The sequence below is a fragment of the Lissotriton vulgaris genome, unplaced genomic scaffold, assembly GCF_964263255.1.
Source record: "Lissotriton vulgaris unplaced genomic scaffold, aLisVul1.2 SCAFFOLD_1364, whole genome shotgun sequence".
NCBI classification, from domain to species: domain Eukaryota; kingdom Metazoa; phylum Chordata; class Amphibia; order Caudata; family Salamandridae; genus Lissotriton; species Lissotriton vulgaris.
In genome coordinates, this window is record NW_028248189.1 from 14,073 (window position 1) to 302,430 (window position 288,358).

A 288,358-nucleotide genomic window follows, 5' to 3' on the forward strand; every position below is an offset into this window, starting at 1 on the left:
TAGTATAAATAGGATGTCGCATCCACTGGGATGACTGATTTTCAACCATCTGTTTCTCATTTAGTCCTACAGTCGAATGAGTAAACAACTTTTGTATGTCCAAATACCCCGGAGCACGAGCTGGAGTTGAAACAGCTAGGGAGGGGGTCGTGCTCGCGGACTGGGAAGCCCATGCCAGGGTAGGGGAAGACGAAACAGCTGTGGAAATAACAGAAGACGGCAACGTAACAGACCATAAAGTAGCCGTCTCAAACACAGAGGGAGATAAAACAGAGGAAGTTCCCGGAAAGACAGGGGAGAAGGAAAGAACAGGGGCAGAGGCTGAAGGGACCTGTACTGGAGTTGGGGGAACTAGGGGATTTATACATTGTGGAGCATAAGGGGGAGGTGGACAAGTATCCAATAAATCCTCCATCTCATCCTCCGCTTCAGTCCTAGCCACATAGGTCTTATCCACTTGCAATCTAAATTGCCTGTCTGCACAATCAATTCCCTGTTCGGTTTGAGCTTTATCATAAGTAATGGCTTTCTGCGTAATCGTCTGGCCTCCCTTCTTTCTGCATACTTTCTCCTCCCTTATACGTCTATGCTTTGCTTCCTTCTGCCATAGGTTTAGGGAATCAAACATTGACTGTCGACTACGTTTGGAAAACAATCGATCCTGCAGAAAATGTATCTTTTTCTCATCAAAAGACCCGGTCAAGGGCCATTGCAACTCTACATTATCCTTAGTATATTTATGCCATAGTGTATTAAACAGGATAGGTGTAATACCATGCTTTACATACATATCATAACTCGGGCTGCCCTCAGGCGGGGCAGGTTGACTTTCAGCCAAACGCGTATCATTAGGGTGGCGACAACATCCAAAACAACTCAATTTGCTAAAACACGGCATAGTGATCATTGTCACATATTTTTCATTCAATCATAAAAACGTATTTTCAAACATGGCCATGTCCAAACATTTACAACATATTCAACCTCACCCTTATTCAAACATACACAGAGCACAAATATATGTACATACAAAGATAATCAAAACGACATGTCTCTTTTTTTTTCTTTCCAAACAAAGAACAGAGCCCGTCGACTCCTGTTCGTGGAGAATCAATCAATTCAGATTTCAGACCAACAAATACCAAAATCAAGCAGTCCAAAGACTACCAAGAGACCGTCAGACAGGTATAACCACAGACTGTCCTACAGACCATCCTGCAGTCTTCCTGGTTCACCCTTGAGACTATTTGACTAAGCCCGCTTCCTTAGCACCGCTTCAGATATGTCCCCAAGGCTACCCAGGTTCACAGGCCTTTCCGAGACCAGTCCGACCGGGTGTGCACCACACGAGCCACACCAGGGCGTCCGATCGGCGTCTCTATTGTTCACAAAACAAGTCGGTGGAGCATCTACCCGTGCAGCCACAATGCTGCCCCGTCAGACCCCCAACATTCTCCGTGGTACACCGGCCACCAAGTCCTACACAGTTAACTGCTTCAAAAGCACTGCTCAACAGCGCGTTCCGAAAGACCCCAAAAACAATCCACTCACTTAGTGCACGCAGGTACAATTGCGTATTCTCCACTGCCAACTCCTGAAGACTAACACGGTCACCTCCTGGGTTACGCCCGTAGGACTCCGGCGAAGAGTCACTAGCAGCTGGGGCACTCTGATCGCGAGAGTGGAGTAAGTCAAAACACTTCGGTCTGTTCACCCGCTCGAATAGAGCTCCCCTTTCTTTGTCCTGTCTACCAGGTTACGGGGAGGACGACCCTATCACAGAGTCTCACCAGAGTCGCCAACTGAAGTACTATAAAAATAACATAAAGGGCTATACCTACCAATAGCCCCAATCCCATTTACCAAATAATCAGTCAGTTGGCAGTGAAGAAAGTTCAATCATTTATTAAGCAAAATACTCTATAGAGGAGCCTCTCCAACCCACACCCATCAGGTGCGCGGAGCAGACTGTTGGCTTGTATTCAAACATGAGGTTATATACTTTTCGGTCCAACCCATATAATCACTGTAAAAGGAAAAACACCAGTTGGCCCTTGAGCTCCGGGGAAGGGCCATATATGGCACACATGATTAGTTCAAAGCTTAACTATTTATTATTGGGAAGGTCAGGAGGGGTGACTCCCTTTCGTCTTGGTGCCCGGGAGTGTAGGCACGGCGCCTCCAGGAATGCGCTTATCGCACCCAAAGCCAGATGCGACCTTGAATCTCAGGACAATTGAGTAAACAGCCTACGTTCAGCTGCTCCCAGTAATTCAGATGAACGGGGGCTTGACAACTGCCGGAGATTAACACATGATCACAGCCCCTGTTCGAGCATAAGTCCGAAAATGGCGTCTGTACGGTTCTCGGCCTACTCTGTTAGCAGTGTTAACGCAATGAGTGAATAAATGCTGTCCTCCCTGCAAAAGCAATATATATATATCAAGCAAAGAGGGTACATATAGAAGCATCATGCTAACATAATATGGTCCGATACTCCTTATGTATGGGAAATCTATTTTTTATCCCTCACTATTTTGCACAGACTTACAAATTTGTGGAAGTGCTAGAACTGGGATCAGAATTGAGTTTTGTGTTGCCAAGACCAGAACCTCAGATCAGCATTCCCTCAGAAAAATAAGTGAGAGGATTTAATTGCTCTATTGGGTCATATATTCTTAATGCAATTACTACTAATATTTTACAGCACTTTGTATTACAAACTTGTGACTGCATATGGCAGTCCTTTTGCAGGTCTAACAATGAATTACATTTATTTTGCAAATCTTGCAAAAGTAAAAATCTATGGGTCTGATTCAGAGCTTGCAGATGGGTTACTCCATCACAAATGTGATGGATGTCCCCTTAGCCTCACTAAAAGTGCCATAGTATACAATGCATTTGTACTAAGGTGGACAGGATGTCCCTCACGTTTGTGATGGAGTTACTTGTCTGTGATGCTCTAAATACTGACCTAAGTGATAATTAATCATAAGACCTCAAAATCATGCCCTAACCCACTGACCTTTCTTAATTGGACCGACAGACTGCAGGTGGAATGTGTTTACCTCAAGCCTTCTTTTAAGAATAAATGATTTGTTCCATCCCATGATGGTGTGAATTGAATCACTGAGTAGTCACACAGAAAGGAGTTCCATCCCAAGTGTGATGTGTGTTGTATCTAGGGCTGGGCGAAAGTTGTGTAAAATATAGTTAAGACATTTTTGGGAAAATTATTTCAAAATGAGTCATAAGTCTGCAAAATGCAAGTACATTTTTTAGTGCTATATTTGCCCCCACATCAATTTTTAACACAAGGATACATTTTGCTGTGAAAAATATCATGATAAAAACAAACGCAATGGCCTAGAGCAATAGATACTCGTACTCTAGCCGTTTGCTTGATTCCCGGGCACTCCAGGTAAATGTAAAAAGTCATAAAATTGCGACAGTTATGCCGATGTAAGCTTTATCCAGTTTAGGAGAGTGCAGGATGTTTATTAAATGACATTAGCAGCAGTTCCTTGCTTTGGTCAGCTGTACTGACTATGGCGGCAAAAATTTTAGAGCAGAGGAGGAGGTACTCTACTCTGTTAAGACCCATAAATCTCAGCTAAGACTCCACACACTCACTCTCTGTACCTGTATTGCGAATGTTTATTAGAGGCATCGTTCAAAGCTCAGGTAGTGAAATGCACTGGTAAAAATGGTTCAGCCTAACTAAATAGGTGCTCTGTTCAACACTGAGCATTAGCGCTGTGTACGTGTCTGCATCCCACTAAATTTCCTCTCATATAGCGCGGAGTAAAATTAAATCATGCCCAGTGTGAAATCCTTAGTGTACATGTGACCTTTGACCAGATGATATCACTGGAATAGTCAGTGCATTTTAGCATGATTACATCACAGCAAGTGACATCATGGAAGTGAATGGAAATATTTTATTTGAACTTTTCACTCTGAAAGTTACAAATTGCTCAAATACAAAACCCATTCCACAAAACTTACTACGGTGGCTCCTACAGATGTTCCCTTTGTCATACAGTTTTTTCAGAAACAGAGTTGTAAGCAAACAATTATCTATTTTTTTCTATGAGGCTACATAGTGCGAGGACTTTGATAAAATATTATCTAATAAAAATCATGGCTCTTGCATTAGATGTGCAATCACATTTTATTCGGATATCCTCTTTGACAGCTCATTACGTGGAAATAGTGGGGACAATTTAGACATGGGAGACATTGTTAATTATCATGAACATGACGCAAAGAGAACACCTTAATGCTGGTCTTGGTAAGAGTCAGGTATTCCATTCTAGCTTTGCCTAGAACGTTATGAAAAGGCACGGCCAATTTGTTCTAGCCCTGTTCTGGGGTCAACTTCTGATGGTTCTTTTTCCCAGCATGTAAGCTTAAAGGGGGGAAAATTGTTAATATACAATCAGTTATTCAATCACTTTCCTTAATACATAAAAAACCCACGGACAACTAGATATGGTTAGCGAGATTTTTACAAAGCCAATAATAACTGGACATAGGGACACCTCAAAAGAGGGTATAGAAATAGAAATGAATCAGCATGAAGCCAAATCTGTGCATCCAGTTTAGATGGTGCAGCATGAACAGAACTATTAATTCAAGAAGTAGGATACAGAGAATCAAGAAGGATGAGTCCAAATTTGCCTGCAGTGTTGGTGAGTATAAAGCATCAATCTATCCCTACTCCAGTGCTAAGGTGACTTATATACATAAGCATTTTCAATGAAAAGGAGAGAAAGGTGTCAGGGCATGGAGTCTTCCTAAGAAGTCTCTCCACCATCAGTGGGTCAAGTAGCATAAAGCCACTATCAATTGAAAGAGCTCGTTCTGAGATGTTCTCTCTTTGAAGGCAGGAAAGAATTGGGGCACTTTCCCTAATTCCAACATACAGTTATCCACAGATAACCTTCCCATGATGCACCTTGAATCACGCCATCCACTCTGGGCACGGTCTTGAATGACATTGTCCACAATGTCGTCCATGTACATTCCTTGCATCAGTATGTCCTTGGTTCCCAGACCTTCTCCTGTGAGAATCGCAACAGCCTTGCTTTATCAACTTAAGTTACACAATTGTAACTTCTTCTCTCCGTGCCTAGCCTAATCCAAAGACATTATTTTAACTAAAGAATGTTTCTCCACCTGCAATGTAATACTGGGAAAGAACAGATTGTAGAGTGCACATGAAATGTAACTATTAATTCCAAAACAAGAGTTTTCAGGGACTTGCACTTCAGCTAACATAAGAAGGCATCATATAAGCTTTATGAATACACATAAATATTAATGCATTTTAACTAAAGCATTTACCTACCTATGAAGCGCCATAATTAATAAACACAATTAGTACATTCAAATAAAAGGAAATTTCCACCTCATCAGTTGTAATTCAGACATTGGCTAATAGTGAGACTAAGGAATGCTTGTGACCTCTTGTAAGTCCAACGGTATGTCCTGGTATGCTCTATGCGAGAGTATGTAGCCTTTGATCACGTGGTCCTAAAAAAACGAATGGTGGCTGCAGTAAATATATACTAGCTTTGATTCAAATGTTTGCAAAGTTGAAAGTGGTGGATAAAGCCGATGCTAAATTATGAGGGTATATTTTTGCGGCAAGGGAAGCATTTCTTTCTAATTTCGAATAATTGTGTATTGAGGAGAAATCAGTAAACAAGAAAAATGATTTCAACAGACTTAGTACTGAAATAATAATATGATCCAGGAGGAAAAGGACTAGTTGAAACGTTTAACAACATCATAAAGAGAACCTTCAAGTAAGCTGTGTTTGGAGGATAATATTGGGAAAAATAAATTGAAGAGACACGATGGGTGTGTAAGTTACCACTCACAACCCATGACAATATTGGGTTTGTCATTTTAGTGATATGATGTCAACACTTCTCATTTCAAAAGTAACCCCAGGTTGGTTGAGTCGAATGAAGGTGGTATGGTGGAATGAAGAGGAAAGTCAGACGAAAGTGTGATAAGTCCAAGAAGTTTACAAATCACACTTTGAAAACAGAACTGGAGCTAGGCAAGTGAAGATACGCCTGAGACAAAAGGTGAGAATAACGGTGTTAAAGTGCTTACTGTGCATCAAGGTTGTTATAAACTAAAATGGTGACTGACGAATATTGTAATTTGGTGAGTCTGAATGATATAAAGCTATGGCAAATGAGTTGCGTTGCAGTGTGCAAAAAGAAGTGGGATCGTGAGTTGTATAATGAGGAAGAGAGAAAACGACATTTTACATGAACCATTTGTACGCAGGTCCTTGCATGATTCCACTCTCAATATACGTTGTGAAAAATGTGGACATCTCGGTCAAGGACTGCAGAACTCAGCCTGGAGATGGGTGAGCTGGGAGTGGCGCTATGTAGTGTGGAATCAGCCTTGACTGAGGCACTACCACATCTAACCACAGAAATAGCCAATCACCCGATTTAAAGGCACCACTCAGTGTAAAGCCCCCATGGGCCAGCCATGCATTGTTCTGCACCTTACCTGCACTACAGCTGTCCTCTAAAGACTCATTTTTTTAAACATTTGGAATGGCACTTTGAGCTCTTATTGCCCAGACCCACTTTACAGAAACCATAAAGGAGAAGAGGCAGGCAGCACAAGCCAACACGGCAGCTAGGCGACCACCTCCATGATGCTGCTCTTCCTTCAAGAAAGGCTTCTCCCTACCTCACATCATCCCTTCAGCCTAGCGAGGAGGGGCCGTGAGCTAGAATGGGCAACTGCATGAAACAGGGGCCAGAACTCGAAGGACAAAAATGTCAAGTCAAGTCAAGTCAAAAAAAGTATATAGCGCACTACATACCCAGAGGGTCTCAAGGCGCTTGAGGAGGGGTGGGGAAGTACTTGTCGAATATCCAGGTTTTAAGTTGCTTTCTGAAGGCTAGGTGGTTTTGAGTAAGGCGGAGGTGAATGGGAAGGGAGTTCCAGGTTTTAGCCGCTAGGTAGGAGAAGGATCTTCCTCCCATGGTGGTTTTTTTGATGCGTGGACCAGCAGCGAGGGCTTGGTTGGAAGAGCGTAGTTGGCGGGAGGGGGTGTAGAAGGAAAGTTGCGTGTTGAGGCATTCGGGTCCAAGTTCATAGAGTGCTTTGTGTGCGTGGGTGAGGAGTCGAAACGTTATCCTCTTATTGACAGGGAGCTAGTGGAGGTCTTTCAGGTGACTGGAAATGTGTTTTTTGCGCGGGATGTCTAGTATGAGTCTTGCTGCAGCGTTTTGGATGCGTTGGAGTTTTTTCTGAAGTTTTGCGGTGGTACCAGCGTATAGGGTGTTTCCGTAGTCCAGGCGGCTTGTAACCAATGCGTGGGTGACCGTTTTCCTAGTTTAGGTGGGGATCCAGCGAAATGTTTTTTTGAGCATGCGAAGAATGTTGAAGCAGGATGATGAAACGGCGTTGACTTGTCTGGTCATCGAGAGGGAGGAGTCCAGGATGACGCCCAGGTTCCGTGCGTGGTCCGTTGGGGTGGGTGCTTTTCCAAGGGCCGCTGGCCACCAAGAGTCGTCCCAGGCGGAGGGGGAAGTACCTAAGATGAGGACTTCTGTTTTGTCTGAATTTAGTTTACGACGGCTGTGATTCATCCACTCAGCTACGTCTTTCATTCCTTCATGTAGGTTGTTTTTGGCGGTGTTAGGGTCTTTGGTGAGTGAGAGGATCAGTTGAGTGTCATCAGCGTAGGAGATGAAGTTGAGGTTGTGTTGGCGTGCGACGGTCGCGAGGGGGCTCATGTATACGGTGAAGAGGGTGGGGCTGAGTGAAGATCCTTGTGGCACACCACAGATGACTTCAGTGGCTTCTGACTTAAATGGTGGAAGGCGGACTCTCTGAGTTCTTCCGGCCAGGAACGAGGTGATCCAGTCCGGTGCTTTTCCTTGGATTCCGATGTTGTTGAGGCGTTGTATAAGGGTGCTGTGGCAGACTGTGTCGAAGGCTGCAGAGAGGTCGAGGAGGATAAGGGCGACCGTGTCTCCATTGTCCAGTAGTGTTCGAATGTCATCTGTTGCTGCGATGAGTGCGGTCTCAGTACTGTGTTTGGCTCGGAAGCCGGACTGTGAGGAGTCGAGGGATTTGTGGGTTTTGAGGAAGGCGGCGAGCTGATTGTTGACGGCTTTCTTGATGACTTTGGCCGGGAAAGGTAGGAGCGAGATGGGTCGGTAGTTTTTGAGATTGGTGGGGTCTGCTGTGGGTTTTTTCAGAAGGGCGCTGAGTTCTGCGTGTTTCCAGCTTTCCGGGAAGGTGGCGGAGTTGAGGGAGCAGTTGATGACGTCTCGGAGGTGGGGTGCTATGATGGAGTCAGCTTTGTTGAAGATGTGGTGGGGACATGGGTCTGTGGGGGATCCAGAGTGGATGGAGTTCATCAGGCGAATGGTGTCCTCAGTGGAGATTGGGTTCCAGTGGTAAAGGATGTTCCAAGGGGGTTTATTTTTAGAAGTAGGTTGGGTGGGTTGGTTTCCGGATTGGTTGTCAAAGCTGTTGTGGATTGTTGCGATTTTGTCGTGGAAGAATGAAGCTAGAGAGTTGCAAAGGATTTGAGAGGGAGTGATGTCGTTGGAGATGGCGGTGGGGGTTGGTAAACTCTTTGACGATGTTGAATAGTCCCTTGCTGTTGTGGGCGTTGTTGTCTAGTCTGTCTTTGAATGCAGATTTCTTGGCAGTCCGGATCAGTTGGTGGTGTAAACGGGTGGCGTTTTTGAAGGCGTCCCTGGTGCTAGTGTTTGGGTCTTTTTTCTAGGCTTTCTCAAGGGAGCGACAGAGTTTCTTGGAATTCTTAAGGTCATCGTTGAACCAGGGGGCGTTTTTGCTGCCTAGCTTGATTTGACGTTTTTCCAGGGGTGCTAGGTTGTCGGCGCTGTTGGTTAGCCATTGTGTGAGGTTAATGGCTGCTTGGTTCGGGTTCGACGTATAGGCAGGGGGGTTTTGAAGAAGCGATGTGGAGATCTGGTCGATGGTGATTTTGTTCCAGTTTCTTCGCAGAGTAGGTTGAGGGTGGTTATGGATTGTGGTCTTTTTGTAAGTAAAGTGAACGCAGCTGTGATCCGTCCAATGGAGAGCTGAGGTGTGATTGAATGAGATGTGTTTGCTGGAGGTGAAGATAGGGTCGAGTGTATGTCCAGCGTTGTGGGTGGGGGTGTTTACTAGCTGTTTGAGTCAGAGGTTGGCTAGATTGTCCAGAAGGGTGGTGGTGTTGCTGTTGTTGCTCTTTTCCAGGTGGAAATTGAGGTCTCCCACTAGAATGTAGTCCTTGGAGGGGAGGGCGTGTGGGGTGATGAAGTCAGTGATGTCTTCACTGAATTGTGCACGGGTCCTGATGGCCTGTAGAGGAGTGTGCCTCTGAGTGTGGTCTTGGGGTCGGTGTGGATCTGGAAGTGGAGGTGTTCGGCTATAGCAAGGTTGACGTCTGAGTAGGTTGAGATGCGGATGGAGTTCTTATGGACGATGGCGATGCCTCCTCCTGTTTGGTTGGTGTGGTCTTTTCGGATGATCTTGTAGCTTTCCGGGATGGCTATGGTGATGTCTGGAGCTGACGAGGCATTCATCCAGGTTTCTGTCAGGAAGGCGACGTCCGGAGCATGCACCAAACATTTGCACCATTCATGATGCAGGCGCCATTGTAGAGCAATAAAGAGAAAGTAGAGCCAGCCATGCTGCGAAGATCAGTGCAACTGCTGAAGGGAGCTTCACAACCCGAAGGAGGAAGCACCATCAACTCTATGGGGGAGATTTTAAAAAATGTTGCGCTGGGTAAGCGTCACAAATGTGACGCTATCCAGCACAGATTTATTTGGGGGGAATTTACTTGAAAGCATCCTAAAAGTGGAGCAAAGTAGTGTAAAGCACTGCTTTGCATCACTTAGCACCCAGGGGGCGTTATATGGGTAGTACATGGGCGTTCCCATGCAACCACCCATGCCTTTCCGACGCAAAACCGTATCTACAAACAATTGTAGACAGGGTCTAGCACCAAAAGTTAACACCACTTCAAAAGGAGGCGCTAACGGGAGAAAAGCTTTTATTTCTCCTTTCTTTTGTGACTTTACCTGCACACATAAAAAATGGGGAACATATTTAAAACTTGTCTAGGCAAGGTATTTTGTACAGGAAGGGTACCCTTCCCTTTACAAAACCGATGCTAGACTCACGCACACACCCTAGTGCTTTGGCGCTAAAATGTGGTGCGTGGGGCTCGGCAGCTGAAATCAGCACCAGCGCTAGGGAGAGGAGATAAGAGAGCCATATCTCTGAAGATATGGCGCTCTCCTGTTCCCTTCCAGTCATGCAATACAGCCAAGCCTCTTTGGGTCCTGCATTGTGTGTGTTTTTTGAAAATATGTGTCTTTGGATTAATGGCCAGTCCAACTCCCTCCAGAATGTTGAACGCTGCCATATCGGATGCCGACAAACTAAATCCAACTAACACAAATTTGAAGTGAGGAACAGGGCAATCCACACTACGGTTATCAGTAGTGATGCCACACAGCGGACTATAACTTCCCACTCATAATTATGGCCTTAGAGTCATATTTTCAAGCATGATGTAGGAGAATTCTCGTTCAACGTGCAACAAAGGACACAACACTGTTCCAAATAAGTTGACTTTACACTGCCATGAAATAGGAAATGATTTAACATACTTGTACATTTGTAGATACCTAAAGCTAAATTCCTACCAACATCTTCAAAACCAACTCCCGGGCCTGAAAACGTTAACATTGGATTCCAGTTCAAAGTTGAAATGACCTAAATTATCTCAGAGGACACTCCTGCTCAATTCCTGCCCATATCACTCCAATCTCTTAAAATTCAGCAGCAACTAATCATTCCGATAACTTGCCCATTTATTTTGGCACTTTATTCATGGTTCATCTAAAAAGTTAACTAGATTTTTTTTACGTAGTCATTTCAGATTGTTTATGGAAGCTATTTCTCATTGACCTTCCTTCAAAGATCCTGTTTGTCATGGGCTGCTTCCTGTGGGAGTCTTATGCTTATGTTTTCCCTCTTCACTTAGTAGATTTAGCGCTGGTCATCATTTGCTCTGACATTAGCTGTCAAATACTTGTGTAGACGGTAAGCCAATGCAGCTCTGTGCAAGGTAAAATGAAGTTGGTTTGGTTTCAACTTCAATTGTAGATAAGTACAAATGGAGTGAACATTATTTGGTTGACACCTTTTAGTAGCTTGATATTTTTAGATTACATTTTCGAAATTTGTGTCTATGGTCAAATATTTTCCACAAAATGTCGTAAATACATATGATGTGGTACAAAGCAGCTCACAAAGCGCATCTCCAATTGGTTGTCTTGTTCAGTTTTATATATATCATTGGGATTAATATATTAAACAGTACTGGGCACCTGTTTGCACTGGTGTTAGAAACTGGGTTACTGGTTGACTCCGGTGTGAGTCCTGGCCAAGCAGCAACCACTAATCGAGCTAAGGCACAAGAAAACCCCAACGTAACCTGTGCTCATCCCCTGGTAGCTTGGCACAGAGCAGTAAGGCTTAAGTTAGAGGCAATGTGTACAGTTTTTGTGCAATACTGTATTCAGTAATAACTGAAAAGACCATACAAAAAGATCCACATCAAGTTAGAACAAGCATTTGCAATGCAATAGGTCTCGCATTAGGAAAGTTTGAGCGATTGGTATTGTAAATGACACATTTTTTATTTATGTGTTGGTTTTGAAAATAGCGAAATTAATAGCTTTGTCATTTACAATGCCAATAGTTATAACTTTCGCAAAAGTGACACCTATAGCATTTGTAATGCAATATTTGTTGTATTTACGTGACTTAGATGTATTGCTATTACAAATAACAATGGCTTTAATTTTTTCTTAATAATGAATACTTAAATAAAAAATATTGTAATTTATAATGGCAATAGCTTAAACTTTTGTAAATAACTTTTGTGAAGATTATGTTCAGTTTATTTTGACAAAAATCCAAGAACAGAAGTGAAATATTAACATCTTCTTGTGACATTTGTAATAAAGCTTGAAACATTGAGAGAACATATTTGAACCAGTTGTTGAACGGTTGCACAGATTGATGCTGTAGTGGCGCTGAGTGATGTTGTAGTGGCGACGAGGGATGCTGTGCCGTTCAGTGATGCTGTGGTAGCGCATAGTGATGATGTGGTGCCCCTGAGTGATGTTGTGGTGCCCTGAGTGATGTTGTGGTGCCCCTGAGTGATGCTGTGGTGCCCCTGAGTGATGCTGTGGTGCCCCTGAGTGAGGGCTATAGATAGATAGAGTGAGGGCTATAGATAGATAGAGTGAGGGCTATAGATAGATTGCGGGGGGGGCGATAGATAGAGGGCGATAGATAGATAGATAGATAGATAGATAGATAGATAGATAGATAGATAGATAGATAGATAGATAGATAGATAGATAGATAGATAGATAGATAGATAGATAGATAGATAGATAGATAGATAGATAGATAGATAGATAGATAGATAGACAGACAGACTGAGGGCGATAGATAGAGTGAGGATGATAGGTAGAGAGATAGAGTGAGTGTGATATTTAGATAGATAGATAGATAGATAGATAGATAGATAGATAGATAGATAGATAGATAGATAGATAGATAGATAGATAGATAGATAGATAGATAGATAGATAGATAGATGGTTGTGTGTGTGGTTTGGTTGTGTATGTGTGTGGTTGTGTGTGTATGTGGTGTGTGTATGTGGTTGTGTGTATGTGGTTTTGTGTGTGTGTGTGGTTGTGTGTGTGGGTGTGTGTGTGTGTGTGTGTGGTTGTGTGTGTGTGGTTGTGTGTGTGAGGTTGTGTGTGTGGTTGTGTTTTTGGTTGTGTGTGTGTGGTTATGTGTGTGTGGTTGAGTGTGTGTACTGTTACATCACTGCTCTTTATCTGATGCTGTGTTGGCCCAGAACTGACTAGTGTTTATCACGCACAAGGATCACTTATAAAGCAGCTCGGTAATAGCTTGGCTGGGTTAAACGTGCAAGCCAGCCAATTACAAAGCCAATCGATTCAGCACAGGCAGCACATACTGCACGACGATGGGATAATAGTACTGATAGACTACTCATGGTATCATCAGCAACTGTATAGTTGGCGCAGGCAGCAGTGAGCTGCCAAATAACACTAACGGAGCGGGTACAGGCAATACTGCGAGCCGCTGAGAGACAGTCAGCCTTTAATTTTTATTGCGTGACAATCTTGGGGCAATACACTGATACAACAAAAATCAGCAAATGTGTTAGTTGGGCAAAAGATGTGTGCGGGACTTGTTGAAATGTCAGCCATGAACGACACTGTGTGCCCTGGGGAGGTTAGCAGTCTAGTTCTAGTCTGGAAGAGGAACTTCCAGGAAGGGGAAGAAACAGGAAGTGGGTGGGGGCAGTAAAAGGCAAAATTAGAGCAGCGGAGGCAGGACGGCAGAAATTAAGGCAGTTGCTACAGTGAAGCATCGTGACATTTCTATAAAGAGACTTAACACATTGCAGGGCTGTTTTCCGCCTGAAATTGCAGCTTCTTTAATAGAAGTCAATTGGGAAAATACGACCCCTTCATATTTTTCCCCAAAATCCCCTTGTTTCCTATTCTAACATGTATGCAATTAGGAAGGCAGGGTAGGACTCCCGGCACCAGTCTACTTGCATTAGCCATAAAGTGCTTGGTTGATTCTTGATGAATACGGCACGTTGCTGCTACGCTGATCCTGGGCGGGGTAACTGGTACATTACAGGAGCATTAAGACATCTCAAGTGTCACTGATCTGCGCGAAAAAGGTCATATATTTTTTTCGGCATTCAGGTATCTGGTAAGTTGCGATATTATATAGACATCTCAGCATGTGAAGAAAAAACTGACCCGACCTTGATGAGTTTACTCACGCATAAACCTTGGAAATGTTAAAGCCCAGCTCTTTAACAGTGGGATTCTTTCCACGGTGTGTATGGAAACGTGCGACAAACACCATCAGCACATTAACACGCTTTGAGGCCTTGGCGAACGTAAGAGCTATAGTAACGCATAGGTGTGCGTGCATCCCGCTATACCCCCCGCTCAAAGAGAACTTCAAATGGTGAGCCCGTCATTGAGGGCATTTTAAGCAAAGATAGGATTTGCTCCGTTTGTATCAATTATTATTAATCACTTTGCAACCGAGCGTCGACACTTGTTTATTAGTGAACGAGGTCCTTTTGCACGCTGTTTTGAAACATAATAAGCAGTGGAAGTGCTCCCACAACGAGAGGCCAACAATTGTGTGAATTGCACCCTGGGGATACCAGAACTGCTGGGCGCGGGTGAAGTGGACAGTGTCAGAGACCTGCCCTTCGCCCGCGGACTGATAGCGGCGCAGTATGGGGCCACGTCACTGCAATATCGTAGCGAACAGCGAGGAGAGACACCCCTGAATAATCCCACTATTGAGGGGCGGGTCTGTGTTACTACGGCAGCCCCAGCCATTGAATTCGGCGCTGGGCTGCCCTGTTGCTACTGCAAAGTTCATTGCGATGTTCAGGTCATTACAGAGGCCCAGCGGGCTGATGGCATGGGGGATGTGCTTTTGCTGGGTTTGTGTGAGCCTGCGGTGGTGCAAGTCGGGGTCTGCAAGTGCCCCCGAGCTGCAGTGCGCTGCAGCAGTGACAGTACTGTTGCCCATGACCAGTACAGTTTATGTCACTCTGAACACCGGTGGAGGCAGGACGACTAAAAAACATTTGAAGCAGACCTTCAAGCAGAAAGTGAGAGCCGCCCGCCACAATTCTCGACTGCAGCTATCCGCACTGGTTGTATGGGTAGCTAATGTGAGAGAAACAACATGCAGCAAACCACAGAGTTATATTGCATACAATTTATTTGGGACAGTTATCGTCGGGTGGATTTATCAGTAAAATTCAGGCCTAACGGTCTCACAGCATAAGTAAAGGGGAGTAGTGACTGCATGATGATTAATAAAAACCGCCTCTGGGAGATATTACATTCCATGCGTGTGCACTCAAGATGGAAACGCCCAAACACATTGCCACATGTCTCCAGTGTAAATAAAACAAGAGCGGGTGCCTATAAAATGAAGACATCCATCAAGCAGAGACTGTGCTAACGAAAAGGTATACTTACTCGTGCCAGCCTGGCAGACTGAAGGCTCTGAAGTAGGGAAGGGGCAGGGATCCTCCAGGGGCCAGGACTCTCGCAGATCACCCCGACCCTGCGTTCACTCGTGGTGCCTTGGCGGGGCTTGCTAGTGTGCTTCCCAGAGAGACAGGAGATTGGGAAACGCGTGCGCGCGGCCGGCGCCGATCGCTTTCCAGAGCGTGCGCGAGCGTGCGTGTGACTTCTCCTGTCTCCTGGGAAGCAGACCCGGCAGCAAAAGTATCGCGCCTGCGCGATGGCATATGGCTTCGCCATATGCATCGCAGGCGCGAGACCTAAAAATATAGCAGAAAGTGATAAATAAAACAAGACCAAAATATCAGAAATCCAAATGGTAGAACCAGAGATTTTGAATTTTAAAGTTTTTAGAGACAATGGTGCTAAAAGACGTAAAGCGCCAACAGTGGATATCTGGTCACACCTGACCGGGACAACTCTCTTAGACTCAGCTCATGGGCCATCCTCTGTTTCTCCACTGCTAGTCTCCTCTTGTCAAGGCTCTCTCAGCCTCAGCCTTTTCCTTTGCTGCCTTCATGGCCAGTTTCTTTCCCTCCATTCTGAGTTTGGCCATCTCCTGCCTGAATTCTCTCTCCTCCCTCCTCCTCGCCAGCTCCTCTGGGGTCAGACTGCAAGAAGAGACACTGACTGCTCCCTGCCCTGGCAGGGGACTCCCTGCCAGGGGACAGATAATCCCCCTCAACTGCAGGCTGGATCTCATGGAGGCCCTCTCCTTGTCCATCCAACACATCATCCCCTTCTGTTGTTTCAACAACTGACTGATGGGCTTCTACCCATGCCCACAGCACCTTTTCCAAATCCCTCTTTTTGATGTAGCTTTTTGCAGAAAGTCCCCTTTCTCTGTAGAACTCCTTGAGCTGGGCCACAGTGTAGTCATCTATGGTGGCCAGGTCAAATTGCATTCTTGCAGGTATGGTTGTACTCACAACAGTCAGGAGAATAATATGGAACAAAATAAAAAGCCAATCGAACTTAAACATTCGAATTGGTCTTACATATGGGATGGTAGGGTACACCCATTCACTGTATGGCACTGAACAAACATAAGTCCTGATCCCTCCACAGCCATTTTAGAAATTGGGTTTCTGGTTGATTGGAGTGTGAGCCCTGGTCCAGCAGCAACAACAAGCCTAGTCAGGATAAGCCACAAGTAAACCCCAAATTAACTTCCCCTGACCCCCTTGGTAGCTTGGCACAGAGCAGTCACGCTTAACTTAGAAGCAATGTATAAAGTATTTACACAACACTTTCAACTCTACAACAATTAAAAGACCACACAAAAAGATCCCACACCAAGTTATAAAATTAGAGCACAATTTAATAAATAAAACAAACCAAAAAACTAAAATCCTATGAGTAGAACTGGAGATATTGAGTTGGAAGTTTTTAGAGGCCATGGAGCCAAAAGGCATAAAGTGCCAACTGTGGATATCTGGTTGCATAGGACATGGGGCAAAGTTAAAAGTTCATGCCAGCCACGATGGAGCACTGGCCTTCCAACAGTGACCCAGTGACCCAGTAACCCATGAAAGAGAGTACCTTAAATCCTGGCTCATGAAGCATTGTGTTGATCCACGTCGAAGATGCTTCTCGCAGCCGGAGTGATGCATCAGTTCTGAGATGCGGCGAGGTGACGTGCGAGGACCATTTGCATCGGCGTCAAGGATCCCGTCGATGAGGGCTTGCAATGCAAAGTCTGGGGTTGTGGATGAGGCACGCAGTCGGGGTGATGCTTCGGTTCCGAAGAGCTGCAAGGCTGCATTGCGGGGTCTGGCGCCATTGTTGAGGCTGCCATCAATGAGAGATGTGAGCGCCTGTGCCAAGGATGCGCAACACAGTGGTGGTTCCGGAAGTGATGCGGGCTGTGGTGGCAAAAAAGGTCTTTGTGATGGGTCCAATCCATGCAGCAGCGGAGATGATTCAGTTCTGCAAGGGGTTGGGCAGCAGAGGAGATGCGTCAGTTCTGATGGTACCACAGAGGATGGATAGGCACCTTAAGCCCACTGTCAAGGGTCCATAACTTGGGCGGCACCACTTGCCAGGGAAGGCTTACAGATGGCAGAGTCCAGGTACGAATGCATGTTTTTAGAAGCATGTTATGTACCTGAGGCCACAGATCAGGATCACTCTGGCTGCTGGATTCAAGTGATGCAGGTCCAGTCCTTCTCACCCAGGCAAGAGGGTGGCAGGCAGCAGGTCAGGACAGCAAAGCAGGAGCCCAGCACAGTAACAGTCCAGCTGAGTCGCAGGCCCTGTTGCAGCACAGCAGTTCCTCTTCCTGGCAGAATATTCAGAAGTACAAAAGTGCCTGAGTCAAGTCAAGTCAAGTCAATAGATTTATATAGCGCGCTACATACCCGGAGGGTCTCAAGGCGCTTGAAGAAGGGTGGGGAATTACTTGTCAAATATCCACGTTTTAAGTTGCTTTCTGAATGCTAGGTGGTTCTGAGTAAGGCGAAGGTGAGTGGGAAGTGAGTTCCAGGTTTTAGCTGCTAGGTAGGAAAAGGATCTACCTCCCATGGTGGTTTTGTTGATGCGAGGTACAGTGGCAAGGGCTTGGTTGGAAGATCGTAGTTGGCGGGAGGGGGAGTAGAAGGACAGTCGTGTGTTGAGGCATTCGGGTCCGATTTCGTAGAGTGCTTTGTGTGCGTGGGTTAGGAGGCGGAAAGTAATCCTCTTATTGACGGGGAGCCAGTGGAGGTTTTTCAGGTGACCAGAGATGTGTTCTTTACGCGGGATGTCTAATATGAGCCTGGCTGAAGCGTTCTGGGTGCGTTGCAGTTTCTTCTGGAGTTTTGCGGTGGTACCGGCGTAGAGGGTGTTTCCGTAGTCCAGTCGGCTCGTGACCAGTGCGTGGGTGACCGTTTTTCTAGTCTCGGTGGGGATCCAGCGAAATGTTTTTTTGAGCATGCGAAGAATGTTGAAGCAAGATGAGGAAACGGCGTTGACTTGTCTGTTCATCGAGAGTGAGGAATCCAGGATGACACCCAGGTTCCGTGCGTGGTCCGTTGGGATGGGTGCCTTTCCAAGGGCCTCTGGCCACCAAGAGTCATCCCAGGCGGAGGGGGAGGTGCCTAGGATGAGGACTTCTGTTTTGTCTGAGTTCAGTTTCAGACGGCTGTGCTTCATCCATTCGGCTACTTCTTTCATTCCTTCATGCAGGTTGGTTTTGGCAGTGTTAGGGTCTCTGGTGAGTGATAGGATCAGTTAAGTGTCATCGGCGTAGGAGATGATGTTGAGGTTGTGTTGCCGTGCGATGACCGCGAGGGGGCTCATGTATACGTTGAAGAGGGTGGGGCTGAGTGAAGATCCTTGTGGTACGCCGCAGATGACTTCAGTGGCCTCTGACTTGAAGGGTGGAAGGCGGACTCTCTGAGTTCTTCCGGAGAGGAACGAGGTGATCCATTCCAGTGCTTTTCCTTGGATTCCGACGTTTCTGAGGCGCTGTAAAAGGGTGCTATGACAGACCGTGTCGAATGCTGCTGAGAGGTCGAGGAGGATGAGGGCGACCGTGTCTCCATTGTCCAGTAGAGTTCGAATGTCGTCTGTTGCTGCGATGAGGGCGGTTTCAGTGCTGTGCTTGGCTCGGAAGCCGGACTCTGAGGAGTCGAGGGATTTGTTGGTTTCGAGGAAGGCGGCGAGCTGGTTGTTGACCGCTTTTTCGATGACTTTGGCCGGGAATGGAAGGAGTGAGATAGGGCGGTAGTTTTTGAGTTCGGTGGGGTCAGCTGTGGGTTTCTTCAGGAGGGCGCTGAGTTCGGCATGTTTCCAGCTTTCCGGGAAGGTTGCGGAGGTGAGGGAGCAGTTGATGACATCTCGGAGGTGCGGTGCTATAATGGAGTCTGCTTTGTTAAAGATGTGGTGAGGGCATGGGTCTGTGGGGGATCCTGAGTGGATAGAGTTCATCAGACGGATGGTGTCCTCAGTGGAGATTGGGTACCAGTCATTGAGGATGTTCGGGGGGGGTGGGGGTCCTGCAGAAGGTTGGGTGGGTTGGTCTTCGGGTTGGTTGTCGAAGCTGTTGTGGATGTCTGCAATTTTGTTGTGGAAGAATGAGGCTAGGGAGTCGCAGAGGGCTTGAGAGGTGGTGATGTCGTTGGAGTTGGCTGAGGGGTTGGTAAATTCCTTGACGATGTTGAATAATTCCTTGCTGCTGTGGGCGTTGCTGTCTAGTCGGTCCTTGAAGGCGGCTTTCTTGGCATTTCGGATCAGTTGGTGGTGTATGCGGGTGGCGTTTTTGAAGGCGTACTTGGTGCTGGTGGTTGGGTCTTTTTTCCAGGCTTTCTCAAGGGAGCGACAGAGTTTCTTCGATTTCTTAAGATCATCGTTGAACCAGGAGGCCTTCTTGCTGCCTAGTTTGATTTGACGTTTTTTCAGTGGTGCTAGGATGTCGGCGCTGTTGGATAACCATTGGGTGAGGTTGGTGGCTGCTTGGTCGGGGTTTGAGGAGTGGGCGGGGGGGTTTTGAAGAAGCGATGAGGAGATCTGGTCGATGGTGATTTTGTTCCAGTTTCTTCGCAGAGTGGGTTGGGGGTGGTTGTTGGATGTGGGCTTGTTGTAGGTAAAGTGAACGCAGCTGTGGTCAGTCCAAAGGAGAGCTGTGGTGTGGCTGAAGGAGACATGTTTGCTGGAGGTGAAGATAGGGTCGAGTGTGTGACCTGCGATGTGGGTGGGGGTAGTGACAAGTTGTTTAAGTCCGAGGTTGGCGAGGTTGTCCAAGAGGGTGGTGGTGTTGCGGTCGTTTTTCTTTTCAAGGTGAAAGTTGAGGTCTCCCAAAAGGATGTACTCCTCGGAGGGGAGCGCGTGTGGGGTGATGAAGTCCGTGATGTCTTCACTAAATTGTGCGCGGGGTCCAGGTGGCCTGTAAAGGAGGGTGCCTCTGAGTGTGGTCTTGGGGTCGATGTGGATCTGGAAGTGAAGGTGTTCAGTGTTGGCGGGATTGACGTCTGAGCTGGTTGAGATGCGGATGGATTTCTTATGGACGATAGCGATGCCTCCTCCTGTTTGGCCGGTACGGTCCTTGCGAATGATTTTATAGCCTTCCGGGATGGCAATGGTGATGTCTGGGGCTGATGTGGCGTTCATCCATGTTTCTGTTAGGAAGGCGACGTCCGGAGATGTAGTGTAGTTCCTAGTTTCCCACTAGGCCCTGCGCATTGGAATAACATAAACAGTAGTATCGACGTGGAACTGCGGATATTCCAGGCCTCCACTGACTATGCTAAACTTAATTGGGTTGTGTTACCAACTAGCTCAGAGGTCACTGGAAACTTTCTTCTCTGCATAGGAAGTGATCAGCTTCCTTGGCACAGACAAGAAGGGATTCAGTTTTCCAACAACCGTGCAACATGACAACTTTGCTCCTCAGATCAAGAGTCAATCTCTAGGGTCGTGTGAAACAATAGACATAGATTTCACTCAGTCTGTCTAGTGCAGTTTACTTTCACGGTATGTAGAGAATAGAGAGACGGGCGTGTATCAATAAAGGTTAACATTTATTGAACAGTCTTTCTTCTCGTACAAGAGAAATGAATTGCCACAATTGCAATAACTGTTATTATAAAAAGTACGTACAGTAAGATAAGTATTGCGAAATAGAACTGTAAAAGCATTGATATGGTTTCTTAGCCATACAATGGTTTAAAAGTAATAAAACATATATACAGTCATATATACATTAGGCTAACATACTCAACTGGTGCTTCTAACTAAGCCTACCCCAGTGTGCCTGACCTAAGCCTAACACGTGAGAAGGGGAGTAAGTAAGTAGCTTGAGTTAAGTTGGTTTTGCCAAGGTTTGTTTCAAGAATTCTCGTCTAAGGGTTTAGTCAACACCATACCTCTGAATAGAATGATGGAGGATTGGTATCTCCTTCAGGGGTCTCTCTCGATATCCCAGTCACCCGCGAGGGTAAACCGGAAGCGCCGGGACTGGATTTCTCTGCACGAGAAAGGCAGCGGCTTCTCTCAGCGCGTCGAGGAAGGAGGGGTGAAAGCGTCCGCGGGCAGCTGGGCTGGATGTCTTCGCAGAGGACGGCTGTTTCAGCTCCTTAAGCGTACTGCACCATAGTTCGCGCTGTAGCGGCGATAATGGTAATCAGCAGCTTCACCACCACAGGATAGCAGGCTGCAGTGACAGAGTGCTAGTTTTTACCAACACGGGGTCTTGCAGGCAGCTGGCATCAGCAACAGGTTCTCGCTCTCATTGCTTAAGGCAACGTTGGTAATATTTATACCTGACAAGTGCCGGGTTTGACGCAAGTTTGCTGGACATAAGACGTCAATTAAAGATGTCACTAGGAAGTGATAGTTATCAGTTGCTCATTAGAGTTCCATTACTAATCAAAACATAGCAAGCGGGGATTTCCAAGTTTGCTAAGTTTTTATCTTGTTGAAGAACTCAGAGTGTTATCTAGGAATATCAGATAGTGACTGCTGCTCTGTCATTGCACTAATTGGTCGCAAAGGAAGTAGCAGAGAGTCATGCTGGAATGTGGCTCTGTTCGTGTGAGGCCAGAGATGACTTTTCAGAAAATCGCACTTGAACGGTTATGCCAATATAGGGAATAAATGGATATATAGCCGAATAGGAGCATAAGGTCACAGTATCGATCAGGAGCCTAGATAAGCACGCAACACCCACTCCACGGGTAATGTCCATCAAAATTACTAAAACTAAGCAATTAGATGCATGTGTAACATTGCCCACCCCAAAATACATAAATGCATTCGAAATAGGCGTACTTGTAATACATGGAATTTAGGTACTGTACGTTTTTTAAAGCATAGTAATCATTCAAAAATTATTGCATATGAAATCAATGAACGATTATGCATAAAGAATTACACATGAAGTATCTCTGACAGAAGAAATGCGAGATAAATCATCACATAAAAATGCATTGTAATAACATGTGTGCTAGAGGCTGGTGTTATGTTGTTATGTCTCTAGATGTGTTTAGAAATAGAAGTGTGAAGCTTCTGTTCTCTAAGAATAATTTTTACGTTAAGCAAAGAATTGTTCGTGCCAAAAAAAGGTCAATATTAGAAAAAATTGTCCAATTCAAAGAAAATAGATTTCCAAAGCTCCTGGCAGTTTTTGTTGATCAAAACTGAAGGCCGAATTCAGAGTTCATGGGAACGCTGTGTGTCGGAAAGCTTCTCAAAAGTTATTGTTTCTCTATGGGTGAGAACATCGTATCAGACAGGCTCGCAAAGAATTGGTCTACAAAATCAGGTGATAGTTCAACCAAATTAGATAGCGCTGTAACTTGGCAGGTGTGAGAATGATTGCTGTCATCGAAGGCAGGACCAGCAATGCTCACAGCACGTTGTACCTGGGTGATGTTGCTTTTGTCACTCGCTCCACTGTTACCACTTGGCTGTAGTACAGGAGTCTCCACAAATGCCGTCATCAGGATTGGTAGCCGCTGGGGACAACACAATGCGTGAGCCGTTATTGGACTGAGCAAAGTATCGACGTCCATTGGTACTGCTGATGGAAGTGAAAGACAGATGTCCAACACGCATTCATCGCCGCAAAGCATACACCGTAGCACAGGTAAAATGCAATTTTGCCATATCGGTCTGAATGAAAGGAACCAGGTCATGTTTAGATCTCTCAGCCTGGCCAATCCGAGGACGTCAGTTATCCTGTCCCTGTAGCGCATTGCTAGGATTGTCTCTTCCATTCCCATGGGAGCTATGTCTGAGCCGAGGCTTGCCATAACGTAGCAGGATGGTCAAAAATAGAATCCCTGCAACGAGTCCCAAAAATAGTGGTATGCCGCCAAAAATGGAGTGCACAAAATTAGGAAAGATTCCCAAAATTGCCTGGAAGGGTGTTAGCAGTCCCGTAAAGACTGTCTTAAATATGCCTGGGATGCTTGTTGCACTAGACATGTTAAGGAGTTGGCTGCACATTTCTACGAAATGCACGGGGCAATTTGTTGATAAAAGGTCATGGACTTCAGTAGCCGTCCTTGCGACTAGAAGATCATACGTCTCTTTAGATGACGTTATAGGCACTGTTGTCTGTAAAAGCACAGATTTCATTTTGCTTAATGTATCAATTCGTATAGAATAGAGATTCAGACGAGGCCAGAGGGGAGTCACTATGTCTGGAGGCCCGCTCGGGAACAATGCTTGCATACAGCATTTGACCATGGACGTAACTTGTACTAGATAACTTGTCCCTGGCGCGAGGCCACAACACCTGTGATCCGTTCTAAGAATGTAACTCCCGTTTGCGAGTTGCATAAAGAAGGGCTCTATCTGAGTTGCAGGTGTGACTAGCTGGTGGCATGAAAGGTTGTTTGAATTCCCATCACATGCTCCGTGTAAATTAATACCCTGACACAAAAGTGTACCGCTTAGTGAATGTTTACAATTCTCACCACTAAGAAATACATTTTTGTCGCTGTCACTATAGCAAGAATGAGTGTATGGTAATTTCCATATGGATTTTACATATCCTTTACCCAATTGTTCATACTGGCCAGCAGGTATGTACTCAAGGCACTTTTTAAATCGGAAAGTTGTTACCGGAATTGTGATAATTCCGTGTATTATCCATTCAATGACAGGACTCTCTGACATTGTCAATGGTAATCTCTCGAGTCTTTCGATGCTCAGGATTGTATAGTCTGCTCCTTTCTGTGCCAAACTGATCTGTTTATCAGTAAGGTTAAAACTGGTAAATAATGACGTTGTGTTGATTAAACGCCAAGGCACATAGCCTGAACGAAGGTTTTGCAGCGTCCAGCCTAGTTCTATAATAGAGTGTAGTTGAGACTGGCCATGTTGTAACATTAGCAAATCTCTGTCTATCACATCAAAGGCAGAGGATACAATATTGTCCAAAGAATATATTCTGGAAGACAGAGTCGTTAACCCATTGTCTACCACAGAAAGTGATTTCTCCAAATTAATACGATCAATTTCTCGTATTTTTTCAGCAGTTTCAATTTGCTTTACTTTCCAAGCCTCGTTGTAAGCAGCATAGATACTGGTCGCTATGAAACGCTTTTGACGCTGTTTGCGTGGTCCAAGAATGAAATCGCGCAAATCAGCACCATCTTTTAATAAAGACAAGTGTTGCTTAATTTCAGCCAGTGTGGATGTAGCTAGCCATTCTAGGCAGAGTTTCCCTACACTGTATGTTGTTATAATCCCTGGATGTTGTCTCTGGGAATATCTTGGGTCTAATCTGGTCATTTTGAAACCCTGTGTTTTATTCAGGAATCTATCTTGACAGCTATTCGTGTCTGTAGGCCAGATTAACCATTTTTTCCAATCAGGATGTGTTCTGTTGAAATGTAAAATTTGTGACACGTCTAATTCAATATCTGTGGTTACATTTTCAGGTATTGGCTTTGGTATAGACGGTGTATTAAGGTTTTTGATCTTAGCTAGGCCAAGACAAGATGTTTGGTGTACAGTGTCATTTAAAAATAACATTTGTTCTGGTATCATGCAGGTTCTAAATAATGCTTCTATGCCTTGCACCTGCCAATCTTTTGTACCCCAAATTGTTTTCGTTTCAATATTATTTTTCCAATAATCAAAACCAAATGTCATCATTTTGTCATAAAATGCTTCTGAATATATCAATTTAGAATTTGTCAGCATTGTTTTCATTCCTGTTTTATCTAACAGTTTGTAATAAAACGTTTCTGCATCACTGGTGTTAAACCCTGAGAAGTATTTGAATTTCTCAAAAAATGCTTTAGAACTGCTTTTAGGTGGTGTAGAACAATGTTCCCATTGATTATACATAAAAACATTTCTAGGCTGTGCAGATTTATGCAAGTAATGATCCCCATAGTGGGTGTAACAGAATAATTGCTCATAACTAGATGAACCTTGTAAATAATCATGATCTGTGAATCTAGCTGACATTACTAAATCAGACATCATGTCATTAATACTGTTAAAGTCCCAATCATCAGAGAATGTACTTGGTGTCACAAAGTCACTTAAGGAAACCTTTAGTTGATGAGGATACTTCAGGATTTCGACCGGACCATAGATCTCATAGTCTGTTTTCTCCCATACTACCCCACCAGGTATTGGAATTGCTGTGACATTTACTGTTGACAGTCCTCTTTTCTTCACGTGGGATGATCTGTGTGGTTTCAGGACTAGGTTGATGTTCTGACTTGCTGTGTCCATTGTAATATATTTTCCTTCAATGAATTTTCCCAAACACAGTACCATGATGAGCCAAAGCAGGAGGAAAAATACACCTAGACCGAACCAGAACTCTAGCCAAGGGGAAATAAGGTAGATTTCTTTCAGTTGATGAAAGAGTTCCGTTGCTTTTCCTTTAAAAGACTTTTTTAATTCTGGCATCACTTCGGGGTCGTTTAAATCTTCAGAGAAGTTGTCGAAGTTGATGAAATAACCAGAGGCAGTTCTGTCAATTGATGGGATTGGATTTTCAATCTGTCTCTCGGTAGCACTTTCTGATGCCACATCATTGTAGACTGGTGTTGTTTCTTGACGAACTGTTTCAATCTGTGTTTCAAGAGGCACGAGTTCCATGGCATTATTGCATAGTCCTTCATTGTGCACTGCAGGCTGATCGAATGTGATGAGTCTTTCAGTTTGAACCTCTTGGATTGTTGCAAGTTTGGGTATTCTGTTGTTTCTTGGGAGTCCACTGGGCCTACTGTTGATTATAGGCCACATGCTTGTGGTTTTACCAGATCGATAGACACAATTCTGTTCTCCTTTTTTCCAGCAAGGGGCGGTAGCACAACTGATCTTGTTCCGGTGACTGCTAAGACAGGTACTGCTTCTCTGTAAGAAGGCCCAAATTCCTTCTTAACCGCGATTCTCTGACTAGATCCCCAATCTTTGGAATCCAGACAGGCCTTGCTGGGGCTGTTGCGGGTGGTGCCTCGTCAGTGGTACTTGGCTGTTGCTTTAACTTTATGTTGCTTAATGATTTTCTTGTTTCATTCAGTTCCTGTAAAACAGCCAAACGATCTTTTACATCAAAGTGCTTTGTTTCTTCTTGTACCACTGACATCTGACTATCGAGGTCCTGAACGTTCATTCTAATTCCGAACAATAGTTCGTATGGGCTGAAACCTTTTAGAGAATTTCTTGGCATGTTGTTAAGACTAGTCTGGACACTTATTAAATGTTTGACCCACCCAGCGCCTGAACCTAATACCTTCGCTGTTATAGATTGCTTTATGTCACGGTTTTTTCTTTCTACCACACTATTCCCTTCGGGATGCGACGGACAAAAATACCGCAACCCAATTCCCATGCTGGCCATGGCCTCCTTATAGGCTTGAGAGCTGAAAGCAGGACCCTGGTCAGAATGGAACGTGGTAATTGCGTATGTGCCGATAAAGACTCGCAAATCTTTTATAACCGTTCTAGCGTCAGCCGAGCGCTGGGGGCCTCATTTTTTTAAGTGCTTTTCGTCTTAACTGTGTACACTGGGGCGCGCTTCTCATCTTTGAGTGCGCAGATAGATCGCGTTATGCAGTCTATCAGGATTTCTGAAAGTATACTTGCCGGTTCTTCACTGCGATCTCTGTTGCAGTCCGGACAGTTCTTTGCGAAGTCATGAATTCCTTCACTCATGTCCGGCCACCAGTACTCTGATTGCAATTCTTTCAGAGAGGCTTTAATTGTTTGGTGTCTCAGACCCAACCCCATGTGTGCTTCCAGTAAGAGGAAGCCCTTCCTGCTCCTGTTTGGAATTACTCTATCCCCCACTCCAGGGATTCGAGCAAAAGGAACGGAGTTTGCATCGATTATGTATGCATAATTGAGTGGATAGTTTACGGGTAGTGCTGCACAGTCGCCTTTTACGGTCGTTTTTACTGCCAGCATGGTTTCCCCGTCTATGTATTTATCTGTACGCTTTTTTGTGGCTACGGAAGCCGGTTAAGTTGCTTCCGCGGTGGCTGTATTAGCCAATGAATTCCCTGCAACGTGAACGCCATCACGTTGAAGACTCTGTGCGTGAATCACGTGAGTCTTTTGTAGTTCTTTGTATAAAAGAGCTACCTCGTTCCAGAGCTTTTTATGCTTTATTGTGGCACCTGTGTCATCTTTGTAATTGTTTTCAATCCAACTCTGCAGTTTATTGTTGTAAGAGTTGACGCAAAAATGAGAATCGCACACTATAAGTGTGGGGAATTCGCGTTCTGCATTTTCGAGCGCCATCTTTAAACATCTGATTTCAGTTCTTTGAGCCGAACAGTACTTTACTGATTCAGTTTTTGTTATTTTCGGTTTGATTTTACCGCACAGCCAACGACATTTAATGATCGCACATGCTGCATCGTAGGATTTTCTCTCTACGTTGAAATGCTGTACAGAGCTATCTGTATAGATTATACAGGCATATAATGGGAGAGGCAGAATTTCGATTGGCAGAGGATATTCTTCTTCATACTCTAAATCATTCAGTTCTTCGTATTGCGGGGCGAAATAGTATTTCACGTCTTCCGCTCCTAGAGAATCTATGTACTGTATCCATTTTGGATCCAGTGACACTGTAGGCAGGTTTACTGGGCTGAATAGCGATTCAAAGGCGGATTCCGCTGTGAGGATGTTAATCCTTTTGCCGTGTGCTAGTTCTCTTTCATTTGCTAATGCGATTTGCACTGCGTTCACAGTTCTTTCTGTGTGACTGAATGTTTTTTCTGCTTGTGTGTACAAGTGAGATTTAATTGAAATTGGTACCTTTTCTCCCTCATTAGAGGTTAGGTACGTGAATCCGCATCTTCCTGGGATGACTCGGATTACAAGATCGATCGTGTTGTCACGTGTGTCTAATTTTGTTTTTGCTAACATGTCTGTTTGCAGTGATCTCAAAATTTCTGTGTGTTTTTGAGTCCAATTGATTTGTTTAAAATCAGGTATAATTAGTTCGTAGAGAGGTTTAACCCTCTCTGCGTAATTTAGGATGTAAGTTCTTCCGAAATTCAGAAAACCTAGAATGGATTGTAAATTCTTCAGCGTTTTTGGAGCTTGGAGTACAGCGCACTTCTCTAAGAAGTTGTCCGCTAGGCTTTTCCCTTCACTTGATAATTCGTACCCTAAAAACAGTACTGTCAGATGGGCAATTCGGGACTTTTTAAAGTTGAATTTGTAACCCTCTGCTGCGAACCCAAGTATAATGGTGTTCACTCTTTTCAAGTGAGTATCCAAGTCGTCGTCTGTGAGATAAATATCATCTACGTAAGATAATGCTTCATCATCATAGATTTGTAGTAACTCTGTTACCCTAGCTGAGAATAGTCCTGGGCTGTTCTTGAACCCCTGTGGGAGTCGACAGAATTTTTTCTGCGACCCAAATGTGGAGAAAGCGGTCAAATATCTGCTTTCTGGTGCAATGTTTTGACAAAAGAAACCATTAGATATGTCTAATGTCGTTTTATATTTTTTCCTAACTATGTTATTCATTAGGGCTGCACTATGCGAGTTTTGTACTGCAAAAGTTTTGCAACATGTATTAAGATGTCTGTAGTCCAAAACTAGACGATATGAATTGTCTGGCTTGGAGACAGGAAACAAAGGATTGTTCATTTGAGAGGTGCATGTTTCAATCACCCCCTGGTATTCAAGTTGATCTAAGATCTCCCTGACCTGTTTTTTAGCTTCTTGCTTTATGGGATACTGCCGTTGGGCAGTTGGTTCACTTTTTAGTTGGATTTTGTGAGGCGGAGAATCCTCATCCCATCCTACATGATTTTTATATAATGCAGGTGCCTGGGCTACTGCCCATTTCCTTGCATAGGTATATTTTTTGTGAATCGGAATGTGATTCGAGAAGGCAGGCATAATCACTTCTTCGCCACGAGGGCACTCCCTGACAAACTCTGGGGGCCAATCTTTTTCAGCTAACAGAATATCATAGCCTTTTGAGAGTTTATCCCAAAATAGACCCTTAACTTTCCTAGTCTTATCACCCTCTATACGCAATGTTATTTCGTATATTTTATGGGGCTCGCTAAGTCTGGCGTCGGCAGTTTCAACCTGAATGTATTCATTCGTGTCCACTGTCTCCAGATGACTCATCAAGTTCTTGCGCGCTATACTGATTTCTGCTGCACTGTCCAACATTGTCAATGCCCACTCCCCGTTTTTCAACTGTGTCCTTAGTATTCTCGGCATGGTTGATTACTCTAATACTGGCTACCTTCTTTTTTGCAAATTGAGATTTCTTATTTTGAGCAGGTTCCTTGTCTTTGGACTTGGTGTGCTCTCCTGAGTCTGACCGTCCTCTTCTTTCCGATTTCTGTGGAAAAGATCGAGAGGGACGTGTATCAATACTTTGATATCTATCAGTTTTTTTTATATTATCCCTATTTCTAAGGTTATATCTTTTCTCAGAGGGCTCCCGTTGGGGAGACTGGCGTTCTCGAGTCGGAGTTCTTTCCCTCCGTCGAGGAGACCTTCCTCTGGACTGGAAAACTTTTTCCTTGGGAGTGGATTGTTTATTTCCATCCCAGCTCTTTTTAGGAGTGTTTAAATTATTTTTAATAAATAATTTTCAGGATTTTCGAGTAGTTGGGGCTTAACTGGTTTTCCACCCAAGCTGTCTCTACCTAATTCTTCATAGCATTTTTCTATGATTTTTGCAAGCTCAACAGGATCTTTTATATCTGTTTCCCTCAACTTCTGGCGAATCGCCACAGATGCTGCTTCTCCTTTTATGTTGGCTAATAATATAGCCGTGACCTGCTTGAAGTCTTTCAGTAATTTCATACCCAGATTTAAAGCGGGCTCTGGACCGAATTCATTTTGAATCTGTTTTAGCACTTCTGGTATTACCGCCATAGACGGAACACCGTGTGTTTTTGTGTAAATGGAAGCAAAGACTGTACCCCAAGTGTCACAGTCCTCCACGTGTGGTGCGATTCCCATAGGAAGGCAGATGGTCAAGATTCTGTGTTTCTCAATAGGGGTAGTATCAGGAAATACTGCCTCTATTTGAGTGATTTTCTGGGCTAACCAGAAAGGAATTTGTTCCCGTTTTACGGGTGTTTTACCAAGACATGACTGTATGTTCTGTGGTGTAATTTTATTTGTGTTCCCCTGGTGAGGGGTTAGCTGTGGTGTATTAACAGCTGGCTGGATTGTAGCAATCCGCATTACATATTGGACTAATTGCCTATGTATTTTTATTAATGTGTTTAGCTGTGCTAACAGCTCTTCTCTTGACATTCTTACAATGTCAGGATGTGGTGTGTAGCTGGCTAGAACCGGCCACGTGGCTCCTGGTCTCCCTAGAGGACCGAGCCTAGTTATGTGATTATTGTGTTTTAGGGCGCCATTAAACCAGAGCAGATGCTCTTGAAATTTAAGTGGGATTTCAATCTCCTCGAAAGGAGCGTACTCTCCCGGAGGTTTCTCTATTTTGTAATAGTGAAACTCTTGTGTTGCAGCGTTTGCCGCTGGAAAGTTTATCCATGAATAGAATACCTCTGTCTGCCGATACTCGTGAGCCTCTATCACGAAAATTACTGTACCACCTTGAGGTGTCAGTCCGTTTTCTATAAGTTTTAAAGTTATAGATTTTCTTAACTGGACCGGGATGATAATAGCATCCGGGTCTGCTTGTTCGGGACCTTGCTGAGTCGCGTCTACTGCGGCCCCAGATGTTCCGTTCGTTTCTACTGACATTTTTTATAAATGCAGGCTTTGCAGAGTAGGTCTCCAAGGAGACAAAGATTAGGTGCACAATATTTTGGAACACTGTATCCTTCAACGTTGAATAAACCGGAGCTTTACATAGGAATCTCTTCCTACTAAGGTCGGGCGGATTTTAACCTTTCACCCACTCCAGACGTCTATTGGAGTTTTTACGGGAGAAAGGGGTCTGTGAAATATGCACGACTGAGTTACTCTACAAGTCTTGCGTTAGTTTATCACCTTACCAAACGTTGGGCGCCATGTAGTGTAGTTCCTAGTTTCCCACTAGGCCCTGCGCATTGGAATAACATAAACAGTAGTATCGACGTGGAACTGCGGATATTCCAGGCCTCCACTGACTATGCTAACCTTAATTGGGTTGTGTTACCAACTAGCTCAGAGGTCACTGGAAACTTTCTTCTCTGCATAGGAAGTGATCAGCTTCCTTGGCACAGACAAGAAGGGATTCAGTTTTCCAACAACCGTGCAACATGACAACTTTGCTCCTCAGATCAAGAGTCAATCTCTAGGGTCGTGTGAAACAATAGACATAGATTTCACTCAGTCAGTCTAGTGCAGTTTACTTTCACGGTATGTAGAGAATAGAGAGACGGGCGTGTATCAATAAAGGTTAACATTTATTGAACAGTCTTTCTTCTCGTACAAGAGAAATGAATTGCCACAATTGCAATAACTGTTATTATAAAAAGTACGTACAGTAAGATAAGTATTGCGAAATAGAACTGTAAAAGCATTGATATGGTTTCTTAGCCATACAATGGTTTAAAAGTAATAAAACATATATACAGTCATATATACATTAGGCTAACATACTCAACTGGTGCTTCTAACTAAGCCTACCCCAGTGTGCCTGACCTAAGCCTAACACGTGAGAAGGGGAGTAAGTAAGTAGCTTGAGTTAAGTTGGTTTTGCCAAGGTTTGTTTCAAGAATTCTCGTCTAAGGGTTTAGTCAACACCATACCTCTGAATAGAATGATGGAGGATTGGTATCTCCTTCAGGGGTCTCTCTCGATATCCCAGTCACCCGCGAGGGTAAACCGGAAGCGCCGGGACTGGATTTCTCTGCACGAGAAAGGCAGCGGCTTCTCTCAGCGCGTCGAGGAAGGAGGGGTGAAAGCGTCCGCGGGCAGCTGGGCTGGATGTCTTCGCAGAGGACGGCTGTTTCAGCTCCTTAAGCGTACTGCACCATAGTTCGCGCTGTAGCGGCGATAATGGTAATCAGCAGCTTCACCACCACAGGATAGCAGGCTGCAGCGACAGAGTGCTAGTTTTTACCAACACGGGGTCTTGCAGGCAGCTGGCATCAGCAACAGGTTCTCGCTCTCATTGCTTAAGGCAACGTTGGTAATATTTATACCTGACAAGTGCCGGGTTTGACGCAAGTTTGCTGGACATAAGACGTCAATTAAAGATGTCACTAGGAAGTGATAGTTATCAGTTGCTCATTAGAGTTCCATTACTAATCAAAACATAGCAAGCGGGGATTTCCAAGTTTGCTAAGTTTTTATCTTGTTGAAGAACTCGGAGTGTTATCTAGGAATATCAGATAGTGACTGCTGCTCTGTCATTGCACTAATTGGTCGCAAAGGAAGTAGCAGAGAGTCATGCTGGAATGTGGCTCTGTTCGTGTGAGGCCAGAGATGACTTTTCAGAAAATCGCACTTGAACGGTTATGCCAATATAGGGAATAAATGGATATATAGCCGAATAGGGGCATAAGGTCACAGTATCGATCAGGAACCTAGATAAGCACGCAACAGAGAGATGGTGTCTAGTAGATTCCAGAGGTCGATGGCGTGCCTGTGGACCGAGCGGGTGTTGAGCAGGATGCATTGTAGGTGGTTGGGGTCCGATATCTGTAGTGTGTTCGTAGATGAGGAGTAGTTCTTGGTGCCGTCGAACTTGCAGGAGTAGCAGGAGAAGGGTCCATGGGTGTGTCCAGGAGCGGCTTGGACGCAGTTGGGGGAACGGCCGGGGTTAAGGGCTAGGAGGGTGGTGGCATCGTAAGTAATGCGGGAGGGGTGGACATTACGAGGACCAGGGGCTCTGGCGCTGGGCGCGGTCCAGGCGCGGACGGGCGTAGACGGGCTTACCTTTGGCGCACCTTCGGCGAGGCCGTAGCGCGTGGACGCTGCGCGTGGGGACATTGGCCATAAATGGATGGTGGAGGGGCGGAGCGTGGGAGGGTTAGCCGGGAGGCGGGAGCGAGGTGGGGGAAGGGCCAGGGGATGCACCTAAAATGGCAGCAACAACAACAAGCTTTTTTCCAACAACAACAAGCTATGCAGCAGGGGAAACGGAGGCGCTTTTGAATAGCCGAGTAATTCTAATAAGTACAAGCCAAGAAGTGCGCGCTAGCGATGTGAAGTACTAGCAATGCAGGCACAATGGTTGAAACAGAGACAGTGCAGTCAAGCGCTAATAAATGGGAGATGGTCTGTACTAAAGCGCTACGATGTTAGATGCAGAGGTACAATCAAGCGCTACAATCACAAGTTAGCAAACAGCGCTGCGATGGGATTTCTGCTGAGTTAGGCTCTACGATACCAGGTCTTCGCAGGAGGAGGCAGGGGAGCGGCCGTTCGTGTCCAGGACAGGACGGTCACAGCTTAAGGAGGGTGTGAGGACGACCTATGGTTTCCGTGGGTGGGAGGGTTAGCCGGGAGGCGGGAGCGAGGTGGGGGAAGGGCCAGGGGATGCACCTAAAATGGCAGCAACAACAACAAGCTTTTTTCCAACAACAACAAGCTATGCAGCAGGGGAAACAGAGGCGCTTTTGAATAGCCGAGTAATTCTAATAAGTACAAGCCAAGAAGTGCGCGCTAGCGATGTGAAGTACTAGCAATGCAGGCACAATGGTTGAAACAGAGACAGTGCAGTCAAGCGCTAATAAATGGGAGATGGTCTGTACTAAAGCGCTACGATGTTAGATGCAGAGGTACAATCAAGCGCTACAATCACAAGTTAGCAAACAGCGCTGCGATGGGATTTCTGCTGAGTTAGGCTCTACGATACCAGGTCTTCGCAGGAGGAGGCAGGGGAGCGGCCGTTCGTGTCCAGGACAGGTCCTTCTTTAATACACAGCTGTGCCTTTGAAGTGGTGTGAAGCTTCTAGTGGCATGCCTTATGAAGCGCACAGATGCCCTGCATTCTGTAGGCTGTCTTCAGACTTACCACTGGGAGTATGCAGTCTTTGTGTGGAGAAAGGACACAGCCTTTTCAGGTGTAAGTGAGGCTGAGCCCAGCTCCTCTTACCCATTCTGCCTGTGATGGCCCATCCAAGCTCCCATTGTGTGGCTGTGTAGGAGGAATTTACAAATCCCAACTGCTAACTACACCCAGTCATGACCAGAGACAGGCACCAAATGGCCACGGCAAGAAAATGTCAACTTTTTAATGTGGCATTTTTAGAATTGTAATTTAAAATCTGACTGCACCATAGGTTAGGATTTTAAATTAGGATTCCAGAAATACCAAACATTGACCTGTGATCTGTTCCCATTTAGAAATTACACTTATAAAATGTAATAAGGTAACTACTGTGTTACCCTATGGAAGAGATAGGCCTTGCAGTAGCTAAAAACAAATTTAAGACGGTTTCACTACCAGGACATGTAAAACTTAAAAGTACATGTCCTTTTTTAACAAATATACTGCACTGCACCCTGCCCTTGGGGCTGTACAGGGCCACCCTTAGGTGTGACATATTTATTGAAAAGGAAGGTATGGACCTGGCAAAAGGTTTATTTTCAAATTTCTTCTTTCAAAATGTTCATTCTTCAAAAATCAACATTTTTATAATAAAGACATTTTGGATCTGTCTGTCTGTCCTGAGACAAATTATCCAGCCATCAGAAAGATACACAAAGAGATGTCATAATCACTTCAAATGCATGTTACTCAAAATTATATTTATAATAACATAAAGGTGAGGGTTTAGGGGCACTCTCCCTCATCACTTGAATGCACGATAAAACTCAGTAATTCAAACCTTACTTGATAAATAACCCAATTATCACTAGCACTAGTCAGGTGTGCAGACCCACCTTCTAATAAGTCAAAAGGTTTATTTTGCCAGGTCGAAATATCAGTTTAAACTGCACACAGGTCTGCAAAGGCAGGCCTGAGACATCTTTAGAGGGCTACTTAAGTGGATGACACACCCAGTACCGCGGGCTTACTAACAGCTTTGAATTTACAGGCCCTGGCACATGCAGTCCCACTTAACTAGGAATTTACAAGTACATTAAATATGCCAAATGGGTGTAGCCAATGTCACCATGTTTCAGGATAAGAGTACAAGCACTTTAGTATAAGTTAGCAGCAGAAAAGTGCACACAGTCCTTCGGCCAGCAAAAATGAAGTGAGCAAAAACAGGAGGGCTGAAGGCAAAAAGTTAGGTGGAAACCACACCAAGGATGCCAGGTCGAATAACTAGGATCTCAGTCACCAGTGGTATGAAGTTTATCACACCAGATAATTACCAGGTGCGATCATTTTCATAGCTGTAGTTAAATTTCAGCTGGTCAATATGCCACAATATAACAGGAAGAAAAAAGGTAGTATTTACCAGAACATGTGGGTTTTGGTGCATCAACACCAAAATCTCCTTGCTATTCCTTAAAAAGTGTGAATAGGTGATAACTGTTACACCCACGAAATTCCAAACATCTTGTTGGAGGGTTTTATTCAGTGTGATAATTATTGCATAAACAAGAGGCAGTTATAGTCAAGTCCAAAGAAATCCACTTAAGAAGGAATATGGCGAACAAGGAAAACAGCCAACAAAAATGGAGTTGAATCTTAAATAAGGATGTTGCTCATGCATGAGCATAGGCCGGGGTTTACTAAAGTTTCGCGATATACTCCTCAAAAAATGTTTAACCTGTGCTCAGGTACATTTCATTCTAATTCGCAAAGTCTTCATGTCACAGTACTTGCATGGCATAGATATGAGAACTTTATGCACAAAACCTCCCTGGATAATAAAAATCGATATGAAATGCAATGTTGATTAGGTGAAAGCCCTTGAAGTAGTAACTTTTTGCCTGATTACACGTAGCTTGGTGCAGTAAAGTTACCAAATATGATACACATTGTCACTTGTATTACTGCCATTCACATGCAAACAGGTGTTTATGCAGGATCACATTTTAACAGGACATGTAGTCAAACCCTTAGTGAGAAAATATAAACATATTGAAAATAATTCTTCCACACTTAATGATAACCCTAACTTACACATAAATTACAATGTTTTAATATTGATAATGTACAAATATAGGCTACGCAGATGTCAAAGTTCTTTTTACACATAGATCAGTATTGACAGCAGTCACGAAGGTCAACACATAGGCCCTAATTAAGATGTCAGTCGGAGGAACATCCAACCGACATCTTTGCATTAAATGGACCGTCCGACAAAGATTCAGAGGTCCCTTCCACCGCATTAGGATGCGAGCGCCAGCCCGAAAGTTGGAAACATGCCCTTTAATATTGCAGCATGGGCTGGCAATCGAAAAAGGGCAGCAGCACAAGAGGCATTGATAAAGGGCCTGCAAACAAAAACCATGCACCTTGTGCTGGGCACCACATACTGCCTGGCACAGACAGAAAAGCAGCGGTTGGTCCCTCTGCTCCCTGCCTCCTACCGCCACATCATAATGCAGCAGTCAGACTGCATAGCTAGATGTCGGTGGGACCGCAACCGACAGGCTGTCGGTTGTGGTCTGACCGACATCATAAGGAGGGCCATAATGAGGGCCATAATGTAAAATGCATAACTACAACAAGTTATTCATTTGCAATGGTATCACAGGATACAATACCACCAGCTTTATTCATGGCTAACAGAAAAAATATAGAGCATCACCCATCTAGAAGAGTTACTTAATCTGAATCAAACAATCATAAGGAGCAAAATAATGAGACATCACCAGACTCAGAGTTCTAAGGATTCAGATTTCAGTAATGTCCTTAATCTTGAGTGTTTGTATTGTCAACGCTTCGTCCATCATCCCCTTTGTTTTTTCTTTGTTCGCCCTAAGTTGGCAGGGTATACTCAGACGTGAGTCCCTTGCTCACTTTGCCACTGGATTCAAGCAAGCCCGGCTGAAAACGGCTGTAATGCCAGAAACCGGTCCTGGGAAGCTTGATTCCGGTCCAGGGAAGACATGGCTTGGCAGTTCGGGCTGCACTGTTCCCATGAGGCACAGGGTCAGACTGATTTGCACATGGCCATGTTTGAACTGGGGTGGCGAGTGAGCTAAAGAACGGTGATGGATTAAACCCAGATCAGTTGACTGGGGGTGAGTGTTTGTATTGCCAACGCTCCGTCCATCATCCCCTTTGGTTTTTCTTTAATCTTGGAATAAGCACTAATAATTAGCTTTCAGACAGAGAAGGACAGCCTCCCCAAAGCCATCAAGAATTTCAATACTTGGATCACCTTCTGAACCAACTCCTTGTCCTCCCTCAAACACAGTAATACAACAAGATGCCGACCAAAGGACATTTGGTACACAGAAAAACTCTGATTTATGAAACACAACTGGAAACAACTGGATCCGAAATAGACAATTACCCAGGACAATACAGACAGGAGCACATTCAAACGTGCCTTAAGACGCTACCACCAAATGATTCAGACCACCAAATGCTTCACTTTGGCAGACCGCATCGATGCCAGCACCAACAGAAGCAAAGAAGTATTTGCCCATGTGAAGGATTTCACCTCACTAGAAGCCACCTCTAACTCATTCACCCTCTTGCAGAAACTTCACAACAGTCTCTCGCAATTCTTCAGCAAGAAAATCACTGTCATTTCCTGCACCTTCAACCTATAAACAGACCCGACAGACCTCGCCAAATGCTTCCCGTCTTATTCAAAGAACCAATGCTAACCACATGGCTCCAAAGGAAACTGCCATCACCATAAAGCCCATCTACTCAGGGGCTGCATTGGACTCCTGACCCCACCACACCTACTCCAGAGGACTGCAACCCATCAGCACCATGCTCACACCCATTCTGGATGCCTTCACCTCCGACATTCCCAGAGGCTTTGAAACATGCAACTGTCATCCCATAACTGTAGAAACCTTCTGCAGACCCCTCAACGTTTGCCAACTATATATTGATCTCCCTACTACCATTCAAGGCTAAGGTCTTAGAGACAATCGTCAACAGATGCCTCACCGAATAACTCAACGACTACCAATTTCTCAACACAACTCAGTCGGTTTCAGACCCAAACACAGCACAGAAACTGCCATCATCCCTGCCATGGATGACATCTGCCTGACTCTAGATAGAGGAGACACTGCGGCCCTCATTCCCCTGGTCATTTGACACAGTCGCCCACTCCATCCCCATCCAAATGGCTACACAACATTGGAATCCAAGGACAAGCAGTATGATGTATCTGCTCCTTCATGATTGGAAGGACCCAGCTAGTCCAATTGGCAACATACACCCTGGATGCCCGTGACCTCATCTGTGGAGTTCACAAGGGTTCTCCCAGAGCCAAACCTTCTTGAACATATAAATGGTCCCTCTAAATAGCATCGAACACTTTCACAGCAACATCATCCTCTTCTATACTAGTGACACACACTTCATTCTTTCCCCCACAGAGAAGACACCCAGTATCCGGATCAGGTTCAGTGCCTACATGACCAAAATAGCCCAATGTATAAAGACCAACTGTCTGAAACTGAACACTTACAAGACCAAACACTTCTCAACCTCCTCCTTTCAGTGGGATATTCTGTCCTCCGACCTCTCTGTTAAGCACATGCTTCAAGAGCAATACCTGTGACTTCAACCTGCTCATTTTGATTCAACTTTATTTTAATAGGAGTTGTTAGTTGTGATGCATCTTGCAGATGTGGTGATTTAATTACATATTGGTTTCAAAGAGTAACATCATTTGGGCACATAAAATTTTCTTACAAATTGCAAATCCTGCCTTATGATCAGGAAATCTCCTCTCCATGTGAAGCACAGTCCCTTATTTGCATTCAGGGAGGGATTTGGGATGCACTGTGCTCTCACAGAGAACTTCTTGAAATCTACGCGTATGGTAATGTGAGAGAACACTAATCTTAACAAAGTGTCTGTTGAACAAAGTGTCTGTTTTCCCAAGACCTTCACTCAATGAATTGGGATTTCTGACACCCAGTTTTCGGCTTTAATGGTCTTGCCACTCACAATTCTGAAACTCTCCTGAGATTCACATCACTTTCTGCCAGATCTTATTAGTGTGAAGACCTTGGGCCATAGGCATGAACACATTTTTTCCCATAGACACAGAATGGACAAAACCCTTTGATGCATTTGGCCCCTTCTCTTATATGCCAAATTTTGGCAAGCCTTCAACCATGTTCCTATTGATAGACTACTACTACGATGGAAAATAAAATTCCCAGGCAATCATAAACATGTGCAATGCAGGAAATGAGTTCAAGGATTAACAAAAGTTAAAAAACAATACATTTTAATTATATAAACAAATACATTTGTAATTTAAAATCATCACCAAATAACTTTTTGGCTACATATCATAAAATCCTTGATTAAAAAATACAAATTGAACAGTAATAATTGGTAGAGATGGTTTCTTCGACGCGCGTTTCGGCACTAGGAAGTGCTTTCGTCAGGAAATTACCACCAAATAATCTAAAAGTAATTTAAAACAATATTTAGAACTCATTCAGTGTACATTGCATATTATCTTACATCATATCTTTATCTGCTCTACGATATGTAATTAATCTTATAAATACCTATGGCAATAAGTATCTAACTAGACATTCATGAATAGACATATAACGTAACAGTCTAATACTAAACAATAAAGATTTTTTCCAATGCAAAGGAGAGGCAAAACAATTTTTTAGGAAAGAATATAGGTATAAGTTTATAAAAGCATTAGATGAACAAAGAAAAAGTTAGATAAAAAAGAAGCAAAGAGATTAGGTTGCCATCATTATGTCTATATATGTGTCCTAGTCTATTTATCTTGATTGATAGTCATGTCCTTAATCTGGATATTCTGAATATGAATGGCGGGGGAGGGGAAGGGAAAGGCAAAGGGAAAAAGGGGCTGGGGGCGGGGGTTTGGGGTTGGGAGGGGTGTGGGTAGAAGGGGGCGGGCCGGAAGGACAGGGAAAGTGGAAAGCTGGAAGAGGGAAAGGGAGTGAGAAGGGAAGGGAGGAAAAAAAAAGGAGAGGTCAGGAGGGGGAAAGGGGGATTTATAGTTATAAAGAAGCAAAGGATGATGCTGACTTGTGCGTAATACTGTGCGAATATAGGGGCCTATTATGATTGCAGAATGTCCGCATCCTCCGGGCCGGCGGAAGCCACCACCGGCCCGGAGGATACGGAAAAACCGCAGCAGACCCACCAAAGACCCACCTCCACATTAGGATGGCTGGTGGGTCCTGGTTTCCGTCCGCAGCTTTTCCGCCGCGGTTGGCTTACAACCGCAGCGGAAAAGCCCTTATATGGTGGCGGTGTCTCTCAGACACCGCCAGCCATATTAGGATGCCCCAAAAGAAATGTTTTTCCACTGCGGGTTTTCCGCCGTGGAAAAGCATACGGACCTTCACTGCGGGGCCCGTTGCGGGCCCCCTGGGTGAAGGGGGCATGGGGGGTGCACATGGGGGGTACCTTTGGTACCCTTCTGCATTTGTATGCAGAAATCGGCAGGCACCGCGCGGTGCCTGCCGCTTTCTGCATACAAATGCATTGCATTCATTTTTAACATTGCGGAGGGTGCAGCTTGAAGCCGCACCCACCGCAATGTTACAAATGAAGGATGTGACCGCCAGGGTGGCGGTCACATCCTAATTGCACAGGAGGGGACGCCGCAGCCCATGCGGACGTTCCCTCCTCCACAGTGATCGCGGACGGATTCAAGTCCGTCCGCGATCATAATGGGCCCCATAGTTAGATGATCACATCAGGATTATTGAAAACATTAGTAAATCAATTATGTACTGTAAGGTGATAAATAATAAATTAATATTCATATGTGAATAGACAATTAGCCAACATTGTAGGTTTTTCTAAAAAAATTATAGTAAACTACATAATAATGTGATAATTCAGCGGTGATGCCAAGTCTGGAGAACCTATTTCTGCTTGTGTAAAAGTGAGATCTCTCCGCATATAACACTGTAACATGAAAATGGATATAAATTGTCATGAGGTAATCGCTACAGTAGTATTTTTCATTGATGTTGGAGAAATATATTAGATCATAAGAACATGTCGACTGTGTACATGTGTAGTTATAGAGAGAAGCATTCCTGTTCAAAAATGTTATAGAAGCAAAAGCAGTGTCTAGGTAAGTAGTCTAAATGCAGGATGGCACATTGCCATATTATATGGATGAAAATAAGTAATGATGATGTTACAAGGAAATCATACTAATGAGAATCTATGATTCATAGAGACACATTTTTACATGTTCTGTCTTATGGAGCTCCTTAACGGGTAACTTTGCTTATAGGCTCACCGTTATAGCACTTTTAGAATGGCTTGGCTCAGATAAAACACCAATTCTAAAACACTGGACTGCACTCACATAGTTTAGGTGTCAGTCCGTTTCTGAATGAAAGAAAGTTAAGAGAACCACATGGATGACTATTGTTAGATGCCTGAAACATTGTTGAAGAGATACTTTTTATACGCAGTTACCTTTGGGGTGTTATCGCCTCTAATAGCAGAGAGAGCTCAGTGGATGTTTACTGCTCTCACGAGCCCGTATGCGGTATGCGGCTATCTGTGTGTGCTAAAACACTAGACTGCTACTAAGGGCATGACTGAGCATGTGTGCTGGTCCTCCAACTCCTTCACTAGCAGCACTTTGTGGGGGTCGCATAACTGGACCATGATAACAAAACACCCTTTTAAAGGTAGGCAAAAGCTCATACAGCCAAGTTGCTATCCTGCACCCTAGACCCTCCAGAAAAGCAGATCTCTGTCTCTTATTACCATCCACCCATAGGGTGCATCTGGTCAGCTGCACCTGTGTTTTTAGAGACCTAACACATAAGATTCTGCTAATCAAGAAGTATATTCAGCCACCAATACCGATTGTGATCAATAGAAAAATAGTTTTGGTTTACAGGTCCATATTGACATATAATTAGGTTGAAACCTTAGAGACTTCACAGCAATGCATTGTGTGATAGGCGCAGACTTCTTCCGCACCTTTTCTCACAATGGGAGTTCTGACCTGCCAGGTGGTGCATGTTCCAGTTCGGGACCTCTGGTAGTTGTTCCTGCTGTTGGGAGCTGTAAGAGAAGAAAAATTGAAGAAATCGACACATCGATCTTCTTGCAGCTGTTTTCCTGTTGCAGCACCGCAGTGCGAGAAGAATCTCCATGCATCGGCGCATTGGTGCAAGAACGGACACATAGTGAGGTTCGCAGCTGAAGAAACCAACACAGCGCCGTTCACCACATCGTTCACTACTGCATCCCGGATTTCGATGCATCGTACCTGTGTGGCAAGATTTCCCGATGCATCACCTGCAGACCAGAATCGTCTTGGAGTCCATTCATCACCAACCGCTACAGACTAGACTCGATGCATCACTTCTCCGCCGTGCCGCAGAACTGTTGCATCCTCCCCAAGGTCTCAGGAACTGACACATCTCGTTTTTCTTGATGCTTCCCAACTCTGCAGCTGTTTGGCCTTGTGAATTCTGTCAAATCTACATTTCTCTTTGTCTAAACTGGTTCTCTCCACTCCTCAAGGATCGCGCCGAGACACTCTTCGGAGTATCTGTGCATGTTATAAATATGATTACCATAGCATACATTGTGAGAAATCACGCATCCATAGTTTTCTTTGGACCCAGTTGCTTGAAACCTTTAAGAGTCATATTCTTATTACTTGTATGTTAGATTTTTATATTTTTGGTCTTGTTTAGTTTGGATAAGAATACTTTATTTTTCTAAACTGGTGTGGTGTCCATTTGTGGTGTTATCACTGTATTACTGTGTGTTTTGAGTACAAATACTTTAGACATTGCCTTTGGGATAAGTCTGTCTGCTTGTGCCAAGCTATCCATGGGGTGAGTAGGGGTTATCTAAAGTGGGTATCCCTCTTACCCTGACTAGAAGCAAGAGCCCCTATTTGGACAAAGGTATCTACCTCTGCCAACTAGAAACACCCATTTCTGACATTTCCCTAGGTGTCCGAGCTAGTGTTCAAAATCCACAGCTAAGCACATTGCAATAAAAGGGTCAGTTTTCATTGGAAAAATGTGATGTGTCCATGTTGGATTTTGGGCTGTTTCCTGTCACGGGTACTAGGCGCACCCACACAACTGAGATACCATTTTAATTAGGAGACTTTATGGAATGCGGGTGGGTGGAAGCCTGTCTATCCACGCAGATTCCAGAACTTTCCATCACGGAAAAAATTGTGTTTTCTTTTACAAAGTTTGAGGTTTGCAAGGGATTCTGGGTACTGGAAGCTGGTGAGAGCCACACACGTCACCCCATCCTAGATTCACCAGGATATCTAGTTTTCAGGTTAGCTAGGTTTCCCCAGGTCCCAGCTGAGCTAGTGTCAAAAGTCCAGAGCTAGGCATTTTGCAAAAAACAGGGTCATTTTCACTAGAAAAATGTGATATGTCCATGTTGGGTTTGGGGCATTTCCTGTCCCCTAGGCCTATCCACACAAGTAAGGCACCATTTTCATTGGGTGTCTTAGGGGAACACATAATTGTAGAACAACTGTTACCTATTGACTTTCTATGCATTTGTGTAAAAAAGAAGACACTTTCAAAACTGTCCTCTAATTCACTTGCCAGTACGGATAACACAATTTCAGAGATGTGCAAATAACTGTTGCTTCTAATCTCTATATTTTCTTCCCATTTCAGAATTACATAGGTGTCCTTGAAACCTATTTTTCACTCTTTATATTTTACTAAACGAATTGCTATATACCGGTACACAATGAAAACCCATTGCAAGGCGCAGCTCATTATTGACTCTGGGTACCTCGGGTTCTTGGTGAACTTACAAGACCTATACATCACCACAACCAGAAGGGTCCAGCAGACAGAACATTATATTGCATTAAAAAGTCTGCCATAGTTAGAAGAAGTTACAGGTGACAATGTTGGCACAAACGGCAGTTTTTTTTCAACTCAATTTCAATATTTTTTAATTTTAACTGTTAGTTTCTATAGAAAATCCTTGAAGGATCTACACAAATGACCCCTTGCTAAATTCAGAATTGTGACTACTTTTCCGAAATGTATAGCTTTTCGGGATCCACACCCAGTTCTACCACTAAATGGAAGGAGGTTTAAAGCACAAAAAATAGTAAAAATAGGCTAAGTCCCAGTAAAATGCCAAAACTGTGCAGAAATATTGGTGTTTCTGACATAACGTCTGCTTGTCCCTGAAACCCTTTGTTGATACCATTTACAGGGGAAAAAACAGACTGCAGCATATTTTCCTTATTTTTCACCAAAAAAACACAATGTTGCTGTATTTTGGCTAATTTCTGTATCCCCCCCCCCCCCCCCCCCCCCCCCCCCCCGGGTGATCCAAACCCTGGCTACCTTTAAAATCCTCAGGATGTTGGAAGAAAAGGCAGCGAATTTGGCGTGTATACCATATGTGGACAAAACGTTACAGGGGCCTAAGCGCAAACTACCCCAAATAGCCAAAAAAAGGTTTAACACAGGGGGCATAGCAACTAAAGGATTATCATGGGTATATGCAGATATGCAGACTATCATACATCATCGGAAATTATGTCACGGAGGGCCTGATTTAGAGTTTGCCAGATGGGTCACCCTGTCACGAACGTGACAGATATCCCTTCCGTCGTAGTGTAAGTTCCATTGCATATAATGCTCATGTAATAATGGGGACGGGATATCTATTGTGTTTGTGCCCTTACTTTTCAAGCAGAAGTAATACATGCGTCAGATGGTAAGTTGATCTTTTTTAAATGGAGAGTAATGCAGAATGTGTAGCATAAAATACTATTTTCATTACTGTGCAAGTATAAACACATAATCATATTATTCATTAATTTATGTCAGCGAGGCTAATTTAGAAACAAATACTCCTGCAGGAGAGAATGCATTTAATCTCAAGTCTTGGTCTTTTACATTTCAAATTGATGTTGGACAATAGCTATTATAGTATTATGGGTGCCCTTTTTCTCATGAACATTTGTTCTCCTGCAATTCAGTTTGAGGCAGATATAAACTACTGGCAGACGAAGCTGAGGGCAGAACAGGAGTGGCACAGAATTTATTTTGAAGGCCAAGATCGAGTGTGTACAAAACCATCTAACAGTTTACAAGTCCTGTCTTGGCTAAAGCAAGCTCATGCAGCTCTATTTGCGCCTTCCTTCTCCGGGGATAAAAAACTGTAGATTACATTGTGCCGATACCTATAATAAGAGACCCATACATTTATTTTCAGTGCTACTTTGCTAAGGAAAAGAAATCACTGTGAGCATCCCTTGACTAAACACACAGGGGCATATTTACCATGATTTTGTGTCACAGGGGGCGCAAGGGCGTCTTAAAACTTAGAATGATAGTTACCGTGCATGGCCCTGTGTGGCTTGGTAAGTGTGGAGTCGTGCAAGGCAGTGTAAGTCACGGCCTTAAGTTTCTCTGCCCCAGGGAGTCATTCCTTTGGTCGAGCTTAGGTGTTCTCATGCATCCACCCATGGATGTTGGCATAATCCCAGATTAACCATTAGTGATCGACCTGGGAATGTGTATACGATGCTAAGCCAATGAGAAATATGCTTACTTCTCCTCGTTTCTTTCTCTTTCTATGTGTACAGCCTTCTGAAGCACACATTGAAAGAGGAAAAAGCCTCATAGGATTCCTTTTGTGAAGGAAGGTATCCCTTCCTGCACAAAAACAATCCTGCCTGCTACACAGGAAGCCTTGCACCATGTTGCAAGTGAGTGTGCGCTGGCGCTAGGCAGCAGTTTGTGTGCTAGCAGGCAGAGAGCAGCAACGCAACATATTATGTTAATTATGATGCATTCCTGCCCTCTCCCTTTTACGCAGCTCAGCAAGGTGGTATATCTTCTGAGATGAGACACTGATCTGCTTTTCCCCTGAGAAAATGCAGACGCCTTATGCTATGGTGCATGGGTGTCTACACAGTGATAAGCATATGGCCGGGATGCCCGTCACCCCCTCCCAACACAATCCCCAAGGATGGGAAGTCGGACGCAGTTCTGAACTTTTGGAAGGCGGGAGGGAGTCACCCCCCCGGCCGTATTTATTAAAATATGAAACAAAATTTAAAACATTAAATAAAAGTTTCATAATCATGTACAATTTTACATTTATTACATTCCGATGAAGACATGTTCTTTGCTAACCTTAACAAATCTCTAATACAAAGGTTTCCTAGCTGAGTCTAACATCCTGCAAATGCATATATTCTAAATTAAAATTGTACATCCTAGCATTAAGGGCCAACGGCAAGGTCTTAACCGGTGTCAGATCCCTACTACCAAAACTGTCGCCCTCACGGTGTGAATGACGCATGCGCAGAGGACTGTACCCTCATTGCCAACTGCAATTTCCCTTGTCTTGTTGGGGGCCCCCCTTTCCGCTCGACGCCATCTTAAAGGTCGTCCGAGCTCCCGTGTGAGGTATCTGTAGGAAGGACAGCATGGACTCCCCCCCCATCCCCACACTCTCTATCCGCCGTCGCGGATATCCGGGCCCCGGGAAATTCGTAGGAGGGGCATATAGCCGCCTCCTCCCCTGGAAGGGGCCTATAGCCATCTCCCCTTAGGCGACCCATCCTTAGTGGGTTCCGCCTCTCAGTGGGAGGGGCCAATGGCCGCCTCCCCCCGGGCGCTCCCATCCATAGTGGGTGGCGCCCCCCTCTAGGGACCTTGAAATTACTGCTCACCGATCATGACCTTACCGCCCGACCAAAAAATAAATACGACAGTTGTTCACCTACTAAGGAAGCAAATATCAGCATGCCTAATTGTATCAAACCTGTTTTACTCCTAAAAAGAAAAACAGAATCCTACAGACAGAAGGCACATCCTCAACCTAAACATTCATTTACTTTTATACAGAGGAAAATGGGGCCTATCACAGCAAAACTTTATTGCAAAACAAACATTGCCATAAGGGGCTGGTGGGTGGGTCAAAATTGCTCCTTGTTCCGTCGAGGGCTCACGAGCAACGAGTGGGTGCAGCCTTCAGAGCACAGGAACAAGAGAACGCTTCTTCGGATTCCCGCTCTATTTATTCTTCTTCGGGAGGGCGTGTACCCTCATCCGGTATGCCTACTGGGCGTGGTCATCGGCGTAGGTGTCTAGGACAACCCCTCTTGGGCGGGAAAAGGCTAGCGCCGGCTACGCCGCTTCGGGCATACCAGCCGAGACACGCCCCCGCCCAAACTGGTTTCCCGGGAGGATCGGGGCACCCAACCATACGTTCGGGGGGACCGAGTGGTCGCCCCTTTCCATATTTTTTGTTCCGAAGTGGTCCCTTCCAGTAAAAAAAAACTATGCTTTAAGGTGTTTCTTTCTTTGTATGTGTGCTGTAGAAGGCAAAGGGGGAAAAACTAGGAGAAATGAAAACATTTCAAGGAAGTGCAGCATTTTGGTGCAAATTCCAGACTACAATTCTTTGTAGATAGGTAATTATGTCAAAACCCATGGATTGTTGTATGGGAACACCCATGCACCCCCCATCGAAAGCCCACTTGACGTAAGTTAATGCTAGGCAGCACAGCTTTGAGCTTCTTTTCGTTACAATCGGAGGCAAGTTGTGATTTGCGCTGGATTGTACATTCCAACACTATATTGTGCGTCAGGTTTGCATAAAGAAAATGAATGCAAATCAGACGCAGAGGGGCATATTACCAAGCGTAAGCGATAATTATCGCTATGCTTGGTTAGGGGCAATAATTTTATCGCCGTGCTTTTGCTTATTTTTATCACTTAGGAGCCTTGCTATTATCAAGGTTTATCTCCTAAGCAATAAAAATCAGACGAAATGCATGAATATCGCTGAAAAGTCAGCGATATTCATGCATTACCGAGCCAATACTCTTAGCCATGTTATCCACCTACCATTGGATAACATGGCTAAGAACTGCTCTGGGCACCGCAAATATTTCCAAAAGTTGGTAACCGGAGATAGCAATGTTAGCGACTGTTTTCAGTCGCTAACATCTTGGCACGCCCACTTTGCATGTCATTACCGATAATTATTGCTGACATGCAAAGTGGGCCCCTAAATGCCCGCTATCACCTACAAGCTGTCGCTAACTAGTGTTAGCGACAACTTGGGAATAGGGCGATGAAATTATCCCCACATTAGCGGGAAAAAGTCCCGCTAATGCGGCGATAATGGCCCCTGGTAATATGCCCCAAAGTCCTTGGAAATACGGGCCAAAAGGCATCAATTGTGACATAAATTAAAGTGTCAAAGATCAAAAAAAGATTCTGAAAGGCATTTTCATGGCACATGCTCTAATATTAGTCAACAAGACAAGTCCCTTAACTGACAAGGATGAGAAAGAAGCTCCTGATAGCTGGTCTCGAGCTGAGAAATAATTGTGAAAGGCCAGAGTCATTCGCTTATCACCAGCTCTCGGTAGGTGACTGAACGCCCAATATAGGTGGTGACAGCTCGCATTTAGCACACAGGGCGCCTTCAAACTTGTCTGGCTAGAGGTTTCAAACCTCTGATTATTATTGCGCCCGAGAGTGTGACAGTGTGGAATTATTAAGCCGAGAGGCTTGTTAGATTTGAGGCAGCTGCCAAGAAGCTGTATGTAAGGCTCCGGCTGAGATTTATCCTGTGCCCAGCATCAAAAGAATGGTCTACACCAGAGGAACAATCAACAGTGGATATCTGCTAGTAGAAGTGTGAGAACCACAACTGCATCAAAATGTACTGATTAACATAAGAACTGTAAAACAGCCCCTAATTCCATCATGTCAATCTAAATATTGTTCGAATGATTTTTGGATGATGATCAATTGTTCTTTAACATAGTTGAAAGTAGCACGCGAAAATACTTTTAAGATCTCATGGATAAAATTGGAATCAAATTGATAGACCTGTAGAATCGTCAAGTACCTTTCAAATTGGAAACTTCGTGAAGTATTATTGGAAAATGAGTAACATCGCAACATGGTGTATTTTTAAGCTTTCTTCACATTTGCGTGGAAACCATGACTTTTTCCATTAAGTTATTTTGAAAATAGCATTCTTGTATATATAAATTATTCATACATTTATTTACCAATGGCTTTAAAAACTTTGCAAAAGGTAAACTTCTAGAAAGGAAGTTATCCTACTTGTCTTGAATTGCGGTAAAAATGTTCTTGCAATGCGGTGAAATATTTTCATACGTGACGGGAACTTAACGAGTCATCCAACCACATAGAACCAATTTCATCAGGGATAACACACACGATTATGACCTGCACTAAGCAGGTGGGAAAGGTATGCTGTCTGCATTGGTTGGCATAGAGGGTGGGGTGGGGAAGAGGAGTAGGTGGAAGAGGAGACAACATCCTGGAAGGGGAGAGTATGCTTCCCTCTGCACAAAAATACAAGCAGTGGCATGACAATAGGTCTGACTTATTATATAAAAGTGCCTCTTGTGTCACTAATGGGTTTCAATACTCAATATGTCATTATAGGTGTACTTTGTCACTCAGCTTTACACTCATATGCCCAATGGTACATTCACTGAATCATTCTTGCATTCACACACTGACCCAATCGCAATAAAATACACACAAATTCAACAACATATAAATTGTATACATCTGCCACCCTCATTCCACCTGTGCTGCTGCCAGAGAAAGACAAACACCATAACGTATCTAGTTATCTAAGACACTTTTATAGCATGACACTGTTGTCTGCCCATAAAAGCTCAAGCTCAGACAGCTAAACAAAATGATCACAGCTGTGTAAAGGACAAACTTTTTGGTGGAAACTCACAACTGCTGCCCAATCAAAACATGTACTCCTGACTCCCAACATGTGGGCATAGTCAAAGTCCCTCCCGAGTGATGCTGACATACTTGTCTGGCGCCACCTGCTCTGTCAAGCCAAACAATAACAAGCATTGGTAAATGCTTTCGGTTTCGCCTATGTGAAAATTAATATTTTTTGTTGTTTTAAGATCCTGGTGGGACATATGAGTAATCAGGATAGGGACGTAGACCAAGAGTAACATACAAAAGCACTGAGGTGATTGGAAAGGATGATCACAGGGTAGATGATGTATATCCCACGGAGAAACGGAAACATTTTTCGTCTGGCAGGTAACACAATTTTGCAGCTAATGTGAAAAAAACAATTTGTTTTCGGTCAGTCAAAAGAGGACTATTTACATTTGTAAGCAAGCATGTTGTATGTTTTTTCGTATACGTATTCCATGAAAATGAATCAGAATGAATGTTTTGCACGTTCTATTACTTGTTTAGTCAATTGTAAAATCAAGCAAGATGGCCGCTACATAGGAGCTCTCTGTAAGAGCTCCTGGGTTAGGGATAACTAGATCTTAGTTTAAATCCCGGAAAACCTAAGCAAAAGCCATCTTCGCCCCCACCTTCCCCCCCACACAACACGAGGAACAAACGCCAACTTACCTGAAGATACCGGGCATCGAGAAAGCAAAATCCATCGAGACTGCTCCTGGCTGAACTGTAGATTGTCCGTCTGGGAAATCGACTGGACAGCCTGGACGGACTGAGGATCCTCGGCCTGGAGGATCGACCGGGGCGCCTTGGACGGAGGATCAATTGCCTTGATCAATTGCCCGGAGGTCTGACTGTGGCGTGCCCGACCCCCGCTGTGTCGGTGGCCACGAAGAAAGGGAGGCGTCCATGTTGCCCAGATGCTGGATGTCCCTGGAGGCGTTTCGGGAGGTGCTGAAGAGCTGGTCAGCCCTGGCGCCGACGCTGGTTGCAGCGCACCACTGAGACGGGGGCCCCGGGAGCGGTGCGGTGCGAGGAGCGGTGAGTGTGCACTGCCGACGCGGCTGGAGGCTTGGAGAGAGGAACGGATGAGGAGGAAGAGCGACGTCAAGGAGACCTGGAGGTGGAGAGAGCCAGCGGGTGAGCGACACGGCGAGAGGAGAGCGGAATGGAATAAAGCCTACGTGGGAGCTCTCGAAGCGGCGCGCCTGACCTTAAAATGGCGGCCGCTCGAGACATTTAACTTGCACACAATAAATGAAGTAAACAAACTTGGAGACTAGACAGCGAAGAAGGACAAAGAAAAAGGAGAGAGACAGAGAAAGGAGCCAAAAACAAAGTTAATATGAGGCGAGAAAGGGAAAATGGACCAATGGAATAACGAAGGAAGTAAACAACCTGGTGACTAGAAAGTGAAAAAGGACAAAGAAACACAGAGAAAGGAGCCTAAAACATAGATAATATGAGGCGAGAAAGGGAAAGTGGACCAAATTGAATAAGTATAAAGAGAAAGTCCCCTGACTTTAGCAAGTACAAAAACGGCGGACATCTTGGAATATCTAGTTTTTAACCGATTTACCTCAATAAAGGGCCAACTATTATTAGTGTTACCAGTCACCGCAAATACAAGGCCCCAAGAACACCTCTGGAAGCGCATTTAGCATCACTGACATATCGAAATAAAAAGTGTGTAGTGTGTTCCAGCAGGGAACTACGTAATACAACTTAGTCAAAGGCTTCTAGGGAACTACGCAATACAAATAGCCTAAAGGCTCCTGGAGACCCCCAACGTGAATACGAAGCGGAAATGGAGGGAAGCTACCGAGGGACGTCCGGGTCTCATGCAAAGAATATAGAATATCCTTCCACCCTATCCAAAATGCTGCCAAAAAATTCAAACATACTACACTGAGAAAAAATCCGGACACTCTGTTCGCGGACCCTTATTTTGATAGAGTTAAAGGTATCCTGATGAACGACCTGATATTCTACACAGACAAAACCGCCAAATGGCGTGATATCTTTACAAAAATGCTGTTCACAAAAGTGGTGAAAAATATACCACATGGCACAAAAATAACGACCTCAATAACCAAAAGAGGTAATTCTGAAGTATGCATTACTATATACAAAACGGGAATAGTGTTGATACAAGCAACCAACAAAGAACTCGAGAAATTTGAGATAACCTTCCAAACATTAAAGGAAATCATAGTAGGACCTAATCTCCAACATAATATAGTAAGAACAAATCATCAACAAAACATGACCCCACCAGACATCACACCCTACAACAACTACCCTGTCACTAGAGATGTCAATCTGAATGACAATCATATCTCCAACGACGGAGCTTTATCTGTTACGGCGATGGCAACACCGGACAATCAAATTTCTAACACCGGAGCTTTATCTATTACGGAGATGGAAACACCGGAGAATGAGACTGAAATGATAACGGTGTATAATATCATTGCAAATGAAGAGACAAACCAGACCGTAAGAGAAGAACCACTGCCGCCATCTCACATGGCCACTCCAACGGAAGAGGTTAGCTCAGATCAGAGTGAGCGCCCCTATGATGAGAACAATGAAAGGAACCTAGTAGAGGCTATACACCCTCCCCAACACCCTTCGAATACGAGACTAGAAGTCCACGGATCCACACCTACAAAAACACCCCCTACTCCGAACAATATAAGAAACAATGGTGACACCCTCAACAGAATCAGGAACCACAACCAAAGTAAGGATACAACGACAAGGTATGGGACAACGAGAACAGACTACGCTCAGAGGAGAGCAAATGGCAGAACGCAGACTGCCAGATCTATCTCCCTTAAGAAATCTCCCAGAACACAAAAAGAAACCAAGGAGCTAAAGAAACTAATAAGCAACATGGCACAAGACTCGCGGAAAGTTTCACAGACAATTGGGAAAATCTGGGAGATGACGGTAAACACGAATTCCAAAATCACCCACATCCAGAATCTAATACTCCGACCCAACCGACCAAACCGGACCAACCCCATTCCAGAAGAAGTAGCTCATGCCCTACTTCGATCTTATGAACAACAGGCTCCGAGAAAGGAAGAGACTATCGAAACTGTACCTATCGAAACTGTACCTATTGACCCGAATAGATTGTCCCAAAAGAATGATAGGAAAGCAATCCACCATAACCTACAACATATTCAGGTAAATACAACCGAAGTAGAAAATGGAAATAGCGTCAAATCACAGAAAACATTGAACTGCCTACTGCTTAACTGTCGCTCGGCAAATAAACACGCATCAGACATAGCCGCCTTAATCCTCAACAAAGAAATCGACCTGGCCATCTTCACGGAAACATGGCTCAACGAATCATCCTCTCCTACCATGGATCTTCTAGTACCACCACAATACAATATTGTCAGGTTGGACAGACCCAGGAAAGTGGGAGGAGGGATAGCGTGCATCCATCGCTCGGAGATAAAGGTCAACCAATTCCAATCCGACCATATAGATTCATGTGAATACCTTGGTCTTAACATAAGATCACCAAATAATCAAAACTACAACCTACATGCGTTTTACCACCCACCAGGAGATAACGCAAAGTTCACAGAGCATCTTATGGAGATCATAACCGCTAACTCTAACCCAGATGCCAACAACATATTCCTAGGTGACTTTAACCTCCACTGGGACGACGGCAATGATAATATGGTCAATTCGATCAAAGACTTCCTCAAGGAGCTAAACCTCTCGCAAATATGCACCCAGCCCACTCACTCACAAGGAGCGACTTTAGACTGGATAATTTCTAGAAACAAAGAAATCTCAATTACCGCCATAGACCCGTGTGATTGGTCCGATCATCACGCCATAACATTTGTGATACCGACAATGAAAAAGGGCAGGAACACGCAACCTCGCAAGGTCAAAAAACTGATACGAGATACAAAAGAAGCTAATATTGAACGATTGGTTGAAAGATGTGTGAAAGACCTGAAGCCAGGCATCAACGAGCAGAATGTAAATGAGCTGACTGATCATTACATAACCTCAATCGGTAATATAGTCAATGACACCCTACCGCAAAAACTGAAAAGTGTCTCGGAAAAGCCAAAAAATCCTTGGTTTAATGAGGCTTTGAACGAGGACAGGCGAAAACTGAGAATGGCAGAAAGGAAATGGAGACAACATCCCTCCTCCCCCGAACTGAAGGCCCTCAGAAAAACAAGAAAACAATATAATTTAAAGATAACTAATGCCAAAAAAGAATTTATAAGGGCTGAACTGGACAATGCCATAAACAGACCTCGAAAACTCTTCGAGATCTTAAAACAACAGTCAAACAAATTAACCAAAACGGCCCAAGAGAACCCAAAGAATCCCATAAGTTGTGAAAAATTCTCCTCATTTTTCATGGATAAAACTAAACTGCTAGAAGCTGAGCTCACAAATGCAGCGGCTAACCTCACGACCCAGCCCGTTACCAAAAATAAGGCGAACGCGACAACGGAAGATCCCCCAACAAAAAATAAGGCAAGCTGGGATACATTCGAACTATACAACCAGGAAAAGATCGCCAAAACTCTAGCGGAACTTAGACCCAACAACCACTACTAAGACCCGCTACCGGCAAAATGTGTAAGAGAAATCAGCCACACTCTAGTTCCAATCTGGACCGAGATAATAAATGCCTCACTATCACAAGGGACCCTACCTGACTGCCTAAAAATGGGGCAGGTAGTTCCCATCATCAAAAAACCGACAGCGGATGCAACTGACCCAAATAATTATCGACCAGTGACCAACATCCCTTTACTGGCCAAACTTATTGAGAAATGCGTGCAAGGCCAACTGAGTCAACACATCGCTAAGTTCTCACTATTAGATGACTGCCAATCAGGTTTCAGAACAGGACACAGTACTGAAACTGCGATATTACATATTGTTGATGACGCCCTACAAGCCCTTGACCAAAATCATGCATGCCTACTGATTCTACTAGACTTGTCATCAGCATTTGACACGGTAAACCATGAGATACTGATGACCAGATTACATGACAGGATGGGTCTATCTGGAAATGTTTGGAAGTGGTTTAACTCCTTCCTGCAGAACAGGACTCAGCTATTCCTGGTCGACCAAGCAATCTCCTCCCCTTGCCCTAACACAATAGGGGTCCCTCAAGGTTCAACGCTATCCCCAGATCTCTTCAACTTATATGTAGAACCTCTCACAGAGATCCTTCGGAATACACAGATCTCCTACCACATGTACGCAGACGACACACAAATATACATGAAGATTGCCTGCAGTGATGACATTGACCTTATGAATGAAACTCTAAAGAAAGCGTTGCATTGGCTAACAGCCAACCATTTGAAACTTAACGCCAACAAAACAGAATTCCTGTTAATCTCACCGACAAGAAGTCAACCAGAGGTAAAGGAATGGGCTAAAATGATAACTGCGCTTAACTGCACTCCGACACTTGTTAATTCAGCCAAATCTCTAGGAATTACACTAGACGAGAACCTAGACATGAAAGAACACATCAATGCAATGGCTAAGAGCGCCCGTTTCCATTTGAACTATCTAAGGAAACTGAAACCCTTTATCTCAGAAGCAGATCTAAAACTTGCGATCCAATCGCTAGTTATCTCAAGGATCGAATATGGCTGCACTACGTTAGCTGGACTACCAAAAACATCCACTGCCCCGCTAAAAGCCTGTCTCAATGCAGCGGCAAGACTTATCACGGGAACGAGGAAATTTGATCACATATCTCCCCACCTGAAGGCACTAAACTGGTTACCCTATGATGCTAGAATTAAAATGAAGATGGCCTGTATTACACACAAAGCGGTCCACTACAACACGCCAAGATATCTAGCCAAGAAAATCAAGCTATCGGGAGGTAACAGATCTACGAGAAGCGCTAAAGAGTTGCTCCTACGGCCGGCCTTCTTCCGGAAAAAAAAGACCTATGACCGAGCTTTTTCGGGAGCCGCCCCCAGAGTCTGGAATTCACTCCCACCCTATATCAGGAAGATTCAAAATACTGCAACATTTAAAAGGGAACTGAAAAGCCATATGATGAGTATTCTGAGATTCTGAAAGGCATTTTCATGGCACATGCTCTAATATTAGTCAACAAGACAAGTCCCTTAACTGACAAGGATGAGAAAGAAGCTCCTGATAGCTGGTCTCGAGCTGAGAAATAATTGTGAAAGGCCAGAGTCATTCGCTTATCACCAGCTCTCGGTAGGTGACTGAACGCCCAATATAGGTGGTGACAGCTCGCATTTAGCACACAGGGCGCCTTCAAACTTGTCTGGCTAGAGGTTTCAAACCTCTGATTATTATTGCGCCCGAGAGTGTGACAGTGTGGAATTATTAAGCCGAGAGGCTTGTTAGATTTGAGGCAGCTGCCAAGAAGCTGTATGTAAGGCTCCGGCTGAGATTTATCCTGTGCCCAGCATCAAAAGAATGGTCTACACCAGAGGAACAATCAACAGTGGATATCTGCTAGTAGAAGTGTGAGAACCACAACTGCATCAAAATGTACTGATTAACATAAGAACTGTAAAACAGCCCCTAATTCCATCATGTCAATCTAAATATTGTTCGAATGATTTTTGGATGATGATCAATTGTTCTTTAACATAGTTGAAAGTAGCACGCGAAAATACTTTTAAGATCTCATGGATAAAATTGGAATCAAATTGATAGACCTGTAGAATCGTCAAGTACCTTTCAAATTGGAAACTTCGTGAAGTATTATTGGAAAATGAGTAACATCGCAACATGGTGTATTTTTAAGCTTTCTTCACATTTGCGTGGAAACCATGACTTTTTCCATTAAGTTATTTTGAAAATAGCATTCTTGTATATATAAATTATTCATACATTTATTTACCAATGGCTTTAAAAACTTTGCAAAAGGTAAACTTCTAGAAAGGAAGTTATCCTACTTGTCTTGAATTGCGGTAAAAATGTTCTTGCAATGCGGTGAAATATTTTCATACGTGACGGGAACTTAACGAGTCATCCAACCACATAGAACCAATTTCATCAGGGATAACACACACGATTATGACCTGCACTAAGCAGGTGGGAAAGGTATGCTGTCTGCATTGGTTGGCATAGAGGGTGGGGTGGGGAAGAGGAGTAGGTGGAAGAGGAGACAACATCCTGGAAGGGGAGAGTATGCTTCCCTCTGCACAAAAATACAAGCAGTGGCATGACAATAGGTCTGACTTATTATATAAAAGTGCCTCTTGTGTCACTAATGGGTTTCAATACTCAATATGTCATTATAGGTGTACTTTGTCACTCAGCTTTACACTCATATGCCCAATGGTACATTCACTGAATCATTCTTGCATTCACACACTGACCCAATCGCAATAAAATACACACAAATTCAACAACATATAAATTGTATACATCTGCCACCCTCATTCCACCTGTGCTGCTGCCAGAGAAAGACAAACACCATAACGTATCTAGTTATCTAAGACACTTTTATAGCATGACACTGTTGTCTGCCCATAAAAGCTCAAGCTCAGACAGCTAAACAAAATGATCACAGCTGTGTAAAGGACAAACTTTTTGGTGGAAACTCACAACTGCTGCCCAATCAAAACATGTACTCCTGACTCCCAACATGTGGGCATAGTCAAAGTCCCTCCCGAGTGATGCTGACATACTTGTCTGGCGCCACCTGCTCTGTCAAGCCAAACAATAACAAGCATTGGTAAATGCTTTCGGTTTCGCCTATGTGAAAATTAATATTTTTTGTTGTTTTAAGATCCTGGTGGGACATATGAGTAATCAGGATAGGGACGTAGACCAAGAGTAACATACAAAAGCACTGAGGTGATTGGAAAGGATGATCACAGGGTAGATGATGTATATCCCACGGAGAAACAGAAACATTTTTCGTCTGGCAGGTAACACAATTTTGCAGCTAATGTGAAAAAAACAATTTGTTTTCGGTCAGTCAAAAGAGGACTATTTACATTTGTAAGCAAGCATGTTGTATGTTTTTTCGTATACGTATTCCATGAAAATGAATCAGAATGAATGTTTTGCACGTTCTATTACTTGTTTAGTCAATTGTAAAATCAAGCAAGATGGCCGCTACATAGGAGCTCTCTGTAAGAGCTCCTGGGTTAGGGATAACTAGATCTTAGTTTAAATCCCGGAAAACCTAAGCAAAAGCCATCTTCGCCCCCACCTTCCCCCCCACACAACACGAGGAACAAACGCCAACTTACCTGAAGATACCGGGCATCGAGAAAGCAAAATCCATCGAGACTGCTCCTGGCTGAACTGTAGATTGTCCGTCTGGGAAATCGACTGGACAGCCTGGACGGACTGAGGATCCTCGGCCTGGAGGATCGACCGGGGCGCCTTGGACGGAGGATCAATTGCCTTGATCAATTGCCCGGAGGTCTGACTGTGGCGTGCCCGACCCCCGCGGTGTCGGTGGCCACGAAGAAAGGGAGGCGTCCATGTTGCCCAGATGCTGGATGTCCCTGGAGGCGTTTCGGGAGGTGCTGAAGAGCTGGTCAGCCCTGGCGCCGACGCTGGTTGCAGCGCACCACTGAGACGGGGGCCCCGGGAGCGGTGCGGTGCGAGGAGCGGTGAGTGTGCACTGCCGACGCGGCTGGAGGCTTGGAGAGAGGAACGGATGAGGAGGAAGAGCGACGTCAAGGAGACCTGGAGGTGGAGAGAGCCAGCGGGTGAGCGACACGGCGAGAGGAGAGCGAAATGGAATAAAGCCTACGTGGGAGCTCTCGAAGCGGCGCGCCTGACCTTAAAATGGCGGCCGCTCGAGACATTTAACTTGCACACAATAAATGAAGTAAACAAACTTGGAGACTAGACAGCGAAGAAGGACAAAGAAAAAGGAGAGAGACAGAGAAAGGAGCCAAAAACAAAGTTAATATGAGGCGAGAAAGGGAAAATGGACCAATGGAATAACGAAGGAAGTAAACAACCTGGTGACTAGAAAGTGAAAAAGGACAAAGAAACACAGAGAAAGGAGCCTAAAACATAGATAATATGAGGCGAGAAAGGGAAAGTGGACCAAATTGAATAAGTATAAAGAGAAAGTCCCCTGACTTTAGCAAGTACAAAAACGGCGGACATCTTGGAATATCTAGTTTTTAACCGATTTACCTCAATAAAGGGCCAACTATTATTAGTGTTACCAGTCACCGCAAATACAAGGCCCCAAGAACACCTCTGGAAGCGCATTTAGCATCACTGACATATCGAAATAAAAAGTGTGTAGTGTGTTCCAGCAGGGAACTACGTAATACAACTTAGTCAAAGGCTTCTAGGGAACTACGCAATACAAATAGCCTAAAGGCTCCTGGAGACCCCCAACGTGAATACGAAGCGGAAATGGAGGGAAGCTACCGAGGGACGTCCGGGTCTCATGCAAAGAATATAGAATATCCTTCCACCCTATCCAAAATGCTGCCAAAAAATTCAAACATACTACACTGAGAAAAAATCCGGACACTCTGTTCGCGGACCCTTATTTTGATAGAGTTAAAGGTATCCTGATGAACGACCTGATATTCTACACAGACAAAACCGCCAAATGGCGTGATATCTTTACAAAAATGCTGTTCACAAAAGTGGTGAAAAATATACCACATGGCACAAAAATAACGACCTCAATAACCAAAAGAGGTAATTCTGAAGTATGCATTACTATATACAAAACGGGAATAGTGTTGATACAAGCAACCAACAAAGAACTCGAGAAATTTGAGATAACCTTCCAAACATTAAAGGAAATCATAGTAGGACCTAATCTCCAACATAATATAGTAAGAACAAATCATCAACAAAACATGACCCCACCAGACATCACACCCTACAACAACTACCCTGTCACTAGAGATGTCAATCTGAATGACAATCATATCTCCAACGACGGAGCTTTATCTGTTACGGCGATGGCAACACCGGACAATCAAATTTCTAACACCGGAGCTTTATCTATTACGGAGATGGAAACACCGGAGAATGAGACTGAAATGATAACGGTGTATAATATCATTGCAAATGAAGAGACAAACCAGACCGTAAGAGAAGAACCACTGCCGCCATCTCACATGGCCACTCCAACGGAAGAGGTTAGCTCAGATCAGAGTGAGCGCCCCTATGATGAGAACAATGAAAGGAACCTAGTAGAGGCTATACACCCTCCCCAACACCCTTCGAATACGAGACTAGAAGTCCACGGATCCACACCTACAAAAACACCCCCTACTCCGAACAATATAAGAAACAATGATGACACCCTCAACAGAATCAGGAACCACAACCAAAGTAAGGATACAACGACAAGGTATGGGACAACGAGAACAGACTACGCTCAGAGGAGAGCAAATGGCAGAACGCAGACTGCCAGATCTATCTCCCTTAAGAAATCTCCCAGAACACAAAAAGAAACCAAGGAGCTAAAGAAACTAATAAGCAACATGGCACAAGACTCGCGGAAAGTTTCACAGACAATTGGGAAAATCTGGGAGATGACGGTAAACACGAATTCCAAAATCACCCACATCCAGAATCTAATACTCCGACCCAACCGACCAAACCGGACCAACCCCATTCCAGAAGAAGTAGCTCATGCCCTACTTCGATCTTATGAACAACAGGCTCCGAGAAAGGAAGAGACTATCGAAACTGTACCTATCGAAACTGTACCTATTGACCCGAATAGATTGTCCCAAAAGAATGATAGGAAAGCAATCCACCATAACCTACAACATATTCAGGTAAATACAACCGAAGTAGAAAATGGAAATAGCGTCAAATCACAGAAAACATTGAACTGCCTACTGCTTAACTGTCGCTCGGCAAATAAACACGCATCAGACATAGCCGCCTTAATCCTCAACAAAGAAATCGACCTGGCCATCTTCACGGAAACATGGCTCAACGAATCATCCTCTCCTACCATGGATCTTCTAGTACCACCACAATACAATATTGTCAGGTTGGACAGACCCAGGAAAGTGGGAGGAGGGATAGCGTGCATCCATCGCTCGGAGATAAAGGTCAACCAATTCCAATCCGACCATATAGATTCATGTGAATACCTTGGTCTTAACATAAGATCACCAAATAATCAAAACTACAACCTACATGCGTTTTACCACCCACCAGGAGATAACGCAAAGTTCACAGAGCATCTTATGGAGATCATAACCGCTAACTCTAACCCAGATGCCAACAACATATTCCTAGGTGACTTTAACCTCCACTGGGACGACGGCAATGATAATATGGTCAATTCGATCAAAGACTTCCTCAAGGAGCTAAACCTCTCGCAAATATGCACCCAGCCCACTCACTCACAAGGAGCGACTTTAGACTGGATAATTTCTAGAAACAAAGAAATCTCAATTACCGCCATAGACCCGTGTGATTGGTCCGATCATCACGCCATAACATTTGTGATACCGACAATGAAAAAGGGCAGGAACACGCAACCTCGCAAGGTCAAAAAACTGATACGAGATACAAAAGAAGCTAATATTGAACGATTGGTTGAAAGATGTGTGAAAGACCTGAAGCCAGGCATCAACGAGCAGAATGTAAATGAGCTGACTGATCATTACATAACCTCAATCGGTAATATAGTCAATGACACCCTACCGCAAAAACTGAAAAGTGTCTCGGAAAAGCCAAAAAATCCTTGGTTTAATGAGGCTTTGAACGAGGACAGGCGAAAACTGAGAATGGCAGAAAGGAAATGGAGACAACATCCCTCCTCCCCCGAACTGAAGGCCCTCAGAAAAACAAGAAAACAATATAATTTAAAGATAACTAATGCCAAAAAAGAATTTATAAGGGCTGAACTGGACAATGCCATAAACAGACCTCGAAAACTCTTCGAGATCTTAAAACAACAGTCAAACAAATTAACCAAAACGGCCCAAGAGAACCCAAAGAATCCCATAAGTTGTGAAAAATTCTCCTCATTTTTCATGGATAAAACTAAACTGCTAGAAGCTGAGCTCACAAATGCAGCGGCTAACCTCACGACCCAGCCCGTTACCAAAAATAAGGCGAACGCGACAACGGAAGATCCCCCAACAAAAAATAAGGCAAGCTGGGATACATTCGAACTATACAACCAGGAAAAGATCGCCAAAACTCTAGCGGAACTTAGACCCAACAACCACTACTAAGACCCGCTACCGGCAAAATGTGTAAGAGAAATCAGCCACACTCTAGTTCCAATCTGGACCGAGATAATAAATGCCTCACTATCACAAGGGACCCTACCTGACTGCCTAAAAATGGGGCAGGTAGTTCCCATCATCAAAAAACCGACAGCGGATGCAACTGACCCAAATAATTATCGACCAGTGACCAACATCCCTTTACTGGCCAAACTTATTGAGAAATGCGTGCAAGGCCAACTGAGTCAACACATCGCTAAGTTCTCACTATTAGATGACTGCCAATCAGGTTTCAGAACAGGACACAGTACTGAAACTGCGATATTACATATTGTTGATGACGCCCTACAAGCCCTTGACCAAAATCATGCATGCCTACTGATTCTACTAGACTTGTCATCAGCATTTGACACGGTAAACCATGAGATACTGATGACCAGATTACATGACAGGATGGGTCTATCTGGAAATGTTTGGAAGTGGTTTAACTCCTTCCTGCAGAACAGGACTCAGCTATTCCTGGTCGACCAAGCAATCTCCTCCCCTTGCCCTAACACAATAGGGGTCCCTCAAGGTTCAACGCTATCCCCAGATCTCTTCAACTTATATGTAGAACCTCTCACAGAGATCCTTCGGAATACACAGATCTCCTACCACATGTACGCAGACGACACACAAATATACATGAAGATTGCCTGCAGTGATGACATTGACCTTATGAATGAAACTCTAAAGAAAGCGTTGCATTGGCTAACAGCCAACCATTTGAAACTTAACGCCAACAAAACAGAATTCCTGTTAATCTCACCGACAAGAAGTCAACCAGAGGTAAAGGAATGGGCTAAAATGATAACTGCGCTTAACTGCACTCCGACACTTGTTAATTCAGCCAAATCTCTAGGAATTACACTAGACGAGAACCTAGACATGAAAGAACACATCAATGCAATGGCTAAGAGCGCCCGTTTCCATTTGAACTATCTAAGGAAACTGAAACCCTTTATCTCAGAAGCAGATCTAAAACTTGCGATCCAATCGCTAGTTATCTCAAGGATCGAATATGGCTGCACTACGTTAGCTGGACTACCAAAAACATCCACTGCCCCGCTAAAAGCCTGTCTCAATGCAGCGGCAAGACTTATCACGGGAACGAGGAAATTTGATCACATATCTCCCCACCTGAAGGCACTAAACTGGTTACCCTATGATGCTAGAATTAAAATGAAGATGGCCTGTATTACACACAAAGCGGTCCACTACAACACGCCAAGATATCTAGCCAAGAAAATCAAGCTATCGGGAGGTAACAGATCTACGAGAAGCGCTAAAGAGTTGCTCCTACGGCCGGCCTTCTTCCGGAAAAAAAAGACCTATGACCGAGCTTTTTCGGGAGCCGCCCCCAGAGTCTGGAATTCACTCCCACCCTATATCAGGAAGATTCAAAATACTGCAACATTTAAAAGGGAACTGAAAAGCCATATGATGAGTAAATACCCTACATAGAGATGACCACAGACCAGTGGCGCAAACTTTTTGTTATGCCAAAGATGACGGGAGCCATCATAATCAATTGGAAGACCAATAAGACAAATGTCTAAACACTCTAGTTATGACTATGACTATAACTCAAGCTTCGGCTGTACACCCTATCGCTACCTCATATTTAGGTGTTATCTGCACTATGTATCACACCAAAGCTACTACCCCTACCTTGTCATGTGAATATTTATGATCGTTACAACTAGCTATACCCATTTTACCCTTTGGTAATTACTCTGACACTGCTCTGATAATAATTTACAATCCTACCTCATCGAACTTGACTGTACGATTATGGCACAACCTAAACCATATGCACCACTTATCGCTAAGTGATCAGGCGTTAAGAATATATTTACTCAATCACCCTAGATAGCATATTGCCTCCTACATTCCATATTTGTTTTTGTTGTTTTAATTGCTACTATAATGTCAAGTTATTAACTTCATATGTCAATTTGTAACCATCCTAGATAGTATATCGCCTTCTACCTCCATATATGTTTGCTGTTATAATTGCTTATATAATGTCAATCTGTAATCTCATATGTAAAGCGCTCTGATACCCACGGGTCTTGTCCGCGCTATATAAAACACTATAAATAAATAAATAAATAAATAAGAATGTGGTGCAGTACAGTATAAGTGATTTACATCATCATCATCATTTGGTCTTTATTCGATAATTTTTCAATCATAAAAGACAGTATACAACATTAAAAATATCATTAAGATAATAAAACCCTAACATAAAAATCTAATTACAAAATTTTAAAAGGTTATCGAAAGACCCTAAAAATTTATTGAACTACAACATGTGTGGTGGCCGAGACTAGGGGAAGATGGCGGCCTCCCATACCCTCAGGCTGGGCAGAGCTGGGCTATGAAATGAGAAGGTATCTGCGGCTCCATACCTTCGCTAAGGTTGCTGCAGATGCCTGAGAAGGGGGGGGGGGACACTGCAAGGCACTCCCTGTCTTAAAGTGTTCATGCCGCCCCTCTTTCCCGTGATGGAAGATGGAAACGTAGTAGAGTGGTTTAAAAAGGAAGGCGAAGTTGTGAATGCTAGTGAAGCATTGTATGAGGTTGAAACTGACAAAGCAGTGGTAACCATGGAGTCCAGCGATGATGGCGTGCTTGCCAAATTTGTGATGGAAGAGGGTAGCAAACATGTGTGCCTGGGGACACTGATCGCTTTGCTGGTGGATGAAGGGGATGATTGGAAGCAGGTTGTAATTCCAGCGCACCTGGGAGGAACATCCCCACATGCAACAACTGTGGCACCACCTACCCAACCAGAGGTTTCACTACCTGGGAAAGTGGAATACCACCTAGGAAAACTGAGAGTTTGCCTCAACCTGGCTGCAGAACTCATTCTAGACACACAGAATTGATTGTAGCAGTGTGGGCCCCACTGGCCCTCAACGGATAATCACCAAAGAGGATGCCCTCAAGTTGCTGGTGCAGAAGGGTCAGAGCAAAGCTGCAGGAAGTGCACCTCCACCTCCATTAGCTTCAATACTCCCACACTAGCACCCCTTTCTCCTGAGGCCTCCAAAGCCTCTCAGACTCCCACCACAGCAGCTGACCTGAGCCCTCTGGTGCCACCACTGTCTGTTCCAGGACAGCATCCAGTGCCAAGTAGCTTTTCAGATCTTCCTGCCAGCAACATTCGCAGAGTTATCGCCAAAAGGTTAACCGAATCCAAAAGCACCATCCCTCATGAATATGCAACAACTGATTGTGACTAAAGCTACAGAAGGATCTGGCGAAAGAGGATATCAAGGTTTCAGTGAATGATTTTATCATCAAAGTGATGGCAGCTACCCTTAAACAAATGCCTATGGTGAATGTAACTTAGGATGGAGAGTGACCCTGGTGGTTGCACTCCATTGACATCTCTGTCACTGTGGCAACAGAGCAAGGCATCGTGACAGCTTTCATCCGAGATGCCACCCTCAAAGGTTTGCAGGAGATCGCTGCTTCCGCAAAGGCCCTTGCAAAGAAAGCAAGAGATGGAAAACTGTTACCCGAAGAATACCAAGTGGGGCTCTTTCAGCATCTTGAATCTGGGAAAGTGAGGCATCAGTGAGTTTGTTGCCATGATAAATCTGCCCCAGGCTTATATATTGGCTGTGTGAAAGTCTCATTCTGAACTCCGGCTGGGAGAATATGAAGAGGGGCCCCAAAAGTACAACATCACCTCATGAGAGTCACGCTGTCAAGAGATGGACAAGTGGTCGATGATAAACTGGCTTGGAAGCTGCTTAAAAGATTTGAAAGCTAACCTGGAAACTGCTGCTATATGTGCCTTGCATTAAAGAAAATGGCATGGTGTATGTTTGGGAATCATTCAGTGGATACATGTTACATTACAGTTGTACAGTAAATAACAAGTCATAACCCTTAGGTGACACTCAACTGAACAAATAAAGTATTCATTTATTCATTATTTGTGTTACAACATGCACTCCACCAGAGTGAATAGGAGTTGTATGAGCCTCGATAGATGACCTAGAGGCTAGCAGCCCACTTGTATCAGCTGTTCACGGTGGACATCAATACCATGTGTTACCTGTGTGTGCTCCGCGTCCTCTCAATCCTGGGCCACCCCATGATCCTCTTACCTGGCAGTTGCTGCCTTTGAGTACGGTGGAGCAGCAGCGGAAGTGATAATTATGGAGCAGGAGGCACAGCTGAGGGCAGTGGTAGGGCAGTGGCTGGGATGCAGCATGGCATGAGCAAGGAATCAAACACAAACTGGAGGAACTGGGGCTAGAAAAAGGTCCAGCATACGCACCCCTGTGTCAGGCTTACAAGACAAGCCATATGCATTCCTAAAGAGGGGTCTAGGTTTACCAGGAGGGGGGGGGGGGTGCTCCTTTTAGGAGCAAGAACCCTCACACACCCCAAGGGTGTCATGCTTCATTATCGGGCAGCCCCTCGTTGGGGTGGCACTGCAGTGCGCAATGGGCCACACAAGGTGGTTCTTTGCCGGAGTTCTTTTCTTTTTGCCAGTGTGAGGTGTGGTGGGGATGTAGTGTCTAAGTGTGAGTAGATGTGGAGAAAGGGTGTGCTTATGAAAATACCTAAAGGAATCCAAAAGGTTGTTTATTCACTGTGTTTCTTTTTTATGATTAAAAAACAACAAAAGTCAAGGCGAGAGGTGGATATAGTGATCCACTCCACCACTAGTTAATGTATGTGAAAAAATGGAGGTCAACATGTTTCATGCCTATTATTATCCAAAGGATCATGGCATTTCATCAGGACCAAAACAACCATATTTACTCATGTAGGGATGGTAAATTAGTGCATGTAGATAATACCAAACCCTACATCAGTGTTACAGATATAGTATACCTTCTAGGTGAGACCTAATCACAAAGTCTAGGGGCACCAATCGTATAGGCCAGAACAGATGCTCACTGGTGTACCGACTGTCAGTTGTCAGTGCTCATTGGACTTGACAACCTACCCCTCATCCTGCTGGGCAGAGAATCAGCAGGAGAGCATGGCAGTGAATGGGCAGCAGCAGTACAGGCAATGCATGGCCAATGCTATAAATGACAAAAGGAAAGAATTTATCCTTTTGTAATAAACCCCTCACTCACCAGCCTAGTGGTGACATGCTTCCTCATCGGGGTCCACCCTGGTGGCCTAGCGTCACCAGGGCGTGCTACAACACCTGAAGTACAGTGGAGCAGGTTGTGAATGTAAGTGCAAAAAAAGTGTTAAAAATTGTCCTGGTTTAACTTACTGAAAATATGAATTTTATTTTGAAGCAACTGGACAATATTAAAAAGGGTGGCGAGATACTAAGAGGGTAGTTACGGCCAAAGTATCTCTATATGTGTATTGGTCTACATGTTTCAACCTTACGTGGGAAGTGCCAGGTTTTCTTCAGGACCATGAACAAGGAAATGGACGATATGTACCCCCTAAAAGGCACACCCAATCCTAGATCCTCGTGAACCTATTAGCAAAAATCGCTGACGGACGAGGCCAAATACCTACATCTACCTTCCGCTGCCCTGGTAGATGTAGGTATTTGGCCTCGCCCGTCATGACAGAACTAATACGTTTCACTGAGTGATGAGACTACCCCCTGCCCGCTGAAGCAATTGACACTATAATAGGAGTCTTTTGCTTTTTATTACTCATGCTCACCTACTTTTGCCTGAGCATCCCACCATTAGCGATTTTTGCTAATAGGTTCACGAGAATCTAGGATAAATTCTTTCCTTTTGTCAGTCAAAACACCCCATTAGGAAATCTTCTCTTTTTCTTATGGTGGTACTCCTCTCTTTGTTTATTTTAGTCCTTGACCAGGGGAACAGGAGTACTCTCTCTGTTCACCTAGAGTGACCACGATCCCTTGCTCTCCCCTTTAACTTTTCAATGCTATAAATGAACACTGTGCAGGTGGTATTGTCACACTAGTAATGACAACAAGCGTCGGCCTCTCATCCACTCCAGTGAGCACCTGTTTGTACCACGGGGGACTGTGGAGTGCGCATCGCAGTGTAAACAAGCACCCGCCTCCGATGCACTTCTGTGAGTGCCTGCTTGTGCCTTGGGGGGACTACAGAGTGTGTATTGCAATGTAAACAAGCAATGGACGCTGCTGCAATTGAGTGGGTCCCTGCTGAATATGCCTATGTGTAACGTAACTGGTGTTCCTGTTAACCATGTTAAGGTGAGATGACAATAATAAAGAATAACTGATCTGCTGACAGAGAAAAAAAAAGCTTTGTGCATGCAAAACCTTAAAAAATAGTTCCACAAAAGAGGATGGAAACAGTACTTAGTCGCTGTGAATCTGATAAAAGAAGCACAGGAACAAGCATTGGGAAATGCAGGACCCAGTATGCGACAGCCAATCAAAATGGTTAAAGAGAAAGTGGCAAACAATGGAACCAATAAAAAAAGCAAGGAAAGCCAGGAAGTGGGTTGTAAGCCCCTTTTAAGATTTATATTGAATACAATAGATTTCACAAGCACAGCACAACATATAAAGAGGGAAAGAGGCATGGCTGCTTCTGCAGTCAGTCATGCAATATTTCTGGGAGGAAAACCGGGTCTGGAAGCACAAGCCCACTCAAAGATATGTGGAGCGGAATTCCATATGTAACTGCCTGACATATAATCCGGGCCAAAGTGCCATTGTGGATGTCTTCCTCTAGGATTAATAATGTGCAACACATGTCGCATGGAAAGAACACACATCACCTGACGATGGCCCATGAAAGCGCAACCTTGTGCTATGTGTTGTGATTTTCCCTTTTGCTCAGCACAACTTTTAGGCAACAGAAACATGGGGCCTAATTTATGAGAAATGACGCATCGCTGTGTGAAAGCAGCGATGCGTCACTTCTCAGTGCACACTCCTTGCAACATTCCTGATGTATCATATTTAATGTATGACGCATCATGTCGCAAGGAATTACAGATACGTCAGTATTTCTGACGGATCTGTAAGCGCAAAAGTGACGCTTTGCTGGAGTGTGTCACAAAAGTGACGCAACTCCAGCAATGCGTTCTTTCACATGGGGCAAGCCCCATGTGAAAGGGCCTGCATCAGTCTTACGCCTGCTGTGAGGCAGGCGCAAGATTTTGACGCAACAGCGTCCTAAAAGTGACGCAGTGAAATCTCATAGATTTCACTGCGTCACTTTTACGACCCTTCCTTGCGTCAATACGCCCCCCTTGCATACATTATACCTGCTGCAGGTATAATGTGGCGCAGGAGTTTACAAAGTGACGCATCTTCCTAGATGCGTCACTTTGTAAATATGGCGGAACAAGGCGCATTTTTTACACCACTGGTGCATCACAAAAAGTGACGCACCGGCGGCGTAAAAGTGACGCACAGCCTCATAAATGAGGCCCATGGTGTTTAGAGCTTTAAAAACTGATCACAGGCAATCTAACAATAATTTATTGTGCATCTGGAACATACAAAGAATAGCTAGGGTGATTGGATTTACAACATATGCTAAACCACTCACTACAACTCGCAGGGCATATTTACCAAACAACACGGATAGATGGCTGCTGGAGGTCTGATCTGTAAAAGACAACTATTTGCATTGAATTCCAGCCTATAAAACAGTCCTGCAGCATTTTCTATTCTCATTTACTGAATTTTACGTAATAGAATGCATTTTTATTCTTGAAAACACAACCATTATTGCTTATTTGATATATGTACAGTTTGCCCTTACTGCCTGTATTATGTGAATAAGAGCACCCGTCCTAAATTTCAAGGATATTGCAAATCACCAAGGATTTCTGCATCCCTACAAAGGGAGAAAGCTGACTTTGTTTATGAGGTGAGCTGCTATATCTTTTTTAGGTCTGCCACAGTGGCTAGTGTTGTACGCCGACCTCATGTCATCAATATGAACAAAATATAGAGACCGGCTTTGAATCACGATTGATTGAATAAACTGTCATTCACATTAGGATAAACCCAGGATTAGTATTGTATAACCAACATAGTATGGTTATAACAGACCTCCTTCTGGCATGCCTGGAAATAAGGATGCCAGATACCAGAACCGGAGGTACGTATACTGGATTGAACCTAAACACTATTTGTGGGAGTTACAAGCTAAAGTGGTGGGAATGGGGAATAACCACAGGGATCAGGGATTACTGAGTAACGCATCTCAGGTTTTAAGGCATTCTGAGGAATTCATGCTTATGCTAACCACTTTCTCCGAGCAGCTGGTAAATGTGAACTGGAGCCCACACCTGGTGACTGCCATGTGGGGAGAGTGCCTGGAGGCAGGTCAGGCTTATGGGCTGTTGAAGGGGTGTGTTTCATGCTTCTCCAGTGCTGTTGGAACAGGTCAAGGTGCACCTGTGCCTTCTACCTGCCCCAGACACCCAGGGGTGTGTTTCCACACCCAGTACTTTTGAGCCCAGTATTCTTGCACCTGGTAGTTTTGATGCTAGAACGATAAGCCACTCAGAATTGGGCACATCAAAACCCCCTTCCACAATATTCCACTCCAGTCAACTCGCAATAAGGGTCTAAGGCCCAAATATGCTAACACTTGTATTGACAGAAGTTGTTGCAAGCAGTGCTAGTACTAAATGGGATTCACAAAGCCATGCAAGGGGTGATTTGCTCCGCCTTGTATGGCTTTGAAAGAAATGCAACGCAACGCAGCGGCTCAAGCTAGGTTGTGTTACATTTGAATGTGTTAGGCGTTCAGTGGTTGGAACATTTGCATTCCCCTACATCCACCCATGGAATCTGAAGCAATCCCTGATTTAGCTAAAGGGCAATAAAATTGGGACTGCACCAACATGGTGCTCCTGCCACAGAGAGGTACAACAATGAGATATATCTTTGTTTCTCTTCATTATTTAATCTTTCCTTCTGTGCTGCATTCTGCTGAACATAAAGAAAATAAGAATGAGACTCTAGGGATTGTTTTTTGCACAAGAAGGAATATCTTCATGCACAAAATAGCCCTGCCTGTAATGCAGGTACCCTAGCACCATTGTGCAAGGGTGCCTTCATTGGCTCTTGTCAGCATACAGTGGAGGCAGCAGAAGTGCTGCATACCTTAGTAGATATGGTGCATTTTTCTCCATTTATTGCTATGCAGCACAGCAAGTTCCCATGATGCATTGCCTAAAAATTTTAGTAAATCTAGCCCTACGTGTGTTCCTTCATCTTTGGTGTTGAATTCATGGTTCGCAGGATACCTTAGTCTGGTGAGGAAGACATGATATGATTTGATAAAAGAGAGTGTGATGGCTTTTGGCTTTTCACTTTCTGCTATCAGAACTACTTCGCCTATCTTGGTCTAGATTGAGGTACAGAAATAATTAACACTGTCAATGTTGCTTAATTGTGAAAAATGTAATCTTTATTTTATTTTTAGACAAGACTTCAGTTTGTGCTATGTCATTTAAATAGTAACTATGAAGTATTAGAATAGGAGTGTATCCTTTTAATGCCAAACTAAGATGCCTCAGCATTTTTAATATGAATATAAATCATCACCGATCAGGTTACTAATCATTCTTTGAGAAAATTAAGAAATAATAATCCTCAAAAGGTTACATTAATTGAAGAGATACAGTTTTTTTAAAATGTTATCTTTTTACCATAAGTACAGACTGAAAGAGGTTGTCACTTTTTTTCCTAAAGAAATGACATATATGAATATATGAATATGAGTGTCACTTTGTATTATTATAGCTGTTTGGTAAGCAGTATGTAAAGAAGAGTAAATTATGTCGTGCATAAAATGAGCTTTTGTGTAATATAAAGGAACAGAAAGCGATTGGCCCTCCCAGCTGCAACTCCCCTGCTTCCCCTACGTCTTGACTTGGGCTTATCGTCTATCAGGGAGGATGCTGAACTTAATCCTATAAGATTCTGGCATAGACTCTGGTCAACTAAGGAGCTTAGCCACTACAGGCGAGATCTCGTGCATGTTATGAACCTAAACCACAATGACAAGATCCCCTGGCTAACTTTTGTCAAAAAAGAATTGTTCCGGCTGTGGCTGGCCCCCGAAATTGGTTGCAATAAGGTCCCTCGGAAAAGACTAGTGAAAGCCTACAAGCAACAAAATCTTGTATCCCAAATGACTGCACCAAGCATTGGCACTTTAACCCACTGTTTTACCCAATCCAAAAATACCTATAAATTTGAATCTTTTTTGGATTTTATTTACCCGGTCACAGCAAGGAAGCTTTTTATTCAGTGGCGGTTTGGAACCCTACCCCTTAAATCCTTTACGAGCAAATGGATCAATGGAGGGGACAAATTATGCCCTGGCTGCAATTCCTGTGATGAGGAGGAAATCCACGTCTTGTTTTTCTGTCCCACCTATAGGTCCCCAAGGAAGTATTGGTTGGTGCCTTTATGCAGAAACATGGCAATAAGAAACTGTTCAACATCGTATAGAATATTGAAATCTGATTCCTCCCCTCACATAGTCTTTGCAGTCTCAAAATATTTGTTAGCCATGTGGCGTATTAGGTCCAAGTTGACTAAGGTCACACCAACATAGGATGATAGTTTCAGCCACTGTCCCAAAATAATCTTTAGCTCCTTACGGAAAAGTTTTTTTACAAAATGTCTACCTTACCTTAACTGATATGAACTGTGATGTATCTTTCTTATCCATTTTATCTCATCTAATTTTAACTCCCAGATTTGTATCCATTTGCACTTACATGTACTTAAATGTTGATTTTAAAATGTTGTATGTTTGTCTCATGCATCTTTTATGGTCTTAATGACCGAAATAAAGATTTTTTGGATTGGATTGGATTGGAAAGCGATTAACATTGCAAATATTTATTAATAGGCAGGTGTTAGGCAAATATTTTTACACCCTTACTAAAACATGTGTTAGCCAGAACCGGGGTGCATGGGGGGGGCTGAAGGTAGATTAAGAGCAAATCCTTGGAGATGTGGGAAAAGACAAAAGAAAGTCCTAAGGTGCTGGTAAGGGACATACGATGATTTATTGAGTAGAAGTGAGAAACATAAAGGCACAGTACAAGGGAGAAAATGCCTTTGCATCTCAGTTTTGAAGAAATGTATACAGTCATCATTGAAAATGTTGAAGCTATAAGCAGGGAGGCCACCTACCGCCAGGTCATTATGACCATTTTTTGGATAACCCAATGCATTTTGGGTGTGTTAGACTTATTTCGCTTCCATAGAACTACGTAGACTAATACACCTGAAATAAAGATTTTCGGAGAAGGTTCACAACTGGAGGCCATGTCCGTAAAATTCAGGAATGAGCATGTCTCCCTAGGTATTATGAAGATTTTTTTTTCAATTTGCATAAATGATTACACCTAGGATATTAGGGTACCTTAGCTAAATCTCACAGTTCACTATCAAGCAGAAGATCAAACAATGTAACGTTTGATATATTAAAGACACAAGCCTATGTACAACACCAGCAGGGGCCTGTGCAGGTAAGAGCGCTGGGGCTGGGTGGGGGGGGGGGGGATTTTGACAGACGGCGAGGGAAAATTAATTATTTATTTAATTTTCCCTCATGGTAGACTGTCGAAATCCCCCTCCCTCCCCCGGCCCCACTGCCCCACCGCTCTTACCTGCACGGGTTGCCGCTGTACAACACCTGTGAACATGGAACAGTCAACTGGTCTCGCCTAGGAGAGCTATTGGCTCGGTAATTATTTGCAGTCATGCTCTACCTAAAACTAATTAAAAAGAAAAAAATGCAATGATGTGGCCAGCGCAATGGTGCCATTATTTTAAATTGCAATAGCGCTGTGTGCGTCAATGCGGTTAAAAAAAATATTTTTCACTGTGCGCTCCCCCATTCCCTCCTGCTTGTTCTTCCCCCACTCACTTCCTCCTGCCCTCCCTCTAACGTTGTAGACTTATTCCCCAACATTAAAATGATTGGCTGTAAGTAGTGTAGAAAGAGCAACACTGGGAGGGAAAAGAGGAAGACCCATTTCAACACTTTTTTTCCGCTGTCCTTTTTCATGGTGGGAAGCGGCTCAGAGAGCTCAGCTGCAAGTGGTACCAAATGATCATACTGCATGCTGATTCTACCGGCTCATCTAGTAGCAAACTATGAGAATACATTGTTTCTGCTGAATTCACAGGAATATTTAGTGAAGGTCTTTGGTACTGCAGTCTTTCTGATAAGGACATCTAGTGACAAACAGTGGTAATGCAACCATTGCTGAGTTTACAGATACCTGCAGTAACAGCCAGTGATGCTGTATACGTCTGATGAGTTCAGATGGACAGCTAGATACAAGGTTTGGCGCTGAGGAAACATGTGCAGGATGTTTAACAATCAGTATAAAAGCAGTTTGTTTTCCAATCACGTATTTTTAAGTGTAGCTAGAAAGGATATTAACAGTCTGCCAGATTTTCGTCCGGTGCTCATTTGATTTAAAAAAAAAATGCACAAACGGGTGTTTGGGTTTGGTACCTTTCAACTACTGCTTGATAAAAGTGCTTCTCATATTTTGGATGGAACCACCGGAGCATATACCCTTTAGTGTCACTCTGATATTTCCCCGGTACGTGAGTGTGCACATGTTCACTAAGTTACTAGCGTGGCGGCTGGTGAATTAGAGTAACAGAGGAAGTTAGTAAAAGGGTTTGGTTTTTCAATATGACATTTGTTTGTTCACCCAAGAGGCCCAATGCAATTTTTTTAAGTGTTGCCCTACAAATAGTCTTTTTGTCATCCAAGACTCTCCCACCCTTCTCTGTCATCTCAGTGACACTCTGATTAGTTTTGCTACTTTTTTCATGCCAAGTATGTTGGCAGCGATTCGGTATAGCAAAAGGAAAATCTATAGCATAAACATTACTGGATGAACAGTGATGCAGTACTACAAATAGTTGCTATAGGGTGCTGTGGAGCATGTAACACTGAATTAAAATGGTGCACTACCACAAACAGCTTCATTATGGTTTTAAGGAGTATTGTTGGATTATAAATTTGAAGTACCAGAGTTGCTTACTAGGATGAGGCCTAGTTGGCAGCATCACTGAATTTCAAAGCATCAGCACCATGTGCCTTGTTTTACAGCAGTGAATCATTGCACCATTACGATGACGATAGTACCAGAGGCATGTTGCAAGTTGGAGTTCTGCAGCCTGGCATCATTTTTGTATTAGTATATAACAAATTAGCTAATTCTTAATTTGTTAAAAAAATAAGTACAGATGGAAAAAAAGTCATTGAAGACTGGTGCCTACTCACCCCCAGCCTGCCCCCTTTGCTGTCCACTTCCCCTCAGGTGCAGTCCATTTCACCACTGGTACTGCCCACTTCCACCATTGTTACCTCCCACTTACAGCAGAAAATGCTAAAATATACTGTACAATTAAAAGTACTGTTTGTAAAATGTCACACATTTCAGAAGGATTCAGACATGATATATATATATATATATATATATATATATATATATATATATATATATATATATATATATATATATATATATATATATATATATATATATATATATATATATATATTACCTACTGGCGGTCGCCAGTAGGTAGTTATAGTTAGGACCTAGTTTCCATAGGAAATCCTCAACATTCTATTTGGAATAACTTTGGCCCTGGTTGAAGAATCTTAGCGAATTTCTCAAAGAAGATGGCTCAGTCCGCTGCGCTCCTTCCCTAAAAGTTTGGGGGGGATTGGTCAAGTGGGGGCTGAGATAAAAGGGGGGTCCCAAAACGTGTTTTCTCCATGTTATTTTCCATAGGACCTTTAGACTCGGCTACAGGTCGAACGGGTGAATGGATTTATAAGAAATTTGGCAAAACTGTACAGTCCGGCTCGCAGATTACGCTTTTTTTGGAATGGTGTAAATCCGTTCAGTAGTTGTTGAGAAAATTAAAGTTAAAGTCAATTATATATCTATAGGCGCGCACGCGTGCGCGCACTCAAGCGGCTGCGCGTGAGCGGAATTTTTTTTTGCTGCGTGACGTCTGTTAACGTTCGATTCGAAGGAAATCAGGAAGTTTTGTCCGCCATTTTGTCACTGCGAGTAAATATATTGTTCATTTCAAAGCGTTGAAACATGGAAAGGGGAGAAGGTAGAGATTGTCTTCCTGCGTAGGTTTTCTCAGGGTGTGCAGTAAGGCCCTTAAACGCGAAAAGATATAATTTTCCCCCGAAAAAAAATACGGGGTGCGCGCACCCGGTCGCGCACACCTATTTACAAGAGTGTGAAAATGGAGGTAAATCAGAAGTTTGAATGCTTAGATATAAGGTGGCTCTGAAAAGAGCCCTTGTGTTAATTGAGTGTTTTCTGCATTTATAAGTAAGTACCGATGCAGAGCCTGATGTTGCAGAGGAAGATTCTGTTTCCCTCATTCGTGAAATGAACACCGTCTCTCCTATAGACGTCTTGCATGTGGTAGCGCAAGTTGTTGTGGTAAATAGAACCCATGCTATAATCTCTAAGGAACGCAGAAACAGATTTATTTACATGTCTCCTTGCTTTCTCAACTTGTGCACAATGGTGATTGGACCAATTCCATTTCTGTCTTTGGCATATATTGGAATATACCAAGGCAGATCGAGGAAAAAGTGTCATCAATTGTCGAAAGGTGTCTTTTAGAAGCATTTCCAGACCTACCCCAGTGATTGTGCCTAGATCGTTCCCACCACAGTGCACAATTATAAGGTCTGGTTCTGGGAGATGCATAAAAGTTTTCACCAATGGAATCAATTGGTGACATTTCAATCCTCTTTTGGAAATCCATGTTATGTGTACATTTGGTAAGCTGAGGTTGCAAATTCGTCTGCTTACTGCATATTTTTCACTCCAGTGAATATAACTGTGTCCTATTAGCCAGACCTTCATTTTCAAGGGATTTGTAGTCGTCCTCCGATCGGTTCTGGAAGTGGAATGGTAGTTAGAAGTTGAAATTCTAAATAAAGAAAAAGGAAGAGGCTGGGTGTGGTTTAAAAAATAAAAATGATTGGTTGATTGTAAGAAGTGGAGATTGAACAGTACGTTGCATGTTAATGTTTATGTTAAACGAAAAGTACTATTGGGTGTGAAAAAACAAGACATGTAACAGAGTTGTGGATTGGCAGGTGTTTCTGGAGGGAAAATAGTGTTATTAGTTAGCTGTAGAACGTTGAGACATGAACTTTTGACCTCTGCCTTCAGCAAGGTGCAGAATGAGGTGTTACCATGGAAACAGCCGGAGATGGCAGTTGGTGATGGGTTCACTCTTTGGTGCCTCTGCATCTGAGTCTGTTCTCTGGTGGCTGGAGGACAACTGTTTGTTATTGTGGAGATGAAAGGGTGATAAGGAGAGAAATACGACATAGCGTCTGGCCTGTAGAAGCGTGGGAGCAGTGATTAACTCTGAGTAAAGCGGAACTGTGTCGGTGCTTAGTAACAGTAAAAAAAAATGGTAACAGTGGTATAACTGTGTTTACGGTGCGCGACCTACTAAGAAAGAGTTCACGGGCCGTAATTGGCTTGCAGGTTCTAGTATCAGTTAGTGAGGTCGAGAAAAGAAAACATTCAGGACTTTATTTATGAAGGCGTTGCGCCACCGGTGCGTTACTTTTTCCCATTTTAAAAAATGAGGCCCCAGCGGCGGAAGGTCTTCATAAATAAGGTCCTCAGTGTCTACAGTTAAGGTTATGTGGAACCCATGAATAGTTTTTCAATATGAAATCATTTCAGTTGAGATTATGGATTAAAAGAGAAACCGTGAATATTTGAAATGTTTATTTAGAAATGTACTATTTTAAAGGCAAATCATTATGTAATCTGAGTACAGAAATTGCAAAAAACACAGTAATTGGTATTGTCAGTAGTACATGGAATACAAACGCTATAGTTGAAGAAAAATGAATATAGTTGGAAAAAAACATTGTACAGTCTTATAAGGAAGTATATTATATTTTAATAAATGGAAGAAGGTTTGTGGCCTTTCAGTTTAGGAACGATATATGAAAATGGAAGTGGTTATACATCATTACTTTATGAATCAGCTGTCAAACAACACGAAATCATAATGTCCATTGTTAGTAAAGCAAATAGGTCTGTTCTTCAAAAGAAAATATGGAAAATAACGTGAAGAATATAGAAAACCAAAAGGAAATGAGGACGTCAATGGGTTGTTTGAGAGTTATTGAAGCATTGTTTAGGCAAAATAGGTAGTTTCTGCTTGTAACAGGAAATCAGTTTTATCATTTGAAATTATGTCAGCTATCCAATGGAAAAGAGTAAAGCAGTACTGATAATCTCTTATAATCGGAGCCTCTTTTACCATCAGAGTGCAGGTCGGTGGGTTTTCGATGTAGCTCGCTGTTAGGAAAGAGTTAATTGTCCATTGTGTAGGCAAAGTATGCAGCAAGTGCCTCTAACATGAAATCACTGTTATCATCTGAAAACATGTCAGCCATCCAATTGAGAAGATCAAAGGAGCATTCATGATCTGTCATTATTGGAGCGTCTTTTACCATCATTGGGCAGCTCGGTGGGTTTTCGATGTAGCTCTCTGTTAGGAAATCTTGCGCCGCTGCGAATATATTCCAATGACCCAGAACTCCTTGTATCGCTGCAAAGGCCATAAACCCTCCGTTGTAACAAAGCTGTTCATGATCAAGTAACGGATTCATGAGGTGATTGTAATTCGGTTCAGGAGGTACCAAATTGCAGAGACATAAATCCAGGGCCCACGTGAAATCACAGCTCAGGCAATGAAATACAGGCTGCACACAGGTGAAATACGAATATCGAAATGATAATCGATATGATGCATTCAAAGTCGAGAGTGGTAAGATGCCGTAGTAGTCAAGCATCCTCTGGCGAAATAGTTCTAAGTGGCCCGGCTCGTTTGCGAAGGCAGGAGGGACATCCATTTTGAATTTCCCAAGATGGTAAAGGAAACGGCGCAGCACCGCTGGTTGTATAGCAACTCCACAGAATTAGGTCGCCGGCTATGCAGTGGAGAGAAGCAGAATGACTTGATACATTTTCTAAGAGTTTAGTCACTTATATATTGCTTAGTGGTTATTAAAAAAGTAGCTTTTTTTTAACTGGAGGATGCGTTAAAAAATAAGGGAGTGATTTGAGGGAGTTGTAAAGCAAGGTCAATTTTTTTTACATCAATGCTGTTTTCTGTGAATGTTAGCTTAGTGAAAGATATGTGTGTGAGCAGATGCAACGTTCAGTTTTAAATGTGACAATGGCGGTCTTGTTCATGTCTTCCGATTCAAGGTCGGTATTTGCTGCCAAATACAAAGATTAAGAAACGCATGCGTGGGGTACATAGTGTGCATTCTTAAAGGAAAGCAAATGAAGGGTTATTTTTACCGCGTTAGCATTGTCGTTTAAAAAGTTACAGTGATTTCTATTATATGTGAAGAAAGTGTCACTGATGAAGACTGAAAATAAATCCTTATAAATGATACGGACTGGTGTATTTTAGAAAAGGTTTGTAACATTACATGAATTGTGTAAAAAAAATAATGTAATTGAAAGTGTATGGTTTGAAAATGAAAAGTAGAGGTTTATAGTTCATGTTTTGAAAGCAGTTCTAGAGGGTCAGAAGAAAGTGTATGGTTTGAAAATGAAAAGTAGAGGTTTATAGTTCACGTTTTGAAAGCAGTTCTAGAGGGTCAGATGCATGATAGATTTATTAAAAATAGAACATGTTTTTAAATAGTATTTTGGAAAAAATATGTGCCTTTATGTACTATTTACATTATGTGCCTGTTGCGTATTCTTTGAGTTTTAGTAATCCTGTGTCTTATAAGTTTTCTAGGGGCGGTTTGAGGTTCATGGTGGGTTTGGGCAGGGAGGGTAGGTTGGGGGTTTGTAATAGGGGGTTCGGCTGGGGTGGAGTGCAGAGTTTAGTGAAAAGTGAGGGGGGCGGGGAGTTACGGTGTTTGGTAATGGAGCAGAGTCAGAGGACGCCACATTTGTGTTATGGGCTGCCACGGAAATACGTATTTATTCTCAGAGGTTTATTATATTAAGCATATATATTAGCATGGTGGCTCTTGTCGTTTTGTGGTTCTGTGTATGTTTATAATGCTGGCTCTGTAGTTTTTGTTTATGGACCTTATTGCGACACACAGGGGACCTACGTTGCACAGTTGGAGATCAGAGACTTAGGAAATGAAACTTTATAATTGTAAGGGCTGTAAGCGATAGAAATCGCCCGTTCTCGGTGTAAAAAATATCACCGCTATTGGTGGTATTTTCTACGGTGTTAGTACTCGAAGGAGACTAGTAACATATATGTGAAAAAAAATTATGTAATAGGCTCAGCATTTTACATTATCTTGGAAAGCAAAAGTTGCTTTTACATAGCAATACGTCTCTTATAATTAAGGGACGGAGTGTATATAGTGCTATTTAGTACTCTGCTATGTGATTGATGTCGAATATTTCATAAGAGGAGGCTTTAAAAGTTTTACGATAAACTGGTTTTCTAGGGAAGTGGGTGGAGTGTTCCGTGTAAATTGCAGAATAGAAACTAGTAAGAACCAATTGGAAGTGTTGATTTCAAGTCACATGACTGCAAATGCGCGTCTCAACGCGATAGGTGGGTGCGCGCACCCGGTCGCGCACTATAAGAAAGCGGCGAGAAAATATCAGCTACTATGCTCTTCAAGCTTGTTTTGGTACAAAGAGTTAGTTCTGAAAAGAACTTTTTTTTTGGAAACAAGTGTTATGATGCTTTTGATTTCTTAAAGTTGCGACGACATTTTTCAGTATGTCATACTATCCAAATAAAGTGAAGAAATTTAACTTTTCTTGGAGCATTTATGACTCTCAATTATTTGTTTAATTAGAGTAAAGCTTTGCTCTCCGTATACAAGAAGTTCTCCACAGTTCGTGCATTTCATGTGCACGTTCGCCAGATATGGTCTCAAGTCCATCTCAGCACTCGATGGAGATACAGGTCGTCCATCGGAAGATGTGTTGATTACTTCTGATGGTAATAGCGTGGCCTCCGTTTTTCTTGTCAAAGGTGGTCGCTCATTTTCATCAGATTCGGAAGATGAATGCGGAACGGTAGCCATTGTACCGAAGTCTTCGGGAAGATGTTCGACGTTGTTGTCTCTTGAGAGTAGAAAAGAAAGTGATGGTAGTGGGTGGAGTGCTGCGTGTAAATTGCAGAATAGAAACTACCAAGAACCAATTAGAAGTGTTGTTTAGAAGTCACATGACTTCACATGGGAGTGTCAGGTCCTGTACGCGATAGAAGGGTGCGCGCACCCGGTCTCGCACTAAAATAAAGCGGCGAAAAAACATCTTATAATATGCTCTTCGAGCATGTTTTGGTGGAAAGAGTTAGTTCTGAAAATAACTTTTTTTTGTTTTTTTTTGGGGAAAGAAGTGTTATAATGCTTTCGATTTCTTAAAGTTGCTACTACATTTTTCAGTATGTAATAGTTTGAAAATGAAGTGAAGAAATTTATCTTTTCTTGGGGCATTTGTGACTTTCAATTTTCAGTTTAATAAGAACGAGGCTCTGCTCTCCATACAAAAGAATTTCTCCACACTCGTTGCATTTCATATGCACCTTCGCAAGATATGGTCTCAAGTCCATCTCAGCACTCGATGGAGATACAGGTCGTCCACCAGAAGATGTGCTGGCCACCTCTGATGGTAATAGCGTGGCCAGGGCTCTTGTTGATGCTTTTGCATAATGCTCAGGATGCCTTTGTTTAACATGCCGCTGCATGGTGTGTGCAGAAAAGGAATATTTTTTATTTGGATTTCCCCTTGAGAGCTCCGAATTGCATATCGTGCAGGTTACTTTTGGCACATTCACTTTCTTTTGATCTTCAGGATAAGTGAAAAATTGCCAAATGAAAGATTCCTTTTTTCTTCTTAACGGTGGTCGCTCATTTCCTTCAGATTCGGAAGATGAATCTGGTAGGGCAGCCATTTCAGCAAAGTCTTCCGGAAGATGCTCGACGTTGTTGTCTCTTGAGAGTAGAAAAGATTGTGAGGAAAGTGGGTGGAGTGCTGCGTGTAAATTCCAGAACAGAAACTACTAAGAACCAATTGGAAGTCTTGTTTTCAAGTCACATGACTTTACATGCGCTTCTCAGGACGTGTAGGCGGTGATACTATCTAGTTACGAACGTGATTACATACTTAGGAACTAGCATTCAAAAAAACTATGAAATTCACTGAAAAAACCATAGGTTTTACACACGTTATAGTTAGGAAGTAGCATTTGAAAAACCTATGAAATTCACTAAAAAAACCATAGGTTTGACACCAGTTATAGTTAGCTGGAAATTTTACTGACATAAAACCAATGAAATTCCACGTTATAGTTAGTTGGACTCACTATAACTTGCGCGTGTAATGCACTGCTGATGACATTACATATTACATCACTCATGACATCACTGATGACACCATCTTTGTGACAGAGTGACAGACCTCCTTTCAGTGTAAGGTAACCCTTAAAACACATATTGGAAAATAGAAATTAACACACACATACTCACACATGCAAATAAACTATTGAACATCCATTTATTTGCATATAAAACTATACACACTCAACCACCCATACAGTCCTGCACATATGGTGTCTTTAAAACACATACAAAAAGAGAGTTAGTCATTCATGCATCTATGTGATTAGTAATACCCCCATAAAACCATAGAAACACTCATACTGATACTAAAAAAACATCTAAGAACCCAAATACCTACACATGTAGGTACTCATCAATCCATGCAACCAGTTATTCACAAAGTGAAACACTGATACATATAATCAAATATTTAAACATTACTCGCTAATATATGTATTCACTAAGATACACTTAATAAGCCAGTTATCCAATCATTTCTTTTTGAAAAAAACATTCATTAAGACAATAATTTAAACATTTATTCTTCCCTCGACCTTTACATATACATATATAAAACATATTTATTTTTTAGAAAGACACATATTCACTGGATGGTGTCATAAGTGATGTCACTGACCATGTCATGAGTGATGTAATATGTAATGTCATCAGCAGTGCATTACACGCGCAAGTTATAGTGCGTCCAACTAACTATAACGTGGAATTTCATTGGTTTTATGTCAGTAAAATTTCCAGCTAACTATAACTGGTGTCAAACCTATGGTTTTTTCAGTGAATATATATATATATATACCTGGTTCCTCCCTTTTCAAACACTAGAGGTGAATCCTCTCACCCTGAAGGTCATAAGGCTATGTATGGTGTAGCATATTTGTTGTACCTAAAGGTGGGCGAGCCAACAAACTGAACTGAGTCAAGCCAATGATCTGGCTCGGATATTGAAGCCCGAGTAGGAGCCAATCTCTGAAAATTTGTATTATGCAAATCATACAACAAACCAACTAAAATATTATAAAGTCTCTTCAACGTTCAAACAAGTGTATTTCTTTAAAATGTGGAATTTTTGACATTAATAGGGCACATTATAGCACTGCACTGAAAAGTACTTATTTAAACTGATAGTTTTGTACAACTGGTAGACTGAACTCACACATTCAAAAGTGCTTTCACACGTAATAATGAAGAAGAAAGTATTTTAGATACATAAAATATTTGCCTAGGTTCACGCAATTTAAGCAGAGAAGCCTGTACAAATCAGCCAGTAAATGAGAATATATGTGTCTGTCCTTATGTTAAGTCTTTGTTTCTACCTCTGAATGCATTCTTCTGCAGTTTTTAAAATATAGAGCAAACTCAACCCAAAGGTATTGGAGCGCTTTACATGAGCACCCCAAGGTCACATGCATTGTTCATAGGTATGGGGGGATTAAGGGCCTGATTATGAATTTGGAGGTCTTGGAGTAGGCTGCCACATCAGCACCCAGCTCCAAGACTGTCAAACCCGTATTGTGACCGCCCACTGTATACCACATTGGGAATGCCAGAGCACATTCCTGCATGGCATGGACAGTTAAGTCTATGCTGTACAGGAAGTGGGGGTACATCCGACAGAAGCACACCATGTGCCCCCCTGCATGCAATCCTTCTGCCCTGAGGCAACAGAGGGCCCTCTTAGTTTCCTCACCACCACACTTTTCATGGCGGGCTCACTGCCATAAAAACTGTGGCAGTGAGGAAACTCACAATATGCTTGCTGATGCCACTGCAGCACCGCTAGTATATTGCAGGCCACAGACCGCTGCAAGGCAGCCAGGGATTGTGGAACCCTGGCAGTAGCAGCAGTAGTGTTGCGGTCTGACTGCTCATAATACAGCTTTCGGACCACCTGTGCAGTGGTAGCCGCACAGCCACTGTGGGTTTGGTGGTCCATCAGAGTGCCTAACTGTTTCGGCCCCATAGTGATTTGCCCAGAATCACATGATGTTGAACCAATGCTGAGACACAAATCTGGTTCCCGAGTTCCATCCTGCAGCTCTGGCACTAACACCACATCCCAGGAAAATAGAGAGAGGCATATGCCACAATAAAGCTCTGACTGTTATGGGCTCAAGGCTCCAATAGGAATGTCATCAATGATGTAATTTGAGATGTCATCAATGATGTCATAAAGAATGTCATAGACATGTCATGAGTGATGTAATATGTGAGGTCATAAGGAGCCTATGGTGGGGGCGCAAGTTGTAGTTGCTCTGCTGGTGAATTTCTGTGGTTTTTCTAGTTCAAATCGTTAATGTTGTCAGTGACATTCACCTCACTGTAACGTTACTGAAACCTTTGTTTTTTCAGGGAACATTTGTGAACCCGCCTAGCAGACTGAAAATATCTAGCAATGGTGGACTTTATGAATTAGTCGCCAAGTATGTAGACCATTTTCTAGCCCCTTTAGTGACCACACTAAACTCCTACATAAAGGACACTGGGACTTTTTGAGAAACTTAGAGAATAAACACTGGCAAGAGGGTTACCTTCTGGCTACTATTGATAGTATCTCTCTATACTTCTATCAACCATGAGATAGGATTGAATGCGCTTGGATACTTCTTGCATCAGAAAGACGTGACATTTTTGAACACACCAAGATGATAATTGAGATGGCTGAAATATGCCTCAGAAACAACATCTTTCTATTTGATCAACAACTATACAGTCAAACTTGTGGTACTGCGATGGGAGTTTCCTTCTCTCCATGCTACGCCAATCTCAACATGGGGTGGTGGGAGAAGACAGTGGCTTGGGGAAAAGGAAATGATCATCAGTGAGTGAGTACATGTATGAGTGACTGTATAGGACTGTTGGTGAATGAGTAGATGTGTGTGTATATCTTTGAATTACTGAATGGGTGTGTTGTTAGTGTATGTCCATTGTTTTCAAAATGTTAGTTTGTATTTTTGAGTGTGTGTATCAAAGTTTATATTAGGTTGAGAGGAGGTCTGTCACTCTATCACAAGGATAATGTCATCACCTATGTTTTTTTCAGTGAATTTCTAAGGTTTTTTAAATGCTAATTTCTACCTATAACGTGCCTGAAACCTATAGTTTTTTGGGTGAATTTCAAAGGTTTTATAAATGCTAATTTCCAACTATACGTGCCTGAAACCTATGTTTTTTTCAGTGAATTTGAAAGTTTTTTTAAATGCTAATTTCGAACTATAATGTGCATGAAACCTATGATTTTTTAAGTGAATTTTAAAGATTTTTTAAATGCTACTTTCTAACTATGCCTACAGAGGTAGGACATGTGAGGAAAGAAGAAAAATGCACAGAAAGAAGCAAAAGAAATGCAGAAAGAAGCAACAGAAGTCCACAAAGACAAAGAAAAGTGCAGGAAGAAGCGAGACATGTGCAGAAAGAACAAACAGAGGAGCAGAAAGAGGCCTTGTTGCAAAATCATCCTGTGCCTACAACTTTTTCAGACGGGTACTGTGGTAACTGACTCTGACTAAGCAGGCATAGAGCCAGTGCTATGCTAAAAGACACTTAGAATACAGTGAAAACACCTACATATACTAGGGAACACTATGCATTGGGGTACCCCTGTGATTAGCATGACCTCCTCTGTAAGGCCCTAGTACATAATAGGGAAGGGGGATTAAAACTACCTCTAAGTCAGAGGTGCAGAAATATCCTACTTTAACTAGTATTCAAGTTTGCAGAGTGGTGGAGAAAGCGTGCTGGGCGTCCAACCAAACCTTAGGAGTTCTGCTGCATAGGACTTACAGAAGGTACCAGGAGGGATTCTTAGCCCCAAACTCCCTCAGGACTAAATTGGACTTCATTTCCCATTCCGTAGTCTGCCACAAGGCACTTTTGCAGAGTGGTAGAAAAAGGGGTTCATGCCCTCCGAAGACGTCTTAGCAATCCCACTTTGTGGGACTTACTGGAGGTGACAAGAGGGGTACTTTGCCCTCGAGGACATCCTTGGGGGCCAACTTCCCAAACTGTTACCTCCAGTCAGTCCCACACAGCAGCCTTGGTAAGTACTTGTACCAGGCCATGCCCACTTTGCCCACCACTCTACAAACACATTCCCTGGCATGCTCGTGGATGGGGATTAAAGTCCCCTTCACTGCTGGCGGTCCTTTAGGGGCCAACTAGCCTACCTTTGACCTACAGTAAGTCCCACACAGTGCGATTGGTGAGAGGTAGACAAAGGCCATTCCCCTTTTCTCAACCACGCTGCAAACACGCCCGCTGGCCCGTTGCAATTTGGGGGATTAAGTCCCCTTGAATCCTGAGGGTCCCTGGGGTCCAACTAGCCCACCAGTTACCTCCAGTAAGCACCACAGAGCTACATTTTAGAGAAGTGTAAAAAGGGGCGTGGCCTGGACCACCTCTCTGCAACGCCTGTGTCACTTTCTGGAGGTACTTGGTGGGCTAGTTGGCCCCAGGGGCCCTCAGGATTGAAGGGGAATTAATTTGCCAACTTAAAATGCACCATAGGGTGTATCTGCACACGTCACCTCAGGCCCGCCCCCTCCCTTCACCACTGTGCAAACGCGCCCTGTGGCACGTTTTAAATTGGGGGATTAAGTCCCCTTGAATCCGGAAGGTCCCTGGGGTCCAACTAGCCCACCAGGTACCTCCAGTAAGCACCTCAGAGCTGCATTGCAGAGAGGTGTAAAAAGGGGCATGACCTGGACTACCTCTCTGCAACGCAGCCCTGTGGCGCTTACTGGAGGTACCTGGTGGGCTAGTTGGCCCAAGGGACCCCCAGTATTGAAGGGGAATTAATTCCTCATTGTAAAACACGCCACAGAGTGTTTCTGTAAGGGGGCAGGGCCTCCGACACGATTCCGGGGTTTTGTATTATTTAATTTTTTTAGAAGGGGGCTGGGTGGCCCTCATTCTTTTTACTTATTTTGGCCCTGGGGACACCATCCCCCAGGGCCTTACCCAAATATTTTTATTTTTAAATCAACGGGAAGGGGGCAGCGTGGGCCCCCCTCCCGTGGCCAATTCCAGCCCCGGGCATCCCATCCCCCAAGGCATGGCCACACAAATATATATTTTTTCTTATGGAGGGGGGCTGCGTGGCCCCCCTCCCGGGCATCTTATAGCCCCGGGGACCCCATCCCCCAGGCCTGGCCCTCTCTGGGACTGTGGTGGGAGCCCCAATGCCTCTACGGTCCCGCTGGCTCCCCGCGTCCTGCCGGAGCCGGCATTGCTTTTCCACATGGGGAGCTGCTGACATGCAGCTCCCCATGTGAAAAAGCAATCTGGTTTGGATTTTGGAAGACAGAAAGCAGGTTTCCTGGTCTCTCTTCCAAAATCCAAACCACAGTTTGCTAGCGCAGGGCGGGAGCCCCGAGGCTCCCGCCCTGCCATAGCAAACTGCAGTGTCCTTGGGTGGACACCCCGGGACACTGTAGGCACTGGCCCTGGGGAGTGGCGGTTCCCAGGTCCATCACTGGCTCCAGAAGGGGTGCTGTGCAGCCCCCCTCCCAATGTGTGTGAAGGTCCGGGGAGGTGGAGGTCCCCTGGGTTCAGGGGTCTGTAACGGCACCCCACATTTGAATAATTAGTGCCCCGGGGAGGCAGCGGTCCATGGGGCATATGGGGTGGGGATTGAGCCCCCCACACAGGTTGTTTTATTGAATTAAAGTAGAAGCCCTAGGGGGTGGTGGTTCTCCGGGGCTGCGGAAGGCCATGTGCCCCCAAAAATATTTTCAAAAAAGCAACGGGGGTGGCGGTCCCTGGGGCTTGGGGGGCCTTGGAGGAGAACCCCAGGGAGTGGTGGTCCCCAGAGCTGCAGGGGGTTGCGTGAGCCCCACAACTCAATTATCTTGCCCCGGGGAGGTGGCGGTCCCCGGGGCAGTGTATGGGGATTGGGGCCCCCACACACTTTTTTTTCCTGCCCCTAGGACCTGGCCCACCCAGGAGCTCAATGCTTAGTTTTTTTTATTTTCGTGGCCGGATCAGAGGATCCTCTGCGATTTTTGCCAATTTGTTTCTTTATTAAAATCAAATTTGGGCCATGGAGGTCTTTATCGGATCCCCTGAGAATGTCTTTCTACCCTGCCCCCTTTTCCTGTTTTACACCTTTGTTTCTCTGTTTTATTGTGCCTCATTTACCGAGGTACAAGATGGCTGCCAACACTTCCTGGTTTGGAGTGTTGACAGCCAATTAGAATAAAGCTTGTGGTCGGGAGGGTCTGTGGATCCTTCGTGTCCATAGATATCGAAACTTTTATTTTTTTAATTTCTCAGCAACTACTGAACGAATTTATACCATTTAAGAAACATAGTTCTTTCTAAAACAAGGGCTACCTTCATGCCAAATTTGGTATAATTGCATTCAGCAGTTCGAGCTGTAGCTGTGTCTCTATATATATATATATATGTATATATCCACAACAAAGTTTGCCTGGTCTGAGTAAGCCCACACGAATGAAGGAAAGTAACCTCTTTTATTCATTGAAGGAACAGCATTCTGTTTGACAGCGTAAGTGCTTCGCAGAAATCAAGTCCTGTATTACTCAACGCATTTCATGCCGGATAGCATTTCATCAGGAGCTTCAGGCGTGGAAAGAGAAGCAATGCTTGGCAAATAAATGAATCACCTTTTAAACTGAAAGCGTCCCACCCTCTTGGACCTGGCCACGCTGTGGACTCCTGGATTTTGTGGTGTTCACAGTATTCTCAAGTGAGTTTGCCAATGCCAGACTTCTAATATCCCAAAGTAAAACCCCAGTGGGTAGCGAAAGCCATTTTGCGTTTTTTATATATTTACATATATATATATATATATATAAATATATATATATATATATATATATATATATATATATATATATATATATATATATATATATATATATATATACATATATATATACATATATATAAATATATATATATATATATATATATATATATATATATATATATATATATATATATATATATATATATATATATATATATATATATATTGCTCACTATTACGGGTTGCTTTGCCAGAAATCACAGCACTCAGGAGGGTGAATCATCAGTCCACAAGTTTATTATCGAGAACCACACAATATATATTACCTACTGGCGGTCGCCAGTACGTAGTTATAGTTAGGACCTACTTAGGACCTACTTTCCATAGGAAATCCACAACATTCTATTTGGAATAACTTTGCCGCCGGTGGATGAATCTTCGCGAATTTCTCCAAGAAAATGGCCTGCTCCGCTCCTTCCTTGAAAGTTTGGGGGTGATTCGTCAAGTGGGGGCCGAGAAAAAAGGGGGGTCCCAAAACGTGTTTTCCCCATGTAATTTTCCATAGGGACCTTTAGCCAGGGCTACAGCCCGAACTGCTGAATGGAATTACACCAAATTTGGTAGAGTTCGGTTCACAGATTGTGCTTTTTGTTAAATGGTGTAAATCCGTTCAGTAGTTCCTGAGAAAATCAAAAGTAAAATCATAGTGATATCTAGAGACAAAGTACTGCACGCGTACGGAAATTCGTACAATTACGAGCACGAGCTGAATGCGGATTGGATGTCAACTGTCTGTCAACATTCGAAACCAGGAAGTGTTGGCAGCCATCTTGTGCCTTGGTAGAACCGGGTCACTAGAAAACAGTAAAGCAAAGTTGAGAAATAAGGAAAGGGGGCAGTGTAGAAAAAACATCCTGACTTTCTAGGCCTGCTCAGGGGGTCCCACATGGATCTTTTTTTAAAAAAATAAGAAATCCGTTTTATTCCTAATTAGCCCCCGGGGGCAATTTTTTTCCATAATGGGGGGTTTTTAAGGCCCCCTGCAGGCCCAGGAACGCCACCCCCTCTGTTTTTTTTAAAGTATGTTTTCAGCTCCCCCTCCCCCTATACATGCCCTGGGGACGTCAACTTCCTGGGGCAGTAATATGTAAAATGACCTGCACGCCCGAGCCTTTTTAATGTTGGGAGGGGGTCGCGCGGCCCCCCTCCTGGAGCCCTTGATGTCCCTAGGGACCACCGCCTCCCAGGGCCGGCTTCTGCAGTGTCTTGGGGTGCCTACCCCCAGGGCACTGCTGTTTGCTATGGTAGGGCGGGAGCGTCGCGGTCCCACTTTACCACAGCAAACCGCTTTCCTATTTGAAAGAGAGAGCAAGTTAATCTGCTTTCTCTTTCAAGTAGAAAAGCAGATTGCTTTTCTTTAGAGAGAGCAGCATGTAAGCTACTCTCTCTGACAAAGCAATGCCGGCTCTCGAAGGACGCGGGGAGCCGTCTGGGATCGTGGGGGTATTGGGGCTCAAACAAACCCAGTTCTTTTTGTGAACTTACTTTACTGGTGAAAAAAAGAGCTATATTTCTATGATAGGATACGAAACTTTCCGTTTTTTTTGTGTACCAGTTGTACTCTCTGTGCATGAGCAGCCTCGTTTCCAAGCCCATGTTATTTTTTTTCAAGTTCGCCAAGCAAAGCTGTCCTCATTTCAGGTATTAAATTTGCCGCTTTCTTTTCACTGGCCGTGTGTGTCATTTGTTGCTATACTTTTGTAATATATTAATAATTATTTTCTATCTATATTTATTTGAAACGTATTGCCGAGGCGCCAAACGTTGATTACATACTCCGTGCACCGCCATTTTAGTAGTTTTCCTCCGTTATTTTTATTATACCTGTTACTTTCATTTTACCCTCCGCCTATCTTCTCTGTGATCAATGAGATTTCCTGCCACAGGCACCAGAGTGTTTGTCCTTGGCCTCCGATGTTATCAGACTTGGTCACACGCATACCTTAAAACTAATTTGAAGCACGTAAGCCACAGCCATTACAACGCGTGTCCGTCACCAGAAAGCCATTATCATGCTTATGCCTTTATCATGGGTGGTAAATGTATACTAGTTGTAAAAGCATGCGTGGTAAAGCCATATGCGTGTTAATGGCTTTGTGGTGACGATCACACGTGCTTATGACCGCGTTGTAATGGCTGTTTCCACCCAATGAACACTGCAGCAACCGGGCCTGGGTGTCGTGGATTCAAGGACACTAGGCGGAGTGCCACGCAGCCTGCTCTCACACAAAATAGAAAGTTTTTTGGAGTTGATTGTTTCCATGTTTTGAAGGGCGTTTTTGAGGCCCACATACTTAATTTTGTAGGGGGGTAGGTTTCCACGGGAAAATGTCGCAAGAGGTTTGTAAATGTGGTACACATTGTTTTGTTTTCGTTTGATTTCTTTTCTATGTTGTAGTCCATCCAGAGAAAAAATAACTTATTGTACAGTTAGTACTTTTCAACCCTACTCTTGAACATCTTACTATAGTACTTCAAATTATAAATATTATTTTTATTGTGGACCGTCACCCCCCCTCCCCCAAAAAGAAGTATGTTTTTTTTTATAACTTTTATTAAAACAACGATGACTGTAAACGTAACTTAATAATAACAATATAATAAACAAGTACAAAAATAACTTTAATAAAACAGTATAAACAAATTGTGATGTGGACTCCAAAAGACGTACAATAGGTAATCTGCAAAACAAAAAAGAAAATTATAGTTTAAAATGATATAGACGTGAGTAAATGAGCTGAAACATTACAAGTCATGGTAACACTACGATTTTACCTGTGCAGTGTGCCTAGTACATTTCACTTCTGTTATAGTCCCAAGTTCAAGTGGTGTCTATATGGAAGTGCCTATTGTGTTACTGACACAAAAGTGGCACAATAGGATTTTAAAAACGCAGATTTATTTCTAATGCATTGCAATGGAGGCATTGTATATCTAGGCCGCTGTGCCTACCTTGTATAAACATTGCGGCCACCAGAGTTCACAACTTCAATTCAACTCTGCTTCTGCACGTCAAAGTAGACAGCAGTGTCTATAACTTTAAAAGAGAAATGATGTCACAGAGAGTGAGAGAGAGAAAACAACATTACAACTGTCTCGCAGAGTCTGGAGTTGAGAGTTTTTTTTCAAATGTTGGATGCAGATTTACAAGCTCCTTGCACCACTTTTCCCATGTTTAAAGTGACACAAAAGTGGCACAATAAGCTTGTAGATCTGTTCCTCAGACTGTTGTAACCTATCTATTGTCACTGCTCTGTGGTAAATAAGCATTTCTACACAGTCAAGCTGCTGCACTCTATCGACTCTCTCGTTTCACAGATAATTTGTTGTTGTTTCGGAAACAAGTTTGTTTGCTCACCTAGTGCCATATACATGATGAAAAGAGGGTTGAAGCAGGCTTCACTGTAGCCAAAGAGTTCACCACTTAAACTCGGGTAAGGTTTTATACAGCACAGTGGAGACAGCAGCGTCCATAACTGTAAAAAAGAAAAAAAAACGATGTGAGAGACAGTAAGAAAGAGAGAGATAAATGGACATTAAAATGTGCAAGAGACACTGACGATGGGTGGGGGGCTAAAGCCCCATTAGCCTAATGGGTATTGCACGCCTGCTGCATACTACATATTCTCTCTTTTGACAGTTAACTTGTCGTTGTTTCTGAAGCAAGCTTTACATTCAACCATATATGATCAATTAGAATAGAGGCCTGGGAAGGCCACATGAGAAAGTAATAAATATTAAAAGTCACGGGACGATGAGAAGGGAGCAAATACGAAGAAGCACAAAGCATGTTGCGCACAAAAATAAAGTAAAACAGAGCTGGGAGGGGCATGTGACGCAGTAAAAAAATAATACTATTATGAAAGCCCAATTTATACCAATACAGGCTAAATCACGTGACACAGTTCAAAAATACGATACAGAAATTCATGCACACACAATTTATTTAAAAAAGGCCTAGGAGGGCCCCGTGACGCAGTTGGAAATATTCCGATCAGCAATATGCGATCAATTAGAATAGAGGCCTGGGAAGGCCATATGAGGCAGTAATAAATATTAAAAGTTCACGGGAGGATTAGGGGGGAGCAAATACGAAGAAGCACAAAGCAAGTTGCGCACAAAAATAAAGTAAAACAGAGCTGGGAGGGGCACGTGACGCAGCAAAAAAATATTACTATTATGAACGCAAAATTTATAACAATACAGGCTAAATCACGTGACACAGATCAAAAATACGACACAGAAATTCATGCACGCACAATTTATTTAAAAAAGGCCTAGGAGGGCCCCTGTGACGCAGTTGGAAATATTCCGATCAATAAGAATAGAGGCCTGGGAAGGCCACATGAGAAAGTAATAAATATTAAAAGTCACGGGAGGATTAGGAGGGAGCAAATACGATGAAGCACAAAGCATGTTGCGCACAAAAATAAAGCAAAACAGAGCTGAGAGAGCCACGTGACGCAGTAAAAAAATGACTATCATGCAGGTACAATTTACAGCGGAGGCTGATGTTGTGACGGCTTCTCTTCCCTTTGCTTCTGTCATCTCTTGTCTTGTCTTCAAAGGTTGGGGCTTTGGCTGGGTCTGGGGTGGGCTGGGCGCGGGCTTCGCTGCCACCGCGCCTATGGTGGCCTGGATGGGCGGCAGCAGCAGTGACACCACGTCGAGTGTCACAAGTCCTCCTTCGTTCGAGCAAACAGTTCATAGTTCAAACGACAACGACAGTCTGTCTGTCACCGCAGCACAGGTAGGCAAAAGAGAGCATGCTCACGTCAGTGCCTGCATTATATGGGAACCGCGGGGCTGACCAAAGCAAGCCCAGGGCCGTCATTGGTAGCGTTTTTGTGCTCTACAAGAATGACGGCCCTGGGGGAGGTCCCATTGGCTAATGTATTGGCTTCCAGGCTTAGTAATAGCAAGAAAGCTAGGTGGTGACATCTGGGGAGTGTGGGTGGGCGTGCACCGTGCATATGCAAGTGTGAGTGTGTGCACCAACAATTAATAGCAGAGAGAGACGGGGGTGTGGTTATCATGTGCGCAGAGGCAGGCCCAGAATCGGATCTCCAATGAGTGACACTTGTAATCATTCTCATAGCGTGCCCTGTGCTCTGATTTGACACTGAGGGTGATCGCACCATACTTTGTACTGCTAATGATACCCGCACATACGCTACGAATACGCTTTGACGTTACGCGTCAAAGCTTCCCTGTTACGTTGTGTACGGCGCCCTGTACGCGAAAGGCGCCAATGTTTTTAATTGTTTAAAAACATATATTTATGTATTTAATGTACATACTAAGGGTAGAAATTATCTGGGATAATTATGAAAACAGTTTTTAAAAACTTTTAACAATCGTATATTACTTTTAAAAGCTATTACACAAATTGTAGCAAATCGTCATGCGTACTCGCATCGTAAGAGCATCGTAAGAGCACAGTAAGCACACTGTAAGCTTACGCAAAGCCATATGACTTTAAAAGAATAGATTTGATTGGTTCATAACACTTCCTATTCCAAGCATTGAAAGTTCCGTCCCATTTTAATCATTCTATTTTGACTTTCTGAGAAGAAGCATCTTTTCTGAGAATCCTGTCAAATAGAAGTAAGATCACCATAATAACAGCAATGGACTCATCTTCCAGCCATTCTTCAGAAGGAGAATTCATTCCTGAAGAACCTCCAAAGAAGAGGAAAGAAGCTCTAATTTGGAAGTGTTTTACTTTTCCTGAAGGGCAAAAAAAGGTTAAAGCTCTAAAAGCAACCTGTAAAATTTGCCAAACAATACTTTCAAGGGGTGATTCATCTAAAAAATCCTTTGGCACAGCAAATATGGTGCGACACGTGAGAACTTGCACCCCAACAACTATGCTCAAGCTGCAAGAAGGAGGTTGCAGACAACCCACCTGCTACTGCACCAAGCACATCAACTGCTGCAGCAGCATTTTCAGCAAGCAGTCCACACCCACAAATTGATGCTGATTTTGGTGAAGTTAAAATTCTTTGCAATTATTGCGATAAACTTTTGTGTTATGGGGAACAGTCTATCGACCTGATAAAATGCAGGAAGCCGAAGCAACGCTGTCCTCGACATTAGTGGGTTTTTTCTCATTTTTTTTATTCCTGTTGGACACTTTTTATGTTCCAGTTTCATTTTTTTGTTTTAAAAAAAAAAATTGTTGAAAAAAACACACAAAAAATAGAAAACTAAAAACACAAAAAAAAACAGTTCTTCTCAGAACTACCTCCACTGGTCAAAGAAAGAGCTATATTTCTTTGATAGTGTGTAAAACTTTGTCTGAATGAATGTGTAGTGCAAATAAATGAATAAATACATTAATAGTGTATGGTGAATGTGAAAGTGCAGAACTATAAGGAACTGCTACAGCATAAATCTATAAGTAGTTTACCTATAGTATACTGTAGTTTCTCCGAAGCACTTGAATGCAACAAATGTACATAAATATGTTACAAGTCTATGCTTCAATTTGCACTGCTGGTGAAACTGCCTGGATGAATTTCTATGTGTTACAGGTGGATTTACAACCCCCTTGTGCCTCTTTTAAGACAGCTGTTGCATAACTTTTGCGAAGCACGGGTGGTGCAAAAGATGTGCCATGGTGTGTAGTATTTACAATGTGACACATCTGGAAGGTGCATCACATTATAAAGCCCTACGCCAGAAGAAGGTGATATCACAATACACAATAACGGCATATCTCTGGGGATGTACCACTTATTGTACATCTGTAGATTAGTGTTTTAATGTAGTGAATGGGTTATTTTACAACCGTGTATAGATAAGCACATAGTGCTGTATGGTCTCTACAATGCTGAAACAGAAGTGTGATAGTGTTTACTGGTAGTGTAAGGATACAGATTGGGGAATTGAAGATATAAAAGACAAGTTTCCCGGGGCATAGAACACTACATGCATAGTCTACAGGGGTTTCCTCAGGAACTACTGAACGGATTTACACCATTTAACAAAAAGCACAATCTGCGAACTGAACTCTACCACTCTACCACTCTACGCCAAATTTGTTGTAATTCTGTTTCCATACGCGTATGGTACGATTACCAAAAAAAACTATGAAAAAGGAATTATAAAGAATTCAATTTTAATATATTGGAGAAAAAAAGATCCCCAAATAATTTGGAATTTAGTTTTGTTATTATTTTACAATAAGAATATGAAATATATTTAAAAAAATATATATATATAAATATGTATATTAAAAATGTAAGAAATTAGTATAAAAAGAAAGAAATATAATAATTAATACATTTAAAAATGTTAATTTATAAAACCTTAAAATTCATAGGTTTCACACATGTTATAGTTAGGAATTAGCATTTAAAAAACCTTGCAAATTCACTGAAAAAACCATAGGTTTCACACACGTAATAGTTAGGAATTAGCATTTAAAAAACCTTGCAAATTCATTGAAAAAACCATAGGTTTCACTCATGTTATAGTTAGCTGGACATTTCACTCCATTGAAATTCCCCCGTTATAGTTAGTTCAGCTAACTATAACTCGCGCGCCCGCAATGTACTGTGATGACGTCACATATTACATCACTCATGACATGGTCAGTGACATCACTCATGACATCACTCATGACATCTCAAATGACATAACCTTTTAACACTCACGGTTTACAGCCAATAAACATTAAGCTTGGGAAGGTCCTGCTTGGAACACGTTACCCAATCAGATATTCCTGATGCTCCGCGGTAGGGGAGTGAATGTCTGCCAACACTTCTTCTTTCAATGATTTACATCCACTGAACATTAAGCTTGCGAAGGTCCTGCTTGGAACACATCACCCAATCACATGTCACTGCTACTCCGCGGATGGGGAGGAAAAGCCTGGAAACACTTCTACTTCCAATGGTTCGCAGCCAATGAACATTAAGCTCTGGAAGGTCCTGCTTGGAACATGTGAGCCAATCAGATGTCCATGCTACTCCGTGTAGGGGAAGAGAATGGCTGGCAACACTTCTACTTTCAATGGTTTGCAGCCAATGAACATTGAGGTCATTGTTGGAACACCTCAGTCAATTAAATTAATTTTCTTCCGCGCACAGGGACAGAACATGCCCTCCCACATAATATTACATTTCGTCTAAGAAAGTGACACTGTCTGTGATAAAAGTGAACACAGCATTATAAGTAAACATTACTGCGCATTATAATAAAGGAAAGCTGCAATACGGCGCATTGTTATTTTCCCGATATGATTTACACAGCCTAATGAACATTGCCGCAATACCGCAGATTCACACTACCTGTGTGTGCACCGTTACACATGCCTACTGAACATTGTCGCAATACTGCACATTCATACTACCTGCGTGTACACCCTACACACTGCTTGCCACAATACAGCGCATTGTTTTCTCAACGGGATTTCCAAAGCCTACGCAATCTTGTTCTGCTGACTTATTTCCACTGCCTAAGCAACATTTAAACTCCCTGCTTCTCCAACCTTCAAACTCCCTGCCTCTACACCGTACAGACTGCTTAAACTAAGACCACACTGTTCCTACTATACCCTCTTATACAATTATTAATTTTTTTCTGCCCTTTGCCTTTCAACTCAGTCAGAAAATGGCTGCCAACACTTCCTATTTTCAGCAGTTTGTAGCCAATGAGCCGCATGCTCGTGTTCGTAATGCCTCAGCCAATCAGGTGTCAGAATTCTCAAATATCGATATCTGTAAAATTTCATATTTCTCAAAAACTAAACAGATTTACAACATTTAAACAAAAGCGTGCTTTCAGGACCAAGACCTTTCTCCCTGCCAAAGGTGGCACAATTCCGTTCAGCAATTTGACCAGTAGCCTTGTCTAAAGTTTCCAAAGGAAATTGCATTGAGAAAACACATTTTGAGACCCCCTTTTTTTCTGAGCCCACCATAGACCAATATCCCCCAAACATTCACGATAACAACTGATCAAAAAAAAAAAACTTTTTGGAAAATTCCCTCAAGATTTGTCAAACAACGCCAAAGTTATAGGCACATGGAAGGCTCCAGCTGGGGTACCGAAAAACCCCCCTCCCAACATGAGTGAAGCCCCGGGGCTGCAGGGGCCCCAATGTGCTCCAGCAGGCCCACTGAGCCCCCTTATTATGTTTTAAGAAATGCCCCTGCAACTTTGCCCACCCAGATGCCTCATTAAAATAAAATGCGTGAACCCACGACCCCAGCTCAAATGGCGCCAATATTGTTTTCTTCAAAAAAAAGCTTTTTTGCCCTGGAAGTCCTGCTACGACCCCCTGAGCAGGCTTAGAAAATCAGGGTGTTTCTATCCTACCCCCTTCTCTTGTTTTATATCTTTGTTTCTCTGTTTTCTGGTGAATCGCTTCTACCGAGTCACAAGATGGCTGCCAACACTTTCTGGTTTGTAGTGTTCGGAGCCAATCACAGTGAAGCTCGTGCTCCTAACTTAGGCTCCCCCCAGATATCGAAACTTTTATTTTTCAAATTTTTCAGCAACTACTGAAAGGATTTTCACCATTCGAAAAAAAGCTCGCTTTCTGATCCAAGCACTACCTTTCTGCCAAATTTCAGGTAATTCCGTTCATTAGTTTTGGCTGTAGCCTTGCCCAAAGGTTCCTACGGGAAAATTATTTTTTGACTCGTATTTTTTGAATTTTTCGAAAAACTACTGAACGGAGTTACACCTTTCAAAAAAAGGTCGCTTTCTGAACCAAGCTCTACAGGCCCGATTCACAGAACTAACTTAAGACAAAATCCTAAACTTATTACCATTTTGGTATTCACAGAAGGCACTTACTCATTTTGGTATTCACAGAAGGCACTTACTCATCAATGTGCCTTCTGTAAATACCAAAATAAGTAAGTGTCCTCTGTGAATACCAAAATGGTAGTAAGTTTAGGATTTTGTCTTAAGTTCGTTCTGTGAATCGAGCCCAGTCTTTTTGCCAAATGTGGGGTAATTCCGTTCAGCAGTTCGGGCTGTAGCACGTCGCAGCTTTTCCTATGGAAATTAACATGGAGAAAACACAATTTGGGACCCTCCTTTTTACTCAGCCCCTGTTTGACGAATCACCCCCAAACTTTCAGGATAGGAGCTGACCTGGATAGACTTTTTTTGCGAATTTCAGGAAGATTCGTCAAATGACGCCAAAGTTATTAGAAAATCAAAAAATGATTTTCCTATGGAAACTAGGTTCTAACTATAACTACCTACTGGTGACCGCCTTCCAAATGCCTTTGCAATGAGAAAAATGGAAGTATTTTACAGGTACAGTAACCATTTAAAAATACACCATTCGGCTAGCAAAGCAGTATCCTGAATCCAATCTAATATTGCTGAAGAGTTCCTTGGTGTATTTTGCACTTCCTTCATTGCAGTTTGTCAGCACATTTTTTTTGCGTCTTTGAGTTGCTGGAGGTATTTGATTAGGGCGGACTTGAAAGTGTCTCAGTCTGTGGTGTCTCCGATGGTGCGCCATCTTCTCTCCAGTAGTTTGCAGCTGCATTTCATTGTCCTGAGTTCTGGTGTGTATCAACTGGCTTGTTTGGTGGCTCTGCGGGTCCTAGCTTGTTTGATGGGGGTGATTTGGTCAACAGCATTGGTGATTCGGGTGGAGAAGTTCTGGGCTGCTAGTTCTAGGTTGCTTGAGGGATCAGCCTGGTCAGTCTTACTGTTGATGGTGCATGGTGATCCTGCAATGGTGAAGTGGATGATGGAGTGGTAGGTTCAGGTGAGTTCTGTTGCATGGCTGTATTTGACTCTGTTGCTGTCTTTGAAAATCCGCTCCAGTGTGTCTCCTGCTCTGTGTGTGTGGTCGATGACCAGCTGGGTCAGGCTAATGTTGCTCATGCATTCCAGGAGGTTGGCAGAGTTTGTGTCCATGGGGTCATCCAGATAGAAGTTAAGGTCCTCGAAAAAGATGTAGGTGCATATTATCAAGCAATAGCGATAATTTTCGCTATTGCTTGGTTAGAGCAAAAATTTACCGCTGAGCTGCGGTGATTTTTACCGCAAATAAACCTTGGTATTACCAAGGTTTATCGCAAATGCGATAAAAATCGCCGCAATGCATGAATATCGCTGAAAAGTCAGCGATATTCATGCATTACCGAGCTTATGCTCTTAGCCATGTTATCCACCTCCCATTGGATAACATGGCTAAGAACTGCTCAGGGCAGGTGTTAGCTTTTGGAGATATTTGCGCTTAGCGCGAATATCTCCAAAAGTTGGTAATAGGAGATAGCGATGTTAGCGACTGTTTTCAGTCACTAACATCTTGGCACGCCCACTTTGCATGTCATTAGTGATAAATATCACTGAGATGCAAAGTGGGGCCCAAGATGGTCGCTATCTCCTACTAGCTGTCGCTAACTGGTGTTAGCGACAGCTAGGTAATAGGGATATTATTTTATCTCCGCTTTCTTGGCTTTTAAAGCCAAAAAAGCGGAGATAAACTCCCTTGATAATATGCCCCGTAGTGCTTGGAGTTAATGCCTAGTGGGGTGATGAAGCTGGTGATGGCATCACAGAAGCTAGTGTGTGGGCTTTGGAGTCTGCAGGCAAGGGTGCCTCTGATGGTCTTTCTTTTGTGCCAGGCTGTAGAAGGATTATTTCCTAGTCCTATTCCGGATCCGATTTTTTAAAATCATTAATATGTTAACAGTCACCTGTCAATGATGAGTATCACAAAATAGATGACACTGAGGCATGTCTATACAACCATACCCATACAGTATTGGATGGGGGCTCAAAAATCTACACATTTCTTGGCTTTATAGCATCAAGGTTGACACAACAGTAAAGATCAGAATTGGACAAAGCTCTGCACTGATCACTGCCTCATAATGCAGATATAGGCTCCAGCTGAAAATACTACATAATGTGTTTTCATTTCAAATTGGAGAATTTGGGCCACTTTAGGTAAAGAACATGATGGTCAGAAAATAAAACGTTATATTATTCAGTCATTAAATACATGTAACACTTGACCATTGTTTCTACTCTGCAATTGTTTCTGCTCTGCTTATGGGCTCATTCTCATGCAATGTGTCTTCATTTTAAGGAACATATATTCAAACCTTGTTGAATAAGAATCCCCTAATAATGGATATGGAGAACGATTAAAAAATCCAGATGTGCAATGTTTAATGCCAATCCGAAGTAAATGCTTCTTTTAAAATGCCATCATGGCTAATATCACTGAATGATGCTCTTAGTTTGCAGTAGGGTTGAACTTGAAGGAAGATGACAGACATCAGATGGGGGGTGGAATGCCTTCCATGCAGTCGCTGAACGAGTGAGTGACCGTGGTCAGTTCTCAAGGCCGAGGGAGGCTCGGGGGACCACGGCTGCAGCTGAAGGCCAAAAGCTGACATTTACAATGCATAGGATTCGAATTCGAATCACCGGTCTTTATGAGGAATCTGCTGAGGCTCATCAGTATTCAGGTGAATGGTTCCACTGCTATTTTTCAGGTCCAGTGTATACGATAAGGTTCTAAATTGTAACATTTTCTTCAGAATTTGAACACAGTATTCCATATGAAATGCAGGGGCTCGTTCAAACTCTGGCGAGATTTCTGTGCTTGGCTATCAAAGTCACTGCCTTTCAACGAGAACACTATTTTCCCTGGTTCCGTTGGGAACAGTTTAATCTAGCGTTCTATGATGAATAATGTATATATTGTGATTTCCTATTAAGAAATCTCTATTTAGCGATTTGCTAATTTGCGATTTCCTAATAGCAATTGCGGATCCATAGCAATTGCTATTTGGAAATTGCAAATTATATGCATTCCATTTTGCGATTCCCAAAAAGCGTTTCAAAGGGTCATATGTATCATCAAACTAGTTTGCATTTCCTAAATAGCGAATTTTAAGGAATCGCTATTTAGGAAATGCAAAATGGTATGTATGAACAAAATCGCTTTTTATTTGATTCCTTAAGCTTCCTTATTTGTGAATTTGCATTTTGCGAATTCGCAATTAAGGAATAATTTCCAGGAGCCAGGAGGCCCATAGGAATGAATGCAAAATAATTCTCAAATTGCGAACTCGCAATTTGCTAATCGCAATTTGAGAATTATTGCAAGGGTGCAGGGGTGTCTCAAAGACACCCTGCTGCACCCCTGAAAAGGACATGTGTGTGCATATGTTGCACATACATGCCCTATGGGCATGTGTGTGCATCATATGCCACCTTTAAAAATGCCAATTCGTGCATTTCTGGAAGAATTCGCAAGTTACTATCAACAGAAAGTTGGTGGTAATTTGCGAATTCTTAAACAAAATTCGCAAGCTAAAATTGCTACATACATAGCATTTAAGGAATCGCAAATTTGCGATTCCCTAAATGCAATGGAGAAATAAGGAATCGCACAAGTTTGCAATTCCTTATTTTGGAAATGTTTCATACATTCCAAAACGTGCAAAACGGCCGTTTGCGAGTCGCAAAGGCCGAAATTCTGCGAATTTCGGCCTTTGCGATTCAAAAACGGCTTGATGCATAATGCTCTTACTGATTTACTATTCGGGAATCGCAAAATCGGAATTTCGTACATCTGGCTCCTTATCTTTCACAGCTGAATAACCAGTGTCTCGGTCCTTTCACAGACAGGTCGGAATATGTCAACTTCTCTTGATAAAGGACAGTGCAATTACCCTTGCTAGCTACAATATCCAAACAAGTAGACAAGATACTACTTGCTGGAGGCAATTTCCTAGTGGCCAACATTCCCAATGATGATGACTACTATTTCCTGGTGTGCTCAGCAGGAGGGGGCACTAGAATATCTGATTAGGAAACAGGAAGAGGATGGAAGTTACCTGATAGAGAGAATGGGAAGAGTGGACGGAGGGGCTAAAGCTGTTTGTGGAGTAAATTAATTTGAATAGAGGACGTGGTCCATGAAAATAGGATTTTATTGTTTTATTTTAAACTGTATTACCCATTTATTAATGTAGAAATGCCCCCAAAAGCAACAAGAAAAATAGCACACTAAGCACACACAGTGAATACCTAGACAGAATAAAGATGGGAAGATAGGTTAGGCAGCCCTGATCTAACCCAACAAGAATTCTAGTCACCAGCCATTTAAGCTTGATCGTAAAATTCTTGCAAGATACCCACAAAAAAATGTATCACATTGATATTTTGAGTGAAGGTTCTCCAGAGAAGCTAATCTAAAGGACTCTTGCAAACATTAAAACGCATTCAGTGCTAGATGTATCAAGCATTTTTCCAGTCACAAACGGGCCAATTTGCCGAATTTGGCAATTCGCGACCGAATGGCTGCGATTCTTAATGAAAGTCAGATACATCCAAAACGCTTTTACCCTTGTGTGCATCACTCTGTCCCCCATCTCATTGCAGGCTCTTGTAACTGGCCCCAAGACTATACCAGGCAAACACATATTTTACAAAAAACTTGCACTGTAACCGTTGCTTTATAGGGAAACTAATAAACGTAGCATAGCACAAGGTGAACCTTCAACAGTAATTATTACCCTGTAATTTTAAATGAAAAATATTTTTGGGAGAATGCGGTGTCTCAGGATATTCTATTGTACCACCTAGGGTTTGTAATTGAGGATCAATTTGTTCACTTTAATAAGAACACCCCTAGCTCTCATAGTCCCATCTTTCTGGTTCTCTTCGTTCAACAGGATATCTTGTTTGCAGTGTACCAGGCTTTGGTAGATAGCAGAAGCTGTGGTATGCTGATGATAGTAACACCAGTGGAGAGAGAAGAAAAGTGCAGTGTCAGTCTCACCAAACTCAAAGGATGAAACATTCGCCTCATACAGACAACACAAGTTTAAATACACCAGGAAATCTCAAAAGGATCACTGCCTGTTCCAATGCAAAATTTTCAGAAAGGCTCAATAAGCCCAGGCTCAAAATAAGATGCTGGGAGGTTTTAGACACTATGGTGAAGATTTAAGTGCCACAGTCAAAGTTGCTGTGCTGATTTGCATCAATGGAAAATACAAAAACAGCTCTGTATCTGCAAAGATAGGCACTGTTTTTCGCTCCTGCTCCACTGGAGCACCTTAGGCTGGGATGCTCCAACCAAGACATCATTGCACCATAGTACAAAGGTGTCTGCACTCTGTCAAGCACATGTTTTGGGATTAAGGGGGACCCTTCCAGTACAAAATCTATGTGTTACCACTTTTCCCACTTTTTACTTATGCTGGACAGTGCAGCAGCCATCCAAAATTTGAAAAGCTTTGAGAGAAGAAATCTTTTCCCAAACCTTAAATCTACATTGAGAAGCAGTATGTTTTTGGTTCAAATCCTGAACTACATAATATTTTGTATCAAAGGCCAGGGGTGGTTGAAAGGGAAACCCCTTTGGCCTCCCATAGAAAGACCCCTTGATGCAAAGCAGCACAACGTTGTGTATAGCGTAACTCGGACTTACTTTAGGAAGCTTTCAAACACTAAACAGGATTTGTCTATGAAAGTAAATCCCAACATAACATTTTGCACTGCTTTGGCATATACTTTTGTGATGCAAACCTGGTGCAAAGGGATGATAAATTCCTCCCTCAAAGTATGGTAGAATATGGTTTAGATGGGCAAAAACCCATTGAGAGAAAATGATGTGCCTGAGGATAAACCAGAGTTCAATGAACAGAGGTAAACAGGTTTATCTATCACTTCCTTTATTAACCTTAGGGGGCTTGGCGAGAAAAATAGGACATACATGAAAGAAAACGTGTATGGTGCTGTGTGCAAGAGAACAATCAAAGGCCGAACAGTTAAGAGATGATGACCAGACGTACTATTTAGTAACCCTGGGCGTAGTTCGCGAAGGAGAGCTACGCGGACTGCGTAGTACCCTGTTCGCACTGTGCAAGATGCCGTTTTCAATGATTGCACAGTGCGGACAAGCATCTGACACTGTGCAGTCATTAAAAATGAAATGGCATCTTGCACAGTGTGAGCAGTAGTTTTCTGCTGCTCAAGTAGATTTTTACTCGAGCTGCAGCTTTCTCAACGTGGACTGGTAGTTTCTCATTGCGAGTGGTCGCGAGCCTACGCAACCACTCGCAATGAGAAACCTGACCTCCCCTCGTTGAGAATCTCGCATGGAGGTTTATTTTTCACACTCGCGATCGGCAACTTGATGTTGCTGATCGCGAACGAGGAATAAGTCTCGCCGGGATGTAATTTTGCTTGTTCGTGGATGCCAACTTGACGGTGAGGACCACGAGCAAGCAAAAAATGACCGCTGAACTACGCTTCACATGTTTTCACTGTGCTATGTGCAATTGGCATAATGCAAAGTAGCGGAAACTTCGCAAACTACACGAGCGTAGCGTAGTGCTTTGCCCAGGGTTACTATTTAGGTGGTTGCAAAAATAAACCTAGATTGTCTGCCTGCAATTGACTTGGAGACTTCTCCTTGGACAAAGGTTGATCTGAGAACACATGCCGGCATGGTTGATCTCTCAGGATGGGGTTGTGTTACAACCAGAGCACAGAGTCGAGCTCTGAGTGAAAAAGAGGGTCTGGATCAAGGAAGAAAGGACCAGCCCTCTAAGAGAAAAGGCAAGAATACTGGGCAAACAGCTTCCACTCAAAACCCCTATTCTCAGAAAGAGGACTGGGTATTCTCAGAGAGAACTGAGCCTGAAGAGATTGAGAATTACCAGGCAGGTCTCTTGAGCCCAGTGGAACCCTATAGTATGGATGTGTGCCATGGACAGGAAACCTGCCCCACTCTTGAAAGCCTGAGGCAGGACCTTGCTGCACAGGAAAAGGGTGATATCAGTGGCACTCACAGGGTCTATTGGGAGGATGGCCTCCTATACACTGAAGCCAGAGACCCCAAAGCTGGTACCAACAGGAGAGAGGTAGTGCCTCAATGTTTTAGAATGTTCCCCTTTACTTTGTCCCATGACATCCCCTTAGCTGGGGGCCTTGGTCAGGACAAAACTTATAGTAGGTTAGATAACCACTCTACTGGACAGGGATGGGCCAGAAGGTAAGGGACTTTTGTCAGTCCTGTGTCACCTGCCAAGCCAGTGGCCAGGCAGGAGGCCACCGGAAGCCCCTTAACTCCACTTCCAGTGGTTGGGGTACCTGTTAAAAGCTTAGGGCCAACATTGTTGGCCCCCAGGACCCTCCAACAGCCTCAGGGAACAGGTATAGTCTGGTGGTAGGGGATAATGCAACCACGTATCCTGAAGCTATTCCCCTAAGGGCTACCACTGCTCCAGTTGTGGCAACAGCCCTCTTTGGTGTGTTTACCAGGTTTGGGTTTCCAAAGGAGGGGGCATCAGACAGAGGTACACGCTTCCTCTCTGCCTACCGAAAACACATATGGGATGAGTGTGGAGTGAACTACCAAATCACCACCAAACCAATATCATCTTGAAACCAATGACCTGGTAGAGAGATTCAAACAGACATTGAAAGGCATGATTGGTGGGCTCCATGAAAAACTCAGAAGGAGATGGGATGTCCTACTTCCATGCCTACTTTTTGCCTATAGGAAAGTACCACAGAAGGGAGCAGGGTTTTCACCCTTTGAATTTTTGTTTGTGCACCATGTTAGATGTCCTCTAAGTCTAGTAAGAGAAGGTTGGGAAAAACCTCCCAAAGAACCAACGCAAGACATAGTGGACTATGTGCTTGGCCTTCGTTCCAGGATGGCTGAGTACATGGAGAAAGCAAGCCAAAAACCTCCAGGCCAGCCAGGAATTGCAAATGCAGTAGTATTACCAAAAGGCTAATCTGGCAGAATTTAAGCCAGGGCAGAAGGTATGGGTATTGTAGCCTGTGGCCCCTAGGACTCTCTAAGATTAGTGGAGTGGGCCCTACACTGTCCTTGAAAGAAAATGGGAGGTCACCTACCTGGTGGACCTTGGCAGTTGCAAACACCCCAAAAAGGTAATACATTTCAACGGCCTGAAGCCTATTATGACGGAGCTGACCCGACCATGCTCATGGTCACAGATGAGGGACAGTAAAACGAGAGTGAATCTCTATCTGATCTCCTCTTCACCAATCCCCTAGATGGGTCTGTTGATGGAGGGGTCTTTTTAGACACCCACACTGACCAACAGCAGGCTGACTGCAGGCTAGTCCTAAGTCAGTTTGCTGAGCTCTTCTCTCTGAACCCTGGTCAGACTAGCTGGTGTACCCTTGATGTGGACACTGGTTACAGCATACCTGTTAAAACAAAATTTACAGGCAATCTGATAATGTCAGAGAGAGCATCCAAGCTGAAGTCAGCAAGATGATGCAATTTGGTGTCAGAGAGCTCCTGGGCCAGCACAGTTTTCTTAGTCCTCAAACCTTACTCCCTGGATGAAATTAGGTTTTTCATGGACTATAGGTGCCTCAATGCTGTGGCAAAAAACTGATGCTCACCCAATATCTAGAGCAGATGAACTAATTGAGAGGATAGGGCCAGCCATGTATCTTATTACCTTTGATCTCACATCTGGGTACTGGCAGATAAGTCTGATATCTGGAGCAAAAGAAAAATCTGCATTCTCCACTCCAAATGGACAGTTCCAGTTTACTGCAGTGCCCTATGGACTAAAGAATGCCCCTGACATCTTCCAAAGATTGGTGAACAGAGTCCTTGCTGGGTTGGAATCCTTTAGTGCAGCTTATCTTGATGATATTACAGTCTACTAGTCCACCGGGCAGGATCACCTGATCCACCTTGGCAAGGTCCTAAAGGCCCTGAGAAGGGCAGGCATCACTTTCAATGCAAGAAAGCGCCAGATAGGGCAGTGAACGGTTTTAAACATGAGTCAACTATGGGGAGAATGCCAAGTTCAGCCATTCCAACCTAAGATCCAGACAATTCTGGCCTGGATAGCTCCAAGAACTCAGACCCAAGTCAGGGGCTTGTGAAGGACTATGGGTCCATAGTGATTCCCCTCATAAACCTTACCTCCAAAAGGATGCCAAAGAAAGCAAACTGGACTTTGGGCTGTCAAAAGGATTTTGACACTTTGAAGGAAGCAACATGCTCTTCCCCAGTCCTGAAAGCTCCAGACTATACCAAGCAGTTCATTGTGCAGATAGATGCCTCTGAGCATGGGATAGGTACAGTCCTAGCCCAAACAAATGATGAGGGACATGACCAACCTGTTGCTTTTATAAGCAGAAGACTACTCCCTAGAGAACAGCGTTAGAGTGCCGTAGAGATGGAAGCCTTTGCTGTGGTCTGGGCCCTGAAGAAGTTGAGGCCATCCCTGTTTGGCATGCACTTCCTAGTTCAGACAGACCACAGGCCTGTCAGGTTGTTACAACATATAAAAGGTGAGAACCCCAAACTGCTAAGGTGGCCCATATCCCCACAGGGAATAGACTTCATAGAGGAACACAGACTGGGACTGTCCATGCCAATGCCAATAGCCTTTACAGAATATTTCACTTAGAAGATGAAGACTCTCAAGAGGAAGGCTAGTTTCATCCTATTTCGTTTGGGGGTCACGTGAGAAGGTGCCCCTTTTGCATGGTTAGCCCCCCACTAATTGCCATGTTTTGATGTGGTTTCAAATGTAGTGCACAGGGTCCCTGCCAACCAGGTCCCCTGTGCCAGTGCCCCTTCCCTAAAACAAAACACCCAATTGGTACTTCTGCCCCCTGTAAGTCCCTAGTAAATGGTGCCCTTGGTACCTAGGGCCTGAGAGATGAAGAGGGTTCCTGGGACCCCCCTTACTGGGACCACACTACCGCCCATGCAGCCTGCATGCCCTTGTGAGGAAGAAAAACAACAAAGTTGACATTACACCCTGCCTGGGTGCAACGCCATCTAGCGCTGCTTGACAGCATAGGTAAGTCACCCCTCGAGAAGGCCTTAGGCAGAGTACATTATACTACAGGTGAGGGCATATTTGCATGAGCAGGTATGCCCCTACAATATTGGACACCATTCACTGATAGTGTAATTGCCAGTGAAGATGTAGAGAACACATGGGCTGGGAACTTGACAACTCTGTTTCCACAGCAGCATGATGACTTCACTGATTACAGGAGTGTTTGTTACCAAACTACTCGTTTCTATGAACCCCACTGATGCCAGTGTGGGAGTCATTGTAACATGTACCCAGAGGGCACCTCAGAGATGCCTCCTGAATCCCTACCAATCCTGGTGTGGTCTCTGACCAGCTGTAGGCAGCCAGCCACCACCATACATGTTTCTGGACCCCTTGGAAGAGAGCCCCTGCTCTCTGGGACCAAAACCAATGCACATCCTGGGCCGATGTAAATGGTACAGATGCCTGCACCATATGGTTGCCCCAGCCCCCCACGACCGACCCTGCACTCAGTGTTGGTCTGACCACTGGTAGACTGGAACTGTGAATTGTATACTCAATTGATACAACCCTCAATTGAGTTCCTCCACAGAATAATATTGAACTGTTCAAACATTGCACTGTCGACTTTTAATCGTGAAAACTATCTTTAATTGACGGTCTTGGTCTTAAAATAAAAATGCAGACAAAGTATAATTTTTCTAAAACTGATCTGGATCTCCTTCTTGAGCTGAGTGTCCATTATTTGTCACTGTTGCACAGTAAATGTCTTACACTACTCTGTGTTAGGCATAAGACTACTCGCTACACTACCACTAATAGAGCACTTTGGGTTTTGCATTGACCCCTGTACGTTTTGGGGAACCCCTGGACTATGTGCATGGTATCACCACCCAGTGGCAGTATCATATGCAGAACCAGCTTCCTAGATGTGCTCAATATGCTACAGGACTCAAGCTACACCTCATTGATAAGGCTTAACTAAGCCAAAACCATCTAGTGGTTGCCTCTTTTTCTGTCTGGTAATGACATGCGTTGGCACTTCAGGTTGGATTCTTCGATTAGGAGCAGGATCAAGGGTGATTTGCATATGGCTGAACTCTATCAAGAGGGGCAAAGTAGATGGGAAAATGCCAGAACAGAAAATTACCCTATGAGTGGCAGTAACTGAAATGAATTCAAACATCCCTTCCATTACCTTGTTGACTGCTGCTGTGTGACAAGTATGACCTGGAATGGGTTCTGTGCTTCCTAAGTCACAGGTCTCAAGGTAAATCTTACTGATGTGGCATAAGTAGGCTGAAACGTGACTGAGGTTGGTGATATGTCCATCTGGATTTGAGCTCAGGCGTGGCCCAGGCAAGTAAGAGTGGTATGGCGGGTGGGGGGAGTCGACAGACAATGATGTGGTAAACTTAAATAAAAAAAAAGAAAAACACTTATCTTGCGCTAGCCTCATCACCGACTTGGCGAGGCGATGAGCGCAAGGTAAGTGGTTTTCTTTTTTTAAATTTAAGTTTCCCTCGTTTTCTGTCGACCCCCCCACCCCACCCAGCCCCACCCCTCTTATTTGCATGGGTTGCACCTGACTGAGCTGGCCAGGCAGTTTGAGCTGAAATCTTTCTTTACGAGCAAGAGTACAGCTGATTTTCTTATGGCTCATCTCTGCCTAGAGTGGAACAATGGGTGAAAAACAAGGATTGGAATGTGGCCTCAAGCATTTGTCAGAGTTTGACATTTATTCAACATTCCTTCTATCACTTTTTGTTTTTATTTCTTGGAATATACATCCATGATGAAAAGGGCATCTGTGCTGCATGTTCTCATGATATTGGTGATGCCTATTTCCTGCCTATTGCATTGCATAGCATGTGTGATCATGTAAAATATTGTTTCTATGTAATTGTTGTGATTGCTTGTAAAATGGATGTGCAACATTGTTGTGGGTTGGCTGCTCACTGGTGTTGCAAGTGGGTGATTTGTCTATAAGTGTGTAAAATGGTGGTGAAGGCTGTGGGTGAAATCACTGGATGACTGAAGTCTGTTGAAAGTAGAACAGTAAGTATTACTTTTATTTGATTTCATTAAAAATCATAAAAGCATGAAAAAACACATATTACATAAAAATTATCTAAGATAAAAATCTATAAAATGCAAACAAGTAAAAAACATTATCCTTTCATAAGCTTTGGTCGCAACGACAATTAAAACAAAAATATTATAATCTATACAAATTGTAAGAAGTTCATTGCAGTTCAATATGAAAAGAGCGATATTTGATGTCAGTGCAGAAAGGGAGTGACCAGACAGTCATATACCTTTGCCATGTGGACTATTATGTTTTTTTGTCCAATTCTTTGGCTGCTATTTTCCAGAAAGTGTTGGCTCGACATGACAGCTGAATTGACAGTCCACCAAGGCATTGTATCACTGCAACTCTGCACAACCTCAATTGGTGTTTCCTAAAAATCTCACGGAGGACTATTTTTCGAGGTTCTAATAGCAAGGGGCAGATACATAAAAAGTGTAATAACGACTCTTCTCCTTGTTCACACAGGCGACATTCTTTAGTGGGCCATGTAGACTTCCATTTCTGGGTTAGATCCTTTGTGGGGAATGAACCCAGCCGCAACAGCGTCAAATAGTGCTTTTTGTAATGCAGAAGTATTCAGACAAGTACGGTTGGGGTTTCAGAAACTGATATGATTGAATCACTGCCCATGCATGATTTTTCCTAGCAAAGGCAGATTTGTCAATAAATAGCGAAGTTCGTTTTATTACGCTCTTTACAATATTTTGGAACCCGGAATATGATGTTGTTGTATGCCATGCCTCTTCAGGATGTAGATCAGCGAGTGATTCTTTTAGAACTGAAACAATAGAGTTTTTTTGCCTCGCTTGCTTTTCGATTTCTTCCCAACAGCAGTTGGCTAAAGTGTTGTCTTCCGCTTGCCTCATCCGCCAGTAATATTTTGCCATCGCCCCTTGTCTGGCAGGTTTCTGATTTTTCCACCCGTATTCCAGTCGAACTTGTGCCTGAGAGATGTGCCGAGGAGTTAAAAACTGGCGCTTAAAAAAATTCGATTGGGCTAGGTTTAAGGCAGCTGCATCTTTTGTATTCATAATTTCCGACCCATATGATATTGAGGGTAAAAATTTTGCTGCAATTATCTTAAGCAACTGACCTGTTGGACTACCTTTTAGCTTCTTCTGTAAAATGTTGAAAGCATAAAGGAGTTGTTTTGCTTTAATATTCCCTTGGTCCAAGTGTTGCTTATATTTAAGTGTATGGTCAAGTTGGAACCCCAGGTATTTGTATGAGTCCACCTAGGATATTGATTTTTCCTCCAGTTTCCAGGTGAATTTCCCCTTCAACCCTCTTTTGTGAGGACTACTAAAGCATAATACCTTAGTTTTCTTAAGGTTTATTATTAATTGAGCAGAAGTGAAATAAGATCCTAGTTGGGTCATCGATCGCTTCAGGCCTATTGGTGTTTGTGCTAGGAGCACAATATCATCTGCGTATTGAAGGCTCCTGATTGATGTTTTGCCTAATTTTGGGGGGTCAGTTTGCACTTGTTGGAGGTATTTCTCAAGATCGGCTGTATAGATGTTGAATAAACAGGCGACCAACACACACCCCTGCTTTAGCCCGTTTATTGTTGGGATCTTGTTTGTTATGGTGCGGCCAACTCCTTTCCTTATCTGCACCCACGTGTTTGAGTAAAGGTTGATTATTGCCTCCAAAAGTTTGGGTGGTGCCCCCCAGCTTTGCTTTTTGGCCCACAACTTCTTTATCGGAACCTTGTCGAACGCTGCTTTAAGGTTAATAAAGCAAGCGTACAAGGTTCGAGATTTTGCGTAAGCTCGATTGGCTAGAAGTGTTACAGTCTGTTGTAAATTAAGGAATTCCAGCCCATGCTCGTACAGCATGAAGAGGATGTGGCCTAATGGATAGTGTGGCCAACCGCAAAGCTGGGGAACCGGGTTTGAGTCCAGGCAGGGATGCTTGATATCCTGTGATTCTGGGCAAATTTCTTGATCTCCCCATGCCTCAAAAAAACTGTAACGCAACTGGTGCTTTTGTAAATCACTGTGATACCTTCAGGTCTAGTTTGAGCTATATCAAACTCAAAAAAAAGAAAAAAAGCTGGAGTCACCCTGAACTTCAACTGACTTTTATTTCAGTAGATTAGTCGACCATGCCTTAAGTGGTACTGAATAGAAAGCAACATACAATGCTGCAAGATGCTGGCCAAGCTAGCCAGTGGGATGACACACAACCTCTAAACACCTGCAACCAACTAGCGATTCTGTGAGCTTAGTATCAGCAACGTGTGTGTGTTTCAGCTCTAATTTTGGCAGGAGGGGCTTGGGATGCATTAGTAGTCTACTTGGGGTGATGCTTGGCTGGTAAATCAAAGGATTTCGGCCCTGAGGACCCTGCTGGTGATTCTGTGGGCATCTATGTCAAAACCTCTGCCTTCTTTGGAATGCACTTTTGGTGTGAAGGAGGGGGAGATGCTATGACTAGCTAAGATTAGAGAGAGGGGTGGGAGGACACTTGACCTCTATTGCACTGGTCCGATTGGCAATTCTGGAAGCCACGAGGGTGGATTTATGAGTTTGTGGACTCTGGAGCTGGTGTAAGGGGCTTGTGATTCTGTGTTTGGTGGACTTTAAGAAGTTGGCATTAAGTCAAGTGAGGCATCATTGCTACCATTTAATTAATTATCAAAGTCTAGATTTGTCCCGAAGGAAAAAAAGAAGCTGTGATTAGCATTTTTGCAATTGTGGGCAGAGGTCAAATGCCCTCTTCCAAATTTTCCATGATTATGATGCTGTGGTTGACTCACTGAATATGGCCAGTTGAAACCTTGGTGGTCCTTCTGGTGACTTTATAGGCTCTTGAAACCTGGGGTTCCAGGTATTTAAAATCTGACTTTGGCAGCAGAAGCACTCAACGTACTGATTGGCCGGGTGGTGAAGGTGGACAAAGGTCACATATCCTCTACCACCCTAGTACAGCTAGAGATTCTGTAGTCACATGACGGGGACTCCTATTGCTTAAACTAAGCAGCAAATACTTTGCTGGCTGGATGTCAGTGTTACACTATATCTCCTGCCTACCTTCTTTTCTCCAGAGTGTATTACTGATTTGGTATCATGAGACCTGCATTAGGTTTGCTGGTCACTTTTTTTATTGTAGTGCATTACTAGCAGATGTTGTTGAGAAATGTTTCCTCTGTCCATGATGTCCTTAAGAGACCTGCACCACCCCTTGTAATTCAACATGTGGTCATAAACACATTATTTTTTCAACAGCAGACACTGATTTGGCTAGATATGAAACACTCCTAATCTGAACTTTATGATAGGGTGCGAACTGCCAACATCAATTGGTGATCACTACATCCACTAGACAAAGGCAAGAAGCAAGCTGTTAAGGAATTGAGGGACATTTCTTAACAGTTCTTTTAGATCTGTTTAACAAAACAAGGGATTCATTAAAACAACTCAAAACCAACCTATTTCAACTTTTTTAAATATCAACAGTCATCTCATCACCCTACTTTACATAACTTTTTGCCTACCTGCAATATGCTGTACAGCAGCAATAATGCAAAATGTGCAGCATCAGCAGATATGCAAGAAAGTGATGTACAATGTGTAGGTAATCTGTACGGTGCTAAATCACCAACTATATGGTTCCAGAGCTCAGGATTTCTGTCCTTATGGTAGAAGGGTTATATTAAACATGCACGCTCCTAAGAAGGAAGCTGGTAAGGATAACCTACAGCACTTTGCACAACAGTCACGCATAACACACAAGGAAACGTTTGTCTTAAAAAACATATAGGGGCCAATTCACAAAGGTAATCTGGTATCAGAGAAAAATGTGGCCAGACACTACATTATATCCCTGGAAAATTTGCTCCTGTGAGTCATGGTACAATTTGCGCTTCCCTCAGTGTTGACTGCAGTGTTAACACTACAGTTAACACTAAGTGGAAGGAAAATTGTGCACTACGTGTACCATGATGCAAAGGAGCAAACTTTTTTGGGATATGATTTAGTCTCTGACCACATTTTCTTCCCTGCCCAAACTGATTTTCATTACCTCCTCTACCTTTCATCACACATCCCTAATGTTCCCTTTTGAAAAAAATGCATTCTGGCCCATTGATCACATTTCACCAGCAGAGCTGGATAGTACGGCCCCAGCCGGAGAGTAGGGCCTGGGTGCAGGGAGTACGGCCCGGGTGTGGAGATTCCGGCCCGACTGCGGACGTAAAGATACGACTTGCAAATGTTCTCTGTGAATACCAAAAGTCGTAAAGTTAGACTTTTGTCTCAGATTACCTTTGTGAATCGTCCCATACTTTTTTTTATTTTATAGCTAAGGAGAACTGGGCAACATTCAAAAAAAGTACTTACTGAAGGAATCCATCCACAAACAGATTTGGATCAACTTGCACATATTTTACAGTCATAAATCAAATTCCTACTTGAATGGTGCATTTCCTGCTGGAGCAAAAGAACCTAAATTGCAACAAAACATCTAGAGAAAGATCTCTAAAGTTTTTCCAGTCCTTCGTGTTTGTGGTTCCAAATGGAGCCCTGGACATTGATAAGCTAAGGGTAGAACATAACAGTAGTTGGAACCAAACATACTGCAGTTTATCAGAAAGTGTTTGCTCAGGAACTATCCCACAGTAGCTTTAGTTGTAACATCTTTGAGGAAGATGTTTGACCACAATAAAGACTTTAGAGATGGTGACTGGCTTGAACTATTTTGAAATGTCCAATAGCTTTCCAAAATCCATTGTAGGGATATTTAATTGCTCACATATCTTTAAAAAGCATGAAAGATAAGCCTTAAACAAAAATTATTGTCTTGGTGTTTCAATGGTAACTAACGACTTGTCCATCAGTCAAAGATGTTCCTTAGAGATGAGTTGCTATTCACAGTTCCAGTAGGAACAGGTCCATGTCAGACTATGACTCTATGTAAATTTATCTTCTTTGAATGTCCTGTAAATCTGGCTTTGATCTTTCCCTCCTCAACGCATAGAGGGTATCACACTATTAGGGCTTTCCTTCATATAAAACCATATGCCCAGCACTGAGTCACTGCCTCAAAACAATGAAGGGTTCGGCGCTATTAAGGTAAACCTTTCAGCTCTTCTTACCTCTGAGTTGCTCTTGGAAGGATGCTAAATTTTGAGACAGCTGGAGATTTCTAAGATCCTGACATACTAACCTGATGCTGACCTAATTGTTCTCACTTCAAACTGGCAAACCACAGTAAGTTAGACCAGTGTAATATGCCCTTACATTGTATGAGTTTCACTGGCCTGATATATATGCAACAACCACAAAAGCAAACGGGCCCCGGTATCACTAGCCCCACCTCGGGTCTTCCACATCTTATTGTGTAGACATTTCCTCATCAAAAATGTGTATTGACTGACTGGCCACTGTATTCATTCAGTACTATAGTTTTACCCAGATGTGTAGAAAAATTGATCGAGATGGCCTCACACACCCCCTGGGTGTCAGGCTTCATTATCGGCCATCCTACGTTCGCCAAAGAATCGTAAAATAGCGAACAAGCACCTTATTTTGGGCTATAAGTCGGTCATTAGAAGGAAACTAAGGGGAAAAGGGAGGAAGTCTAATAAAAATCCCTACCACCTACCAGACAATGCTCACTAATCTTTATTCTTTGGTAGAAGAGGGATGGTTAAAAACAAGAGAAAGTGGGACAATAACATCCCTATTATGGTGCTAATATTCACTAATTGTCAGGTCGACATATTTAAGCCCCCTGGCAGCCCCAACGGTGTCCAGGCTTTCTTCAGGACCAAGTTGAACCCGGGGGGTGTGTGAGGCCATCCTGATAATTTTTTCTACACATCTTGGTAAATCCATAGTGCTAGATGAATAGAGAGGCCAGTCAGTCGATACACATTTTCGGTGAGGAAATGCCTACACATAAGGTGTGAAAGCCCAGCGGTAGGGCTAGTGATATTGGGGTCCGTTTGTTTTTTGTGGTTGTTGTATTTTCAAGGGAGAACACAAACGGTTGTCCCTCACCCTAAGGAAACCCTTTCCCATTCACTGAGACCCTACATTGGTGGTGTCTATTACGGTAAATTGATACATTGATTTTATTATATTTTTTGGCCAACGCATGATTCGCAAATGATTGATTCTGCAGGAACCCACATGATAATAAGACAATCACATTACACTTCTCTACTATACACTCCAATTATCATGGTGACCAGTGGTCATATTGTAATATTAGTTTAGCTTTAGTCTTGTGAAAAGTAACAGGCATAGTGCCTCCTCCATTACGGATTGTTTATAATGGAATACCTCTAGTACCGTTCATTAGTAGTTTTATTTCAATGGCAGGGCCTAACTGTTCCCTACCTATAAGGTTCAATTAATAAACCAAACTATTTATAGTTTTTTTGTCACATGGGTCAGTAAGCAAATCTACAGTCCAACTATTTACAACAATACTCAATATATACTCAAAACTTTCATTTAGAAAAATATTTATACTTCATGATTATTTCTTTTTGTGTCGTGGTATGTATTCTACAAACATAATACACACACCTACCTTTTGTATACTAATACATCAATATACAGTAGTGAAATGGTTTATATACAGTGCATAGCTCAAAAACATTCACACAATAACATAACATTTACAATGTCATATAGTCCTACTACATCATACCTGTATACCAAGATATTCACTACTTAGCCTCAGTATTCTCTCTTCTATATGGTCCAGAAGGATGTGGGGGGTGTTGAGGTCAGAGAAACGGTTTTGTAAATGTTATCGCAGAGTTCACACCACTAAACGTTGTTTGCTCTGATTGTCTCTCATTATTTTTTGTTTCAACACTAGCGATACTCTTAGCCTTGTGCTGTAGGTAGGTGAATAGGGGATGTATGCCGATACGTTTCGACCTTCAGGTTTAGATCTATGTTTAAAAGAAGGTCTTCCTCAGGGCTGGTGTAGTCTTCCTGTTGTAGGAGATTCTAAAAGGGGAATACAATAGGGAAATGTATTTGTGTTTTTCTTTCTTTTTTAATTAGTACAACAGCCGAGTATTTTAGTGTTATTAGCCAATTACCTGCTATCGATTTCAAACTGAGCGGGCGTGAAGCGACTTTAACTCTTGGAGATGGTTTATTTTCAAGGAATATAAATGATAAATACATTCATATGTCTGAACTTTCTATTGTGTGGAACATTACAAAGATCACCACACCTGAGGGTTGAAATGCGTCGGCAAACACCCCCTATTCACCTACCCACAGCACAAAGCTAAGTTTATCGCTAGTGTTGAAACAAAAAATAATGAGAGACAATCAGAGCAACCAACGTTTAGTGGTGTGAACTCTGCGATTACATTTACAAAAGCGTTTCTCTTACCTCAACACCGCCCACATTCTTCTGGACCATATCGAAGAGAGAATACTGAGGCTAAGTAGTGAATATCCCGGTATACAAGTATGATGTAGTAGGACTATATGACATTGTAAATGTTATGTTATTGTGTGAATGTTTTTTGTTATGCACTGTATATAAATCATTTCATCACTGTACATTGATGTATTAGTATACAAAAGGTAAATGTGTGTATTATGTTTGTAGAATACATACCAAGACAAAAAAAGAAAAAAAGAAATAATCATGAAGTATAAATATTTTTCTAAATGAAAGTTTTGAGTACATATTGAGTATTGTTGTAAAGAGATGGACTGTACATTTGCTTACTGACCCATGTGACAAAAAAACTATAAATAATTTGATTCATTAATTGTACCATATAGGTAGGAACAGTTAGGCCCTGCCGTTGAAATAAAACTACGAATGAACGGTACTAGAGGTATTCCATTGTAAACAATATATATTAGATTCCAGCCTCTAGGGTCCTCAAACGAATCAATCCCCATAATCTCATCCATTACGGAAACATTATTTTCTGCATGATTAGATAAAAGCAGATTTTTTCTGTTTCTTTATCCATTCCTACCACTCAATAGACCCAAGCTATTCTGGGGAAGGCTATATCGAAAGCATTGCCCTGAAACTAGACCTGGAAGACCTGGGAACAACCAGCACTCTGTATTCCTCTTAAATATGAGTTAGGAGCTTTCATAATAGTTCAAATCCAACGCAGGCCTTGTGCCTGAATCCATGTGTGTCTATTGAATTAATACATTGCTTATTCTCAAAGTCCAGCCATTTACCCAAATACACATTTTAGACCATTTCTGTAGACAGATCTTTTTCACTGTATAACATTAAGCCTGGGTGTAGTTCCACTATGCAGAAATCCACAAAGTGACCAAAAAACTAGGCCGAGCTAGTCGGAGTTCCGCAAGCGGCGGAATGTGCTTTGTAATGACTGTAACCCGTTGATTTTCAGCACTAGGTGTTTGTCCTGCGCTAGAAATCAACGCAAACAACATCATGCGCAGCACAAGAGGGCGCTGCTTCTTTTCTGCCACTCGATTAGATTTTCTACCCGAGCGGCGACTTTCTCGATGCAAACAAAATGTTTCTCAGCAGGAGCAGTCGCAAGCACCCGCGCTTGCCCTCATTGAGAAATACGACCGCCCGCGTTGAGAAATGTCACCGGGAGGTGGACTTTTCTCGCTCGCGCTGGCTAACGTGATGTTGGGTGTATGAGCAAAAAAAAAACTCTGCTCCATGGAACAGAGGTTTTTGGAACTCGGCGTGCTTCACAGGACACATAGTAAGGAAAACTCAAACTCCGCAAGCAGAGCGGAGTTCACCTCCCGGGCTTATATAACATCCTAGTGCTCTCTGTAAAACTGAAAAGAGCATGTAAATCATCTCAGGTTAGCAGGAGTTTATATGAACTCATTTATTTGAGTAGGATTTTACAGTGATTGGAAATAACTAATAGAGTAATTAATGTGAGTAAAAAGTTATATCTAAGAAATGCCATCAGCAGAACATTTTTTAAATCTACTGTATTTGTCATAGATGGACCATTCTTGCATAACGTGTAGCTTGTTACTGGTACAGGACTTGAAGAAGACTGGAGCAGCAAAGGTGAGGTGAGGAAAGAAGGTGAGAAAACATACATTCAAACTGTGACAGTTTTACAGCAATAGTTTGGCACATTAAAACTAGCTGCTTGAGCTCTTGGTTCCCGGATGAATAATCCTCTCATCAATGAATCTATTTCTCATTAGGCTGGAGTTCATATTCATATCGGTAGATCATATGTTACAAGCTCCCTGGAGTACAAGAATCTCATTATACCACTGGTGGATGCACTGCACAGCACAAATATGAGAAATGAATTGAAAATGTCGAAAAGAATTATTGAAATGGAGTTAGAGGATGCTGGCATCATTTAGAAGCAATTTTTCATATAAATATTTATTTTGATTGGCAATTTATGCATATTTTCAGCATGCAAGCTAAGTCAATGTGACCACTTGCAGAAATACAACCGATTATGAGATTGAATCATTAGCATTTTGCAAAACATTTACAGGATTTACACACTAAACCATTTGTTACTGCTCTGCATTTCACGCTTGTGAGGCATCTCTTTTAGAAAGCTAGCTTTCAAAGTGAAATAAAAAGAGTAGACTTCTTTGCATGCCTCATGGTCTTCAGTTCTAGTGTTCTGCCTCCTCTGTGATCACACTCTAATGCTGTGTCCCTGCTTTTGGAAGGTATGAACTCTCACCTTTTGAAGAAAACATCATCCGATTTGCCAAGCTAAGACTAACGTTCACTGTGTGATTGTACAGGGAGAAGGGATGGGCCTTGGAAAGAGGGAGGTGATAGGTTTTTAATTTTTTTATTTTATTTATTTAATGCGATTTTATATAGCGTGAACATTACCCATAGGTGTCAGAGCGCTTTACAAAAGAACCAGTTGCGATACATAAGGATTTAGGATTACATGGGTTACATAAAAGATACAAACAGAAAAAATTGCAAATATACAAGTTGTAAAGTCACACAAGGAAGAGATACAAACAGAGAAAATTGCACGTGTACAAGTTGTAAAGTCACTCAAGCGAGAGATACAAATAGATAAACTCTAAGAATCACATAGGAATGGTAGTGAGTACAAGGGTCTACTACATATACTAGTGGTTATAGTTATCTCTATATACATATATATACAAATAGATTTTCTCAGGATTTTCGTTGAAGGAAGCAGCATGCTGGATACAGGTTGTGCTGGGCTGAACCAAGTAGGCAGAGTCTGCAAAGGTTAACAAGGGAGAAGCCGATGCTTCCCCCCTCTGATCCCTGCTGTTTTAGATAATAACCGATCCAATGGCTTCTGGGAGGGGGAGGCTTCAAGTGTGCAGATCCAGCATGGGCATGCAGCCGCCATTTTAAAGCCAGGCATGATCCAGAGATAATGTAGCAACTTAGTACATGTAGGGGTGCGATGCCCCTCCCACCAGGGGCAGCGTTCATCACGGCGGCACAGCAGCCTACCTCTACACAGTGGACAGAGTGCTCCGATGTTGGGATGCAACTCTCCTCTCTCCCAGAGTCAGCCGCTAAGTCCTACGGGCGCCATTTTGGAACCAGGCATCCCCAAAGGGCTAGTGTTACCGGGATTAAGGTTGGGGCACAGAGCCTCTCGCCGGCTGACCCCAGGTAGGAGGTGGCGGGTTGCTCCTCACTGCTGCGCCCTAGGCCAGCGCAGGGCTGGATTCTTGGCTGCATCACCGTCGCATCGGAGTGAGAAGGGGGCAGTCCCCGGTCCGGTCCCGCGCATCCCCGCAGGCACTACAGCATGCTGCGCAGGTGCCGACAGTAGGTCTGCTGATTCACCGCTCCTTAAATGCAAGTCCTCCGCTCGTAGGTTGTGCTGCAGGAGCCTCGCAAAAAGTCACAGGGTCCGCTGATCGGGAGCAGGCTCCAGCAGGTGGACGGCCGCCATCTTGTCTCTGGGGCCAAACATGGCTCAGCCTCCAACACCAGATAGTGTAACTGCTGCACATGTGTCTACCTAACACTATATGTGGATCATATGTTGTAGTATGTTCTGCTCAAAAAAATACAATATTAACACTAATCCAGCAATCATTTCAACTCCGGTTGCAAAGGAATTACAAAAATAAAAACACCATGAAAGTAAAATGGTGAACCATTACATTCAAGTAAAACAGGAAAAGCTAATAAAATGATTCAGTTTACCCCAAAGGAAGAATAAAATCATCTGGTGCCTCCTCCTATGTCCCTGAGAGGTTTTATATGCAACCAATCTATGTAGACTATTCACGCCTGAGCTGGACTTTGCAAGTGTTTGCAGCAGGAAACCTGTTCTTTGCAAGGGTTTCCAACTCACTGTGTGATAGTGGCTCTTCACAGGTGAACCTAGGATAAGTGAAGAAACCTTGTAACTCTGCGGCACCCTGTCAGTTAGCAGGCCTACATCATTCGTAGTCTGTCTAAAAGGCCTTCCAACAACCTCTAGAGACATGTACTTTTTGAGCTTTTCAAAGTGTAATGTTATCAGAATTTGTATGGTACGTTTATACTATATGAACAGCCTCTTAGTCGGTTCTGCTGTCTGAAGAGTGCTTCTCCACCCACACAATTCTGAAGTTTCTTGTTTACTATAGTAATTGGACCAAATTTATCAAAGTGTTAAGTCGCTCTTGTGCTACACAGCAGGACAAAAGAGTAATGAAACTCTTAAGTTAGAGTTATCAAGCCACGCGTGGTCACCTTGTGTGGCCCTGAGTGGCTTGATAAATCTAGAGTAACGCAACTCATCACAACTCGCTTCGCTATAGTACTCTGCCCCCGGGAAGCAATCCATTGTTGGAGCATGGATGTTCCAACACACCCGCCCATGGATTTTTGCGCATTCCTAGAGTTACTATTATGTGTAGACCTGGGAATGCGTCAAACTGCCACACATTCCCTGGGGAGTTGTAACGAGGAAAAACATCTTTATTTTTCCTCACTTTTCCTCTTTCTATCTGTGCTGCTTTTTGCAGCACACATAAACGAGGAAAAAGTCTCTGGGATTTTTTTGTGCAAGGAGTCCTTTCCTGTGCAAAAACAATCCTGCTTACAATGCAGAAACACTTGCACCATGGTGCAAGGGTGCCTGAGTTAGGGTTAGGCAGCACATTGTCCGCCAGCACTGGGAAATGTCAGGAATGCGCCGTATCATGTTAAATAATGCACATTCCTGTCCTTTCAATATCATGCATCGCAGCAAGGTGGCTTGCTGCACTGCGTGAATTTTTTTGATAAATATGCCCCATTGTGTCAAGATATCATTGCATTGCAATATTTCCAGGAGGTGTTAGATGATGATATCCACTCAAGTGTCTTAGTTGGAGACTTTGTTAAGTGTTTGCCAATGTAAGGCGTAGAACTTTGCTGACTGATATATTTCAATGTTGAAGAGACGCCCAATGCAGGAGTTTGAAATTGTGTACATTTTTGTGACATTCTCTAAATTCCATCTTAATCTTCCTTTTGAAATATAGTGTTGTGGCTGCATCAACACCCCATCAAGGGTAGCAAGCGCTAAATAAATGCAAACCTTTTCCCCTCTTCTATCCCTCCACTATCCTTCTCAATCCAAATAACCGACTAACATATCCACCGCTCAAATTACTTTCATTTCTTCACTGTACTAATTCACCACTAATCCTTTATGGGTTCCGGAGTAGCGTGCTTCACGCCGAAAAAGCGCTTCGACCCCTCGTCAGGGGTAGTAAGTGCTATGTAAATGCAATTACAATACAATATCATGTGTAGTACAATATATTCAGCAAAGATCTACCATTGAAAGGCACGTTTACAAGCTTATTTTATAAGCCATTTTAACTGTTTGACTCTATGCATCAAATTCTTCATCAAGCATTTTGAGAAGGTGTAGACTGCTTATTGAGATCACGTGACTCCAGGTCATTACGGAGGCGGTCTACACCCATGAGCTTTTTAACTACTGATCATTGCTTTTAGGTTTGTTAGGGTAATTATTTCAATGGTGTCAGTGTAAGTCATAAACAAGATATAACTTACAATGGATTAGCAAGGCTACCACTTATTGTACAAAGTTAAAACAATGTCGCAAACACATTGAACAAAACATATCAAGGCATATTTACAAGCCCCTATCGCCAATGGAGTGTCAGTTTTTATGAAACTCCAGGGACGCAGCGTAATTTTCCACATTCACATGTTGGTGCTTAGCCACTTGGCATGGCTTAATGCCACCTTGTAAATATGCCCCTTTTCGCCGCAGTCCTCTGCAATGAAGAGGCGTGCAATGGATGTTGCTGTGGGTGTTCCACCACAACACCTATTACTTTTTGATACTGCCCCAGATTTACAAGGCAGAGCCAGTTCCAAAAACTAAGACCATGGAATACCAGGCATTTGAATGGCGATACAAGGAGGAATGATTAATGTCTCCTCGTTTTTTGCTGTTTCTATGTGTGCTGCATTCTGCAGCACACATAGAAAGAACACACCGCCATTATTGATTATTTATGTGCAGGAAGGTGTTGCTTTCTGCACATAAGCAATCGTCCTTGCAGCACAGGCACCCTTGCAACATGGAGTCAGGGGGCCTGTGCTGGAGCTAGACAGTTTCATTAGCGCCATCACTAGGGAAAACACAGGGCAGCACCATATTCTTGTGAATACGGCGCATCCTTTCGTTTTCAAAATGTCAGAGCGCAGTGCTACCAAATTTCGGGCCATATTACCAAGATGTGCATTAAAAAACGCACATCGCACATTTCTCTTTCGCTGGCTATCACCGGATTTTATCGGCGTGTTAGCGCGTCATTATCAACGCGCAATACATAGGCGATATTAAATCCGGCGATAGCCGGGGATAGGGAACATTAGCGCTTGAAAACAAGCGTTGTTGTCACGCGCTAATGTGTGCCTTGATAATATGGGGAGGTGGATTCAGCTTTATGATCCACACCCCCATGTTATCAATGCCTAACACCTGATCAGAGCAGGCATTGGGAGACCTGCGATAAACGAGTTTATCGCAGGTCTCCTTCTCCCTACGCCTGACTTGGTAATAGAGTGTTACCACCTCCAACCACATTTTACATGTGGTTGGACATGGGAACGCCCACTCGCTGACATGCAAAGTGGGCTTGAGGCAGGCGTTAGCATGCCCTTGTTAATAGGGTGCTAGAAGTATCGCCGCTTTCTCGGCACAATTCGCCGAAAAAGCGGCGATACTTCACCTTGGTAATATGGCCCTTGGTGCTGCTCCACGCTCCGACATTTTTTTGTAAATATGCCCCTGCCTTTGCTAATTAGCAACGTGATATAGTATCCCAATAAAAGCTTAGCACTGCTCTGATTATGATGCGTTGTTTACCTGAATTCCGCACCCGAGTTTCATACAACCAGCCCTAACAAAGGAACAAGGTGTGTAATCAAATGATGCCGGACGTAAATGGAAAAATGCGAGCGTTAATTAACACTTAGTTGCAGAGCATTTGTTAAGCACTGCAAGAACATGTTCACGATTCGCGCGTCCCCTACAGCTCTGTCTTTTGGTAATTAGATTTCCCCGGGAAAAAGCACAGATTTTAAGCAGCAACAATAATTGCTTCTGAGGGGGAATAGCAGTGACACACTCTTCTCGCTTCCAAACGTCCTTTGGTTAATCACTATGCTGGCGCATGAATTAGCATGTCCTTCCGCCAGCCTTTCTTATCATTATCACCAGGTGTCCCTGAAGGAAACATTGACTCAATTTAACACATTATTGGAAGGGCTCAAGGAACAAACACTCGCTGGACAGACAGGCAACCAAGTCACGTGTAACTAAATAAATGGGACTGTTTATTCAATAGGAACATACCTTGGACTCGGACCGAGATTTATCTAAAATCGAGCATAACTCAGCTACGTCAAAATTTGCAGCAGTCCGTTCCAGGAAGGACACCAATATGTGGAAAGTCATGTCTGCAAACAGTCACAAGCCAATGATGTCATTGGCTGCCCTCATGCTTAAGCCGTCTTAGTCATGCTAAGCAATGCCTTACACCCCCAGGTAAGCTAGCAGTGTCTTGCATGACACTGTTTAAACTGTTTTGTGTCATTTGACTTTAGGATTTAAAGCAAAGTCAGGTTGCACTACGTTGTATATCTTCCTTCTCATAAAATCCTAGCACTGTTTCTGCTGTTCCTCCACCACGTTAGATCCTCTTTGTATACATCTTCGGGGCCGAACTGCTTGCATCTGGTATTATGCAATTTGATTTTGGCCGTGGCTTAACACTAATCTAGAAAGTGCACTGAGGTTTAGGCCGATCATATCACATGAGTAGGTCCTGACATGAGTAGGTCCTGGCCTTGTCCTGTGACCTGGAGGTTTCCCCAAATGCACTCTCATTGACAGACAGTGGACTACTGTCCCTGTCATGTGCTTAGCACATAGAAAAGAGGTGTAACTTTAACATGTTTTGTGAATCCATGGTTGTGAGCAGACCTTTTTATCAGTGTGACTGAATGGATGGTTATTGGCCCACTCACGTAAAATTCTGCTTCTAATCACCTGCTGAGTCCTTAGAGTTAACAACCAGAGTGCAAGTTATACTTGTTGATGTGTGTAGTCTACATAGTTCATGCATAATATGTGTAAGTGAACCAGGGTAATGCAGACTTTGGTATTCATTTTAGATAGCCTTGCATTTTCACTGGATGGAAGCAAGATTGTTTTCCTCTAACAATGGAAGTGAATTGCTGACATTCTTAAGCTGGTGGAGGGCTAGATACTGAAATAAGGGTAGTGGACAAGGGGGTGTTTTAGAAAATTGATTAGGCCTTTTGCTAACAAGGAGCTATTGATTAGCCTTCCAGAATACTGCCATTTGGAGCATTGAAAGGAAAGAGGTGTGACTACAAATTCTGTTGTGCTGAGGTGGAAACATTAAGGTTTGTCTGGCACTGATTGTTAGAAACAGGCTGTCTACATACTAGTAGACATGGCAATCCCTAGACAGTGAATCATGACCCACATAGCAATAGGCCCCTTCACATAACATTTTCTTCATTGCTCCTTCCCAGTTTATATACTTAGCACATAATACTCCTCAGGTCTTTCTCCCTTCGGTGAGTCGACAGTGTGGCTCATCGCCTGGAAGGTTGCCTCTCTAGTTCTTTCATTTCTTTTGCATCCATATTGAAAGCGAGACCTGAGATCTCGCAAGACCTCAGGCGCTTGCAGAAGTGGCAGCCTTCTCTGTATCGGTAGTCAAATACTGTGTACCACTTCCGGGTCCTCACTTGGCTACATTGCCATCCTAGGTGAAGACAGAGGTCCGCATCCCTCTGCCTCCTGTATTCTTGCTTGGCTTCATTGTTTACCCACTCGAGCCCTATTTGAACCCCTACCGCTTCTCAGGGCGTTCAGTACTTTGCCTATTTTCCCCTCTTCTTCCCTTCCTCCCTAAATTGGGTCCTGTCTTGTCCTGGTTCTCCTTCACGACCCCCTTGAAATGCCCCCCCCACACATTTGCCTTTCTATCTGGATCCTTTTGCCTACAACATATTGAACAAGACAGTTCTACCCTCAAGACATGGGAAGAGATCTCCAATGCCCTTCATGCCAGTGCACTGTACCTTGGCAAATGCAGGCTGCTCCGGAGTTCAAGAATTACGTATTTTTCTTTCTACCTACCAGTTACCCAAGCCTTTATTCATTTGCAAAAGCAACATTGTGTTCATTTTGTCATAAAGACAATATTATATTTATCTATTATTATTTTTCTTTGGAGGAAGATGTTGTAAGGGGTATTGTGACGTGGACATTTACTCTGAGTCATTGAGTGAGAGGACTACTTTATTTATTTTGTTTTTTTGTCCAGAAGGATCCCTGATTTACACTCTCAGAAGAAGGACTTTTAGAATACTGTTCTGACCTGCTCCCTTTGATACTGATTTTTACGTTTAGGGTGAGTCCTGCACAGTAGTATATGGTGGGTGAGGGCAACAAGGGCTACAAGGGGGAATAACCAGAACAAAATAAAAAAACATATACTTTATGACTATCTTAGCCCATTGTGTGCACCATAGAGAGGATCTCACACAGAATCAACCCCAATAAATTGCAGAGGGTGCGATTGCCGTGAGAAGAGGTCAAGATGGAGTGTAGCAACACCTCCACACTGGGTAAAGCGGACCTACCGGGGACTTCTCCCTCTCTTCATCCTTATTTTCCCCTGGAAAGTGAGCTATAAATTCTCACTGGTTTTGTCGAGTGTTGGGGGTTGACAGACAGAGTATTGGGTGGAATATCATTGCTCGTGCAGAACTCGGCAATCCAGGTGAGTGGACCACTATGCTGATTACTCCTCCAGTTGACAGATGATAACCAGGTGCAGAAACCTCACACCTCTTTGTGTCTCTGTTATGGGTGCTCCACATTGGAGACTACGATGCCATGAGAAGCATCACCGTACACAAACGCTGTATCTAGAGAGCAGAATGGAAAGACCACTTGAAAGGAGAACCACCCCATAATCGCTCTACATTTGAAGAGAGAGGATAGAGAGCTCCTGTGTGATTTTGCTGAATAAAAGTGAGACCATCTTGTTTTCCCATTTCTAAGTCCACCATGGCCATGGAAGGGAGTGCTGCACAGGGTACTCGATTCACTGCTGGGGGAACATAGGTGAGGGAACCCCACCTGAGTCTGGATCTCTTGTTGAAGGAGTTGTATGCCGCCCTGAAGAGCTCTGAAGCCTGACGGTCACTAGAGAGAGAGGAAAGGAGCCTGACAACCCTGTATGAGGAGTGTCTGTCCATTGGGAGTATTATTCAACGTGTACCCAGCGTTTGTGTTACAACCATAGAGAGGGACTAAGGAGAATTATCTAAAAACATTTGAGTCACCTATCCCCCAATCTCTCCATGCTGGCTTGCACCAGGAGCCAAGTTCAATGTGACTGCAGTTGCTAAGGCCCAGCCGAGTCTGTGATTGTGTGTCGAACTCGGCCTGTGTGGCACAGCAACTGATAGTGGAAGAGTTGGCTTGTGTTTGGGTGTGCCTTCTTGAGTTAATCAGCCAGTGTGTGGTAACCATTGGCCTGTGCAAGACCCCAACTGCCCAGTGTTGTGAGCAGCCTGTTTATGGCTGCAACTGCCCTTTTTTTTAAAAAAATAGACTGGTCATTTGTGCCGCATTGTAATCCGCTGGTGTGAGGCCACAACTTCTGAACTGACCAGCTGATGTGGAGGTTGCAACTGCCCATTATATATGACCCATTCAGGGCTTCATCTGCTGACGTAACGACCAGCAAGGAAAGCTGCACCTTCAAGTGTCACTTGCCTGGTTCGAGCCCCATCAAAGAATACTGCAACCACTGTGTATGTCCATTGCCAAGACAGCAGAGACAAATGGCATTGGTACAATTGTGGCTGCATTAATTCAGGACTGCCCCTTCCACTATGCTGGCTGCACTAACAAGTTGGGAACAAAGAAGAACATTTAGCTTTTGTGTAACATCTCCTGTTGCTAGGGTGCAAGTGCTCTTGAGAGCCAGGTATCTGAACTGATTCATCGGGACTGATCGGCTGCAGAAGGTTAGCTGTGAACTGTGTACTTAGTGCACCTGTTTGGGGGTAATACACAATGGCACCAATCCATACTCATGCTACTACCTATTACCCCAAAGATGTCGGGCACTGAGATCTGAGGGAGAAAACCTGGATCAAGGGGAAGGTCGGGAAATAGCTGGAAGAGATGCAGCACAGTCAGCCATACTACAATACATTCTGTTACTATAGTGTGTAGTATTTGGTTATAGTGTTCTAAAGTAATCTTTCTGAATAGGGAAAACACTGAACTGGATATTCCACTATTGTGTTGTTTTGTGACTGTCTAGCACCCTCTCATTATCTCGTGACTGCTCACTCAGTTTTCAGAGTGGTAGGAGGACAGTTCTTGGGGCATCTGAGACAAACAACCTCAACCCCCAAACTAAGGCCCAACAGCCCCTGCTTGCCCCGTGGCACCTCAAAAGAGGCTGGATATGAATCTTAGCTTTTTTTTTATATTATGTGCCTGATTTCCAAATAACATCAACAGTAGTTGTGTATTACTTCTGATTTAGGCCCTCATTAGCAGAATATTTGGACAATACTATGTTAGTAATCATGGCGTCGGAGTACCAATGCTACAGGAATTCGTTTTTTTCAGGATGAGAGATCACCAAACCATTATGGGTTTTTGATTTATAAATGAAGAACGGAGTTGGGAATTGGTGCTTCTCCATTTATTCCCACTGGTGTAGCACCATAATGGACCAATACCGGCCTATTTTCTATTCACCACTGTTGCAATTGGGTTTCCCCCCATTCAGTACGCCAAATTGTTTTTGCTTTATGATCACCCGATTTTTGGACTTTTTACTCTGGATGAGTCTTACTACCGGTGTCTCACCCACGGTAGTCACATGGCAAACAGACTGTGCATGTTTATCGCTAATGTACGCCTTTTAAAATAAGGCCACGGCAATGCAGCAATGGTAAGGGGCACCTGGTTGGTTAAACGACAACACGTGTGCACAGGTGTGTACACATATGTACGCGCTGAGCGTAGAAGACTACTGTTGTGCGGAGCCCGGTAACTACGCACAGGTAGACTGGCACAGTGGGGACTCTGCAGGATTAGATATTGAGCTGGGATATACCTTATATTGTTTGTGTACACTAATCAGGAAAGTCAGTGTGATTTACTGTTTTGTCTGTAGTGACACTTTATTATACACATATGGAGAGAATTGCCTTACAGTGAAGTTTTGCTTACCTTTGGCCTACAGAGACCATTGATGTCTTGAATTGGGATGTAACCTGTGTGGGAAAATCAATTCGATACTTTCCAAAATTATAATTGTGCACTTTATGGGTCATCCAGAGTTGTCATATTTCTCCAGCTCAGTTCAGGATCAGAGCCTCGGCCTTTTGTCACCCTGCTGTTCCCAGTTAGCTTCAGTTTTCTCCGACAGCTGTCACAAAGGCCTCCCCACACAAAGGGAGCAAGTAACAGTGCTTCCCCAGCTCCTGAGTAGGAAAGGGGTGGGACAGAATGATCTGCATTGATCACTCAGCTGTCACACTGTACCACGGATGGGCCTGCCAAAACCTACTCAAGATAGGAGAGAGCACAGAGACCTGTAGCCAATCCAGGAGGGGGCGCTCTTTGAACTTTTGGTGTACAAGGGCATGACAATGATGTCAGCGTGGAGTAGAGCTGAGCCTCCAGAAACTGATGTGACCACTGACTCCTGGATTATAACATTTTAAACTGTCCCAACATGCAGTGCAGGCCACTGGGACAGGGATGGAGAGGTGCCATGACATCCTAGGATTGTCAAGGGATGCCTGACTTTTGGAGCCTTCCTCTTCCCTTTAAATAAATCTCTTGCACAAGGGGTAGATTGTCACTTTGCTGTGGATTTTTCTGCACTTCACTGCTGGAGCCTGGGTCCGCCATGGAGAACTGGAAGGAGATACCTCTTGATCCCCACACAGGCGTAAGGACTCTAACCAGTTGGCCCCAGGACCAGTGGATCTCCTCACGGGCCACTGAGGGTGGCCCACTTGAACCCCCTGTGGACCAGTTGTGGGAAAGCCCTGGACTTTTCTGTGCCCAGAAATCAAGGTCAGGATGAGAGCTGGTTCCAGGAGAACCAGCTCCTTGAGGATGTAATGCTGAGGATTTAAGGAGGGTTGCTGCCCTTGATGGGTAGAGCTTGCCGCCAGGAGTAAAATGAGCCCAGGATCATCCTGCTTATGCCCTTTTAAAGTTTGATGACCTTTGACCTTACTTGCCTTGGTGCCCGTGGGTCGCCGCTGCCATCAAGTACATTTCCTCTAGGTCCATCAGGGCCTGGTAGTTGTCGCAAGTTAGAACTATAAATATCTTCCAGGGAGGAGGCATGTGTGGGGGCCCTTTCCCCTTTTCATGTCCTCGACTGGAGACCCAAGCCCCCAGAGGTGTTTTGGTTCTAGGGGGCCGGGCCCCAACCCCAGGCCCCTGCTATCACCAAAAAAGCAAAGAAATATAAGGGAGAGCCCTCGCGCTCCCCCACAATGGCAGGAAGACTCCCAGAATCCCATCACTGGGCCTGATGGCAGAAGAAAAGGGGTAGCACCACCATGCTGTACTGCGTGGCTGGCCCCACCTCACCCCATGCCCATGACTAGGGGGTCACAAGTGATGCGCCTGCCCGCAGAGGCGATCAGAACAGAAGAATGCTGCTGGCTCCTGCGGCAGCACACTGTAGTGCTGCCCGCACTGGGAGCTGGCGGGGACAACCAGGAGTGGCATCCCTGGGTTGTCACCCAATGTGGTACCATGCGGGGGACCGAGTGGAACCGGGAAGCCTGAGGCAAAATGGCGTGGCACATGGCCACACATGGAAAAAAAGAAAGAGAAGATAAAATCAAGAAGTGCATGCACAGGGGGAGATCCTCTTCTACAATATGCACTGCTCTTGGAGGAACACCCTCTAATGCCCTGCCGGGCCAGGCTGTTTTGCCCTATTTTTGACATTTCTCCCCTTGTGGTGGCCCCAGGATGGCAGGGCCACCACAAGCGGAAGTGTGAGCTTCTCCCAGGACAGATTTGAGGAGTTCTCACCTTAAGTTGGGTGGGACTCGAAAACATTCACCTCCCCTGAGTAGGCCTTGGACTGCTCTGCCTTGCTACCCTGAGAGAGTCAAATGCTACAAGGGTGTGCTTAGTTCCCAGTCAGGGAATTGTGGACCTATTGCTTGTTCAGGCCACACAACTATTAACCCAATTTACTGCAAACACTTTTCCAGAAAAAATGTTCTACTATTTAAGCGCATAACAAGTCCAGTGTTAGTGGAAACTCCTGTTTAGTCCACTTTAGAATCACAAGATTAGAAATTATTGTTTCTACTCACATCAGAATTACAATTGAACTCACATTAGAGCCCGAGAGCTACTCCTGAATTTCTAGAAGTTAGACAAGCTTGAAAAGAGGAATGTTAACCAGGTCCCATTTCTCTTCAATGGCATTCTCTTCATCCTGACCCTTTCTATTCAATCAACACAATGTTCAGATGTTTACAGGCAGCATTCAAGTGATGCCATTCACGTGGCAAATGATATTTATACCAGCCCCCAATGTGGAACCAAAAGAATCATGGTCTTATTTTTAAATCTTCGTTTAGCACATAAGTGCAGTGATCAAGGTTGCCTGTAAAGGAATGTACAAAAAGGATTAATTTTTTTCTTGAGAAATTTTGTGAATTCCTAGGACACGTTCGTGAACTTATGCTTTTTTAGTGAAATCTAATTTGCTGTTATCTTCTATTCGTTTTTTTACCACAATCTTGTGTGATACCAGCAGGAGACTGTTTTAAATACTAAAATGTCTTGTGCAAAAAAAGTTTTAATTTAACATTGCACAATGCAAAAATTCAAGAACATTTAGATGATGGCATTAACATTTCACCCGGCCCCACTATGTACAATAAAGCTTGCTAAAGCAGGTTCTACCACTACTCCTAACCATCTACAAGGAAAGTTGATGATCACTCTATTCACTGCCGAACAGATCTATTAAGTCATTTCTTTCAAGGGGGACATGCTCAGGTAGTAACTGATTTGGCCTAAGTTTGAGGGACTAAAGTGAATTATAGGCCCCTACTCTACCTCACATCAATAACTACCAGCGAGGTTCCCACGTTAGTATTGCTATTCTAAATTGTTGACATTTTAGCTGTAATTCACAATATAGTTTCTTTTTTTATGGTTTTATATTAGAAAAAGAACATATTAAAGATAGAGGCTGCATTGTGTTCTTGATAAGGCTCTACAACGTTTTATCATCAGCAATAAGGACTCCTGCGAAGAAATCCATCGATCTATTTTTATGACGATTTTTACAGGGTGAAACATACCGCCAGAGAGGCCAGTTAGTGTTATAGTAGGGATACTGGAAGGCGCCTATGTGATCAGCCCTATAAGGAGCACAGACAATGTTCCGTACTCTGATCTGCTGCCTTAAAATTAAGTGAAAATGGCAGACTGTTCCCAATTTTTCTCCTTTTCATAATGTTAGTGCAGTGAAAATAGTGTGAATTTATTTTTGTGGCTGCTTCCTGTTTCTTATATCAGAAAGATGTGGCATTAACAACGTTTTTATACCTGAAAGGACTGGGTAAGCAAATAAGCCTGGGAACCTAATTAAAAGTTGCCCACATTAGCGATCCAGAGAGCTAAAGAAAAGTGGCTCACATTTGCAAATCAGGTCAGTTTTAAATTATTAAAGACAAGCTATACAGGGCTTTAAGTGGGATGAAAAAACTGGGGGGTCTCTCAAAGGGGTGTGGCTGATGTAATTTAGGGTATCACTTAAAACCGCATAAGCTAAAAATATTGGGCCCGATTCACATAACTTACTTAAGACAAAATCCTAAATTTACTACTTTTGGTATTCACAGAAGTTAGGATTTCGTCTTAAGCTTGTTTTAAGACAGACTTAAGACAAAATCCTAACGTAAGTCTGTTTTAAGACAAACTTAAGACAAAATTCTAACTTCTGTGAATACCAAAAGTAGCAAGTTTAGGATTTTGTCTTAAGTTAGTTCTGTGAATCGGACCCTCTGTGCTTAGCATAGTGTACCACCCCACTGTTAATTTCCTGCTTCTGTCTTTGCATCCAGATATGTAATACAACAAGTAACATTACACCTACAAGAAACCAGAGCTATTGGCCTGGTCAATGGTTGTTAGTTACATATAATAAACAAGCAACGACTATGGCTTTGTTGTATATAATATTGTAAATGCTTCAGTTCTGAAATGATGAGGCTCTGAAAGGACTAAAACGGGTCTCTTTAAAGTTACATTAAAGTTTTTTAGCAGTGGTACTGTTGCAGAGTTAAGATTTTCGTTTCTAACCTAAGGGCGAGGGCAGAAATTGAAAGCCTGATAGGGACCAATCTTGGCACCTGCTTTTAAGAACTGCAGGGGCTCAGCACCGGCAAGAACTGGCCCACCTAAATCCCTGAAGCTATACATATGTTTTGCACAGTATGGGAGACATCATGCACTTGTGCTTGCTGCAGGCAATGTTTATGGTAATTTAAGAGAAGTCAACAGCAGAAACCAGCCCACCAGACCCTAAAACAAACCCACAAACAGGCAAAAAAACAGCCCTTACACTGATCTGTGAGACCAGTCCTTCAGGCACTGTCAAATTTCCCAACAACTCAGTCCAACCCTGTATGCACATTGTAGGGAGCAGGATTTCGTCAAAAAGTGCTGCACAGCCCCTTATGCCTGTGCACAGCACCGAACAGAAGCATGATATAGACACTTATTTCTCAGACACTTATAACATTATAGCCCAGGTTTACTAATTTTTCATGCAAGAAAGCACAGAACAACAATCAAATTTGCTGGGCCGTGGTAAACAATTTGGGGAAATGCAACGCAATTCCATGTCTATTGAGATTGACAAGTCAAGTCAAGTCAAGTCAAAAAGATTTGTATAGCGCGCTACATACCCGGAGGGTCTCAAGGCGCTTGAAGAAGGGTGGGGAATTACTTGTCAAATATCCAAGTTTTTAGTTGCTTTCTGAATGTTAGGTGGTTCTGAGTGAGACGAAGGTGAGTGGGGAGTGAGTTCCAGGTTTTAGCTGCGAGGTAGGAGAAGGATCTACCCCCCATGGTGGTTTTATTGATGCGAGGTACGGTAGCAAGGGCTTGGTTGGAAGATCGTAGCTGGCGAGAGGGGGTGTAGAAGGAAAGTCGTGTGTTGAGGCATTCGGGTCCAAGTTCGTAAAGTGCTTTGTGTGCGTGGGTTAGGAGGCGGAAAGTAATCCTCTTATTGACGGGGAGCCAGTGGAGGTTTTTCAGGTGACTAGAGATGTGGTCTTTACGCGGGATGTCTAGTATGAGTCTGGCTGATGTGTTCTGGATGCGTTGGAGTTTTTTCTGGACTTTTGTGGTGATACCAGCATATAGGGTGTTTCCGTAGTCCAGGCGGCTGGTAACCAGTGCATGGGTGGCTGTTTTTCTGGTTTCGGTGGGGATCCAGCTAAATGTTTTTTTGAGCATGCGAAGAATGTTGAAGCATGATGATGAAACGGCGTTGACTTGTCTGTTCATAGAGAGTGAGGAGTCCAGGATGACGCCCAGGTTCCGTGCGTGGTCCGTTGGGATGGGTGCTTTTCCAAGGGCCTCTGGCCACCAAGAGTCATCCCAAGCGGAGGGGGAGGTACCCAAGATAAGGACTTCTGTTTTGTCTGAGTTTAGTTTCAGACGGCTGTGCTTCATCCACTCGTCTACTTCTTTCATTCCTTCATGTAGGTTGGTTTTGGCGGTGTTAGGGTCTTTGGTGACTGATAGGATCAGTTGAGTGTCGTCCGCGTAGGAGATGAGGTTGAGGTTGTGATGGCGTGCGATGGCCGCGAGGGGGCTCATGTATACGTTGAAGAGGGTGGGGCTGAGTGAGGATCCTTGTGGCACACCGCAGATGACTTCGGTGGCCTCTGACTTAAACGGTGGGAGGCAGACTCTCTGAGTTTTTCCGGTGAGGAACGAGGTGATCCATTCCAGTGATTTTCCTTGGATTCCGATGTTTCTGAGGCGCTGTAGAAGGGTGCTGTGGCAAACTGTGTCCAAGGCTGCGGAGAGGTCGAGGAGGATGAGGGCGACTGTGTCGCCATTGTCCAGTAGAGTTCGAATGTCGTCTGTTGCTGCGATGAGGGCGGTCTCCGTGCTGTGTTTGGCTCGGAAGCCGGACTGTGAGGAGTCGAGGGATTTGTTGGTTTCGAGGAAGGCGCCGAGCTGGTTGTTGACAGCTTTCTCGATGACTTTGGCTGGGAATGGAAGGAGCGAGATGGGGCGGTAGTTTTTGAGTTCGGTGGGGTCAGCTGTGGGTTTTTTCAGAAGGGCGCTAAGTTCGGCGTGTTTCCAGCTTTCTGGGAAGGTGGCCGAGTTGAGGGAGCAGTTGATGACGTCTCGGAGGTGTGGTACTATGATGGAGTCTGCTTTGTTGAAGATGTGGTGAGGGCAAGGGTCTGTGGGGGATCCTGAGTGGATGGAGTTCATCAGGCGGATGGTGTCCTCGGTAGAGATTGGGTTCCAGTCATTAAGGATGTTCAAGGGGGGTGAAGGTCCTGCAGAAGGTTGGGTGGGTTGGTCTCCGGGTCGGTTGTCGAAGCTGTTGTGGATGTCTGCGATTTTGTTGTGGAAGAACGAAGCTAGGGAGTCGCAGAGGGCTTGAGAGGGGGTGATATCATTGGAGTTGGCAGAGTGGTTGGTAAATTCTTTGACGATGTTGAATAATTCCTTGCTGTTGTGGGCGTTGTTGTCTAGTCGGTTTTTGAATGCGTCTTTCTTGGCAGATCGGATTAGTTGGTGGTGTATGCGGGTGGCGTTTTTGAAGGCGTCCCTGGTGCTGGTGTTTGGGTCTTTTTTCCAGGCCTTCTCGAGGGAGCGACAGAGTTTCTTCGATTTCTTAAGATCATCGTTGAACCAGGAGGCGTTTTTGCTGCCTAGTTTGATTTGACGTTTTTTCAGCGGTGCTAGGATGTTGGCGCTGTTGGATAGCCATTGGGTGAGGTTAATGGCTGCTTGGTCGGGGTTTGAGGAGTGGGCAGGGGGGTTTTGAAGAAGCGATGAGGAGATTTGGTCGATGGTGATTTTGTTCCAGTTTCTTCGCAGAGTAGGTTGAGGATGCTTGTGAGTTGTGGTTTTATTGTAGATAAAGTGTACGCAGCTGTGGTCCGTCCAGTGGAGAGTAGTGGTGTGACTGAAGGAGACATGTTTGCTGGAGGTGAAGATAGGGCCGAGTGTGTGACCTGCGATGTGGGTGGGCGTAGTGACAAGTTGTTTGAGTCCGAGGTTGGCGAGATTGTCCAGAAGGGAGGTGGTGTTGCTGTCATTGCTCTTTTCCAGGTGAAAGTTGAGGTCTCCCAGTAGAATGTATTCCTCGGAAGGGAGGGCGTGTGGGGTGATAAAGTCAGTGATATCGTCGCTGAATTGTGCCCGGGGTCCTGGAGGTCGATAGAGGAGTGTACCTCTGATTGTGGTCTTGGGGTCGGTGTGGATCTGGAAGTGAAGGTGTTCGGCGCTAGCAAGGTTGACGTCTGAGCTGGTTGAGATGCGGATGGAGTTCTTGTGGACGATAGCGATACCTCCTCCTGTTTGGTCGGTGCGGTCCTTACGGATGATCTTGTATCCTTCCGGGATGGCAATGGTGATGTCTGGGGCTGATGAGGCGTTCATCCATGTTTCTGTTAGGAAGGTGCCAAGACACTCCTTGGAGTAACAGAGCGCTTTAGAAATGCCCTTTACATTACATTACATTCTCTGCAGCAGGCACTCAAGAAAGGCGTCCTTGAATGACACACAGTCTTGCATTGTGGTACAGAGGTCAGTGTCATCTGTCTAGCAGAGGGTTTGTACTGGAATCACATCCTTCCAGGACAAAATTCCAATGTCTAGACAAGCATAGAAGGATCTCACGCTGCTTCAGCACACATGCAATGCGCACTTTGGGAGAAATACACCTATTTTCAGGGTCGGATTGGTAAAGCAGCACTCAGGAAATGGCCGAAGGGCCGGTAGCCAAGTTCTATTGTGGGCTGCTTTATTGGGAAGCCTGGGGGCTGCTTGTGCTGTTAGGATGCCTCCAGATGCCCAGTGGGTGCCTGAGTGGCCTTTCTAGAGGCAGATGGGCAGAGGTATCACTCCATTTCTCTTGCTGGGCTGGCCCATTAATGTATGCTGATTGAGCGGGGCAGGGGGAATGAGCAGAAGTGGTCTCACTTACATTCATGTGTGGCTCAGCAGTGTGAACTAATCTGTGGATTTTTTGTGGTTATCTGAGTGAAGTTAATAAAACATGACCCCCACTCCCTTTATTTCATACAACTTCCCTGAAGCTGTGTTTTGTGAAAAGGCAATACGCAAATGTGGGTCACTTTTTTTTGGTGTGCCCAGGCCGATTTCTGATCCCAATCCATCTGTGCCTATTTTCTCTTGTTTACAGATTCGTCATCATATCTTTGCATTGGCAAAGGTTAGACTCCTACACGTTCCTCATATATTACAATGCTAAAGGAGAGTAATTAAGCGAAGTGTAATTTCAGATGGAATGTCATCAGGGACTGATAGGCAGGAAGGTGACCTCCAGAGACCTGGGTTTCAGTTTCCTTGATTACAAAGCGAAATGAGCTCAGCGGTTGAACACCACCTCCTCCTTCTAAAGCATTGATAATGATCCAATCACAGTAGCAATGTTTGCTTTTCAAAGGCCGCAGATTGAGTGTACACAGACAAGGCTGACTTTCCAGTCTCCGAGGAAAAGGAGGCGTCGCTTGGGCGTGACTTTCTCTGGAATCAAAGCCCTTGCCCTTTCGGTGACAATTTATCTTTGCATAAATTAGAATGGGATCATCAACCACTCAAGTTTAGATCTTGCAGGCCCTTCTCTTAAAATGTCTTGCGTGTAAATCACTGTGCTGTGAAAATACAAGTGATAACGCGGAACACTAGTGATAGAGCGTCATGTTATTTTGAAAACTATAGGGGTGCATAATAACCACCCGTAGTCAGCACACGCATATTTAGAGTACTGTATTAACATGTGATTATTAGAGATGCAGAACTAATCGAGCGTATTGAAAATTGTAGAAGTGTGCTCATATCATCGGAAGACTAAAATAGTGCTTTAATCAAGAATATGCCTTAGGTAACGTAGAAGTTGTTGCTTCATGTGTAAAATGTTGCATTAGGTTTGAACCTGCCATATTAAAGTTGAACGTGTAGGTTGTATTGAAGAGGGAAATTGTGTTCTAACATGAGAAGGAATAATGTTTTAGAAATGCAATGAAATAATGCTTTTTAGAATGGTTTAAAATGTAATGCTTATGTTGTAGTATTAGAAATGCATTTAAAAGTGTAAAGGCCTGAGACATAAAAACACCAGCAGAGGCCTAACTGTATTTTCTTAGCTTAGCAAACATGTAGACTGGAGATGTGTAATTTTCTTTCCTTGGGAAAGGCTCCTTTTCGCAGTTGAATTCGAATTGTAACTTAGAGAGTGTGCAAGGTTGTTTCTCATGCGTTTCTGTTGCAGGTGCAAGGACACCAAGCTTGTTAGGTAGAATGATCCATTGTTTAGGAGTTAGGTTGGTAGGACTGAGAACGAAGGTAGTACACTGGAATGCAGAGATGCAACATTTGGCGGAGAAGGTGCCTGGGACCCAAGGACACATCAACGGTTTTTGTACAAGTATGGAGTCTTGGTGGACAACTCCAGAAGTAGGCACCTGCCCAGAGGGGGTGTGACTAAGGCGTGTCTACTGTTTTGGGATATTGTATTAGGGAAAGCGCCCCGAGGGAGTAGAGTCAGTCTAATGCAGTCCAGTTGGAGATGCAGTTAGAGTAGGGGTCTTGGGTTTTTAGTGGGAGCTAGGCAGGAGAAAGGAAGGAGCATCTTAGAACGAGCTCTGTAGCTTAAGCTACTTACCTGGAAAAAGTGAATGTGCCTCTTAGGGAGCCTTCACAGCTGACACCTTTTTCTCTTGCCTGGGAGAGTGATGTTATGTAGGGATGTCACCTTAGAGTTAGTGTAGGGACAGACTAATCTTTTCTTTCCCATTGGAGCAGATGCAGTCAAGACTTCAAGTGGGAACAATTATCGTTTACCTAATGCTTATTGAACTTATTTTGATTTTCATTTTGAGTCGTCTGAGTCTCTTGCGTAGGATTACTTTTGTATTAGGGACAGTTTATTTCTTGAACCTCTTGCTGAGGTGCTTGTATGTTCAGTTATTTTTGGCTTTGTAATAAATATTTAAATGTTACTTCATAGTAAGTGGTCCTTTGAACTGGGATGTATTTGGTCATTGGAAAATTGTCATAAGTATGAAATTAGAGATCTTCCCTTTACACTTCTTAGCAGACAAAAAGGTTCAGTCGACCAGGGATTCCACGGATTGGTAAAGGAAAAAATCTATATGACAATCCCAGCATCATCACTAGGAATGAGAGACTCGTGTGGTTGCACTTTTTGGACCATCTTGACTACCACGCTCAAGTGCTAATATTGCTACTGAGCGAAATTACCTACTGGTTTAGCGCTTTGTGAAAAATGTGGAGAATAAGAAATATTGGCCTGATTAATTACCAGTGATGTTTATTACTCTGAGTGCTAGCCTTTGCCGACATAAGCCAACATTAACAAAAACCCTCATCCTGGTGTCAGGGTGTTAAGAGGAGGAGGCAGACCATAGGATCGATGGAGAGATAATTGAATAAAGAAAACAAGGAATCCCCATAATATAGATTGCCAGCAAATACTCGAGCTATTACCTCCTTTTCTGTCTTCCTCATTCCACTCCTTGCTTGCTTCTGGATATAAAAGTACTGGACCTAACTATGACACCAATGAAACAGGATCTGGTACCCAGTGAAAATATAGCATTTGTTGCAGAAGACTCATAGAGCAGCTGGTTACAAACCCAGACCCAAAAGTACCACTACCAGAAGCAAACACATCCAGATGGAAATGAGACACAATTGTATGTTTGTGATTCCAAGTGACAGGACCACAAATATACTCTCAGTGGAACTCCACTGGCCCAGTCTTGAAGCAAATCAGAATCCTAGAGGGGTGACCCTGAACTCTCCCTGGGGCGCACTCATCCAAGGACAAATAGATTTGAGATATAGGCAGCAGGACCGATTCAATAAAAGTGCAGTATAACATTTCTTCCTACAACTGGCAGCCAGAAAACGAACACACAAGTACTCTAAAGAATGAAGTTCCTTGGTCTTTTCCAGACGAAAGAACTTAGCTCCACAGACATGCGGAGAATGAAGAAATGCCACCTTTTGCACCTTTTATCTAAACAGATGCATCACTTTTAAAGCTCTGCCCTACATTTTACCTGTGTCAGGTATAATGTATGCAGGGTGACCGTTCCCCTGTAAAAAATCTCAGAAGTGGCACAGTGAAATCTATCAGATTTCACTGTGCCACTTCTAGGATGTCACTGTGTCAAAATCTTACACCTGTCTCACAGGCATAAGACTGACGCAGGCACATTTAACATGGGACTTGCCCATGTGTAATGACACATTGCTTGACTTGAGTCACTTTTGCGACACACTTCAGCAATGCGTCATTACTGCGCCTTCAGATACATCAGAAATACTGAAGTATCTGTAACTCCTTGCAACATGGAACGCTGTACATTAAATATGGCGCATTCATCTTGTGGCAAGGAGGGCGCAGTGAAAACTGTTGCATTGCTGCTTTTACGCAGCGATGAGACAGTTTCCATTGATGAGGCCAGTGGCGTAGCAAAACCTGAGGGGGCCCCCTGCAGGGTACCTGGATGGGCCCCGCCCGGACTCAATCTGGAGCTCTCTGGCGAGGGATGCGGGAGCCTGTGTTACGCCCCTGGATGAGGCCCTTATTTTTTTTGGGAATGTGGATGTCAAAGCAGAAGTCTTCCAAGACCAGTGCTGTCAAGATCTTCAGAGGACAAACTAACTAAGGGAGCAATCTTCTGTAAGGTTTCATTTTAAATCAAATTATTTTGAAAACTCTGGCTGCTGTTTGATCATCATACTGAAGTAATGTATGGAGCTCTTCACCAAGATGCGGAGGAACTCCGTCATTTGCCTTGTCCATCAGTCCAAACATCCAAATTAAAGTCTCAGAAATAAAGTCCTGCACAATGAACTGTAGTGAAGGCTGTGTTCTGCCTGCACACATTGCTATGTTGGCATTAGCGCATTAAAAGTTTAGACTCCTTTTTGCCACTTCGCCGCTTTTGCACACAACACTACATGCATCTGTTGTTGTAAGTTAACCTGCTTGATTTTCTTCGCATGCGTACGGTCTGCTTTAAACATCCCTAAACTAACAAGACGGCCTCAGTCTGTACAGTGTGTGCTGCCAGCGTCAAGGTCAAATAACAATGTATGCTGTTGATTCAGGGTGATCGGCCCACGCTCTAGACAGAACATGCACCCAGTGCCTTTAATATTACACTGCAATCATGTTTGCAGGCACTTGGAGAAAACCTTCCCATCTACAAGAGAGCTTGCTGATCCTTTGATGTGATTCACCTAAGCTGATCTTTGAGGTATGGGGTTCCTCGTTTAAACCTAGAGACCTTCTATTATTATAAAACCTAGCTTCGAGCAAGGGGAGGGTGGTACATAAGGCGCTTTATGACCTGTTTCCACTATTATTATAATATGATTTCTCCCTTTGTGTTTTATGGATTTTTACCAATGCTGATTGTTTTATATCTAATCATATGCCTGTTTATGTTATCCAAAATACTGCATCTTAGAGCACGTAGTTAAAGTAAACATTTTAAACTTCACCATGACTCTGATTACTCATGTTGTGGACTTGTATGAGAATATAAACGAAAGAGTGTTCTTGATTCCCACCATTCCTGAGAGTATTCCAAGTTGTTTGTTCTGAGTTGTCTAATCATTGGTAGCTTTGCAGTAGGACGGAGAAAGAATGAGACACTGATGCTAGTCGGATATGGGTTCTGGGTACTGTGACAAGCCACTGAGGTCCTAGTTTCCTGTGCACAGTTCTGTAACTATGCAGAATCCCCGCAACCGAACCACAGAGTAGTTGACGTTGTATTGTTTTCCCCCATAATATCTGTACTTCAATGCAAAAATTAGAAGCATTATGTGAAACAAATTTGCCGGTTGCTTGCATGAATGCTGCATGCAGGGACATGTCTTGTGGTGAGATATCATGCTAATTAACAGTGTGATATGGTTTAATATGAACATTTAACTCTGATGTATGAAAAGCAACTGAACGTGTCTACTGAAAGTGAGAAAATTATACAAACAATCCTAAAAGAGAGAACAAAAATTTAGCAAAATATACAAAACCTACAAATTATGAATCAACAATATTTTACTCACATAAAGCAATGGTTGCCTGGATTTCACAGCTTTTTTCATGGTAGCATTCCGGGGACAAGGTGTAGATAGAACACATGAATCAGACATAAAAGAATAAAACTTGATTTTGTCAACCTTGCTTATCACTTTCTTTATATATAGATACTACCTGATCCTCCCAAGCCTGAAGGAACTGGATCGGTCTGCACCCTACAGGTAGTCACACGCTTCCCCTTCTCCCCAGCATAGTTAGACTGCAAACAACTTCTGTTTTGCCCAGAAAAGTGGTGGTAGCATGATGATTGGAATGAGAAACCATACAACCTCTACTGATAGATCAGTTCCCCTGAAGAGTATCAGTAAATTTCCAGGCATTGAACGCAGGATAAACATTTTTTTTGCAACTATGGTCAAAAAACCCATAGAAAGCATCTGCAAGTTTTATCGCACTCGGCATTTGTTCCAAAATTATAAAAACACAGGTTTACTGGTTGCGTCATAAGGTGTCACCATACGCTCAACAATGGAATATGAGAAATTCATGAATAAGGACTTCTGGATGCCATGACAGAAATGCACATATTTGACTGTCACTGGTAAAAGCCATGCCTGTGGAATTTAACATTTTACTTTCTTGTACCAAACAGTTACATTTCAGTGAAAGTTGTATTGATCTTTGCAGACAGAAGCCCACTGAACCAAGCAAATCAATGGGTCTACATACTTCCAGGTTGGAGAATTTGATTGCTACCACCACCTCTACAGCGTCTCTAATTCAATATCTAGGGAGAGCGCGGATGGAATAACTTTAAAATCAGGTTAAAGCATCTATGGTGTCCTGAATTGGTCCTAGCAGTCCCTCATCTCCACCAACCTATTCTGAAACAGTTTGGAGTGTACCTGTACTGAGGCTAACAGGGTGCTTTTTTGCCTCAAAATGTTGACTCACAAACACCTTTGATGGAGACACAGAAGACATGTTTTTGCTAGAAGCTATTTTTTTAGACCTACTTGGTGGGTGGCACAATTCAATATGTTCCCCTTGGAGCATCCAGTTCCTTCAAACCAGGACCACCGTTACTGACACATGTTTTCCTAAATAAACTGTAATAAAACTAACTAACAGAGATTTTTCTGCCTTGAGAAAGCCCGGGCCTGCTGGCCCCTGGGTGAAATACGTGCCAGCTGTTCTTTGTTTTAGCACATGTCTTCAAATAAAAAAGAAAAGCCCACCGCAGACAATATTTAACTCTTTCTGTTTATAAGACGTCCAGACCTAAATTTGGGGATGGATTCACCCTATACATTTTCATGAACAAAAAGAGGCAAAAACCAATTCTATATGTTTATACCTTATTCTAGTGATCTCCCCCCTATATCGGAATCCCCTGGAACCCCAGAATGTCTCAGGGACAGGCTAGCCATTCCATTGAGGGAAGGAGGCATAGCCAAATGGGGTCAACTCATAGAGGAAAACACCATTACTTATTGGGAAGATCTCACAACCAAAACTAACAGCACTCTATCAAAGTTTAAGCATTACCAATGATCAAGTTCGCTCAGGAGCCTCGGAGACAAGGAAACATGAAGTAAAGAAATAGAGAAGAAATTCCAGGGAAATAAGATACCTAAAAAATAAGTTTGATGTTGGTATTGGGCCCTTATAGAGACTGCAGAAGAGGAGTTCACAATACCTATTACGATCTGGGAGAAAGAGCTGCAGACGCTGGCTGTGTAACACAGATGGCAAATATATCGATGGCTACATGTTGGCATATTGTAAAATCTGCCTCCCTAAGAAAAAAACATTTGTTTACCAGACATAGAGCATACTGGTCACTGAAGAGGCTATCTAAATTCAGCAAACAGAAGTTGAAAATCTGCCCAAAATGAGGAGAAGAGCGGGCGGACAACTTGCACATGTTTAGGCAGTGCCCCAGCTCGAGGAATTTTGGAACAACGCTTGCAAGGTTTTCTCTAAGTTGCTTGGCCAACCAATAGAGGTAAGCTTAGATCTCATTATCTTTGGGGTTGGTCACTCTAGGGAAGGTTATCCTAAATTAAGTAAGAAACAAGAAAACCTCTTTTTTCTGTTAATATTGCTGGCTAGAAGAGAAATGTGTATTAAATTGATTAAACCTATACCTCCAATACTAGGGGAATGGCTGTCATCAATTCAGAGGGTGAATCAGCTGGACAGAAGTAGGAGGAAATGTAAGAGGTACAACTTTTGGGATATTTGGGAACAAGATAAACCGACCACATGATGAATACCGAATGCGCTTTGGATGTCCAATGATAATACAATAGCAATAACCAACAAGCAAAGGGCTTGTACAAGTAGCCATAATGGCTAGCCCCCCCCCACGAAAGGTGAACACTGGAAGCGGAAACAAAGGGGTCCCGATAACCGAAAAGGGCAAATCTCACCTCCATCAGGTGTCTCCATAAGGAGTGGACCCAAGTCGATACAAAAGGGTCAAGGGCCCCCAATACCTCCTACTCCAATTTATTGCACCATGAGGACAAAAAAAAAAGCCGGAGCCTTGGAGGCTGGTTTTAAACACCCCAGACTTCTGCTAGTACCTCTGTCACACCCCACAGCTCCCCGAGATTAACTTCCACAGGCACAGGGGGGTTTGAGAGAGAGAGGGGAAGAGGAGATAGAGGGATAGAGAGAGAGTGAACAATCAGAGCGAGAGAAGAGAAAAGTCGGGTGAATGAATGAATGGGAAGAGTGGAATAGGGCGAGGAGAGAAAGAAGGAGTCAGGCTAGTATTAGTATTTTTGCCAGGGCTGCATTTGTTTCTCCAGTCTGGCCCTGCTCACCAGGAATGCAGAGGAGGCTTATAATTAGCAGCAGACCGAATGTGGGCTATTTCCTAGCCAGATGGACCTTTTTCAGTACGGTTGGCGTTGCTTTGCTCCTGGCAAACATACGCTAGCCACATGTAGTGTTCTTCTTGATGCATTCAGATGCTTTTCCTCAGCACTTTGAAAGTATGTGCTGTTTTTTTTCTTTTCCTAACCATAACCCTGCTTTAAGAGTGTGGACCTGCCCTCTTGTCCACTCCATAGTAGTCAAATGACTTGGGAGTCCTCCTTCAGGAGCTTCCCAGGGTCCTAAAGGCAGGCCATTCTCCACACTTGTACACCACAAACACCCAAAGCCTTCCACCATTTTCAGCGTGCCTTTGTATCCTGCAGGAATACTTTTTCCTCAGGCACTGACACCCAGGACCAGTCCACAAGTGTCCAAAGCATCTGTTTTTTTCTTCACGGTCCCCAACAAGTAGACCCTGTACTGGCCCAAGAGGGAGGTGGAGTCAGAATAGTAATACAATTTATTGATAGTTAATGAAACCTGTCAACCACTATTTTCTTTTTGTAAAAAGATTGTTACAAGCAAGAGCACATGATCAAAATTATGAGTTAGTTTGTGCAATCGTATCTCAAGGCTTAACTGTTCTTTTCCAGGTTCATACATTTCTCCTTAGGCTATAAAAGCACATCAATATATGTAATAGATTCACCAAATAATCTACTGTATGAGCTATTACAAATAGCAGCACCTGCGACTCTTCAGTTTCCTATATTAAAACAGAGAAAAGAAAGAGCCTGAAGCTTCCGATGCTCATTTAAAAGTGCTGGACAGTAGCACATAAGATGAGGCAAGTTTTCATGTTTATAGCTACAAAATCTGCAGTTAATATTCTGCCTCTTATTCTTCCATTTATGCATAACGTCTAAATGCAAACGGAGGAGTTTGATCTTGAGCTCCCATGAGACAGGAAGCTCTTGGTGTGCTTGTGGCTTTTTCTGGTGATTGCTGTCACACACCAATTGACTGTGAGGTCGTTCTTTAAAGATTTTAAGGTCCTTTTTGGTCCATTTAAAGTAAACATTCTTCCACAATTTCTTTCTAAAAGCTGGGTATGGAATACTTTGCCCCCACAGGGGTTTCAAACCATGTTCCTGAAACATCGAATCAATAGACATACCCCATGGAGTTTTGATGCAGCAGGTTAACAGATTAAATTCCTTTATGAGGGTGCGCCTGAAGGATCTTTCATCAGCACTTTTCAGTTTGAATCAATATCTTAACACCAATGAATTCTGTGCCAGTGACTGGTCAATCAGTTTAAACTCCAAGTGAACTTGTTTTTTGGCTCATTGATTTAGGCTGTCAAAGATTGCTCTGAATGACTTACTACGTGCCTGTTTAAGCGAACTTCCAAAATCATCTGGAAATGCTTCCAGTTCCTAGGTTAGCGAGGGAAGACATTTTGGGCCCAATTTAATTCTTGACGGTAAAGATACTGTGTCACAATGACAGCACAGTATTTTTAACCACCAAGAATGTAGTCCGCCTGCCAAATTTAGGGGCCGATTATCATGGCAGGCGGAAAAAGTTATCCCGCCATTGTGGTGCAAAAGTTACCGTCCGCCATAGGTGCGGCGGTCCCGCAACACAAATTAGGATGCGCCTGCCACTGTGGCGGGTGCATCCTGCATGTTAAGCATTGTTGCGGGCGGTTCTCTCAGCACCGCCCGTCACAATGCTAAAAATGCACAAATGCATTTGCATTAACAAAGCGGCAGGCACCGCGCGGTGCCTGCGGCTTTGTTAATGCAAATGTAGGGTGTGCACTCCCCACCTCTCCTTCTCTCTGGGGGCCCCAAAGTGAAGACCGCATGCCTTTCCGTAGTGGCATCGCCGCCACGGAAAGGAATCTGTTTTGGCCCATCATAATATGGCTGGCGGTGTCTAATAGACACTGCCACCATATTAAACCTTTTCCGCCCCGGCCGCAAGGCGACCGGAGCAGAAAAGCGGCGGACAGTCTTTCCGCCCGCCGCGGACCCCCCAGCCATCTTAATGTGGCGGGGGGTCATTTTAGTGCGGATGGCGGGTGGATTGCCCCTGCCAGGCCGGCGGTGGCTACCGCCAGCCTGGCGGGGCAATCCGCCCGCCATCCTAATGGGCCCCTTAGACTGTGGGTTGGCCATAGGGTTAATCCTGAGGAAGACTACTCTGTCTCTGCTGTGATGAATTGCTTGCAACAGCCCTGCGGAGTAAGGGTTGTTGGAAGCTGACCTGTCATTCTGCCTACCTAACTTAGATGGGCAGAATTACAGGTCAGTTTTCACTGCCCGTCAGCGCCAGGAAAACTGTGGTGGTAAGGGGCAGTGACAACTAATTAAAACTACCCTCAGCATGGGAAAGGAATCTAATGGTGAGTGGAGTATTTTATTTTTTATTTTCAAAAAGGAATTTCCGTGCCAAATATTTATATGATTGGACATGCTCAATAGGTTTCCAAACAAAAATCAAGTTATGTCTAGGGCTCTCAAAGTGAGAAAAAATCTGGAGTTTTGAATTTTTATAGTTAACCTTACGTTTGTTTAGCTGACAATAAGAACTTTGGGGCATATTACCAACAAGTAGCGATATTTATCGCTAAATAGGCTTAGCGACGATTTTTTATCGCTGGATATGTTAGCGGAGAAAACATGCTATTAGCAATGTTTTTCTCCATTGTGCTAAAATATCCAGCGATAGCGGCGAAATGCGAGAATGTCGCTGAGAATACAGCGATATTCACGCATTAGTGCGGAAATGCTCTTAGCCATGTTATCCACCCATTGGATAACATGGCTAAGAACTGGTCTGGGCAGGTGTTAGTATTTGGAGATATTCGCGCTTAGCGCGAATATTTCCATCGCTACGCCTGCCTTGCTAACAGGCGATAGCGACGTTAGCGACTGATTACAGTCGCTAACTGGTTGGGTACGCCCACTTTGCATGTCATTAGCGATAAACATTGCTGACATGCAAAGCGGGCCCCAAACCGCTCTCTATCGCCTAAAAGCTGTTGCTAACATCAGTTAGCGACAGCTTGCTAATAGGGCGATAGAATTATCCCGCTAAAGCGGCGATAATTGCCTATCGCCCTGCTTGATAATATGCCCCAACATTTGTTTAATGTATATTCCAATCCAACATAAGTAGAGTCTAAGATCACTGTATCATCAAGAGGAAGGCATTATAGGCCACTTGTAAGTAGCAGCTTACAGGCTCCCCAAACCTCCTGTTGTGCATTATGGGAAGGATCAAGAAGATAGCTATAAAAATACCCCGATGTATGAGACACGCTCTGCCCACCCAGGTCTGGTTTCTTCCCTCTAAACTTCAAAGAACCCCATGTCTTGTGGCTGCAACCAAAGTTCTGCCTGCTCTCCCTTTTGATTCCTCTGCCATCAACCTGCCTGTACTGGTCAGGAAAATGTAGGTAATTACCTTATGGAGATTTCAACTCTCGTTCCTATATATCATGAGGAAGCATATCTCCCATAATAGGTCTATTGTTTGGGGAGAGCTTTGAACTGGCAGCTGGCCAATAGAATAATTAATTCCCCACAACGACGTGGGTTGAAAACGATTTAGGCTGGCTCAGAGAACGTGAGATTTTATAGAGCATAACACATGGACATACAATAACATATCTGTAAATGCATTTGTGGCCCTAGGAAAGAAAATGTTGATTTCCTTCCTATCTCATGCTAATCCGAGGTTTTGGTTTAGGTAAAATGTATACAAAGATCAAAAACAGTTCCTACACTACAGATGATAATCTTCAACCAGAATAAAAGGGAACATTTCTGTCTGGATTCCCAGTTAAAAAACAGTGTCTTAACAGGATATAACCAACAGCATTCCTCCATTAGAATGCACTTGTTTACACATACACATATATGGGAACATGTATGCACAAGTTTGATGCAGAGAGCCTATTAACCTAGCTACACCGCAGCAGACCTTATTTTAAAAGGTTGGCACATGGGCCATATAATGAATGGCTGTGCTCGATCAGAGCAGAGCTGCAAGCCTTTTTTTTCGGATGTGTGATGTCTAAAATTCATATATATAACTTGGAAAGTGAAAATGTAGAGAGCACGCATCAGAACAATGAGTAGAGATTGCCAGTCTCTGTTTCTGACTTGTTCTGCCTAAAGCTTGTGAATTAACTCTGAGTTACATGTATGAACTTTAGACACCTCAAACACAAGAAGATAGAGAATTGGCTCTGTGCTGAGCCAGCACAGCTCCTCATTGATGTGGCCCCTCGAGGCTATAATTCAAAAGCACTTATACCAGAAGCTTACAGTGGTTAAGACTCCATTAATAAACATTCCACGAATTGTGTGCGTGCTGTACAGTGTAGACACGTTTCTCTGTGTTAGCGCCTGCTTTCAGTCTCTCTCATTTTTTCTCTTTCACACAAACAAAAAATTTACTCTGTGACCCTTCTCCATTTACGATCGCTCCCTCAACCTCAAATTTAACACGCCTCTTTCTTTATAGAGCTCTCTGTTTCACCATCTCCTCTTTTTTTCTATCTCACAACTCTCCACCTCTCTCAGGGCCGTTTCTAGGTGTTTTGCCGCCCTAGGCGAGAATTAAAAAATGCCGCCCCCTCCCTTTTATGGATGTATATATATTGTTTGCTATGTATGTAGGCTTGCGGATTGCCTCAAACACTGCTTTGCAGTGAAGGGTAGATGGAAAAGTAAATGTGCATGGTGTTTTCTGTGTTGCCTCATAGCACATTCAACAGCTATGGGGTACATTACCAGGGGCGGCCAGGACAAAGACGGCTGGGGCACAGGCCACATTTGGTTACCCTCTAGCAACGCCACTGTTGTGTCCTGTAGTGGGGGAATGACTGCCCTGGGGACCACACTCTGGGGCCTACACTCCGGGGCATCTAGGATTGGCTAGGCCTAACACGTGGCCATATAAATAACAGAGTCGGACACTGGGAATAACTTGGCTGCTCGGTCTGCGCGCTTCTGAATGCGTGCGTGCGTGCGAGACCTCTTTTTATTATCACGAGTCACATGACTTCAACACAGGACGCTCCAGGCGTCAAGGGGCGTGCCCCCAGGAACATACCATTCCTCCTAAAACAAGGAAAGAAAAAAACAAAAAAAAAAACAAAACAGTAACAACCCAACTTGAATGTCCTCAGACAGTCATGTGTATCATTTATCTGTAAATGCCATCAATCATTACCGCAAGGCGGCAACCTTACAAATGCTGCTTCAACACAAATAGTTATTAGGAACAGTCTTACGTGAAATGATCTCGTAAATGGCAGGAGGGGGTGGGGTTATTTCTCAGCCGGTACTGCGACCCCCTCTGACTCAGCCTTTCCGCTCCGACACCTGAGTCAGGACCTGGCGCCTCTCTGTCGGCCCCCTCCGGATCTGGTGCCTCCTCGAGGGACTCAGCATCTCCTCCCACTTCTTCACTCGCTGCGCTCGAATTGCTACTTGGAACGACCTCGTGACTGGGCGTTGCTTCAACTCCGGATGTGTTAGTTGCAGTTTCAGTTCTGCCGGCACTCTGCCGAGGTTCAGGTTCATTACTTGCTGAGTGAAAATGTTTGAAGTGGGATACATTGCGGGTTACTGTCTCTCGTCCTCGGATCACAGTGAGACGGGTGCCTTTCACTCCAATTACTCGCCACGGTCCTTTTTCGTAATTAAGCCTGAACTTGCCACTGGTTGTTCGGTTGTGAAGAAGCACCACATCTCCTTGGTGAAATCGGGGTATCGCCGCCCTTCTTCTCTGACTGATCTTGGCAAGTGTGGTTTTCCGTTTCCTTGCAATGACCTCCTCATTCGCCACCTCAGGTATCCATTGGGGATGATGAGGAATAGAATCCGTTACCACTCGCCCTAGGAGGAGATGGGCCGGGGCCACCCCTGTGGTGGAGTGCGGGGTCTGGCGGTAACTTCGGAGGAACGTGAAGATGGCCATCTCCACTGACTGTCCTTTATCATGGGCGATGCGTATGACCTTGTTCAAGGTCCTCATAAACCTCTCAGCTTCTCCATTGGCTTGGGGCCACCGGGGCGTTATGCATCGGTGACGTGTTCCCAGAGAGGACAGATATGCCGCTAGGTCCTGCCCTTAGAATGGGGGTCCATTGTCCGTTCGGAGCTCCTTCATGGCTCCGTGAGTGGCAACGATTTTCTCCATCTTTGGTATTACACATTCTGCACTTGTGCTCTCCACGACCTCTACTTCCGGGTACTTTGAGTGATCATCTATCATCACCAGTGTGTGTCTTCCATCTGGGAGACTGCAAAAGTCCATGCTGACCCGCTCCCACGGCCTCTGGGGTCGAGGCTCCACTATGATGGGAGCCTCCCGGGGAGCGTCCCCCGTGACTTGGCAGGCAGCACACGATCTCACCATGTTTTCCACCATCTCGTCCATTAGAGGGAACCATACCTTGGTTCGCAGCCGGGCTTTGGTCTTGACCATCCCCTGGTGGCCCACGTGTGCTAGTTGGATGACTTGACCCATGAGGGCCTGTGGGTATTACTAGGTGGTGCCCTCGCAGCAGACATCCCACATCATCTTCATTGAGCTCTTCCCTGACGTGATACAGACTCTCCATGATCCTTTGCGCTTCTGGGGTGAGCACCTTCCAATTCTCTTTGGCTTTGTGCCAATTCGCAGTTCGAAGGATGTCTTTAGCTCTCTGTATGCAGGCATCTTGTGCTGTGGCACTCACAACGTCCTCGAGAGATATGGGGCGCGGGCAGGATCGCGCAACTACCCACTTCACATACGCTTCCGTCTCTTCCGCTTCGTCCATTTCCTCCGGAGGAGCTGGTCTGGGGTGGCGCGATAGATAGTCTGCCGGGTTTTTCGCTCCAGGTTGATACTCGACATTGCAGTTATATTCCTGCAGTTGTAATAGCCACTTCTCAATTCGCGGGGGCGGCTTCGATGAAGTCCCTGAAAACAGGGCCACAAGCGGTTTATGGTCAGTTACCACTGTGAAGGGCTTTCCGTAGACATACAGGTGAAAGTGTCTGCACCCCCAGTGTATGGCAATTGCCTCCTTCTCTATTTGTGAGTATCTCTGTTCTGTATCCGTGAGAGATCGACTAGCGAAGGCGACTGGGGTCCAGTCTACTTCATCCCTCAGCCTCTGCATTAGCACCGCTCCTAACCCTGCCGGTCCAGCATCTACGGCTATGAGTGTGGCATTTCGAGGGTCAAAGAATGCCAGCGTGGCATCACTGGAGAGGGAGTCCTTGATGTCTTGGAAGGCTTTCTCCTGCTCCGGTCCCCAGGTCCATGGGCTGGAGTCCTTTGTGAGCTCACGCAGTGGAATCGTGAGGTTGGCCAGGTCTTTGATGAAGCGACCGCAGTAGTTCACCATGCCAAGGAAACTCCTGACTTCTGTGACTGTCGTAGGTGGTGGCACGTCCTTGACGTCCTTTACTTTGTCAGGGTCTGGATGTACGCCATCGGCTGAGAAGACGTATCCGAAGAACCCTATCTTGGTTCTCAGGAACTCGCACTTGTCCCGATGAAGCGTGAGCCCAGCACTTCGGAGTTTGCGAAATACTTGCGCCAGCCGGTGGTTGTGCTCTGTTATGGTGCGGGCGTGAACCATTATGTCATCGCTGACATTTATCACGCCAGGTATATCAGCGATAAGTTCCTGTATGACATTTTGAAATACCTCAGCCGCGCTGGAGACCCCAAAACTGAGTCTTGTGTATCTGCGTAGTCCAATGTGTGTAGAGAAGGTGGTGATGTTTCTAGATTCTTTGTCTAGCACCAGCTGATGGTATCCTGCTCGGAGATCCAGTTTTGAGAACCAGCAGGCCCCTGCCATCTCCCCAATCAGGTCATCGATCGTGGGGGTGATGTGGCGCTCCCGCTTGATGGCGGCATTGGGGAGGCGCATGTCCACGCAGATCCGAACCGCCCCAGGCTGTTTCGGTTTCCGTGTGACTACAATGGGCGAGACCCAGGGGGGGGGGCCTGAGACCTTCTCGATGATTCTGGCCGCTTCTAGCTTGTGTAGTTCTTCTTTCACAAGCGGCCGAAGATGGAAGGCAATGCGACGATGCCGCAAGGCTACCGGCTGCACAGTGGGGTCTATGTGTAGGTGTATCTCAAGCCCTTTGAAACACCCAATTCCCTCGAACAGATCCGGAAAGTCCCTGAGTAGTTGTTGCACCGATTCTTCGTGAACTCCGAAGGCAAATGTAACCACTCCCAGGTCCTCGGCTGTTCTGCAGCTCAATAGCATGCCTTGTCCTTCTTCCGACACGAAGATGTTTGCTCTTGTAACTTTGTCTCCATGGCGGACTGCCGTTCGAAACTTGCCCCTGATTCGGAGTGGAATGTCCTGTCCATAAGCGAATACAGTGATAGGAGTGGGGCTGAGGATGGGAGGCGTGGGCATATTTCTATAGAGGGAAGCGCTCATGAGATTTATGGACGCTCCCGTGTCCACTACTGCCATGATCTCTTGGTCCGCTACTTGTATTGAGCACTGAGGTAGAGTTCTGGTGCGTCGAGTGGCGGTACCGATCATGTGCACTTTGTGCACGGATCGCTCCTCCTCTTCATCATCATCCATGTCGCTATTGCTTGGTTCGCCTTCCACGACTGTTTGTACAGCTTGGCGAGGTTTGCGGAATCTCTTCGATCGGCACACCTTCTCAAAGTGGTTCATTTTGCCACAGCCAGAACATCTTTTGCCCCGTGCTGGGCATTCTGGTGCCGGGTGGCGCGGACCTCCGCAGTATCCACATGATTGTCCAGATGCCCCACCTTGGGCGGGTGTTGTTCGTTTGTGCCACTTGGAGGGTGTTTGGACCTGTATCTTGTTGACCAGTTCCATCTTCACCGTAGCTTGCAGTGCGGCTTCCATGTGTGCCGCTCTGGCTTTGGAGAGTTCTTTTGTACGACCAAGTGTGAGGATATCAGCCAACGGCTTCCCCGACTCTTCTAGTATTCTCTCTCTTAGTTTGGCAGAGGCACAACCCTGTATGATCTGTCCCCTGATTTCCTCCGTTATGTCTTGGAACCCACACGCTAGTGCCAGTTTCTTGAGTCTGGTGTGATATGAATCTAGTGACTCTTCCGGGAGTTGCCGTGCTTGTCGGAAGACGAAACGTTCGTAATCCTGGTTTGCCATGGGCTCAAAATGTGCATTGAGGGCATTAATCAGGGTATGGTGAGTCTTGGGGGTGGCCTCATTGAGGGTCCGAGCAATGGAGTGAATGTCTTTGCCGCCAAGGTGAAGCACCATGGCGTGTTTTTGTTCCTTGTGAACCTTCGTGGCTTCAAAGAAGACTAGGAGCCTGTCCACCCATTCCTTCCATTTCGGGGCAAGAGTTGAGGGCGCACCCTCCACCACAAACGGTTCAATGGGCGGAATGGTAGCCATCGTCCAGGACGCGCTTGATCAGGCCTGTGACCGGCCGGGACGGCACTAGATCTGGTGCGCGGAGGATTGGGTTGACCACTTTCCCCTCGTGCAGTGTTGTTGGTGCCCGCAAGCAGGTCAGGCTTTGGCCGTGGCGGGCACCTCAGCGAGGGTAGAGGAGCGTGTGCAACCGGCGCTACTGCCACAAGCGGGGCTGGGCTGTTGCGGGGTGGATAGGAGTCTCGTCCCCCCCGAGCTGCCAGACGATCCTGGGCGCCTCCCTGATCGCCGCGCCAGGCGTGTCGAGACGCGCTTCACGCACGTGCCACTGGGCCCGGTGCGGCGCCGGACGGGGATGCCGTGTGGAAGGAGTTCGGTGCACGGCCACTCGTGCCACGATGCGCAGCAGGTCGACACAGGGCGGAACGGCTCACCTGCAAATTCCCACGGGCGGAGGTTGACTTCTCTCCAGGCGCTGGGTGCGGGGCGTGTGGGACAGCAAGGCACGAGCACCGCAAGCCACAGGCAGGGCTTGCAGCCGCCTCACACGGCAATGGGCACACACACACCCCGAGCGAGGAGTCGACAACCACCCTCGTCGCCAATTGTTGTGTCCTGTAGTGGGGGAATGACTGCCCTGGGGACCGCACTCTGGGGCCTACACTCCGGGGCATCTAGGATTGGCTAGGCCTAACACGTGGCCCTATAAATAACAGAGTCGGACACTGGGAATAACTTGGCTGCTCGGTCTGCGCGCTTCTGAATGCGTGCGTGCGTGCGAGACCTCTTTTTATTATCACGAGTCACATGACTTCAACACAGGACGCTCCAGGCGTCAAGGGGCGTGCCCCCAGGAACATAACAGCCACTGCGAATCACCCACCTTTATACATCTCTTATCAACATGCCTGGGGCAGTGCAGACTTATACTTTCCCTACCTGAGGAAGGGAAGAGCCCAAGGTACGAGGGCTGGCTGTGGTGAAATGTTGTGTCTCTCTTGAAACCAGGACCAGTTCCACGCACTGCTGGACTGCACGCAGGTTACGGGAAGGGCTCTTCTTTAAGGCACACACTCTTCGTGGCCTTCCTCGACCCCTTCTCCTGTGTCCTCCAGCCTCGCCCACATACACAGTGGGATTCCATCACCTCACTGGCTGGAGGCCTGGACATGGGGCAGTGGCCGCCATCTTATGATCTTTGGACAGGGCCTGCTGCAACAAACAAACCCCTGCCAACATCCATATCCCTCTTGCGGCATGCTCCCCCTTGTAACTCCGAGTTAGTTTGTAGGGTTACTACATCCAGTAGATGGCAATTGTGGTGATTGAGGGTTCTACAAAGAAAATTTAACAACATATTCCTATATTCTTTATAGAATGATTTTCTATGCCACACGCAAGAAGTGGCACTGAAAAAAGAGCATTTTTAAAATAAAAAATGCGGAACAAAAACACAAACATAATTCATATAAGTTAATACTCATTAACAGTGGCGTTACGCAAGACCCTGCAACCTCTGCAGCGAAAGGGGATCCCAATCCTTCAAGGGCCCCCATTAAGCCCAAGCCAATGAATATTGCTGTGCCATATGGGAGACTCAAGGGCCCCTTTTCACTTTCTGCAGGGGGCCCATTATTTTTCGTATTGCCATTGCTCATTAAGGACTCACAGCTCTTGCAGGTTTGCAGCAGCTTTCAATGATTTTCTTTATTACGTTTTCTTTTGCATTTGTTTTTTTAAATGTAACTCATTGTTTTTGCCATCGCAATATAGTGAATGAAAGACAGAGGAAAATTGAATGGTCTCAAGTTATTCTGACGCCTTTAAATCAGAACATTCTTCAGTTTCTCAACATTGCCTGGTACAATACATGAGAGCGCCGAGTTAATTTGAACTTATCGCGCCTCTGAGGGTAATTCTCTTAAAACAATTATTGGCCTTCACAAGTCTCCGGAACATTCAGCTGAGCGACCTACTCGAAGCAACACATGTGACAATTAGTGATCTATGAATAACGCCAGTCTCCCTATAGCCACCCTCATGGACTATCTTTAATAAAATTAAGTTTTGAGCGTGAGGCTAGTTTCACCCACGAATTTATAGTTTGGGGTCTTTGAGGCTCATGTGAAGTGCAAATGATTTATGACCCAAAGAAGAAGAAGGCATGGTCATTAGAAACAAAATAAATAGATTTCTCTGGGAAGTGAGGGTGGACAAGTTTGCCCCTCTGTTGTGCACCCGTCTCTTGGGCCGTGAGGATGAGCTCGGAGACTCACAGGCTTCTTTTACAACACAGCTGAAATATTTTACCGGTTCATAGGCCTGCGCGTTCGTAACATAGCTTCGCTCACTGACTGCGGTGACTCACCTGTGCTCGGGTGAAAGTCACGTCCACTAGTCCACGCGCTCCTCTATGTGGGATGCAGAACAGGCCCCGGATGTGCTGTTCACAGGCTTGTGCTGGCCTCAGAATCTTCGCGCCACGGCACTAGTGACACTCTACAGCCAGTAATCAAATCACCATCATTTAAGGCACCAGAGCAGCGCCAGCCGACACACACTGTCCCCCACGTGCAGAGAGAGAGAGGGTGGTGCGCGTCACTGTCACTGGATGCTGAAGCACCGCTCAGGGATTGGCCAGAAATGATGCCCAGGGCCATCATTGGTAAAGCTTTCCAGCGCTACAAAATTGACGCCCCTGGGGACCCACACATACACTGGTAGTGTGTACCACCGGCCCGCTCCACACACCACTAGCTAGGGTGCGTTTTTTGCCGCCCTCCCCCTTTTGCCGCCCTAGGCGTCCGCCTAGTCTTGCCTAATGGCAGAAACGGCCCTGACCTCTCTCTATTTCATGTATGCCGCTCAGCCTCCTCTTTTCGCTCTTCACTAACTTTCTTTTCTTACCTTTTAACCCTTGCTCTGCCTTTTCTCTATTCTCCATTCCTCTCTTAACTGACCCTCTTTTCTATATCTCTTCTTGTTTTGCTCTCTCTCGACCATTTTGCTCTCTCTCCACCATGTATCTCTATGCGTTTCCTCAAGTTTCTCTATCTGCATCTACCTCTCGCTCCCTTAACCTTTCTTTAATTCATCCTTTTCCTACATTACCCCCCTCTCTCTCTGTCTCTCTTTTTCCCCCTTGTACTACTGTACTCCCCCGTCTCTCTCTACATTTTGTTCTCCCTATAACTACCTCTCTCTATTGCCTGGTAAATGTTACTTTTTTCTCTGCCTCTTTGTTTCTACTGATAGCTTGTTTTTTTCCTTTCTTGCTTTAACTTTTCTAGTGGCTAGATAACCTTTCTCTATTTACTTTCCATCTCCCTCTACCTCACATATCTCTCTACATCATCTCTGTCTGTAGCCAATTCTTCTATTTCACTTTGCTCGCTATATTGCTCTATTTCTGTCTCTCTTGTTGTCCTGTATAATACCCCACTCTATTTTTCTAGCGGGCACAGGTAACTGTTTAGCCAGAGAAGTACACAGAGGAAAAGGGTATAAGGTCTGGGCAAGGGAAATTCGGAGAAGACTATTAGATTTTGCCAAAAGAATAACTAGAAATCCTCAGAGCACTTCTCTGATTTTCATTGCTGCAACAATATTTTCAGTATTGAAGGGGTTATATATTTATGATCAAAGCTTTTTGACAACTAACACTTCAGTTTAAGTGCTATGTGCCCTTGACTTTCATATCAAGTCATCCTTGGCATGGTCTATCTACAGAGTGAGTAACTAGCCTGTTACACACTGATATCTACATAACTGTTGCACCTGGTCCTTTTTGTGGGGTTATCCACAAACTTTTTAACTTCTTCCTCCTATTTTCTTACCCTCTTTTTGTTGGCTTTAGACGTCTGGGCACTTTACCACTGCTAACCAGTGCTAAGGGGCATATACTCTCTCCCTAGAATGTAATTGTAATTGTTTTCTTCACGATTGCCATATTTGATTTACTAATACGTCCCTAGTACATTGCTCCATGTGAGCAGATGCCCTGTAAACTAAATGCTACTAGTGGGCCTGTAGCACTGACTGTGCCACCCATATTAGCAGCCCTGTGAACATTTCTCAGATCTGCCGCTGCAGTGTCTGTGTGTGCAGTTTTAAACTGTCATTTCGACCTGACAAGTGCAGCCACTTGCCAGGCACAAACCTTTCCATTATTTATTACATGTAAAGCACCCCTAGCATAGGCCCAAGGTAGCCCCATGGGCAGGGTGTAGTGTATTTAAAAGGTAGGACATGTACTGTTGTGTTTTAAATGTCCTGGTAGCGAAACACTGCTAATTTCCTTCGTTCACTACAGCAAGGCCGACCAACCCATAGGCTTGCATTGGAGCTGACTTGTAACATCTCACAAGTGTATCATCCAATTGGGAGCTCATAGAAAATTGGAGTTTGGTGTCTCTGGACTCACAGTTTAAAAATACATCATTTAGTGAAGTTGGTTTTTAGATTGCAGGTCTGAAAATGCCACTTTTGGAAAGATTGCATTTTTTACTTCAGCATCTGCCTGCCTCTAAATATACGTCTGAGTAAGAATGACAATTGGGCTGTTTGTGAATTCACTCTAGACAATCACACAAAAGGAGCTAAGTTGTGTCCTACATATGCTGACGGCCCATCACAAGTCTGATGGGTCTTTCTGAGCTAGAGTGAAGGGAGGAGATTACACTCACTCCTAAATAGGGCTGTGCCTGTCCTTACACAAACAGGTCCTCACCCCCTGCAGTGTGTCTGGAGCAATGGCAGGGAAAATCAGGGTCTAGTGCATTACAAAAGTTTTTCTTTGATGTTTGCCTACTTCAAAGGCTGACATGGGTATAAGTACTGGACCTCTGACACCATATACTCAGACACATCTGGATTGAGGGCCATCTGCGAGAAAGAAGAGCTGTGTTGCTTCTGGACTGACACTTTGCTGTTTGCTTTGCTGTGCTGGCCCGCTGCTTGATGCTTCTGTCCTGGGAATTAACAGACTGAACTTTGCCTTCTACATCCTGCTTTCTAAGGTTTTCCACAGAGTAAAGTTGAACTTGCCTCTTTTTAAAAAGTCTCAGACCCATCAAAGACTTCACCTATCAGCACCTTGGCTCTCTTGCTGAGAGTCCTGTCTTGCCAAGTGGTGGCATATGGGCCCTTGGATGCCGATTCTGGTGCAACATGGATCCAAATCAACACATCAACTCCCATTGCCACCCCGGACCAGCACATTGCTGAAAAACTTGATTCATCACTGCTGCCTGCACCTGAGCATGGTCCCCGCTTGACGAAACAATCACGATTTTTAATGCAGGCCCCAGCTTCCTGTAGCAGCATGTCAGACGTACGCCAGTGAGTTTTGAGCACTACATCACTGAAGACTGTGACGCACCGCTCTGACTCCAACACAGTGCCTGCTTCATTGCTGGGGAATCGGCACAGCACAACTTGACTTTCGAAACATCGTCCTGGGGCCTGATTTCTTCCTCAACACGGCACCCCAGTAAGGTGCCAAGGCCGAATGTCTGAAAATGACATATCACCTCCCCTCTGACAGTAATGAACTGACGGATCACCTCCCCTGCCAAGCAGTAAGGAACCAACACATCACCTCCCCTGTAGCAGTAAGGAACTGAAGCATTGCCTACTTTTTGGCGCCCACCTCTCCTGCACCTCGCATTGTCTTTAGTTTTAGATGCGTCTAAGGTTTTTGTCATGTTCAAGTGCAACCTTTGATTTTTAAACATTGAACTTTATTTAATCTTTGCAAATTCACATCTTGACTTGTGTATGTTGAATTTCTTTCATTTGGGTCTTGTTTTATTCAGGAAATATAGGCTATTTTCTAAACTGTTGTGGAGTTCTTTTGTAGTGGTTTTACTGTGTTACTGTGGGATAAGCCAGACTGTCTTGTCAAGCTACCAAGAGGGTGAGCAGGAGTTATCTTAGGTGAGTAACTTACTTATCCTGACTATAGTTAGGGTCCCTACTTGGACAGGGTGCATGCTACTGCCAATTAAACACCCCAATTCTAACAATAGCAAATCTAGATCTAGGCTCAAAAAAGGTTCATTAATGCTTGTTCAAGCTTTCTTTTGACACTATTTGGCTGAAGAAAACCAGGCAGCTTCAGGTTTCTGTGTGCCCTTTTTTTCTGATGCGTTATTATATAATTCAGTAACGTTTGGCATTATGAGGACTTGAATGAGTAGAAAAGGGGTAATAAATTTAAAATTGCTCCAAAGCAGGAGCCCCAAAGTTTGTCTTGCACCGGGCCCCACAAATCCTTAAGATGTACACTCACTTTATTAATATTACCTCAGCACCTCCATATTTTGCTCTCTCCTCCCTACCTTCAGGGCTGTGCTAAAGATTCCTATATTGTGGCTACTGTCGGCCTCCATAAATTCAGGTGTCTACAGTGCACTCTCCTGTTGGGTTCCATCAGAGCTTTCTTCCATTAGGCCTTTACATCACCCCTTCAATTAAGGCATTTTGTAGAATTCCATCTTAACAGGGTCATGGAAAACTCACTCCGCTGATGCCCTCCAACATCCCAGGCCCCAAATCCCTAGCAGTCAAGTGACCTAAAATCATTTGTGACAAAGTGGATTTCACCCTTCTCCTGATTTAAGCATCTTCAGACCCTCTCCTATTGCCTTGCTAGCCATCCTCCTACTATAAAATTACGCAAACCCTCCCCTGTGAGCTGTACTTACAGCTGTCTGCTGAGATCCATTCACCTGCTCCAGGCACGCTGTTTCCACGGCTGTATCTGCACGCCCACTGCCCGGTGAGGCCATCTTGACACAGTGCCATGCTGGGAAGGCTCGCGACACACCTGCAGCATGGCAGAGGAGAGAGCCATACACTGGAGGCAGAAGAAACTAAACAAGCTGGCAGTAATTCAGAGGCAGTGATCAGTTGTTACAAACTGTTGGTGGCAACCGTACTGCTGTGAGCCCAGCTTCACAGATGGCCACAGTGAAGCCAGATGCCCCAGGCTTTTAAGGAGCCTTTGAGAGGACTTCTAGTGTGAATTGCAACTGAATGGCCATGCAGGATCCACACTGGCATCCATTTAGCTTTGTATTCATCACTGGTTTCAAGAGATGCTCCAGCACTAGTGCTGGCCAGGGACCGCAGCCACACGTCCCGATACTTAAAATGAGTGTTTGAATTCCCACAGCCCATTATTTGCCAAGGATAAATGTTCTGAAATCCTGTGATGTCATATCACGTATTCTATTATAAACGCTGCATAGTTATTTTACGAATCACTGACAGAATATCGAGGAGCTAAATATTGACCTACAAAAATATCGGTGACAAAATATAGACCAACTGAATATCGAATTCCTATCTACAAACAGGTAAGTACAAAAATATCGAATCCTAAATATCATTGTAAATAATATAGTTTGCTAAAATATCGACTTTTTCAAATGTCTTAAAAATATAATGTACAATTAATTAAATAATTAATATAATTAAGTAAAACATACTTAAAAATACTTAAATACCCTTAGAATTAATAAATAATAAATGAAAGTTAAAAAAAATCAACATACTTTTTTATTTTTTATTACATATATTAAATTAATAATATTAAAAAACAATCAATATTTTTAATAATTAAATGGTAAAAACAGAATTTTAAATATAATTATATATATATATATATATATTTTAAACCTATAATATATATAATAAGTTAAAACATTAAAAAAATGTACAAAAAAATATTTTACACTACATTAAATATAACAATACTGAAAAGATTACATAGCGTTAAAGATAAAATTACTATTTCCACTCCAACAAGTGGTACAGTAGGAAACATGTTGGATAGCAGGAGGGTTAAAATTACTATTCCCACTCCAGTGAGTGCAACAATATGGAAAGTGTTGGATAGCGGGAGAGTAAAAATTACTATTCCCACTCCAGTGAGTGCAACAGTAGGGAAAGCGTTGGATAGCGGGAGGGTAAAAATTACAATTCCCACTCCAGTGAGTGCAACAGTAGGGAAAGCGTTGGATAGCAGGAGGGTAAAAATTACTATTCCCACTCCACTGAGTGCAACAGTAGAGAAAGAGTTGGATAGCGGGAGGGTAAAAAATAAAATTACTATTTCCACTCCAGTAAGTGCAACAGTCGGGAAAGAGTTGGATAAAAGGTGGGTAAAATTTACTATTTCCACTCCAGTGAGTGCAACAGTAGGGAAAGTGTTGGATAGTGGGAGGGTAAAAATTACTATTCCCACTCCAGTAACTGCAACAGAAGGGAAAGTGTTGGATAGCGGGAGGGTAAAAATTACTATTCCCAGTCCAGTGAGTGCAACAGTAGGGAAAGTGTTGGATATCGGGAGGGTAAACATTACTATTCCCATTCCAGTGAGTGCAATAGTAGGGAAAGCGTTGGATAGCGGGAGGGTAAAAATTACTATTACCACTCCAGTGAGTGCAACAGTAGGGAAAGCGTTGGATAGCGGGAGGGTAAACATTACTATTCCCACTCCAGTGAGTGCAACAGTAAGGAAAGTGTTGGACACCGTAGGTGAATATTTTAATATACCCACTCCTGCAAATTAATTAACATTAATAAACAATTAATAATTAAAAAAAAATACCTTTCACCATTTTCCCCATAAACATTACCTACAATATTGTAACATATCAATACATTAACATCATTGATTAACAATTAAATAATTAACTAATTACAATTAACAATATAATTAATAACAATCGAATCTCAATTATTTCACACAATTAACACTATAAAATAACTTAAAAAATTGTAATGAAACAAATAATAAAAATTACATTAAATATAAATTACTTACTACCCTACTCCCCTATCAACCTTCAACCCACTGATAAAAAAGTACACAATTAACATATTTGCAAACAAATTGTTAATAATTAAGATCTAATTATTACTAAATAATTTAAACATAAACAATTAACATAATTACCAACTAATTATTAATTGTTATTAATCAATTTGGAATTAATTAATAATAAAATAATTAACTTACTTTCGAATATACATAATTAAAAAAAAAAATTATTAGGTAATAAAATAATACATTAATTAATTTCAATTAAATTACTTCCCACCCTATTCCCCTATAAACCCACAACCAGGTACGGAATTAAAATACACAAAAATTAATTGACATAAAATTCATTACTTTTGCAAAATTCATTCATACATTTAAAAAAATATTAAAAACTTTTAACACATATACTAACACTTAAAACACTAAAACAACATCGATATTACTAACTTTGATATTGTGGAAATCGATATTTCTTACCTGCAATTCGATATTCTGTCCATTCTATATAACAAACTAGATATTCTGTCCAGTGGATATTTTGTTTTCGATATTATGACTAGTTACCTTATTTTACATGTCACAATATGTGCAAATGATTCTACACAAGCATCACACACATGGGGAATTCATTGTCTCTCAATGACCTGTGGTACACTTTATTACCCGGCTATCTTCAGTCTCTGCATGGAATCGCGCAGCATACTCCTGGATGACACCATTAAGTAAGCTACACTCAGCTCAACTTCTATATGTGGTCTGACAGTGACATTGACTACCTAAAGAACAACCTCTCATCTTTCCACGGATGGATGCGAAAGCTACCAAATAGATGAATCACAAGAATGGATCACGGCAAACGAACCTCCACAGAATCAAGCCTAACTGGAAAACTGATAAGTTTCTTCATTTACAAAGAAACAACATGTTCTACTTTTAAGATCCATCCTGCTAGGAAGGTAAAGTCAACACTCCATCATCATCAGGGCTAGAAGTGGAGGGCGATCTTTCGCCTGCTTGGCATCCAAGCTTTGGCACTCCCTTCTAATTTGTCTAAGAGCCAACAGAAATGTGCTCAGCTTTAGAAAGCAACTCAAGACTCATTTGTTTATATAAGCAGTATGCTATCCTCCCACGATTCCTGTCAGCACTGGGAAACCTGCTCTGGGTGGCCATGCGCTCTACAAAAACTGGAACTATAACTATCATCTTTCAATTCTATGCAAAGTCGAACTAATCATTGCACTGCATCACTTTGTGAATGCCACCTGGATCAGAGGGTGAGAAACCCTGCTTTCTGATATTACAGACTCTCACCAGGCACCACTCCAGGTCAGTAGCAGCTTCTACCAAATGGGGTGGTCAGGCAGGGGGAGGGGAATGAAAAAAATAGAAAAAAAAGGACTTACCTGGAACGGCTGACTGCCGCCTCTTCACCGTTCTCTTCTATCTTCCTTCTTCCTGTCTCTAGTCCAGCTGGCAGCAGGAAGCACCCAGGCACTCAGGCTCCCCTGAGCCAGTCCCAATACTGGAATGCAGCACTGTGATTGGTCTGAGTGCCCAGCGCTCAGATGGGGACAGAGAGCCTGTGCATGTTCCTCACCAGGCTGTGTAATGCAGCCTGGTGCGGAACATGCAAAGTGTGCATGACAGATTGGCTGGACCAAGAGGGCCGGCCAAACAGTCATACGGACTTAGGAAGTGCAAACCACTCCTCCTTCTGCTCTGGCCAACTCCGCCCCGCCACTGACTGCAAAGGAAATATAAAATGATAATAACAATATGTTATTATCATTTCCTTTTTCCCTTTGAGCAGTGGGGCGACACTCCTCCACCACAGCTCCAGAGCATCTTTTCTGCAGCAGCAAGACTCAAGAAGGGACTGGAAAAGTTTTCTGCTTACCATCTCTCTAGGCATCCCTCAGAAGCTCGACTAACGATAACAATCATGTTTAAAGTTGTCAACCCCAACACACTACTCTAGAAAACAATATTAACATCCCCGGTTTTCACCATAAGACATGCAACCAAGACATCACCAACTTTAACACAAAGAATAACAAATAGCAAAAGATCTGAAGCCAGACTTTCTCTTATAATGCACCAAGATGGAAATGTCATAATACGTTGTGCCGGGGTTCTAGCACAAAGTGCTGCACTGAGATTAGAAAGTAGTCCTAATGTAACACAAAGTAGAGCTATGCTATGTTCTACTTTGCTCAATGTGGCATCAGGGGGGCATTCCATCGGTGGTACATGGCCATGGGTTTTGACGCAAAGCCTTATCCACATAGAGCCAAAAAGGTAGACAAGACGTTGCACCAAAATAAATCACCTCCTCAAGGCAGTCGTACAGTTTGGGAGCATTCTTTCTGTTCTTAAGATAATTCCAACTTTGCATGTGTGATGTATGAGACAAGACACATACAAAATGGGAAAAGTGTTAAACTATGTCAGAGCGTAGTTTTTCGTATTGAAAGTGCACCCTATGACCACCTCACATCGACATGAGCAAAGACACCGCACCTATTTGTAAGCTAGTCTCGCCAGCCGTCGTGTTCTACACCCTCTGCTCCCCCCACCATTTAACAGTACACTGCCCATTGCTTTTAGGTTTGTGCTGCATAAATACTCTCATGCATAAGCACATAAGCCCTAATGAAGACGTGTTCATGCCAAAAACGTTTTGGCGAAATATTCATTGATATATTATTATTATCAGAGCTCCTGGTTTTACTGTATTTATTTTGGGGAACTTTCCGTCTGTATGTCCATATTTATTTTTTGCTAATGGTATCTGTATTTAGCTATATTTATTTTGAGTTTTGTGAAAAAATGAAGTTGAAACTAGTATATTTCCACATGTATGTACCCGATAAATGTGTAATCATGCTTGATTGTCTGATAGTTGTCAATTAAAATGAATACGCGCAGATCACAAATCAATGCACATATAGGAAAACGTGAACATTTTATTATAAAGGTTATGCATATAATTTATTACGAAGGCCACTGAAAGCTTCAGACATCTGTAAGGATGTCTTACTGATTTTCCAACCGAGTATGATAACAGACGGTAACACCACTAAGCAATACTCAGGGTTTTGCAGTCACTTCTGTATCAGATTACTGGTATGCTGCCAGGCAGGCAAACAACAGCCAAGGGAATTACTGCTCCAGAAACTCTCGGCTACCGGATGTTTTCAGATAAGCAAGTTTATTCTCTTGTGCCTCTGGCAAAGGAAAGACACGGCGTGATAGAATTTATTTGCAATTTTCATTGCTAAAATTGCCTTTTCACAGCACACGTAGGCACTGGCTTGATTGGGTTACGCTCAATAGAGGCGGCTTTTGCACCCCTGATGTGATGGTCGGAATTTTACAATTGTTGAGCAGCCTGATCTTTTTTTTTTTTTTTTTTTTTAAAGTATAAACACTTCAGAGGTGATGGCTTGAACTTGCAAGTGAATCATTTCAAACATTTTATTAAATATATGTACTCAAGATTACTAGAATACAGGGATTTAATATAGGAGATAACATGACTTGTGAGTATTTTCAGGTTGTGCCTTTGCTGTTCTCTGCAAAAACAGACATTTGTGGAACACTTCATAACAATCAATCAGTGCTAGGGGTAGTTGAGTTCTTGATGCAGAGGAGACTAAAGGCCAGATGTACGACCATGTCATTTAGCGACTCGCAAATTGCGCTAAATTGCGAGTCGCAATTTGAGAATCAATAAATGCCATGTACAATAGTGTCTGAGACACTGTTAGAGATTCGTAATGGGGTCACAAATTGCATGCCTCATGCATATTAATGCGGCACTCGCAATTTGCGACCGCAATAGGAATAGCTGGCCCTCCCAGGTATGGTAGCCTTCTGGGCTCAGCAGACCTCCATGTCTGGGACTGCTTTTAAATAAAGCAGTTTAATTTTTTTTAAATGCAGCCTGTTTTTCTTAAAGGAAAATGGACTTTATCATCCTCTAGAAGAACGCAGTAAATTACGAGTGTTTTGCGGCTGCAAAACAATTTTACATAGGCCTCGGACTAGCTATTAGGAAGGGACGCCCTTGGAACGCCCCTTCCTAATAGCGACTCACAATTCCTATTTAGGGAGCCACAAAAAAATTGTGACTCGCTAAATGGGAACTGTACATGGCCTTATTAGATTTTGCATGCGCAGACAGGTGGCAAACCTGTTTGTGCATGCAAAATAGGGTTGTACATCTGGCCCTTAGCTCACCCAAATAGGTCCCTGACATGGGGAGGGGTATTTTCTGGTATGAAATTCATTTTTAGGGTTTTTACTTTTAGAGTTATGTTTATTGCTAGATGCTGTATACCTGCTGCCTAAGAGCACTTGGAATCGATGAATGCATTATTTTGAATTTACTTTTTTTTTATTGTTTTCAAGAAATACTGGGCTACAGACATTAAAGATGCTCGGGTCTTGTCTTACATATCGATACAATTAGCAATCAATTACATTCAGTACAGTCATCTAGTAAGAGGGATCTGTTAGGATGATGGCTGCCTGCATCCAATAGTTTTACTATCTAAGCTATTTATCAAGATGCCGCTGGACACTGTGTTTCACAGAGAGATCATTAAGAAAATTGAGAAGGGAGAGGACTGTATCGAGGCTCAAAATTACAAATGCTTGCCTTGTTTGCTTGACTTGCGGGAGGACCATGGTGACAGACTTTATGAGGGATATAAATATGGCCTCTCGGTGCCTTGTTCAATGTGCTGAAACTGAAGGCTAAGTAGAAACTGTGAAGCATATTTACAAGCCCCTATCACCACTACAACACCACTTTTCAGGATGTTTAGGTAGCGATATGTGCTTAGCCTTATTTACAAGGCAGTATAAAGCCACTTAACGTGGCTTAACTCTGCCTTGTAAATAAGGCCCCCTTTATTACTATGCTTAGCGTAAAACGAGAGGGCAATAGGTGTTGCTGCTGGTGTTCCATTTCAACACCCATTGATTTTGACGCTGCCCCATATTTACAAGAGTGGCGTAAATATGGGGCAGCACCAAAACTAAGATCAGGGAAGCCTGGCCTTAAACAGGTGCAATGAGGATAAATGTTTCATTTCTCATCGTCTTTGCTGTATCCATGTGTGCTGCGTTGTGCAGCACACATGGAAACAGCAAAAGGTCTTTGATTGTTTATGTGCAGGAAGGTGTCTCTTCCTGCACATTATAATTCATTAAACAAAAATTATGTTTTGCAACTTCTATGTGTGCTGCATTAAGCAGCACACATAAAAGTTACAAAACGCCATTTAAAGATTGTGTATATGCTAGAAGAGACACCTTCCTGCAAATAAACAATCAACACAAGCACCCTTGCACCATGGTACAAGGGTGCCTGCGTTGGCGCTAGGCTGCTAAGTTTAGTGCCAGCGCAGGGGCAAACGCAGGGCTGCACCATATTCTTGTAAATATGGTTCAGCCCTGCATTTCTAAAGTGATGGCGCGTGTCGTTAGCCTTCTTGGCTTAACGACACGCTTTGCCATTTTCGTATAAATATGCCCCTGTGTGTTCTCAGTCCTCTTCAGAACTTTAGTTCACCTTTTCAAGACTTAACAGGAGAACATGAGTTTTACACAGGAATGACTCTGTGAATAGAGAGATCGGTCATCAAATATGTTGCTGCTGTATAAGTGAAGGGCCAGCAGCCCAAGGGAGGTCCCTCTTAGGCACCATGATTAATAAGTAGTGTAAGTCTAAGGTATTTATTTATTTATCGAGTTTTAAATAGCGCAAACTAGACCTCAAGGCATCAGAGCACTTTACAGAGATATCAGCAATCACATGCATTACCATTACATTTGAATAGACTTATAAAACTATACATAGCGCAAAGATAATGTGTGAAAATCAGATTTCTTTTTTAGCACCACACTTCAGAATTACAAATAAATGTGCTTCATTTGTGGCTTCCTAATTTTCATATATACTGAAATATTTGTACAATTAATTTGCTGGCAATTATATTTTCTTATGAGCTAGCCAAAAATAACATCCTATCGACGCCCCAATACTCAGCAAGCTTGTCACATAAATACTCTCACTTCGCAGTTAGAGAAAGAAAAGTAAGCACTCACCTCTCTTATGAGACAGAGCCTAATATTTCCCCTATGCCTGTGAATGCATGACAAGGGTGACAAGATCAAATCAAAATGTAAAGGCCTTTTTGTTCCTGATTAACTTCTGAACTCCAGCATGATTATTTGGTGGTGCTATGGCACCCCTACTTCTCTACTTCCAGCGTCTATGTCATGGATGTGAAATGAGGGTTGTTTAAGTTATGTTGTTACTAAAGAGTACAAACCACAATAAATAGACTCGTAGAGAGAACATCGTTTCTTGCAGACATGCAAGATTGATGAACTGGTAGTAGCAGAGATAAGAACAATCAATCAAGAAGAAATATAGGGGGCAGGAAACACTTTCAAAGAAATACAGCACGTTTACTGCTTCTTGAACTAGCATACAAGGGAGACAACTGGAACACATGTACTCTCCTGGAGTGCCTCATGAAAAAGAAAAAAAGAGTTCCCAGAAAGTGAGCATTCATGGAAGATTACAAGGAGCCACTCAGAGAATTAGTAATCTGGCTACGCTCCACAAGAGACACAAAGACAAGCTGGGCAGCTTTAAACAAATAAAGCCAGCAAATAGAAAGCAAGCAAAGGTGATATACAAAAGAGAGAGCCAATGGTGAAATGGTGAAATGCATTCATAGCGAAACTATCAGCATGTCCCCAATATGTCTTTGCAACCAGACAATTTCAACTTTAAAAAAAGCAGGTGTAAAGTAGAGAGACAGCTGTTGAGGGCAAGACTGGAGAAGGGAAATCATTGGATAAATGGTACTGGGAAGAGAACTGAGCATGAATAGAAGCAATGAGGAAAGACAGCACAAGTAGAAGGAAGAGAGGGATCATTGGAAATGGAGGGAGAAAGATGACAGGTCAAAGATGAGAATGATAACAGATAAAATAAGTAAAGTGCAGGGACAATAGAAAGTACAGCCAGGGTAGAGGGAAAAGAGAGCCAGTGCAGTAGTTAGAAATATTTTTGACTCCTGCACTTATTTAGGGGAATATTAACATTTGGCAGCGATAATTATTGCTGGCCCCACATAGCGATAGAAATATTATTGCTGGCTATCGCCATGAGAACGCTATATTTACAATGCATAGCGCTATGGAGATAATATTTCTGCGATAGTGGTGTTTACCATGGAACATCGCTGGTTTTCCAGCGATGTTCCAAGAAAAGCAATAACATTGCTGATACGACCCTGTGGTCGTATCAACATAATCCATCTACCATTATTAGTATGCCTTAGTCTGTGATTTAATAGACGTTAAATTCCAGCGTTAAGGCCGAGGTAGCGCGATTTTTTTTTATCGCTGCACCTCCTTGTTAATATTGCAGAGCTGCCTTCATGATATTTTCATGTGTTGTTTTCACAGCCACGCCTTCTTTGCATCTCATTAACGATGCGAGGCGAGGCTGTGAAAAAGCGGGCTCTACATCAGGGAAACACGCGTTAGCGTGTCCTTGATGATATTGTGATATAATTAACGCCGCTTATTGCTGGAAAACGGACGATAACGTGGTGATAATTATACCGCCAGCCCTAGCTAATATGCCTCTTATTTTTTGTCTTCATTTTTTTACAAATTAGGCAGTTGCTAGAGTCCATGCTAGTCAGCTCATTTCTAATGGAGGTCAAACAAAACGGTGCTTACACTAAGACCATGATTTGTGCAGCCTTGAAATGCACACTCTGAGTGGTGAAGGAAAGGAGTGCCCTAGTACCCCCTTAGAGTGAATGTAGGTAAAATGAGCATGTGCATCTTCCTCCGCAGTGTGTCCTAACCTGAAGCCAAGAACCAACAGTGCAGTTGCTTCAGCAGGGGACAGTCCAGGTGCACATTTGTCCTAGACCAATGGTTAGGAGTAAGTATGGGCGGAAAATCCGTTCCGCTCGCGGATTTTGCGGATTTTCGGTAAATTCGCAATCCGCGAGATTCGCGAATTTCCCGCAAAATCCGCAAATCCGCGAGCAGCGGATTTTATGGCTTGCTCGCACTGTTCGCGTGAGTTCGCGGCTTCCCAGTTCAACTTCGCGCCCTGCGAATAAGCGCTAAATTGCAGAAATACGATCTTAGCAAAACTGAAACTACTTACCAGGTTCAAAAGTTCAAGCTCATCGTTAGTAGCCATTTCCTGTAGTGCTTCCTGAGGGGCCCCTCCAGAGTTCAGTTGCCTACTTGCAACTATTATGTGACCCTGCTCTGACCCTCAGAATAGTTACACATATGCCACAAAGGTCCTGAATTACAGCTAAGGGAGACAAGCAGGAGCCAGGCTGGAAGTTCAAATCCAGTGACACATTAATCAGCCCCTAATTCATTATTGTCAGTTGGGGCAGGGCAGGTGTTGTAACTAATTTTGCAACAATGAAAGCACTTAGCAAGTGCAAAATATCACTAATCAGGAAGCACTAAGGAAGCAGGTGCCAGCTAAAAAAATATTCTGTGACACATTAATCAGCCCCAAATTAATGCAGGTCACTTGAGGCAGGGAAGGTGTGCTTTGCTTTGCCACAATAATGTACACTGGACAACCAGAGGGTGCAGTGATGAAACAGAGGGTGGCATGGGTGGGCCAGAGGGTGGCATGAGTAGTCAGAGAATGGCAGTGGTGACAGAGGGTGGCAGTGATGAAGAAGAGTGTCCCAAACAGGCTGGACACGTAGAAACAACAAGTTCGCAAAACTTGCGACCCGACAGGTATGTTCGCGTTTGCGAAATTGTACAAAACCCTCGCGAACTGGCAGAAACCCGCACGAACACACAAAAAAAAAATCCGCAAATTTGCGAGAATTCGCGGATTTTGCGGATTGCGAGTTCGCAAATCCGCAAAATTCGCGAACGCGAGATTCGCAAAATTCGCCCATGCTTAGTTAGGAGGGCTGATTCAGAGGTACTCCGGAGGGTGCTGTGTAATGTAATACACTTTTGATGCATTGGCTTGCATCATGCACTCTATAATCTAGTTAAAAAAAATATGCATAGGTTTACAGTGCGTGCCTCATAAATGTTAATGGTGAATCATGGCATCCAAATTTCCCAGGTCCTTATTTAATATTTACTCAAGTCAAATCTTTTCTGGGCATTCTTGTAATTCTATGGCAGGACGGAGGCTCCGATTATGCTTTCTCAATTTCTTTACTGAAAATTACAGCAGTCAATCAGTACGCAGTAAAGAAATAACAAACCACATTACCCATAAACCCTTGGCAACCATAGAGTATGAGAGAGTATATAAAGTATCATAGAGGTGAACACTTCCTCTTTCTTTGCTGCTTCGCAGCCAGTTAAGTGCCTTATTTCATTACATATATATATGTATGATATTTATGCATTGTGTTTCTAGATAATTGCACCGCTTACTTGTCCTTGACTTGTGCTTCGTTTACGCGCTGTTTGCGCTCTCTTTCTCTTTTTTGTCGCTCGGCGTGTTGCTTCGAGGTCGCTGACCTCGTATCTCGTGTTTGTGCCAGGTCGCTACCTTCGTTTGCCTTTTCAGTTATCGGAGCGTGTGTTCACCTCCTGGGTTACTCAACACGCATTTCGCGTTGTTTTTTGTTTGTGTGGAGCGGGAGTTGGAGCTGGTCAGGACGCGCTGCCTCGCGCGTCTCTTCCTATTCGGCAGAGGCTTCGCGCATGCGCGAGAGCTTTGTTTACTCGCCCAGTGAAGGCGTGTGTTTTCCTCAGCCGTCAGCTGCCTCAGACGGAGGAAACATCTGGTGTTTTTCGACGCCTGCCCTTTGGTGCTGCCGATTGAGCTCCCTGACGCCCTCTTGCTACTTACTTTGAGGGTTGTATAAATTTACATAGGCTCTGCCTAGAGTGACAGAACATTGCTGGTATTCAGTGCGAGTCCTCCCTCCACGAAATATTGTATTTTTGGTCAGGTTTTTCCTGCATTTCAAGACTTGCACTAGGGGTATCACTCCCCCAATTTGGCTTTGCCTTCTATAAGTTCTAAAAAACTTATCACTTACCTTCCTGTGGGCTGTATTTGGGGGTCTTTGTCACCATGGCGAATTACTATGATGAGGAAGGTAAGGATTATTATGAGGAGGATGAGCCTTCTGCGTCCCTTGATGATTACATGGGCCAGGCATTGTTTCAGGCGATTGCGCCATTGAAAAAACATCTTTCTGACTATGCAGCCCAACAGGGTTGGGTGCCTCCTACCTCTAGTCGTAGCAAGAAATCGCCAAAGAACCCTCAAAAATCCAAATTTGCTAAATTGGCCAAGACCCTCTGTGCTCCTTCATCGAGGAAGCGTGCTGCGCCTGCCCGTTCGGACCCTCCGTCCGACACAGATGATGGGTCATCTTCATCTTTAATGTCCTCTAAGTCTACTAAGCCTCCCCATCCAAGAAATCTCGGAAGGAGCACTATGTTGATGCACCCTCTCCTCCTAAGGTATTGACATTTAATCCTGCGGACATCATTCATCCCAATTCCTCTGCTTGGTTGCCATCCCCCGAGGTGGCTGACTATGTCCAATCCCACATCCGTTCCCCTTTTGAAAAAGATGTGCGAGCTCGTTTACGCTCAGAATGCCCTCGCCATGACCTTTCAGACAAGCTTGCTTCCACGCCTGATGTAGACCCTACCACGGTCACATATATACGTAAGTACTCTAAAGATCCTACTAAAGGTTTGGATAGGTCCTGGCGTTCGTGCCAAGACAAACTTCTGGATTTGTTGGGCCCACTCACAAAAATCCTGGACTTGGGTTACAGGGCAAAGGAATCTGGCGATCCTATTGACCCAGATGAGTTGATTGGTTGGTCCCAACGGGCTGTCTGTTTTCTTGGTAATGCAAATTGTGCCTTGTCGGCGGAGCGTCGTCGCTCCATCTTGATGAAGCTTGATCCTCATCTCACTGATTTAGCGTCTTCGGAATCTGGCCCCCAAGCTCAAGGTTTGCTCTTCGGAGCTCCTTTTCTCAAAGAGCTTACTAAGTTTGTTTCGACTTTTAGTGGGCTTGATAAAGCTCAAGCGAATCTGAGACGGGATTTCCGCCTGGTTTTCGGCAGGGCCGGACGAAGGGGACGTTCATCCGGCTGTGGGTCAGAGCAGCCCGCTCCACGGGGGAACAAGTCCCACAGAGGAAGACAGGGCAACTCCTCCAACAAATCTTCATTCTACCCTTCAAGGAAAGGCAGAGGGCAGTATGGCAAAGGCGGTTACAACGGTAACCATGGAGGACGTCCAGATTCTTCCGCCTCAGGTGAGCTTGATTCTCGCTTCCAATGTGATTTTTGGGGGAAGGATTCAGTTTTTTCTGCACAATTGGCGTTTGATCTCAAACGATGCCTGGGTGCTGGAGACGGTGCAAGGGTACAAGATAGAATTTTACTCTCGCCCTCCCCAACATCTCCGGCCACGCCCTCTTGTTTTTTCCCGACCAGATCAGGAGGTTATCTCCACAGAAATCTCTTCCCTGTTAACCAAAGGAGCCATAGTTCCGATGTCTCCTCATCCCCAGGGTTTCGTAAGCAACGTTTTTCTCGTGGAGAATAAAGGGGGAGGGTCTCGTTTAGTTCTCAACTTAAAAGACTTCAACGGTGGCGTTGTCTATCATCATTTCAAGATGGAGGGCATCCATCTTCTCAGAGACCTTCTTCAAAAGGGAGATTGGATGGTTCGACTGGATCTGAAAGATGCTTATCTCTCAGTTCCAGTTTTCGCTCCTCATCGTCGCTACCTTCAGTTCCAGTGGTTGGGCAGTTGGTACGAGTACAAGGTCCTTCCTTTCCGCCTTTCTTCCGCTCCGTGGTGCTTCACGAAGCTCCTACGTCCTGTGATAGAATCTTTGAGATCTCGCGGAGTTCGGTTGATTGTCTATCTAGACGATATTCTCCTCTTGGCTCAGTGTCCTGTTCTTCTTCAATCTCATTTGCTATGGTCCGTGGATCTTCTACAGTCTTTGGGTTTTCTAGTGAATCCCCTAAAGTCAAATTTTTCTCCATCTCAAACTATGGATTTTCTGGGCTTTCAAATAGATTCAGTTTTATGTCAGTTACTCCTGCCAGGTCAGAAGATCAGATCCATCAAGAGGGACTTGAGATTACTTCTCGCGCAGGAGACAGTCTCTTTACAGTCAGTGGCTCGGATTGTAGGTCTTCTATCATCCTCTATCCAGGCGATTTTTCCGGGTCCATTACATTATCGTGCGCTTCAGCGCCTCAAAATCCGTCATCTCCAGAAGGGTCTTCGATACTCAGATCATGTCCCTCTTTCAGAAGAAGCCCGGACAGAGATGATGTGGTGGCTGGACCACATGGAATCCTGGAATGGCCGTGCGCTCTTCGGGAGGACTCCCGATGTCGTGATAGAGTCAGATGCCAGCCTCTGGGGTTGGGGAGCCCGTTGCGGTTCAATATCGACAGGGGGTTGTTGGTCTCCGGAGGAATTATCTCTCCACATCAATTGCCTGGAGCTTCTGGCGAGCTCTTTCGCGATTCGATGTCTCTCTCCTCTTCAAACGAATTGTTGCATTCTTCTCCGAATGGACAATGTCTCAGCAGTTCGTTATGTGAACAAACTGGGGGGTACCAGATCCAGACTGCTCTCCGAAATTGCGAAGGATTTCTGGCACCTTTACTTGGACCGCAAGATCACAGTTATTGCTGAATACCTGCCGGGATCCCACAATCTGATTGCGGACTGGAACTCTCGCCACCTGCGAGATTTCAGCGATTGGAGGCTTCATCCTCGGATATTTCGCAGGTTGTCCCAATTTTGGGGGACTTGTCATCTGGACCTTTTTGCCTCCCGACTCAACACCCAGGTTCCCCTGTTCTACAGTTGGAGGCCGGATCCGGAGGCTGTAGCCACGGATGCATTCCTTCAGGTCTGGCCTCCTCTGCTATGCTATGCCTTTCCGCCTTTCCTCATGATTCCCCGAGTTCTTGCCCGGGCCTGTCTGTTCTCTTCGGAGCTCATTCTAATAACCCCTCTTTGGAGGGCTCAAGCGTGGTTTCCAGTTCTTCTGGAGATGAGTTGCTCGTCACCGCTCCTCCTTTCACAGGTATGGAACTTGTTGCTGGACCCTCTTCGGGATCCACATCTTCTAGTGCTGTCGGGCCAGCTCCTGCTAGCAGCGTGAAGAATTTCGGGGAACGCTGGAAAATCCAAGGCTTATCGGTAGACGCTACCAGATTCATCAATGAGGCTTGGGCTCCCAACACACGTAAGCGCTATAAATCAAGTTGGAAGCGTTGGTGTGATTGGTGCTCACAGCGGTCGGTGGATCCCGTTTCAGCGGATCTCTCTTTGATCATTAACTTTTTGGCTTCCATGGCATCCTCTGGGCTAGCTTACAGAAGGGTTAATAACTTTCGTTCTGCGATTTCTGCAGGTCATATTCCTGTCAATGGTAAACCAGCGGGAGAACATCTCTTAATCTCGAAATTGTTACGGGGTATCCGGATGGTAAAACCTCCTTGCCCCAAGTATGTTGCCCTTTGGGATGTCTCTATTGGTTTACGTTTTCTGTCTGATTGGCCTTCCAATAATCTCCTATCCCGCAAACAGCTCTCAGCTAAGCTGACTATGCTCCTGTGTTTGGTCTCTTGTAAAAGAGTGTCTGATGTGCGGGCTTTGGATCTCGCGGGTCGCACCTTCTCTCCTGAGGGTGTCTCTTTTGTCATTTCAAAGCGAACAAAAAGTAATACCGCTGCGATTACTTATCCTTACTTTCCTCACAACCCTCAGTTGTGTGTGGTACAATGCCTAAAGGATTATGAGGTAAGCACTGCACCTTTTCGTTCTGATCCACAAGGTCAATTGCTTATCGCTTTCCAGAAGCCTTTCAAGCCTGTTTCTCCAGCTACGTTGGCACGTTGGTTACGTTGGCTCATGCAGGAAGCGGGCATTGATATCTCCATCTTTGGGGCCCATTCTGCAAGAGGAGCTATGGCTTCCAAGGCTTTTTCCATGGGTGCTAGTCTTCATGATATCATGAGGGCTGCGGATTGGCCCTCTGAGTCTGTTTTCAAAACATTTTATTTTAAACCAATTGTAGATGTTGCATCTGTTGTGGTGGAGAAGCTTTAAACAAGCATAATCGGAGCCTCCGTCCTGCCATAGAATTAAAAATTTGCTAACATTCGTGCCAAGAATTTTCAATTCTATTAAGGACAGAAGGCGAGGATTATCCCACTCTTATTTCTTCTATTGTATTTATTATGCTAATTGCCTTTATGCTATACCATACCGTTTACTGTTTATGAAATGTTTCCCACCCTGTCCTGAATACTGTGTCCAACTCTTTGGGAACAGTTTTTACGGCTTCTGTTTCATTTTCTTCAGGCTCCGACCTTAAATGAGGTGTGCCGCGACTTTCTTCTCCTGGTTCGTCTGTTGCTGTTCCTGTGGCTCTGGGAGGTTCCTTCCCCACTTCAGCCGGATAACGACCTCTCCGGGGGACGCCTTTGATGGATTGTTTGAGTTTTCAGTTGATCCTTACTTATGGACTATGGACAAAGAAAGAGGAAGTGTTCACCTTTATGATACTTTATATACTCTCTCATACTCTATGGTTGCCCAGGGTTTTTGGGTAATGTGGTTTGTTATTTCTTTACTGCGTACTGATTGGCTGCTGTAATTTTCAGTAAAGAAATTGAGAAAGCATAATCCTCGCCTCCTGTCCTTAATATTGAAATTGTAGTCCTGGTTTTAAAATGGTTGACAGCAAAGAACAACTGCACTGAAGCACCTAGTCATGCATGGACTTGGTAAGCATGGCAGATATTGTTATTACTAAGCAGAGGGTTCATGTCTTAAGTCTCTACACCTTATGAAATATGGATGCTTACCATCCGAACCAGTGCGCTGAATTTTCTTGAAAGTAGCACTTTTTAAAAACTCTTCAATTAACAAATGAATGGAATAAAGTAACATTTAGTTGCTTATACAGGCTATATAAGAGTAAAAGCATGCACATGTGTATAGTAATATACATACCAGGATGCATATTTACATGTTATCTTAGTATGAGATATGTAGCAATTTGTGGATGATAAAAGAATATTAAAGTGAGTCTTCTCTCACTTTATAAGGAAGCTAATGGAGGTATTTGAGGACAGGTATAAGGTAGTATTTGGAGATAAATATGAGACGGCAAGCGTTATGATGGATGCTTTGCATTATTGTGAAAACTTCCTCTATAAGATGGTTATATAAGTAGTTACAATTATCCAAATGTGGTATCACTGCAGCTCAGCCCAGCTAGGCACCTATGATAGTGAATGGCACTGTCAAACGGGCTTAAAGCCCTTAGCTGAAAAAACAAGGTCAAAACATGAGGTCAGCAGCCAAAAAGTTCAGTGGTGACCACGTCAACAAATGCCTGGTCTAACAGCGCCCTACTTGTATAGTTTGAGAATCCGCCTTGAAGGTCAGCCTGTTGAATGCATCTGATCGGAAAGATAAGGTGAACAGAACATTAGCTGAACCTCTATTTTTTATCTATTCAGACAGAGACAATTTTGAGTCTTCAGTTCATTAATGATGCTTTAATAATTATATATTTTTTTTGCATTAACAATGAGGTGTTGCACAATATCCTTGAGGGATTATTGGTGTGGGTCATAAAGTTACCTTATTATAAGTGCATTTATGGAGCTTTTTAAAAAATGGACAAAGAGCTAGCTTGCCATAGTTTACTCCATAAATAATTCCAAAATGGCAGACCTTGGAAAGAGAAGGCAAGCCTCCTTCTTTTGCTAATTGATGAAGTATGGGCTTGTTTTTGAAACACTGAAAAGGGAGACTGCCTTCTTTGAATATAATTCTGTCTCTCTGTCTGTTGGAGGACATATCTGGCCTTGGTAACATGATCCTCCACATGAAGACTTGCTATTGGCTGAACTGCAGCATTTTGTGCCCCCTGAAGGCAGTGTTTCTGAAGAGCAGGTAATCAGGGAAATTCAATAGTTGAGTCAGAAGTTGATGACCATGGCAAGTGCTTTGTGTAAATTGAACAGCAAAGGAAATACAAACAGTAATGTTTTAAGATGGGGAAAGTAGTTGGCAACATCAAATTCACTTTGCGGGAAAAGTCAGTTTTAAAGTAAAGAAAAACACAATTTTTCACATGGAGCCATAGAAATTTAGAAACTTAGGGGCATATTACCAACGAGTAGCGATATTTATCGCTAACTAGGCTTTGCAACGATTTTTTTATCGCTAAGCATGGACGGAAATTATCGCTGAGATAACTTGCTATTAGCAACGTTTATCTCAGAAGTGATAAAAATCCTCGCGCTAACTGCCAAATGAGAGATTATCGCTGGAAAACCAACGATAATCTCTCGAAGTTTGGCGTTAGCTTGATGATAGGGGCTCACAAACTTAGCCATGATATCCACCTTCAATAGGTTATCATAGCTAAGTCAGGAAAATACCAGGTGTAAAAAAAGCAGCGCTAACCGCGGTTAGCGCTGCTTTTTTATCACTAACAGGTTAAGCGATATGCTTGATAATAGGAGAAATGTCGCTTAACAACATTTATCCTATTATTTTTCTCTGGAACGCCCCCTTTGCATCTCATTAGATATGCAAGGGGAAGCGTAGAGAGTGCTAACATGCAAATTTGCGTGTTAGTACCCTGTTGCAGATAGGGAGATAATTTTATCTCCGCATTCTTGGCTTTTAAAGCCAAAAAAGCAGAGATAAATCCCTTGATAATATGCCCCTTAGTTGTTACCCAGAAAGATCAGGAGATAGTAAGAATGAAACCAATGCCAAATGTTTGTGCAAAATGCGTTAATGCATCCAGTACTTTTTCAGGTCAGTTATGGAACAAGGGGCATATTACCAAGCAGGGCGATAGGCAATTATCGCCGGTTAAGCGGCCGTTTTCGGCCTCTAAGTGGCGATAATTCTATCGATCTATTAGCAAGCTGTCGCTAACAGCAGTTAGCGACAGCTTTAGGCGATAGCGAGCGGTTTGGGGCCCGCTTTGCATGTCAGCGATATTTTTCGCTAATGACATGCAAAGTGGGCGTACTCAACCTGTTAGCGACTGAAAGCAGTCGCTAACGTCGCTATCGCCGATTAGCAAGACAGGCGTAGCGATGGAAATATTCCCGCTATCGCCAAAAACCAACGCCTGCTCAGACCAGTACTTAGCCATGTTATCCAATGGCTAAGATCATTTCGTCGCTAATGCGTGAATATCGCTGTATTATCAGCGATATTCACGCATTTCGCCTGATTTTTATCGCTTTTGAGATAAACCTTGCTAATAGCAAGTTATCTCAGCGATAATTTCCGGCGATGCTTAGCTCTAAAAAATTTGTTGCTAAACCTAGTTAGCGATAAATATCGTTAATCGTTGGTAAGTGTATTAGCAACTGGTAATGGTCAGCAGGGCATCATCATTATATAACATCAACACCCCCCTGGGGTTTTTCAAAATGTCAGCAGGAGGACAAAGTAGATGTTGAAAGGTGTGGGTGGACGTGGAGTGGTGCTTAATGCAACACCAAAAGAAAAAAATAGCTTGAAAGGATAAAAATGGAAAAGAGACACCACAATGGTGTTTATTAATAAAACATGCAAACCACTAAACTACAGTGTTTGTACCATGGGCGCCATTAGGTAGCATAGTCCAGAAGATTGGGCAATTCATGGCATTGAAAACTGCAGTGAAGTTTTGCATGAGCAAAAACCCAGAGCATTATCTAAGAGCAATAAGGTATGATCGCTCGTCCGATGATGAGCCCTCCCTCTATGGTGGCTAGGTCAAACGTCCTAATTGCATGGAGAGAGGCAGTTGTTGGCATCAAGATATTTTTGTAAATCTACAACCAAATCAAAACCAAACCTGACCTAACTATGAGCTTTGACTTTTATGCTTTGTGGTTGTCCCCCTTCTGCACGAAAGCAATCCTGCCAGCAATGAGGGTGCCCTGGCAACATGGTGCAAGGGTCCCTATGTTGGCACTAGGCAACCAATCGTGCACCAGTGCAGGGGGAAAGGACATGAATTCACTGTATTTCATAAATATGGTGCATTCCTGCCCTTTCACATTGGCACAGGGCAGCACAGCAAGAATACTTGGGGTGCTGCCCTACGCCAATACCTCATAAATGAGGCCCCCTATTTTCTTTCAACACACATGGGGCCATATTACATGTGGCTGTGCCGGCACTAGTTGTCATTGTGCGCTGTGCTGAAGTCAGCCTACCAACTTGTCAGTGATTGCTTTTCAATAAAGTTTTTTTAAGGTAGGCCATTTTCCTTAAAAGAAATCTGTATATATTGTATTATAAATGAAAAATGTAACTAACACTGTAGTAAACATACTTCTATATGCTAGTACCTTTCTAAATGTAGCCTTCCCTTTGAGAATCAGGCCCAAAGTATTTCGAAAAAAGTGAAAGTAGCAGAGTTTCTACCAGAACTGACAAACAGCAGAAAGTGTCTGTGTTTGATGGCCGACCTTAGAAACACTAGTCTTTTCTCAAGGTTGCCTTAAGCAGAGAACAGGCTGCGGATGTTGAGGACAGAAGGTTGACAATAAGGCGAGACTTTGATGGAGTCTGGTACAAGCAACTAAAAGCATGTTGAGAAATGCTATTGTGTATTCACAGAAAGTAGCAGGAGTGTTTGAGGCAAACTAAAAGAAATATTTCAGGCAAAAGACAATATTCGACAGTACAAGTTGACAAAGAAACAAATAAACAGAAAAATGTGCACCAGAGCTGAGCATGGAAGACAGTCAGGAGGGAACAGTACATATACAGAAAAATATCGATAAATCTTTGAAGCAAGAAGACAAAGTGGTTCACACAGACTACATGCAAAAAGCTTGTACATAACCTCCCAGGCACAAAGGGAAGTTGTGCTCGGCATCCTCTGAATTTCGATGGTCGATGTCTTGTTTTGCACATAACAATGGGAATAATGTGTGCAAACTGTGGGGCAGATTTACAAGCCCCTTGCGCCGCCGGCGCATCACGTAACGTGATGCACCGGTGGAGCAGCTCGCTGAGTGATATTTACAATAAACAAACAATATCCCAACTAGTATTACTGTGGAGAAAATTAGACATGTATGCGAAAAGCATTACTTGAACGAAAACAAGGAGACTCAATTTGTTTAGAACCGTGCCCATGGCATCATATAATTAGAGAAAAGTAAGAAACACAGTTGTAGCAGCACTGTACATAAATGAATAACAAAACAACCCGAATTGGACATGGTGCTAAGTATATGCAAGTGACACATAAAGTGGGGATACAAGTGACAATTGTGAACAGCGTGGACGGCGCAAGGTGGGAGAGTGTACGAATATATACAGTGATTAGAGAGACCACAATGTGGCTCAAGCTAATTTACAATGCATTCGTTTTTTGATTGAAAGGAATAATTCAGATGAGCCACAATGGGGGCTGCGCCATTTATTGCGCTGAGTGGTCGACGACGTTTCCATCCTCGTGACTTGGGATCATCTTCAGGACCTGGTTGCACTGGGTAAACGGTGCTGTACAGGGAAGGAAGAGAGACAGTAAGGATAGGGGAGAGGTTGCGAAAGGGGTAGGGGGGTGGACGCTGGTGCTGAGGGTCGTGAGACTGCTGGGGTCACCCAGGAGGTGTAGGCGTTAAGGTGTCAATGGACGTACGATGGGGCAAGGGGGGCTAGGGTGCAGTGGGAGGGCATGTGAGGGAATGGCTATTTCGGATTCTGATAATGAATTAAAAGGATGCACTAGGGGTGTGAGGCAAAATAATATGTGTGGCCAAGGTTGGTAAATTGAGGTCGGTGAAAACAGCCATGTATATTGGTGGGTTGCTTCAGAAGAGAAAAATAGGCCGGATAGTGAAGTGCCGTGAGGCTGAAATTATGGGCTTGAAGAATAACAAGCAGAAGTGTGGGAACCGATCACGGCCGGGGAAGGAGATCATGCGGGTGGATGGCGGGTGACTTTAAGCCGTTTAACGTTGAGGTCAGCTGATACCGTCGGTGTAAGGCCGATCGGTAACGGTGAACAATTAGTCATTCAATCCCGTATGACCTCGGATAGTGAGTCAGGCTGGGGTTGATTGCCGGCAGGGATGATTAACGATGTGTTCTGCGAGGCGAGGAGGAATCGGTGTGGCGTGCGGGAGTGAAGCAGGGGCGCGGGGGAACAGAGCGCATGTGGGGATAACGTAAAAGAGCATCCGGCGCTGTTATGGGGAAAAGGTGGTTCGGCGATCTGGTCCGGCGGCAAGATGTCCAGAGATTGTCTGCGGGGGAGGAAGGAAAAGGGGGAGGGAGTAAAGCAGGAGTCCGCAGAATGGGAGCACAGGAGAAAGAACCTCGTGGTGAGGGAAATTACCTTGCTTCAGCAGAGAATCACCTAGAGGGGTGTATATCGTTCGTGCACGGGAACCAAAATGTTCCTGGAGGGATCGGCGGAGGAAATCTCAATTTAGACCGACACCTGGAGGGCTAAAGGCAGAAATGAGGAGGGGTAGAAACATAAAGGGCTGTGTGTGGTAGCGATGCCGGGGGAGAGGCGCTTACCTGGAGCTGAATTAAGCAGCATGGACTCGCCATGTTCGTGCTCAGAGTCCTGTGGTTTGTGCAGCGAGAGGGATAGACGAGTCCGTGATCTATCAGGACAGGGGCGTGGCCTGGGCCCGAGGGGCGTGATCAGTATGGAGCCAATGGGAGCGCAAGGGTGGGGGAGGACGGGAAAAAGGAGGCGGGGAAAGGGCGGAGAACAGAAACCATACTCGCGATGTGGATAAGGCAGCAAGAAACAATAAAGCTTTAAATTGTCAAAATGAATGTTAATATAGAATAAGGAAACCAAAACGAGCAGGGAATACAAATGTCTCGTGGAAAAAACGGGACACACCACAGTTTAACCATACACTGGTTGTGTAAGGATGTTAGCAGTAATTGTACCGGGAGGTGGTTAAACGAGATAGAAAAGGATAATACCAAAGTGCACACATAGTTTCAATATCACTTTGCGTAGTAAGATCACAGTTGTACGTCACGAGTAGATTAAGGGAACAGTAGGAGGGGAGAGCAGAGGTGGTATTGTGGTGTGGATCTAATCGGAATAGAGCTAGAAACAGTCTCCACCAAAATGACAAATAAAATAATACTCCAAATAGGAGAGACTGTCAGGCCTAGAACTCATTTATACATAGCGGTGATGATTTACACATGATAATGGAGGAATAAATAAAATCGAAAGGACATGTATATCATGAATTGCAGAGAGTCAGGCATGTAGTACATTGTGGTACATAGACCCACTTGTCACAATTGTGAAGACAAACATAATGATGAATCAACAGGATGGCGAGCTGAAGTGATATAAGGGTCGGGCCACCCGTTGACGGGCAGAATAGCAGTGATTTGTTAATGTCTATGGAAAAGTTAAATAGAGATGGTGCTAATCCATTCATCAATGGTATTAAGGCCTTGGTTCACTGAGTTGCATAGAGTAATCCATTTGCATTTGGCCTTGTTAAGGAGGATTTTGATGTCACCGCCCCTGGTTGGTAGAGTTGGTTTGTCTATCACCTGCCAGGTGATGTCTGTGTGAAGGTGATTCTGTTCCAAAGGTGCAGTGAGGACTTTGCAATTGATTTGGCTTTTGTGTTGTATGATTCTCTGCTTGACCATCTGCGTGGTCTGCCCAACATAGATCAAGTTGCATGGGCAGCGAATAGCGTAGACAAGGTTCTGTCACCTGCAGTTAGTATGTTTCTTCAGTTTGTATGTTCTGTCGTTACATTTGAAGTCCTTAGTATTCACAGTAAGGTCACATACACAGCAGTTCTGGCATTTGTAATGTCCAATTATGGGTTTGAATCCCTATGCTGCAGTGATGGTGTGTATGTCCGCTGGTTTTTGTGGCCAAGTAATTGCATGCACAAGATGTGTTGCTAGATTATCACCACGTTGGTAGGAAGAAGGGGTGGGTCTTGGAAGGGTTTATGGGGGCACAGCAATGCCCAGTTCTTCTTTATGATCCTGGAGATTTTGTTGCTGCAAGGACTGAATTTGGAAACAAAAGGTATTCTTGTCATGGATTTCTTAGGTTGTGGTGTGAGGAGATGATATGATGGCAATACCATGCTCTCTTTCGTGCTCTGGTCACATGACGTTTAGGATATCCTCTGTTAATAAGTTTATTGGTGAGAATATCAGATTCATGGAAATAGTCTTTACAGCATTTACAATTCCTCCTGATGAGTAAGAATTGGCTATAGGGAAGGCCATCTCTCAATCCTCATTGGTGGTAACTAGAGTATTGAAGCAGAGTGTTTCTTTCTTTTGGCTTGCGATATAGGCATGTGCCTAGTTTCCCTTCTTCGGCATGTACAGTAACATCCAAAAATGGTAAATCATTCTTTTTGCAGTCACTGGTGAATTTGAGGTGATTTTGTGAATGGTTGAGCCAATCAATGAAGGGATTCAAAGTTTCCGTTGTGCCATTCCACAGGAGCAGGATATCGTCAATGTAACGACGCCAGAGATTGATATCGTCAAGGTAGGGATTGTTTATGGAAAGGATGAGTGTTTTTTCCATATGGTGGACAAAGAGAATGGCGAAGTTTGGGGCAAAGCAGGCACCTATGGAGACCCCTTTAACTGGTAAATAATAGATGTCCTGGTATAGAAAGTAGTTGTTCTCAAGAGCAATTCGTAAAAGGTCCATTATGAACTCGGTCGGGATCAGTGTGGGTTGGGGTCTTGTTTCCAGGAGCGACTTGTTTACCTCGAGGCCTTCGTAGTGCGGAATGTTTGTGTATAATGATTCTATGTCCAATCTGACAATCAGCTGTGTGTCAGTGTTGAACGGTCTATCTTCGATGGTGTTGATTAGATCCATGGTGTCACGGATGAACGTGTCTGTGATAGGCACAAACTCTTTAATGATGACACCTATATCAAACTCTTTAAAGATGACACCCCTAGGCCACGCCCACACGCCCCTTCTCTTCCGCTCAAAAATGTGCAATCACCGGACGCGCAGCGGACGAGCGCAGCGGGCGCGCCGTTTGCGCGCCAAAGGCGCGCCTAAGGCAAGCCCGTCTGGGCCCGTCCGGGCCCAGACGGCCTTAGGCCCAGGTACTATGCCCGATTCACAAAGTCGTATAACGTACACCCAAGACAGTCTCCGAGCATTGCATAGGAAGAAACATCCCAACTGTACGCTCATCCACAGGGAAGACAACCCATTCACGGGCTGTGCCCTCTGCAATATGCCGAAGGAGCAGGAACGTGCTCAAGCCCTCCAACTTGGCCTTCTCAACTGCAGGTCCCTGGTCAGACATGCACACGAGATAAATATCCTCGTTCAAAACTCCACGCTGGATATTTTGTTTCTTACAGAAACATGGCTGACGCCGAATAACGACTTTGACATGGTCAATGCCATCCCGCCAGGCTATCAAATACGCCCCCTCAATAGACCGGTCGGTAGAGGCGGTGGGCTAGCCATCCTTTACAAGGATCACCTCACCTGCAGGATCGACAACGGCAATGTCAAAGATTGTGAAAGCTGTAACTTCAATCTACAGATCTCTCCTGCGATCTCTCTTTCCGGACTTTTAGTCTACCGACCGCCAGGCCCACTTGGGGAATTCTCCAGCACATTAATGGATCATGTCACATTAATGGCGACCACTGCCTCCAATTTCCTTCTTCTAGGGGATTTTAATCTCCATTTCCTTGACCCCACAGACAATTCCGCAGCTAACCTATTAACAGATCTTGCGTCAGTCGACCTGCATCTCATGAACTCACAAGCTACCCACGAAAAAGGCCAGCTTCTGGATCCAATTTTCACGAATATTCGCAAATTTAAAACCCAGGAACCTATTCCCTTCCCATGGACAGACCACTTACTGGTTCCCATGCACTGGCAACTCAACACCGCCCCGACTCAACCACCCAAAGCCAGGACCCTCGTCAGACGGTGGCACAAGCTGGCAACGGAGGACTGGGAATCTAAGTTAAGAGAGTTCACCCCTCTCCCCTCCCTGGACCCCAAAACTGCGGATAAGGAATTTAATGATTGGCTCACCCATTCTTTAGACAGTCTCATTCCGCTCACGAGTACGCTTAAACATACCAAGAGGATCAATCCCGCCCCATGGTACACTCCTGCATTGAACACCTTAAGAAAGGAATGCAAAAAGTCGGAACGCATTTGGAGGAAGGATAAGTCTGCAAATAAAAAAGAGGTATTCCAGACATCCTTGAGAGCATATAAACTTGCACTCCGGAACGCCAAAAGTGCCTTTTATGAGGAAAAAATAGAGAATTCCTCCTGCTCGGCTAGGGAAACCTTCCTCATCCTCAAAGAGCTCCTTCATGTCCCCGACCCCCCAAAATAACTTATGGACCCCAAAGCAGCGGAAGACAAATGTGTCAAATTAGCCACCTTCTTTGATGAAAAAATTAAGAAAATCCTCGCCTCTCTCCCTGCTGCCGAATCCGACCTTATTGAAGGAGATAATGACGTCCCCCCCAGCAGATGGATTCCCCGGTGAACTCCTCTGCCCCTCACTTGGTATCACTCGGCCCGGTTACTATGGAGGAAGTAGCCGCCACATTCGCCTCCATCAAAAGTGGCGCCCCCAGTGACCCAGTACCGATACGGTTCCTTACAAAAATCACCCACACCATAGTGCCCCCGCTGACCGCCTTGATCAACACCTCATTCTCCCAAGGCGAAGTCCCTCATAGCTGGAAAGAAGCGGTCGTTAAAGGTCTTCTCAAGAAACCTTCCCTAGACCCTGAGAACCTATCAAACTATAGACCCATCTCCCTCCTCCCCTGGATTGGCAAGGTCGCGGAGAAACTAGTAAATAAAAAACTCTCACAGTTCCTTGAAACTAACCACCTACTCAAGAGCTCCCAAACGGGCTTCCGACCAGGCCAGGGCACTGACACCGCACTCCTTGCAGCAGTGGAGAAGGCCAGAGACATTCTTGACACAGGAGGATCAGTGGCAGTGATCCTCCTGGACCTGAGTGCGGCCTTCGACACGGTTAGCCACCAGGTTCTAACTCAACGCCTGGGAAACATTGGAGTGAAAGACATAGCCCTCAAATGGCTCTCTTCATTTCTCTGCCAACGCTCCTTCTAAGTCTGGGAAAATGATAGCCGCTCCCCTACTATCCCCCTTCGGTGTGGCGTGCCCCAGGGCTCGTCATTAAGCCCCACGTTATTTAACGTGTACATGGCCCCACTGGAGGATGTGGTCACCCCATTTGGAGTTACTATCATCAGCTATGCTGATGATACACAGCTGGTGGTAACTCTATCTCACCCCAAGCAAGAACCCTCCAACTTACATGGCTGTCTCTCCAAAATACACCAATGGATGAATGACTCAGCCCTGAAACTCAATGGGTCAAAAACAGAGATTCTACTCCTGGGACAAAAAGAGCCCTCTCTACCCCCGAACATCTGGCCCGCCTGTCTTGGTGAACCTCCTGCCCCCAAGACAGAAGTCAAGAGCCTGGGAATATGGTTAGAAAAAGACCTCACCTTTAGAACGCAGGCAAGGAAGACGGCTGGTGTCTGTTTCGGCCTTCTAAGGTCGTGTAGGAAAGTGCTCTCCCTCCTTCCTTTCAACTCCCGGAAACTGCTAATCCAAGGCCTGATTGTGTCCAGGTTGGACTACAGTAACGCCATATATCTGGGAGCCCCTGAAGCCACCTTCCAGACCTTACAGAAAATCCAGAACGCCGCTGCCCGGATGCTTACGAACACCCCGGCCAGAACTTCTGCGAAACCCGCTTTGAAGAAACTGCACTGGCTGCCGATCAGGGAAAGAGTGGCATTCAAGGCCCTCTGCCTGGCTCACAAAGTGCTACACAACGAAGGCCCTCCAATTCTTAGGAACTGCATTACTCCCTACAGACCTACGAGAGCGCTCCGTTCGGACCACGAAAACCTCATTGTGGTTCCCAGAGTGAAAAAAGCCCGCTCAGGAGGTCGCCACTTCTCGGTTCACACAGCAAAGCTATGGAACGCGCTTCCTTTGAAACTTAGAACTGAGCGGAACCTCCTCCGCTTTAGAAAATCGCTCAAAACTCTCCTCATCCCTTAAACCGTCCAACTCTTCAGCTCTCCCTCCCCTCCGGATTACGAGGTATAGCGCTGGGATACTCTTGGGTGACTACGCGCTCTATAAAAACCTTAAAATAAAATAAAATAAATAAATATACTTTCCAAGAGGTTCCAGAATTGACCCGCACACGGAGACGATTGGGCGACCGGGTGGGTTGGTGTTGTTTTTATGAACCTTGGGGAGTACATATAGTACAGGTGTCCGTGGGTGTTGGTTGTTGAGGAAATCGTACTCTTTTTGGGATATGATGTTCGAGGCTCTCGCTTGACCGGTAACTTGTTGTATTTTGGTTCTAATGTCCAGTAACGAGTCTTTGGTGAGAGGGCGGTAGTGATTAGGATTAGTGAGTTGTCATTGAATCTCGTGGTCGTATTTGTCGATTCCGATGACTACTATTCCTCTGCCTTTATCTGCTGATTTAATGATGATTTCGGGATTATTCTCCAGTGTGAGTAAGGCTTGTTTTTCCACAAGGGGTAAGTTGTAAGACACGTACTGGAATTGGGATTTGAGGTCTGTAACATCCCGCATGACCAACCATTCAAAGGCCGAGATTTCTGGTGGCATGGTGTTTGAAGGGGGGTTGAAGGTGGAGGCCGGATGGAATCGAGGTCCTGAGGGTTGGGTGGACTCCGGTTTATCCGCGAAGAATTATTTGAGTCGTATCCGTCTGAAGAACTTCAGAAGACTTGATTGAAGTTCCAGGTAGTTGGTCCGTTCAGTGGGAATAGAGCTCAAGCTGCAGGAAAGAAGTATGGTTTCATCGTGGGTGAGAACGTGCTCAGAGAGGTTGAATATGGGTATTGATTGGTCATCCATAGGAGGCCTGGACTGGGGTATGAGAGGGACTGCCATGTTGTCATTGATGTTTATTGTTGTGGGCCCCATTGGTAATATCGGTTGCAGGTTTGTCGTTCGCTTGCAAATTGTGGTTGGTATTAACGATTTCTGGCTGGTCGTGTTTGTGGTTGGCCGCGTCCACGGCCTCATCCTAAAAAACCTGGTGGTAGTAATGGTTGCGGTCTGTTCATGGCTCCTGATGTACTTGGACCTTCCCCTAGGTCAGTATCCTCAATTGAAGTATTCGAGGAGTCAGAAAAGGTGATTCTTTGATTGTTGTGGTATCGGCCCCAGTTGCGTGCTTTAGGTGGACTGTATGGGGTATTATAGAATTTGTCGCAAAGGTATGGGTAAGTTTGTTCAACCTTGTAATATTTGATGTCTTTTTGGATCTTGGTGATCTCTTTATTCAATTCGAAGGTGTTGAAGGTTGAGATGGTTGTATTGGTCTTCTCCAGGAGGTTTTTGGCATCTGTGATAGGGGAGTCTGCCATCATCAATTTCTCCAATTCGGCTATTTCCTTGAGTTCCTTGCGGCTGTGTTCAATTGTAGTAAAACCTCTGCTAAAGAAGGCCTCTCTTGATCCGGAAGTCCTGAAAAACTTCCGGCCAATTTCGCTGCTTCCCGCCCCTGCGAAGATGCTTGAGGCTCATCTGAATAAGCATCTCGCCGCTTTTGTAGAGAGCTCGGGTTGTCTTGACTCTTCTCAGCATGGATTCAGGAGGGAACATAGCACCGAGTCGGCCCTCACTGTCGTGCTCGATAACATCCGCACGACAGTGGATAGAGGCCAGACTACCCTCCTGGTCCTGTTAGACCTAACTGCGGCCTTTGATACCCTCTCTCCCTCAGTTCTTTCATCTCGTCTGGGGGATGTGGGGGTGAAGGGCGCAGCTCTAGATCTTCTGACTTCCTTCCTGACTGGGAGGGAACAAAGAGTCAAGATGGGTGAGTTTCTATCTCGATCCCGGCCTGTGCTATGTGGGGTCCCACAAGGGTCGGCTCTTAGCCCGACCCTATTCAACATCTATGTGACCCCACTGGCCAGACTAATAAGAACTTTCGGGATGGAGGTAGTATCCTATGCTGACGACACCCAAATACTCGTCTCTCTCTCCCATTCAGATGTGCAGACCGTCTCCAAATTTAGATCTTGTATGGAGGCGGTTGGTCACTGGATGATTCAGAACTCCCTCAAACTGAATGGGGAGAAGACTGAGGTGATGGTGTTTGGTGGGAACGAAAATATCTGGTCCTCCAGTTGGTGGCCTGACTCGCTAGGTGTGTGCCCTTCCCCCACTACATCTGCAAAAAATCTTGGGGTGATGATAGATCCTGCCCTGGATATGGGTAGACAGGTGAGTAGGACCATCTCCACCTGTTGGGGCCTTATCCACACCCTGCGAAGGATCAGGAAATATCTTTCTGTACAGTCCAGAAAGCAAATAGTGGTCGCGCTCATTGGCTCACGCCTAGACTACTGCAATGCGCTGTATGCGGGGCTAAATAAGACCCTCCTGCAGCGCTTGCAGGTTGTCCAGAATGCCGCGGCCAGATTTGTTCTGGATGTTCCTAGACGCTCCTCGGCCACTTTGGCCAGAAAAACGTTGCACTGGCTTCCTGTGGAGTACCGAGTACGGTTCAAGGTCCTGTGTATGATATACAGAGCCATCGCAAGGAACAGTGACTCTGGAGTGGGTTCAATCATTTCCCACTACATCCCCGGAAGGAATTTGCGTTCCTCCGGGAAATTGCTTCTCTCAGTCCCTCGCGTGCGAAAGGCTAAATGGGGTGGTAGGGCCTTCTCCACTTTAGCTCCTAAATGGTGGAATGATCTTCCTTTGGATCTTAGGTCCCTCCCCTCCCTGCAGACCTTTCGCAGCGCTTTAAAAACCCGCCTCTTCCTACAGGCCTATGTGTAAGGATGATTGATTCAGACTTTCTATGTTATTGATAGGCGCCTTGATACCTTCGGGTTATTGTTTTGCGCAATATAAATTTTTTATCAATCAATCAATCAATCAATTGCTGTATCGATTCCTAGAACCATCCAGTGACGAGAGCAGGTCGTGGCTCGATGACTGAAGCCAGTTCAAAATTTAGGGTCCTGTGTAAAGATAGCGGGGGTATTGCAGATTTGTAGGCCCACAGGGATGACGCCAGATTTCAAGTAGTCTGTGAGCATGTGGGGGCGTGAAGTTCAGTCCTTATCTGATTTTTTTTAAGTTTCTCGAGTTTATCCAACAGTGCACGAGAGGAGTTGGGTGTAGGGGGGGAGATGGGAATAATAGAGGGCCCAGAGAGGAGAGAGGGGTCGCCCATTAAGGATTGAATGTATTCTTCAGAGTAAGACAGAGTCTCCTTAGACATCCTAAGTGTCCTTAGTGTGACACAAGAAAATGGACCTCTGAGTAGGTCCAAAAGTGAATACCGGTAAGGTACCAACTCTCGCAGCTCAGAAGCTGCTCACAATCTTGTAAAATACTACAGGAGTGATATTTACAAGCACAGGTAAAGTCACCTTGCGTGACAACCTGTGATTTTAAATATAGTCCCTGTTCACGCAACACTGACACGCTGACTCTGATTTAGATGCTAACTCTGCTAACTCTGCTCTAGCGCTGCGCGCATAACGCTCCTCCTTGCCTGTAAACTTTTAAACATCACTTGCTTCGTTTTTACTTAGTTTGCGCCGAGCGCCTCGCGCTTTTAACTGTTATTAGCACCGCTTAGGGGGAAATAAGGGAGCTCTTACCTGCACTATAATCGCTACATACCCACATTTTGTGGGACAGAAGGGACTCGGGGGCACTGCAGTACCATTGCGCCGGTTTCGAGCGCCATTTTGGAGTGGGGAGAAGTCCTTCCACTCTGAGCGCCATCTTGGGTGAGGGAGAGACACTCGCCCTGCCAGGACCCACGCATTGGAGGAGGAGGTAATAATAGTAGGACCTCCTACCTCGTCCAGTCTGACTCTGATTTAGATGCTAACTCTGCTCTAGCGCTGGGCGCATAACGCTCCTCCTTGCCTGTAAACTTTTAAACATCACTTGCTTTGTTTTTACTTAGTTTGCGCCGAGCGCCTCGCGCTTTTAACTGTTATTAGCACCGCTTAGGGGGAAATAAGGGAGCTCTTACCTGCACTATAATCGCTACATACCCACATTTTGTGGGACAGAAGGGACTCGGGGGCACTGCAGTACCATCGCGCCGGTTTCGAGCGCCATTTTGGAGTGGGGAGAAGTCCTTCCACTCTGAGCGCCATCTTGGGTGAGGGAGAGACACTCGCCCTGCCAGGACCCACGCATTGGAGGAGGAGGTAATAATAGTAGGACCTCCTACCTCGTCCAGTCTGACTCTGATTTAGATGCTAACTCTGCTCTAGCACTGCGCGCATAACGCTCCTCCTTGCCTGTAAACTTTTAAATATCACTTGCTTCGTTTTTACTTAGTTTGCGCCGAGCGCCTCGCGCTTTTAACTGTTATTAGCACCGCTTAGGGGGAAATAAGGGAGCTCTTACCTGCACTATAATCGCTACATACCCACATTTTGTGGGACAGAAGGGACTCGGGGGCACTGCAGTACCATCGCGCCGGTTTCGAGCGCCATTTTGGAGTGGGGAGAAGTCCTTCCACTCTGAGCACCATCTTGGGTGAGGGAGAGACACTCGCCCTGCCAGGACCCACGCGACACCCTGCCGGCCATTTAAGATGGCCGCTAGACAAGTGCGCAGCGACGGTGCGCAGCGGGGGCGCCGTAGGGGCGCCGGAGGTGCGCCAGAGGTAAGCCCGTTTGCGCCCGTTCGCGCAACGGACACGCTTAGGGCCGCTACCTCTGGCCCCTCTGGCCCACTTCGCATAGCTTATACTCGGGCCGAGCTACTCAGACTCAGACCAGGTCAGGACCCGGTCAGGCCTCTAACCTCTAGGCCAATTTCCTGTGGCCTGCTTAATGTCAGATCCCTCTGCAAGCACCACACGGAAATAGCCTTCCTCATCGATTCTGAACAACTCGATGTCCTCTTTCTCACAGAAACGTGGACTCGGGAGGACTGTGAGGTCGAGTTAGGCCTAGCCTGCCCCTCAGGATATAAAATCAGCCACTCTCCGCGCCCACTTAATCGAGGAGGGGGAATCGGATACATCTATAGAGACTCGCTTACCATCTCCCAGTTAATGATTCGAGAAGTACCGGGATTCGAACTGATGGGTTTTACAGTCAAACAGCAGGAGCTGATTTGCTGTTCGGGTGTCCTTTGCTATCGTCCCCCGGGACCGGCACCTTCCATATCTCCTTTCATTGACTTGATTTACGAACTTGCTAGCTCCCACTCCAAGTTATTGGTTCTTGGAGATTTTAATTTGTGGGCAGGCAGCTCGCTGGATAATGCTTTTTTCTCCCTCAGCCAAGCTTGTATAGATATCAATTTAGAACAGCTGGTGAACGCTTCCACGCATCGGAAAGGCCATATTCTGAACTTAGTGTTTGCGGACCCTCAGTGGGTATCATTAGTTGACATCAAGTGCCAGTATTGGACGGACCACTCTCTGATTAGGTTTTCCCTTTGCTCGGAGGATCTTACTTCGCGAAAGGCTGGACTACCCCTAGCTAAGCTAGAGAGACCTTGGTCCCGAATCCTCAAAACCTCTCCATTGCCGAACATTTTAGGTGAGGACTTCAAGCTTGGCAACACAGCCGAAGAAAGTTATACTCTCTTCTGCCAGTCTATATCGAGCTCGTTGGATAAGTTGGCACCCCTTCGGAAGTCACAAGGGAGGGTGAACCGAGCCAGCCCTTGGTACACGAGTGAACTACGCCAGCTTAAACTTGACTGTAAACGCGCAGAAAGGGTCTGGAGGAAACAGTACCTAGACTCTGAGAAAATTGCATTTAGGTCTGCTATGCAAAAATACAAAGCTCAAATCAAGACGGCGAAAGCGACCTATCTTGAATTCACTTTGAATCAGGCCCCAAACAAGGCACAGGCCCTTTTTAAAATCGTTAGGGACCTTGCCCACCCCACGTGTGTGGCTAGTGCAGTCCCTTCATCGCAAGCTCTTTGTGATTCACTTGCGGATGCCTTTGAGGAAAAAATCCGTAAAATCTTAACAGGTCTGCAGGACCCAGGGAATCCCACCACTGAGGAGGGAGCTCCGGAGGAGGTGGCCAGTCGACCCCTGCAGAGGGTCACTCACCTCTGTCAGGAAGCTCCGGCCACGCCCTCTAGTCGACCCCGACCAGACGAGCAGCCCCCCAGCCTGGGAGCTCCGGCGATGGAAGCCAGTCGACCCCAGCTGAGTAGCTCTCCTCCCCCTCTCTTGGATCAGGCCCTCAGCTTGGGAGCTCCGGCGAGCGAGGCCAGTCGACCCCAGCTGAGTAGCCTTTCTCCTCCCCCTTTGGATTCGGCTCTCTGCTTGGGAGCTCCGGCGATTGTGGCCAGTCGACCCCAGTCGAGCAGTCTCTCTCCTCCTTCTCTGGATCCGGCTCTCTGCTTGGGAGCTCCGGCGATTGAGGCCAGTCGACCCCAGTTGAGTAGCTCTTCCCCTCCCTTTTTGGATCAGGCTCTCTGCTTGGGAGCTCCGGCGATTGTGGCCAGTCGACCTCAGTCGAGTAGTCCTTCTCCTTCTTCTCTGGATCCGGCTCTCAGCTTGGGAGCTCCGGCGATTGAGGCCAGTCGACCCCAGCTGAGTAGCTTTCCCCTTCCCTCTCTGGAGGAGTTTGGCAATTTAGCCCTCACGATTTCATCTGGTTCGCCTCTGGATCCTCTTCCTCCAAAATTATGGAAGGTGTTTCAAGAGGATCTCTTCCAGCCCTTGCATGCCATCTGCTGCCAGTCGTTTGAGACAGGTATTGTACCGAGTTGCTGGAAGAAGGCAGTGGTATCTCCGCTTTTAAAAAAACCTACGCTCGACCCTGCGTGCCTTTCTAACTACCGGCCAATCTCCCTGCTTCCTTTTCCGGTTAAAATCATGGAAAAATTGGTCACCCGCACTCTGTCCGGCTTCTTAGAAGGGAACACCTGGTTGGATGAGATGCAATTCGGCTTTCGCCCAGCGCACGGGACGGAATCCGCGTTGGTGACCGTGTTAGACAATCTGCGGGCGCGAGTCGACAGTGGTCGGGCAGCATTCTTGGTGCTGCTCGACATGTCGGCCGCGTTCGACACGGTCAGTCATCCCACCTTGATCTCTAGGTTGGAAGAATGCGGGGTCAAAGACAGGGCCAGGGATTGGTTAATCTCCTACTTGGACTGCCGTCAGCAACGGGTTTCGTTACCCCTCTTCAGTTGAGAGGAGCGGAGAGTGGGACAAGGAGTACCCCAGGGCTCAGCCATCAGCCCTATACTCTTTAATATCTACCTCCGCCCTCTAGTCCAGCTCATTAAATCATTTGGTATCTCCGCATTTAACTATGCGGATGATACCCAGCTGGTCTTTTCTCTGGAGGGACAGGATGCAGTCACACTGGAGACCTTTCACCGGTGCATGCAGGCTACAGCGGAATGGCTCCGTTTGAACTCGTTACAGTTCAACGGAACCAAGACAGAGGTCCTGCACTGCTCCACTGACCGAGTTCCCCGAGATCTCCCAGTTGACTTTTGGCCTCCGTCCTTTTCAGAGACGGTGTCAGCTGCACAATCGGCGCGCAATCTGGGCGTCATTTTTGGGCCTAACCTGCAGCTGGATCTACATGTAAATAAGACCACCTCCACATGTATGATGCTGATCCGTATGCTGCGCAAGGTTCTACCCCTCCTCCCTGAGCAAGCCAGACCAGAAGTAGTGCGTTGTACCATCCTAAGTCGACTTGACTACTGTAACGCACTGCTTCTGGAGGCCCCGGCAACACTCCTGGGCAAGCTGCAAAGGGTGCAAAACATTGCTGCCAAACTCGCCCTCTCTCGCCCCTACCACAGCTCCTCTACGGCAGCGTTGCGGGAACTTCATTGGCTGCCGGTCCATTTACGGGTGCGCTACAAAGCAGCGTGTATTGTGTTCAGGGCTATCCATGGCCTGGGCCCAATCCCTCTGCGGCGAATGTTTGCCTGGTATTGTCCATCTCGAGCTTTACGCTCCTCGTCGTCCAGGCTACTGGTAGTTCCGCGATTCCAGAGAGTGAGGATGGGCGGCCGTTCGTTCAGAGTAGCGGCGGCCAAACTCTGGAACTCTCTGCCAATATCCTTGAGAAGCTTTGAAGATCTCTTAGCCTTTAGAAAGGCTTTGAAAACTTACCTTTTCCCCAGGATAGGTTGAGCTACTGCTTTCGCTTGGATCATGGGTCAAAAGCGCCAGGATGCCCTTGGTGGTGACAGGCCACGCTATACAAGTATACCACAATACCAATACAATACCACAATACAATACTTTGAGTGTTAGGGGCATGACATGGTTGTTTTTGTGGGCGTTCCCATGCAACACCCATGTCCACTGATGCATTTCCGGATTTAAGAGAAATCGTAAATCTGGAAATGCATTGGAATGCTACGCCACCCTAGGGGTGGCATAGCGAGGTGCAACGAGGAAAAATGTTTTCATTTCTCTAGTTTTTTTCCTCTTTCAATGCGTGCTGCTTTCTACAGCACACATTGGAAGAGGGAATCACCTCAAATGATTGTGTTTGTGCAGGAAGGTGCCCCTTCCTGCACAAAAACAATCTACCCACGACGCAGGCATCCTTGCACCATGGTGCGAGGGTGCCTGCGCCGGCGCATGGCAGCAGTTTGTACACCAGAGCAGGGGGAGCACAGAGATGCAACATGTTGCTGTAAATATGTTGCATCCCTGTGCTTTGAAACGAATTCAGCGCCGCACAGCAAAATGACTTGCGGCACGGCGCTGCGTTAGTTTCTTGTAGATCTGCCCCTGTGTTTGGGACAAACTTGGATGAATGTAAGTTACTATTAAATAAACCATAATCATACATTGCCTTTTTCGCTTCACTTCACACCACCCTTCCCTGAACCCTAAAAACCCACTCTAACCCTCACACCACGCATTCCAGAACTCTAAAACTCATTACTTTCCCTAAATACTGCTCCCTACAAACTATATACTACTCATTAACACTGTCCTTTCCTAAACACTAAAAACTCTAACTAGCCTCTAGCACTGCATATCCATGAACTCTAAAAACTGTTTACTATCCCTTAGCTCTAGCCATCCCTGAAAACTAAAAACTCCTTACTGCCTGTTGGCACTATCCTTCCCTAAATTCTAAAAATAAACTTATTTCCCTCAAACACAGGCCATCGATTAACCATAAAACCTCTCCGTGCCATCCCTTATCACTACCGTTTCCTAAATCCTAAAAACCCCTTACTATTCCTTAGTACTGCACATCCCTGAAGCCATAAAACTCCTTATTACTCTGTAATGCTATCCTCCACTGAACCCTTAACGCCCATTTTCATAAACCCCTATATGCTCCTTTGTAAATGTAGAGTTATAACTTACCACGATGTAACTTACCTCATTGTAGATGTAAATGCATTGTATAAAATGTATTACAATGAATTAGTGTTAAAGGTGCATTGCCTTTTCCACACAATATTTCTGCAGTTTTTCTGCTTGCAGGTAACACAAACTGCTGATGAGTGAAAAATGCAAAGGGTGTGAATTGCTCTCCGCTCTAAATAGACGGTAGTGCAAACAAATTTGAAAAAACTTGAGCACCCTTTTAACTCCTTCCAGGATCTGAATGAGGCTCTCATTCCTTTCTGTATGTGAGTTGAAGAAAGATATGCAGACTTGATATGGTCAGGCTGCTGAAGAGAGAGAGATGAAACATTTAAAAGTTGACAGGCAATGCCAGAATTTTTTACCTAATGATTTGATACCATGGGACAGACGTACAAAGAATGGAATTCAAATGACACACCAACTTTTACAGAATCCATTTTGTTTTTGCGAGCTGCCTTATGCATCTTAGGTCGGTTTGCAAAAACATGATTATAGAGGTTTGCAATTCAGCTTACCTCATGAATATTAATGAGGTGGGTTGCAAACTGCAACCCACTATGAATCACTGCCATCACAGGGATGGTGGCCTGCTGAAGTCAGCCTACCAACTTGTCTGTGATTGCTTTTGAATACAATTTCTTTTTTTCTTAAAGGTAGGCCATTTTCCTTAAAAGAAAACTGTATATATTTTATTCTAAAAAAAAAATGTAACCAACATTTTTTAATACTAAGCAGCTGGTCAATGGGACCACTGCCTCCTCTTTAAAGCTTTTTGGGGGACGCCTTCCCATGTACAAATGGCTTACCACTTCCTTTCAGTAGTCACTAAAATATTAATGTTTTGGAATTCATTTGTTGCCGTAAAACATTAAAACATACCAAAAGGAATCACTATTTGGAAAGGACACCCTAAACACTCCCCTTCTAAATACCAATTTCTTATGATTAGCCAATAACTTTTTCCTCAGTGTCTTGACGTGAACAGGTGGCTGATTCTAGCTCAGTTCTGCTGCCTCTTTGCCCTTAATGCAGATAATATAAAGGTCTGAAAAAAAGATAATACTCCAGAAAGAACTTGTGAAAAGAACAATGAGGTTTATCTTGAAAAGTGATCTGGATAGTGACCAAGACGCTTCAATGCAGCCAACCATGTATAGAAAATGAGACATGCAGTTTTGAGTGCTGGTGAAGGCTATTGCACAGTTCATGAATCTAGGTGGTATTTTTTGGAGTGACTAGAGCTTCTGGACAACATGATGAGATGGTGAGGGGAAACATGGCGGCCGCTTAGAACACGGTCGCGGAGGCTCCCACGAAGGAGAGGCAAATAACGGCAATTTCCTGGAGAAGGATGCCAAAAAAAGGATGCTACGGTTGCGTAAACGACTGTAAACATTTGGACAGTTAGTATTGAGAAAAATCCTGATAACACGGTATAAATTTGGAAACTTACTGCGATTGAGGTCAGGAGACTGAGAGCTGGGGAAGCGGAGCGAGCAGGGAGAACGCCGCGATGGAAGAGCAAATCGAGCTCTGCATACTCTGCCAGCTGAACTACTGGAATTGATCTCTAGAAACGGCTGGTTTGGTCTTGGTGGCAATTGGAGGCTGAAGCAGAGGGTAGCTACAAGGAAGTACGGAAGTGCAGCAGGAGAGGCTGGAAAACGTGATATTGTTGGCATTGACATTGAGAAAGGCGAGACAAGATAAAATAAAAGTGGATACTACAAAACATGCGATTCAGGACCCCTGCGGGCCCGTGTGGCTCGAGAACTTGGCAGGAGCCAGAGGGCACTAACTCGGAGAGTGTGCCACCGAGGACTGCAAAAGGAGAGTTTAAAAGTGAGTAGAGGCAGTATTGGTTCAGGGGGGACGGAAGAGGTGAGGGAGAAGAAGGGTGCTGGTTGTGAAGAGGGCGGGCGGAGAGAGGAAGGCAATAACTTAGTTTTTAAGCTCCACGGTAAAAAGGAAGTTGGGGCCTCAAACGAAGAGGGAGAAGAGGGGGAGATCCAGGTAGTAGCCAGCTTCTTACCTGTGGGTGGGGCAGAAGTGGTAAAACCCCCACAGAAACCTGGCTGTTCCCTTTCTCAAATGTTTCGTTGCTAGGCTGGGCTTCTCGCCTTTTCTCTTGAGTTCTGGTTGCGCTGGGACGCCTCGTTGCTGTGGCAGCCATGCGCATTATAAATCCTAATAAATAAAAATAAAGTGGCAGAGGTAAAGGGGGGTCATATGTGGGGGGGTGCAGTCCCTATCACGTAAACCTAGTGAAACAGGAAAGGCAACAACCTCACCTATAGAGGTGGGTGGTAATGATCTCGGAGAGTGGGTGACCCCCAAAAGTAAAACCCCCAAAGAGAAAAATCGTAGGACACAGAAAGGAGAGGCTCAAGTCGCAAACCTTAAGATAACCCCGTTCCTTAGAACCTTTTTCAAGGTAGTTCCAAAAACAGTTCTGTTAAAAAATCCAACGCTAGCCTCGCCCAAAGCAGCCTCAAAAGAGGAAAATATTTTAAGCCCTAATAAGTACCAGATTCTGGCAGAGATTTTGGAATCTCAAGAAAGGGTGGCTATAAAGAGGGAACGAGGACAATTCGGAGTTGGAGAGGGAGATCCTTCTGAAATAATGGACCTACAATTGAGCCAATGTCAGCCCCCGATTCAGCAGGAAACCCCTCGACTACAGGTAGCGTCACCTCAGATCTTAAGCCAAGGTGGAGTAGAAACAGTATGGACACAAGTGGCTACTAACGCCGGAGAGGGAGGTACAATGCAATTAGGAGGTATGCAGGAAGAAGACCAATCTTACCCACTACCATTGATACAGCCTCATCAGGTGCAGCTCCCTAATCTACAATCACAGTCTCTGCCACTATCTCAATCCTCGACGCTTGCACAGCCCCAACCTTTGCCAGCTCAGCCGGTGCCGACGCTGGAGCCGCTTCTGCAGTCTCATTCTCAACCTCTACTACAGTCTCAGTTTGCGTCATCGACTGTATTACAAGATAGTACACAATCTGTAGTGGAGTTAATTCAGTTACTAACGACTGAAGTACGAAGCAGATTCGAAATATCTGAGCAGAACCAGAAGGAGATCAGGTCGGTGTGCGATAACTTGGGAAGGTAAGTTGGACGAGGTAACCACCAGGACTGCACAGTTGGAGATGGAAGTGAAAGATCTAGCCTCTCAAACAAATGCTAACATCAGGGAAATTACTGACCTTAAAGGGGGTGAGAGGTTATTGAAAGAAAAAATGTAATCATTAGAAAACAACCAACGGCGGTGTAATCTGGGGATTTGAAAGATTACAGAGGGAGCAGAGGGAGAAGACGTTAAGTCTTTTGTGGTGCATCTGCTGAAAGAAGGATTGAAAGGGTCATGGACGGAAGAAGAATTAATGAAAGATATATAGAGGGTGCACAGAGACCCTTACAGGAGAAATTTGAATAAAATCAAACCAAGGAAAATACTGGTGAACTTTCACACCTATAATGTGAAAGAGGAAATTCTTCTAAAGGCATTAAGGCTAAGACTTTTGACAGTGGATGGACATGACTTTGAGATTAGATCTGACATCTCACAAATTACTGCAAACAGGCAATGGGAATTAGGAAAACTAATTGAGCCATTCAAGAGTCTGGGAGCAATGGTACAGCTAAAATTTCCCGCCAGTCTGCGTGTTATGTATAACAATAAAATGCAGAATTTCCGCAGAGTTGAAGATGCAGAAAGTATTTTAGAATCTATCTCTGAGACAGCTGCCAGGTAGTATATGGGATGGGGTTAAACCCCAATCCTGATATCTCCGAAGCAACAAATAGTTCATAAAATATAGACAATGCAGCATAGAAAAAAGATAACCTTTGGAAGCATGTTTTTTTTTCAATGGAACAACGGCACAATTGTTAATAGAAATAAATCTCCCGAATGGGGCCCTACGAAGGCTTTTTAGCCATTAAGGAAGAAGAGGTGGGTTTCCCGAGGGAAGGGGGGTGGGACACATGGGTAGACTTTAGTGCACTGGTGTGGGAGCATGGGGAAAAAAAGACAAAAAAAATGTTTGTCCTCTATACAAATTGTACACCAGGTTGTAATGAAGCCAGAGAGAACAGAATAGATGGCAGGTGGTCAGTAGTCGCGAGTGGAATTTTTATCTTGGAATGTAAATGGCCTAAGAGAATCGCATAGGCGGGAGAGGGTTCTGCAGTACTTGAAGGATGCGCCAGCACAAATTATTTTGTTACAAGAGACACACCTATCCTGTAAGGAGATGAAAGAGCTTTTTTTGAAAAGGAAATGGGTACAAAGTTTGATATGTACGGAACAGCAACTTACAATAAAAGGGGTGGCGATTCTGATAAAAGCAAATGCCCAAGTTGAAGTAATGGAAAGTAGAGTAGATAAGACAGGTGGATGGACAATTGTGAAGATAAAATGCTAGAAGCAGCTATATACAGTGGTTGGGTATTATATGCCCAATATTGACGATCCTCTGCCGTTTGGTCAGCTGGTTTCAGAGTTATTGGATTTTCCAGACCCGGTCATAATGGCAGGAGACTTTAATGTGGTCTTAGACGGCAACTTAGATCGGTCTATAAAAAGCAGGAGCAAAACGTATAACAAGTCGAGGACATTAATAATCAACACAATTAAATCTTGAGGGTGGTGTGACATCTGGAGAGAAAAGAAGGGGTCATTAAGGAGTTTTACATTTAATAACAAAAAATATGGACATCAGTCTAGAATAGACTTCTTTCTAGTGAACCAAAGTATAAAACATCAAGTTGGAGACGTAAATTACGCGGGTGCGCATATTTCAGAACACTCAGCCATAACGCTTACTCTGTTTCCTCAGGATATGGGTGTGCAACAGCGATGGACTATGGATCGCACCATATTGGTGGATGACACGGTAATGGAAAGGCTGAGTCAGGAATCTCAAGAATTCTTTGATAATTTTTTAGGAAGTGCTCCCTTAGGTATAGTTTGGGACACTTATAAAGCCTTTTTAAGAGGGAGAAATACATCGGCTCAAGTACATAAAAACAAGCTGAGGAAGGCGTAAATCCAAGACTTAGAAAGAAAGATTCAGACTCTGGAACACAGGATACACAATAATGAGATAGGATGTGAGGAGGGTCAAGCTTCTATTCAGGCTCATACATTAAATTTGATATCCCTGCTAGAAAAGAGGTTACAAGATAGATGGTAAACTGGCTCATTTTAACTACGGGGAGGGGTGTGGCAAGCTTTTAGCTTGGAAGATAAAAAGCGACCAGGCAAGAAGCTACATAAAGGAGCTAAATTATGAGATAGCAGGAGGCCCAATAAAAGTGGGGGATAGTATAGAGGATTTAATACTAAAATATTTCAAGGAAGTATATACAGAAGACTTGAATATAACAGGGGCTGAGATATTAGAAAGGCTACATCAAGAGCTCCCACTGGAAATATCAGAGTGTCAGAAGGAGGGTATTGATCAGGAGTTAACAGAGGAAGAAATTGGGAATGCCATTAAATTAGGGGAATCAAATAAAGCAGCGGGTCCGGATGGCCTCCCTTCGGAATTATACAAAAAATTTGAGAACGTTTTAGCTCCGGTTTTAAAGAAACTGTTTTCTGCTATATTTGAAAATGGAGAAGAGATCCCTCCCTCATGGAATAAAGCTACTGTTATGCTTATATTAAAACAAGATAAACCACCAGATTGTTGTGACTCGTATAGGCCTATCGCGCTTTTAAGTTCTGATTACAAGATCTATTCAAAAGTACTAGCAGATAGACTAAATGGGGTGGTGGGAGCACTCTTGTATGAGGATCAAAAGGGGTTTGTCAGAGGGAGAAATATAAAAGATCTTACGTATAACCTCATAGGCGCCATCGATCTAGCCTCAGCGGACAAATTGCCTTTAGTTATTACTGTTGATGCAACCAAGGCTTTCGATCGCGTGAACTGGCGATATTTGGAGGAAATCTTGAGGTTGTCTAATCTAGGTGGAAATTTCTGGAGGGCTATAATGCAAGTATATACAGCCCAATCTGCAAAATTATTAATAAATGGGAGATAATCTAAGAAGTTTAACATCTGTAGGGGGACAAGACAAGGGTGTCCCCTATCCCCACTACTCTTTAACCTGTATATAGAGCCCCTAGCGGCAAAAATTAGGAAGCATGCTAAAATGATTTCTTTCAATGCAAGAGGTTGGGAAAAGCAAGTAGGCCTATACGCCGATAACTTAGTGGTGTATAGTTCAAGTTTGGATTCAGCTCTGCCAGTGGTGTATGAGTTCGCTGCCGGTTTTGGCAGGATCTCTGGCTATGAAATAAATTCGCGTAAAACTGTTATAATGGTTTGGAATATGGATACACTGGTAGATTGTGTAAAAGAGGAAATGAGATATTTGGGTATAAAAATAGTACAGAATTTAGAGCAAATCCCTGAAACTAATTTTCATAAGGTCAGCAAAGAAATTGGGAAATTGCTGCTGAGATGGTCATACCTCCCATTATCAATTTATGGAAGAGTAAATATCATGAAAATGACCATCCTTCCAAAAATCACTTTTTTATTCCAACATATTCCGATGGCTTTTAAGGAAGAATGGCTCAAGAAGGCTCAGTCTAAAATCTGCAGCTTCATTTGGGCCTCTAAAGGAGTATGTATCTCCTGGGAGAAACGTAGAAGAAAAAATGCGAACGGAGGCCTGAAGTTGCCGGATCTTTCCTACTATGCATGGATGTTTTTGTTAAAAGGAGGGAAAAGTCTGTTTAAATCTCCAGAAGAGTCGGATATAGGCAAAATGTATAAAGCCATACTAATAAATGTAAAAGGGGGAGACACTGATTTTATGCACAAATATGGGGACCCTCATTACTTTAAAAAGATTTGATTAAAAACTTTGTAGGGGTTAGTTATTACTTGGTATAAAGTTAGGAGGGAATTGAAAATCAACTATTATAGCTGTTGGGCGTCAATCTTTGACTCGCCAGGATCCCCGGAATGGACTATGGACAGTTTGGCACTACCATTAAAAGAAGAGGGAATACTGCTCTGGGGCTCGGTGATGAAAAACGATGTTTTAATCTCTTGGGAGGAGGCCCAAATACTAACGAATGGTCGCTTATCAAGATTTAAATATCTCCAAATGCTGAACTGGAGTCGTACTGCGGGACTTGGGGCGGGACAGGACAATAAACTGGAATCATCTCTGGCAGCTGGAGTAAACCTGAAAATAGAGGTGGCACAAGGATATTGGCTGTTGGTGGACCTGCCGAAAGAACTGTGGGAGAAAAGCTTGCCTTGGGAGCAGTTGGAAGAATTATGGCAAGTATCTTGTACTACTTTATACTCCACTGTACGGCCCGCAAATTTAAGGCAGAACCACCTCTTTTGTCTCCACAGGGTTTATTGGACGCCATATAAATTATCCAAAATGGGAAATGGAGCAGCACCAAAATGTCCTAAATGTGGTAAAGTAAAAGGCGATGATATCCATATGTTTTATGATTGTCCAATGATCCAGGAATTTTGGTTGGAAGTGAGTAATACAATCTCTATTATACTTGGAGAGACACTCCAGGTAAGCATATCTTTGATTTTTTTCGGGGTCCCTGTTAATTATGGATCACAGAGAAAAAATATAAATAAATTGATCTTTCTCCTCATTCTACTCGCCCAGAGGGAAATATGTAAAAATTGGGTGAAAGTGGTGTCTCCCAGCAAAATAAAATGGTTGGCCTCTATACAACATACTAATGTTTTAGATAGATAGTAAGAGGAATAACTTCTGGGTTCCATATGAGAAATGGGTTGAATCTATAAAAGTCCGATGATTGCGCCTCTATACCTCATTCCATAATACTCTGATGGTGGCATACAAGGGCCGTAAAGAATCAGCTACCGATGGGTGAATAAGGAGGGCAAGCTGTAGAGTGAACCATCCCAATATACGGTCGATGGGGAAGTTTCAATCCTTTTCTTGATTGGGACCTGAGACCCAAAGCTCTGGTATACTTGGGCAATAAGGACAGAAAAACAACATGATGAGATGGTGTTTGGAGCCACAGAAATGGAGGGCATAATCACAAGAATGAAGCAAAGAATAGTGATGTATTTTTGTCAGTGCCACCCCGAATAAAGAGGCCATATATCTAGTTTCCAGTTGCAATATGCTGCCCGTCGCCACCCCTTGACTCTGCTGGTGGTAACAACTGGTAGCCATAAATTGCCTTACAGGCAAGCCAATTCCTTCCTCATTTATATTCATGATTCAGAGGATGTGTGCCTCTTAGGAAGCCGTGTCTTCTGGTGTTTATTTATTAGTAATGAAAGTGACCGAGATTTCAGGGCTCCTTCAGACCTTAGCATATGGTCCTTAGGTTCACAAGGTGCAGAGGCCATGACGGCCATGATGGCCACCACCCTAATGCTGGGATGTCATACTTATTTATAAATCTACACCAGTGTACCAGGGATCTTTGCACCGTAAAGTACTGAAGGATTGGTGATGTGATCTGGTGCCATGTTTAAAGCACTCCCTTAACAAACAAAATGTAAATGGCCTCAACACAGAGGAAATTTTCACCCTGTGCATAGGAGACACTTTCCTTTTTCTCTGGCCCTTTCCACTGTGCCTCGCATAGTGGACATGGGAATGTAAAATGAGGGAAGTGTGCCAAAAGGTTGGAATGTGCATCATTGAGACCTGACAGCCCCTTGGGACAAGGCCGCCAAGGCAAAGGTTTATACAAAGAAAGCCAGTGGAGGCACTGCCGATTTAATGTAGTACATTTGCTCTGCCAAACTCTAAAAAAGGTCCTTAATCCCTTATTCTGAGGCCCACGTTTTTACCAAGCTGAGAAAAAAATATTTCAGCATGAAAATATTTTTTTCCGTGGGGCAATTTTGCCTCCCCATTTTGTGTTTTGTTTGTGAGAGTCGGGAATAGCATGCTATACTAGTTGTACCATACATTATGACCACAATTTGTCCCTACCTACCAATATCTGGAAGTCAGAATGAGGAGGAACCAACTGAAAAAAAATCCTTCAAGTCACATCTGGAATAAGATTTATTTTTTCATGCTCCAAGTGCAATTTGTTAGGGACTCATAATTAAATATTGTGCAAAAACACCACTGCCATTGATAATTTAAATTCTGAATGAGGGCCTGAGAGCATTCGTGTACCAGGAGACAGGGAAATAGCAACACCTTATGGGCTCCACTTGATGGCACTTTTAAGTCGTTGTCATAAATGTGCCTGTTCAATTCTCCTAGCCACTTAAGTTAAATATTCAGAAACATGTCTCATAGGGAGTATGCTTAATGTACATTTATGACTCTCATGTTGAGAGTAATTAAAATTGGCTAAGAAAGCCTTATATATTAGCATAACCGATTCTAGGTAAGGTACTTGAGAGGAACAAAGAGTATGTTAACCATATGATTAATTGCAATGCTAAGCCAGGTGGCAGTATGAAAGGAAACAAATACAATTTTATTCTGCTCAATGCAAATCGTTGCTCCTTCCAGCTAAGCCTCAGTTAGCAGCTTGAAATCAAATCTTGAAACCTGTAAAGATATTTTTTTTTTCAGAGCTCACTACAAATACAAATTCGTGTCTGTAAATTCAATTTTATTTTCTAAAGAACGTGGCCAGGATTATATTTGCCTTCCAGTCATCTAAAACCCAGTTGGATATATTTTTAGACACACAGCAGCAACAGATGGCAACTGCTGGCTACAGGCTTTATGTCAGAGGGACTGGTTTGACAGAAGTCAAATGTGTGAAGGGCTTGAAGGTAAGTTATCATGACATGATCGAAGATTTCTCTCGCCACTTTTTTTTTCTCATCAGATAAAAAAATTGAATGTCAGTCCTTCATTGGAATGAAGATGGCTGTTACAAGACAAAAGGCAACCACTTCGAAACTTTATATTGAAAAGATGTAATTCATAATGGGAAAAACAACTTTTTATAGCTATAGAATTTCAATATAATGAAAAAACAATACTGGTGAATATTCTTAAGCCTTTTAGTTGCCTATTTGGTGTACTATGACCCTTTCCTTTTTGTGTCAAGGGATATACATTGTTCACATTTTGAAATTCGGGGTGTAATTGTTAGTGACTCTTTTTAACTCGGGACATTTTGGGTCTCTGCATGTAAGTAATTATGCATAGAGAGATCCATGTAGATTTCAGCCTGTCTGGGCAGAAATCGCCACCTACAGGAAAATCAATATTCTCTGGGTAGAAATATCCCTCTAGTAGTAGGATTTTAAGTCTCAACTCCCTTAAATGACCGTCGGAAACTGAAATTGTGAATTGCAGACATGCACCTTCAGACAGAGGGGCATATTTACAAGGGCTTAACGCCACAGAAACGTCAGTTTGTGTAAAGTCCTTAGCCTTTTTTACAAGGTGGTGTTAAGCCACATAGCGCCACCCTGTAAATAAGGCCCCATTTCACGCTACACTTAGCGTGAAAGAGGTGGGCTATGGGTATTGTGGTGTTCCCTATTTACAAGGGTGACGCAAATAGGAGCCAGCAGCAAAATTAAGACCAGGGAAAACCTGGGCTTAGCATTGCGAAAAGAGGAGAAATGCTTAATTTCTCCTCATTTTCCTGCTTCTATGTGTGATGTATTGTGCAGCACACATACAAACAGCAAATCGCCATGAATGGTGACCCTTCCTGCACATAAACAATCATTCAAAAAGTACGATTTGCAACTTCTATGTGTGCTGCACAATACAGCACACATATAAGTTACGATTCATCATTCTGGATTGTTTATGTGCTGTGTGCAGCATGGGGTTCTCTGCAGGGGGAACAGCGTTTACAACGCAACTTTTACCACGCACTACCTTTACCAGGCAACTTTTACAACGCAAGTCGTTACAAGGACTTGCGCTGGGGGGCGCTGTAGGATAGGGAATGGTTTAATTTACTATCCAAAACCTTCCCTACTATCCACGGGGACTGGAGTTGGAATAGTAAATTAAACTATTCACTATCCAGCGCCCCCAAAGCAAGTCGTTGTAATGACTTGCTTTGTAAAAGGTGCGTGGTAAAGGTATGCGTTGTAAAAGCATGCGTAGTAACGACATACATCCTCTCTGCAGTTCCTGACCTGTAGCCAGGTCTTTCTCCCAACTCCCTATATGCACCCAACTCCCCACCTTGTATGGCCTCTTACTGAGCGCGGCATGAGTCTGGCTGCATGAGTCAATTTTGGCCCTGGGGGTCTGGGGAGCTACACGGACCAGAGGCAAGGCATCCCTGCCCTGAACACTTCTGTCCTTTTTAAAAAACAATTTCAGGCTTGTCGACCGAGTCCACGAGTCCTGTAACAGTGGCTGCAACATTTTATCCAGTCCCATCTTACTCAAGCAAGACCAGCTAATCTGCTTTCTTTTTTAGTCATTTTTTCCCGTGGGACACCTGCGTGACTCCCATGGGAAAAAATATGTTTCCATCTTGAACCTTAATATCTCAAATACAGCTTAACAGATTTACACTAAGCCACAAACAGCATGCTTTCTGGCTAAAGATCTTTTTTTTGGTCACATATGTTGTAATTCTGCTCATCCATTTTGGCTGTAACATTGTAGCATTTCCTATAGAAAATCCTATTAGAAAATTGCATTTTGTGACCCTCCACTTTTTTTGGGCCACATTTGACAGATCACCCAGAAACTTTAAAGGCGGGAGCTGAGGTGGATGAACTTTTAGAGTCTAAAGTTTTGTGAAGATTTCTGAAAAGGCAGCAAAGTTATTAGCAAAGTTATTAGCAAAACAGAATGGAATTATGGGAACTCGGTTTTAACCACACAGTGGCAACTGCTGATGTATTATATGAAAAGCGTTTTTTGGTTTGCTAATAACTTTTGCGCTATTTATTGAATCTTCACAAAATTTCCAAATATAGTGTGCCAGTCACTTCAGCTGCTGTCTGGAAAGTTTTGGGGTGATTCGTCAAGCAGGGACAGAGATAAAGGGAAGTCCCAAAACACCTTTCCCTATGCAATTTCCCATAGGGATTTTAGACATGACTACAGGTGGGACCGCTAAACCGAATTACACCAAATTCCCCTGGGGTCTGGCCATAATGACAAAGAAGGAGGGAGGCTAAAAACCCCCATCGCCAGTGCCATACCAGGGTATGGTTATATTATTATTTCAAAATGCTTCATGACACATGAGCCTGCGATCAGCGTCATCTAAGGATTTTTGGGACCTCAGGCCATACACATTTGGTGGCCATCTCTTTGGAACTACTTTGCATTTTATTACCCCTTTTCTGCTTTTTTAAGACTGCATGATGCCAAAAAATATTCAGAAACTGGACCATACTAAAACATTTACTTTGTGTCTTGGCTTGACCCCAAACATCCTTCAGAAAATAATTGGTAAAGATAGAAAAAGGTAGAGGTAGAGGTAAGCAAAAAGAAAGATAGAGGTGGATTTAGAGAAATAGTGGTAGAGAAAATTCACTCTCCCTGGGGGGCCTTTGGAAGCCCGGGGCCCTGGGCAATTGCCCACTTTTCCCACACAGTAAAGGCCTCTGCCTGGGGTAGCACTATTGTAAACTCCTTATTTTTGGTCTATACAATTACCAATAATGCATAAAATGGAATTCAGACTTAACTTGGTTTCTGAGCAGTCAATACCTCTATTTTTTACTTCTACAAATTACATGCTGTATCTGCATCCCTACATGTTCATTTAAATTTGTTTTGTTGCTCACAAGTGTTTCAAAAAGATATCTTAAGATAATTTTCAGTCTGGATATCTCAGAATCTCAGTTATATTTGCTTACTATCTTTCTTCAATAGAATACACAATCATTTACACATCATAACATCCATGTTCTTGAGTCAATAAGCTGCGGTCTGTCCACGTAGGAGCAGTGGGGGTGGGAGGGATTTCAAAGGACAATGACCAGGGAGAATTAAATAAATCATTATTTTGCCCTGGTCATCGTCCGTGGAAAACCCCCCTCACCCGGCTCCACTGCCTCCCCCCCCCCTCACTTACTGGCATGGGCCGCAGCTGCCAGCCAGTAACATATCCTATGGAAGTTTTGTGGCCTTTATTGTATTGTAGTATAGTTTTGATACATGCACATAAGACATCTCTTCATTGCTATGGTTGCAAAGTTGCACACGTTTTCACTCCTGTATTCCTCCCGACTACTCAGCCACGGTCTGTGGAGGGATTTTCGGTGGTGCGGAGGGGCGGGGCGGGGGAGGGGCAGGGTGGGGGATGCTAAAAACCAGAGTATGGATAATTGAAGGTAAGTAAACAATTTATTAAATAAAACAAATTTCGTAGCGCGCCCTGCATCATATTTTGCGATACAGGGCGCGCTACGAAATTCGTTTTATCAATTACATTGTTTACATACCTTCAATTATCCATATTCCGGTTTTTAGCACCCCTCCCACCCTTCCCCTCCCCCATCCCGCCTCTCCGCCCCACCAAAACTTTCTCCAGGTGGCTGCGACTACTACACCTAACATCCCTAGCTCACAATGCTTTCTGAATGTGGGCTTTTCCCATTAACTTGGGACATTTGTGCTGCGTTAAGTTGTTGTGACAAAAATAACACCGAGCACCATCTGGTTTCAAAATCATGACAAAGGAATAGAGGGGAAAGTGTTTGAACTATGGGTAGGCCCGTAATGGAGAACTATGTGACATTACTATAAAAACTGCAAACCCTATAATCAACGCCTGGTTCAGACTTGTCCACAAACATCCTTAAATCAATTAATGTGAATGCATCTACTAGGTGATGCCTAATCATATGTATTGTAGTATATTGTAGAATTTATATAGCACACCGTGGCTCTCATGAGGCCATGAAGCATTCTGTTTTGCATCATTTTTCCTAGAGGTATTTTGGAACGCATAGTTCTTTGATGGATAATGCATGGATGTTGCATGTAGTTTAACTTATATTCGAGGTCTTGGTCCAGTGTGAGAGTTTCAAAGATGTGTTCCAAATGTCAGATGGCCATAATGTTAGGTGTGATGAATGTGAGACAGGCACACATACTAACATTTTTAGGAGTGATCAATCGCCTAAGGTTGAGGCTGTCATACAGCATTTTATTGATCTACTGGGAGGGTTTTTTAAGGTATTCCAGATTTGGCAAGGCGCGCACCTGAGTAACCGCAAAGTATAATACTGCTATGGTATAAAGAAATCCAGGCAAAGAGGCGGCCGGTAATCCCTCGTAACCGCTCAAGGTTGGATCAAGAGATCCACACAAATTGCACAAAAACAACAAAGCCCCTGCACTGGACAAAAGAACATACGATGATGCTAAGGTGACTTCGAGTTTCAGTATCAAGATTCAAACGTGCACATCGAAAATTCCAAAGTTCAAAGAACACATAGTGTTGAGAAACGGAATTCAAATGATGTAAAGTTCATGGTATAAAACACTGTTTATTGTTCCTCTTGTACTGGCCAACACGTGTTTCATCGCAGGGAAACAGACTGCGAATCTTCAGGGCCTCTTAAAGAATGAGCCAGAAATGGTGTTGTAGCCAAAGCCCGAGACGGGCGGAGTGTGGAAAAAGACGTTGCTCGCGTAGTATGATGGTTTCTTAGTGTAGAAGATAAGAAGTCAAAACCGGGAGGAGAAGATTCTAAGCAGTTGCGCTCAAAGTTAAGAAACACAGGCGGATACACCTGACTGATTTCGTTCCCCCTCCTGTAGTTCCCGGCGCCGTTTTTCAAAGACCGTCTTTGAAAAACGGCGCCGGGAACTACAGGAGGGGGAACGAAATCAGTCAGGTGTATCCGCCTGTGTTTCTTAACTTTGAGCGCAACTGCTTAGAATCATCTCCTCCCGGTTTTGACTTCTTATCTTCTACACTAAGAAACCATCATACTACGCGAGCAACGTCTTTTTCCACACTCCGCCCGTCTCGGGCTTTGGCTACAACACCATTTCTGGCTCATTCTTTAAGAGGCCCTGAAGATTCGCAGTCTGTTTCCCTGCGATGAAACACGTGTTGGCCAGTACAAGAGGAACAATAAACGGTGTTTTATACCATGAACTTTACATCATTTGAATTCCGTTTCTCAACACTATGTGTTCTTTGAACTTTGGAATTTTCGATGTGCACGTTTGAATCTTGATACTGAAACTCGAAGTCACCTTAGCATCATCGTATGTTCTTTTGTCCAGTGCAGGGGCTTTGTTGTTTTTGTGCTGTCATACAGCATATTGTATGTGAAAATGTAGAGTCACCCAGGAAGTATGTTATGTAGAGTATACAGTGGAACTACACACAACCTCTGGGGGCAAATATTAGACAACCTTGATATAAACATTTTTTGGGGACCTTCCATAGACAAACAGAACTTCAACTACTACATTTCTTCTTAAACAACCAGTTTTTTGGTAGGCTTGTTGGAGGTAGGTGGATTAATGCATAGTGGCAGATACATAGCACCAACCTAGCCAGTGCTTATTTGTAAATAATAAGTGCCAGGGCAAAAGGTATTGCTCAGGAGGCAACTGCAGCATACCCTGCCAACTGGATCTACCATCACGGAAACATGCCAGTACAAAATGCTTCCTACATTCCTATAACGTGACAGTTTGTGCAATTCCAGGCCACCAAAGCAGTTCGAATAGCCTGGATGCACTAGATTTTTTGGGGAATGTGTATTAAAATGTTAAACTAAATTGTTTAAATGTACAGACAGCACCACCATGTGGTGGACTTCAATAAGTGAGTGTCATTGTTAAAACTTAGGTGCTGGTAACGAGCACTGGTAAACACCAGCACAAATTAAGCACCGAAAGGAGGCAGCCGGGCAAAATGTGTGTAATTACAGAAGCCGAAATAATCCAGATGAATGGAATGCTATTCTTCTGATGTGCTACTGATCAGCTTAACATGTTAGGGATAAGAGAGATTGATAACCAGAACATTGTTTTCACCCTGGTCCTTTCCATCACTGTGTTTCATTGTTATGTTCAGTTCCAGCCACACCATGTCCCTGCCAGTGCTTGTCAGGTTGATGTGGCGAGCACCACAGGCAGCAGAAAAACCTTTGTTCACAATTCTTCTTTCTACTTGTAAACGGAAAAGGATATGCTACGATAAATAGAACTGCCAATACCGCTTATCTTCTCTGCCTAATGATGGAAACAACAGTTCGGTGAATAAGCACATTGAATAACCTATTGGGCCGTGGTGCACAAGGCTCACTCTGATGTGCAATAAAATGTAAGTTGATACTTGTATAGCGCACTACTTACCCGCAAGGGTCTCAAAGCACTTGTACGAATACCGCTGTGGAACCCATCCTGGCTTTCCCTGTGAGGCGTCTACTCCTGGGCACCCCCAAGGCGGAGGCCAGGCATCCTTAGCGTTGTGGGGATTAAGCAATGAGGTGCAGAGTGGGACTCCATGATTGGAATAGGCACCAAGGCGAGAATTATCAGGTCCGTGGAATTTCGAGCACAAGACCCGCCGAGTCGGGGAATTGAACCCTGGTCCCGGGCTAGATCTCTGCATCAGGGTCTGCCGCTCTAACCATTGAGCCACACTTCTCCGCACAATGATAGCTAATGTGGGGTGGGAGGCAGGGGGATCATGAACCCCCACTTTCTCAGATTGGGTGGGGCTTGGATGCCACTGAACCCTTGAAATTAATATAAAACATTTTTATTGTGTACAGCTTTTTTGACTTTTGAAACCCTTTTAATTAATATAAAACATTCAAATGTATACTGCTCTTTAGACTTTGATCATTGGTGGTCGTCAAGCATAAACCCATAAATGCCAATGCAAGAGTTGGATGGAGCTGTGGGTTGAGGCAACCAACAGAACGAGAGAGCATGAAATAAAAGCAGGCAGGGTTAAAAGCAGGATGAATGGATAGATGAGACAAATGGATGGAAAGAATACAGAAAGAAAATGGAGGGATGGAAGGAAATGCATGAGTAAAAAAGAAATAAGGAATGAGAGAAGGAAGGAAAGAAAGAGAGAACGAACAACAACACGAAAAAAGGATGGACGGAAAGAAGAAAAATACATGTTTCCCTCCTTTAGCGATATCCAGCTCACCCAAAGCCAAGCAGGACACGGTTGAAACTATTTTATTTTTCGTGCAACTGTTTTGGGTTGGAGTATAGCATTTCAGCAATTTTTTTCAAGCAGGATATAAATAATCCTAAACATGCAGCAATTAGCTGTTCCTTTTTTGTGTAATTATCGGTAATGAACAAATAATCTGTTGTCTTTTGTTCAAGTCAAGTCGCCATGTATATCGGGACAGGCATTTCTTTCTACAGGCGATAGGCCCTTCACGGAGCACGAATGAATAATAATACACTTTAAGCATCATTCCATGCATTCGGATCAGGTCTTAAATGTGTGAATGATCGACACTCCGGTGAAGGGCACGTCACAAGGCACTGTCAATACTAAATAATTTAAACTTGATATACTACTCACTCGTATTCTGTGTGCCTTGCTTTTAAATTGTTTGTGCTTGCAAAATAATAAAGCAGAGGCTAATATGAAGGCATTTATTAATTATAGAGCAGTCATTCCATGCTCATTATCGAGTACACACGGTGGATGCCTTCCTATTAGCTGAATATCAGTCAAGAATACAAATGTATTTGTTCACATGAGAACATTCTCAATTGTTTAATTAAATTACTGTTAAAATGAATCGATGTAGACTAAGCATTCCCTTGCGATCACAGCATCAAAATTATGTATTTTTAAATAATAATTTACAGAGAAGAACATAACAGGATTGAGCCCTTTTTTCGCTCTCGCTCTCCAATGTCTGGTTTAAATTCTTTCAATGTCGTATCTGGGTGGATTGTACTCCAACGTTGATGCACAGACTCTCCCACTTACTCTCGAATAATTTCTGCGCTTAATTCTTCCTAGGTTGTGTCTCTAATGAACTCTTGTCGTAATTGATGGGCGAATTCTTGTGAAACACTCTGATGCCTTTAGGCCATGTAATTGCTACATTTTTTTCTGTAAATACAAAAATAACAATAAATGTATCTTGCCTAGTAAATGGCCCGCAGCTAGGCTGTCCCGGTTTTCTGGGGCACGGTTTGAATACATCTGGCAACCTCACGCACAACACCAATCTCTTCACTTTGAGACACACATGTATCGTCCAATCATGCATTATTTCTTCGGCCTCTAATGTGTCAGCCCGGGCAATAGCACAATGAGGCTGCACCAGTACTATGTACCACAACGATATGTTGATGCATCCACAATGTGTCATTTGCTCTATCCGCACTCCAGTTCTTGACAGTTACGTTCACATTTCATGGGTGGCCTGATAGGGGTACAATTGGGCATATTTATAAGGGGATTGCGCCACCGGAATGTCACTTTTTACGAGGTCCCTTTGGTGCAATGCCATGCACTGCACCATCAGGATTCAAGCAAGCCGGGCCGAAGACGGCTGTAATGCCCGAAACCGGTCCCCGGAAGCTTGTTTCCTTTCCAGTAAAAGAATTGGCTTGGTAGTTTGGTCTGCCCTGTTCCCATGATGCACTGGGCCGGGGACAGACTAATTTGCATGTAGCCAGGCTCTGAGCTGGGATGGTGCAGTGAGCTAAAAAACGGTGATGGATGAAGCCCTGATCTGTTGACTGGGTAGGAGTGTTCTGCTTAATTCAGATACTCTGTCCATCACCACCCCCTTTTCTGAACCATATTTACAAAGTGGGGTTAACCCCTTCGCTGCGGGGGGTAATTCCCCTGCTGTGCTGGGGGGCGGGTTGCGCGAACAGCGCCCGCATGCTCATGACGAGCTCAGCTTGTCATGAGGCACGGCGCTCCGGCGCTCATGAAGAGCTGAGCTCGTCACAGGTGCTCCCACTCCTGTGGAACGCTCAGCACAGCAGGGGAATTATCCCCGCGTGTGAGCATTCCACGGCTCATGACGAGCTGAGCTCATCATGAGCAACGGAGTGCCGTGCCTCATGACGAGCTGAGCTCGTCATGAGCATCGATGGTGTTAAGCCACTTTGGGCGGCTAAACGCCACTTTGTAAATATGGTACCCTTTCCCACAGATATCTGCATGGAAGGGGCGTGCAATGGGTGTTGTTGTTGGTGTTCCATCACAACACCTATTGGTTTTTTACGCTGCCACACATTTACAAGGATCTATAAATCTGGGGTCAATACCAAAAACGAATGCAATGCAAAAGCTGGGGTCAAATTGGCGGAGCAAGGAGAAATACTTTTATTTCTCCTCATTTTTGCTTTTTCTTTATGTGCTGCATTCTGTGTGACACATAGAAAGAGTAAAACGCCTTTAATGATTGTTTATGTGCAACAAGGTGTCCCATCCTGCACATGACTAATCATTAAATAATGACGATTTGCTACTTCCAAGTGTGAAGGAGAAGTAGCAAATTGCCATTATGGATTGTTTATGTTTAGGAAGGCACCAAAAAATAAAGTTGGAAGGTTCCCCTGGTTCTATTTACAGGGAGGGGAGCAAGTACAGTAAGAAAGATTGAGAGAAGAGAACCCTGTAGTTTGTACTTGGTCCTTACATACGACCGATGTGTGTGTAATATGTAAACACTGTGTGCTGTATGGAGGGCGGGGGGATGGGTTCCTAATTGGAATTTTCAAAATTACATCTAACAGTTAGACCAATGGGTGACACAATTCAATATGGAAAACAAATAAGAAACATATTTAAAAATATAGTGCAATTTATTTAGGTACCTCCCTATTATGGGTTACACTCTAAATTAAAAACATCTGTTTAAAAAACAATACATTACATTATAAAAAACCATAAAGCAGTCAAAAACAAAAGTCGACGCTGCGTTTCGGTGGTTTCTAAAATGGTTGCACCTTCTTCAGGACGATTTGACTAGAATGATTCAAAGTCTTAGGATTGAGGACTTGTATGAAGACAAGACTTTCCTTTAGTGTTGTCGGTAATCTTTAAGGTGAACAATAAGGCCTTAATAAGGTTTTTATATTCCTTATTGCGACACAGAGAAGCCACCGTTTATTTATTCTGTGGATTGTGTCTGGTATTTCGCTAGGAATTCCTTCTTTCCATTGGAATCACAGAAAAGAAAAACGTCTTGCTTATTCTGCTCGATCTGCGGTGATTATTTCGCAGGTTGAAGTTGGCAACCCTTCACCCTATGAAGAACCCGGACACAGAGGAGCAGGGAGGCCGCTTCACATAAACGAGGCTATTATCACAAAGAGAGAGTGGCTTGCCAACTTCAACCTGCGAAATAATCACTGCAGATCGAGCAGAATAGGCGAGAAGTTTTTATTTTCTGTGATTCCAATGGAAAGAAGGAATTCCTAGCGAAATACCGGACACAATCCACAGAATTAATAAACGGTGGCTCCTCTGTGTCGCAATAAGGAATATAAAAACCTTATTAAGGCCTTATTGTTCACCTTAAAGATTACCGACAACACTAAAGGAAAGTCTTGTCTTCATACAAGTCCTCAATCCTAAGACTTTGGATCATTCTAGTCAAAACGTCCTTAAGAAGGTGCAACCATTTTAGAAACCACCGAAACGCCGCGTCGACTTTTGTTTTTGACTGCTTTATGGTTTTTTATAATGTAATGTATTGTTTTTTAAACAGATGTTTTTAATTTAGAGTGTAACCCATAATAGGGAGGTACCTAAATAAATTGCACTATATTTTTAAATATATTTCTTATTTGTTTTCCATATTGAATTGTGTCACCCATTGGTCTAACTGTTAGATGTAATTTTGAAAATTCCAATTAGGAACCCATCCCCCCGCCCTCCATACAGCACACAGTGTTTACATATGTTTAGGAAGGTACACAATCATTTGCAGCAACGCAGGCACCCTTGCACTATGGCGCAAGGATGTCTGTGTTGGGGCTAGGCAGCAATTTTTAGCTCCAGCGCAGAGGAAAACACAGGAGTGTGCCAATTTTAAATAAGGCACACCCCTGCATTTCAATTACACATCGCGACAAGTTTGTGCCAGTAGTAGGCGGTGTTCTCCACTGGCACACATTTTTGGCGTCTATCACTCATTTTCGCATCAACAGACTTTGACCCTGACCAGGAGAAAAACGGGAGAAAAGCAAAAAAGCAGGAAAAATAGAAAACTGTGATTAAGAGAGAACGCAGAGATGAAAAAGAGCCTGCAAGAGTGAGAGAAAGAGATGGAAAGTGTAGGTTATTTGACACGCCACCATTCTGTAGTGTCAGCAGCAGCCTCCTAAGAAAAACGCTTGGGGGCAGATTTACAATAACTGGTGCATACCCAGGGATGCGCCAGTTATTGTGCGCCGCAGCTCTGCCACCCATGGTGCGCGACATTTGCAATCCGGCGCACCATGGGGCAAAAACGGCACAGATGCGTGACGCATCTGTGCCGTGAAGGCGGCGTATTGCTGAAGTTGCGTTGCAAGTGCGACGCAGCTCCGACAATGCTCTGGGGGGCCCTATCTATCCAATGCTGCATCAAGCCTTACGCCTGCTTCAAGCAGGCGCAGGGTTTTGACGCAGCATTGGCCTAAAAGTGACTGAGTGAAATCTTGTAGATTTCACTCAGCCACTTTTAGGAGGCGTTCCTGTGCAGGAACGCCTCCGCCGGAACGCCTCCTTTTGGCACAGGGCTTTACAACATGATGCATCCCCCAGATGTGTCACGTTGTAAATACCCCGCACCATGGCGCATCATTTGCACCGCCGCTGCGTCACAAAAGTGAAGCGATGGCGGCGTAAAAGAGGCGCAAGGGGCTTGTAAATCTGACCCCAGGTTCCTGCACTTTTTTTTTTTTTTTTTTTACAATTTGTTAACTGACAATTATTGCTCAGCGCTTAATGTTTCTCCTGTGAACACTTATTAACAACATCGTAATAGGTTTCAATGACATGGTCATGAAATAGCAATTGTAATTCATAATTCCTGTGTCTGAGAGCGGTCATCTTCAAAAAGAGTTTTAAAAGAATATCAGCTTTCTGTCATAAATGTTTAAGGGCCAGTTCATCATGTTATTTTGTTTTTAATGAACTTCATCCTTTCCAAAGATGTAGTCCCTTCAGTGTGAACTGAAGCACAAATTGGAGCAGGTAAATGATCCCTTTAAAGATGGATACTGCTGAGTTTGAGCACATTGCTTAATTGGGTGATCAATAAACGAACAAGCAATGACAGAGCCAATAGGTTTGAAGCTTGCACTCCATTGCCCACAAAAAACTATACATGAACGACTGCAATAGTGCAAAAGAATTAAAGAATTGACATGTGTATGCAATCCATAGATGAGTTAAAGAATTAATGGTGTGATAACAGAGTGTACATTTTAGATAGTGAAAGAGAACATATTTAAATGGTAGTGGAAGCATACAGCCAACAGAAAGAAGAAGACTCTAAAATACTTCAATGGACTGATCAAAGATTTGATTGACAATGTCTCAAGCCAATGGCTGAAGGTTCCTAAGTCAAAGAAGAAAATCGCTGAAGGAGGTTAAGACAAAACCATGTTGAGCACACATGGAATACAATATCTTTTCCATAAATGGTGGAAGTAACATTACACATCAAACCTAAAAGGGAAACTAGAGGTCCCAATGTTGTCCATAGATCTGGTACAGTGGAGGCAATCACATGACAAAATCCTCTTTGCTCCTTTGCGTTGCAAAGAGTTATTATTAACTGAAGTCCTTGGATGCACATTCTCTAATTTCTTTGATCATCACCATTTCAACTGGGATTTGAGCATATTACGGTTTGATATTAGTCGGTAGCTGCACAGAGGAAAATTGGGCAGGGACAACCAACTCATTTGACAGAGGCCTGAGACAGGCTAAAAGACCAGGGGGCATAGAGTGACACAAATTAAAAATGAGATTTAACAACCACATAAGGCTACCTGGAGTAGCCGAGTGGCTTCATAAATCTCGAGTAACGCAACGCAAAGTAGATCACTGCGTTGAATCACTCTTTGCCAGCGAGGCCTTTCCATGGGCATTGTGTGGGTGTTCCCACAAAACATCCATGGATTTTGGTGCATTCCCAGATTTACTAGAAGTGGTAGACCGGGAATGCACTAAAAACCAAGGGGCATATTACCAAGCAATAGCGATAATTATCGCTATTGCTTGGTTAGAGACAAAAATTTACCGCTGAGCTGCGGCGATTTTTATCGCAGATAAACCTTGGTATTACCTTGGTATTACCAAGGTTTAGCGCAAATGCGATAAAAATAGGCCGCATTGCCTGAATATCGCTGAAAAGTCAGCGATATTCAGGCATTACCGAGCTAATGCTCTTAGCCATGTTATCCACCTCCCATTGGATAACATGGCTAAGAACTACGCAGGGCAGGTGTTAGCTTTGGAGATATTCGCGCTTAGCTCGAATATCTCCAAAAGTTGGTAATAGGAGATAGCGATGTTAGCGACTGTTTCCAGTAACTAACATCTTGGCCCGCCCATTTTGCATGTCATTAGTGATAAATATCACTGACATGCAAAGTGGGGCCCAAGATGGTCGCTATCTCCTACTAGCTGTCGCTAACTGGTGTTAGCGACAGCTAGGTAATAGGGAGATAATTTTATCTCCGCTTTCTTGGCTTTTAAAGCCAAAAAAGCAGAGATAAACCCCCTTGATAATATGCCCCCAACACCTCCCCAGGTGAGGCGTAACATGGAGACATATGATTATTCATCTTTCTATGTGTGCTGCACACATAGTAAGAGGAAAATGCCTCAGGGTAAAAACAATCCCCCTTACAATGCAGGCACCCTTGCAGCATGGTGCAAGGGTGCCTGCATTTGTGCTAGGCTGCTATATGTATCGCTTTTGTGTCGCTTTATAGGCTGCTATAAGGGCACCAGCACAGGCGAAAAGGCAGTAATGTATCGCATTGCCTTAAATACGGCACATGCCTGTCCTCCCTGTGGCACTGTGTAGCGCAGCAAGGTAACTTGCTGCGCTGCACTGTGACTTGGCTGTAAATATGTCCCGGATACCTAAGCGGTAATATGTACAGTCAAAGTTGTGATTCAAAGAATAATTTGTGGCTATGCTACCATGGAGAAAACGCAATTGCATGTACACACAGCCGAACATTGCTGTGATGCCAACCAAGATTAAGCTTCATTGCTGACCATGAGTACGAAGTCACTTTATTTCTGTATTTACCTGATTATGCAGCTTTGCTGTATTTGCACTCAAAAATGTGCCTCCTCACACACTTCCTCCACTGAATGGTGTGCAGCAGTTTGTTAGCCTGACTTTCGCCACCAGATGTTGAGGGCAGAACACCCTACCAAGGGAGGCTCTTGCTGTCTGACCGCTCTTTAAAAATTCAAAGTTGCCGCAGTAGTGACACAGCTTCTGTGTGACCAATTATGAGTTAGTTTCATACCTTACCATTCAGAGTCACTTGATTTGTTTTTAACCGGAGTCTTCTGTTCCAGCTTTGATGAACTGATGTTCTAGTGTCTGGGATTCCACACATCTTGGCAATAAAAAGTGTGCAGGACCATCATAAGGCCTGAAACTCACCAGGCTCTGAGCACATGGCGCACTGTCAGGGAGGGTAATGATTGGCCCATTTCTCTCAAAGGTCAATGTGGCCACTGCACCAATATGACTGTGGTGCAACAACTTCCAGCACATTGTATGCAAATAGTCTTGCAGTTGTGCCGTCAGACTGTAGGGCTGGTGAATTGTGGGCTATTCATGTTTCCTGCTTGTTTTTCTTTGGAGAAGTTCCATTTTAACTTAGAAGAAATTATGATTGACATATGTATCAAACCAGAAATTATGATTGACATATGTATCAAACCAGATTTTAATCTAATCAGAAAATACAAAATAACCTAATTTAATGGAGGGACAGACAGAATCCTTTAAAGCACTTTAATAATCGAAAACGAAGGTGGGAGGTAGAAACAGAACAAGATTAACAGATAAATCCTACACCACCGATCACTTTACGAAGAGCTCATTGACTTCCTGATCTCTGCATTTGCAAGAGATGGATGAAATTGGTTTTCAAAAAATATGCTGCCAATTTAAAAGGGTTTCTGACTATAGATCAAGGAGTGGCATAAAAGATAGCCAAGCTCTAGCTCATTTAGAGGAAAAGAAAGAAGGTGATCACTTAGCAACAATGTTGGTCGTTCCAAGGGTTGCTTCTGGCTCAAATCTGCTCATCATGGCAAGGGGCCCCTATAATATTTATTGGTAAACAATCCATAGCAACAAAAGCACTCAGTTTTAATAAACTGGAACAGAAATGTGTATGCCTCTTAAAATCAGATATTAGTTTCTTTAGCTTTGAGGTGTTTCCCAGAAATTACACTCAAGTGATGGATTTAGGATTCTGCCTGTCCCTCCATTAAATTAGGTTAATTAAACCTCTGGCACTTTCAAGTGCTCAACCTAATGAGATGCGCATGTAAGACCTTGGATGGAGCATTCCTTTGCACTGAGAATAAATCAAGTGAAAGCCCAAAGGTTCTTACACAGCGGAATGCAAATATTTTTCTTTAGTTTCCATCAATGATAACCTGCCCGAGTTTAGATCCCAAAGGTTGTGCACCTGTTACATTATATTTACTGAAGCAAACGCTACTGATAAATGGCTTTCTCATCCATACTATGGAAAAAAAATGTAAAAGATTAAGGAAGCTGGCAAATATGTCTGTGCCCATTATAACAGTGCATGACATTCTCAAAGTATTTAACGTTTTAAAAACTATTAAACCAAGGATAAACAAACTTTCTAGGGGCTCTTCCCCTTGTGGACAGTACGGTCTCACAAACGGAATCTATAAGTCTGTAGTACTAGGAAAGGGGTAGGTGTTGGAGATCCTGGGATAGGAAATGTCCACCCAAATAGTATTATAAGACAATGGTCCTAGTTCTAGGGGATAGAAAGCATACCACAATGAAAGCTGGTGAATGAGGACTACTGGTTAACAGAGATATGTCTAGAGAATCCTTCATTCGAATAAAATTGCATCACATTCGAAGGAACTTAATATTCTGGGGAGAACTATTTAAAATAAGAGAGATGTGGTTAGATATGGACATGGATTAACCACCAAACTTTTTCTGTGATGTAGGGTATTAATGGATACAAAAAGTAATCAGTGGCTTCAAAGTATTGCCACTAGCAGAAGATTCCTCATATGTGAGTAGAAACAGAAGGATATGGCAATATAATTGTGGCATGTGTCCATCTTACGTCGGATCCACTGAATGGACTGAATTGACATTAGGTGACATCAATTCTGTAGCTTTTTGTGAAGACTCTATGTGACTCTGTGCTAAAGCAATAAAAGTTATCCAATTTAATCAAGAAACAAGTAAAGGCTTCTGACTAGGGTGTTACTCTCACTAAACAGTTTCTTCTCCAATACCATTTTGCTTTGATCCAGAGGAATAAAACACATGAATAATTTGAAGACTCAGCCATGATAATTAGGGAGCATATATCTCATTAGGCAGTTGGAATATGGGAAGACCATTAAATCATGTTTACCAAAGTAATCTGTATGTTAAAATTAGGTGAGGGAGAAAAAATGTGCACGTGTTCTAAAACCAGGGAAGGATCTGCCATACTCAACAGCGGAAGTAAATCAAGATCTTAATAAGGTTGCTAAAGCTAGGTGGTAGTTATCAAGTTCTCTTGCTCTCAAAAATCAGTGGCTCTAATTAGCCTTCAAACAATTGATCACATTTTAACTCATCTGAGATGTTCCCATTAAATCTTTATTAGTGTTTGAGATAATACTGCTATCAGGAACAAAGCTTAGTACTCCAGATCTATGGTCTTCTCCACTTCTATAGATGTTCTTGGTGAATTCTAAGGATGCCTGGCCTCCACCTTAGGGGTGCCCAGGAGTGGACGCCTCACAGGGAAAGCCAGGGTGGGTTCCACAGCGGTATTCGTACAAGCGCCTTGAGACCCTTGCGGGTGAGTAGTGCGCTATACAAGTATCAATTTTTTACATTTACAATTCTATTGAATTTCTCTCCAGGAAAATGCATGGGAATCTAAACCCTAGTAGGGGGCTTCTTGCCTCCACTCTTCAGACGAAAAACTACTCACTTGATTTATAGACCGCCACCTGCCTGATTGGAATGTCTAAGCTTTCAAGGAAACCACTGCTGTTGTCTTGTTAAGATTAAAATCAAGATGCTGTTAGGGTTGATGCGCACTAAGATTATGGCTAACAGAGACATAACCAAGACAGTGCATCACTATGAAATGGCAGCCTAGTGGTGAACCAAAGTGGCCTAAGGGTTCGACTGTTGGAGCCTCCTAAGTCTTAGTGGACAAAATTCTAGCCATTCCTCCACACCAAAATGGATGGTGGCACTACTGGTTTGACTGCGAAAGCACCCCCTATTTACAATAGTACTCCAGCACCACACAAACTCTAAATGACCCCCTTCATTTTTTAGAGACTCCTTTCTTTTATGACGTTTGCTCTTTTTGCATTATGGCAGATTCAGATGCAAGTGTATGGCCGAGAAGAGGTTTAACCATTATTCAGCATTCAACTGGTCCTGTGAATAAAAGGAGGGGGCATCGGTTCATGACTCATTAATCAAATCTATCAATAGCCAATGAAATTATACATATTTTGTAAATAAGTATCTATTTTACTCCCCTGTCAAGGCCAAAAAACATCCTTATAGTTACAGGTGACTTTAACTAAAATATGATGTTGTCTCTGCATTTAGACTCACCCTCAATCATGATCAACAATGCCTGGCACATTTTTCTAGCCGATAGCCCATAATAGAATGTAGAAAGGGATGGCAAAAATAATCAGATTTATTACATGATCATTACTTGAGACTGGGAAATGGACAAATTGAAATTGGAGTTAAATTCTGATTCAATATAGTGGCCACATAGTGGGAATAAAGTCCTGGTTCAGACTTTTTATCTTGCTTTTTCTTCAGTTGTAATTTGGACTTAAATGATCTGGAGGTTATGAATGGCCGACTTACTCTGGCACAGAATAAATAAAATAAAGAAAAGTAAATCAAGGTGTTAGACCAGGTATCATTGGGGGTGGTTCTCCTAAATGTTTGCTTTTAGATCTGTTTTTGCTGAGTTCGTTTTCGCTGGCCTTAAGATTCTGCACACTTTACCACTGCTAACCAGTGCTAATGTACATGTGCTCTCTCCCTAAAACATGGTAACATTGGCTTATCCACAATTGGCATATTTAATTTGCGTACTAGTACCAAGTAAAATGCACTACATGTGACTAGGGCCTGTAAATTAAATGATATTAGTGGGCCTGCATCGCTGATTGTACTACCCACCTAAAGAGGCTTTAAACATGTCTCAGACATGTCATTGGGGAGCCTGTGTGTGCAGTGTACACTGCCATGTCAACCTGGCAAGTTAAAACTCTTGCCAGGCCAAAACCCTTCTTATTAATGCATATAAGTCACCCATAGTGTAGGCCCTGGACAGCCCTAAGGGTAGGGTGTATTGTGTTTAAAAGGTTGGACATGTACTTTTAAGCTTTACATGTCCTGGCAGGTTTGCATGCCAAACCCTTTCCATTGGTAAAGGGGGGTTTGATATATTTTGATTAGAAATACCACTATACAATATGGACATTTATATGGTCTAAGAGACATTTGTGCCATAATACCTGGCTCTGGTGGACACCAAGGGTCGAGGAAGCTCATCTGTGCATTCTCCATGTGACAGACATAAACCATGAACCAAGAACCCAGCTATGCTGAGGAGACTAACCATCCACTGTTTTCATGTGAAACTCTCACTCACCAGGGTTACCCCTTAGTGGCATGCTTCATCATCGGGCCCATCTCGTTCTGCTACGGAACGGGTGTGCTGCACCCGACAGACTACGTGGGAGAACTTAAATGACTATAAAATTATGAAGGAGATTATATTAAAGAGCAGGATTGGGGAATATTGTGTTGAAGTGTATCTTAAAAATACCTGGTTAGTAGATTTATACTGTATATTCTGATCTTTAGTCGGTATGATTAAAAAGGGGACATCTAGGAAAGGGTGGTGTCATGTGCACAAATTCCTAAAAGGTAGACATGTTTCAAGCCATACCCTTATTGGCTTTTCATCAGGACTTAGGTAAAAAATATAACAATAACTCCCTGGTACCACTCCTGCTATATCACACTGGCATATGCAGTCCCTGGCGGTAAATCCGAGTAGGTAGAGCAGCCATGAGGCAATAGCTAAGCATTCTAAATAAACACAGACAGTGATGGCCAGATAGGTGGAATAAGTAAATACACCTTTCATTAGTATTCAATTAGTGTGTGTCCAGTGTGATATAGCAGGAGTTTTCTCGGGTGGAGTTTTTGTTTTTTGTTTTGAATCTGATTTGGAGGACAAACCCAGTCTATCCTCTCACTCCCCCTTTGTTTTCGTACAACCATAACCCATGGGCATCCCACGAGAATGGCAAACCTCTGCCATTTGAGGGCCGAATGGGGTAGATTGGAGAGAGAGGTTTTGACACTTAGGGGCATATTTTCAAGGACTCATCGCTGTTTAGGGGCACTTCTCCGCCACGAAAGTTGCAATAGATTTATTGACCTATTCACTAGCCTGTGCTAACAGCTGACATCGCCAGTTTACCTGCGATAGCTGCCGCCAAAAACATTGCCAAGGCTGACAGCGACAACTAAAGCTAATCATATGCAGAGTAGGCGTTCCCGTCCAAAATCTCTCGATAACACCACTTCGAGATATTCTCAACGACCAGCCAGATTGGCGATGCATGCCAAAAACAGGCGATAAGGCACGTTAGCAGCAAGGACTTAAGACCTGCTTTTTTCTTGTCTTAAGTAGGACGAAAACCTGCAATATAAAGGGAGCCCAGCCCAGAATTGGATACCCAAGAGGGCCACAACACCCACCGCCACCACCCCCAGGACCACCCCCACCCCCAGAACCCTCCCCGGACTACCACGGAGGCAGCGCAGAACAAGACAGCGGACCATCTGAAAATGCACCAGACTCAGAGACTTAACACCAGATGATGTCATTGCCCAAAACAGGCTTAAAAGGACAACCATCCTCCGCATCCTGACCCACATTTCCCGCAGGCTGACGGTACCAACACAGCGGACAAGCAACATCCCTCCGCAGACAAAGCTGCAGCTGTGCTGCACTTGTTTATCCTCTGGTACCTTCCAACCTACAACTGCCAGAGTCGGAGGAGCCAGCACTAGCAAAGTTCCTCACACCTGTCTTGGATGCCATCATCAGCTTGATACCCCAGCACCATCACTTCTTCCACACTGTGCAGGAACAGCTGAAGACCAAGCAAGGCTTCTACGCCATAGGTGGCTTCCCGCACATGATGGGGACAATTGACTGCACACATGTCCTACTTGTGCCCCCTGCCGACACTGCACACAATTACCGCAATGCATTCCAACAATGTGCAAGCAATGGTGGACCATCGGGGACTGTTCACCAATGTTGTTGCCAACTTCCCAGGCAGTGTGCATGATTCCTATATCTTCTGACAGTCCATCATCAACTAGAGCTTTCAGGTTGGCACCTATGGAAATGCACTGCCTGTTGGTAAGTGCCAACGGAACATACCACACACCTCAACTCCACAATTATACAACTCACACCGTGGGAATGCACACGTAAAAAAATCCCACACAGCATGCCAAACAACATGCCCACCTACCAGACACCACAACACAAGTAACTGTGGTAACAGGGGCCAGACATGTAGACAAACCATCCACCAAGGCGTAGCCCCTCAGACACACAATTGCAGAATGTGGGAAGAGCTGGAAACCGAGAATGTGCGAAGGAGGCAAGGGACCCATGAATAAGAATGTACACAATGCCAAGTATGTTGGTGATGTGCTTGAGTATGCAGAGCACAGACATGTCCATGTGGACAATTACTGCTGGTGTTTGTAGTGTTGTGGACAGTGGACACAACTATGCTACCTCAGGCAGTGGGGAAGACCTTGGACATGTAACTATGTTGCCCCCCTGTAAGCGTAGTGGGCTAGGCCGGCGTACACCAGTCCAGGGTAGGAGTGTGAATAAATAGCTTGGGGCTCTTTGCGTGGTTCACTTCCGGGATGGCCACTAAAGTAACTCAGAGTCACTAAATAAGTTCAAAACGTTTATTTTGACTGTAGTGATTCATAAAACAGTATACAAACCACAACCAGCATCAAAATGTATAAAGCTAGCATCATCAGCATTGTTACAATACTATAGGATACAAAAGGTGTTGTCATTTTATAAATACTGTGAAAAAGGCAAAATACCTAGGCCTAATCACCCTCCCCTTGCAGTGAGAAGTTATTTTACATAACAGAAGACCCCTAGGCGTTATTAGCAGACCCCCTACCTGAAAGCCTAAATGCAAAGGTTTACATCATAGGAACAGCAGAGCTCAGCTCCATGTGAAGGCTTCATTCGAGTGTGTTTCAAAAACATGCATCCACGTTATATCAAAGCACGATTCTTCGATATTACAGCTGTTGCTAAAAAATTTTGTCTAGGTAATAGGGACTGACCAGAACAGAATAACAAGAGACATTGTTGATCGACCTTGCACATTATGGTCAGACAAAATTTTAAGGGAAATCTGAGAACAAGAAAAGCATTCTGTTATCATGTACAGGTCAGAGGCAAAATGTCACAAAAACAAACTCTAGAATAGGCGTGCGCAAAAGAAGCAGCATAGGGCAAGCAAACTCATGGTAACTTAGCAATGTCGACAATGTATCCAAAGGGCCTCATATCCCAATATAACACCCTCCCCCTGGTAAGTCAGTAGGACATAGACAGAAGAACAAAAACACAGTTCAAAAGTCAGGCAGTATTCAAAATATCGATGAGGAACTTCCCCAAAACAAATTAAAAATCTGAGAAAAAATGGAAAGTTCATGGAAAAAGAGTCAATAATGCAGTCGTAATGACCTAAGCAGTTAATCCATGAAGGTACATGTGCAAAGACATGCATTCCCTCTAACAGTTCATCCTTGTCTGATAAGCGTGGCTCAAATCCACCCGAGTGACTTACCACACTCACCTATAGTAACTCAGTAAAAAGTCAGCCGGACAGTGGAGAAGAATAAACAGAGTAATTTTATTAGGCCACAAACTCCCATATGAGAGGGCCCTGTCCGACCTCACCCCTAAGAGTGCGCCGAGAGGACTGACTCATATCATCACAGCAATACATTATAATGTGGTACAGTACATTGGGGTACGCCCCTTCTGGAAAATTACTGAAACCCAGACAGAGGAACAATGTCCTCATGCAAAAGGCATCTGCACCTGCAAGGGATACATTTGCTATCTTTGCCCAAGGCCGCGGAGCTGAGCCTCAGCGTCTCTGGTGCATGAGAACATTACTGATAAGAGACTTGTTAGTTTCGGCCACAGTTAGCCGAGAAACGAAAACTGCTGCATTAGTGAATTTTCCTATTCCTACGGGAGGGGTGGATGAGCGAGTGCGACTCGCAGGCACAGGGTGATACACAAAATGGAGGCACACGAGCTAAGCTAAGAAAACTAATATCATCACACATATAAATGAATAATCATGTAAGGAGTAAGAATAATGCAAAAACGTGTATGTATACTTCATCAGTTAGACACATGATGCTAACTCACATATGTAAATAGGAATGGATGGGGCATCGAGAAGTGAATTCTATCATGTCATTGGTAGAAAAAAGAAGCGATGACATCCAAGTCGAAGGAACAATCACCAAAACCAGAAATGAATATCTTGTGTGATATTCACTGAAACTAAGTTGTAGGAAAGTCTGAGCAGCTGCACAGATATCCCTTTGAGCCAAGATTCCAAGTAAAGCTGCATGCGTCATTTGACCATCCACAGAACAAGCCTCATCATGCGCCTCTATGGGACCCATCAACCAGCTGAAATCAAGGATTATGTACCACGTGTTCGATAAGCAAAGTTCCATCGCCCTGGAGAAATGGCATCTTTTGCAATAGAAGCACAGGTTGCACGCAAGTATAGTAGGCAAAGCGAAAGGTCAAGTCGTAACTGATGCCAATCGTCGCTAAGGGCGAGCATCCAAAAGCCTCATACAGGCGATTGCGGTACAGTTGTATCTGGGCCAACCTCTGCAAAACCACAAAGTGAGCAGCCATTACGGAGCACAAAGAGGAGCAGCAGGACACCAGCTACTAGTGCCAATATTAAGGGGAACCCTCTGAAAATGCTGGAAAACATAGAATTAATAAAAGCTGGTATTACCCCGAATATTGTTTGAAAAGAAGAGACCAGGCCAGATCCCACACATTTAAAAAAATGTGCCAGGCCTGTCGTCTCAGATGCATTAAATATTTGGTGAATTAGTTGCCCAAAATGAAGTGGCAGGTTTGTGTTAAGAAGCAACTGTATCTCATTTGAGGTCCGAGCCACCTGCAATCTGTAACGTTTCTCTGCCGGAAGTGACGGCCGACTCACGTTGGAATAAAAGGGCTTTGAGCCTGCTCGACTCATTGAACTCTGCTTTCAAAGTCGGAATGGAAGGCCACAGAAAAGAATCTAAACGCCCTTGCGGGGATGGGAAAAGGACATTGCCACTGCAAATTACTCACTGGGAAACTGTTACCAAGTATGGGACTCCCACCCATAAGCCACAGCAGTCTTGATTGCTTAAAATAAGATAGCTGCTGTTGTAAGCAATGTAAAGACAGGCATGACAATGGTGTGCCGTGGGAGTGCAAGTGATGCACACACACAGTGCACACAAGAAATTAGGCTCAGGGGGAGGAAGGAGCAGCTGTGAGGCTACGTAATACACATTGACCCCTCACATTTGCCAGAAGCAATACATGGCAAACATGAATCTCAAAGTCGCACAAATCACATGCCACAAAACCAGTCAGTCTGCCAACACAGCATACAGAACCACCAATTTATACAAATCTCACTTAACTATCACAGGTGATCAAGGATATGCCCTCTGCATGTGGATGATGACACCCCTCTGTGTCCCGAACACCCTGGCCCAGAGGCAGTACAATGTGGCCCACAAATGCACCAAGGGCATTGTTGAGAGCACATTTTGCATGTTAAAATCACGTTTCAGGTGCCTGGACATCACAGGTGGAAGACTCCTGTACAGCCCAGAAATAGTGTGCAAGATGATCATTGCATGTTGTGTATTGCAAAATATATGTGTACGCACCGATGCCCAATGGATCCAGATGCCAGGTGCACCGGACAATAATGAGGGAGATGAGGCAGGTGGACCACATCCCTCTGCAGCTGCAGCAGTAATAGCCCGAAGGGACACAATCATTAACAGTTTCTTCGCATAAGCATGTCACATTGTAACTGTCCTTATCAATCATGGAACAGTACAATATGACCACATGGACAGCATGTGCAAATAAAGTCATAACAACACACATTCCCTGTGTGCATGTCAGTCCTCTGCATTTGCACATGACTCTGATAAGTGTAAGTGCAACATTAAGTGCTAACAATCTCACAAATAGCAAATATATGGTGGGTATGTCACCTCTGAACAGAGAGGTTGTTTAGGGTGTTACGTATTCGAAATGCCATTTCAGTGGTAACATGTAGTATGTATTCCCACTCATAAGCATATCAGATGGGTACAAAAACATGACATGAAGGCTGTCATTGGTGTCCAAAAAAAGACAAGAGGGTGTCATTTGGGGTCAAATATGACATTTCGGGTGTCCAGTGGGGTTAGATATAAACCACCCTGATGCAGCGATGCACCCCGTGTCTCAAGTCAAACGACATGAGCAACATGGACGTAAAGGGGATGACGTCAGGGGTTGTTTGTGCATGAGGATGTGTCAGAGTGTGACCTGCTCCTTTACGGATGTGGTCCACACTCAGCCACCTCAGTGTTGTGGCGTACATCATGTCATGATAATTGGACTGCAGCCATGCTAATCATCATTCAGTGTCACTTGCATTGTCAGTGTGGCTCATGGACCCGCAGCTTTGCTGGGTTCAGCACATGTGCATAGGTTTGTTATGAGATTAGTGATCTGTGGGGAGGGGCCCCTCTGGGCACATTGTCAACGGGGGCCTACGGGGGCCTACTTGCTGTTTTTAAGTGTGCTGCAGTATGCCACAGATATCAGGGACATGATCTAGAGTCATTGTGGGTTGTGCACTGCGCTATACTTATCTGTGCATGTGCACCATTGTGCTCATCTCCCTCATCCTGCACTTGTTACTCACCCTGTTGCTGTTGGGTCAGGTCATGTTGAGCAGTGTCCTGTCCCCCAACTCCTGCTACCGTCTCCTCGGTGATGACAGTGGACACCATTTCCTCCATCTCATCCAGCTCCTGCTGTGGCGCTGGACTTCCCCCTCCAGTCAACATTGCTGCTTTCCGTTTGGAAGTTCCGTTTCTGCTTGGTTTTGAGCTTCACATCATTCCAGCCCTTCTTGGCATTTCACTCCGACTGCATTCACCTTGGCCAAGATGGATTGTCATATTGCATTTTTATTTGCCAATGACACAGTGGATGTGATGAACAGTTGCTGGTGGTGTTCTATCACCTCTGTACTCAGGATCTTGACTCCTGCTGACTGAATTACGGGTTCCTCTTCATCTTTTCCTTGCCCTTCTCCTTCCCGAGGTCCCTTGCTGGTCCTCCAGGGAGTTTGTGGGGTTCTGGTTGGCCTCTGTAATTACTCCAGCTTCCTCCATGGTGCTTCACAGTAGTTTTTGTTTTTTTGTTGCAGTTTTTATGGTGAATTTTCCCGCCTGGCGTGGGAATAGCAAGCCTGGTGTTGCTTATCGCTGATGTTTTTATCGCTGTTGGGCCCATCGCAACTTTTTTCATGTTTGGGTTTCCTTTTTTTATCGTTGTCCCGGTAATTTTAACTCTGCCATTTGACGCGTTAGAGGGAAACTATCGCCTGTTGTTGGTGTGTTGAGAATACGCCATTAACAGGGCGTTAGTTTCCCGCGATAGACGGCGTTATGTAAAATTGGGCTAACCTAGGTTGGCAATGATTATCGCCCGTTTTTGAGAATATCCCCCCTTAGCCTTTAGGGTTGGATCATGGCCCCACTAAAGATTAAGATCTGCATTCCATGGCCCCATGACAGACAGGCCTACAATTTAGGGTAGAAGGGAAAATCTCTAAACCATCCCAACTTGAAAGACACGCAAAAGTATAACTATGGGTGCAATACTTCAGCAAAGGTTGAGATATGCTTGTGGGGACATTGGACCGGGGTACCCGGCATGCGTGGTACACATTGCCAGAGGAGTTTGTTGTGCACATGGAGTATAGCTGTCCGAATAGTGGCTGGCCTGGGCCATGGAAGTGCTGAAGTGTGGTGTCCTGAAGTGTGCTTTCCAAGGGCCTGACCGCAGGCCTCCTGTTCTCCTGGAGATCTCAGGGAAATCAAAGATCTCCTGCAAGGGACCTCGACCATTTACCTGTGACATCTGGAGAGCGGTTCCCTCTCAAGTGCCCACATTGGCTACTGAGTCCCAACTTGTAGCGTAGTGTGAGTGTGGAACTAAGACTTGTGCCCGGAGACCGAATTGGCTAGTGCAGACCCCAGAAGTCTTGACCGCATCTAAGACGTGTGGTTCCTGTACTGCAGGGACCCTGGCACGCATAAGCGCCTAGTTGGTGGTGAGCGGATTCACCAGTTATTGGACCCTGCGTGGCCCGTTGTATAGACTGTGCCTCATCTCTCTTGTGTGACAATCCTCCTGCATGCAGTTTGTAATTCACAGGGTGTGTTCTTCAGAGGTGATGGTGTACCTATAGTAGTGCCTCATTCTACCTCATGTGGCTCTACTGAACTTGTGCAACTCTTCTCTGTGTGTGTGACCGGAATTGCCTGGTGCAACTCAATTCAGCATGCACTGGCCATTGTGCTTCATTTCCAAGGAGGTGCAGAATTTGCAACTCATCGTATTTGAAATCTCAAGTGACTGGTGCTTCTCATACCAACGTGCACCCGATTCTGTGCCTGGATTGCCTGGGCATGACTGGGATCATTGTAAACCGATTGGGAAGCCTCCTCCTATCACGAGGCTCCCCTGTATTACTCCCCATTCATCGGTTGTTCCCTTTTGAACCTCATCGCAGCGGACCAACTGTCCTCTTCACATCTGGACCCTTCCGAAGACATCTTGGTGCCAGGTAGAAGTGAGAGATTGAATGGGTTGTAGGAACACTTCAGAAACAGTTCTGAGGTGGGTCAAGAGCCTGTGTGACTCTTTTGTGTTTTGAGACAGTAGGTGAACTTCCTGAGTGGCTGCTAAACTGCCCTTGTTTACGTCTATACTCCTAATTAAAAATGCTACATACTCCCACCTCCTTCCTGAGGACCCAGACCAAGTGTGACTTCTGCTGCATGCGGCCAAATGTACGGGAGGTGGGGTTGGTTCATCTGGGGGTATAGGACCATTGGCGTAAACTAGAGGGTAGAGGGAGGCTTGGGCCACCAAGTCTGCAGAGTGAGAACCATTGACCTGCTGGGTACCAGTGGCACTAAATTAGGGTGCTGAGTGCATATGTGTGTAAGAGTGTTCCATGTGGACTGGCTGATACCTGCCGCACCACATAGCAGTGTGGAGTGAGTGTGTGTGTGTGTGATCACGTGCGGACCACAAGTGATTCCCAATACTGGCCGGCAGTGCTGCTTCTTACATTTATTGTATGCCAAAAGCACAATATATTTGACATGGGGTTTACCCGCATGGCTTTAGCCTGCAGTGCTGTTAAACTGTTTTTACTTTTGTGTATGTATATATTTTTGATTTTATGGACTAAATAAGGGTGCTCTCTCTCAATTGGTAGGGGGATTAGATTTGGTATTATCTACAGTGTGCATACTATTGATATCATAACAATACAAGTGGGCCAAGTACTGTTAGTAATATTTCTAAAATGTGTTTTATGCCCAAAAAGTATACAATGTTCATTTTATAATTAAGGCTCCCTGTTTTCCGTTTTTACAGATTTTTACAGATAAATGCAGACAGAGAACAATATGTTTTTTATCTGGATTTATTTTTTTGAAAGTGGATAAATACAGAAAATTGTGCTGCTCCTAAGTGACTCTCCGTGCTGTCTTTCTTGGATTATTTCATTGATTCAGAAAACTTTATTTTGGTTCGATCAAACCATAAAAGCACAGTAATTACACAATTTACAGTTTCAAGAAATTGCAATATAAACAAAAGTATAGATTAATCTCATTGTCAATGCAATTCTTCATCCTTAAAATTCATCGTCGTGGGAAAAGATTTATAAAAGATATATACATTTAAAAGTGTAAATTAGGTGTTACATTTAAAACAATAAAACTTTCCTAAGTCTACACATCTCGACGGAGTGGCGCAAAACCACCTCCTCTACAACTAATTAGAAGTCCACAGTTTGGTCTTAATATTAGTAATAGGGCTCTAAACTATAGGAAGCAAGTTCCTACGAATATTTCAAATGTAAAGCAGGAACTTAGCTATGGCAGTCACATAAACTGGGTCAGTATCTGTCTTTAAAATCCTGTAGAAGACAAGATAATTCCTAATGCCCATATTATTACACAATTGGATGATCCAATTCTGCCTGATTGTCTTATACGCCGCACAGAAGAGGATAACATGAATCGCAGTTTCCTCTTCCTTTAGGCATCCAGGGCAAGGACGGATAGGGCCTCTCACCCACTTAGCTGTGATTGCATTTAATGGTAGGGTCCCATACCTGAATTGGAGGTACAACTTCCTAGCCAATGTAGGTTGTATAAGATCTATCACCTCTTCAAATTTATAATAAAACGTAATATCCAAAAAACCATACGTTAGGCTAGAAGTAGTTACAGACTATGCTCTTTTTTTCCTTAGGAATGGCTGAACAGGACACTCCAAGGGTGAACCATAGGCTCTCCATACCCATCAGGATAAAAGAGTGTCTTATATAGGATAGCCAAGGAATTCTCCCAGCCCCTAAGATTGCCATTACCACCTTTAGTTCATCCCGGTAGTTAGCCAACTCGGGAGTGCTCCATAACCTCTGCCAATATAGAAGTGGGCAGGAGGCAATTGCATCTGCATTCAGCCGATTGTTTAAGTCAAGTCTTACTGGCACCAATGGTGTGTTTCTTGGAAGGCTTAGGATTTGCCTAATAAAATAGTTTTCAGTGATTGTTAAGTCATTCGATGTTGTGTGCCCCCATAGTTTTGCCCCATATAATGATGCTGACCTTGCTTGGACTTTATACATTTCTAGAGGAGAACTTATACATTTTAAAACACACTTTTTTTGAACCTTTAAAATACCCCCCACGGCCTGTGTTGTTTTAAATTAGCTCTGGCCATTCAGAGATAAACCCAAATAATCAAAGATGGGTGGATTATAGAATTACAGCCAAAATATGGAAATGTACAGTTTTACACATTCATTTATACACAAAACACAAAATAAATATGGATACATACAGATAAAATGGCCAAACAATAGTTATGGATGTATACAGATGGAAGTGTTAAAAAAATAAATGCCATAAAACCAGAAGCCCTAGTAATAATGATTGAATATGTGTGTTTAATATAAACGTTTTTACATACATCCTGTGTTAAGTCTCTTTTGTTGCGCTCAATGTATTTATCGTGAGTGACTGCTGTGCCTTTGCTTTCACATTGCCTCTGGTATAAGCCTGACTGCTTGTGCCAAGCTACCCAAGGGTGAGCATGGGTTGTACACTGAGTATAATCACCTGCCCTTGAATGTAGGTGGGTTCTCCCTGCCTCGGGGCATCTCTTCAGCCAACTAGACACTGCTGGTTCCAACAATAAAGCATTTTGGGGCATATGCATCATTGCACCCGTTTGCGATTCCTAAATTGCGAAAATTAAGGAATCGCAATTTAGAAATCGCAAACGGCAATGCATGATTAATTCGCAAATATTTTTGCGAATTCTTAATTTTCCTTAATTGCGATTCACATTTTGCGAATCGCAATTAAGGAAAACCTTTCCATTGATTTCTATGGGCCAAAAGGCCCATAGGAATCAATGGGAATTGCGAATTCGCAAATTGGAATTCACAAAATGATAATGCATTCCATGGGTGCAGGGGGGGTCCAAAGGGACCCCCTGCACCCCTGAAATGTATTATTAAATGGATGTTTCACACACACATGTCCTAAGGACATGTGTGTCTGTAACATGAGAGTGTTTTAATCGCTAATTTGAGCATTTTAAACCTTTTTCGCAAATTACCACGAGGTTCACCCTCTTGGTAATTTGCCCCCCCCCCTAATTACGAATTCGCAATTTTAAAATTAATTGTGCGTTGCTTTTAAGGAATCTCAAATTTGCGATTCCTTAAGAGCAATCGCATTTTTGGAATTCGCTAAAAATAGCGATTTTTCTAAAAATGCATGATGCATACTAAAAAGGTATTTAGGAATCGCAAACGGCCGATTTTACCGAATCGCACCGTTTGCGATTCCTAAATACCTAGATGCATGTGGCCCTAGATTATGTAGTCATGAACTTTTTGACACATATGGAGATAATTTGGATCCTGGGCTCTATCAGGGCTGACAAATGAGATACATCTTAAATTATAAAAGAAATGTGTGGTAAGTGGAGTGTATGTGGATACTGGACATGGACAATCAATGTATACTGTGTTCAACTCTTACCTCAAAAAGGCATATCAAGGAAGGAAGACTTGTTTGTACTCCGTAATCAAGTTAAAGCACTGTCTGTGGGGACCATTTCTTCAGGTGGGACCAAAATAATGGTGTCCTATGGATTGCATAAAAAAACAAAGTAAATCATTGAATAAATGGAACAAACAACAGTAACCAGCAGAATTTACTGACCAAGTGAAATATTAGTATCCGAGTCAAAAGACTTTCACAATACTCTGTTGCTATGAAAAAAGGCAAATAAGAACCCATTCATATACTCTATGTGAACCATGAGGGGACAAAATTACCCACAATACCTTGTACGAAAATAAAAAAAACAATGATTAACCAGAGAACCACAAGTCATTAAGAATTACGAAATGAAATCTTTCCTTGGATAGGATAAACATCTACTATGAAACACACTAGACCTGGGTACACTGAAAAGCAATTCAATATGAAAGTCAAATTACTGGGCACAGCTCAACATGCTTCAAATCTACAATTTGTCATATTAGAATAATGCATGTCAGTGATGAAAAGTGTATGTTTACCTGTTTGTACAGCCAAATAGTGCTTCTGAAACTTTCTGTGAGCTGATTTTTGGTAGGTAGTGAAAGTCCAAGTAATAATTCAGCATGTGTTTAAATTCTGTATTTAACATATCCCATTATTTAGTGCACTTTAAAGACAGAGGTCAAATGTCAGGCTATGCCTTTTGACAAATTGCTGCTTATTTTTCTAAAATGGGTATTGGTGTTTACAAATTCCTCTCACTTTGCTGTCAGAGAAGAAAAGATTTATGTGACACTCTTACTGAGGTACAGGGAATGTGAAAGGAAATGCTGTAGGATGACATTTGTTTGTAATGCACATCAAAACACAAATACCTGTAAAAGAAATGCACATATTCAGCAGTTAGGAAAGCAAAATTGAAGCACATTTTTCTGAAGTGCAATGGAAACAAAGATTTAAATAGGATTAAAACAAATCAAGACACTTTCCTTTAAATGTACAAATGATAAATATTCACCGAAACACGTTTTCCACAAATATTCATATGCGTGCAATGTAGTTTTAGCAGTTGAACTGTATGTCTGTGCAAATATAGTGCTCATTTCAATGGAAAATGTGCAGTCTGTAAATGACAGTGGTTTAGTTACATTACAAAACACCTGCCTCGTGTCCATTAAAGCTAGGTGGGCAGCGAAAGTTTGTTGTTCTAAAAAGTGGGTCCCTGTTCTAAAATGTTGGGAATCAATGGGGTTAGAGTCTCAGTGTCAAATTTACAAATAAACATAATGCGGGTAACAATCTTTTAAACAATCTGTCAAGCAGGCGAAGAGTAAAAGAAATGCTTCACCAGTGTCCGTATAAAATAGTCTTAGTTATAGCCGGGGAGCGAGTAAAGCACATCGCCAGGAAGCAGACACTTGTTCTAGACGTGCTCACCTTTCTGCCAAAGGATCAACAATGAAGGACAGCAAGACAAGAGCACCGGCTGGCTCCGTCTCAAATCATTGGTTAGAGGAGGCAGACCTGGAAGCAGAGGTCAGCCCGGGACCAGGGTTCAATTCCCGGCTCGGCAGGGTCTTGAGTCCTAAAATGTCCACGGACTCGACAATTCTCGCTCCGGTGCCTACTCGATTCACGGGTTCACACTCTGCAACTCTGGGCAATAGCTTGCTTAATCTCCACAACGGCCCCTCGCGGTGGGATGCCTGGCTTTCACCTTGTGGATGCCCTGCCGGGGTTATCTCACAGGGGATTACCAAAACGGGTTCCCTAAGCAAGCGCTTAGATACCGGGTCGGTGATTTGCGCTATATAAATACATGTACATTTACATTTACATTTACATGTCCAGAACCCTGTGTCATTGTACGGATCTAAAGGAGACAGCGGCGTCATCTTTGGTAAACCGAACAGGACTTGCCGCTAACAATAGAAATGAGAGGGCCTGTGAGTGCAGAATGTACATCAGTGTGCTATGTAAAAATAATAGATATGCAAAATTACGATACATCCTTTGGTGGAGATTTACCTACTTTTCACGTAGTGCACTGCAGATGCCACAAATGCTGCACTGCGCTACCTAAAAAGGAGAGAGGAGGAGAGCACCATATTTACAAAAAATAAGGCACTGTCCTTCCCTCTCACTAGCGCCAATACTGAAATCAGCTGCTGTGTGCCACAAGACAATATTGCACCATGGTGCAGGGGTGTCTCTGTGAGTCTAGCATAGGTTTTGTACGGGAAGCGAACACTTCCAGTACAAACTACCATGTTCAAGGTTCCCTGTTAAAAGGCTCAAAACCTTGTACTCAGACTTTCCTTTTTTTGCACTGTACTTGCTGAATCCACACCAAGAGCAAATGAGAAAGCAAGAGCTGAAGTCAAATGTAAATTCACAGACAAAACATTACGGGGCGCAAACCAAAAAAAGTGAAATGCTGACTTTGAGAAAGGCCAAGAACTAGAAAAAGCAAGGACAAAGCAGAATTTAATTGAAGTACTCAGAAATGTAGATAAACATCAAAGAAATGAGTAATGATATTCGACAAGCCCATACTCCCATGAAAGCAGGCACATCACTGTCTTGGGAACTTCACATCCACCATGGGATGGCTGTACTGCGAGTTTCTGCCTGATAATTCACCAGTGCATGGAACAGCGTGTCTGAGAGTTGTTTGCCTGGACGTGTCATAACAGCCTGCACCTTTGAGACTGCAGTCTTCATGCTGGGTCCTGCAGATGATGCCAATGAAGCTAAGGACCTCACCTCACTCTCCAACATGCAAAATGCACAGAAAAAAAGTCACATGATTTTGACATCCTTTTTTGTCAACGGGAACACATCTAGGAAGCGTTCTCCAGGTTTGAAAGCATTCGGAGTAAAATTGTCTTCTTCATTGCCCTGTGTGCACAGTACCACTGAGGGATTGATTAAAACTTTCAATAATCTTTATGGGTAAGAATACAGCTGAAATCTCATTTTGTCTATCTCTATCAGAATGCCACACCTGACAGATGTCCAACACTTCGAAAGCTGTCTTCAAGGCCTTGATGTGACCTCTAATCTGAGTGCTACGATTTCAACATTCCTAAAGGTGTGCCGCGTTTTTTCCTTTAGGTATCACTCTTCTAATGAACTTTCTACTGAAGTTTTGTATTTTTTTCTCAACCCTTGTCTTCATGGTAAAGTTTACATTGACACTTTCTCAAGTTCATTGCATATCTTTTTAAGAAAAGAAAAACATTTTAACCCCTTCTGTCCTGAACACCGCAACTGATGCCCTGATTCGTGTGATTGCTATACAGTGGACATTCTAAGCATTCAGGGCATGACACACAAACTGCACTTTACAGAATGTTTTGTAGTACTACAGTGGTACTACAAAACTTACTACAATGTGCTATTAAAAAACTGATACTTTGGTAGTATCTTACACTTTTGAGAAGGTTTGGTATTCACAAAATGCACTTTTGTAGTTAAATACACTTTTGTAGTAACTTTCTCTTTTGTAGTAAGCCCCTACATCTAATAAGTTGTAAATGAGGGTGTTGCAGTGCCAGTTGCTGGCCATTTGTAGTATTGAGATTACTTTAACTTGTGAATAACAGAGGTTTTGTTATTTTAAAATGTTAGTTTTTAATTGACTTTTCACCTAACTATAACTTCTTTTTAATATTTGTTTTTTCAGTGAATTTCTAAGTTGTTTATTTAATGTAAAGTAAAATATTTTTTACATTCCTTATTATAACGTCACATTTATTTTTCTTTTTTTCAGTCAAAAGATAGATAGATAGATAGATAGATAGAAAAAAATGATGCTAAAATACCTTGTAGTCATCTTTTTTCAATGAATAATATCAAAGAAACTAGAAACCTAACATGTAATAAATGAATAAAAGGTCAAACACATGACAGATTTATGAGGTGGTACTCCAAGAAACTATTGCAGTGGAACTTTGGAATGTATCCAAGCTGTTCTTCGAATTTTATGAGATAATAAAACAGGACTTGCTGATGAGAACATTTATATGCTTATGGGTGTGCTGCCGGGGGTGGGGTAATCCACTATTAATTAGATATGAATCATTTTATAATACATCAAAACAGTCTTGTGTAACCCATTTTTTTTAACCCTAATGTGCATACTCCTTGGAACAGAAAACAACAAGGTCACTGCAAGCAGGAGAGGAGTATGTGGTTGTTAAACACGATGAGAAGATAAAGACATGTCTTCATCTGAATAAACAGTTTTCAAAGGTTCTGTACTTCTAAAGCAGATTCCTTAGTGATAGATTCAACAGATAGAAAATGTGTGCTACTTTACTCCGTTCTTGTAGCAGTCAGTGATGTTTTGCACTACCACATAGAAGAATGTTGATTTTTTCAGCCACAAAACAGTACTGACAGCTGTCAAGAGAAGCAGAGACAAGCATTGGTAAATGCATTAGGTTTTGCCTATGGGATTAATAATAAGCTGATTTATGTTGTAAATTGTAGCTTGGTAAGCAGTTGTGCAATTTAAGTTATTGAAAGTCCGTTAAAGTCTTATGACTTGTTTATTGAGAAGGACAATGCTTTCTAGCAAACTTTGATCATGAATCACAAATTTACCATAATGCAGTTATGATAAAGTGCTGCTACGCACTGACACGCATTCCATGGAGGACAGAGGGAAGCTGTGCCCCAAGAGCCAGGGGGTAAAACCCACTTTGCAGTGCAGGCTGCATGTGTAGTCTCCAAAGTGCAGTGAAGTAAGGGCCTGGCACAACTACAGATAACAGGTTTAGTTAGCTTTATTAAACTGGCAGCCCCCTGGATTAACCAACTTCTTGAGCTGTAGTTTAGCAATTTGTCACAAAAGTGTTGTGTTTTGGAGGTGAATAGCAATCACGGATGTCAGAGGATCAACCCTTGGAAGAGGCACCGGGCGGCTACTGCAGTTTCTTTAAGAATAACAACACATTAACAAATGCATTAGGTTTCCCCTATATGATTAATAATAAGCTTTTTTTAGTTGTAAATTTTAGTTTGGTGAATATATGTGCAATATATTATGTGGCAGAGGATGGATTACGTGGCAAATGTGGCAAATCTATAATTGTGCGAAAAGTGCTGCACAATCGCATAATTCCAGTGGTCCTGGATATGGGCCACTGTGTGAAGGGAGTTTGACAAATTACAAATGCGCTCAAGATAAGGCATAAAAACATCTAGAGTCTTAGGTCAACTTTTTCCACAAGGAGAATAAATCAACTGTTTATCTACAAACACAACACTTTGTGACCCAAAGGGTAATTGATGCTGTTTATTGCTAATGTCACTAAGATGGCTCAGTGGGTTATAAGCATTTCAGAGATAAGTGGGGACATTTCAATATACAGGTTTCAACCAAACATATCATGAGAAGTGTGCTAAAGATACCGTTGGGGTCATGGACAAGCCGTAATGAGCGTACTGAAAAGGGGCAGTGGGATGAAACACCATCTGTACTAATGCATGTGGACTGTTATGTTATTTCTCTGTAGAATGTGTTATCACTACTGGCCCAGTGCTTATAGCATTGTCAGCAGTCTAGTAGATGGGGTGGGCGGAGTTAGCAGGGTGAGGGGAAGAGGAGGAGTCGTACCGGATGAGGGGCAGTTAGTGTAGGGACAGGGTGAGAACAAGTTGGAGAGAATAAAGCTCTTGATAAAACATACGTGTCTGTCCTCATTACAATAGGGACACGACAGTGCTGAGCTAATAACACCAGCTGTAAATATGTGTAACCTGCAGCTCAAAGGGTCCATGGAAATATGCAGAGGGCGAAGGCATGCGGAAATAAATCAGTAGACTAATGCTACAGCAGCAGAGATGTGAGTACCCTGGAGCACATGGTTTCCTTCCAATCAAACACAGGCAAAGTGTCAGTAAGTTAGTTCAGTGGGTGAATGTTCAAAATGCAGAAATCTCGGTGTACTTCTTAGGGTCTATATACATGCAAAACTGCTGCTTGTTTAAAACGTTGAAGTAGCTGATATATGTTTTCTGTATACCTTGTGAAAATTAATAAAGTATTTTGAAATGAAAAAAATAAAAAGAAGTATCTGAAGGGGTCTTGTGACAAGGGCTCCGTTGACAGCTATGACATCTATGACAGTGTATGAGCATTACTTTTTTGTTGCATGTTTCACATACGCGTGTAACATTTGTTAATAAGATGCAGAGCAGTTTATGATGGGGGTGGGGAGTAAACACAGACTCCTGCATCCAAGCTTAAACATGGTACAACCTGCAATGGGTGGAAGAAAGGGTTAATATTGCGGATAGAGGATCTGGCAGGACATGAGAGAGAAGCCTTCATGGATTACCTGCTGTTGTGCCGTGATCCACTTAACTCATTGCTGTAGCAGTACCTTGGCGTTTGCGAGAAACAGAGATAGGCAGAGGTCGAGAGAGAGAGGGAAAGCTATGGGTGCTGTTGAGCTCTGAAGTAAATAAAAAAACAAGCGTGATTGAAAAGAAGATTGCTGATCTGTTTTGGAATGTAAAATGGAATGCATTGTAATTGTTCATTCCAAAGGAGCGTCAGTCATATGTTATACAGAGAGCCCCGGAATTCTCCAGCGAATGTGGTGTAAGAGAACATGCTTCGAATCTTGGCGGGAGGTTCAACTGCTGCGTTTTAACTGGTGCGCACGTAACGTGCTCTGATACTTCGTGCCAGTAATTTGGGGCCCATCGGGAGACGGGTAGGGGAAAGACCGACCGGAGACATTTTAAGGTATGATAAAGGCCGCTTTATTGGGAACAGGTGCATCTTAACACAAACCACATCTTTGGCCTTTGCCGTACAAAACTAGTCCTAACTAAATAACACGTACCTGATCAAACCCCCCACCCCCACCCCTAAAAAATTCCCCCGCAACAACATATACATAGTTACCAATTACCCAAACACCTGCCTCAACTGTTTTTAAACTCCTGCCATCTGTACACTCCCTCCCCCTCTGTCCATGAAACCTCATTCCTGCTATCCTACCCCCCTTAACTAGGAAAAGCGCCACTTGAAAGCCCCATACAGCTTTCAACCCCCCCCCTAGGGCCCTTGCACCTTTGGATACCTGCGCACCCCTACTACCCGATCCACTGCCTCCTTCAGCTGCACAATATAGAGCTCCATCCCGTATTGTGACAAATGCACGCCATCCTCCCTGAAAAAATACACTGCCCCATACCTCAGCTCCGGGTGCTCCATCCTACTTACACCTTCTTTCTCACAAAAAACCCTCATCTCCCTGTTAATTTTCCTCCATGTCCTGTCAATAGCCGCAGGCCTCTCTGCCCCTCTCCAGCACCGCCTAGGAATGAATTTGGACCAAATGACATAACACCCCGCCCACTGCCTCCTAATTTCCAGCAAAGCCCTTTTCATTTGCTTCACCAGTGTCAGTCCCTTACACTGCACCAAATCGTTTTCTCCCAAGAGGATGATTACCACATCTGGACAGACCCCCCGCGCACAACATTGTTTAAAACCGGCACCAACTCATGCAACGCATGCCACCTTTTCCCCTCCAATGACACCTAAACAACTGTTCATCCAACTCCAAATTGAGGTTCCTGTGTTTTTCCCATTCCGCCCTCTCCGCTCTCTTAACAAAGGAATGGCCCACCACATAAATGCTCATTGCTGCCGCAGTAGGCCCCGCCACTGCACCTGCAAAGATACATATGTAAGCAATGGGCCAAACATGTCAACCTCACTTTACCCCTCCACCCCGCATCCTGACGTACGTCCTATAACAGTTCGATTTCCATCGTCCCAGCCTTTTTATCTCCTCCTTACCCCAACCCCTTCGCGCTGCCTCAGTCGCCGCACCAATGCGAAAGGAATGTGTTCTGAATTCCTTTGGGTCCTCACCCATAGACCGTAGGGCGTGCCGCAGGACCCACAGCAGCTGAGCCGCCGTCACCCGCCCGGCCCCTCCCCGGCCAAAAACCTCTGCCCTGTCCTGCTCCTGCTCCCCCGCCAATCATCTCTCCCATTGCGCCGGACACACCGCCTCCGACCTTCCAGGACCCAGTACCACCCAAGTGCCTTCTCCGCGCTGATCAGTCTTAGACCGTCGCAAACGCACTGCCACCTCCCGGCCTCGCAACTCCACCTCCTCCCAACTCACTCCCGGCCCTCCGCGCAACCCCACCAGCTCCGACACCCGGAAGGCACCAAAAAACATCCACAACATCAGTGTTGAAAACAATACCGTCTCCGCCTGATCCCTGCATACCCCCGGAAGAAGGCGCACTAAGCCTTCCAACATCACTTCTGTAATTGGACGACGCGGCTGCACTCGTGCCCCCTTCTTTCTCTCCCAACCCTCCAACAGCCGACCCCCCAATTCTCCCGCCGAAGGTGCATAACCCCAACAGAGCTTCCCCATGAACGCCACCACTGCCAACTTTCCCGCAATCGTCACCCTCGCCTGCCCTTTGTCCATCAGACCGAGCATTAACTGCACCACCTGCTCCTCACGACGCCACATGCCACGCCGCTTTACCGCACCCGAACGTAGAAACTCCAACCAAGCCTGCTCATAAGCCCTCCATGTGGACGCCGCCACCGACGCCTTCACCAGCTGAACTACCTGCGCTCTCCCACCATCCAAAGCTCCTCCGGCACCTGTGTTTTGACTGCGTCCGCCTCCGTGGCTAGACCATGGAACCTCTGCCACTGTGAACGAGACAAAGCATCCGCAATGTCATTGTCCACCCCCGGTACATTCTGGGCCTGAAACAGAATTTCATGCTCCAAACGCTTCAACACAAAAACGCGCATCAACTTCAGCACTTGTGCCTCCCTCGTTGACTGCCGGTTCACCACCTGCACCACCGACATGTTGTCCACCTTGAACAAGACTCGCTTGTGAGCAAGATCCTGCACCCACACGGTCACTGCCACCACCAACGGAAAAAGCTCCAGGAACGCAATACTCCTTCCCCTCTCCTGTCACTGCGCCGGCCACTGCTCCGCGCACCATCTCCCTGCCCAGTAATGCCAGAAACCTCCGACTCCCGCCGCATCCGACGACATCGTGAAATCCCACTGCCAATCCTCCGGCGGCGCCATGGGCACTCCATTGAAACGCCCCAGAAAAGCCAGCCACATGCTCAAATCCTCTCTCGACCCCGCCGACAGGCGCACGTGATGGTGTGGTAACGTCAGACCGGACAAAGCCATCCCCTGGCCGACGGTAAAACATCCGCCCGCCCGCACGACCCGGCACGCAAATTTCATATGCCCTAGCAACACCTGCACCTCCCGCACCTTCACCTTCCGCCTGACCAACATGCCCCTCACCAAGTCCATCATCACCACCCTCTTATCCTCTGGTAGGCGTGCTTTCATGGCTGCTGAGTCGAGCTCTATCCCGAGAAAGGACAGCACTGTGCTGGGACCCTGAGTCTTCTCCGGTGCCAGGGGCACCCCCAGGTAACCCATCAAGTCAATAAAACTGTCCAGCCGCTGCTGGCAGTCCGTCGAACCAGGCTGACTCACCAGGAAGAAGTCGTCCAGGTAGTGCGTCACCGCCTCAGAGCCTGTGCGCCAGGAAAAAGCCCACTGCAAGAAGGAGCTCAACCTCTCAAACAATTCACACGACACGGAGCACCCCATGGGAAGTGCTCTATCCACGAAAATGAGGCCGTCAAACTGTATCCCCAGCAGCTGATGATCCCCTGGATGTACCGGCAACAACCTAAACACAGATTTCACGTCACATTTTGCCAGAAGCGCACCCCGCCCCGCTGCCGTCACCAGCCTCCTCGCCACGTCCACGGACGAGTAGGACACCGACACCAACTCCGCCAAAATGTAGTCATTCTCCGACGTGCCCTCTGGCCAGGACAAATGCTGAATCAGCCGACACTGGCCCGGCTCCTTTTTGGGACCACCCCGATCGGTGAAATGATCAAGTCCGGCAGGGGCGGCTCCTGAAAGGGGCCCACCATCCTCCCTTCTTTCACTTCCTTCAAAAGCTTCTCCCGAACGATACCTCTGTGCGTGTTCACGGACTTCAGATTCTCCGCCCACCGAGCAATCCGAGGACCCTCGTACCCCAACCGAAAACCCTCCCGGAAACCCCGACACAGCACGGCTGCATCATCCGCCCGCGGATAAGCCGCCAACAGAGGTTCGGGCCTGTCCAGCCTAACCGGCGTATGAGCCTTTTCCCAAGGCACCGCCCCCGCCTTCCACCCCCCCTCCCCCCAACGGAGGCCACAGCCGGCTGCTGCCCCTGTGCGGGCCCTCCCCTGAGCCCCCAGCAGCGCACCACTGGGTGTCTCCTCCTGCACTTGGAGCATTTGGTACGGAAACGGCACACTTGCCTGAGACATGACCCCTTATTGAAGTTCCAGCAGGCCCCGAAACTATTCGCACTTCCTGTATCCCCGACCCCACCCCCCCACGGGTGGGGCGGGCCATAAAGGGGGACGCCGCCAGCGGAAGCCCACTTGCCGTGTAGATGGTGCTGCCAAACTTTGCCCCACTCATCGTCTGCTGATACAAGTCTGCGTCTAATTCTCCCCACTTCGCCTCGGGGTCCGACGCCGTACGCGCTCGGAACTCCTCGTCGTAATGCGACCACGCGTAACCGCCGTACGTCACATGTGCCCACCGCACCACGTCCATATATTTGAACAACGCGACCGACCTGTCCGGATACTTCTCGCAGTACACACTGGCGTATATCAAGAAAGCCGCCAACCAGTTCTCAATGGTTACTGGCACCTTGGGGCGCCTAGCCAACTCCTGCTCTTCCTCTTTCGAACCCTGCTTAGCCATCAACTCCCTGTGCAGCAACATCACTCGTTTTCCCCTCCCCCTCCCGCAACTCCCCTTCCTCCTCCAACTCCCTCTCCCCACCTCCTTTACCATCCCCCCACTGCCTTGCCCGACCTGTGCTCACCCTGCTCAAACCAGCCTTATCTCTGCACGCTGTCATCAACGCCCCCGCTCTCCCTCCTCCCAGGCCCTGCTTGGTAATCAGGGTATCCGTACACATTTTCGCTCCAACCCCTTCCCCCGGTGGCCGTCTCGACCCATCGGTAGGGGGGCGGCGGAGATCTATGGCCCTGCGATCCATTGTCCTCACGTGCATGGTCCCTCAGTGGAGCGCGACCGCCCGTACAAGGCAGAGCCGGCCCATCCTCTCGGTGGGTTGGAGCCGCATGCTGCTCACCCGAGCCCCCTGCCAACTGCTCCTGCCAAGAAAAAAGTAGGGAAGTCCACCATGCCGAGGAAAACGTACCCCCCCAACTCCCTGGCATGCCCCTCCCCCAAGCCGCCAAATGCCCTCCCGGTCGCGCCAGTCACCCCGCCCTCCCCACAAACACAAGCGGCGCCTTCTTTGGTCCCCCACGCTTCTTCCCCGGCCCTTTCCCCTTCCCCGGCACACCAGCCGCCCGCCGACCACCACCGCGCGTCACACCCCCTCCCCTCCCCGCTCCCTCCTCCCTTCGCGCTCTCGTTCTTGGCGGCTCGCAGGCCACCAACGCTGCCGCGGCGCCGTCAGCAGCGCGCCTCGGGGGCCTTACCCGCATGTCTCCTCTTAACAGGTCCATCCTTCCAGCTTCCACTAAGAGGCGCAATGCCTCCCGCACACAGGGATCCAGGATCGCTGACTCCACCATGACGTCCAGGTACCGCCGCTCCCGCATCACAAAAGGCTCAACAAACTACCGCCACACTGCCGCCTCAGCCCCTACGCGCTCCGTAGCCTACCACAACACGCCATACTCCGCCGCTGAACCTCCTAAGCCCTACACTACCCTTCTACCAATCAATAAACACAACAACTTTCCTAACAGCTCGGCTGCTGGGTCACTGTCACCAAAATGGTGCCCAGTGACCCAAAATGGCCGTACATATATCCCCCAGCCCAAAAGGAGCCCAACACAGCCCAAAGAGCCCAACCAGCCCAAACATGCTTCCTGTCCCCTGTCAAAGTCTTCCCCCTTCCTTCCTCCCGGGGCCCCAAACTTCCCCAGGGGGGAGAGAGCCTCCCTCCGGTCGGCCACACCCCGCAAAGCCCCATTGATTAAATAAAAGAACAACAGCGAGAGGTGGAAGAAAAGTACCACAAAACGGATGGTAGCATTATGGCTAGAGCGCCGACCTTAAAGCCTGGGAACAGGATTTGAGTCTCAGCAGGAGGTTCAACAACCCCTTTTTAACTGGTGTGCCTGTAAAACGCTCTGATACTTCATGCCAGTAATTTGATAAAATTAAAAGGACAACAGTGGGAGGGGGACATTAGTATAGAATTATGCTGCAAGACTAAAAAGCAAAACGTGGCAAAACATTATGAAAAAATAGTTCCACCAAAGTAGTTGTTAACAGTATTTTGGCTACAGGATACTGATAAGAGAAGCAGACAAGGAACAAACATTGGTAAATGCAGGAAAAAATGCTACAGCCAATAAAAAGACTGGAAAAGTAAGGTGCATGCACAGAAGTCAATGAGAAGCCAGGAAAGAGAGGAGGTAGGATGTAAGTCCCTTTTAAGTTTATATTAAAAACAATAGATTTCTCAAGCACAGCACAAGCGTGGTGCAGTTGAAATCTAAAAAATCACATCCTTAAAACGCGTTTGCACAGTTTTACGAACGTTTTCAATAAGAAGCAGAAAGCAAAGGAAAGAGTCAGAAAATGCCGCAAAATGGAGCATGGTATTTTCTATGGAGCACAGAAAGTGTTTTTCACTAGAAAGGGTCCCTTTTGCAGGGTACTAATCACTTTCAAATGCTCTGCTTTAAGGGAGAGTTATTGGGCAGATCTGTATAACCCCCCCTAGGTTTTGACTCAAGAACAAATCTGCTAAGATAGCCAGACCTGGGTTTCGGTCAGAAACTAACATCTACTTGAAGCAGACATAAATAAGAGTAATTGTCTTTATTTGTCCAAAAAATAAAAATGAGCATCATGTAATTTGCAGAGGACATCATACATTCAATGCATGGGATTCTTCTGTATTTTTGTAGGCATAAGATTTTGTACCAGAAGTGCATGCTTAGATTACAAATCCTATATAAAACAGTGCACGTTACTTCTGCACCATGGTGCAAAGCTGTGCATTGCTCATGGCAGCCTTGTCACAGTGCTGTGTCAGTGGATAAAGTCAGCAGCAGGCCAATCTTAGTAAATTTGTGTTGGGACAAAAAAGTCTCTTACATGGCAATGAATGTGCACCCCTGCCCTGTGTGCCCTGCTGCAACAATATCCTGATCGCAGTGATTGATTTTGGTCATGGGCGAGCACGTATCATGCATATGGGCCATGACCTAGGCATGTCTCTAGATTACAGTCTTGCTTAGACAGGGAGGGGCACCATAAAGCATTAACATTGTGCGGTGAAAGACAACTGCCTTTCACCAGGAGAGTGCTGTGGTGACATCATACAGCGTTTTAAGTAATAGTCACTAAAGAGTGGACAAGTCTTTTTGTCTGTATCATTTGAGTAGGGTCTACAAGTCCATTCTTGTAAAGTACCACCACTGTGTGCTTAACTCTCCCTTGGCCTACATCGGGTTGGGTATGGTGCTGCACAGTACGCATGTGTTTTGTTTGTGCACTGGGATGTATGTGTACGGTGAGTGATGCAATACAAGGATTCCAGTGCAGGTGTCTGCGTGTGCAGGCCGATGTATGTGTGCTTGTAAGGGGTGCGATACATGGGGGCATACACATGTGTTTTGCGTGTACCGGCAGGGAAGTACATGCACCTATGAGTGGCACAGCACATGGAAGTTTGTAGGTTCCATATTGGAAGCCCAGCATTTTTTGGTGAGGCATGGTGTGTGAAGGGCCCCCCCAGACTGTAAATGTGGATCACTACATTCCTGAGAGCCCTAAAAGCCTGGGTGAAAAGACAGGACGAAGTAGTGGACATTTTAAAGAATGCATCCACCAACCCGAACCTCAAAGACTGAGATACTAAATCACATTTGTGTCTGGAAATTAATTATAAAAAGCGGTGCTTTGAGCTCCGATGTTGTCAACTGTCAAGCAGTCAGCCATTGATTTACCTCAACATAGAAAAGCTCAACAAGAGTTTTGCCTTGCGCCACCAGGACTGGGGATGCAGATCTGCCATCCTCCGGGATGGGTGACTAGACTTCACCAGGGGAGATGAAGACCACCTGCACTGGAGCCTGAAGCACCAGTGTCTGCCTGCTGCTTGCCAAGACCAGAGGAACCCTGTGAGGAGGAGGGAGAGCACCTGCAAGGAGCAAGGTCTGGGGCCGTATCCAGACAAGTGTATCCCCACAGCAAGCTGTAAGAGCTTTGCTGTTGAATTGTTAGACCTGGCATCATTGGTGTGGGTTTTCCCTGTACTTTGTGTCTTGATCTCCTGTGTTTTTGCTGTGTGCTGGACTGTATTTTGCTGGTCTAGATGCTTTAGGCACTTTGCCACTGCTGTTCAGTGCCTAAAGTGCAAGTGCTCCCTTTGTAAATTATTGTTATGGATTGGTGTTTCCATGATTGACATGTTTGATTTACTAGTCAGTCCCTAGTGCAGCCACTGTGTGTGCCAAGGGCCTGTAAATCAAATGCTGCTAGTGGACTGCAGCACTGATTGTGCCACCCACATAAGCAGCCTTTAAATGTAACTCAGGCCTGCCAGTGCAGAGCCTGTGTGCAGTCTGGTACTGCCATGTACAACAAAGGTCCCCCTCATACCACTACCTGTGGTGGGGGTACCCTTTGAAAGAGTGGGGATTGACATTGTTGGTCCAATGGAACCCCAGACAGCATCAGGGCACAAGTTTATACTGGTGGTGGTGGACCATGCCACCAGGTATCCTGAAGCTATTCCCCTTAGGACCACTACAGCACCTGTTGTGGCAAGAGCCCTAATTGGAGTGTTCTCCAGAGTGGGCTTCCCTAAAGAGGTTGTCTCTGACAGAGGTGCAAACTTCATGCCAGGATATCTGACTCACTTGCAGCGATTGTCCTTATGCTTTGTTGATGGTAATTGCAAAAGCGAGTCGCACCAGAAACTGTAAACGTTCAGTATTGGAAAGATTATGAGGGCCCTGTGGGGCTGGGGGGGGCGATATTTAGCAAATGTTTCTTTTTTTTTTTTACCAGAAACCTTCGCGGGAGTGTACTCAACAACTTCCCAAAGTTTCATGGCGATCGGATGAATGGTGTAGTAATGCATATAGGACAAACAGACATACTTTCGTTGTTATATATATACATATATATATATATATATATATAGATAGTGAGACTGTAAAGTCTTGCAGTGGGGCTGATTCTAAATGTTGCCTATCATAAATGGGGAGGAACCATAACCAGTAGACATGGTAGTGGGTCTCAGAACTGTGCCTTGACAATGGTCGTCTTAGGACAGCTCTATGTCTTATTTGTGTGTGTCATATTTCACTTTATGTTTGTATATAAAATGCTATTTTTATCATAAAAGCTAGTCTCTGACTGGACATTAATTTATTGTGGTTGCTGGAAATATTTTGAGGCTTCAGCCTGAGCATACTTTGCACCTACCCCTCCCTCCCCAGAGAAATGGGCTGCTCCTGCCACGCTTCCACTGAGAATCCAGTGTTGAAGGGATACTTGGCCCTGTTGCTCAGGACTCATAGTAGGTTGGGCTCCGGGTCATCAGGAGTAAAATGCATCAATCCCCAAGGTAGGGTCCAGTGAACCCTGCCGGCCCTGTGACCTTCTGAATGAGTTTCCGACAGTATGGCTCTTCCCCTCTCGGAAATAAAAATGCTGCAAATTTGGTTTCTGTGCTTAGTTGCATTAACAATTATTAGATTGGGCCATATTATGGTGGTGAGTTGCACCAAAATGGATGTTTATGCAATCTAACTCTTAATAGGACTTCTGATATATAAAGGATGTTTTCCATGACTAATGTTTTCACACACATATAGACATTCAAACACACATACACACTCTACTATACACACACCATCTACTATAATTGTATTGTTCTACTATCATTTTTAGAGCGTTAATCCATGAACAAAGTGCATCCTTATATACAATACAGTTAGGTGCACAGTGGTTGAATTGAAGGTCCTAATTTGATTTTTTTAAAAGATAAATGTTCTCTTCACTAGTTCAGTCAGCTGCTGCTCAAGGATTCTCATGTTAGGGCAGTTTTCTGTTTTGCATTATTTTATATTTGGGTTGATACAATAGGTCAGCCCATCTGACCCCCTTGTGGCTAGGAGGATGCCTTGGAAAAGGGTTGACAAGAAGGAAAGGTTCATTAGCAGCATAGGAGATACAATTATCCTCGTCATCAGTCTTATGTTCTTTAGTTTAGATGTTCTGAAATAATTTTGCAAGAGTGCAGTGGAGTAACATCGACGTTTTTTAAATACACTCTTTATGTATTCTAAACTGAATCAAAGAAAACACAGGGGCATGTTTACAATCACCTATCACCACGGGAATGTCATTTTTAGTGACATTCCCGTTGTGATATGGGCTTAGCCGTATTTACAAGGCAGTGTTAAGCCACTTAACGTAGCTTAAAGCTACCTTGTGAATAAGTCACCCTTTCATGCTTTACTAAGTCTGAAAGGGGCAGGCAATGGGTGTTGTGGTGGGCATTTCACTGCAACACCAATTGATTTTGACGCTGCCCCATATTTACAAGGGTGGTGTAAATATGGGGCAGCACTAAAATTAAAACCAGGGAAAACCTAGTTTTACCCTGGTGAAACAAGGAGAAATGTTTTTTTCTCCTTGTTTTTGCTGTTTCTATATGTGCTGCGTTGTGCAATACGCCATTGATTGTTTATGTGTAGGAAGGTGTCCCTTCCTGCACATAAACAATCATTAAAAATTATGACGTGTTGCAACTTCTATGCGCTGGCGCAGGAAAAAACTCAAGGCTGCACCGTATTCTTGTAAATACGGTGCAGCCCTGCATTTCAGAACTAAGGTGGTGGAAGCACACCATGTAGTGATCAATAGGAGAGAACAGGCTTTTTTATTTGTGTCACTGGAGTGAGTCCTACAGGCTCACTCAGGTAAAGTTACACTGTTGTGTGCTTAGCTCATGCATGGCCTACATCAAGTTACTATGTAGTGCTGTGCGGTATGTGTTGCTGCATGTGTGTGCTGTGTGTATGTGTGTCTTTGAATGGAACTATGCATGGGAGACTCTAGGTTACATTTTGGGAGACGGGGGACCAAGAGGACGCCTAAGGGAAAGCTGCTGGAAGCACTGAAGATAGACAAAAGTCTCAGTAGGTCCTTAAACCTCTGCCCTCCAATGGAGCAAGTAGGCTAGATTATAGGAGTCACTCATTCGGTTAATACACCAAGAGGGGTACCTGTAATTCACAGCCCCTTCACACATTAGTAGCAGGTCCATTTTTCTGACACTAGGTGCCGGGAAGTGGACCTCTAGGTAAAAACCTCCCCTTTGGTCCTGAAGAATGCTGCGTGCCCTTCGGGAACACTTTAGCAGTAACATGTCGGCCCTTTATAACACGTGAAGGGAGATTAATGTCCCATATCACCGACCACTTCTTTTAACTACCATACCTTTGTTCCCTGAATAAACTTAGGAAATGGACAAGGGTAATGGTTTTTAATACACTTTTTCACTCCCCCCACAACCATCACTTATATTTAGAAGTGCATCCCTGTCTCCAGGAGTATGCCTGCCCTCTATCAAGCAAAGTTTTTAGAGGGCGAGGACAGCCGATGATGAAGCATGACACCTGGCGGTGTGTGAGGCTAGTCCATAACTTTTTATGAGATGCCACCATTGGCAACGTATCTCCCCCTAACTTTGTAGATGCCTTTAGGAACACAATCTAGGGGCAGTCTTCTTTTGTGAATTCCATTTTGGGAGACCCAGAGCAGACTAGGTGGGTAAGAGGACACAGAGGAACCCACAAAGACAGATTTGTGGATTTCTGCACCCCTGAAAGCTGGGTGGGACACACACTGGAGGAAGGAGATCCAGGCTCTTCAGTACACTTCAGGGGGTGAGCTTTAAATCAGGGAGAGGTCATTGGAAAGGGCCTGGGCACCTCTCAGAAAGGAGAAGGGGCTGATAAGAGAATCATATAGAGTAGGGCCTTGTCCCAAATATAACCGTTTGATGCACATATGCCTGTGGCTGACATCGAGCTGATACAATCTAATCACTCCCATGTCCTTTGTTGTGGGGCTAACAGATTTGGAGTTGTTCCTGCTGTGACAAACTGCTTTCAGGAGGAAGGGCAGGACAGAACAGTCGGCACTTCAAAAGGAAGAAGAGACCTAATACAAACTTCAAAGACTCAGGGTCAGATGTACGACCCTACCAATTTGCAAGTCGCAAATTTTGTTTTTTTGCGACTTGCAATTTGTGACTCTCAAATAGGAATGTACAACAGTGTCTCAGACACTCTTTGTGATTCCTAATGGGGTCGCAAATTGCCTGCCTCATTATTATTCATGAGGCAGGTGCAATTTGCGACTCCATTAGGAATGGCTAGCACTCCCAGGGAGGGTGGCCTGCTGGGATCAGCACACCACCGTGTCTGTAACTGCTTATTAAATAAAGCAGTTTTTTTTAAATGCAGCCCATTTTCCTTAAAGAAAAACGGGATGCATTTAAAAAGAAGAGAAATAAAACATTTTTATTTCATTTTTACCATGGGACCACTGGTTGCTCTTAAAAAATATTTCCAGTGCCAGTCACAAAGGGGAAGAGGTCCCCTGGGGAATCCTTCCTGATTGCTAGTGGCTTACCACCCATTTGAAATAAGTGGTAAACTGCTAGTGTTTTGCGGCTGCAAAGCAATCTTACATTGCAGTGCGACTCACTATTAGGAAGGGACTTCCTTGGCACGCCCCTTCCTAATAGTGAGTCGCAAACCCTATTTTGAGAGTTTTTTTTTTTGTCAGTAAGAAAACTTTATTTGGTTAATTACAACCTTAAAAGTATAACCTATTTTGAGAGTTGGTAATAGGTTTGTGACTAACAAAATAGGGTTTGTACATGGGGTAGACCTATTTTGCAGTAGCAACTCGGCCATTTCCCGTTTGCGAACGCAAAAAACTGTCGTACATTTGTCCCTCAGTCCCTAAATCACATTTGATGTCTAGAAATGGAATATGAGAAGGGGAGCGTATGGCCCCCAGAATTGTAAAATGTCAAGCATCCAGTCAGGCTATATTGATGAGGAGAAGCTCTACAAGACTTCTCTATGTGGCCCGTCAGTTTCCCAGCAGGGTAAGGGGACCTCACACAGGGAAACCCAAGACTACCTGTCCCTGGAGCCTGAGCACCAGTTCCTGCTTGCTTGCCAAGACCAGTGTGCCTTGTGAGGAAGAGGAAAGCTCATAAAGGGAGAATGGTCCTGTGAGGGATCCTGACGAGTGGATCCCATAGTGAGGAGATGGCTGCTGCATTCATCAGTTCATTGCCCAAGCGCAGATTTGAGTAGGTAGCCCCATTTGCCAGAGAAGACTGACATGAAGTTAGCCGTGGTTGCATCGAGTAAAGTTGGTGACACTGTATCACAAAATGGGTTGTCACGAAGATGGCATGACTGCTGTGCCAATTGGCCAATAGCTCAAGTGTAGGTGAAGTCTGCAACCCCATATGCCACAGGGGGTGCGTGGAAGATTGAATGACTGTCATGTCTGTCGGGACATAGCTCATGTGCGGATTGAAGTTGTGCCACTGTATTCCAGAGGTTGGCTGCTGTGTAGGTTGCATGATTGCTCCTTGATGATTGGAGCGTAGCCTTGCGCAGAGTGAATTAGGTGCAACCGTATGCCAGAGGGAGTTACTGCCATGCCGATTGGGCCACCACTCATATGTTGAGTATGGTCAATGACCCCGTGAAGAACAAGGAATGTTGCCTGGTTCCTACATCATCAAGAGGGAAGGACACAATGGTGATCTGTACATTCCCGAGCCCTGACTGAGAATCAGAATCAGATCTATTGTCCACCTCCAACTGAGAGAAGGTCAGAGGAACCTATCGTCATACTGGAGGAGGTAAGCAGAAAGGGGTCCCACAGCCAAGGGGACAGGACATCTAACCAGACTCTGAAGTCAAAATACTTCCCCTTGGGTACTTAGTTTTACATAGTCTGACAGATATAGAATTACACAGTCACTCAAAAAATTGTCAGTTCTGAATTATCCCCCAGTGCACATGTAAACATGTACCACAAAAGTATTAGATTGTAAAGATCTTCAATCCCACCAACATTAAAATTACATAGAAGGACTTTGAAATACAAAGCACCAACTACCAATTTTCAGGTAGCGAGTCAATCGATCTAACATTTATATTTCTTGAAGCAGAGACAATTACCATGCGGCGCAAATGGTAAAACCAAGACCCTCCTAAAAATCAACCATTAAAAATACAAAACATGAAATGCCCAGGGGAAACATACAAGACAAACAAATCTGTCTTTTGCGACTACTAATCTGGTAGGATCACAGTGCGGGATTCCTGATTTTCTTTGTTACTTGTCGTCCAATTCCATCAAATTTAGTCCGAATAGTACTGTTATGCATTGTGTTGTAATAATTGTTTTTTAGGATAAGTTCCTACTGTTTTCCATCAATTGGTTTTTGTGTGTTTTAATAACTGGTGATCTGTATAGGTAATTTGCTTCTTTTTTTGCCTTTTTGATAATTAAATGTAATTTTTCTTTACTAAATTGTTCTGAGAAATTTGACTTGCTTAATATCTTGTAGACATTTTGCTTTGTGTTGATAGTCATGCCCCAAATGTGCCTTTCTCTGAGGAAGGCTAGGTTGCTTTTTTCCCATATTTCTCTCGAAACCTGTCTTTTGAAAAATATAATATTTTGCATGTCTTTGTATGAGCTCAGCTGCAAGACTATACACTCTAACTCCTATAATTTCGCAAGATGGCAAGGCGGGTTTAGCGTTGGGGGTTCCCGGTGCCACAGTCTTCCCCCACAATGACCTGCTTCTGCAGAATTCCCTCACTACCTCGCTCCAACAGTGCCCCTCACCTCTCCACAGTCCCTCTCTGACATGCATTTCCTTTTTTTTAAAGCACTATTCATGGTTTACTCACACTCAGTTTTGTGATCTGCATGGTATATGTTCTTTGCAGCAGGCCCATTATCCCCCTGAGCTCTTTTATGATGAGTCAAAACTGTCACTAGACAAATTTCCGATCTCTCAGCAGCAGATATTAATCACCAGACTTATCTTGACATTTGTATTGTTGCATGAAACTGCTGGACGCACAAGGAATTTAATGTGCTTTTGAACCCAAAAGAAATGTTTAAACACAGCGCCTCCCACTGAAGTCAGTGCCAGGTGCAGCTGCACCAGTAGTACATCCCTAAAGCTGGCCCTTCAAGATGGCTCCCTATAACTTGCATAGATAAAGGCATAGCAGTACAAATTGAAGAGTTTGCATGATGTAAGAGTAAATAAAAAATAAAACTGCAAGCAATATTCAATTAGAGTCATTCCTAATGATAAGATACACAATGTAGCAGCAATTAATGGTTACTCATTATTATTTACATTAAAAAAATCAAAGGCTTTCAAGGCCTAATTGAGAAAAAAATTGCCTTCTTTTTTCTCTTCAAATAAAATGTTTACAAAATTATTTTGAGGCAGGCCATTGAGTGATGATGTCTGTGCCCTCTAAACTAGAAATGCACTGCCAATAGGTTAGCAGAATCTATCCATTTTCCTGTCAAGGCATGTCATTACTTCTAACAGAAGCAGATTTGCATACATTCATTACAAATGCAAGGCAATGAAAGATTTGCAATTAGAGCACCGTCTCATTAGGTACCCTTTCCTTAACATAGTAATGATAAGAATTCAACAACACTCCTTTCAATATTTTAGTATAGAGGTTTTAATAATTGCTTTCTGGTCAATATTTTCGATGACAAGGAACAGCATTTCTCCTGGGAGGCATTTTCTAACAACCTCACTACCTGAATAAACAAGAAGCGTGGTCTTTGAACAAGAATGTCCAGACTCTTATTTTCATTTAAGCCTCTCTATTCTCTTTGTACCCTGATATTGAAAGAGATCTGTCTGTGCTATATCTGCCAGTGCACTGTTCCTTGTTATTGCACGTTAATTCTACTGCATATAGGTGGCCATCTGTAAGGCTTTTGTAGGGAAGCATTGTTGTCAAAGCACAGATTGTCTCACCTTCATATATAAATCACAGTCTTGGTCTTCAATATCAACATTCTACATTGTATAGATTTACACATGTAACTCTACACCAAAATATCAGCATCAGAACACATTATACTAAGGAGCATATTTATATTTATATGGCCCCTGTGCCACCGGAGCATCACGTTTTTGACGCATCGGTGGCACACAATGCTGAGCCACATTTACAAGGCCACACAAAGTCACCCTTCTCATGGCCTTGTAAATATGGCCCCCTTTCACACATTACTCTGCATGAAAGGGGCATTCCATGGGTGTTGTGGGTGTTCCCACGTATCCTACATGGATTCTGATGCATTCCCAGATTTACAAGGGTACAGGCATTCTGCAGCACACAAAGAAGGAGGAAAACGCCATCAATAATGGTTTTTTGCAGGAAGATGTCCTTTCCTGTACAAAAAACAAAAACAATCATCCTGCAACTGAGGCACCCTTGCACCATGATGTAAGGGTGCATGCTTTGGCGATAGGCTGACAATTGTGCACCAGTGCAGAGTGCAGAGGAAAGCGCAGGGATGCGTTGTATTGCTGTAAATACGACACATCCCTGCACCAGCTCGGTGCACCAAGACGGCTTGCGTTCGGACACATTTTCTAGTAAATATTCTCCCTAGTGTCTTGGGCCCGATTCACAAAGGACCTCCTTACTCGTGGTGGAGTCCCCACAGTTGTGACAGGGGCCATGTACTGTAGTTACTAATGGCATACGTGTGACTGTGAGTTCAGAGGCCCTTTGTGAAACGGGCCCTTGGGATCTTACAACAGCCTTAATATTGTCAAGCTCTTCGTATTTTTATTTAAAATGGAAATCTCTCTATTTCTTTAAAACCACATCTTGTGTATGTATTAGACTAGCTGAAAAATAGGTTTTTCTAGTGCTCAAAAGAACCACATTCTAATGTTAAATTGTAGTGAAAACATTCAGTAGTATTCTGGGCCAGGAGCTGAGCTTTGTTGGTCCTGTAGTGTGTGTCACATTATGACCAGCTCAGCAGCAAACAGTAATTATGCTTCTATCATGCCATGGATCAAAGGGAGATCTACTTGTAACTACTACATGCTTTGGCTGGTCTGTGTGAACAAGTAACATAACATGGGGCTAACCGGCACACCTGTATTAGTCCTATATTTAAGTTTATGTATGAAAGCATTGCACAAGCTTTATGAACAGACTTTCATTGTCAGTGGGAAAATGACCACTCTGCTGCATCCTTATTCTAGAGCTTCACCGTCGGGCCCCCTGCCCCAATAAAGGAGATGGCAACCGGCCTTCTAACCAATACCAAGGCCATCTGCAAAAACTAGTCACCCATTTTCCTCCCTTTGGGTCTCACTATGTTTCTCAGGAGACAAAACGTTGGTGCAAGGTCACCACGCAGTGCCGCGGAAAGTTCAAATCTGTCTACACTATGGTCCAAATAAGCCTTTACCAGTGGGCAATCCCAGGCTGGATGAAGAAAGTCTGCCCCATAAACCCTGAGAGAGGACAAGCGACAGTAATATCTGGAAATATATGGTTCCGTGTCGAGGATGTCATGTATGTACGGTGTAGCAGATTGAAAGGAATCAACTTGAAATGCACAATGCTAAAGAATGTCCTTGTCAGGGCATACACCTGTGCTCAGTCCCCATCCAACATCGGGTCCCAGAGGTCAGGGTCCTATGCCAACCTGGCCTGCAGTGATCAGTGAGCAATATCCACTACCATCCATCTATACTACTATTATAAAGAGAGAACACAAACCTTTTGGCAAGGTAAACTCGAGAACCACAGCGCCAATCCACACACCCAATACATCGTTGTAATTGTCAGGGTCTGCAGATGGACATAGGCTATATAAAAAAAAGATATATACGTTCTTTAAAAAATTTACAAACAAAAAAAAAGTAGTCCCTTGGAAGTAGCGCCGGCCGGGACGTGCGTGCTGACATCAGAAACGCAAACGCAGGACCCCTACTCGGCAGGAGAGGTGGCACGGACCCAGGCGGTCAGGTAAGCTTTCTTTACTTTATTTTTAACACCCCCCCCCCCGTGCGACACCCCCCCCCCCCAAGCATTGAGAGCAGTGTTTTTAAACTCTCTTTCCGAAAACTGCTGGTGCAAATGCCAGGGCATAATCTGTGTAAGAGATGAGCAGAGTATAATGGCCCCTTTCTCCCGTCTGAAATAAGGGCATCTTATTCAAAGTTAATTGCAAGCCTCGAGACTGGGTGTCAGGCTGGACGGACTGCGAGGAACATGAGGATTAAACGTACAAAACACATTGATGTACACAAAAGAAGCGCGAGGCTTGCAGGTAGAATTAATAACACAAGAAGGGGCCAAAGCCCCTCGGGAGCCTCCGTGGGCGTGGGGCCCGCTACTCCTCGGCAAGGTGGGGGATGCTGCGTGCGCTCTGGGCAGGGGGCGAAGGAGATTCGGGTGCCAGATTGCGCGTGGTCATATCCCGGCTGGCATGGGTCTTGACTCTTGCACCTTTAAACATTGAGTTTCACTTCAAATGGACATGGAATATTTTGTCCATCAGGGTGAAGGCACTGCACTGCATGTACTTAATAAGACTGCTCACATGCATCTCCATGCCTAGCCTTCTTTTAAGCATGGCTGTGTGCCGTGTGCAATCACTACTCTGGACATCTGTCGGTGCATTTTAGTATGAGTTCAGTCTCTCTGTGTGCATTGCCTTATGTAGATACGCGCGGGTGTGTTCAGAGCCGCGTTGTTATGTCTGTGTGCATCTCCACTTGGGATCTCTGTGTCTGTACTCTGTGTGTATGTAACACACCCTTTGGCTTCACCTGATTATCTACCACTTAGTATACCTGACAGACTCACCCGAGGCCTGGGTGGCCTGCTGCAGCTTCAGAGGCAGGCAGGCACCAGCGCCAAGCGGGCAACCGAAGAGAGGGCAAGGCCAGCTACCCTGGCAGCGGTGCAATAATTAAATTATGGCCTGGGGTGCTACACTGTGACCGTGACGGTCTCTTTCTGTAGAAACTGTGGCTGGTGGCTGGGGCCTGGGTGGGATGCCAACCTCACAAGCCTGACGCGCACTTTTAATTGCGCTTCTGCGCATGACAATCGTCCCCAGCCCCACCCTGAAGACGAGCACTTGCAAAGACATCTGCGCGTGCGCGGGGCGCGCCAAGCACCATCTATACTACTAAATTAAAGAGAGAACTTTGAACCTTTGAGGCGGGAAACTCTGGAACCACAGCGCCAATCCAAGGGTCTGCAGATGGACATAGGCTATATAAACAAAAAATATACGTACTTTAAAACATTTCCGAAAAAAAAGTAGTCCCTTGGAAGTAGCGCCGGCCGCGACGTGCGTGTTGACATCAGGAGCGCGGGGAGGAGCGGCGTACAGGAGTGCGAAGAGGAGCGGCGGACATGAGCGCGGGGAGGAGCGGCGGACAGGTGGGGAGGAGCGGTGGACAGGCGGGGAGGAGCGGTGGACAGGCGGGGAGGAGCGGTGGACAGGTGGGGAGGAGCTGCGGACAGGCGGGAGGAGTGGTGAGTAGCGGCGGACAGACGGGGAGGAGCGGTGAACTCAGGAGCCCGGGGAGGAGCGGCGGCTGAGGTAGGTGAAGCGGCCGCGGGTGCGCTCCGGGGGACCCACGGACAATGTCGGGGCGGGCGGGGGCCCTGAAGCCTGATTGCTCCTGAACAACGTCGGGACGGGCTGCTAGTACTAATATAATAAAGAGAGAGCCCAAACCTTTGAGGCGGGTAATCTCAGGAACCACAGCACCAATCACAACACCCAATACAACATTGGAAAGGGCAGTTGCAGCAGAAGGACATAGGCTATGCAGACGCCCACCATATAAATTTAAAAGGTCAAAGAACCATGCCAACAAAGTAGTCCCTTGTGGGCGTGTCTGCGTTGTGCTGTGGGCGTGTGCTGGGGGCGTGACAAATGCTGGGGGCGTGTGGTACATTCCGCCCTTCATGCCATGTCTCATATTGTCTGCTAATCCCACCCTTACTCCTTAAAATACCCCAACACCCTTAAACACTAACCCATCTTAACTCTATAAATATACCCTGTACCCCAAAACCCAAACCTATCCCTAAACCCTATAAATACCCCTGTACCCCAAACCGCAAACCTAGCCCTGAACCCTATAAATACCCCTGTACCTCAATACCCAAACCTACCCCTGAACCCTAAAAATACCCCTGTACCCCAAAATCCGAACCTAGCCCTGAACCCTAAAAATACCACTGTACCCCATCACCCAAACCTACCCCTGAACCCTAAAATACCCCTGTACCCCAAAACCCAAACCTAGCCCTGAACCCTTAAAATACCCCTGTACCCCAAAACCCACACCTACCCCTGAACCCTAAAAATACCCCTGTACCCCAAAACCCAAACCTAGCCCTGAACCCTAGAAATAACCCTGTACCCCAAAACCCAAACCTACCCCTGAACCCTAAAATACCTCTGTACCCCAAAACCCAAACCTAGCCCTGAACCCTTAAAATACCCTTGTACCCCAAAACAAAAAACCTACCCCTGAACGCTAAAAATACCCCTATACCCCAAAACCCAAACCTAGCCCTGAACCCTAAAAATATCCCTGTACCCCAAAACCCATACCTATCCCTAAGCCCTAAAACTACCCCTGTACCCCATAACCCAAACCTGTGTCTAAACCCTTAAAATACCAAGTACTTTGGTGGCACGGCGGCCCACATCTCCAGTAACATACTCATATTTTTTCACCACCAATTTGAAAAATGCACAGGTCTCTCTCATTAATGGCCAGCACCGACATACACTTTTAGACACACCTCCCGCCACAAGTTCTAGAATTGCGAACTTTAGAGCTGGGGAGCTACGATCGAATCTCGACATCAGCTCAACATCCTGTGATTCCAGGCAAATCGCTTTGTCCCCCCCCCCGTGCCTACCACAAATGAATGTGTTCTTCTGTAATGTAAATTGTGCTCATGCCATGTTGTCGAATTCGCGCTATATAATATTGCAAGGAAAAATAAAGTAGGGAAACTCGAGTTCACACACTACTGAACGCGCACTCTTAAGTGCATCAGCAGTGCACTGTGAATCGGAGCGTTTCATAGGCCTGTCACAGATAAGAAATGCTATCAAAACGAAATCCTACAAAACAATATACTACTGGCCGGCAGCAATTCATACCCGGACAACGTCGGGACGGGCTGCTAGTTACTTTATACAGTGATAACACCAAGTGTCTTACCCACCAGCAAAGACACCATGGCCCCAAGGTGCCGGTTGTGGCGGGCACCACTAAATTGGTCAGCCAGGTCTGGCAGGCAAATTGTGCCATACCAGCATAGTGGAGAAAATGACTAGGCCCCACTCCAAACCTCAACCTGTGCTTCTTTGAAGGAGATAACATTCTTATTCTGGTATAAATCCCCCAACAAAGAGCAGCCTTTTTCCTGCCATGCTTGTAAGGACATATTGGCTTCCATATGGTGAAGTGGAGCAAGGATCCATATTGCCAGCTCTAGGTGAAACTCCAGATGCCACCACCACCACTCTGCCACAGATGTGCAGTTTGTCGGACCACACAAGGCAGGTCTGCAAATATACCCGACCCTTCCATCATCAACGATGGGAGATCCTCCCCCCATTTCCTTTCCATCAACTGCCTTTACCAGTTACTGCTGTCAGCCAACCACCGGGCCACATGCTGCATATGAGCTGCAAAAATATAATGCAGTAGCCTCAGCACTCCCAGTTCTCCGTCTTCATAACTCCTCATCAAAATGTTCTGGGTCACCCTGCTTCATTTATTCACCCAAGGAAGTGAAGTAAGCAATGAATATAGTTGCCTGCGCATGCAGGAGGGTAGGGGGCAGAGGGCATTCTGAATAGTATAAAGACAATGCCAGAGAAGCACTCGCTTAGAGACCGCTATTCTGCACATTAGTGACAGCATTAAGGTATTGCAACTGGTTCTTTTTTGAATGAGCAACCATCATTCCCAGATAGCAAAAAATTATCCAGCTCTCAATGGTGCCCCAAGTTCAGTAGACTATCCTCCAGCAACACCACTAATACCACCAGATGGAACAACACTGATTTTCAATTATTCAGGCACAGCCTGACCACCACTGTGCACCCTGCTCCATAGCCCTACCCCACCTTGATTCACAACAAATAGGATATGATCATCCCGAAACCTAGCAAGGTATGACACATTCACCAATGGAGAACCCAGTCATCATTACGCAATCTATGATATGTGAAGGAGTGACACGTGTGTACCCTTTGCAGCAGGTTCTGCAATCTCCAAACATCAGACAGCCCCAAATTATGCATCACCATCCTTAGAGCACCCAAAATTTGGGATTTTGTGCCCTGGCAAGTGGGAAGCCTGTCCAGTTCCCTATCCAATGCACAATTAAAATCACCCAACCAGATTAGGGACGGATCCACATCCTGGACATCTAAATCTTCCATGATATAGAAAAAATCGGAATCATCCGTGTAGAGGGCATAGGTATTAAGGATGGTGATGGCCTTCCCATTCAACTGACACAATATTAGCACATACTGGCACTCAACGTTAGCCTCTGAATAAGTAAGGGAGAACAACATCCCAGGCACAACCCAAATCAGCACTCCCCTAGTGTACTTAGAGTAAGACGCGTGATAAACCTACAGCTCCATTTCGTGGCCACTTTCTCAGCTTCAGCATTGCTCAAGTCAATCTTCTGTAGATAGGCCATGCTGATGTCATGTAGCTTCAGGAATGAGAGCACCCTGTATTGCTTGGTGTAGGAGCACAAGAACCAGAAATTCTATGTCAGAAATATGTACTTATCTCCTGTGCATGAATTTTAATAATGCAGGGAACACTCCCATAACCTGCAGTGCAAGGACACCCATTGTAGCTGCAACAACTCACACCAATACAATGTATCCATAACAACAAACTCCCCAACCCTTAGACAAGCATAGTGAAGTATAATGTCTATGTGTGCCCCTCTAAATCATGTGCCAGGACCAGCACAGTGTGCCCGCCCCATCCAATAGGGACGTGGCCCCAAACTATTGGCTCCCAACCCTACCAGGCAGCTCAAAAAGAAGAAGAAAAGACCACCCAACCCCCCCCTGAAGAGGCACAAGCGCCACTGTCCACCTTTAGGACCAGCAAGGGCAACTACAGTACAGACATCCCCTCACAATATCTCATTCATTTCAAACACACACAACAATGCGCCAAAGTGTGCATCCCAGGAAAGCCCCCAGGGGCCATCAGTCAATGCGGTTACAATGAGAACTCACAAAATAGGCGCTCCACAGGTCCCCATTGCGGTTTCAGTCATTATAGAGAGTCAAGCATCCACTAAAGCAGGTAAGGCCAGTCCAATGCAGTCAGCAGTGTTTCAGGCACAAAGTCAGCTGTGCCTCCAAGGTCATCAGTCACAGGCCTGGCCAATAAAAGCATGGCAGGTCCCGGTCAAGCATCAGTGTCCTAGCTCCCCAAGCCGGCCAAGAGGGGGGATCTTTCCCCAAATTTCAGTAGGTCCCAGACCTCGTCAAAAAAATTAGCTGTACCCTGTGAAAGAACTATCAGTCTAGAAGAATACAACAGCATGCACTTCGATTGCAGAGCACACATTGATTTACAGCTTTGAATGATTTGCTCTGCTCCTGTGCCTTCCTAGTGTAGTCAGAGTATATTGCAATCTTACTGTTCTCAAACAGAGGGGCCTCTTTCTCCCAGGATTCTTGCAAAAAACAATCCCTGTCCCAGTAGTTTAAGATCTTAGTAATAATAGCTGTCAGGGGGGTGGGGAAGGCGGCACCGGTACCCTGTGCGCCAGTTGGACCACAAAGAATTTTGATGCCCCCGTGGTTGTAGTTGCTGTCTAACCCAGCTCTCCAGTCACACCTCCACAGATGGACCCTCAACTCACTCCGGGAACTCCACCAACCAAATGTTACTGCAGTGGGGGTGGCCTTCCACGTTCTCCACCTTGAGTTCCAATTTGCGGGTAACAGTAGTCATTTTGGTCATTTGTTGCTTAAGCAGAGTGGCCTACTCCGGCAACTCTCAGTGTTTCCCTCTGCCATTGCCACTTTGTCATCCGCCATCTGCAGATCAGCCCTGAGCAGGCTGAAATCAATAGAAACTGCTTCAATCTTTTCTTAAAGTGTCATCTCGGATCCCTATATTGCCATCAGCAAATCTGTGCACGTCAGATCCCCCTCCCACTCCAGGGATGCACACCTGGAGTACACACCCCCCTAATGGGTAATCCTCTGAAATGGCTGCCTGGGTGTAGTATATTGGGTGATAGTATTGGTAGAATACGGGCAAGTCGACTTATCCTTTCCAATGGTGCATGGTTTTCAGGAGCCACAAGACAGCCCCCTCAGGCATTCAACAGTTTTCATGGAAGAGTATGCTATCGAATGACCCAGTGTCGGACTCAGCAGGCACTCACAAAGCCATCAGTGCTCCCAGTTCTGCCTAATAGCCCAACTCTGTGCCAGAAGGTGCGGCAGAGTTCCCAGAGGCACAGAGTGTGCAGCAGGGCCATGTGGGCATGTACACTAGTTCCTGCACTGCATGGATTTGGCAGTCCATGCCTTGCAAGAACTATTTTTGGAGTGCACATTGCGGTGCTCATTTTCAGGGCACCACCGTGGGAACGTCAAAAAACCCACCAGACAAGAGGAACCTCTACATCTGGAGGGCAGTCTGACTTGGGTTTGGCTGTGTGTCGCGGTGCGGGCCCAGCGCTACACCGCCAAAGTCTTAATCAGGCTCTATATGAATTTTAATTCCCTAAACTCTGAGAGAAAACATGTCACAACTTCTGCAATGTTTTGTTGCTCGTTGTGGAGCTTCACAATATGTGCAGAAGTGATGTCCAGTAACTTTATACACACATATGAAAATCACATTGTTCCATCAAACCTTATTAATCCAATCCCAAATGTATGGTGGCAGCACTGCATACTGTTCAATACATCACCACTATCTGTTAACGAATCATAGGTAGCATGTTGCTCCTTGTGCATACTTCATTTATCGATTCAGCCTTGTTACCATTAGTGTACAGAACAGACCACTGTTTAGATTTGGCATGAAACCTTTGACCATAAGGGATTTGGACAGGTGCTTAGCCCACTGAGTTATCGTGTCAGCCGAGTGCTAGACACGCTTATCACAAGCCTGGAACTAACCCTCTTTCTTTATATATGATTGCTTTGCCAACTCACCTCTTACTTTGACCGGCCACCCCCACTGTATCTCTGGTGTTCACAACAGCACTGACGAGTGTTTAGTGACATGTGACCTACTTATCATCAGTGAGGAAGCCATTGTTTGATTTCCCCTTCAAGGCGGCTGCTGAGAATGATTCACAAATCAAAGTTTCCCATGCCAATATCAACGTCACGAATGTTGGCTTCTTGTAATAAATATATACGGATCTCGACAACCATATTAAAAGAAGAAAACAAGGCCACGTGTCATTCGAGAGCAAGATTAGTCCCAGTTTATGAATAGATCTTGGTACTGACGCTTGTGCCCCTGTTCCCTGTTTTTCAGTTCTAGGTTGGCACAGGTTTGAAATATGCCTAAAAAAACATGCCAGCCACTGAGATGGTCTGACAGCAAAGCGATCTCACCCAACAGCGCATTACATGTTGATTACCCCTCTGTTTACGTTTGAAAAATGCTAAGTAGACAGGCGCGTAATTGGCATGCAAAGTGTTGCTGAAAAGAACCCTATATTTTTATATCACTAAGAATATACTGTAATTGGGCCCTCACACTCGCCTGAAGTAAAAGCAATCAGAAACCACAGAAGTACGTCCCTATTCACTGGTTTACACGTGCAGAGCTGCCTTCTTGTTTATAAGATTGTTGGGTTCGTCTACACGGCAACTTGCACACAGCTGTGAGGAGATGGTCCATAGCTTAAAAAAACACCCTTCAAGTCCTCATCTTTCAATGTAAATTTGTGAATGTTATTTATGGTAAATCTGTTTTTAGCCAGTTTCTCAGAGTGTTAGTGCAGGAGGCAAACCAACTCTGCTGTCGTTTTTAGCATAGATTGTATTAAGTGATTTGTTGTGGAGATGGTGTGCACAAATAATTACAACCATAAAATGGTAATTCCAATATAGCTACATAAAATTTGTTTATGTAGGGTGGAATTAAGTCAAGGCAACATTTCTGTAATGCTGGCTTTAGTGACACGTAATTTTGCAAACTTCATGTTATGCTTGTTATGCAAAATTCCAGAAACCTTGTAATTACATAATGAGGCATAATTATACAGAATGTGTTTAGCACAGGAGCTTGGGAACAATGCGAACAAACTGAGCATCAGCGGCATTTGTGTTTTGTGTGCTATATTTTAGTATGAAATGCACCCTTATGTACAACATGGCTAGGAGGGTGCATTTTGTGATAAAATAAAGTGCTAACAGGCACATGCATCAATGTTGGCTTTTGCAATTCCTTAATTGCGATTTTTAAGGAATTGCAATTAAGAAATTGGAAAAGCCTATGCCTAATAGCGATTTCTAAACATTTCTTAATTGCGACTCGCAAAATGAGAGTCACAATTAAGGAATACCTCCTCATTCATTCCTATGGACCTAGAGGCCCATAGGAATAAATGGGAAGACATTCTCAATTTGCGATTCTCATTTAGAGAATTGCGAATTGAGAATGCAATTTCAAGGGTGCTAGGGTGTCAAAAGGACACCCTGTTGCACCCCTGAAATAGATCTGTGCACATATGTTGCGCACACACATGCCCTAAGGTCATGTGTGTGCGCAACATGAAACTTTGAAAAATGCACAAAAGTGCATTTTTCAAAGTTTTTGCAAATTGACACGAAGTTCAACTTCATGGTAATTTGCTCTCCTTTTTAGCGAAATCGCAGATTTTTTAACTTTAATTACGAATTCTCAAATTGCGAGGCCTTGACCCTTGATGCAGCGCAAAAGCTAATTTTGCGATCGCAAACAGACGAATTTTGCGAATCACACCGTTTGGGATCACAAAAGGCTTTGATGCATGTGCCTGCCAATGCCGTTTTGCATTTCACTGCGTTAAGGAAGAGCAAAAGCTAAAACTCTACTTGAGCCAGGTCAATGACAGAAAAAGAATATCAAGGTGATGATTCCTTAAAAATCGCAATTAAGGAATTGGAAAAGCCTATGCCTAATAGCGATTTCTAAACATTTCTTAATTGCGACTCGCAAAATGCGAATCACAATTAAGGGATACCTCCTCATTCATTCCTATGGGCCTAGAGGCCCATAGGAATGAATGGGAAGACATTCTCAATTTGCGATTCTCAATTAGAGAATTGCGAATTGAGAATGCAATTTCAAGGGTGCCAGGGTGTCAAAAGGACACCCTGTTGCACCCCTGAAATAGATCTATGCACATATGTTGCGCACACACATGCCCTAAGGTCATGTGTGTGCGCAACATGAAACTTTGAAAAATACACAAAAGTGCATTTTTCAAAGTTTTTGCAAATTGACACGAAGTTCAACTTCATGGTAATTTGCTCTCCCTTTTAGCGAAATCGCTGATTTTTTAACTTTAATTACGAATTCTCAAATTGCGGGGGCCTAGACCCTTGATGCAGTGCAAAGGCTAATTTTGCGATCGCAAACAGACGATTTTTGCGAATCACACCGTTTGCGATCACAAAAGGCTTTGATGCATGTGCCTGTCAATGCCGTTTTACATTTCACAGCCTTAAGGAAGAGCAGAAGCTAAAATTCCACTTGAGCCAGGTCTATGACAGAAAAAGAATATCAATGTGATGATCCTTAATAAGTCATGAATCAGAATGTCGTGTTTATCAAAACAACGGGACATTGTAGGAGCATAAGGTAACTAGTCAAAATATCGAGTTTTTCATTTCGACTAGACATAATATCGAGTTAAAAATATAGAATAGAACAGATCCGGAATATAGTGTTCCAGCGCTCCTGACCCTTTGTGATGAGCACGGGAAAGTATCGGGATACACGCTAAACTGGACTAAATCGGAACTGTATGTTCTGAAGGGCCCAACCCCGGCACTGAGCAGAGAATCCTCCTTGAGAGCAGCCGGCTCTTCCTTTAAATATCTGGGCATCCATGTCACCATGGACCCAATGGAGTTTGTTCGAAAAAATTTGACACGACCCATGGAGCGGCTTAAGCAGGATGTTAAATTCTGGGCGGGGCTACCATTAACGTTGCTGGGCAAGGCAGCACTTTATAAAATGATGTCGCTGCCGCGTTTCCTGTACGTCCTGGAAAATACACTATACCCGGTGGCACCAGGATACTTCAGGCAAGTTTCGGCGTTGGTGGTTGGCCTCCTGTGGAGTAACCGCCCGGCACACATTGCACAGGCTAAGATGCACAGGGGATGGTATGATGGGGGGATTGCGTTGCCGAATTTGAAACTATATTATTGGGCGGCGCAGTTGAAACCCATAAACCAATGGATTCATGCTCCCCAAGATGACCCAGCATTTAGGTCAGATAGAGCGCAACTGGGCACCAACAGCTTACTGGCCCCTCTATACGACCAACGTGTGGTGCGCCAACTGGTAGGGCCCACGAGACTTACCGTAGCACTGTGGCACACGACGCTGGCGGCACTACGATGGAAGGGACGAATAACCAAACTCACTCCATTATGGGACTCACAGGCCTTAGGAAGCCTAAGACATAGCAAAGGCTTCTCCCGATGGGACAACATAGGTATATCCACGGTGGGAGACCTATGGGAAAAAGGGCACGGTAATCCCCTTTGCCCAGCTACGACAGCAGTACGAGCTGGGACCCAGGGAATCGTTCCGTTATGTTCAGGTTCAACACGCTTTACTTAAGGCCATCCCTCCTGAGGCAGAGGTACCAGAGGCTTACCCGCTTGAGGATCGCCTCCTTACTGACTTTATGCCAGAACGTGCAACCTCCCTCACATACCGTAAGCTGATTAACAACTTGCCAGACCCCACAGTAAAACTGAAAGACAAATGGGAGGGAGACATAGGAGCAATGGATGAAAACGAGTGGAATGAGGCGCTGGCGTCGCCCAAGGAGGTAGGCATCTCGGCTAAATTCTGGCTTGTACAGCTTAAAATTATACACAGAGTATACTATACGAGATCGACACTGCACCTAATACAACGTGCACAATACCCATACTGTCTTCGTAGCTGTGGGGAGGAGGGAACATTCTTCCACACTCTATGGGACTGCCCACGCATTCAAGAATATTGGAGGCAAATATTGCGCACAGTATCCCAGACTGTGTGGGACTTCCGTGGTCCCTGAGCAGCGAAAGTGCCTGTTAAATGTATGGGAGACCAACGATTTGTCCAGATATGGCCAACAATGGTCTACACTGGGAATGATGATAGCCAAACGCGATATAGCGCAGAAATGGGGGGCGGTGGAGGTGCCAATGCTGACACAATGGTGTATGAACATGGACAGGGTGATGATAACAGAAAGGACAGTATACACCAGTAGGGCTTGTCCGAAAAAATGGAATAAGATTTGGACCCCATGGAATGTGTTCAGGGGGGAGATTTGCGAACCCTTACAGGAAGAAGACCCAATGACATCAGATGAAGGGGGGGGGACGAATAGTGGAGTCCGGAGGAGAGAAGGAGGGGGATGTGGAATACCAGAAGCAGAGACAATCCCGGGAGCGGGGAGGAAGGGGACGGAGGGGCTGTTAGAGCGGGTTACCGGAAAAACATACACCCGCACATATTCTCAGGAACTACGGCTACGGCCGACTCTAATGGTGTAAGAGCAGTTATCCTTTAAAGAGACCTTCAATGACAAAGATAGTGCAATTTTATTTCAGGTAATTGACGACCTAAATGTGGTTTCTTCATTTTATTACGTTGTTTATTGTTATAAAAAAAACACAGACCTAAATAGATTAGCAAGCCACTGCGAATTATGTACCTTCACTGTATTGCAACGCAGCCGAGCCCCAGGAATGACGGCCAAAATGCTGTGTTATTCTGGAGATATAATACTGTGGTGAATATGTTGTGGCCGGCCCCTTGGGTTGTAGGCCAGAAGCTGTGTAAGTTTATAAGGTGCAATAAAGGTCTTTAAAAAAAAAAAATAGAATAGACATAATATCGACTAGACATAATATAGACTACAAAAATATCGACTAGAAAAAATGAATACCGACTAGAATAGCAATAATATCGAATCAGAAATATAGAATGGACATAATATCGGCTAGACGGAATATAGACAACAAAAATATCGAATTTAAGGTAAGTTATTATTAATATTAATTTTTGTGTAATATAATTCTTTAGCGGGTTGTGGGTTTATAGGGAAATAGGGTGGGAAGTAATTTAATTATAATTAATTAAATATGTTGTTTTATTTATTGGTATTTATTAAGAATTATTGTTAAACTATTATCAATTGGCAATTAATTAAAATATAATTGCTAATTAATTTATTAGATTCATTGATAAATATTTTATTTTTAGTAATGTATTTACTGTAGTGGTTTGTGGGGTTATAGGGGAATAGAGTGGGAAGTAATTTAACTATCATTAAATAAATATGTTATTTTATTTATTGGTATTTATTTAGAATTAATTGTTAAATTATTATTAATTGGTAATTAATTAAAATATAATTGCTAATTAATTTTAATTGATTAATTGATAAATATTTTATTTTTAGTAATTTATTTTTTGTAGCGGGTTGTGGGTTTATAGGGGAAAAGGATGGGAAGTAATTTAATTATAATAAATTAAATATGTTATTTTAGTTATTGGTATTTATTTAGAATTATTTGTTAATTAATTAAAAATTGGCAATTATTAAAATATAATTGGTAATTAAATGTAATTGATTAATTGATAAATATGTTAATGTTATTAATTTTATTTCTGTAGCGGGTTATGGGTTTATAGGGGAATAGGGTGGGAAGTAATTTTATTATAATTAATTAAATATGTAATTTAATTTGTGGATATTTATTTAAACTCAATTGATAATTAATTATTATTGGCATTTAATTAAATATATTTTGTCATTTATTGTAATTGATTAATTGATAATTATGTTACTTTTATTAAATCAATTTCTGTAGTGGGTTGTGTGTTTTTAGGGGAATAGCTTGTGAAGTAATTTAATTGTAAGTGATTACATTTTTGAATAAAAAATGTATTGAGTTCATTTTTCAAAATACTTTTAAATTGTTAAATATTTTATTATTAATAGGTAAATAATTAGTATTAGTAGGTAATTTTGTATTATTAAATAATTTGTATTTGTATTTTAAATTGATTATTTAATATATTTAACACAATTGTAAAATATTTTAATTAATTTGTAATTGGTGTTACTATTTATATTATTTCTATTTAAATAAGAAGTATTTACTTGCCCTACTATTGCACTCACTGTAGTTGGAATGGTAATTTTTCCCCTACGCTATCCAAAGCTTTCCCTACTGTTGCACTCATTGGAGTTGGAATAGTAATTTTTACCCCTACACTATCCAACGCTTTCCCTACTGTTGCACTCACTGGAGTGGGAATAGTATTTTTACCCCTACGCTATCTAACGCTTTCCCTACTGTTCCACTCTCTGGAGTGCGAATAGTAATTTTTACCCCTACGCTATCCAACGCTTTCCCTACTGTTGCACTCTTTGGAGTGGGAATAGTAATTTTAACCCCTACGCTATCCATTGCTTTCCTTACTGTTGCACCCGCTGGAGTGGGAATAGTAATTTTAACCCCTACGCTATCCAACGCTTTCCCTACTGTTGCACCCACTGGAGTGGGAATAGTAATTTTAACCCCTACGCTATCCAACGCTTTCCCTACTGTTGCACTCTTTGGAGTGGGAATAGTAATTTTAACCCCTACGCTATCCAACGCTTTCCCTACTGTTGCACTCTTTGGAGTGGGAATAGTAATTTTAACCCCTACGCTATCCATTGCTTTCCTTACTGTTGCACCCGCTGGAGTGGGAATAGTAATTTTTACCCCTACGCTGTCCAATGCTTTCCCTACTGTTGCACTCTTTGGAGTGGGAATAGTAATTTTTAGGCTTACACTATCCAACGCTTTCCCTACTTTTGCACTCTTTGGAGTGGGAATAGTAATTTTTACCCTTATGCTATCCAACGCTTTCCCTACTGTTGCACCCACTGGTGTGGGAATAGTAATTTTTACCCCTACGCTATCCAACGCTTTCCCTACTGTTGCACCCACTGGAGTAGGAATAGCAAATTTAACCTCTACGTTATCCAACGTTTTCCCTACTGTTGCACCCACTTGAGTGGGAATAGTAATTTTAACCCCTACGCTATCCAACGCTTTCCCTACGCTTGCACTCTTTGGAGTGGGAATAGTAATTTTTACACTTTTGTTAGTGTACGTTAATAATATTGGCTATTATTTAATTATATTTTGTTACTATATATATATGTTTTACCAAATATGATTTTTTTTAGTTTCATTAGTTATTTAATTATTATAAGTTAATTTAAGTATTTTGAAGTATATTTTAGTAATTAATTTTTAATATTAATTTAATTTAACATTGTTTTTAGTAAATTCGATATTTTTTAAAACTACATTTTAGTAAACGATTTTTTTAACTCGATATTTTTGTACTTACCTGTTTGTAGATAGAAACTCGATATTTTGACTGTCGATATTTTGTCAACGATATTCTTGATGGTCGATATTCTGTCCCTCGATATTATTTCAGTGATACATTATTTATTTATAGGCATTTTTTATATTTTTTAATATATGTGTTACATTTTTAGTAAATATTAATTTTATTTTAATTGAATTTTACATTTTTTAGTTCCGTAGCGGGTTGTGGGTTTAAAGGGGAATAGGGTGGGAAGTGATTTAGTTATATTAAATGAATGATAATTTTTTGTTTATCAATATTTATTTAGTAAAGTAGTAGTAGTAAAAACATTTGTAAAGCACCTGGTTACGCCAGCTGGTGTGTGCCCGCGCCAGGAGCTACTACAGTAAAGACCAGTAGGAGAGTGTAAGAAAAGGACGACTAGAAAAGGTGTGCCGTAGGGGTTAATGAGAGTCTAGAAGCTCACAGCTGGAAGAGCTTAGTTTTCAATCCTTTCCAGAAGGCGTTTACAGATGGCTCACCTCAAAGTGTAGGGGGTAAAGTGTTCCAGTTCTTGGCTGCCAAATAGCCGAAACAGTGCACACCCATTCTTGCTCTTTGAATTTTTTGAACTTTGAACAGGTGAGCCCCCTTTGATCTCAGGTGACGTGTCCGGTTATAAGAGGTGAGAAGATCATTTACTTGCCTAGGTCTCGTACATTGGAAATTCCTATGGCAGAAGCACAGGGCTTTGAAAAGAACTATGGGGCTCCTTATTAGGTATGGTCGAATTTTGCGAATCAGCGGTCCGCAAATTCGCGCAAAATTGCAAAAAAATCCACGAATTCGAGAATTTCCGCACAAAATCGCAGATTTTTTTGCGATTTTGCACCATACTTAACTGGAGTACTTTCTATTGTCAAATCAGTAAGTGCTACCTCGTTGGGTAAATGTATAGTGCTTTTCCTGCACTACAGCTGCGTAGGGCCAGAAGAGTTGCCTCCAGTGACCATGTGTGTGGGGGCCGGGGTCCCTCGAGAGATCTGTCCATCATAGTGTGTAAAGGGCTGGAAGACGGTGCACACCGCTAGTGTGTGGGGGGGGGCAAAAGGGGGGGGGCTTCTTTGCAAGTTCACATGCCTCTTGTGTGTATAAAAGGTCAGGCACAGATCAGAGCAGCAGATGAGGAGAAAGAAGCTACTGGTTACAGGAACTGCACGGGGATTGCACTCGTGAAAGTCAAGGATGTAAAGGCCTCCATCAAGCATCATAGCTAATTTTCGACTAGATATGGGGAGAAAGCACACCTACCCAGCCTCGACAAAGTGCACAAATTTTTGGGGCTTATTAACTTTGCCATCGCGCCGAAGGGTGCCGGGGTCCCTCGAGTGAGCTGTCCATCATAGTGTGGAAAGGGCTGGAAGACGGTGCATAGCGCTAGTGGGTGGGGAGGGGGGTAAACGGGGGGGGGGCTTTTTTGCGAGTTCACATGCCTCTTGTGTGTCTAAAAGGTCAGGCACCGTTCAGAGCAGCAGATGGGGAGAAAGAAGCTACTGGTTACAGGAACTGCACAGGGATTGCACTCGTGAAAGTCAAGGATGCAAAGGCCTCCATCAAGCATCATAGCTAATTTTCGACTGTAGAAATGGGGAGAAAGTACACCTGCCCAGCCTCGACAAAGCGCACACATTTTTGGGGCTGATTAACTTTGCCATTGCGCCGAAGGGCACTGGGGTCCCTCGAGTGAGCTGTCCATCATAGTGGGTAAATGGCGGGAAGACGGTGCACACCGCTAGTGTGTGTGTGAGGGGGGCTTCTTTGCGAGTTCACATGCCTCTTGTGTGTATAAAAGGTCAGGCACAGAGCAGAGCAGAAGATGGGAAGAAGAAGCTACTGGTTACAGGAACTGCACAGTGATTGCACTCGTGAATGTCAAGGATGCAAAGGCCTCCATCAAGCATCATAGCTAATTTTCGACTTTAGATATGGGGAGAAAGCACACCCTCTCCAGCCTTGACAAAGCGCAAATTTATTTGGGGCTGATTAACTTTGCCATTGCGCCGAAGGGCGCTGGGGTCCCTCGAGTGAGCTGTCCATCATTGTGGGTAAAGGGCGGCAAGACGGTGCACACTGCTAGTGTGTAGGGGGGGCTTCTTTGCGAGTTCACATGTCTCTTGTGTGTATAAAAGGTCAGGCACCGATCAGAGCAGCAGATGGGGAGAATGAAGCTACTGGTTACAGGAACTGCACGGGGATTGCACTCGTGAAAGTCAAGGATGCAAAGGCCTCCATCAAGCATCATAGCTGATTTTCGACTGTAGATATGGGGAGAAAGCACACCTGCCCAGCCTCGACAAAGCGCACAATTTTTTCGGGCTGATTAACTTTGCCATCGCGCCGAAGGTGCTGGGGTCCCTCGAGTGAGCTGTCCATCATAGTGGGTAAAGGGCGGGAAGACGGTGCACACCGCTAGTGTGTGGGGGGGCATACAGGGGGGGGCTTCTTTACGACTTCACATGCCTCTTGTGTGTATAAAAGGTCAGGTGCCGATCAGAGCAGCAGATGGGGAGAAAGGAGCTATGGGTTACAGGAACTGCATGGGAATTGCATTTGTGAAAGTCAAGGATGCAAAGGCCTCCATCAAGCATCATAGCAAATTTTCGACTTTAGATAAGGGTAGAAAGCACACCTGCCCAGCCTCGACAAAGCGCACGATTTTTTGGGGCTGATTAACTTTGCCATCGCGCCGAAGGTCGCCGGGGTCCCTCGAGTGAGCTGTCCATCATAGTTGGTAAAGGGCGGGAAGACGCTGCACACCGCTAGTGTGTGGGGGGGGGGCTACTTTGTGAGTTCATATTCCTCTTGTGTGTATAAAAGGTCAGGCACCGATCAAAGCGGCAGATGGGGAGAAAGAAGCCACTGTTTACAGGACCTGCACGGGGATTGCACTCATGAAAGTCAAGGATGCAAAGGCCTCCATCAAGCATCATAGCTAATTTTCGACTGTAGATATGGGGAGAAAGCACGCCTGCCCAGCCTCAACAAAGCGCACAATTTTTTGGGGCTGATTAACTTTGCCATCGCGCCGAAGGGCGCCGGGGTCCCTCGAGTGAGCTGTCCATCATAGTGGGTAAAGGGCAGGAAGACGGTGCACACCGCTAGTGTGTGGGGGGGGGGCAAATAGGGGGGGGCTTTATTGCGAGTTCACATGCCTCTGGTGTGTATAAAAGGTCAGGCACCGATCAGAGCAGCAGATGGGGAGAAAGAAGCTACTGGTTACAGGAAGTGCACGGGGATTGCACTCGTGAAAGTCAAGGATGCAAAGGCCTCCATCAAGCATCAAAGCTAATTTTCGACTGTAGATATGAGGAGAAAGCACACCTGCCCAGTCTCGACAAAGCGCACGATTTTTTGGGGCTGATTATCTTTGCCATTGCGCCGAATGGCTACGGGGTCCCTCGAGTGAGCTGTCCATTGTAGTGGGTAAAGGGTGGGAAGACAGTGCACACCGCTAGTGTGTGTGTGGGGGGGGGCAAATGGGGGGGCTTCTTTGCGAGTTCACATGCCTCTTGTTTGTATAAAAGGTCAGGCACGATCAGAGCAGCAGATGAGGAGAAAGAAGCTACTGGTTACAGGAACTGCACGGGGATTGCACTCGTGAAAGTCAAGGATGCAAAGGCCTCCATCAAGCATCATAGCTAATTTTCGACTGTAGATATGGGGAGAAAGCACACCTGCCCAGCCTCGACAAAGTGTATGATTTTATGAGGCTGATTAAGGAGTTACTGAATTTGACCTTCAACTCGGGCACCTGCTTTATCTATATCTGTAAGTGCTTCCTGTTCACAGAGCCGTTGTCTACTTGTAACTATTCTCTGACCCTGCTTCGAGGGTCAGAGCAGGGTCAGAGAATAGTTGCAAGTAGGCAACGAGGCGCCTCTCAGGAAGCACTTACAGAGTTACAGCAGGTGCCCACGTTGAAGTTAATTTCTTTGTAACTTTTTTCTAAATGGTTACAAAGAAATTAGCTTCAACTTGGGTACCTGCAGTAACCCTGTAAGTGCTTGCTGAGCAAAATTCGTCCCACTCTCAAATTCACGGATTTTGCCGCGATTTCGCGCGTATCGCGAAATCGCGGGAAATCCGCAAATTCGCGAGCAGAAAAATTTTTCCGCCCATACTTATATTATGATGACGGGAAGATTGCCACCCCCGGGCCGGCGTTGGCGGTCCTCCAGTCATCACAATGAGATTTACCCACCACCAAATTAGGATGGCGGTGGATATCGCTGTGGACGCAAAGTCCGTCTGCCACTTTTCCAAAGGTGGCAATAGCACGGATTGCCTGACGGGCGAAAAGGGTCACTAATATGGTGGGGTGCATAGGAGGCACCATCCGCCATATTAGGATGTGCCCTGGGAGAGCCCTTTCCATGGCGGCGATGCCACCATGGAAAGGTTGTGTGGGGGGAGGTTTCGGTGCACTGGAACATTTTTATGCACAAGGTGGCAGGCACTGCGTGCTGCCTGCCATGTTGTGCATTGAAATGCACATCGTGTCATTTTAACATTGCGAACGGTGCTGCAGCCAGCAGCACCATCTGCAATGCTAAGAGGTCAGTATGCGCCCACCATACTGGCGGGGGCATCCTAATTGGGCTGGTGGGACCGCCGCATGTCTGGCAGGTGGTCCCAGCCCCGCTATGATGGCAGGCAGACTGATGTCCACCTGTCATCATAATGAGCCCCAATTTTATTCATGGGAAGCCAATACAGGACATTAACGGCTTTTGCCAAGGAAGCTTTTTTTGGTAGATTAAGAACAACGCCGGCTGCCATATTCTGAAATCGTTGCAGCCTATGTAGGCTTTTTTTTTTTGTTGCTCCGAGGTATAGGACGTTTCCATAGTCCAACTGAGCTGTAACAATTTCCTGGCTGAAATTGAAAGTATATCCACATTTCTTTTTAGCATTTTGAGAGTCCCAAAACATTTCCCTGTGACCTTCCTAGTATGGGTTTCGAATGAGAGTTTGGGGTCAGGCCAGATGCCTAGATGTTTAACTTCCTCTTTAGGAGTGAGTGTGGGACCCAGCATCTGGCACCACCATGCTGAGTCCCAGATGAAAGGATGTTTCTCTACAACCATGACCTCTGTTTTACTGCAGTTCAGCTTCAGGCAGTTGTTTGACATCCAGGAAGCGAGGTCCTTTAGGCAGGAGGAAAACTGGTTCGCAGCGTGCTTGGAGTTGTGAGATAAAGTAACAACCAGCTGTGTGTCGTCCACATATGACACTATTGTGATCTTGTGTTTTTCCATGATCTCCGCTAGGGGTTGAATGTAAAGGTTAAAAAGAGTTGGGCTCAGAACTGAGCCTTGAGGAACCCCTTGTGAGAGTGACATGCTTTTTGACACGTGTGGGCGCTGTGCGACCTGAAAGCTGCGCTACTGTAGGAAGGAGGTCATCCACTTAAGAGCAGCTCCTCCCAGCTCACCTGACCAGAGTAGCTGCAGAAGCAGTTTGTGGGATACCCTGTCAAAGGCTGCGCTGAGGTCCAATGGGACCAAATCTACAGTGTGACCCTCATCAGCCAGCCTGCGTAATGTCTCTGTGGCGAGGAGTAACGCTAACTCTTTGGATTAATTGAGATTTTATAGTGTTAATTGTGTAAAGTAATTTGTTATTAATTAATTAATAATTTGTTGATAAATATTATTAATTAATTAAGTAACTAGTAATTAATTATGTTAATTGCATAATTAATTTTAGGTGCATGTTTTAGGGGTTTATAGTGGTAAAGGGTGAGAAGTAATTTATTTTTGATTAATTAATAATTAGTTGTAAATTGATATTAATTAATGTTTTGAAAATTAAATATGGGACTTGTGTAATAAATTTTTAGGTGCGGGTTGTAGGGTTTATAGGGGTAAAGGTTGGAAAGAAATATATTTTTGAATACCTAATAAATAGTTGTTATTTGATAATAATTAATTTCTTTAAAATTAATTATGTCAATTGTGTAATTAATTTTAGGTGGGGGTAGTGGTGTGTATAGGGGTAAACCGTGGGTAGTATTTTTTGTTTAAATAATTAATAATTAGATGTTAATTATTATTAATTAATTAATTGTAAATTAAATATGGAAATTGTGTAATTACTTTTAGGTGTTTGTTGTGGGGTTGATAGTGGTGAATGTTGGGAAGTAATTTGTGTTTAATTAAATAATAAATAGGACCTGGCCAAGATGGCGGCGAGGTAAGACGTGTTTTGCCGCCTCTCCTCTGACCGCCGTTCTACAGCACCGGCTCTTAGCTCTGCGCAGCACCAAAGTTCACCGAAAGCTGCCACTATGGGGAGGCACAACGGGCATCACCAGGAAAGCGACCCCAGACCTCTGTGGTGGAGTTCTGCGCTCCTGATTCCCTGTCGGGACTGAGCGGCGGAACGAAGCGGCAAGTGGCGTCACTGTGACTGCGATGGCCGTACTCTGCACTTTTGACCGGCGAGCTGTGTCGGCTCACAGAGGGCTCCGACTGGAGACTGTGGACTTTCCCACCTCACTGGACCGGGGATAGCACAACCGCGGCAGAGACTGACTGCTGAGCTAGAGTTGGGGTGCCATCTTGAATCGGGTGGCGGGCCCTCCAGTGTGGGAGTTGGGTGGATAGCGGCTGCTTACTTGTGCTTGGGACCTGTGGAGAGCGGACCGAAAATCCAGGAGACAACCTCACCCCCAGAATAAAGAAGAGGGCCAGGAGAAAAGTCGCAGTAAGTCTCATCACCCCTTCATTAAACTGTACCTTGAACGGGGCCTTTCCGGTGCTCACAGAGGCCTCCCTCATCCACACAGTATCTCCATCCCTATCTGTTGACTGTAGCCAGACGCCTCCCCCTGGGCCCTGTGAGAGAGGCATTCATCGCGGCCACACACCTGGGGGCTCTCATTAGGCTGGACTTCCCCTGCTGCAGGAGCCTGAAGCTTGGGTTGGGGACTGGTAGTGGCGGCTTCGCCACGCCATTTTGCTGCACAGAATTTGGAGTGCCCACACTAGACTGCCGAGTAAGCCCAGGGGTCGGCGACTGCTGAACGGACCTTTGCCACACACTCTCACGAGCATGGAGATCATTGGAACTGGACCGCCCCTAGTGCATCCACGCAATTCCCTTGGGCACGAACCTGAGCTGGTGCCAATGTGTCCTCTTTGCTGATATGCCTTATCCTGGCATACGACGTGACCTGAAGGCACCTGCGATCTAAATGGCGAGGGCCTCCAGTGAGCTGTCGGGGACCTTACCTAATACAGGCCAACGTGAAGAACTATCACATGCCGGGGAGGGTCCGCTGCGACCAGAGCCCACTTCTGTACGGTGTTTTGAAGCGTGGCCACCGTTAGAGGTGGTCACAGAGAGGCAGGCCCGGTGCTCCGCAGAGGCGGCCCAACCAGGTCTGGGTGCAGCTTGTGGGTGTGCCATGGTTCCCCCGCTCGGGCCCTGGCCACCCTCGGTGAAGTTGCTTGGGTCTCTCGAGCCAGGAGACGCTGTAACATTGACGGTCATCATTGGGCCAGGTTTCTAGGGGCTGACACTGATGGCGCAGGTGTGCGATGAGAATGACCTCTACTCAGGGCAAGCAAAAAAGAAAAATCGCTCAAAGAACCATTTGCCAGGGCACAGGGCAGAGAGGCGATGGATCCTTGCCTGCTGGACACCGCAAAACAGATGGACGCCCCAAAGGAGGAACCAGTGACCGGGCGTTCCTGGAGTCCCTGTTTCCGGATCTGCAAGATGATCTCCAAACAGTGAAACACAACTTCATCGCAGATATCAAAGACATCCACAAAGATGTGCAAAAAACACAGTTGTTGGACAGAATGTAGAACAATGTCATACATTCACCCCAGTACAAGGATCTGGCCCTAAATCCATCGTTTATTTGCACTCCACACCAC

General features: G+C 44.2%; 1 pseudogene; it reads left to right on the forward strand.

The window, feature by feature from the left end:
* The first annotated feature begins 64,494 nt into the window (after nucleotides 1-64,494).
* Nucleotides 64,495-65,973, forward strand: LOC147664891 (pyruvate dehydrogenase protein X component, mitochondrial pseudogene; annotated as a pseudogene).
* The last annotated feature ends 222,385 nt before the right edge of the window (nucleotides 65,974-288,358 follow it).